The 211,162-nt window shown below is 35.4% G+C and overlaps 9 protein-coding genes and 1 pseudogene across 13 annotated transcripts; 4 read left to right on the top strand and 6 right to left on the bottom strand.

The window, feature by feature from the left end:
• Positions 1-13,743: 13,743 nt before the first annotated feature.
• On the bottom strand, positions 13,744-20,473 carry LOC126971509 (rootletin-like). The gene is made up of 4 exons (XM_050817818.1): positions 20,207-20,473; positions 19,920-20,117; positions 19,217-19,460; positions 13,744-17,012 (listed from the first exon to the last, which is right to left on the bottom strand). The coding sequence occupies exons 1-4, from the start codon at positions 20,342-20,344 to the stop codon at positions 16,828-16,830; spliced, it is 765 nt and encodes a 254-aa protein (XP_050673775.1). The 5' UTR covers positions 20,345-20,473; the 3' UTR covers positions 13,744-16,827.
• A 1,674-nt stretch (positions 20,474-22,147) lies between these two features.
• LOC126971317 (gamma-tubulin complex component 3 homolog) lies at positions 22,148-47,737 on the bottom strand. Of its 3 annotated transcripts, none has more exons than XM_050817536.1 (18): positions 47,373-47,737; positions 46,914-47,080; positions 46,715-46,828; positions 45,914-46,064; positions 43,404-43,586; positions 41,769-41,851; positions 40,139-40,256; positions 39,124-39,255; positions 36,171-36,261; positions 35,404-35,579; positions 34,267-34,468; positions 32,795-32,934; positions 30,758-30,964; positions 30,155-30,372; positions 28,196-28,337; positions 26,335-26,449; positions 23,924-24,098; positions 22,148-22,379 (listed from the first exon to the last, which is right to left on the bottom strand). In XM_050817536.1, exons 1-18 carry the CDS (start codon positions 47,440-47,442, stop codon positions 22,347-22,349), a joined length of 2,517 nt encoding a protein of 838 aa, XP_050673493.1. In that variant the 5' UTR covers positions 47,443-47,737; the 3' UTR covers positions 22,148-22,346. The 3 variants fall into 3 exon arrangements, with proteins under 3 accessions (XP_050673493.1, XP_050673494.1, XP_050673495.1); XM_050817537.1 differs by lacking the exon at positions 47,373-47,737 and adding an exon at positions 47,160-47,180; XM_050817538.1 differs by lacking the exons at positions 46,914-47,080; positions 47,373-47,737 and having other exon boundaries at positions 45,914-46,075.
• LOC126971513 (U2 spliceosomal RNA) lies at positions 29,261-29,340 on the bottom strand (annotated as a pseudogene).
• Positions 47,738-50,695: 2,958 nt separating the features above from the next.
• Positions 50,696-54,227, top strand: LOC126971290 (F-box-like/WD repeat-containing protein TBL1X). The gene is given in 8 exon segments (XM_050817514.1): positions 50,696-50,950; positions 51,023-51,172; positions 51,906-52,051; positions 53,115-53,317; positions 53,567-53,687; positions 53,780-53,932; positions 54,145-54,181; positions 54,184-54,227. Coding segments are annotated over 8 exon segments (912 nt in total). The 5' UTR covers positions 50,696-50,892.
• Positions 54,228-55,750: 1,523 nt separating this feature from the next.
• Positions 55,751-57,406, bottom strand: LOC126971315 (tRNA-uridine aminocarboxypropyltransferase 1). Its single transcript, XM_050817534.1, has 2 exons — positions 56,873-57,406; positions 55,751-56,491 (listed from the first exon to the last, which is right to left on the bottom strand). Exons 1-2 carry the CDS (start codon positions 57,065-57,067, stop codon positions 55,766-55,768), a joined length of 921 nt encoding a protein of 306 aa, XP_050673491.1. The 5' UTR covers positions 57,068-57,406; the 3' UTR covers positions 55,751-55,765.
• Positions 57,407-61,730: 4,324 nt separating this feature from the next.
• Positions 61,731-124,247, top strand: LOC126971282 (probable ubiquitin carboxyl-terminal hydrolase FAF-X). 2 transcript variants are annotated; one of them, XM_050817508.1, is made up of 50 exons: positions 61,731-61,822; positions 62,357-62,432; positions 62,511-62,640; positions 62,724-62,943; positions 63,041-63,193; positions 65,943-66,135; positions 67,075-67,233; positions 68,697-68,850; positions 70,463-70,614; positions 72,262-72,519; positions 72,594-72,692; positions 74,226-74,368; positions 75,181-75,401; positions 76,294-76,424; positions 79,622-79,818; positions 79,952-80,054; positions 80,554-80,713; positions 82,031-82,277; positions 82,517-82,670; positions 84,298-84,414; positions 85,379-85,510; positions 85,985-86,083; positions 86,728-86,876; positions 86,951-87,064; positions 87,163-87,271; positions 87,876-88,029; positions 88,909-89,039; positions 91,515-91,736; positions 93,634-93,795; positions 94,508-94,736; positions 95,821-95,988; positions 96,766-96,833; positions 96,911-97,023; positions 98,297-98,470; positions 99,474-99,615; positions 101,156-101,309; positions 101,974-102,130; positions 102,819-102,939; positions 103,342-103,478; positions 104,269-104,428; positions 105,380-105,489; positions 105,565-105,648; positions 106,323-106,423; positions 107,884-108,095; positions 109,143-109,238; positions 110,336-110,499; positions 111,661-111,892; positions 112,433-112,636; positions 114,684-114,796; positions 116,920-124,247. In XM_050817508.1, the coding sequence occupies exons 2-50, from the start codon at positions 62,391-62,393 to the stop codon at positions 117,134-117,136; spliced, it is 7,461 nt and encodes a 2,486-aa protein (XP_050673465.1). In that variant the 5' UTR covers positions 61,731-61,822; positions 62,357-62,390; the 3' UTR covers positions 117,137-124,247. The 2 variants fall into 2 exon arrangements, with proteins under 2 accessions (XP_050673465.1, XP_050673466.1); XM_050817509.1 differs by lacking the exons at positions 82,031-82,277; positions 82,517-82,670; positions 84,298-84,414; ... (28 more) ...; positions 114,684-114,796; positions 116,920-124,247 and having other exon boundaries at positions 79,622-79,820; positions 79,953-80,054; positions 80,554-80,572.
• A 4,874-nt stretch (positions 124,248-129,121) lies between these two features.
• Positions 129,122-139,158, top strand: LOC126971145 (2-Hydroxyacid oxidase 1). Its single transcript, XM_050817295.1, has 9 exons — positions 129,122-129,296; positions 130,470-130,621; positions 131,134-131,254; positions 131,546-131,680; positions 131,772-131,900; positions 132,014-132,146; positions 134,820-134,939; positions 136,362-136,473; positions 138,984-139,158. The coding sequence occupies exons 1-9, from the start codon at positions 129,163-129,165 to the stop codon at positions 139,049-139,051; spliced, it is 1,104 nt and encodes a 367-aa protein (XP_050673252.1). The 5' UTR covers positions 129,122-129,162; the 3' UTR covers positions 139,052-139,158.
• A 6,565-nt stretch (positions 139,159-145,723) lies between these two features.
• On the bottom strand, positions 145,724-155,192 carry LOC126971508 (uncharacterized). Its single transcript, XM_050817817.1, has 8 exons — positions 155,077-155,192; positions 154,298-154,537; positions 152,119-152,214; positions 150,350-150,471; positions 148,087-148,234; positions 147,769-147,811; positions 146,710-147,689; positions 145,724-145,993 (listed from the first exon to the last, which is right to left on the bottom strand). The coding sequence occupies exons 1-8, from the start codon at positions 155,173-155,175 to the stop codon at positions 145,904-145,906; spliced, it is 1,818 nt and encodes a 605-aa protein (XP_050673774.1). The 5' UTR covers positions 155,176-155,192; the 3' UTR covers positions 145,724-145,903.
• Positions 155,193-157,114: 1,922 nt separating this feature from the next.
• Positions 157,115-173,207, top strand: LOC126971510 (beta-catenin-like protein 1). Of its 2 annotated transcripts, XM_050817819.1 has the most exons (13): positions 157,116-157,289; positions 157,388-157,588; positions 158,616-158,762; positions 159,820-159,951; positions 160,888-161,047; positions 164,936-165,027; positions 165,107-165,238; positions 166,805-166,953; positions 168,024-168,199; positions 168,960-169,126; positions 170,825-170,920; positions 172,425-172,521; positions 173,093-173,207. In XM_050817819.1, exons 1-13 carry the CDS (start codon positions 157,260-157,262, stop codon positions 173,179-173,181), a joined length of 1,668 nt encoding a protein of 555 aa, XP_050673776.1. In that variant the 5' UTR covers positions 157,116-157,259; the 3' UTR covers positions 173,182-173,207. The 2 variants fall into 2 exon arrangements, with proteins under 2 accessions (XP_050673777.1, XP_050673776.1); XM_050817820.1 differs by lacking the exons at positions 170,825-170,920; positions 172,425-172,521; positions 173,093-173,207 and adding an exon at positions 169,536-169,645 and having other exon boundaries at positions 157,115-157,289; positions 168,960-169,139.
• Positions 173,208-181,304: 8,097 nt separating this feature from the next.
• On the bottom strand, positions 181,305-205,162 carry LOC126971313 (glutamate--cysteine ligase catalytic subunit). Its single transcript, XM_050817533.1, has 11 exons — positions 204,878-205,162; positions 204,631-204,742; positions 200,031-200,214; positions 196,375-196,547; positions 195,329-195,528; positions 193,993-194,189; positions 192,975-193,146; positions 191,382-191,579; positions 189,131-189,265; positions 187,533-187,714; positions 181,305-184,901 (listed from the first exon to the last, which is right to left on the bottom strand). Exons 1-11 carry the CDS (start codon positions 205,127-205,129, stop codon positions 184,730-184,732), a joined length of 1,977 nt encoding a protein of 658 aa, XP_050673490.1. The 5' UTR covers positions 205,130-205,162; the 3' UTR covers positions 181,305-184,729.
• Between the last annotated feature and the right edge of the window lie 6,000 nt (positions 205,163-211,162).

Here is a 211,162-nt window from a genome sequence, read left to right as displayed (position 1 = left end):
AAGAAAATCATTTATGTTATAATAACCTTTTCTTAACCACACTTAACGTTTTTTAACAATTCTTTTAAATTTCCCAACACATTGGTTTTGTAAAAAATCTGGGATCAAGTTTTAAAAGTATATACATCGCCCAATAAAAGACTTACTAACTCGACTTAACCGAGTAGTAGGCATAACAAGTTTATGTTTGTTCCTCGTCATAACATTATGACTGTCGCAGTTTCAAGCAAATTCATTATCAAATATCAAGAATATATTAAGACGCAACAGTCAAAATGTTTATTTGTTAAAAAAAATCTCTTATTGATCCTTTAGGACCTAGGTTATAAATTACGCGAATAGCTCTTCTCTAGCACAAACATATTAATGAATGATAAAACAAAATAAAACAAGATTAATAGCGGCTGCACTGCCCCATAACAAAATACCATACCATAATACTATGAAAATAGCTAAAGTAAAAAAAAGTCGCACCGTATCTGTCAGTTACCTGTCAATTTTTTTTTATCATAGGTATGCTCCAGAACTAAGCCTATTCGTCTATCCGCCAATATGGAGGGGGGGGGGGGCATTGTAATTTGGAATAAAGATTCAAGAGTACTGCTAAGTTAAAAGGCATAAAAGGCATTTATTTTCTCAAAATTGATTCCTTTAGAATTATTTTTGATGTCATTTCTTATACTACTAGATACTACTACCGCTTCGGAAACAAATGGCGCTCTGAGAGAGAAGAAGCGGCGCAAGAAACTCTCCCAGCATTCTTTTTTTTGCGCTCTTTTCAATAAAAATATACAATATTGTACAGTTGCTATAAAATAATCACAATCTAGTCCCAGGCTGTCCGATCATTTAGATATTCAGCAGTGGAGTAATAGGATTTACGACAGAGGTATTTTTTTATAAAACATTTAAATTTATTTATAGATAATGCCTGAACAGTGGCTGGGACTTTATTGTAGAAGTGTATACATTTACCCTTAAAGCTATTATGTATCTTATGAAGCCTACTAGAATTAGTTACAAGCAATCCCTTATTTCTAGTGTTATAATAATGAAAATCACTATTAAGAGCAAAAAGGTGGCGATTTTTGTGAACATATATTAAATTTTCATAAATGTACTGACAATAAACAGTCATAATATTTATTTCTTTAAATTTTTCTTTGAGAGACTGTCTATAACCAAGCTGATATATAGCACGAACAGCTCTCTTTTGCAGAGCAAACACTATATCAATGTCAGCAGCATGACCCCATAGTAATATACCGTACGTCATGATGCTGTGAAAATAACTAAAGTACACTAATCTAGCGGTCGCAACATTCGTGTACTCTCTAATATTTCTAACTGCATATGCCGCAGAGCTGAGTCTATCTGCTAGATGGGTAATATGTGGACCCCACTGAAGCTTTTCATCTAACGTGATACCCAGGAAGACCGTAGTGTCCACAAGTTCCAATCTCTGGTCATTTATAAGTACGTTGGTTTGTACCTCCGCTGTGTTTGGTGTAATGAACCGTAAACACTTTGTTTTTTTACTGTTTAAGTGCAGATTATTCGTCTCAAACCAACGCACTATCTTTGAGAGTGCATTGCTTACCTCGTCATCAATATCCGCACGTCGCTTCACTTTAAAAATAAGTGAAGTATCATCAGCAAACAATACAATCTCATGGCTATCATCTACCACAAACGGTAGATCGTTAATATATATAAGAAACAAGAAAGGACCGAGAATAGAACCCTGTGGAACACCTATTCGCACAGGTTTACCCGAAGACCGTTTGCCATTTACATCGACTATCTGAACTCTTTCGCTTAAATATGATTTTAACAGATTTAGGGCTCTATTTTTCACTCCATAATGCTTTAGTTTTAGGAGTAAAGTTTCATGGTGGACGCAGTCAAATGCTTTTGACAAATTACAAAAAATGCCCAATGCATCCTGTGACTCTTCCCAGGCGTCAAAGATGTGCTCAATGAGTCTAGTACCCGCATTAATTGTTGATAAACCCCTAGTGAAACCAAACTGATTTTTGTTCATTAATTTACAAAAATGCATTTGTAGCTGTTGAAGCAAAAGTTTTTCAAAAATTTTACTAAAAACAGGCAGCACTGAAATAGGTCTGAAATTAGCAGGGTCAAAAGAACTGCCCGATTTAAACAAAGGTATAACTTTGCTGTATTTCATGAGGTCAGGGAACACACCCTCATCTATGCATTCATTAAATATTATTGCTAATTCAGGTGCTATAATGTCAAGTATGTATTTAACAATATTAGTCGAATGGCCCCATAGGTCTTTTGTATTTTTTAGGTTAATTAATTTGAAGATTTTTATTATATCGCTACCTGTAACATACTTAAATTTCAAGTCAGTAGAAGATACTGGTACGTGTAATTTAAGCATATCATATGCTGCTTTTGGCGAAGAGTTAAGGTCGTGACAATCGGGATTTCGGAGAAGTATTTATCAAATTCATTTGCAATTTCTATTTCCGAATTTATAACGCGATTATTAATATTTAAACAGATAGAGGTGTTACGGCAATTCGATCTACCAGTTTCATTGTTAATTACACTCCAAGTCGCTTTTACTTTATTATTACTGTTTTTAATTTTATCTGCAATGAAACGTGTTTTCGCTTCATGACAAACTATTTTAAAGAGCTTGGAGTATTTTTACATATATTTTAAATTCTTCACTATTATTGTAATGTTTCTCATAATAAAGGTCATATAAGCGTTTACGACTTTTGTGGATACCCATTGTTGCCCAATCATTAAAACTATGTTTGTTGTTTACTGTCACCGTTACTGGAGTAAAAATCCTGTCAAATTCCTCACAGAAGGAATTGAAGACTAAGTTATAGTGAAAATTAGCAGTTTCACCACAGTGTAAAAATGGTATCGTATTTACCAAATTATTTCTAAACCTCTCAAGACGGCTACCCGTAACTGGTATAATCGTCACCTTTTTTGGTCTGACATTGTCCAATCTTGTATTTACTTTTATAAGTTGCCCACTATGGTCGGACTGAAGATTATTAATTATGAGTTTACTAGTAATAGTAACATCTGTAAAAATATTATCTAAACAGGTTGCTGTTGTAGAAGTGATTCTAGTAGGTTCCCAAAATACATTGAACAAATTAAAACTTTGAAATAAATTTTTAAGGCTAGTACAATTGGCCGAAGGTTCAAGCAAGTTTATATTAAAATCTCCACACACTATAATTGACTTGCTAGTTCTGCTAAATTTTGATAGTACCTCCTCCATTCTATTTTGGAATTGTTCATATGATGCAGTGGGGGGGCGGTATACACTTACAATAATAAATTGCTCTAGTTCTATACAAGCTATCTCAATTAGTTGTTCTATAGAGAGATTAACAATATCTCTTCTATTTTTACATTTTAATCTATTATTAATAATAATTAGGGAACCTCCATGTATTGCCCTACTTCTACAAAACGAACTGACTACTTTATGTTCTCTAAAACTAAACTGGAGCTGATGACTCTTACGCCAATGTTCTGTAATACATAATATATCTATATTACAGCAGCTCAAAAACAGTTCAATTTCTAATTCCGTACTTGAGATACCTTGTATATTCTGGTGAACAATATTTATGAGCTTTATATTATGATTATCTATAGCAGTAACATTTATATTTGGTGAATGTTGCCTATTTTGTATGATATTGCAAGAGTTGTCCTCCCTTGTCAAATAACTTAATTTAAATTAATTGAAGAAAAATCTTCATTGTTATATTTTTGTACATTAGTACTAATACATTCCCCAATAGGGGCTTGTATGTCGATTATTTTACAATTTTGCCCAATAGAGGCATGTTTATTAAATAATACTACAGAGGAAGTAGTTTGTTGACTAAATATATATACAAGTTATACAGCAGATTCCATCGGTTTTAACGGTTTCTTTTTCTGCAAGGTTTTACACCTACACCTTGAGATTATCTGGAAGAAACCGCTTGCTCACTGAATGGCATTGCTTGCGGCGGCGTCGTGTGCCGGGTCCTTCCCTCAAATATTTGCGAGGGGAACGATGGCTGGTCCATGCATCAACTCGTGAACGGGTGTTGCTTGTGGTGCCAGGTCGACCTGTTATAGATAATAAATCATAGTATTTGTTGGATGCAATTACTAATTGTGACAGTAAGCCCGACCATCATGTTCACGAAGCATCCTTACACAATGAGTTCAAGCTCTAAAGGTTGATGCATCCAATATACGACACTTTAAATTTATACAGGTAATTCTTTATTACTTTTTATAAAATAGTTAACAATTAATAATTAATTAATTAATATTTAAACAGGACTAACGAAATGGCACCAATAATCGACACTTTTAGAAGTTCATGCTTTTCTTTCTAAAATTAAAAATATTTTTATCATGTTCTTAAACAAAACTGATATTGAATACGGTAAAATATGTCCTTGAGATATAAATCGACTATATTATAATTTTTAAATATTATGTAGACGAGAAATAAATAAAAAAAATATATGTATTATTAATATCTCCAATTTTCGACACTAGCACTCCAATAGTCAACACCCAGCTACCGACAATTACCAGTTATCGTCACCCAGTTTTCGACTATATTACCTGCAAATGAGTCTGCCAAGTTTGGTAGACTGAAGGTATGTTTTAAGTATAATATCTCCAAAAAAAAATTGTAGTTAATAAGTATTGTTGCGTAGCAACGCTGCAACGTAAATGACGAGAGTGTCAAACTTCAAGACATTGTTAATTTCAACAGCTCCGTCAGCAATACTCGTAGCTCAGCGGAAAAGTGTTTACTTTAGACGCTGTAGACCTGGGTTCTCGATACCCTACCAGTGTATGGAATTTTTTGGGTTTTGTTAAGTTAGTGGAAATTTCTAGTAAGTTCAGGATCAAATCGAACAGAAAAAAAGGGATATAAAATGTGTAAGCAGGATAAAAATATTAAAAGAATTTTCTAGTACAATTTAAATTTAAAGATGGAATGGGGGAATCATTTTGAAAATGGAACAGATCCGGGGGTATATAAGCCGTACTAAGCGTGGCCTACGGCAGTTCTAGGGAAGTGTTCCATGAAGAAGAAGATAGAAGAGACTTAGTGTTCGGTGCAGTGTGACGCGTTGAAGGTACTGCCGTCCACAAGAGGAACAGCGGCAGACCGGCAAGTGTTAGTTTAGAAAAAGTGAACGCAAATAAAGACTCGTTCCTATAAGCGGAGTATCATTTCCAATCCCTGACCCACTCCCGTGTCAGTATATTGGATGCAGCACCTTACAAACTAATTTGTTGTATATTAGACATTGTAAAATATTCTATTTGATTGAAAAGAGTGGCCGTTGAGTTTCTTATATGTTCTTCTCACGGGCCCAACTAAAGAGTTCGTAAATACGAACATATGGTAAATTCACTAATTTCAAAGTAATATTTGTAGACAAGGATTCAAAAGCGCTTAGTTTAAGCCTAGTCTGAACCAAAGGACTTAAAAGAATAGAATTTGATTGGCTTCAATAAGCTGGCGTTTTGATAAATGAATAAAAAAAAACAACAATTTTCTAATCCAAGCGGACAGATTGTAAAAAAAAAAAACAAATTGAAATTCTGTCTATTGAACCACCCTTATTGATTCTACCCAGCGGCGAAGAATTAGCCTCTATTTCCAGAAACGAACGCATACTAAAACAAAGTGACTGACGTATCACGAGTGTAAAACGTAGCTGTAATGCACACTAAAGTAATAAACTTGGTGTGTTGTCTAACAGCAAGATGCTCTGTCTATACTGTATAAATTATCTAAAGAATAAAAAAAAACAATTAAGCTCTATTTTTTACATATTCTACGGGTAGAAAGTAATTTTTTTTTCATAATTTGTAATTATGTCATTGTTTTTAAATTACGTAAGTATAATAATGAGTTATGAAGTAGGTACCTGCATGTCTTACTTCTAATGACACTATTAGCTCTGGTTAATGCAAGGGATTAAATTTCACGACAGACCACAATCCCAGGACTTCTAGGAAATAACACACATTTTATTCAATCATTTTAATTGCTGAAACTTGAACTTTTGAAATTAAAACTTAACGTTTTTATGTGAGGATTAAACATGTGTTCGTGTTTTACAATCATTAATTACATCACCAAAATTCAAACATAACATCGAAAAGTACTCAATTTTAAAACAATTTCGCAAACATTGCATCAAATACCGTGTTTAAATTAGAGATATTCTAATTGGTCAACTGCTAAATCACCCTTTTATTATATACTAGCTGACCCGGCAAACGTTGTTTTGCCATATAAAGTATAATTCACGCGATAGTTTTATAAGTAATAATAAGTAAGTAATTATAGCCTGTACATCATTTTGTTCTGTTGTCAATAGTTTTTTCAGCGCACGCAAAAATAGGTTTTCGATTTTACACCTTGTGTTACAAAATAGCAATTTTATTACGGATCCCTAATTTTGAAAAAAAAAAACATAGCCTATAGCCTTCCTCGATAAATGGACTACTTGGACTTGATACTATTTCGGTCATAATATGATATTCGGACGCCATTTTTATATCCAAAAATATCCTCTGATTGGTCAATTTAATTCCCTCCACAAATTACATGTTAGTCTCTCCGAATGCAATCTCGCACCGATAAAACAATTTTTTTCAAGATTTTTATTATACTGTTTTCTTATCTTATTTCTTGTGAATAATTCCAAGAATTAATTTCACACTACCGGCATTTTTCAATCATCTTTGCTACCAACTAAACAGACTGTTAAAAGTGAATTACAGTCTACATATTGAACTGTCTGAACATGTTCATTTGAATTCAATCAACAAGTCAACTAAAATCGCTCCGTGTTATTTAAGCTCGTAAAAACAAACACAATGTGTCAACTCTTTTTATTAAAGCTATGGTGTACTGCTTATAATTCTTAAAATGATGTAACACTATATCCGTTGTAATATTATTGAAAAATATATTTATTGACAAAATGGATGCATAAAAATACAAAATAAGCAGCGCTGTCCGCACTAGGCATGCCTGTATCGCGGAAAACAAGTGAACATTCAAATACAATTAAGTAACAAAACAGGTTCATGAGTGTGCTTAAAATTAAAGTTTTAATGAGTTCTTAAAATATTTGATAGAAGTACTCCTTTCTTAAATTAATATATTAATATCCGGACGACTAATAATCTACCACCGAGCCTTGCTCGGATTTTTAAGAATGTACAAAACTTGAACAAAAAAAAAAACTAATAGTCTTGTATATAGTGGCGAAATTTACCTTTGTATTCTAATGCTATTGTAGCTGTTTCTCATTCAAACATGGATAAAACCATTTTTTTTAAATTGAAACCTAGCTAGATCGATTTATCACCCCCGAAATCCCCTGCATACTTAATTTTATGAAAATCGTTGGAGCCGTTTCCGAGATTCAGATATTATATATATATATACAAGAATTGCTCGTTTAAAGATATAAGATACATATGATTTAAGTTTTCTTTGGTGTTAATTCCGCCAATATTTGATTTTAAAACAATTCGACACGTGTTTCGCCTCTACACGAGGCATCCTCAGGACGTATTGTCTCGCCAAAATCTGGATTATTGCCATATTAGTGCCAAATATTGGCGGAATTAACGCTAAACAAAACTTAAATCATTTGTATAATTATGGACTTCCGCAAAGTAACGCCTAATTCATTTTTTTTTTTTAATTAATATATTATAAGTAACCATTATCTATGTGTTTAAGCGCGAACATATTTATTTATGATTTTAGCAGTATGTGTGAGTGTGCGTATGTCATGTGTTTGTGTGTGTGTGTTTTGAAATAACCTAATGGGTTATATTAAGCAAGGCTTTGGTAATCATAGTCTTCTTTTAAATTCATATTTTGACAAATTAATAATATTTCGATGCTTATTTACTTAATTAAATAAATAGGGAAATGCAAATGCAGGAAAACGTTGAGCAAAACTGGTTTTTACGAGGTAGTGAAGGATTTCAATTCGTCTAGTATTATTAAGGGATCAAAAATTAGTTTGAAAATGTTTTATGGTAGGAAGTTATGGCTATTTGAAATATAATTGCCTGAACTTTAGCCTCTTTGTATAGCGAATAAGTAGGGAAACGGAAGCGTATACGAAATTACCAAAAATTTATAACAGATATTTGTGTCCGCTCTGATTTAAATTAAAGTCGTTTTAGTAGCATTACCCCAAGTAGCCCAGTCATATTAGGTAAAAAAAGGGGTCAACCTCGGAATGAAAGATAATAAGCTGCAAATTGGTATGAACCTTTGTTTTGTCATTCTAAATGTTGTCTCAAAAGTCACAATCGTTATCGTGTCCGCGTCTCAAGATATTCAAGGTCAAAGGTCACAAAAATCGGTTTTTCGCGAATATCTGGCTTCCTATCGGTTAAATGAGATTTGCATTTATTATAAAAGTTGTAGGCTATAAAATTCCCTACAACTTTTGTTTAAACTTTTTTTTCATACGACCAACCGTTTTGAAGGTAGAGCGCAAAGTGCACATCGTACAGTCATATACGGCCTAATGCAAGGTCAAGCGTGAGTTATGGTTATCAGTACGTTATAAAGTCAATTATTTACTTGGAAATTATAATTATTAAACAATGCCTATTATTTATGTACTAACTATTAATTATTTATATTTAATTAAAGTAAGTAACTTGATTATTTATATATAATTATTCATATTTAACTATTTAAGTATAAAATATTATTAATTCTGGATTATATATTTTAGTTTTATTTTAAGTTAACACTACATTATATATCTTTTCTTTAAAACGCGTAAATTTCTCAATACTTATATACCTGGAAATACTTGTCCCTACCCTATGCCCTTTTCTATTCATTGCCGGGACAGATGTTCTATAGTATTCAAGGCCACTCTCTCCACTTTGTATGAGTCAAGATTATTCGTTAGTTTGAAATTGTACCGTTGCAACTACGGACGTACGGTTTTAAGAGCTATGGCTGATTTGTGTTTTATATGTGATAAGAAACTTTCAGAAGGTGTTTCTGTGAATGTCGTACGTGGTTTACAAACTTTAAAAACTGCAAGTATTGAAAGAAATGATGGACATATAGACTATTTAAATACTTTAAGTTCTGTAAATGTGCATTCCGAGTGTCGAAAAGTGTACACGAGTAAAAATGTTATTATTGCATCAAAACGACGCACAGATGAGAGTGAACCTTCAACGTCAAGTGCACCTCGTAAAAAACGAAATGAAGTCTTTGATTTTGGAAAGTTATGCTTATTTTGTGGCCAAGAAGCTGATGAAATAGCAGAAAAGAAAAAAAAATTAAAGTATAGACGGACAATAAGTAATGTAAGTACTCTTGCATTCAAAGACAACGTAATTAAGAGAGCAGAAGAACGAAACGATTCCTTAGGAGAATTAGTAAAGGAACGTATATATTACGAGTATGATTTGATCGCTGCTGAAGCAAAGTATCATACTATTTGCTATACCAACTTTTTAACCCGAGTACCATCTGCAGATAAAAAGCCTCGCCAAGATGATCAAGTCACTCAAGCAATGAAGGAGATTTTTTATTATATAGAAAATAATGAAGATTCTCAATTTACTTTGAAAGAACTTAAAGATGCCCCTACGGAATACATACCTGACGATAAGACAATTATTACAAAATTACAACAAAAGTATTTAACTGATATAATAATCACAAAAAAAATTGGATCATTTACAATTATATCTTTCCGTGATACACAGCTTAACGTATTATCAAAAGCTTGGTACGAAAATAAAAAAAGTACTCCTGTAGAAGAACGTCTACGGATTGTAGAAGCTGCTGCGGCTATTATTAGGGAAGACATCAGATCATCTGTAGTTGAAACAAAAACGTATCCACCTCCGAATAAAATGCTAGATTGTATTAATGAAGAAATACCAAAAACATTATCACATTTTTTGGAAGAAATGATATTAAAAAATAGAAAAGGACAAGTAGATCATTTAAAAACGAAATGCACATCTATTAGCCACGCAATAATGGCTTCGATACGAGAACGTTCATTTTCATCACAGCTACTGTTGGGCCTTTCCGTATTTCTTCACAGAAGATATGGGTCTAAAAAATTGTTGGATGTTTTATCATCTTTAGGATTTGCTGCATCATATAGTAATACCATACAGTATGAAGTTTCATCAGTTTACCATCCACAACCTCGTATTTTACCATCAGAGTCTGGTGCGTTGGTACAATATGTTGGAGACAATGCAGATATTAATGTCAGTACTCTTGACGGTAATAATACTCTTCACGTTATGGGAATGATAAAAATAATTACTCCGAAAGATGCTGTAATTTATGATGATCGCATAAAAAAATGTACAACTAAACCGAGTGCAAAAGAGTTAGCAGCAATATCACATGTATCTCTTTTAGCATATGAAAAGCCAGTTGTACCTGGGTACAGCAAGATTCAAGTCCAAAATCTACATGATGATCAAGTACTGATTGAAAAAAAATTTAATGCAGTTGATTTGTTGTGGTTATACGGAAAATGGAAGAATCTTTCACCGTTGCGAGGGTGGAATGGCTATCTTCAACAACTTACGAAAAATAATCAAAAATTTTCAACTTCTCAGGTTATATTTCTACCTTTCATTGATCATCCTGCCAGTAATTTAGACACAATTTATACAACTTTACATAGTGCTATAAATATTGCCAAGTCACATCAACAAAAAACGTGCATAATTACATTTGATCAGCCCCTGTACTCAAAAGCACGTGAAATGGTTGCTGCGTCAGATGCAAACTCAGACTTGTCTAAAACAGTTGTCAAACTTGGAGGATTTCATATGCTCATGTCTTTTCTTGGATGCATAGGACATGTAATGGACGGTAGTGGTCTCAAGGAAGCTTTAAGTAAAATATATGCTACAAATTCGGTCGACAAAATGTTGAATGGTCACGCTTATGCAAAAAGTATCAGAGGCCATATATTATTACGACTTGCATTATCAATAAAGATTTTTGAAGAGATGAAAATTGTGTGTTAGATGAGTTAATTGAACAGATAACTAGTCGCGATGTTTCCTACGAAGATGTTGAAGGATGTACGAGCAGCTCCAACTCGTTAGTTGATCAATTTCAGGATAAACTAAAAGAATTAAAAGCTCGAGGTCCCACGGCACAGTTATGGGTGCAATATTTTGAAATGGTATCAATAGCCCTAGATTTCATTCGCGCTGAAAGGCTGGGACTTTTTCAAGAACATTTGGATGCAGTGCGAAAAATGCTGCCCTATTTTCATGCTGGTGGTCATTTCCTATATGCGAAATCAGCTCATTTGTATCTTCAAGATATGTTAAAACTTGAGGAGACAATGGATCAACAGGCTTTTGAGAACTTTAAAAACGGATTCTTTACTGTAAAACGAACAGAAAAATTCAATTCTGGTACATGGACAGACATGGTAATCGAGCAAAGTCTGATGAAATCTATGAAGACAGAAGGAGGAGTATCTCGAGGCCGAAGTACACAAGAAAGTGTTCTATGTAAGTGGGTATATGCTATGTATGCCACGAATACAATTTGTGAAGAAATTGAACGGTTTTGTAACATTTCTTTAGATTCTGTGGACCAACATGTTGATGCTAGAGATTCACGAATAAAAAGGGATGATACTGATGTAAATGAACTGGTTGGTTGGTTTACGCTTCTAATCCCTTTCCAAATACGAATCAGTTGGTATCCTTAGCTTCAGGAATCGTTGGAAATGACCAAATTAATTGTCACCGAGCCCATGAAATCGGATTGCAATCTATGGTAAAGATAACTGGTTTGAACTTCAACGAAATAAAGTTAAAACGCGTCGATAAGGTTTTACCGCTTTCAGCCATTAACAAATCTGTCAAAATTAATGATTGTAAAGTTTCTATAGATCCAATGTTACTTTTCCAGAGAATAACTGTAAGCAAAAAATTTGAAAGTAATTTACAAGAATATCTTCAGTATGAACTAAGCCCGTATCCGACATCTTTATTTGATAGTAATGCCATGAGAAAAACCACGAAAGCAACATTATATGACAATATGATGCCTGTCGTTATCGATCTTGATGAAAATAATGTAACATACATCATCGATGGTGGAATTCTTCTGCATCGCGTCGTATGGAGCAAAGACGATACTTTCTCTATTATTTTAAATAAGTACATTAAATATTTACAAACACATTATGGCTCAGCAATTGTTGTTGTATTTGACGGATATTCGGACTATAGTAAAAATATTAAAGCACTGGAACAACGAAGAAGAACTGCTGCACTTTCAAAATCATATGAAGTTTGTTTTGACGAAACAATGGTTGTGCCAATCAGTCAAGAAAAATTTTTATCAAATCGGTCTAATAAAAAAAAAATTATCGACATGCTTGTTGAAAAATTTAAAACTGTTAATATCACAACAAAACAAGCCAGAGATGATGCTGATGTTCTCATCATTGACACAGCTATTGCCTTATCAGAACATCAAAAGACTGCTGTCATCATAGGAGAAGATATCGATTTGCTCGTTATTTTAATTGGACGTACTCAGTCACATCATCAGGAAATTTTTTTGAAAAAAGTTGGCAAAGGCAATGTCAAAACACAAATATATTCTACTAAAAGTTTTGACCAATATCCTCGTACTAAAAAGCACATTTTATTTTTACACGCATTCAGTGGCTGTGACACGACTTCTGCGCTATTTAAAAAAGGAAAAAAAACTGTTACTAGAGCATTGGAAAAAATTCCTGATTTAGATAAACTGGTGGAAGTATTTCAACAAGAAAACTGCCCAAAACAAACATTATTAGAAAATGGAGTGCGCATCTTGTTGGCATTATATAATGCTCCAAAATCTGAGGACAACATTGATCATTTCCGCTACACGCAATTCATCAAATTTACAAAACTAAATAAACCTGTACAACTGTCAACACTTCCACCAACAAGTGTAGCAGCTCATCAACACATAAAACGTGTCTACTACCAGATTCAAACGTGGTTAGGGAAGGACTTAGAACCTCAAGAATGGGGCTGGATGCTTGAAAATGAAATCCTGGAGCCCATACGAACGTTATTACCTCCAGCACCAGCCGAACTACTAAACGTAATATTTTGCAATTGCAAAAATGGTTGTGGTTCCCGCTGTGGATGCAGAAAATCAGGGCTACAATGTTCTTTAGCTTGCGGCCAGTGCAACGGACAAGCTTGCCTCAACGCTTCACTGTATCCAAGTAATCCCGATGAAGAAAATACATATGATCCCGATATTCTGGAAGGTTTGGAGATGAACATGACAGATAATGAGGATGATGACAATGAATCGAACATTTTTGAGCGACAAGAAGAAGACGAAGAAGAAGAAGATAATTAGCTTCCATTTCCAATTTCATTACAATTAAAATCAACAAAGATACTTTTGATATTTGAACTCACATTTTGATAAATGTATATTATGCCGTATTTAATAATAAATAAAAATATGTGTAAACTATACTCTTACTATCATTTTAACTTAAAATAAAACTAAAATATATAATCCAGAATTAATAATATTTTATACTTAAATAGTTAAATATGAATAATTATATATAAATAATCAAGTTACTTACTTCAATTAAATATAAATAATTAATAGTTAGTACATAAATAATAGGCATTGTTTAATAATTATAATTTCCAAGTAAATAATTGACTTTATAACGTACTGATAACCATAACTCACGCTTGACCTTGCATTAGGCCGTATATGACTGTACGATGTGCACTTCGCGCTCTACCTTCAAAACGGTTGGTCGTATGAAAAAAAAGTTTAAACAAAAGTTGTAGGGAATTTTATAGCCTACAACTTTTATAATAAATGCAAATCTCATTTAACCGATAGGAAGCCAGATATTCGCGAAAAACCGATTTTTGTGACTTTTGAGACAACATTTAGAATGACAAAACAAAGGTTCATACCAATTTGCAGCTTATTATCTTTCATTCCGAGGTGAAAGCCCTAATATGACTGGGCTAAAGAGTCAATGCAATAGAGGAGTAGAGATTGGAAAAGTGCGGTGTAAACTAGAAGTAAAGTTTCTTTATTAGAATAATTCCGTAGAAATGTCATAAAATTAATTGTTTTACGAAGTCTTGACGAAACAGATTGTATGTGTTATTACCTATGTATACCTAATATATAAAATTGTGTGTCATGGTGTTAAACATTGAACTCCTCCGAAACGGTTTGACCGATTCTCATTAAATTTTGAGTGCATATTTAGTAGGTCTGAGAATCGGACTTTTTTTTTTCATCCCCCTAAATGTTAAGGGTGGTCCACACGATTTTTTTTACATTTTTTTTAATTTGTTTGATTATGAGTCAACATTAAAAAATACACACAACTTCAAATTTTCACCTATCTACAATCAACAGTTTTTTTTGTATCGCGATTTTAATATCGGCAATACAACGTTTGCTGGGACAGCTAGTATTGTTGTAAAATTGTTAGCATAAAATTATCATCTTATACAACATATTTTATTATACATTTATATAACAGCAGTCAGCAGGTACATAATAATATAAAAACTTATTTACTTACAATTAATTACAAACATAAATGTTAAAAGTAAGTACGTATCTATTTTGATGTCCGTTGATTTATTTGTGCTTATAATATTACTTATATATGTCTTTGGATGAATCTTGTCGAAGTTCAAACACTTAAAACCTACTTATTTTAAAAGAAAAACCACATCAAACACAGCTGTTTCAAATCACATACAATGTGCGTTCAGGTTTTCACTTAAACTAAAATAATACTGATTAATTAGCAGTCAACAAATACATATAAAACCTTATAGTATAGAAATTTTAAAGCTGTTAAGTTAATGGTAACTTTAGTCACTAATATATAAATTCTTACACTCATTATAAGATCCAATCTCTATGTAAAAAAATAAGAACCTTCTATGTAGGTATTTATAGGTAGTTTTTAATTTAATAAAAGTCTTGGGGAATCCAAACCTTTTATAACTAATATCAGGCATATTAAACATAACAATTACAATACTAAGATGAAATGTTATTTTAGAAAACTTCCATAATCACTTACACTTACTGCACAGTAGAAAAGAGGGTGGTAATGTGGGCCCCTGCAGTTATTTCGACTTTCGGCCGCTTTTATATTTCTTTATTGACACAGCGCCATCTAGTAGAAAGTAACTGACTGGTAGAAGTAATTCATACACAGAAACACCTCTGGAGGCCTTTTATGTATTCTTTTGTAATCGAAACAGGTTGTAACGAATACCGCTAAATAAATTTTATTTGTTTGTTTTCCTTCCATAATTGTGGTATGACCATAGGTTCTCAACGTGGGCGATAGCGCCCCCTTGTGGGCGTTTGTGACTTTTGGGGGCGCAGTAGAAGACCCAGAGAAAATTAGGGGGCATTGAGATGGCGCAGATGGGGTGTGGGTAGATTAAAAAATATAGTCTAAAAAGGCAAAAAATACACGAAAATACTCTAGAAAAAAACATATTCTCAAAAGGAGGCGGTGAGCAAAATAAGGTTTAGAAACTATGGCTGTTATCAATTTATAATATATTTATTTGAAAATTAATAATGTAAGTTTTATATGACTCCTAATATTGTATGTACTATAACCGGAACCACACTATTGAATCTAGATGCCATAAAAGACCAACATGAATAAACCTAAAATTGCAAATTTTATTTTATTTTATTTTAATAAATTTTTATATTTATGCCACACTCTTACTGTGAAGGAAAACATGGTGATGAAACTTAAACACACACACATGTGAAATTATAATGTTCTGTTATAATGTTATAATCGAAATTATTGTGTGTGTGGAATTGAACATATTTGCTTTGGACTTAATGCCTGAACCCATAGCAATTTCGTATGTAGAGTTTTATAAAATAGCCCATGAATACTTAATATAACTTGTAGATCAAATATTTAAAATTTTTGAGGTAAAAATAAAAAGCCAAGCCACTATACAACCTTCAGCTCTTGGCATTGTCAAATTATAATAATTGTCATGAGAAATCTTTTGTGCAATTTCACTTTTTACACACTTCACTCATATCCAATACAAGGAAACATACATTAGTCCACCGTTGTTCTCTTGTAATACCGGACTTATAACTGGCAAAGAGCCAGGATGAATACTTTCAAACTGAGCTGGATTATATTATGACTTTTGAATATGTTTGTTGCATCACTTTACATATTATATTGTAATTGAAATGATTTGTAAAACAATGAAAATGTAAATCTTGATGTAAAAGAGTAGCAATGAGTTTCTTGCTTCGTCTTCTCATTAGCTCAACCCTTTACGAAGTAGCGGTAGATACAATAATTTTTTGACATTCATAAGTGTAATTTCCTTGACCTACAGGTACCCGGTATACCTATAGGTATAAAGTGATTTGTTGTGATTGATTTGATTTCATATACTTCGTCACCAATCACAATACTATAATTACTACTATTTCAAACTTATTTCAAATCACTGTGTCTCATACTAAACTAAATTTCAATTTTCACCTAGGCAGTCCTGCCCCTCATTACATAGTATTTACATTCTCTCAAACACAATGCAAAATATACAATCTTAGACAAAAGAAGTTTCTGAGATAAAATATCTATCCTTCAAGTCAACAAGATCAAAATCATGCCATATTAAAGGCATAATAAGAAAATATAAAAATTAATCCTTCAAATGTACATCACTAAGGCCAGCCAATAGCACTTCTTCTTTTATAGCAAGTACCTCTCTGATAAGCTCTTGATTGCTTGACTGGAGTTGACTTATCACTTGTCTTTGTTTTCTCTCTCGCTCCTTCAATTGTACAATTGTTGAGTCACATATTTCTGCACATGGGGTGTATCCACCTGTTAATTTAAACATTTAATTATTTATCATTCTACTGATAAGTGTCCAAGATTTATCCAAATCAGCAATAACAAATGCGGCTGTGGGCATCAAATTTATTATACGGACTCAATCAACATTTATTGTTTCCTATCTACTTTTTTCAGTTGCCCACTGACATCCAGTGAATTATAAAAGTTGAGTAATAGGGCTAGATCAAATCACCTACCCTTTGGTGGGGTTTTGGTAAGTTATAGCACTCAGTGGCCTCAAAGCAACAAACATTCTATGAGAGAATCTAAAATTTTAAAGGTTAGAAGGAAATGAAAACTGTGATGGAACTTTGACAGTACAATACTATATATTTTATTACAAAGAGCACAAAAAAAGAATGCTGGCAGTTTCTTTTGCCGCTTCTTCTCTCTCAGAGCGCGATTTGTTACCAAAGTGGTAGTAGTATAAGAAATTACATCAAAAAGAAATTTTAAGGAAATCAATTTTGAGAAAATGCATATTCAAAGATATGATGACCTTCAATAGTTATTTTTTTATGGAATAGGAGGACAAACGAGCGAACGGGTCACCTGGTGTTAAGTGATCACCGCCCTCAGTCTCTTGCAACAGCAAAGGAATCACAAGAGCGTTGCCGGCCTTTAAGGAAGGTGTACGTGCTTTTTTTGATGGCACCCATGTCGTATCGTCCCGGAAACACCGCACAAGGAAGCTTATTCCACTCAAGCTCCTTGAAAACCGCTCTGTGGAGGACCGCCACACATCCAGATGGTGGGAATAATATCCTAACTTGAGGAATTCGGCGGCAGGAATCAGGTTAAACAGCTCTTCAGAACACTCCCCGTGATAAATGCGGTAGAAGACACACAATGAAACGACGTCTCTACGCAACGCCAAGTGATCCAGCCGTTCACAGAGCACTGGGTCCCCGACAATTCGAGCTGCTCTGCGTTGCACGTTGTCAAATGGATCGAGCTGATAATGGGGTGCGCTAGACCAGAGATGACAGCAATACTCCATGTGTGGCCGGACCTGCGCTTTGTAGAGCGCTAGAATGTGGGCCGGCTTGTAGTATTTCCGTGCTCTATTAATGACGCCCAGCTTATTCGAAGCCAATTTGGCTTTGCCCTCCAGATGGCCACGGAATTGGCAATCGCTCGAGATTTCGAAACCCAGTATTCCGATACTAGGCGAGGCTTTAAGGGAAGTGTTGTCGAAGAGCGGTGATACGACAAATGGGTTTTTTAGTGGTAAATGCGCAAACTTGAGTCTTTTGGGGGTTAAATTGGACAACATTGAAGCTGGTTTACCAAGAGCAGCTTTCGACAACGACCAGAACTTGCGTGTTCCGGTCGGGTAACTGGAAAGCTGCGATTTTGACGATGTGCTTCGAATTCGCACGGGCGATTTGCCGCTTAAAAAATCTGGAGGCACGGTTATGTTTCCTCTTTAGAACTTGGCAGTTCATATCTTTTGAGCTCAGCGCCGCAACCCAAGTTCGATACGCCTGTTTTTTGCAGTCAGATGCTTCAACCGACGCATCGAACCAGGGCTGTGATCTGCCCTAGGTAATGCAGAAACCTAATGTTTAAATAAAACAAGATTAGGAACAATCAATACAATGATATATTAAATTAATTTTTATTTTTATAGAAGAGTAGGACAAAGGAGCTGCCACCCCAACCAAAGTCATCCCAAGTCGTACTGTGCTAGAAATATTGTGTGCAAGGAAGCTCTGTTGCAGTTTGGTTCAAGCAAGGGCTTCTGAAGGGATGCTAAAAAGATATATACAGCATGACAATAAAATGGCGACATTAAAAGAACACACAGCTATAGCTATCTAACCTTAATCATGAAAGAAATATTCTTAGGTTTAAAGTAAATAATTGAAATTTTCAAAACAAATTATATATCTAGGAAACAAAATTTTAATCACCGCAGCATCACAGTATGCATCTCATTTTTATAACACCATATCAGTGGCTACAATAGCGCAGGGCTACTACATATCTTACAGGTTGTTCCAAAATGATATTACGGAAAATTTATTTATTTCAGTGAATTATCTATTTTATTTATGAATATTTTTTTATGATTATGGTTACATAGTTCTACCCGCGTGTTATTTTAATGACACCATTTTAGCGCCACACTGTATACTTTTTTAAAAACAGTTTAATATATATTTGTAATAAATTAATTCTATACATACTAGATTTATTTCGTAGCCTGTCTGTTAGTTTTTCATTTTCTAGTTTCAATTTAGTGATTTTGTACTGCAACACCTTTTCATTTGTTTCCTTCTGCTTTAATACTTGATTTAGCTTGTTGCGTGTCTCCGATAACTTCTGATATACCTCATTTGATTGATCAGACACTCTTTGTGCAGAAGCAACACATGCTCTTGATTCATTTTTCTCATTGTTTAACTTATCCTTAAATTTTTGTAATGCACCCTGCATGACCATAACAAGCGAATTGAATTAAGCTTTAGTAAATATTGTTTTTTATTATAACATATAAACCAATCCACTGAATAATAATTAATTGAATATTTTATAAAATTTTAAATTTAATAAGAATTGGATGTAACCCCAGAAAAGTGTTTCAAACCAAACTCGAAATTGAGTTAAGAACAGACTGGTCGCCTGATCACTGTCACTCTTTAAATGACATCATGACTTAGTAGCCCAAAGTAGTATGGAATACACTAATATTTATTAACCTTTAAACACAAATTTCTTAAAATGTGATGTTTGGGGCTTGGACGTTTTTCAGGAACTACGTTCAATTATGTTTGTATGAATGTATTCACAGTTGCTTCATTCTGATACTTAAATTTAACTGATTAAAGGTTAAGGCATTAGTTACAGTTAAGTTATTTCTAAAGAAATATAATATAGGAAGGTACTTACATTAATTTGTTTGTTGTTTTGTTCAAGCGTATGGTTTCTCTCTTTGAGGCTATCTGCCTTTTGAATTACATTTTTGTGGTGATGTAGCAATGCCCATGCAGCATTTACAAGATTTATCAGAGCATCTGGATAAATTGTATTCTCTATTACATCAACATGAGGATTGAATATATAACTAATGTTGAAAAGACTCAATTCCTGAAATAAATAATTAATGAACCCATTTATCTTACAATGGAATTATTAAAATAGGTGGTACAGTTATTATTAGTAGTAGTAGTACTAACCTCAGAAAGACCTACTAAACATTCTTTAAAATTTTTGGTTGTACAAGGCTCATAGACTGTAGCTTTCCTATGTTTGTAATTTTCTAATAGTTCTTTAACTTCTTCATCAAGATCTTCAAAACTGTTATATGCTGCCATTTAAATTATTTTAAGGATACTAATTACTATAGAAAATATAGAGATTTAAGTTGATCGCAGGTTAAAGGGTTGTATTTGTACTTTCAAATACAAAATGTATTAGTAGGTATGATTTATCATAAATGTAGTCCTATGTGTACATAATTTAAAAAAGGGCAGTTGTGCTTTCAGCTGTAATGAATATAAAAATTTGACATTTGATAGGTATTTGCAATTTGACAATAGCTGTCATTGAAAGCGTTCTTTCTTAAATTTACTGATGGCTCAGTATGGGAACAGGACAGCCATCAACTGGCTACTAGTAGCCAGCTGCCAGATACCGAAGCTTTCGTCAAGCAGAAGACAACCATATTCGTGTTATGTAGAATGATAAGAATAGGTTAAATTGGTTAGTGACTGTCAAAATATTTAAGGTAATAATAGTTATTAATTCAAATAATATAATAATACAAAAATATTTTGTATATCATAAAAATTTACGAAGTACTACGTATACAGAAAAGGTATAAAGTATTAACTGAATTATAGTGTTTTATTATTTTTCTCTCCGTCTCTCTCTTTTACTTGTATAATTCTGTGTAGTATGTTTTTGTTATTAAATAAAGTTTTCATTCATTCATTCGTTAGTACTGATGCGTACTGCACGATATAAAACTGGTGGAGTATCGTATTCCACAAAGCCTGAGGTGGTTTCATAATGCGTTACAACTCAGATGATACTATTATAATGTGACGCCAACCTCCGATTAGTCAACTGCTCGTTGCGTAACTTGTTCTTTGAAAAAATTTAAACAACTATTTTCCGCGATGTGATCCCTAAATCTTGGGGCACTACTAACACTACTCACTCCCTAACACTACTCTTTAGGCATCCTATTATAAATTTGCTGTTCCAATTATATTGCTCTGATTGTACTGCGAACAATAGCTTTTGATATCTGAATTGACTCTTCCTTTTAGTTTGTCTTTTCCTGCTAGTACTCACCCATTCCTTTACAAAGGTGAAGGTTTACTTTCGAAGCTACCGGCTTCTTTATAGACAGTCGGATACTTATCGGAATTAGCACTCCATAAAAAAGGCGACGCCAAGGCCAGGAATCAGATAACAACAGGCCTTTCACTTTCTTGTTCTGTTATAAGGCAAGGCATTGTGAATGGCCAGTTTTTGGTATTCCTAGAGTATCACCAATTAACAATCGGCAGGCGATCTTCTTGTATACCTATATAGACGATGGTCATCGAAAGCTTGGTGTCTGGCTACTGCGAAAGCCTTTTTATGTAGTATAGAGCAAAGCACTTCTTTTTTTAGTAATTGCTGGTTTTAAATTTTTTGCAAGTGAATCATCAGCAATTTAGTACCCCAGTAAGGAATACTGCTCGTGCAGGTCGTTGTATACGGTTGATGGCCCAAGCCCGTGAATGCTGTTCGACGTAATGTCTACCGCCGAAATCCAGCAATGCTAGAAATTTATATAGAATACTTACATACCATGTGGCTTTGTGTTTGCAGTTTCATCCAGTGCAGTTGCCAGGGAACTTTCTTCCGCATGATACCAAAATGTGCAATAAATTATATTTAGCGTGGTATTTCAAAGTTGATATATGACGTACCTTGTAAAAAGTGCGTACACTTTTCTAAAAGGCTGGCAATTGCTCAGTGATACCTCTAGAGTCCAAGAGATCATGGCAGACTGTCATCTTTCACGCTTGTTTGTCAACCTAATCATTGTTATTAGCAGTGGGAAGTAACGAGATTAACCGAAGTGGTCTCATCTTAAACTAAGTAAATAAATAAAATTTGAGTTTCACGTTAATTATTTTATTAAAAAAATATATTCCTCCGAATCCGAAGTATATGGTGACATGCATTAAAAATAAAATGTTATTCGTGTAATTGTGAAGTCATAACTGGATGGTGCAAAATATTTTTCAGTGGAGACATGCATCCAAATCCAATCCACTCTGAGCAGAAAATCCCAGCAGTTGATTGATACAAGTCTTGTCATTTTTTCTTACTGTGAGTTACAAGTTTACTCTGAAACAATAGAGAATTTCAACATTACAGCAAAATAGTAAAAAAAAGGTTTATTATTAAAACTGGAAAACAGCATTTATTATAATATTATACACTGTGTCGAAAAATTCCTGTGCTATAACAGACATCGATATGCAGTAAAAACGGAAACACTACTAAAATAAAATGAAAAAGAAATACCCACTAAATATATATTCTACAAGTAAACTTAGGTCGTCACCGGGTCCAAAAGCGGATAGCTGCCATCTGCGGGTCAACCGAAATGGGTGGGGCGCGTTAAAAAATACCGACAATCGCGGAAATTAGAATTACTGCTTTAAATTCACTAAGTGACCGGTCAAGTCAATTTCGGATCAGATAAAATTTTGCACTCGCGTCAATTTTATGATTTTCGGTGTATGTGTGATTGATAGTTCTATTGCGTCAAGCAATCGAACGAAGAGTATTTCACATGGACATGCGCCTCGGGCGCGTTCATGCGCCTTCGGGAATACGAAGAACGTTTTAAACTTCCACTCGGTCAGGAGTTGTCATCGTGCAATGTTTTCCAGCGCGCTGATACAGTACTTGGAGTAGGGTGTACTGGAATTGTTCGCCGATGACACGATGAACATGCAGAATTATTTACGATTTCTGCGCGAGGAGCTGACCAAGCTGAGGAGGAGATGAGTCTAGGTTTTTTAGGCAAATGTGGTTCCAACATGTCGAGGCTGCGTTACATTTTCGCGCGCTGTTCTAGAATATCGTATGTTTGTTGTCAAAGAGTACGGCACTCGTCAGATCGGGCGAGGTATTGAGTTCTTTACCATTCGAGACATACAAAAATTGCGACACTGAGGAGGAAATTAGAACCCGGGTCGTTACAGTTTTCGATACCATATTTAAGTCTTACACGGCGGTACTACAGCAACGGTTCCGTGCTTCTTGTCAAACGAGTCGTCAGAATATAGCGGGTCGATGGTTGAGAGACACTCAGCAAGTGGATATAATTATGATTTTTTTTTTAGTACAAAAGTTTCGTTGTTTTAACAAATATCAAACAAAAGATAAAAAACTATGCGCGTTCGCCGCCCACCCGCAGCCCAAGTGCCTTTCGCAGATAAAATGAATGAAGAGGTGTCCAAACGAATATATTTGGGTAGGGTCATTTTTTTTACATTTTTTAATGTGATTATTCCTAAAATAAATTTATATATGTTCTCATTACTTGATACTAATATACGCGTAAGGATATAGTACGGGATATTTTTAACACCTGTATAATATGTATTATCTCGGTTGAGCTATATAGATACTGTTATTGTACATCTTGCTCAGTATTGTACAGTACAGAAGGCATATTAGCTAAACCTTAATCAATAAACGCGAAGTAAAGTTATTCCAAATTTAAAACTCGTTGTCTTTACCTACCGTTGTCACTACAGAATTACATGACATGAAGAAGTAATTTTAAACTTACACCGCGTTTATTAATCTCACTCAGTATTGTACAGTACAGAAGGCACTTTAATCAGTAAACATGATGCGTAAATATTATGATATACCTTGGCTAAGCTCAGCCCAATTTCGCTGAGTCGCTTGTGTTGATAGGTGAGTGGTTCGTGAAGCTTCGCGTCGCCGCGCTTGTAAAAGTCACTGTAGTCGAGACGGAATGCTAAAGTTTGCAACGATACTTCCTGATGCAGGGCTAGCTTTAATATAAGAGTTGTCACATGGCCTCTGAAAATAAAGTTTTATTTATACAAATGATTTAAGTTTTCTTTAGTGTTAATTCCGCCAATATTTCTCGCGACTCAGTCTCGTGCCAGATTTTGGCGAGACAACACTTCCTGAGGATGCCTCGTGTAGAGGAAAAACACGTGTCGAATTGTTTTAAAAACAAATATTGGCGGAATTAACACTAAAGCAAACTTAAATCATTTGTATAATTATAGATTTCCGCAAAGTAACGCCTAATTCAATAAATTTTCTTTAAGTTTTATTTGTCTTAGTACACTCATTAAATAGATTTATAAAGTCAAAATTCATATTATATGTAGAAGGGGTTGGTAATTTAAACGCACATAATAAAACTGTATAGTAAAGTTTTAATACACAATAAGTAATGTATACTAGAACTTAGCGCTCTGGCTTTATGTAGGGCACGACCGTCTACCTTAATGATGATACCAACTGTTAGTTGGCACTACTGTAGTGCCAACTAACTTACATGAATCAAGTTAACTAAAGATCTGAATATTATATGCTATTAGTTATTTCTAATCAGTGATAATTATATAAAATAACATTACTAACACAGTAATGACTTAGTTAAATAAATGAAATTATTAATTGGGATATCTTATGGCAGTTCATGACGTTGGTAGCGCTTGTTAACACGTAAAGCTGACATATATTGTTTTTTTCAAAATAGGTTTCTATATTATCACTTACGGCCGTTCCTACTACTATCTACAGATAGAGATAAATTACTCCCTTCTACTGTCAGTAATTAGCTGTTAATAATCTGAAGCTGTCCCAATATACCCGATAAGTCATTCTTATCGCCTTATATTGGGACGCGTGAATTGCAATTTCCATACAAACTTCTATCGCTGGCAATACGTCGTCCCATAATAGACAGCGTGTACGGATAAGGTGAATTACCGTCGATAAGTTTATTGGGACGGAAAAGTCAACGATAGTTACGATTTTTATCTCAAGTAAGAGATAGACTGAATATTGGGAACGGCCGTTAGTAAACGTCAAAATCTATCTATCTAAAAAACCTGAAAGCGGTCGCTCCATTCTTAAGATGAGATATCATTAAGAAAGTCATTTATGTCATTGTAACTTTAACATAAACGTTTTTTAACAAGTCGTTTGGATTTCGGAACACAATTGCTATGAATTATATTAAAATTACAATTTGTAAAATTGTGGTATTTTTCTTTTAATTTTTAACCTGCTGGCCCGACGGCTTAAAGAAACTGTATCGGCCCAAATAGTTCTCATGTGAAAATACTAAAAAGTTAAGGTAGCTGATTCATGTAACAACTAAATCAAAACGATTTTATTAAAATTAAAGCGCACGGAAAACGGAGATCCGATTGCTTGGCCATAAGAAATTAACAGTAGGACATTGTACTAACTGCCCATGATTGTGCTGTATACTATCTTATATCTCTAAACGTGCAATTCTTGTCTTAATATATATATTTCTTGTGTGCGTGTGTATGTCACTGAACTCCTCCTAGACGGCTGGACCGATTTTGATGAAACTTTCTGTGTGTCTACAGGTGGATTCAAGGATGGTTTACATTCACAATTGAACTACCTCCTAAGCGGCTGGACCGATTTTGATGATATTTTTGTGTGTTCCAGTGAATTTGAGATTGGTGTGTGTCTTCAGGTGGATTCGAGAATGGTTTAGATTCACAATTAAACTACATCCTAGACGGCTGGACCAAATTTGATAATTTTTTTGTGTGTTCCAGTGAGTTTGAGATTAGTTTAGATTCTCAATTCCGTCGATATAATATAATTCTCTCATGTGTATGTTAGTGAACTCCTCCTAACGGCTGGATCGATTTTTCAAATTAAAGACGTGTATACAGGACAACGTCTGTTGGGTCCACTAGTATATATATATATATATATATATATAACGGCTCCAACGAAATTTTGCATACAGGTAGTTTCGGGGGCGAGAAATGGATTTCAATTTTAAAAAATGTAGTTTTGTCCGTGTTTTAATGAGAAACTATAATGGCTCAGATGGGACATTGGGTGATCCGGAAAGTAGATGACCCCGGTTCGAATCCAGATGTCCTATTAGTTTTTTTTGTTCAAGTTCTGTACCTTCTTAAAAATCCGAGCAAGGCTCGGTGGTCCAGGTACTATTAGATTAAATAAAAAAATACAAATAAGAAACACAGAATCTTAAAATTATAATATTTCCATATTGTAAACATACCTGTAGGTCCGCGCCCATACATTCAAATCAGCTTTGCGACTCGCTAAGAACTGAAGGAATATTCTTTTCTTTTCTTTGTCCAAAGTTTCATCAGCTGAAGTTATTGTATATTCACCTAAAGTTGTAAAATACACATTTGAAATAAACATAAACTAATAAATCACATAATTTATCACTGTCGGTAACACAGAAAAATTATAATTAGAAATACTTAGATTATTTATAAGCTGTTATTTTAATTTACATGACTGTGACAGCTGTGAAAACGTCGAAAAAAAATTAAGTTGGTAGTTAACTACACACATAAAATTTTAAAGCAAAATATATGAACGATACGGGATCCGGGCGAACCCGCGACCTCTCGCGTACTATCCTGTAGAAGGTAGATGAAGCCACAACCTGAGAGTTGAACAAGACATACAAGATTTATCAACGATACGTCACTCGAACGGTGGGATCAGTGGAAAGAGGGCTCGCACGGAACGCGATAGGTCACGGGTTTGAGTCCCGCATTGTTCATAAATTTTATTTTTAAATTTAATTTGTGTAATAATAACTCTCACAAGTGAGTATTATCATTTTAAAAATATAACAAATTGTTTACAGTTACCTCTATTTTGAGCAATGCACGCACACTAACACAAAGTGACATACAAACCGCGAGTGTAAGGTGTAGCTTGTCACGGACACTAAAGTAATAAACCTGGCCTGTTTTCATCGGTTGTCAAGCAGCAAAAGGCTACAACCGGACGTATAAATTATCTAAGACGAAATATTTTTTTGTGTGTTAGCGTTTTAGGGACGAAATATACCTACAGGCTCCTCAAGGTATGTAGCCGGATGTCAATAGCTTATTACAGGCACAGATACATATTTTTCTTTCTTTGCTAATTTTTTTTATGGAAAAGGAGGACACTTATTTAGTACGGCTGCTGGTGTTAAGTGATCACCGCCGCCCACATTCTCTTGCAACACTATAAGAATACCGGTACTTAGGGAAGGTTTGCGCGCTTTATTTGAAGGTATACCCACAGCTTGGTCGTACGTGGAAGAAAGAAAAAATCCATTAAAACCGCACTGTGGACGAATACATCCATGGGACAATATCCTAATTTATGGCGTGTCGTGCGAAGGTGGAATTCGGCGGCAGGAATCAAGTGATACAGCTCTTCGGAACTCTCCCCGTAATAAATGCGATAAAAGACAAACAATGAAGCGACGTCTCTACGCAACGCCAGGTGATCGAGCCGTTCACAGAGCACTGGATCCTCGACATTTCGAGCAGCTCTGCATGCGATGAAAAGTTTGATTGATAATAATAGTAGTTTAATAATTAATCGAAGTCATAGTCTTTCAAACAAAGACCAGCATAAAAAACTTTTAGTTAAACAAAACAAACGTACAAATAACAGCTAGTTTTTTTTTTATGAAAATAAGGGACGAGACGAGCAGGACGTTCAGCTGATGGTAATTGATACGCCCTGCCCATTACAATGCAGTGACGCTCCTTTGCACAGGATGCCAGCTAGATTATGGGTACCACAACGGCGCCTATTTCTACCTTGAAGCAGTAATGTGTAAACATTACTGTGTTTCGGTCTGAAGGGCGCCGTAGCTAGTGAAATTACTGGGCAAATGAGACTAAACATCTTATGTGTCAAGGTGGCGAGCGCAGTTGGAGTACCGCTCGTTATTGGGTTTTTCAAGAATCCTGCGGGGCACTGCAGTGTAATGGGCAGGGTGTATCAATTACCATCAGTTGAACGTCCTGCTCATCTCGTCCCGTATTGGCATAAAAAATGTAAGTAAAGCAGTTTAAGACAAATAAAATTTACAATACGTATAAATAATATAAACATACCTTTAGCCGCTCTTTCCGCCTTCAATGTCTCGTACATCTCCCTCCGCTCGAGTTCCGCGTCGATGCCTGCGTGGAGGGTCGTCTCAAAGCTTCGCAACGCGAGCGTTTCATTTAGCACGTTACCCAAGTAGGACTGCAATTCCTAGTAAAAATATCGTAAATGTTTTACATTACAAGATAAGTGCCATTTTGGATTACAATTACTATTGATTTTAAGCCTGATGACTCATAACGAGGATGTGTTTTAGTTCATTTTGTGTTTTGAAAATACAAAAGCATTGTTGTGAATGATTGCGGATTCTGGTTTACATTCATCCGAAGCAAGCGGTGGATTAGCTATTATTTCCCTTACACCCAATAATACAACAACTGATTGGTTGCTTAAGCGATTGTTTCGTTTATTTGATATTAAGTGATCACCGCCACCCTCATCGCTTTCAGTACCAAAGGATTCATAGGAGTATTGCTGAACTTATAGGAAGATGTGCGCGTTTTTTTTAAATGCCTTGGAAATATCGCGCAAGAAAGCTATTTCTATAGTTTGGTTGTAACTCAGTGGCAACGAACAAATTAAATTCACTACGAATAAAAGTGGATGAGGATATAATTTAGTTTTTATTAAAGTACACCAATTTTTTTATAGGACGTCATTTAATTTAATAAAACAATATGTCCGAAACGACAGTTATTATTACAGTAGCAGTAGCCATTGATTGATATTTTGATTTTTTTAAAGATCTTAGTGTGAATGAATTATGTGCAAACCTTGAAAAACTTAATATTATCTGTGTTATGTCGCTGTTAAGTGTCAAAAGTTAAAACATAGTTTACACAAAAAGGACTATGCCAGACTCTGTCCCACCAATTAACATCATTTATACAAAGTGAACATATTCAAAAATTATGTAATGAATATAATATGACCATTTAAAATAGAATTAATATTACAAAAATTGCGAATAAAAAAAAAAGGAAAAAACAGTAACTCAACCCTTCTCGTCGACTTCCTATTTCTCAAGCGGCCATTTGCATTACTTTCTACGCATAAACGATCAATAAAACGATTTAAATTACTTGGTAGTCCAAAAAATCCTTTTGAATATATACACTACACTTTGATCTTAGCCAAAAGGCCGAGAAGCGATTGTTGAAACCTGTTGAATATGTAATTAATGTTTAAATATTTGACATATGTTTATTTATTCAATATACACCAAAAGACTCAAGAAATGGACTTCACAATCAAAATAAAAGTGCAACTACAACTTGAAACGATAGTAGCAACGACAGCCTAGGTGTCGTTGAGATTATCGTAAAAGTGACGTTTGATTATTGGTCAAATTCGAATATTCGTCTCTGACATTTTCAACTAAGAGTAGGGCTAGGACCGATAATATCGAATAATGTTGTTTTCGTTCAACCATCGTTTCGACATTGAATACGATGTAACTAAGAGTAGGATTCGACACGACGACTGCCACGATATATCGAATATCGATTTTTGGAGTAGGGCCACAGGCTTGTGGCAGATGGTTGCAGGCCCCAGATAAAGCAGACGGAGACACGCATCGGCCTTGCAGTCGTGTAGGTGCCGGTTGCAGGTACAACCACGGAGACTCCATACAGGAAGAGAGACAGGCCTGCTATAGATGCAGCAAGGACAGGTTGTGGGTGCAATTTCGGACCCCATTGTGGGTTTATTTAAACCCACACGGGGTTGCACTTGTATAGCGAGCGGCGAAACAGTTGTGTTTAGTCGCGGGCGTTGAGTTGATGTCTCCTGTGCCTCGAACGACGATGCTTTAGTCTCTCCTCGGACCGCAAGCGTCGGTCTTCAATCGAAAAAGCCCCGCGGGGAACCAATTCCGCGAGGTGATCAGTTCGGCAGGCTAACTCCGCGAGACAATATTATTAAAACATGTAAAGTTATATCGTAACAAGTAATAGAGTCCTGTGTACCTGCGTGGTGTGGTGTATCATGGCGTGTATGGAGTGCCGGTCCAGCGCGTGGTGGTGCAGCGCCAGCAGCCGGTCCAGGTGCTGCCTCCTGGCCGCCGCGTCCAGCAGCTCGCGCCACGCCCCCTCGGCGCCCACGCAGCTGGCCTCCTGCAGCGCGCCGCACAGGCGCAGCGCCTCCGCGCGCAGGCACGACACGCGCCGCATCACGCCCCACACCTCTGGAACAGTATGTTGTGATACAAGTGACCTAAGTTGCTCAATACATATCAAGAGGCGGCAGGTTGCCGTAAATCAGCCGAGTGTCTAGTAAGCAAGTAGCTCGCGAGTTTCATACGCACTGTTTCAACACAACAACTTGCGAGGAAAAAGCAATCATGTAGTACCTATTGCAGACATTTTTAAATTATCGTAAGCAAATAAGTACTTTTCTCTAGATTTTGCAGATATTATTAGGCTTTCGTTAGAGTTTTGTGATGCACATGTATATGTGTCATTTCCGTGACCTACATGAATAAAGTGATTTAGATTTGATTTGAACCTACCGTGTACCTGCAACAGCGTACATCACTAGATCAACAATGGGTTGCGTGAGGGGTCACTCACCGGGCATGCGCTTGAGTCGCTTGTGCAAGATGGCGTGGTGGCGCCACGCGTCGTGTAGCGCGTACTCGATGCGCTTGACCCGCCACAGCTGCGTGAAGAGCGCCCGGTAGCGCGCGGCGCACGTGGCCGGAAACAGCGTGCCAAGAGGTCCATCCACGCGGTACTGTAGCGCGAACACGTCCCACCCGTTGTCATCGCGTCCGTCGCCTGCCGGACAATCATTAACATTCATTGATACTACTGTGTTCTTTGATTGAATGGATTCGAGCGCGTGAGAAATGCGTCACCGGCGAAGACGGTAGGAGGCTGCTTTGGACATGATGCCTTTTTTTTTTTAATGAAAATAAGGGACAAAACGTGCTGGATGTTCAACTGATGGTAATTGATACGCTCTGTCAATTACAATGCAGTGTCGCTCAGGATTCTTGAAAATCCCAAAAATTCTGAGCGGCACTTCAATTGCGCTCATCACCTTGAGACATAAGATTTTAAGTCTCATTTACCCAGTTATTTGACTAGCTACGCCCTTCAGACCGGAACACGATAATGTTTACACATTACTTCTTCACGGTAGAAATAGGCACCGTTGTGGTACCCATAATCTAGCCGGCAACCTGTACAAAAGAGCCTCCCACTGGTCACTTTATGTTTAATACTAAACTAAATTAGTATTTACATCCTCTTTGTTCACTACTATAGTAAGACTGCATTTCTTCCCACGTCAATGGAAAGTTGCAAAAATCATAATGATCCTGGAACCGGACAAACCACCGAAAGAAACGAAGTCCTACAGACCAATAAGTCTCCTGCCGATACCTTCAAAAATTTTTGAATCTCTGCTCCTACAACATATACATCCTATTATAAAGGATAAGAAACTTATCCCAGACCACCAATTTGGGATCAATAACATCAAACATGTCACAGACGACCAAGTTCACAGGTTAACTGAAAAAATATGAAATATCTTGAAGACAAAACATACAAACTTTCCTTGACATATCTCAAGCCATCGACCGAGTATGGCACGTCCTCGGGTCTCCTCTACAAAATTGAAACTTCCTTTCCTGATTCCATCTATAAAGTTCTCCAGTAATTCATTGAAGACAGACATTTTTTCGTACAAAGTGGCGAAGCTTTATCAAACTTACATAGCATCAAAGCCGGTGTCCCACAGGGAAGTATGCTCGGGCATACACCTTACTTGCTCTATACTTCAGATTTACCTACTCCTGAATATGTAACAACTGGCACTTTCGCCGATGATACCGCCATTATGGGTTCACACAATGTTCCAACGGTTGCATCCTACTATCTGCAAAGTGGTCTGAATGAGATATCATCCTAGCTCAGAAATTGGAGAATCAAGGCTAACGATTCGAAATCAGTGAATGTGATTTTTACCCTTAAAAGAGCTATATGTCCTGCCGTTAAATTAAATAATGTAACAGTCCCTCAAGCGGAGCATGTGCGTTATCTTGGCCTACAACCTAGACAAACGTCCCAAATGGAAAAAACACATCTTCACTAAAAGGAAACAATTACGCATCAAACTAAGCAAACTGCATTGGCTTATTAAGTCACAGCTTTCACTTGAAAACAAGGTACTGCTTTACAAGGCAATTCTTAAACCCATCTGGGTATAGAGCTATGGGGTGCCGCATCACACTCAAATATTGAAATAATTCAACGATTTCAGAATAAAACATTACGCTTACTTAATAGCCAATGCTCCATGATTTGTAGCAAATTAACTATTACACCATGACCTCGGAATACCAACAGTCAAGGATGAGATAACGAAATTGTGTGCCTTAACACAAAACTAGAACAGACAATCACCCTAAAATACTAGCAAAAGCCCTAATGAACAAAAGAACGAAAGTATTCTCCAAGCAAGCCAAAATATATACCAGCAGGATACACATATTGTTGGATATCCCAGCGAAGGAGACAGGTTATTTGAAGACTTCGTAGATAGTTAGTGTGATTATTGAAGAGGAAGAAGAAACAGATTACTCTGTGAAGCAAACTTACAATTTGGATACAGATTGACGTGTAGGCGTGCTAGCACATGCGGCGGTTCGAACTGCGCGTTGGTTGCCCGCACCGCCGCTTCTAACGTACACGTCAGATTGTGTACGTACAGTGACGTCGCTGGCTTACTTAATTCATCCCTGCAATCAAATAGTAAGCTCATTTCTCATAAAATTATATTAAATATTATCAACAAAACACTATTAATAATGTAATTAAAGTTAATTATTTCATAGTTTCTTTAATGAAAATTTCTGTAAGCTGTCGCAAGCGGGCATTGTGACTGGTCTAGCTCTTAAACGACTTCTAGGCCCATTATGAATCCTAACACGGATTATCTGTGCACTAATACCTATTCCGAGACAAGAAAATAGAAACGGTCATACTTTGAAAAAAATCAAGTTTGAAAAATAAAATAAATTTTTATACAAAAATAAGTTTTAAGTTAAGTTTTGAAATAACTTTTAGGAACCTTGTTATAAGTATAAATTCCACTATTTTATTTTATTGTATCTTATAACACTTGGTACTAGGGTTTGAAGAAGCGCATAACATTTTACATGTTCCCAAACCTAATACAAATTATGCCCAAAATTCCATAATTCCGCGTCTGTCACGAATTTATAATAAACAGTACGCTGAGTTTGACGTATTTCACATATTAAAAATTAAGTTAAAAACAGAAATAATAAAACATCATCGTAAAAAATAATAATAATAGGTAACGCAACACACACAAACACACACGCACACACACACACCACACACGCATACACACACCACACACGCACACACACACCACACACACACCACACACGCACACAGACACGCGCGCGCTATTGTAATCTTTTATTTGTTAGTATATACAGTACATTTTTAAGTCTATTCTGTTAATATATGATTTCTTTTTATAATTTAAAATTTATGTAATCCTTAGTGGCTTTATGTAAAACCTAGGTTAATTTTGTAAAAATAATTGTTGTGTACGTTGTTGATTACTTTAATAAATAAATAAGTTAGTCAACAGTATCCGTTAAGTCGCTAACTACGTATAGCACCGCAAACATATTGTGCATCTAGGTCGGGGACATAATTGTTATATGTATAACATAATCGAATCGAAAAATCGGATCGCTTCATATGGAAAGCCCCAATAGACAAATTTTTGCATATTATTTTAGTTAATAGAACATTTTGTATTAATGGGATATTTATCTGTAAATTACTGTCTTTCGGCGGCGGAAGCTGTGTTGGTAGGTAATGTGGATCGATAATACTAAACGAAAGTAAGGCTAAAAGTTCATATGTGTCCCTATTTGTCTTGACGTTTATAAAGCATTTACCGTTAGTCTGGGGTAGTAGAGAGAACAAGTCCCAAATTAAAGAATTATTGTAGTGTGGCAATTATTTTTAGTTCTTCTTTTTACTAAGTTTTTCCCCTATTGGGTTGTAAATAATATGAATTAACTCACTGTAATAAAGTCATCAGGTGATGTACGAAATCTCCTTGTGCAAGAAGCAAGTATCTCTTGTGTGCTACCAGGTGGTCGAGCAGGTGATGGGTTGTGGTGAGGGCTGCCAGTAGACGCTGCGAGGCGGCCGCGTGGGCAAGCTCCAGACCCTCGCGAAGACCGCTGGCTTCCCACCACGCTTGGGACTCATCATCATCAACACCTAGTAAACAATTGAAATTGAGAGAAAAAAAAAATGTGGAGTAAGAGTAGAAGAAAGATATCGGAAAACAACGTTATTGACATTTTAAGATATTTGCTATCAGCTCTAAAACTTTGGTTACAATCATGTAGCGTCCCAATGGTTTATTTTTCTATAAGTAAACAAGTGAAATTAAATGAAAATTGTATTTTTTTCTAATCTATACATTTCACGATTCTCTTTGGACACCATATGTTAAATTCCACGCAGACAATATCGTGAGAAAAAGCTTTAACAAAAAAATTAAGTCAAAAGATAAAAGTACAATAAGTTAACTTGAAAACCCCTCGAGGCTATAAAAAACTAAAGTCGCATTGTGATGGAAACAGATGATACCAATGTGTTTAATATAAGGGTGTGTACGGAAACATTAATAGAAGTTACATAGAAGTTCATAATGGCCCTATAGGCATGATAACAGATTTTGGATTTATTAGTTTCGATAAACTTTTATTTGCAAAAATAATGAAAACTGAGAATTTTTTAGAATGTTTCCATTAAATTTATTTTCTTAAGATCATAATATATATATTCTTTGACTGTATAATACTGTCATGGAGCCCATTCTAAACATCGAACGGTTATACAGTCCACAGGTAAAAATAAAAATATATTGTAAGCATTATATATTTTTTGTTTTATTATTATTCAAATTTTAAGTTCGGAAGCACTTTTCCGTTCATTTGGAGTTAACTGATTCCCAAAAGTTTTAAGTTCCAGTACCCTATCCAAACACCACATTTCCCAAATAGAATGCAAGTGTAAAGAATATATTGAATATTCTGCATTTTTAATTATCCCTTACAACAAATCTATTGAATCAAATTTTAGTGTCTCTGGCACCAGGTACTATTTTGAATTTTCTAATTTTGCATAATATTCGTGAGCGGTGGTACCATTTCGATCGTGCGCAGTCAGTAGGCAGGTCAAGTGGTGGGCGTGGTCTGGCGTGCCGTCCGCAGAATGTTCTGGAAGGTCGGCGCACGCCTCCCGCATGAACACCACGCTCTTGCCCGTCGCCAGGATCTGCACGGCTTGCTCGCGGCACATGAATGATGGCACCATCCAATCCCTTCAATACAATAAACCAAATTTAAAAAGAAAAAAAAAACTAATCATTTATACTATTAAATGAGCGATATTTGAAATTACACTTATATAAGTAATAATTTACCATCCTTTCGAAAAATATGACATAAGCCTGAAAAGCAACCTTGTTTTAAGATAAAATACTTATTACATAAAATATTTACTTCATAAAAAAACCTGTTGGCTAAAACCCTATTTCCAGGAGTATCATTAGAGTAATTTATGTTAATAGTACTTTTAATTATGGTTACCGTACCTTTACCACACAACTTTTATTTTATATAAATTAATAACATTAAGATGTAAAAAAAAATTGTTTAGAGTCAATATTTTTCGAACTTTTGCAAATCATACTGAAATAAACAGTATGAAAATAGGTATTATTTAACATCATTAAGCTTAATTTTATCCACATAAAGTTAAATTTAGATTTAATTCATGGGGAAATTTTAATAATAGTAATTAGAAAATCATCCAATGATAAATTGACTTATTTCGTAGAACTACAAAAATAATGGTTTTATTATAACATACAAGTTTATAAAATATAATAAATTATAAAATGGATTCTCACCTTACTCTATATTTATCATGCCACATTCTATCTATGGGAACTCCACTTCTACTTTCAATGAAAAACTCATTAAATGGGTCGTCTATTTCACCTGCAAAATATTAACTGATTTATTTATTTCCAACTTTACCTTTAAAATAATAAGATCAATCCAGAAGAAATACATAATTAAAGATTTATATAAATTTGAAACAAATTAAATACTATAAAAAAATTAACTATGGTCATAATGGTGCAACAGTATAATTAATATATATATATAGAATAGAATAAAAATTTATTGATAACAAAAACCACCACCACACAATTATTAAAATGATACAAACCAAAATAAGTAATAATTTCTTAGAACTAACAAATAAAACAAATTAAATAATTAAATAATACAATTTAAAGCTTAAAACGAAAAAGGTACTGTGCGGCAGTGAATGTCACCAAATGGAGCTAACTCAGTAAAAAGCTGCAATGGCGTGGGGCCAATGTAGCACTGGTTTTCAGTAGCCCTAACATTATTGAGTCTGGGAGTAGCAGCGACTAGTAATTTACAAATTATAATTATGAATATAAGTCTATGAATATAAATAAATAAAGGCAGTATAGATAAAATTTTTGTATTTAACTCTTAAAAAAAAATATAAATAAAAAAAAATAAAAAAATTGAACGTTAAAAGATCTTTACGACGGAAAAATCATAAAATATGAGGTTATTAATAATAAATAAGTGTTAATATATATTATGGTTACTATAAATGTTAATATTATAATATAAAATTTAAAAGTGGAACAAGCAGTTAAACAGTTTTATAAATATCATTAAGTAGTATATATATATAATCACAGATCATACGTCTAGATGGATTGCGACACTTGTAAAGACGTCAAAATAAATTGAGTTTTACAGTTGACCTCTATTTAAAGCAATGCACACACATCATTATCAAAAAGGGCCTCCCCAAAGATTTCCATGACGATCGGTCCTGTGCTGCTCTCATCCAACGTATTCCAGCGATCTTGACCAGATGAGTACTACCAACAATGAGTCTTTTGGTACGTGGTCGCACACCAACAACCGTCCCTGCCGCCGTTGCACATGAGGAATGACACCCTGGCCCATACGGAAAAAGAGAAAGCCGATCTACTGTGCGCTCTTTTCGCCTCCAACTCGACTCTTGACGACAACGGAAAAACCGCCGACCATCCCGCGGTGTCAGAGCTCTATGCCTGAAGTACAGTTCAGACTGAAAACTGTTCGGCGAGCTCTATTTTCGTTGGACGTCACGAAGTCGAGCGGGCCGGATGGCATTTCTCCAATCGTGCTTAGAACGTGTGCCCCTGAGCTGAAGCCGGTGCTAACGCGTTTATTCCGGCACTCGTATTCAAAAGGAGTAGATCTAAAAAAGGAGACAGTTCAGATCCGGCAAACTACAGGCCTTTGCTATTACCTCCCTGCTCTCCAAAATCATGGAGAGCATATCTAACTGCCAGCTCTTGCTATACCTAGAGGGTCACCAGTTGATCAGCGACAGGCGGTACGGCTTTCGCCATGGTCGGTCGGCAAGCGACCTTCTGGTATACCTAACACATAGATGGGCTGCGGCTATTGAAAGAAAGGGGGAAGGCCTGGCAGTTAGCCTGGATATAGCGAACGCCTTTGAGCGTGTATGGCACAAGACCCTCCTCTCAAAACTTCAATCATTTGGGCTTCCCGAGAGCTTATGCAAGTGCACTTCCAGCTGCCTCACTGGGCGCAGCATACAGGTCGTTGTCGACGGTTATTGATCGAACCCAAAGCCCGTGAACGCTTTGAATGCCCCAAGGCTGTGTGCTATCTCCCACGCTGATACTTCTGCATATCAATGATATGTTGAACACCTCCAACATACATTGCTATGCAGACGACAGCACTGGTGATGCCGTATACACGGGCCATGCAGGTCTCTCTCGGGAAATCGTCGACCAGTGCCGGGAGAAACTTGTGTCTTCTATCGAGTCCTCTCTTGAGAAGGTCGCGTGATGGGGTAAATTGAACCTTGTCAAATTTAACCCCCAGAAGACTCAAGTTTGCGAGTATACCACAAAAACAAACCATTTGACGTATACCGCTCTTGGACAACTTAAAGCCTCGCCTAGCATCGAAATACTGGGTCTCGAAATTTTGATCGATTGCCAATTCCATGGCCATCTGGAGGGCAAAGCCAAATTGGCTTCAAAGAAGCTGGTCGTCATTAATAGAGCACGGCAATACTTCAAGCCGGCCCACATTCTAGCGCTCTACAAAGCGCAGGTCCGGCCACACATGGAGTATTGCTGTCATCTCTGGTCTGGCGCACCCCAGTATCATATCGATCCATTTAACCGCGTGCAATGCAGAGCAGCTCGAATTGTCAGGGACCCAGAGCTCTGTGAACGGCTAGATCACTTGGCGTTGCGTAGAGATGTCGCTTCATTGTTTGTCTCGCATTTATCACGGGGAGTGTTCCGTTAACCTCATTCCTGCCGCCAAATTCAACCTTCGCTCGACACGCCACAAGTGAGGATATCATACCCACCATCTGGATGTGTGGCTGTCCTCCACAGTGCGGTTTTCAAGGAGCTTTCTTCCACGTACTACATAGCTGTGGAAGGAGTTTCCTTGTGCGGTGTTTCCGGATGTTACGATATGGGTACCTTTAAAAAAAGCGCGCACACCTTTCTTAAAGGCCGGCAACGCTCCTGTGATTCCTCTGATATTGCAAGATAATGTGGGCGGCGGTGATTACTTAACACCAGGTGACCCGTTCGCTCGTTTGTCCTCCTATGTCATAAAAAAAACATACAAATCGCCATTGTAAGACGTAGCTTATCACGCACACTTAAGTAATAAACCTGGCCTGTTTTCATCGGTCGTCTAGCAGCAAGAGACGTATAAACTATCTAAGTTAGATATAAAGCACATTTAAAGAGTATACTATACCGTGCAGAAGCCATCTAGTTAGCATGAGTAGCAGCGGATACAATAGCGAAGTCAGCAAACGTCTGGCAAGTGCTGACACTCGTTCGTCGCCGTGATGAACAAATCGGTGCACACATGAGGCTAGTTCACCACCTTGAACATATTTATTTATATAAGAGGGCGGCAAACAGGCAACAGGCCCACGGACATCGGCAACAACTGGTGTTAAGAGATGCTATATGCGTTGCCGGCCTTTAAGGTATCCAAGTTTCTTGAAGATCCCGAAGTCGCATCGGTTCGGGAAAAATTTCACGGCAACTGCTGCTATTGGTTTAAATTTTTTCCGATTATACTGGCTTGTTTGAGTTTGTCAAAATTATAGAATGGAATTTCGGGTGCCAAAAAAACTGTACAAAAAATAAAAAGGAACTAAAATTCTATAAATACGGGAATTATCAATTGAACCGATGCCGTGAAGTGAGTAATGAATGTTATTTTGACGCTGCAATATGAATTGTTTGATAATGTGGAAAAAAACTAATGTGAGATGTCTGAGTTGAGCTGCCACCGCCGAGGTGTTGCTATCCATTTTAGAATATTTCGGATGTGATCTGAGAGTCTAGTCTTTATATAGCGTCCCGTTTCGCTAATGTAGAACTCATTCACTCCGATGAAGGACCTCCGAATGGTCAGAAACTAGTCGGTGCCAACTCCGACAAACCGCGAGGAACCGCGAAAATTTATTGTTTTTTACACGCTTTATATTAGCTTCACTTGTATGTTTGTAACCGACTTCTTTGGGCGCGATTTTGACTCACTTTAAACGGCTAGATTTCGTTCAAACTTTGTAGATTTATCGACATATATGACGAATATAATATAAGGGTTCCGTTTTTTGCCATTTGACTACGGAACCCTACAAATCGACGCTGCCGTTGGATATCTTGTGCAACACGTCACGTGTTAAATTTCGCACAGTTATCGTCTCGCAAGCTTGCTTTGCCGACGATACGGCGATTAGAAAACAAAGTTTTACCTTTCTTATGCTGCGCAGCGTGTGCTATGTTGGCAAGCCAGGTCAGCCTATGCAGCGGTTCCTGTGCCCACACAGAAACACGTCGGAGAGTTCCACCACCGCCATCGCTTTCACAGACCTACAACCATGCATTATTAGCTATAATTAAAAAATCACATTCATACTTTCGATGGTATACAAATAAATAAATAAAATAAACGTTTATTTTCGGACAACTTTGATTTACTGTTAGTAAACTAATAATCTAATTGTGTTAGAAAAAAATTGTATATTTAATACATAGTAAATCCAAATATCACATAAAATTAACAAACAGATTAGATTTTAGTTTGTGTTCTATACAATGTAGTCCTATTGAATTCAGCGGCATTTATCAGATCAATCTAATTTTTTCATAAATTTTTCATTATTATTTGTTATAAATGAATAAATATACATGAATCAGCTCTTTGGAACGTTAATAAGGTACTGTGTCCACCATTCTAGCTATTTAAAACGCTTTTTAAACTCATAATATGTTGGAAGCAGCACCTTATAAACTAATCTTTTATGTCAGCATAATACAGATATTGTAAAATACTCATTGGTTTAAGTAGAGGCGGTTTTATATGGAACACGACAAACAAGAGTACCTGATGTTTAAGATCACCGCCGCCCACATTCTCTTGCAACACCAGAGGAATTACAGGAGCGTTGTCAGCCTTTTAGAAAGGTATATTTTGAATGTCACAGTCCAGGTCCAGTTTTTCCGAACATATCGTAGATTCAGTTATTTAAATTAAATAGTTATAATGACGATTCAAAAGCAATTAGTTTAAGCCTATTTGAATATGTCTTTGACTGAGACTGGGATGCACCCGACAGTTTTGACATCAATACTCGCGGCCGAATATATGCTTTATAGAGCGTTTTGTTGATAATGACTTAAGTCTACGCTGTGCTTTATCATCTTCAACTTTCATCTTCGTCTTTCTATTCAACTTTCGTTTGACGCTTTCAATACTTGAATGTGTTAACGACCGCAACGCCAATATTGTCATTTAGTTCAGTCGTTGTTGCTTTAAACGTTTGAAGATATTTGCGTCGTTCCGGTATACTTTATATGTGTAAAGGTTATCATTTAGATATTCCAAACTTTTGTAACGTTTCTATATCTTCAATAAACTGCAATGCTATAACTTTTCTTTGTCCGCTATCTCGTTGTTGAATACTTTGTGGCACGGAAATCCACCCGACGCGAAAACATCTATCACAGCGCGTGCTTCCCTTTCTAACGCACGCGTTAAGGGCACGTACAAAAAAAGGCACATTCGAAATTGCCCGAACATGATTTTTTTTAACGATGAAACGCACACGCGTACGGTCGGCATAGGTAGCTCGGTCTGCGTCGCACTGAATGCACTAATTTATCGCTATACCGCGTCAAAGTACACCGGACCGACGAGGTCGACCGAAGATTCTCGTCAGCGCGACGTAGCTGTCTTTAAGTGATGCGCGCAAATGCGATGCCACTCAGAATTTTTGGTTCAATCTGGAATCCTGAGCGACACCGCATCGTAATGCGTTGAACTTACCATCAAGTGTGTCCTGCTCGTCACTTTTCACATATAAATACATAATGATCACAAACCTGTGATTGTAATAATGCAACACTCCTGTAGTATTCTGTAAGTTCATCTCTGACAGCAGCTACGAGTCCTTCACCCATCAGACCTAAACATATAAAGATGAAACGAATTTAGACCAATCTATGCTTAAATTTTCAATCACCAGTGCCCCCTAGTGGTAGATAAGTACTTAATTGTATACAAATCCATATATGTACAATCAATCCTGGAGAAATAGGCAGAGAAAGTGAACCTCCGGAAATCAAATCGCAAGTTAGTTGGTTACCAAGTCGTATCCCCCGTGATACGACGGAGTCGATAGCTAAGGCCCGTGACGCGCACCAGAAATGCGGAGAAAGTTCCTACCAATCGAACAATACGTCTGATCGGCGACTTGGTCACTCAGTATAACATTGATTTATTTGAATTATTTTTTTTATGGAAAAGGAGGAAAACGAGCATACGGGTTACTTGGTGTTAAGTGATCACCGCTATCCACATTCTTGTCACAACACGAGAGAAATCACAAGAGACACACACAGCACACACATCGTATCGTCCCGGAATCACCGCACAATGAAGCTCATTCCACAGCCTTGTAGTACGTGAAAGAAAGCTCCTTGAAAACCGCACTGTGGAGGAATTCCACACGTCCATATGATGGGGATGATATCCTAGTTTGTGGCGTGTCGTGCGGAGGAAGAAAGAGTGCGGTGAAAGAGATTGTTAATGACATGCGTATCAAGTTAGATGGTAATTAAATTCAAATTCAAATATTTTTATTCAAAATAGGATGTGACATCACTTATTGAAAGTCAAAAACTACCCATTCCAAAAAGAATGCCTCAGACCTGACAAGAATGGGCGCATCAAACTTATTTGGCACATCTCACAGAACATCTCCAACGGAGATACAGCAAGATAGAAAAGGAAAGTGAATCTATATATATATCGGTTACAGTAACGTAACCGATTTTAATTGACAAGTCTTAAACAGTCAACCACGCTTGGAATTACTTCCTTAGTATTTTTAATATTAACCTAGCACACATTGACCAATCAAAATTTGTAACGCATGGTCAGGCTGTCAAGTCGTATACGCTAGTAAATTTTAAGTATAGGACTTTAGAGACGCCATCGTTTCTGTCATTTTTCAATATTCCGTTTTGATTGATACCATATAGTAACTACTACTACTCAGTAGCCTTCGGTGGTTAGCTGGAAGGCCAGTTACTTCAAAAATTACTTTGTTGCTGTGTATGTCTTTTATGAAAATAAGGTTCGAGACGAGCAGGCCGTTCGGCTGAAGGTAATTGATACGCCCTGCCCATTACAATGCAGTCCTGTTCAGGATTCTTGAAAACCCCAAAAATTCTGAGTGGCACTCCAATTGCGCTCGTCACCTTAAGACATAAAATGTTAAGTCTCATTTGCCCAGTAATTTCACTAGCTACGGTGCCCTTCACACCGAAACACAATAATACTTACACATTAGTGCTTCACGGCAGAAAAAGGTACCCATAATCTAGCCAGCCTCCAGTGCAAAGGAGCCTTCCACTGGTATAAAACGTTATCTATGGGACCACATTCATTTTGAAATAATCCGTGTCAGTGTAAAGTATTGCTGATAAAATCATTAATAAATATTAATTACTCACCTTGCGGCATCACACCTGATGAGGGATCAATAAACTCTTTCAGTTTATCGTGAAGGGGCCCAAGATGTGAGATACGAGAGTACAGTATTCGAACGGATCTAGGCCAAGAGGAAGATGTGCGAGTTTTAACACCTGTTGCAGCCAGAACTGCATCCCTCACACATGTGCGTTCACTTGCTCGATCTGTAACATTGATTTTAAGTGGTCTTCGCTCTTCACTTTCACTTCTGGTAATAACATTTTCACACAAAAATTATCAATGTTCGACAACGGTGCGTTCGCTGGTAAACTAGTCCATTTGTATCATACTTCCGTTACCAAGCCTATCTAGTAACTCATATGTCTACTGAACTACAACCGATGGATGAAAATTAAATAAATTTCAATATATAATTTCAAATTTAAAAAAAAAACTCTCCAATTGTATAAAAACAATTTAATGATATTAAATTGCACGTTATTTAAATCTGATGTGGTACGAGTACAATAATGTTTTCATTGGTTGAATTTAATACCTTCCTTATTACAAGCTTTTTCTACGAACGTAAAATAGCACGAGGGAGATATTTGTGTTAGACATAAGAAGAAGTGCGTAAGAAGTTATTCTTCTTTGGCTTAAGCCAACGCGTACATATTGGACGAGGGATTCGAACAGGCGCAGTAAATGGCGGTTGTTCTTAGTACCGCTACGTTAATAGTTCTATGGACCCATACACGGCACTGGAGCCAGAGTCTTCTCGTACGACCTAAATAAGTAGAATGTATTGAAATCACTAGAGCAGCTGAGACGGTAGCAGCCAGAGAAATCAGAGACCTCAACATAAAGATAATCTCAGACAGTGCATCTGTACTTCAGGCGCTACAGAACAACACCATAACATCTGTCCTTATACATCGCAAACCAGAACAGAGTCACTCCGCAATGGATCAAAGGACACAGAAACTCACTAGGCAATGACAACGCAGATGAATTAGCCAAAAGGGGATCCTAAGCTGTAGCATATGTACCGGAGCCACTGCTACCCATACCCCAGGCCCAAATTAAAAAATGGCTGTGAGAAAAAACGCAACAATCCCACCTAACAGAAAGGAAAAACAGCAAAGGTTGCAGGCAAACAAAGAGTGCGGTTCCGGTGCCCCCAAAGAGGTTCGCCCGCAACCTGATGAGACTACACAGGGACAATATACGTACAACACCTGTCACTGTCCCTTGACTTGTCAAGCATCTGTCTATCATAGGTGTAACAGACAGTCCCTTGTGCAGAGGATGCATGGAGACAGAGTAAACGCCAGAACACGTGCTTATGGAGTGCAGCAGTGTGGCCAAACAACGGGCACAAATACTCCAATCACCAACAAACAGCCCAGCTAAACTAACTAACTTAAGTTCTATGACATAGCGTTCCTACATATTGGCGTGGTAGCTGTATGTAGGTAGGATAAAATTACAAATATTTTTTTTTTTAATTCAAAAATCTACTAAGCACATAAGCCCTTTCACCCAAATATAAGATAAAAAAGATAGCAAGTACGCAAAATCAGCAGAAATCTACAAAATATCATATTATTAATTTTCTTCAGTTATCAGTACTTTAAGTAAGTATAAATTATACGGCATAGGAATACTTATCTTTAGTTTTATATAAGCACAGGAACACCTCATGTAATATGTGTATATAATTATGCTCAATTTGAAGATATATCACCTACATGAAGATCTTTCAAGACAGTTTTGACTAAGATAACAACAAACAGACAAAAAATTAAAATAGAAGAATTAGCATCAGCAGGTCATAAAAAAATACATTTAATAAATAATTTAACATAACTTATTGCAATATAACTATTACAAACATACTAAACAGTCCAAAACAATAAAAAAGACAACATTCCCTAGATTCTAGAAGCTTGTAACATAGCTGTACAATCGTAATCAAGCTAAAGGCACCTTTTAAATATGTGATTTAACAGTTACTAAAAAATAGTTTAAAAATTCAGTCATAATTTAAAACATTCGTCTACTTAGAATACTTTATTAAAGAATCAATGTATGTCTTTATCATAATAATACTTTGTAGAGATGTAGGTTCTCCGTGCATATTGGTGTGCTCATAGGAGCTGTTCGGGTTGATTCCAGCAGTCAACGTACAAAATACCATCCGCATCATGTTGACGTCTGGTATTCCAAAACTGCAAGTTTTGCAAAAAATTTCTTGGCTCACACAGCTAAATTGTGGGATTAATCACCGGCTGCTGTTTTCCCACCTATACAACTTAAGAACCTTCAAGAAAAGAGCATACTCCTAGGCCTTGAAAGCCTGCAACACTTCTTTTGACATGTGTTGTTGTGAATGTCCATGGGTGGATGCCTCACCACTCCCCATCCTATGAGGCTCTTGCCCATTTGCCAATGTTATGTAAAAAAAAAATACTAAATTTAAGTTTGTTCATTGATGACACCTATTCATTTAATATCATATAGAAGTTAAAATATGGTTGAAACAACTTACCGCCTGATTGCAGAGCTAATGCCATGTTACTATTGCTGTTGGTTGGCAGACTTTGGTTTGATCCCTGTTGTTTTGATGAACTAGTGCCCCAACTAGATCCTATTGTACTTTTGCTTGAGGTTGTGGCTCCAGATAAAGCAATGGCTGAATTCTGTACAGAAACTTAATGAAATATAATATTTTAATTAATATTTAATACTTATTAAAACTGATTTACTATCATTGTTATTACAATAAAAAGGAGCAAGTGTATTATCATTGTGTGCATCTAGTTACTTGAAAGTATCCAAATTGGGAGGCATTTTGACAGTAACTAAAGTTTTAAAATAATTCTAAGCCATCAGATATTTTAGAAGTGTTACAAAGGCATTATAAAATATGGCAAACTTTAATGTCAAATGTCAAGAACATTATACATAGGACCCACCATATAATGTTTTAGCTTCTAGTGTGTTGTCTACTATATTAAGTAGATTACACACTAGAAGCGTTAGACTTATTATTATATTTCAATAAATCAATTTTATTTTTGTAGTATGTAAGTGATAGTTGTAATTAACAAGTTTTAGACTATAAAACCAATTCCACCATAAGAATAGATAAGTTCATTACAGTATTTTTAAGTTATTTATAAGTCTCAACTAGATAATATGTAACTAATCCATACAAACTTATTTTGAGTTTTAATCCCAAAATTTTGTTTTTGACTCAAACACATCTGTCTTGTCAGTTAGTAAACAATAAAGTAAAGAAATATATTTTATTTTGTATTATTTAACAAGATTGCTTTATTTAACTTACAGCAACATTAAGATTTGGTATTGGAAACAGCTGTTGAGTAGACTCTGTCTGGTTAGTAGATTCTGACAATGCCAATAAAAGAGACAAAACCGCAACTCTCTGTTTAATCACAAACTGTAAATGAAAAATTTATATGATATATTCAAAAACTTAAAATAAATCCATCTAATATCCCTTAATTAATATGCTTAACACTTACAGAATTTTTTAGTTTAGCATAGGACTCATTAAACTTGTCAGCATCTCTAGCACTTACACTTGCTAAGCGAGTATGAATCTTTTGACAAAGTAATCTCTCATCTTGAAAATTTGTATTCTTTTCACAATATGATGATATTGATGACAATGCCAATTCAAAAGCCTCATCTGAAAAGAGATACAATTAAAAAAAAACATTAATTAACAACATAAAAGTATACAAAAAATAATAAAGTGGAAACTAAACCTATTCTAAAATTCGATAAAATATCTTTGAAATAACTTTGTATATTAAACATTGATAAGAAATACAATAACTTTATTATAGTTTATTTGAATAATATATAACGCATATTCTTCTTATAAACAATCAGCCCTAGCAAAAAAATTATGCTTAGACATCCGTTATTGTTAAGATCAAAAGAATGTCGAAATATTTTTGAAAAAAGAAATAACAAACCTGGGCTTGATGACAAAATTATACATAATTTGTGTAAAAGTGTAGCAACGCTGCTATGAGGGCCATCCATTGCGTACAAATTTCAACAAAATATTTGTTTGGTAGGTATTATATACGTAACTGATAATTAAAGTCATATAAACATGATATTACTTTCAAACAGATTTAGAGAACGGAAGAGATGATCCAATACAACGTTAAAAATTAAGAAGCTACATTTAATACCACTAAAATGTATTTAACTCTATAATGAAACACTGTTTGCCAAGAATATTTAATACCATTATTTTTAATGTCGAAGTTTTGAGTAATTAAAATTTAAAATCGACGTAGCGTACGTAGTATATTTTCAAATTAAACAAGCTGCAACAACCAGGCAAAATGAAATTTCAAAATAATGTCCAAACTCAAAAGAATATATTTCCGGTAAACCTGCCAAAGATAATTTAAACACTCCTCTTTTTGTCTTTCAATTGACATTTGACAATTCTACATATAATTTATTGAATTTATAAAGAGCATTGGCAACAAAGCCGTCAGCTTTCACAATTCAAAATTTATGATAATACAAGTAGTTAATCAATAACGTTAATCTTCTATTTGCACACTATGTCAAGACAGCTTCGTCATGCAAATAAAACTATAAATTTATAGGTTAATATAATTATGGATACGTCAATAGAGTTGGGAATAACTTCTAAACATACACAATACATATAATATTGACCATATATATTATGAAGACTAGGATTTGTTTTCTTACTTACTATTGAAGGATTAAGAGGAGTAAAATTAATCTTTACAAATAAGTATTACATTATTAACATGTAGGATTTTTGCATTGTTATAACGTTGCATGATGTGGAAGAAAACAAGCAATACCAAAATATAAACTTCACGGTGTTGAAAAAATGGGTCGTTCTAAATAATATAGACTATCAAACCAAGCCCTAATAACAAGATGTCATAATAAGGTTAGCATAATTGCTTAAGGTGTGGTACTAAATCATAATATATATATATAATATGTTTCTTTTTAAGAGGTTCCAATACTATTAAAGTGTTGTCTTACTTACGTCTGTGGTCTTACTGCATTATTTACAAGTGTAAATGATACATACCTAAAGATTCCGATAATACAGAGATGGATTCACATGTATATTTCAAAAGTTTCCTTATACTCTTAAAATAATCATTAAATACACAACTTGTCCTTCTAAATCAAGGGTTTTTTTGGAAGAGAACGCCAAACGAGGGCGCGGGTTAAGCCTGATTTTAAGTGATCACCGCTCACATTCCGACATTCTCTTGCAACACTTGCAGAGTAATTAAAGGAGCGTTGCTGGCCATTTTGAAAAGGTATACGCGCTTTTTTAAAGGTAACCATTTTGTATCGTCCTAGAAACACCGCACAAGGAAGCTTATTCCTCAGCTTGGTTGTACGTGAAAGAAAGTTCCTTAAAAACCTCACTATAGAAGAACGCCACACATCCAGATGGTGGGAATGATATCCTAATCTGTGGCGTGTCGTGCGAGGGTGGATTTGGATCGCTAGAATAAGGTCAAACAGAACACTCCCCGAGAGAAATGCCGTAGAAGACACGATGAAGCAACGTCCCTACGCAACACCAAGAGTCGTTCACAGAGTAGTCCCCGACAATTCCAGCAGCTCTGGGCGAGGCTTTAAGGGAGGTGGTGTCGAAGGGCAGTGATATGACAAATGGGGTTTTTTTTAAGTAGTAAACGCAAACTTGAGGATTCTGAGGCTTAAATTGGACAAGATTCAATTGTCCGCCGCCTTTACAAGAGAGGACTCGATAGAAGACACAAGTTTCTCCTGGCACTGGTTGAAGATTTCCTGAGAGAGACCTGTATGGCCCGTATACGGCATCACCAGTGATGTCGTCTGCATGGCAATGTATGTAGGAGTTGTTCAACATATCATATGCAGAAGAAATAGTGTAGGAGATAGCACACAGCCTTGGGGCACTCCAGCGATCACGGGCTTGGGGTTTGAGCAATAATCGTCGACGACCTGTATGTGACGCCCAGTGAGGAAGGTGTCTGGAAATTGGCGACCCCGAGAAAATAATAAATATTACTAAATCCCTATACAAGAACTATGCTTGTAAAGTGACTCATAATAAGTTCGTTTCGGATATTCGGACAAGGGTGCCTTATTTCACATCTTCTTTTTCTTGTCGCTCTCGCATTAACGCCGCCTAGTAAAATAACGCAAAACAAGTACCGCGGTATAGAATTGGGCATAACAAATACTCTACGAGGATTTGGATTATGCCGATTATATATGCCTCTTAAGTCACACACGCGTAGATATGCAGTTGAAATTCGGCGCAACGCAACGAGCTCAGCCCCTTTGCTCATGCTCTGCGTGTCAGAGACTGGATAGACTGAAGATGGTATCACTTCACGGTTCGCCAAAGCACGAGCAAGCTTTGCACAGCTTCGATCCGTATGGCAATCGCGGAAACTGAAAAATAGAGTTAAGCTCAAGATATTCCAGTCCTTCGTGAAGGCCACATTACTGTATTATGGGTGTCAGACGTGGCAGTTCAACAAGTCCATCTTTCATCAACTTCAGGCTTACGTTAATAATATCGTCGGTATTCACTGGCCCGATAAAATTTCCATCGATCATCTTTGGCAACGTTGTCGTGAAATCCCAATAGAACAACAGATAAAACGCCGCAAATGGAGTTGGATAGGCCACACATTCCACAGGGATTCCAATTATATATTGAGGCAAGTCCTAGACTGGAACCCTCAAGCAAACCCGGCGGTGGATTGTCAGTGACGAAGCGAAAGACATCGGAATGACATGGAGTGAAATCAAGTGCTGGACTGATCGTGATGGATATGCACTATCATTACTCCAGCTAGGGGATATAGGAAGTTAGTAGTAGTCTACTTAATCTAATAACTATTACTACGACGAAGTTTTTCCACATAAGCGAGATTTGTTTCGCTAACAACAAACATAAGGCTGTTACAGGCCGATAGCATGTACGGAAATGGTCTCATTTGTTTATCTCACACTAACACACTCTTATACTATATGGTGAGTCTGTCGCATTGCCAATCTTTTATTTCAATTTAATACATGTATGATCTCTTTATAAGAGTTTTCATTCTTCTTGTGAACCTTTGTTGTACCCATAGTGCTTTTTAATGTGTGCCAAAGAATATAACATAGACCAATCTCTTGAAGACCAAAGCCGTTAATAAATTATAAAAAAAACACAATTTCATAAACTTCTTTCTGTCTCGGAGGTTAACTCTTGTTTATCGTTTTGGCTATGGTTTCAGCTACGCTAGTACCTACCTAATTAAACTTCAAAGAAAATTTTTACTCTAACAAGATACGAATTCAGATTTTTGATGGATTACATTTCCAATGTAAAAAAAAATAATAAATTAAAAACTACACTACTTCGTTGATTCTGATCATAATTCATAGTTTTATTTGGGACGTCTAATTTGAGACAATTATTAATGTACAATGAGTTTTTCAATAGATGAAGTCAACTTCTTAGTATATCGATACTTACAAGAATCAGGTTCATAGTTAAATAACAATTAGATATCCCGTAAAATCTGAATACATTGTGTCTTATTATTTTCTCTTTCAGGTTTTCATCATTCAGCGTACACGTTTGGTATTGAGTCTCACATATCACAGAGCAATATAAACGGTGCTCTTGTACCGCCGGCTGCACTTCTCAACATACTTCAAAAAGGCTTGCAGTACACCGAAGCCGAAATAACTATAGGAGAAGATGGTATCTACTTCAATATTCATAGATTATTTATATATGTTTCTCATTGTAGAGTAAATAGGTACTTCTATTTATTATTACAGTAAATGGTAATAATGAAAGTAGAATAAATACCATAGTGCAATAGCTTAGAGACAACTATACAATGTGAAGCACACTTATTGAAGATATAGCGAGAATTAAATGAGTAGTAACTGTTTCCTGATTTGATTATATTGAGAGAACATATGAAATTTGGTTTAAAAGATTTCATGGAATAATAAGTTACCAGGATAGTATGACAGGACTGTAAATAGAGGTCTGTAATATCTGCCTAGCTGTTTGAGGGACAGGAGTGTTTAACCTTCCCAAATCATCAAACTGGGGTACTCCCCAGGGCACTAGATTTTATAGATATACTAAAACCGAGGGTGCTATACCTCACAATATTTCCTCAGCGGGTTCTGTCTGAACTTTATTTTATTTATGATTTATTTTACATGGTCTTATAGCTTGTTTCAATACATTCACTCAAATCATGCTAATTATAAGTGCTCTACTGGATAGAATACTGTGGGAGTGCAAAAATCATGCCGATCCAAGGCCTCAGAGTTGCCCGGAACGGAAAGGTTAAATAGTATTCAGCATTTAAAGAACAACTCCTTAACTCCTTCTATTATTATTGATAGACTTAAGTAATTATGTAACAGTACATAATATTATATCAGTTTAAAAATACAGTAAATATTTTGAACAGGAACAGAGACAAGACTTACAGAAAGTTTAAGCCTAATTGATGCTGTAACACCTGATATTGTAGCAGCTAGACAAAATGCTCATAATGCACAAAAGCAAGCTAATAAAGAGACTACTGGATCGGGGAGTGAACAAAATGGTGTTGAGGTATGTACTAAGGTATATTACAAAAAAACACAATTAAAAATATAGTAATAATAAAATGAGAATTAATAGTTATTTACGCAACTGTTGTGTAATAAGGGGTATTAAAACACAAATGTGGATTTATCTCACGAGGCGAAGCCGAGTGTGATAATAGTATCACATGAGTGTTTTAATACCTAATTATCAACAGTTGCGTACAAGACTTTATTTATCTACCCAGAATATGAATCCTCTAAAAGATTCTGGAAAAGTTAGCTTACTGCTAACTTTTCAACACCAGTCCTAGTAGTAACCTAATATCATTCGTTACTGATAATATACAAATAAAATAAGTATTAAGAAACAATTATTTATTTTAGTAGTAATTTACTTTTGTATAGTGCAATAAATAAAATTCACTCGAATATAATGTTCTTTTGCGGCGTTTAAAATGAATCGCTCATTTTTTGTAAACAAAACATTAAAAATATTGAAGAAAAATGGCGGGGATTCGAATAACCTACTTTTTTTACGGCACGCGACGTTCTGGGAGTGTGGAGCTCGCGTAAACGAAAATGTTCTTATTTTGAAATTCATACAGATACCACACATCAAGCAATAAGAATGTGGCTGTATGTTGAAACTCTTTGCGCATGAAGGGATAAAAAAAAACATAGGAGTGTTGTTATGAAATTCAGTACAACATTACAACACTCTTTTGGGTGATGTAATGGTTATTAGAACATTGGGTGTTTTAATGTTGGCAATAAGCTAACTGTTTCAGAATCTTTAATAGAGGATTTAAAGCATGGGTGTAGATAAATATATATAAATAATTATTGAGAGTTCATAAATTAATGTTATGAATTAACTACTACTATAATAATAATATATAACTTATAGATATTTTATAATAATATTAATATATCACTATATTACTATGGGTTTAGTACAATGTAAACATCTGTTAAAAGTTTGTCATACATTATATTTGATATTTTTGTGATGAACTTAATAAAAACTCCATAGTAAGTGATGCTAACTCAAGATGGTCTTTAGTTTTATTTCTATGTGGCTTTTGTAGCAGACCACCACATGCAGTGCACCATCAACAACAGGTGGTGCTGCAACACCAAATGCTCCTGAACCATTGGAAGTAGATCAATCCATTGAGATACCACCTACCAAGGCAACAGTTCTTAGAGGGCATGAATCTGAAGTTTTTATTTGTGCATGGAATCCCAGCACAGATTTATTAGCTAGCGGCTCCGGTGATAGTACTGCAAGGTAAGTAAAAATACTTTACAATTTATACATACATGCTAATGTTAAACATAGCATACTAGGATAACAATGCTTCTCAAACTTTTATCATTTTAATTTAGTGCTTGTTTGGATATAACTGGCCAAAGTTGTATTAAATCAAGGAATGGATACCATGTTTTGAGGTTCCTATTACAAGTTCAGTAACCACACCATCAATATAGATCTAGTCTGCTGCTTTATATGGTTCTGTTATATATTATTATTTTACAGAATATGGGATATGTCTGATAATCCAACAACAGCACCCACTCAATTAGTGTTGAGACACTGCATTCAAAGAGGAGGAGCGGAGGTCCCTAGTAATAAGGATGTTACATCGCTTGACTGGAATGTAAGTATTTTGTCATATTTTTATGTTATTATACTGACGATGATAATATATTATATTGATATGGAATAATATTATCCACTTGTTGTTTTTAGTGTGATGGAAATCTCTTAGCAACTGGGTCATATGATGGCTATGCTCGTATTTGGACTACAGATGGCAAACTTGCCTCTACATTAGGGCAACATAAAGGACCAATCTTTGCACTAAAGTGGAATAAGCGAGGAAATTACATACTAAGTGCTGGGGTTAGTACTATTGAATTTTCTCTTAAAATTGCTACAACTAGTCCTGATCATTTCTGTGGTGGAATATTACAGCATAATTATGTTTACATTTATATTCACCTCTATATAATGTACATAATATGAGAGGGGTGCTTAATGTTCACCAATTCATAATTGTTACATGTTGTTTTTAATAACAAACATATTCATATGTCAATCTTTATTCATTTTAGGTTGATAAGACAACTATTATTTGGGATGCTGCATCAGGACAATGCACACAACAATTTTCATTCCACAACGCCCCAGCACTTGATGTTGATTGGCAAACAAATACATCTTTTGCATCATGTTCCACTGATCAAAGTATTCAAGTGTGCAAACTACATGTGGATAAACCAATAAAAAGCTTTTTGGGACACACGGTAAAATATATATTTATATAATATAAAAAATATGTACTCCTTTTGTGGTTAATTAAATTAAATAACATTGTTTTATTTTTAGAATGAAGTAAATGCAATTAAATGGGACCCACAAGGTCAACTGCTTGCATCATGTTCTGATGACATGACTTTAAAGATTTGGTCAATGAAACAGGACACTTGTGTTCATGATTTGCAAGCCCACTCAAAAGAAATTTATACTATTAAATGGTCGCCAACAGGGCCCGGCACACAAAATCCAAATATGAATTTGATTTTAGCAAGTGCATCATTTGACTCCACAGTACGTTTATGGGATGTTGAGAAAGGTGCATGTGTTCACACTCTCACAAAACACACAGAGCCAGTGTACAGTGTTGCATTTTCACCCGATGGAAAGTTCTTAGCTAGTGGTTCTTTTGACAAATGCGTACACATTTGGTCAACTCAAACAGGATCACTTGTCCACTCATATAAAGGCACTGGTGGCATATTTGAAGTATGTTGGAATTCACGCGGATCAAAAGTCGGGGCTAGCGCTAGTGATGGAAGTGTGTTTGTTTTAGATTTACGCAAGTTATAGCAAATGCTTTAAGTTTTTGTTTCACATTTTAATGAAAAAACAATTTCATGGCCTTTTACACTTTTGGTATTAGGCCATTGTTTTATACCTAGAAATAATACAGGCTTCCTTGTGAATTATTTTTAAAATAATTACTGTCATTGTTATAATCAATTTCATCATGCTTGCTGATAGGTGACCTTTTTTTATTAGATAAGTAGAGAAGTTAATAAGCACTGCTTCATTTTTGACATATAAATGGTATGTCATTGAGTTAGCAATGGTTTATTCATAAGAACAATTATTATTAATTAAGGTATTTAAATTGATAGTGATTTCTACGTGCTTGTGTAATATGAATAATAATAATACTGGTAAATATTAGAACCTAAAAAAGTTATACATTAACAAAAAAATTTGAAATAATATCAAGATAATAATATTATTACGTCAATACTTTCTTGTTTACTCCACTTATAAATATGATTAGATTAAATGATAGATAATTAATTTTCAAATCCAAACACTAAAATAAACTGTTAGTATTATAATACAGATAGCTTGATAGTTGCATATTGTGATAAATAAGGTATTCAGGCCCTCGGAATAAAATAGTAATAATAAATTAATTTACACAATTACTAACTAAAATTATAAGATAGGTATATCTATTATTTGTAAATAGAGTTTAATAAATATTATTCTGCTGATTTTTATTTCATAGATTGTTTAAAAATTTACTGTGTGCTGTACTTTTATCAAATACCCATTTCTAATAATAGTTTTGTACATATTATGTACCTAGTCATGTAAATACAGGATACATAATATGGATTTCAATAAAACATCACATTAAATAAAAGTTCATTATAATTGCATTGGCCTCTTATATGCCAACAAATTTTCATGTCTATAAAGAGCATGCAATTTTTCATACATGAATTTAAAAAAGAACAATAAGTTATCATATTGTCCATTGTAGGGTTTACACTGTGGATGGTTTTCTTTATCATGAACTGGAAAGTTTGTAGTGATCTTAGTGATATATGTTTCATCAAGACCCCATGCACAAATATGCAGTTCCAACAAGAATTCATGCAATGCCTCGATGGTAGAAAGGTACCACCTTGGACTTCCCTTTTGATGTCTCCAAAATTCAGATATCCTTTTTTTCACAACTACTTTGGGAATACATCTTATTCTGTTATCTGCAAAGATACCACGACTTTGATTCCATGTACTATCAATCAACACTAATCTGTCTACTGGCAAATCACAAATGTGATAGATCTCATTACTTTCATCATTATCATATACTTTTGTCATAAGTGTTCCCACATTATATCCTTGCGGCAGTTCTGAAATGAGATAATCAGAGTATTTTTTACTGCTCCTGCCGGTGAACAGCTCCCTGACAGAACAAGCATCTGTCCCTGGATACAGTAGGACAACTCTCTCTTCTTCACTATATTGAGGAATTTCAGGATATGTGTATACTCTCACATCATATGGACATAAAACAGCAGCATGTGCTGCTGTACTTTTACCATCTATTTCACGTCTATGTTTGATAATGTCAACTTTGAGTGGTAACTAAAAATAAAATTGAGATTAAAGTATGTTGAATGTGGCATTCATTCATAAAGTGTAACATTTTTGTATTAGAACTGCAAATTTTGGTTTCATTAGATTTGAAACATAATTTAAATTCAAATGGATCACTCATAAATTGTACTCTCGACAAAATTGACCTACTTTGCTGATAATTCTTATAAAAATAGGTTTATATTTGCAAAAAAAAGATTAGCCATTGGTAGATAGAGTCTAAGCAAATTTAGATTCAATTTTGTCGACAGTACCTGTATAGTTTTCTAATGAAATCAAATTAACGCAATTAAGGTTAATAATAATTTGAGAATAAAAGTAAATCGATATGTCTTTTAAGCTGTATATAGATTGAAAATAAAATTGCACCTTGCAAATTGGTAGTTTACCCTCCAACTGAGTCACTGGTACAAAACAAGTATAACAAAAATACATTCGTGATTTGTGACACATAGGGCATGGGCTACGTGTAGATATAGAATGTAGAACTTCTGAATTTGCTATCTTTAATCCTTCAAATGGTTTCTCATTCTTATTTCTGGCTTCGGAGCTTTTAGGATTCATAACTTTAAAGCTTTATTAAAGATAGATAATTGTGGATTGCGATTCGATTTACTTAATATATTTCTATTAAAATTCTACTATAACTTTGAAGAATATATATATTTATCTATGAAAAATTGACAAAGTTATATCACACTTATTTTTACCCGGTCTGAGCCTCTGAGGTCTCGAACCGAACGGGACGGATATCGGATCAGAATCGAACTTCAAAGTAAAACTTTCTAAGTTTCTGATTTCTGTGTTTACTGTTTAGAATTGGTTTTATTTAGACGTTAGAATCACGTTATGATGTTAGATCTCATAACACTTGTCATTTCTCAATTATTCTCATCAATCAATCTCAAAAGATCTTTGACACATTGAAGTAACAAAGAGAATTAAATAATTTATGCTAGCTGAAATCCTTGTAGCATAGACGGGACATTTTTATCAAGCTCGGAGCATATAACAAGCCAGAGACTACAATAAGTTTGTGCTGTAAATCGCTGCAAACACGAAACGCAATGCGCTGAAAAGAATGACATATTTCACCCTGTTGACATGCGAAAAAAAATACCTTGTCACCATTCTCGGAGAAATAATATAGTGTGGAGAGCGCGCAATTAATTTAACACTTTCTAAGTAGTTGCATTCTTTCATCAAATACACCTAGGACTTAGGAGTGCGATAGAAAGTAAGTAGTGCTTGCCACTATAATATCCATAAATAATGTTAAACGCAACACTCAAACTAATATTTAGCATATTTTTATGAAAAATGGCTTTAATATGAGTTTGTTTATTTAAATACTGCAACCATAAACATAAATGGTTGACTAAGTAAATTCAAAATCCAATATTCTATAACAAATAAATAAAAAATAGCTCAAAACACTATAATCTGTTAAATGACAAATTTCCGTCTTACAGTTGTAAGCAACACTTCTTCTTCTTCGGCGTTACACTCTTGTCAGAGTGATCGTGGTCGTCACGTCGAGGTTAGTGGTCTGTTTCACAATGCGACGCCACTCGTCGCGAACTGCCACTCTTCTCGTTCATGCAGAGTACCGTCGACAGCTTGGCGACACTTGGTCCGTCCACCTCCTCGGGCCTGCCTCGTGGTCTAGAGCCCTCGACTTTACCCTGCACTATTAAGCGTTCTATGGAGTCGCTTCCACGTCGCGATACATGCCCGAAGAAAGTGCAACAATGCGAGCTTGTACGGTAGCAGAAAGCCTCTGTTTGATGCCGAGCTCCTGAAGAATGGACTCATTGGTTCGGAATTCTCCAGCACCACATCTCAAGAGCGTTGACCTTTTTCTTCTCAATTTCTCGTAGGGTCCATGTCTCAGCAGCATAGAGGAATATGGGGAATATGAGTCCTTACAAGTCATATTTTGGTGGTTTTGGTGATATTGCGATCCTTCCATATTTTCCTCAATTTATCCATAGCCGATCTGGAGATTGCCATGCGTCGTTTGATTTCGTCTATGCATCCGAAAAGAGCGGGAAAAAAGAATACTGGGAGAGTTTCTTGCACCGCTTCTTCTCTCTCAGAGGGCCATTTGTTTCCGAAGCGGTAGTAGTATCTAGTATATTAGAAATGACATCAAAAAGAATTCTAAAGGAATCAATTTTGAGAAAGTAAATGCCTTTTATGCCTCCAGGTATAAAGTAAGTTGGGACTGCCTCGCTTTTTCTATTTTCTGAACCTCTGGCAAATTGTTCTTAGCACGACAATCATCACTTTGGTCTTGCTGCGATTTATTCTGAGGCCAAAATCAAGACTAACGTTTTCCATCCCCGTAGCGTAAGTTCGATATTTTTTGTCCTCCAATAGTGATACCTTCTGTCCAACCTTCCAAAGCAATTCTCATAATCAGCTCTGTGTAGATGTTAAACAGTAACGGAGAAATAATACATCCTTGTCAGACTCCTGCACTGGGGTGGAAACTGTTGGATAGAACCTCATCTGTTCTTACTGTGGCCGTACCATCTTCGTAAAGGTGCCTAAGAAGTGATACCAGATGTTTTGTGGTACCCATTTCTAGGAGAGTATTCTAGAGCTTCAGCCACTTGACTAAGTCGAACGCCTTGGACAAATCAACAAAACAGATATATGTAGGTTTATTGAATTCTCGGGATTTTTCGATTATCTGGCGTACGGACAGTATCTGCTCCCGTGTACCCTTTCCTTTTACGAACCTAGCCTATAGTAAAAAATTATGTTGTGTCGTGGGACACTAGGTAGGAACGAAGTTCCTTCGGCTAATGTAGAATCGACACAAATTGCAAAAAAAATCGTGCTCAATTAGGTATTATACACTACTCGCTTGTGTATGCGACTGTCGCGCCTGCGCACGTCTCATTTAATGGTTTTATTCCACGCACTTTTTTCTTACGGTTTTACTATCACATTTTTTTCAGTTCGGCCGCGCAGCAAAATCCCTATCCCCTCCAAGCCTGCCGTAAGGAACTTCGTTCCAGTAAAACCGTTCTAATATTGCTATAATCGTTATCATATATTAATATGATAATATATACACTACTCGCTTGTGTATGCGACTGTCGCGCCTGCGCACGTCTCATTTAACGGTTTTATTCCACGGATTTTTGGAACGAAGTTCCTTACGGCAGGCTTGGAGGGGATAGGGATTTTGCTGCGCGACCGAACTGAAAAAATGTGATAGTAAAACGGTAAGAAAAAGTGCGTGGAATAAAACCGTTAAATGAGACGTGCGCAGGCGCGACAGTCGCATACACAAGCGAGTAGTGTATATATTATTATATTAATATATGATAACGATTATAGCAATATTCGAACGTTTTTTTTTGCAATTTGTGTCGATTCTACATTAGCCGAAGGAACTTCGTTCCTACCTGGTGTCCCACGACACAACATTTGTCTTTTTCTTACGGTTTTACTATCACATTTTTTTCAGTTCGGTCGCGCAGCAAAATCCCTATACCCTCCAAGCCTGCCGTAAGGAACTTCGTTCCTGTTGGAACTTCGTTTGTGTTGTTACACAAGCTATGTAAATTTTGATTAAGGGCGTTTTGGAAGCGAACGATTTTTCGCCTTAAAAGAGTACTAAATATAAATCACACACGCAATGGTCACCAAAGGTGATCAATATGCATTGCGTTTTGCATAGCTTCAAAAAGTCAAGCCAGTGTAGCCTGTACAGCTCAACTTATTGTTACTTTTCTAGACTTGATAATTGCTGCGAGAATCGAAGGTAAATATAAATATTATGTATATTTACTTAAAAATTATAATATGACAAGCTAACCCGACAGACGTTGTTCTGTAAATAATAAATAAAATAGGTAATGTTTTTTTATGAAATTGTCAATAATATATCATACCATCAAGCACCATAAAAAATGCATCCTGTTGTAATGAAGTTGTTTCGCAGGTGCTGAGAAAGTTATAAAAATATAGAAAGATATAAAAATTCTGATTAGTTATTCATCACTATTCTTTCAATTTGATTTCTGTACGACGGTGGATAAATCTAAGGAAAAACAAAATTGTTGTTGGTTATTCCGAGCATTTTCATATTTATTCACCTTTTAAACCTTCTCTGGACTTTCACAAATAATTCAATACCAAAATTAGCCAAATCGGTCCAGCCGTTCTCGAATTTTAGCGAGACTAACGAACAGCAATTCATTTTTATACATATATAGATTTAATATTTATTATAACTATTGGAACGAAGTTCCTTACGGCAGGCTTGGAGAGGATAGGGATTTTGCTGCGCGACCGAACTGAAAAAAATGTGATAGTAAAACCGTAAGAAAAAGTGCGTGGAATAAAACCGTTCAATGAGACGTGCGCAGGCGCGACAGTCGCATACACAAGCGAGTAGTGTATAATACCTAATTGAGCACGATTTTTTTTGCAATTTGTGTCGATTCTACATTAGCCGAAGGAACTTCGTTCCTACCTGATGTCCCACGACACCACATCATTCTTATATTTTATAACTGTATAAATTTACAACATGTTCATGAAAAAAAAATTACAATGGGAAAACTACAACAGCTGTTTAGGTACTCCAAATGTCACGAGGGCCTGCTGAAAACAAGTCTTCTGCGGTGACCAACAATATACTGAGTCAGCTCCTTTTAGCAGGGAATCATGCAACGCACAGTTATTGAATATTGTTTTTGTTAATATTTTAATAATTTTTGTTACATTTATGTTAATTGGAACGAAGTTCCTTAGTAGTGTATAATACCTAATTGAGCACGATTTTTTTGCAATTTGTGTCGATTCTACACTAGCCGAAGGAACTTCGTTCTTACCTGGTGTCCCACGACAACACATCATTTTTTTGGTAGTAATACACGTTTGAGACTAAAATACTTTTTATTGAAATGTTTTAACTCTAAGATTCAGTCCAACCTACTTAACATAGCATTGTTTTTAGTTTTTAAACATATTTTTAATCAGTTTCATACTTTTATTCTTACTCAATTTTTTAAACCAGGTGAAGTGGGCTGCGGTGTAGTAGTTAATATACTAAGCTTATGGTTACAATTGTGCTAATCTAATATAAATTTATATTGACTTGATCAACTATAACTCGGCATTTGGCAAATTGCTGAAGTTACACAGAGTATTTTTAGATTAAGATTAACTTCAATAAGTATCAATAATTATTATCCTGTGGTCTGTGGTTATTACGTCAAAAAATCCATAACAACATTGCGATATTGAGTGATTTTATAATTTTAAGAAATTTGTGTACATAAAAGATAATTAAGGGTGAGCTGGCCGTATTTTATATTATTTCACGTATTTCTAGTTTATAGCAACTGTAGTTTATTCAATTTTATCTATTTTAAATAAAGAAGTGATGAGAGATGACGCCATTTTGTCTCGCCGGCTGATTGTAACATAATCATTTTATACTTTTCTATTTCTTGAATTAGGCGTATTTATATGTCAAATTCAAACGCATTAAAATTAGGTTTACCTAGACTTAAAGGATGATCTATCTCTTAAAATCAACCTCTGGCTACTCTGTAATTATTGATTTATAAACCTAGAATAATCTGTCGCAAACGTATAATTTCCTTACCATCCAGGAACAAATGTAAGAAATTACTCTTAGTGATGTTAATGTAATCTAACTAAGTATGCTGTAATTGTGTTTGTGATATAAAATTTATTATAATATGAAACTATTAGCAGAGTTCAAATAACAAGTAGAATGTTACAACATTTTAATGTAAACTTTGCCTAATAATAGAATTAAGAGTTTATAATGTATTCTCTTAAAATATGTGTTATTTGCAGTGCAAGATATGTTTAGAGATAATATGTTACAATAATGACTATAACCATGAAGGAGCAGGAAAGTGTGCCTGGGGAGGTAATTGTAGAGAGTCATTGCTTGTTCATAGTCTTCCTTAGTTGAGCATATAATATAATTAATAACCATTTTTTTAAGATTATCTTCCCTGAGGCAAAGCTGAGAGCATTAGAAGAAAAAATTACAAATCCACGTTGGGTGGTTCCAGTACTTCCTGAACAGGAATTGGAAGCATTATTAAATGCTGCCACTGAATTAGCAATTAAAGGTTTAATATAAATAATACACAGTTGTGAGTTCATATAAAGTATATAGGATTTAATTTTAATCTTTTAAATCTGTCATCCTTAGGTGAAGATGTGAACAATCCACTGTGTCAGTGTTTTTACAATGATGCCCTTATTTTATCATTCACCAAAATATTAACTGATGACGCAGTTTCATCATGGAAACACAATATTCAACAATGTGTGAGGTCAAACTGTGAGAAGCTTGTCAGGTTATGTGCTATCAAACTAGATGATCCTCGATTCCTAAACCTTCTGTCGATGGTGTTAAATCCAAATAACAAGTGAGTATTTATTCTATAAATCATAATAATATAGCCTACACTTTCAAAATTAATTAATTCAATTTAATACAATGTTTTATTTCTGGCTTATCACCAGGTTTCACACATTCAATGCATCAAGAACTTCCGAGGGCCTAGTTCTTAACTCAGTGCCATCATCTGGACAAGGATCCACTCAAGATCAAGAAGTGTTTGCTCGTTCCCAAGATCATAGAACTCCTAGGGGGTGGCTGGTCCATCTGATTAACATGTAAGTGATACAGTGTTAACTTTATTAAATGTGAATTAATTTAACAAAAAATATCTAACAATTGATTGAATTGAATTTTCTTGACTTGACTCTGTGTAGCATCACACCATTGACCTAAAAACCCAGTAGGCTCCTAATACCTACACATTTTGTATGCAAACAATTCAGTTAACCAAAATGAGGTGAGTATGAGTCGGGTCACTGTACACTAGTTTAAAATATCTTTGTGTATCTTTTAATAGTGAGGTTATTACCGACCACCACTACAACTGCTTTTGGAACAAGACATTGATCAAAGTTTGACAGTGCTAATACCACATAGATTGAAATCTAGCTTTATATCATAGTTTCTCAACCTTATTTTGCTCACCACCCACTGTGATAATATGTGACGGGTAATAACACTTCAAAAAAGGATTCCTTTTGTTTAAGTTTACTTTATACAAAAGTTTAGGTCTTTTATTTATCAATTGAGGCAGTACGAAGTCTGCCGGGTCTGCTAGTTAATTATAATTATATACATTGTTTCTTCATGCCTAATATAATTTAACATCTCATTCTCATAAGCAAAAACAAAGAGGCACCTTTAATGTATTAAATTTTTTTTTTTTTTTATGGAATAGGTGGACAAACGAGCGTACGGGTCACCGTTCCTGTTGTTAAGTGATCACTGCCGCCCATACTCTCTTGCAACACCAGAGGAATCACAGGAGCGTTGCCGGCCTTTAAGGAAGGTGTACGCGCTTTTTTTTGAAAGTACCCATGTCGTATCGTCCCGGAAACACCGCACAAGGAAGTTCATTCCACAGCTTTGTAGTACATGGAAGAAAGCTCCTTGTAAACCGCACTGTGGAGGACCATCAGATGGATTAAATTAAATTCCTCTGGATGGCTCACTAAGAAACCCTATGCTGAGCTAATCAGTGATTACCATCTGCTATGTAATTTAATTTAATGTTAGCAATGAATGAAATAAAACTAAAACTAACAATATTTATCTGACTTTAACATATCTTATAATAAGCAACTTTATAAATTAAATGAGTAAAAGATAAAGCAAATAGTTATAAATATACATAATTATATAAAATATTAAGTTATTTTTATTTTGAATTTATAATTTTCTTGGTTTCATCATAGCTTAATTGTAAAAAGCCACTCTCATACTGTAGATCTTATTTTGTTAGATGACAGGTCTGCAATTTTTATTTTATTACTATCTGACCCGACAGACGTTGTTCTGTATATAATAAATAAAATAATGTTTTTATATGAATTTGTCAATAATATATCATATCATCAAAAATTACATCGTAAAATATGCACCCTGCTGTCGTAATGAAATTGTTTCACAGCAGAACTGTCAAACCGTGCGTCAATAAATTCTCTCATAGAAATTATGTATGGACACATCAAAGGAAAAACAAATTTGTTGTTTTTATTTAATTTATCAGCATTCTCCTATATTCACACCTATATTATTCACCTTTTAAACCTTCTCTGGACTTCCACAAATAATTCAAGACCTAAATTTGCCAAATTGGTCCAGCCGTTCTCTAGTTTTAGCGAGACTAACCAACAGCAATTCATTTTTATATATATAGATTTACTTGTTATAACATATTTAATACAATATACTTACTTAAACATACATATATCTTATCTATTTAGATTTTTTATATAATTACCACTATTGTATCAGTTGTCACTATTCCTTGATACTTGGATCTTACCACTTCAGCCAGGGTTATATTTCTGTAGTCTGCTATTTATAAGAGGGTACTACAATTGGGTGGTTGTATATTTTTTTTATTAATTTATTATAAACTTAGGTAAAAATATAAAAATCATATAATAATGATGTACACAGAAAATAAAATTAAAAATCAAAAAAAAATTAAAGTTACAGTCATTTAAAATTTTCAATGTGGTAGGTAAGGATCTTGTGTCCCTATCTTGCAATACAAAAATTTGTATAGACCAGCTATGGGGGAACTAAGGTGTGACATCATATTATATTATGACTATCACTGTGTAATAAATTCTTATACCTCTCTTGTTATTTATTATTTTGATATATTTAATGTTTCATTATTTAATTTGTTACTAGCTAACCTAGCAAACATTGTTTTGCCATATAAATTATATATGTAAACCTTCCTTGAGCTTCAATGAATCTATTACAAAAGATTTCATTGAGATTGGTCAAATAGTTTAGGAGTTATTAGGGAACATACAAACATATAGATTTTATCTAGTTCATTAGTCCAGAAATTTTACTAGCTTTGTTACCTATCAAACCTAAACACAGTGGTGCTGTCTATTTAGCCAGAAATCTGCCAAAAAGCCTCTCTGGTAGACTGATAATGGACTATACAAAGATTAGTAATTCCAGTTTCTACTTAAAGTTCAGCAACTGCTGTAAAACCTGCTGGTATTGCAGTAGAGAAAGAGAGAGAGATGATGAGAACTTATTATCACATTCCGTAAAAAGAAAAGCATGTCAAATCAGTCTTTTGGATGATAGATTTCAATAATTTCATTAGATATGTCCAATTATCATATCTCTATTAATTATTAAACCATCTAAGACTCGTTGGTTGAATGGTGATTTATTTTATTATGTTTACTTTACTGTTTTACATACATATCTTCTCGCACTAAAATATATACATGTTTGGTGATGATATCATCAAATTGTGTTATTTCGATTTTATTTAAAATTAATGATATATTTTGTCTATTGTAGTTTTGGCCAATCTGGAGGTTTCATAAAACTAAGAGAAAGATTTGAAGCTATAATGGGATTTAAAAAATCAGAACTTACTGCATCACTCAGCAGTGAAGAAAAAGTATCAAATGAAATAATAGAAAAAGAAACTGAAGAACAAAATAATATAGCGGACCACTCCGATATGACAAGCAGTACAGAGAACATGGAGGTAAGTGTTGTGTGTTCCTGAAATTATAACTTTTGTAAATAATTATTATTATATGCCATCTAATTAGTTTTTCTTTGCAAAAAAGTTTGTTTGAAGTTTGGACATCTAGTAAAAAAAATCATCAAGTGTATTATTTTGCTTTATTCTTTAATTAAAAGTAAAATAACAATTATTTAATAGGGTAATTTATAAAATATTGTATCAAAAATTGTTTTGTGTGTTACTCAGTTTAAATGTCCTGTCTACATTAATTAGATTTTTTTATATATAAGGGCAAATGGGTAAGAGGCTCATGGAAAGTGGTGAGGCGGTTGCCTACGGACATCTAAAAAGCCATGGGTTGAGAGATGTGTTGCTGGGCTGTAATTTGGGAGTGTGAATTAAGCATGAAAATCCCTAAATTGTTTTGGTTCGGTAAAACTGCAGCCGGTAATTGAATCCACAAAGTGGCTGTGTGAGGCAAGAAGTTTCTCACAACTGCTTGTAAACGGTTGTAGACTGCCAGATGTCAACATCACGATACTTTAATGGACCTGCTTAGGTGTTTATTGGAACGAAGTTCCTTACGGTAGGCTTGGAGGGGATAGGGATTTTGCTGCGCGACCAAACTGAAAAAAATCTGATAGTAAAACCGTAAGAAAAAATCCGTGGAAAAAAGTGCGTGGAAAAGTGCGTGGAATAAAACCGTTAAATGAGACGTGCGCAGGCTCGACAGTCGGATACACAAGCGAGTAGTGTATATATTATCAATATATACACTACTTACATTACATTACATTAATATATGATAACGATTATAGCAATATTAGAACGTTTTTTTTTGCAATTTGTGTCGATTCTACATTAGCCGAAGGAACTTCGTTCCTACCTGGTGTCCCACGACACCACATAATTTTTTTTTATTGATTTATTTAACATTTTACTTTATATCTATTGCAGGGCTCTATAACTTCACGCTCAGATCAACCTTCATCTTTGGAGATTTCAACAAGCGGTGAGTCCCGTGTTGCCGCTGTATGGCAATTGTTACGGCCGTTGGGATTGTGCCATGATTTACTCACACCTCACACAGTTACAGTGTATCTACTACCTATTTTGGTAAGTACGAATGTATACTGGGTGGCCGAGAAGTTGACGTCCATAGCTAAAATTTGAGTTTGGCTCATTTTATTGGCCAATGTTGTGGGAAGTTTTTAAAAATAGTTAGAAGCCATAGGCTCCCCATATTTTTTTTGATACTTGGAACATTTTCATGAATTTGGCTGGAGTAGTTATCTTGAACTTACGACTCAATACTAAACTAGTTCCACATAATCTAAACTATTCATAATTTTTTATGTGGTTATTGCAACTGTAGTTAATAATTATCAACAATAAAATTAACTAAAAGTGTTCAAAAAAATTAGAAAAAGTCCTAACCCACAATTAGGTGAAAAAAGCGGATAAAAGGGGAAAAAAATATTATCTCCTAAACTACGCAAAATCGTAGAACACACATAGGGGTGATTCGGATACTCATCACCATGAGGCTTTCAAATTTTAGCTTTGGACGTCAACTTCTCGGCCATCTGTATAATTAATTATGGCTTATGTTTAAATAATCCCCAAACCATTGAAATTTAAAAAAGGAGTTCTAATTATTGGTAATTGTTATGAATTTCATTTATATTAATGCTATTTATTATTATATTTATAATTTTATTTTATATATATATATATATATAAGAATTTGTAAAACAAAACCAATGCACATGTGAAAAGTTTTTGAAAAAAGAACGTAGAAAACCTTGTTTTCTTAACCTACCAGTTTGTTTCCTGCATTGGCTTCGGTTCACATTAAACCAAGAGCATTTGCAAGATATTCAAAGTTTAAATTTAGTTCGAATACGAATTTCCGCTTGTTTCATGTGATAATTTCATTTTTCAGTTTCTTTGAAATAGCTTCCTAGTTATGCATTGATGTCTAACTCGGAAAATGGTTATGATTTTAAAATAATCTGAAAGCCAAGTTTCCTAACGATTTCAACTAAAAAAAAAAATAAGTCAAGAGAATTTTTTTTCTCGTATTTTTAAATTTGGACTGTTAATTGTTGGTTTTAATATTGACAAATAACCAGCGTTTAATCGTTATTAATAATCAGAACAAAAATTAGATTGAAACTATTTTTAAAATTAATTTTTGATGTGGTAATTTTGAGCTATTTTGAAATAAAATGATAACTCACTAAAGTTCAGTTTTGCATAATGCGGGGTTTAAAATTATCGCAAATAGTCACTCCTATCACCTCCTAATGGGAATACATCGAATTAGCCACAGTCATTAATACAGGGCTATTGTAATATATAATTTAAAATAAAAATGAAAATATGAAAACAAGGTTTCTAAGCCACATGTGTAAATTAAGTATTTTCCTTTTATATTGAGCAAGCAGAATGAATAAATCAATGTTCTGCGATTTGGCCAGTGAGTTATATGACCTACAGAGCCTAGAAATAGTTGCGTTTCGACCCAGATTAGTCCTACACCTATAAGAATTTGACTTACAAGTATTCTCTTTCAGGAATGCATACCAACTTTATTAGAAAGCCTAACCGACGATGAATTAAAACGTGAAGCCCGTGGAAGTGAAAACAAAACAGATACAGTTTCTTGTTTAATACGAGCTTGCAAATGTGTGTCAATCAAAACACCACAGTATCACACCTTATTGAAATGTAAGTGAGTTTATTATTATTATAGTTCATTGATAATTGATAATTCTATGTTACTTAAGAACTATTATTAACGAATGTTTTACTTTATTTTTTATGTTTTTGTAACATTTTATTGATCAAGTTATTGTCGACTTTCTTCTTTTATATAATATATTTTATGTCTGTCTTATTGTAACATATATGATACATATTGTTGTGATTAAAATATACAAAGCAGCTGTTAATTTTGTTTTAACCATAGTGAATTGAGCAACAAAAATATAAGTATAGTCAAACACTAAATATCTATTCATTTATAAAAACCATCAACTATTTTTATTCTGTAATAAAAATAATTGCCTCAGATTCTGCCATTGTCAAATATTATGACACACTTAAAGCAGTGTCTTACTCAGGGCTTGAAAATTATTAATTAATTATTAGACCAGATCATTGACATGCAATAAACCGCTAGACTCTGAAACGCCAATCAAAAGGTCGTTAAAAATGTTCGAGCGGCGTTTTATAAACGTATATAATTTGACTTATACAGATAACATTAAAACATTCATTCAATTTAACACCTTATTGGCGATACGGATACAAACACGAGTCAAATGAAATGTAATTATTTAGCAAAATGATTAAAAACGTTAAGTTACATAATGTTTTTAATTTAAAGGGGCACTTGCCCTACATACGTTTGGATATGCTGTTATTTAGACAGTTTTTCACTGAACACTTTGTCATTGCGTGGCGTTATATTCAAAGCGCGGTCGAAACACAAACTGTTAGTTTTGCTTCAAACACTTTTTGAGCGTGAGTCTAGTTGTTTATTGTGCGTCATTGATGCCCAGATAAACTGCACAGATATACCTGTTCTTTTGTGACTGATATTATAAATGTTAGCTGAATGATAATATCCGTAAGTAGGAGGAAGAAATGAAAAATTCAGTTCAGGTCGGTAGTCCTCCCTGTAGCTGCTTAGGGGCGCTGTTTAAGCACCGCTCCTACGCTGTTACACCGATGACTATTGTACCAAATTATGTCTACATCTGCTGCTGTGCTAACATGAAGATGAATGGTAAGTGTGTTCACTTAAGGACTTCCAAAGGTAGAGCATACTCTCGTTTCAAACACCGGCAACGCATTTCTGATACCTTAGTATAGTTTTAAACAATTTGTTATTATTAAAGCGATATCCCTCACTTCTGAGATTAATTAAATTAAATTTGAAACAATAATTTATGAACGATGCGGGACTCGAAGCCGCCACCGTCCGAGCGCTCTTCCAACTGAGCCAACCGTTCGAGTGCCTTATGGTTACTTAACTTATGGTCCGTAAAATCTTGGTATGTCTTGTTCATTAGGTTATCAACTGTAAAGTAGATCCTGTAGATGGAGCCTCAACCTGAGATTTGAACCAATGGCTGGCTCAGTTGGAAGTGCGCTCGGACGTAACCTGAGAGGTCGCGGGTTCGAGTCCCGCATACATATAGTTTTTCAAGGTTTACTGTCCCGTCTTTTGCCCTAGAATCTTTTGCGTTAAGCTATACAGTTTTAGCTTTCAATCCATTAACGAATTTAAGAAGTATCTCTACGTAAAATACAGTAAAAGCAATTTTTTTTTCAGCACTTGAAATGTTTCGTTTGAAAATGATATTGAGACTCCTTCTAATGTCATCATTCAATGGGAAAATGTCGGCGTTGAATGAAATAAATCAACTTATTAGTACTATGTCACAACAACCGAAACCGGAATGGCTGACCCCTTCTGTTATAACAGTAAGCGTTACATATATAAACCTAACTATTAACAATTGTTTTTTTTTAATATGAACATTTCGTTCGATATTTTTTTAGTATTAAAAAAATAATCAATACTACCTTAAATTGGAAGACTCGATTCCTTTTTATGCCTTGTGATTGCCTATTTTTTATTTAGATTAGGTTACAAGGCTAATAATTGTTTTTGTTATTGGTTTTTGATACGTGTGTAAATTTTTAAATAAATCGTCTTGGAGTGATGACTGATACGCCCTGCTCATTACAATGCAGTGCTCCTCAGGATTCTTGAAGAACCCAAAAACTGAGCGGCACTACAATTGCGCTCGTCACCTTGAGACAATATAAGATGTAAAGTCTCATTTGCCCAGTTATTTCACTATCTACGGCGCCCTTCAGACCGAAACACAATAATGCTTGTACATTACTGCTTCACGGCAGAAAAAGGCGCCGTTATGGTACCCATAATCTAGCCGGCATCATGTGCAAAGGAGCCTCCCATTGGTAAAATTTTGTACTTACTAAGAAATAAATATAACTCAATTAAAAGCATAGTTTGATTACTCTTTTAGGTAAATAAATAGATTCCTTTAATATAATTCAAAGCAAAGTAATAATAAAAACTAAGCTAAAATAACCTTTTGAAACAAGGAAACTAAAACCTTTCGGCTAATGTAATATTATTTTTTTATTTGGGACACAAAATTACATCCTAACGGCCTTACAAATAAAATTGGCATAAAGTAATAACTAAGCATAAACCAAGAATAAGTAAACGAGTTTACAAATTGACATTTTGCTTATGAATGGTTTGTTCGGACGTATAACGTTTCCCGCGTTTATTTGCAAGGCAGCTTGTCATTCGAAAAACTTCAGACTTATCACTGTATTGACAGTGTTGTCAACGATATTGTAAACATTTTGCATGTTCTTTGTTTATCATCAGTTATAACTTTATACCAAGTTTATTTGTAAGGCCGTAAATGATAACATTAGAAAAGAAATAACATAAGTGCATAACCTACGACATTGTCCTCGAGTTAATACACAAGTGTTAAATTACAAGAAAGAAAATAAGAGTCTAATTACTCAGCAATCGTGAGATTATTACAAACATATGTTCCTTACAATGTTATTATGAGATAAGATATATATGAGTGCCCGTTGAGAATACTTAATTGAATAACAATGAGATTATAATAATAAATTTATGGGAGTGTTTAATATCAAAAATTATAACACTTCTTGTTTGATTTTTAAAAAGTTATTGATGTCATTTTTCTGAGTAGGTAACATACTTTTGACATCCGTTTAAAGTTTTTTTGATATTTGTTATAGTTACGGAATAATCGCCTGGTCACACTTAACGTATACATCCTGTATATGTAATGGAATATTTATGAGATTTTCATCCACTTCAAGACGATTTATTTGAAAATTTGTACACGTATCAAAGAAGCTTACAAGCGAAGCTAAATATAAAAATTGTCGGTCGTAGTACTTCGAGTGTAAAACATTGTTGGGATTTTCATAAATTTCTTTCGCATTTCAGCAGAAATTTGTTGCTTTATGCAGTTTCAGTTGAATCCATTTCTACGTGCCCACTTGTTTATGCAACTTTACATTTTGGTCGTAACAATTTTACAGACTTGGATCCAGGAAAACAATGTGATTGATATTGTGCTTCGAGATTCACTCCACCAGCCGCAGTATGTGGAAAGACTGGAAAAAATGCTCAGGTTCATGTTGAAGGAGAATTCTTTGACTAGGGAAAATTTGGATGCCATCTGGAAAGCCCAGCATGGAAAACATGAGGCAATTGTGAAAAATGTGCATGACTTATTGGCTAAGCTCGCATGGGACTTTACTCCTGACCAGTTAGACCATCTCTTTGATTGTTTTAAGGTAATTTGAATATAATAAAAGTAATACACATTTAGTTAAGTATCCAAAGTATAAAAATTTTCTGTTGTTTTTAGGCAAGTTGGTCTACATCAAGTAAGAAACAAAGTGATAAACTACTGGAAGTAATAAGACGATTGGCGGAGGATGATAAAGATGGTGTAATGGCTAATAAAGTAAGGGCCTTAATTGTTTTTAGGTGTAAAACTATAATAATGAGCTAATTTGTATGTCTAGAATCTAGATATACCATGACATCTGTGAACACGTCGAGAAAATAGCGGTGAACTGTAGGTAAACCTCTATTTTCAGCAACGCACGCACACTAAAACAAAGTGAAATACGTATCGCGAGTGTAAGACGTAGATTGTCACGCACACTAAAGTAATGAACCTGGCCTGTTTTCATGCTTTGCCTAACAGCAGGAGTATCTATTAAATTATAGACGTTTAAATTATCTAAGCTATAATAATAATTATAAGCTTACATTAATGTATTTCCGATTTAATTTTTGTTTTTTATTTCATGCTTTTTTGCACAAGAGCCCAGCTAGGTGGTGGTGGTGGCCGGAGCTATTGAAATAACTAGGCTATTAAGACTAACATCTTAGTCTCCAAGTGACATGTGCCATTGCGGTGCCGCTTAGAATTTTAGGTTTTTCACGAATCGTGAGTGGCACTCCATTGTAAAGTATTATTGTAACTCAAGAATAAAAGGGATAATCTTCTATTTTAATGATGGTGATCGATTGATAAGCCTGCTTGATCATTAATTACAAGAACCATGCAGGCTATTTATAAATAATGTTATGTATTATCCACAATGTGTTAGTTATGTTAAAACTTAGTCATGAGGTTACACGTGTTTTAATCCCCTTTAAATTAAAGGGCGGGCGCTCCCCATTACAAGCATCTTCCATTTGTCCGCATACAACGAAAAGCGGCTCGAGTCATCGACGATCAAGTCATCTCCGATGGGCTTGATTCTTTGGCAATGCGTAGAGATGTGTGTTCTATCTGCATCTTGTACCACACTTATTACGATGAGTGCTCAGAGGGGCTATTTATGGTGACCTAGACATCACGTGAAAATGCTAAATACCACCCGCATCACGTTAACGTCTGGCATTCCACAACCGCCCGTTTTGCAAGTAATTGCCTCGCACAGCCACTTTGTGGAATCAAATATCGGCTGCTGTTACGAACTGATACGACTTACGGTCCTTCAAAAAAGAGCATTGACGCCTGGCTGATGTCCATGGCGGTTACCTCACCACTCCAATCACGTGGGATTGCCAGTGGGAGGCTCCTTTGCACAGGAAGCCGGCTAGATTATGGGTACCACAACGGCGCCTATTTCTGCTGTGAAGCAGTAATGTGTAAACATTACTGTTTCGGTCTGAAGGGCGCCGTAGCTAGTGAAATTACTGGGCAAATGAGACTTAACATCTTATGTCTGAAGGTGACGAGCGCAATTGTAATTTTTGGATTTTACAAGAATCCCGAGCAGCACTGCATTGTAATGGGTAGGACGTATCAATTACCATCAGCTGAACGTCCTGCTCGTCTCGTCCCTTATTTTCATAACAAAAGTGAGCCTTTTGCCCGTTTGCCACCTCTTATATAAAAAAAGTTTATTTATTTTAATATGCAGTCAATAATTGTAGAACTCACAATAATAAGCTACATTTTAAGTATTCTCTGTTTTAGGTATTAAATTTATTCTGGAACTTGGCGCACTCCGATGATGTGTGTACCGAGATAATGGATTCAACTTTGGCAAATTTTATAAAAATTTTAGACTTTAGCTGTAGCCAAGATCGTGATGCTCAAAAACCGATTTACTTGGACAAGTAAGTGTATGCCATACCATATTATGTGTCGTCCCTTTAGGTGATAGTAGATTGATAACCGAGGGTCGAAAGAATCAATTCCCGAGGTATTTAGACGCCCGAGCACAGCAAGGGCGGCTATAGTCCGAGTAGGAATTGATTCTTTTACCCGTGTTAAACACTCTATTTTTCATTTCGAATATGAGGAAAATAAAACTAGTTGTTTATCTCAACTATTTATTGATAATATATAATATTAGTAGTACCTATTTAAAATTAATTGTCAAATTAGAGCAATTTATGTCGACTTTTTAAATTTTAAATATGGAACTCACCGCTTAATTGTTGCGGCTTATTCCGCTCAAAGAAGTTTGCGCTAAGTTCACACTGGCTGTTTAGAAAGTTACATGGCCGCAGTATTTTTTTTTACATAAAACTTCACAGCTGACAGCAGTTCTCTTTTTAAAATTCATTTCAGCCCTTAGGTGGGAGAAGTAATTTGTATGAGTTTTTCCCTCTCTATGGAGGGAAGCAATATTTTTCCACCCAAAATCAGATCAAAACAACATAACTTTCCCAGTATAAGAAATAAAAAGTATATTTTTGTCTGGGCCATTGTATGGGCATTTGAATATCTGAATGGGCATATTTGAATCATGACCCCGAAAACCGTTATCATTAACTCGTTAGGTATAAAAATGTGTATTTTAAATGTTAAATATTCCTCAGTCTTATTTTCTTAAAATATCGTGGTCTGGTACTCTTCATATGCCTAATTTGGGGCTAGACGATTTGTGTAAACGTGCGTAAATATTTTTTTTTCTTATTTATAGATGTGTAGAGGAGCTTAAGAACAACGAGAAGTGGGTGGTGCCAGCGCTAAAGGTGCTGCGTGAAATTTGCTGTACGTACGAGTCTGGCAGTGACGCGGCCGTTAAACCGCAAGTCACTAGACAAGAGCTGATCGACCAACTACAGTCGCAGCATTCGCTCGTCATACTTGTAACAGATTCTCTCACGAACTATATGGATAAAGTCAGAGAGAAATTAGCGGGTATGTGAATCAATCTTTAGTTCAAAGGCTATTAATGCCATGCCATGCTACATGTAGCATATGACGACGTAAGAAAGTTAACGAACGAAAGCGAAAGGGCGAAGTGGGCGTATGTGTGTGTGCGTATGTGCGTGCGTGCGTGCGTGCGTGAGTGCGTGTGCGGTGCACTGAATACGTGCGTGAGAAGGCAGATCTGCGAAACTTAATGAGATCTAGCTGATAGATATCAACCCCCGTGATAATGACTATGGACTTTTGCAACCATAAACTAGCTGTATAATAAATACCAGTGGATACAGCGTAGTCCAGAGTTGACGTGCTCAAAAGAAATGTACCCAATTATATATTATGCTTCATTATTAATTGTATTTGTTTGTGTGGCTTCTAGTGCAAATCGTCAATATTATATTAATTGTTATATTCCAACATCATTTGATAATTTTAATAGGACAATTCCTATATATCGTCTTCGTTAAAAGAGCCGATTTTGAAATACGGGTACAAAAAAGCAAAAGCGTGCAACACTAGAAACTTCGAAGAAATTTATTACAAGGGACTCTATGGGAAAACACGTTGAACACTAAAAGCACCCCCATTTAAATTTATAATTAGCACAGTTTACATAATACAGGTTTAATATTACCTTATCGATTCTTGTTTGAAATTATTTCAAGAAAATTAAGAATTAGACTTCTGATTTCTTCGTTTTCTTTCGTGACCGTTCGCTGGCTTTCGTTCCTCGTTGTTTTTTGTATATGACCGGCCAAACATCATTATGTGCAAAAATTACGCTATTCGCTCCTTTGTCCTCCTAATTACATAAAATTTATGTTAAGAAAAGCACATAATATGATGAGTATTGTTTGAAGTTAACACTTTTATTTATTTTTAGCTGAAGGGCATATAGACTGGGAAAATTGGCTAACTGATGGACGATATCCCCACTCTGCACAAGTGAATGAGCGACTGAGCTTCCTCAGGTTTCTGTTAAAAGACGGACAGTTATGGCTATGTGCTGAACAGGTAATATTATTTAGATTTTTAGACGAGAATTAGAAGAATTTTTGAAGGGGCACAACCTAGAGTAATATAATAATTTATCCATAAAAATAACATTTTTCTCATTTTTTAACTTTACAATTACGGACCATCCATAAATTACGTCACTCGAAATTTCATGATTCATTGACTCCTCCCCCGTTCTTGTCACATTTGTGGGACCACAAACCCCCTACTTAGTGTGATGTCACATATTTCGCAATTTTATATTAAGAATTTTATGAAATTAAAACAGCAGTATTCTGAAATTATTTTAATTTCCATTTGAGTTCTTTTTTCAATAAAACAAAGGCATGAAAATTAACAAAACATAAAAAATATATTATATTTGTAAGTATAGAATATGTAAGGTTTTTTTTTTTTTTTTTTATGGAATAGTAGGACAAACGAGCGTACGGGTCACCTGGTGTTAAGTGATCACCGCCGCCCACACTCTCCTGCAACACCAGAGGAATCACAAGAGCGTTGCCGGCCTTTAAGGAAGGTGTACGCGCTTTTCTTGAAGGTACCCATGTCGTATCGTCCCGGAAACACCGCACACGGAAGCTCATTCCACAGCTTCGTGGTACGAAGAAGAAGAAAGCTCCTTGAAAACCGCACTGTGGAGGACCGCCACACATCCAGATAGTGGGGATGAAATCCTAACTTGTGGCGTGTCGTGCGAAGGTGGAATTCGGCGGCAGGAATCAGGTTGAACAGCTCTTCGGAACACTCCCCGTGATAGATGCGGTAGAAAACACACAATGAAGCGACATCTCTACGCAACGCCAAATGATCCAGCCGTTCACAGAGTACTGGGTTCCCGACAATTCGAGCTGCTCTGCGTTGCACGCGGTCAAATGGATCGAGCTGATACTGGGGTGCGCCAGACAAGAGATGACAGCAATACTCCATGTGTGGCCGGACCTGCGCTTTGTAGAGCGCTAGAATGTGGGCCGGCTTGAAGTATTGCCGTGCTCTATTTATGACGCCCAGTTTCTTTGAAGCAAGTTTGGCTTTGCCCTCCAGATGGCCACGGAATTGGCAATTGCTCGAGATTTCGAGACCCAGTATTCCGATACTAGGCGAGGCTTTAAGGGAAGTGTTCTCGAAGAGCGGTGATACGGCAAATGGGGTTTTTTTAGTTAAATTTAGTGTACAACACTACTTAGATACTAAATATTATATTTTGAAAAAATCTGACGGCAGAAAATTTAGGACCCCCCCAGCCCTCGTCATACAATGACTTGGTCGGCCAAATTCCGCGCCGCCAGGGCGTCCTTTACTTTAATAATAATAATAAAGCTTTTATTACAGTTAACAAAACATAATATTTACTTACTAACATAATATAAAGTATTAATTTAGTATAAAGTATTAAGTAGTAATTAGTAGTGTAATACACATAATATAAAGTATTTTAATTAATTAACTTACATAACTATATTATTAACTTAATTATTTCCAGTAACTTTTGAACAGTCTGTGTCCTCTTTCTGTTAACTGTTTGTCCTTCGACAAAGGCCTCCTCCAAGGTCTTCCATTCTTTCCGGCTCCTTGTTATCTAGTCCATAGTGGTCCTCCTATCTGTTTCAGTTCATTCTCCAGTCGTGAACTGTCTTCCTCTATTCCTCTTATCCCCTCTGGGTTGCATCTCCATTTCAATGTCCTTCACGTTATCACCTTATTTTGCATATCAGTCTAAATTCTGAAGAGATCAAAAATTCTATATATATTTTTAAATACGAGGAAGCCGCTCGCGCGCATTTTAAATGCGGAGATGTCGACTCTCCACGGCGCCTTCGCGAATGACATCGCGATCAAGTTAGCCCTTTCAATATACGCAATGAAGCTAATTGGCTAAATAAATATATAACATATAAATATCTTTACAAGCCGAATTTTAATATCCAATTGCACGTCAATGATATTTAAAAGTATAGATAGGTTACATAGACAACATGCGGTGTTTGAAAATGATACACTAACACTCACATGAATAATTTAATATTGCAATAGCACACTACATTACGATTACACGTCAAAGAATGATTGTAAATGCAATTATCGCAAGCGAAAAAGAGATAAATCTAATTTGCTAATTGCTTCATATTTGTTTACAAAAAATACAGTTAATTTATCAGATATGATTTTTTACCGTACACCGTGATTTATGCCTAAATTACGAGTCATTCATGAGTTCATGTAGTAAAAGCTGTAAAGTAGTAAAACTGCATTGAAATTAGGTAGATAATGTGTCATTGATTTTATAAAAAAAATAATTTAATATTGATTATAATATATAGCCACATTGATGATATCAATTATTTATACATAAAATAATAAAAAACATACAGACACCAAAACAAAACCGAAAGGTATATACAGTAAGGGTCCTATTTTTACAATTTTTTTAACGTCGGCTCCCAAGAAGTTTTAAGATTACATTTTTTTTTGTTGTATCTTATATTATTTATGTATGTCTTTTTGGTGAGGGTTTATTACAATAAGGTAATGGAAGAAGAAGAAAATGATCCATTGATTCTTCTGCAGTTAGCAAGGGATATACTGAAAGGGACAGTGTTACGGAAAAACTCCTACGTAAACAAATAGCACTCACTGTCTACATCCGCTACCTACCCTAAAACTTGTTTGAGTAGGTTGATAATTCAGCTACCTATATACGCACTTGTTTATTGAAAATTATTACATTTCGTATTACATTCACTGCAACAACGACTTTTTTACATCATTTCCTAAAATATTCTACCTCGATCATCCCGCAACAGACAGCATCAATATTTTGTCATTTCTGTACGTTAATCTATGATCGGCTTGGGGGCGATCGTCGTTGTCATGGCGACATATTTATTTTGTTACATAAAATATAATGAAATCAAATAAAATGTTATAATTCATGATTTCTTAACTGTGGTATGTATTCTACGATTTTTTTTACTTTCGTAAGTAGTGCATCTTCCCATAACACAAGACGGCATTTTAATATTGTACCTATATCAAATTGTAAGCAATTCTGTCAACAACAAACGCGTGTGTACCGTTTTCGTATCGAGAGAGCGACTACGACCAAAGGAACCAATTGACTCCATATCTGCCTATTTTAAAACTATAATATCATTGTTGCACGTATGATTTTATAGTTCGTGTTCATTTGATTGCAGGCTAAACAGATTTGGATGTGTCTTGCGGAAAAGCCGGCGCACATCGGCGACCGTGAAGCATGTTTTCGTTGGTTCAGCAAGCTGATGGGAGAAGAACCTGATTTGGATCCGAATATAAATTTGCATTTTTTTCGACGTAACATTATGACTCTCCCGCCCCATCTTTTAACACATTCGGGGATCAAATGTTTCGAAAGGTAATCTTAAGTACCAAATTTTATGTTAAAATATTAATAATTAGATAATAAAGATATATAATGTAATTTCAATATTTATTTGTTTGGAATACTAATAGATTGATAGATCTCATTTCTTTTTTCACTTCCACAGGTTTTTTAAGGCAGTTAATTGCAAAGAAGGAAAGTTAAAAGTAAAACGACACGGATTTCTTCTTGTTGATCCTGATCTCATAGGCTTAGATTATTTGTGGCGGGTAAGTAAAGCCTTTATCACAAGTATATTATTAAAACAAGAAACTATATAATATAAATAATAATATACATAATTTGGCGCACGATTCATTATTATCATGCTTAGGTAAACTAATTTTACCTTGGCACGGGATGCCGGCTAGATTATGTGTACAACAAAGGCGCTATTTTCTGCCGTGAAGCAGTAATGTGTTAGCACTGTTGTGTTTCGGTCTGAAGGGCGCCGTAGCTACTGGGCAAATGAGACTGAATATCTTGTGTCTCAAGGTGAAGAGCGCAATTGTAGTGACGCTCAGAATTTTTGGTTTTTCAAAAATCCTGAGCGGCAGCGTATGACCAACGTCCCTTATTGTTATATAAAAAAACCGCTGTCTATGAACAGTGACAAATTAACTCTTACAAAACATAAAGATACGACCCCGAATACGTGGCAAATTTGCGACCTAAATATGAATGCCTAATGTGTCTTTGATTATAAATATTGAATGTTGACACGTTCAGGTCATAACGGAATGTGACGACGACATATCAGCGCGCGGTATCGAGTTGCTGCGAGAGACGTGTACATGCGTCGGTACGGCCCTGCATCAACACGAGTCCTTCCTGAAGCAATGCTGCGCGCGCACGCAGGGCTTGCACGCAGACATGGACTCGCTAGACGGTCTGTCTGAAGCTCTAATATATATTTTGCCTAATAATAATAATATAATAGAATAGAATGAGGATAGTTACTGGTTGAACAGTAAAATGACGTCAATTTAAATAATTACAAGAAAAACCTCAAAAAACTCTTGATGTAGATTAGGCCTCCATTTTTAATGACATTAGAAGATTTAGAATCAACTTGATTTGCCATGCGAGCACATCCGGCAAGGACAAACAAGTGTGATAACTGTCAAAATATTATGTTTGAGTAGTATACTAATTATAGTGATACTAAGAAACATTTTTACATATTATTTCAAATGTAGTAGAATTCTTTATTACCTACTAGCTGACCAGACAGACGTTGTTCTGTATATAATAGATAAAATAATGTTTTTATATGAAGTTGTCAATAATATATCATAACATCAGAAAACTTCGTAAAATATGCACCCTGCTGTCTTAATGAATTTGTTTCACAGCAGAACTGTCAAACCGTGCGTCAATAAATTCTCTCATAGAAATTATGTATGGACACATCAAAGGACAAACAAATTTGTTGTTTTTATTTAATTTAGCAGCATTTTCCTATTTATTCACCTTTAAAACTTTCTCTGGACTTCCACAAATAATTCAAGACCTGAATTAGCCAAATCGGTCCAGCCGTTCTCGAGTTTTAGCGAGACTAACGAACAGCAATTCATTTTTATATATATAGATTAATAAAGTAATGTTCTTATTATATCAATCTAGAAAGCAGGAAAAAATTTGCTAAAAGTCGTACGTATGTATGAAAGGTTGTATACTGATTAGCCCTAACAAAAGTCGCACACTTTTGCAGTTAAATAAATAATATGTTTCATTTCACTATGTTTCTTAAGATACTAGATTGTAATCAAGAAAAATTGCATGATCAACTTTGAACATTGAATTAGGCGTTACTTTGCGGAAATCCATAATTATACAAATGATTTAAGTTTTCTTTAGTGTTAATTCTGTCTCGTGCCAGATTTTGGCGAGACAACACGTCCTGAGGATGCCTCGTGTAGAGGCGAAACATGTGTCGAATTGTTTTAAAGACAAATATTGGCGGAATTAACACTAAAGGAAACTCAAATCATTTGTATACTTTTTATTCCTATTCAATTTTCTATGTTGTGAACTTATTCATACACGAAATTTTTATTCGCTTGCCACATCCAGGTATATACTTCATCCTTTGCGATGTATCGGTTATTCAATGATATATATATTATGCAGTCTTCACCTATTTAAAGACCCTAAAGACACGAAATATGTGAATTTTTATATTTGAAAGTTTTTTATTTTGCAGATGCCACTGAATGTTGTACAAAAATGTGTAGAGTAATACGTGCCATACAAGAATATATAAATGAATGTGATAGAAAATTCTCTGTGGATCGTCAGATTTTGCCTATCTATAGAGCGGGGAGAGGACGACAGTGTACAATTGTTGTAAGATTTAATTTTCAAACAGGCCAAAGACAAATAGATGATATTGAAATATTATCACATTATAATGAAACACTTCATTCTTTACGCACATCTATTCAAAGAAGGTAAATTATTATGTTAAGTTCATTAATTACTTGAGATATCTTTATACTAATTCTTAACAATCCAGGTTCCCATAATATCCTGGTTATATCAAATCTTTTTGAAAACTGCAGGAACTAGTGTTAAGTGTAGAAGTAGTAGTCGATCTTTTAAAATACTTTTATGGACTTCATCTTTCGAATTGTTTTGCTTTTGAAATGTTTTAATGTGTATCTTGTAGAAAATTATTTATAATTTGCAGGATAAAATGTGCATCTGATAACAGTATCAAATTAGAAATGTATATAAATAAGTTAGAACTTTATATTAATGGAGGTGATATCTTGGACTCGAGTTTGGATAGAAAAATACTTTCACAAATACCACTTAGAGACAAGACTGTGCTAATCGCAAAGGTAAGCTGCAGTTGTTATTGTAATGGTGATTCTGGGCCATTAAACCTTACAGATACACTACTTGGATGCAAAATAATTATCAATTTTTGCAAAAAAGTATTTATTACAACTTACTTTAACAGTGGGAGGCGTTATTACACGCGATGCCGGCTAGAAGGTCACAGATACTTCAAGCCATCTTGGCGTGCGGCGCTAGGTGTCTTTATAAATATGCAGCTTAAATCTGTGTGACAGAAACGCGGCAGTCGTCGTGCGAGCAATTGTCGTGCGTTTCTGTACGACATCTGCGATACTAGTAGTATAAACTACTAAACTAGTGAAATTACTGGGCAAATGAGAATTAACATCTTATGTCTCAAGGTGACGAGCGCAATAATTGTGGTGCCGTTCAGAATTTTTGGGTTTTTCAAGAAACATTGCATTGTTATGGGCAGGGCGTATCAATTATCATCAGCTGAACTCGTCTCGTCCCTTATTATCATAAAAATACTACTAGTCTAATGTATCAAAGCGGCACATTTTAACACCTAGCAAAATTAACCTCAGTGAATCCAGTTTATGCAGATTCTGCCAAGAGTCCTACGAAGATTTTTAACATATGCCATAACTCGTGCCAATAAATAATTTAATATAAAATGGCGGCAAAACAATTCGAACTGACAGCGTAACATGGATATCAGATAGATGATAATTCATGTGCGAGTGAGAGAGAACCATTAGTGGTCGTATATCGTAGTATTATAGATTCGATTCTTTATTGACACGAGTTATATCAGAGTGTAAGTCCATTGCCGCAGTCAAAGCCTTTATACTCAGGCAGTAGACCTACCCCACTTGAGCCCTCTGAGAATTCTTAAAAGTACAATAAAGAAGAAAAAAAGTTCTCTAAACATTTTCCCGCTTCTCCTCATCAAAACGAGCATGGTTGGTCTTTAGGGCGTGCGTCCATTAACGTGTAAGGGGCACAATAGATCTAGATATAATAATAATAAGTGCTATTTTCCCCGATACTCATAAAGTGACGAGCACAATTATTGCGATACCGCTAAAAATTATGGGTTGAAAAATCCTGTGCGGCACTGCGTTGTAATGGGCAGTGTCTATCACTTACCCCCAAGTATTGCTTACAAAAAAACATACAAATTTTACAACAATAACAAAAGATTTATGGGTAACCAAACTCTTTTAAATAATTAAGTGTTCCTTCATCGTCCATAACTTTAAAGCAGTAATCAGGGGTAATTCTTAAAAAAATAGTCATCATCATCAGCCGAAAGACGTTCACTGCTGGACATAGGCCACTCCCAAAGATTTCCACGACCATCGGTCTTGCGCTGCTCTCATCCAACGTACTCCGGTGCTCTTGACCAGATCGTCGGTCCATCTTGTGGGGGTGTTCTTACCAACACTGCGTCTTCCGGTACGTGGTCGCCATTCGAGGACTGCCCCAACGGCCATCTGTCCGGTGAACTATGTGCCCTGCCCACTTCAGTTTCGCAATCATTTGGACAAAAAAATAGTATTGAAGAATAAATTAATATAATGTTTAAAAATTTAAGCTTTCTTGAAAAGAAATTCAGTTTTTGTTGTTTCAACTCATATACGTTTTGTACGGGAATATTGACAGGTGTATGATGGTCAAGTGTGCGGTAGCGGGGGCTGCGGTTCGTCCAACGAGTCGAGCAGCGAGTCCAGCGCGACCTCGCCTGTGTCCTCGCCCGCCGAACACGCGCTTCCGGGCGTGGTAAGAATTACTTGCTAATTTTATATCCACTAGACTTACGGCCGTTCCCAATATGCTATCCACAGATAGAGATAAATTACTACCTTCTATCAGTAATTATCTGCCAATAATCTGAAGCTGTCCCAATATACCCGATAAGTAATTCTTATCGCCTTTATATTGAGACGCGTCCATTGCAATTTCCATACAAACTTCTATCACTGGTAAGCTATACGTCGTCCTATTGACAGACAGCGTGTACGGATAAGGTGAGTTACCGTCGATAAGTTTATTGGGACAGGTAAGTCAACGATAGTTATGATTTTTTTATCTCAAGTAGGCCACAATCGGAGACAGACTGAATATTGGTAACGGCCGTTAAGCATACAAATATACCAGAGAAGTTCGAGGTTGTTTATTAACAATTTGTCATGTTTTTAAAGTGACAACCCTAACTTCTGGGATTAATTACACAAATAAAACTGAAAACAAACCTCTCTCGTACCTCTCGTTCATTCCAACTGAACCAAACCTTCGGGTGACGTATCGTCATAAAATCTTGTATAATTTGTTTAACTCTTGTTTATCCATCCGGGAAAAGTGGCGTAGACTTCAAAATTAGTGCTTACGTAACGTATTGTAATAACCGCCCATTGCGTTCGGTCAGGAATGTTTGTTCAACTTTAAGCTAGAGTGACCTTAATCATATCTATATTTTTTTTCTTCTGTTCCTCACATTATCATCCATTGTCAAGCTGTCGTATTAATAGGATGTTTTGGGCTTACAATCAGTGCATGCATTTACCCCCTTATTCATATTGGTCCGCTAACTTAAAACAGCCGCTAAGGATTGTTTTTTCTCATTCTGACTTAGGTCAATAGAATAAGACAGAGTGAGAATTAGCAATGCTTTAAGTTAGCAGACTATTATGAATGAGAGGGTTAAAGTTTTATATCAATCTCGTATTTTGTTTGTACTTCACAGATCTTCGCACAAGGGTCGTGGTATTTGCCCTTTATATTAGAATTAGAGCACATTGGTATTACAAAGGGCCATGTACCATTGACTGAGGCTGCACATTTACTGTCACAAATTTGCCCCGCGCACAAGCTAACTGTGAGTATGCCATTAAAATAGAAATTATTGGTTTTATTTCAAACCCTTTTTAAGTATGTATTCATATTATATTGAGTACATAATATTTTTTTTTAATTCAACAAATACATTGCACTTGAGTAGTACTCTAAACTAAATTACTGTTCGCATCATATTCTCTGTGATCATACTTTCCTTATCCTCTCAGCTTCACCACTAAATATGGATACCAGACATCAATGAACCTACTTCCATGCACCAGCAAATTTTTGAATGAACTTCTTTCTTTATGGGCATTTTCTGGGTGGTCCCTTTAAAAGGTGTTAGTACGAAACCTTTTTAGAGGATCCTTTTAAAGATTTGCCATAAAAGAAGCAAAGGGGTTGGATCTGAATTTGTGTAAATATTTTGTAATAAATACGCTTAAAAAGTGAACTTTTTATGTTTTTTTAAATAGGTTATGATTATGAATTGAAAAAAATATTTCAATTTTAGGTAGAGAAATTAACTGAGGCACTGTTGTGTCGAGATGAATCCAAGTTAAAAGACATGCTGTATGGGCCAGCACCACCTACTGTTGCTTATAATATGGAGGTATGCAAACTGTTTGCTTAATTAAAATAATATTGTGTACTGTTTTTTCTCCTCTTTTGTGTGTATATCTAACAGTATAAATCTAATTTGTATATATATATACATATACTAGCCGACCCGCCCGCTTCGCTGGGCGAGTTTTAAAAGGAAAGAACGTTGGATTTCGCAAAATAAGTAGCTATAAACCATCTAAGCTAAATTTCGCTTCGAATGGTGGTAGTTTCATTTCGATACGATAAATGGTTTAGGCGTGATTCAGCCTCAAACAAAGACCATTTTTATTTTATATATATATATATATATATATATATATATATATATATATATATATATAAGTATGTGTATATATATCCTATTGTATGTTGCCTCATATCAACTTATAAATACAATCTACTACACCTTTAGGTTACCTGGGAGAGATTGCTGAATAACGATTAGTTCGACTAATTGTTCCACCATAACTTTTATGTATAAAATATATAATTTTGTGTTAAGTGTTTTCGTTCATTCATTCATTTATTAATTGTGGAAAATCAATGGGGTTCCTTTTATGATGTCTTTCATTCACAAAATATGAAAGATGCTCCATCGGAATTTATATTTTAAGCAGTGTCACATTCTCATTTATTTATTTATATTTACAGGTCTTATACAGCATGATTATGCCATCATCAGACACGAAGCTTGACAGAAATCGTAGTTTTCAACTGGCTTGCGTGAAAAAGGCGCCATTACTGGTTCAGTGTTTGTCGGATAGCGAATTCCTAAAAGGTGCTGCACCACACACCAGAAGGTAATTCACCACTCGAAACCCATATCAGTAACATAATAATAGTTTCATTCAATAATATTTTGCCTTTATTTCAGAGTTGGATACTTAGCATTAGTGAGATTAGCGAAGGTTGTCTTGTACACAGTGGGACATCTTTTAGAAATAATTTCTCCAGAGGGTTCAGAAAATTTATTCGATAAGGAATTTAGGTAATATTGAATTGTTAAATCTATAATAATACCTTACTATGAATAAGTTGTGATGTAATTTTCATTTTGTATAAATTCAAATTAAATTATTTTTACAGAATGGATATAACAATTTTACGTGAAGCCTTACAAACAGTCACCAACCATAGTGGAGAAATTGTCATTAAAGCTGTTTCTGAAAAATTAGCCGCTGCTCTTGCAGAACAGGTAATTTTTAATACGATTTTTAATTCGAATAAATTTGTTACTTTTTGGTTTCATATTTTGTTACCAGTGGAAGGCTCTTTTGCACAAGATGCCGGCTAGATTATGGATACCACACCGGCACCTTTTGCTACCGTGAAGCAGTAATGTGTAAGCATTATTGTTTCGGTCTGAAGGGCGCCTTAGCTATTGATATTACTGGACCAATGAGACTTAACATCTTAAGTCTGAAGGTGATGAGCGCAATTGTAATGCCGCTCAGAATTTTTGGGTTTTTCAAGAATCTTGAGAGGCACTGCGTTGTAATGGACAGGGCGTATCGATTTCCATCATCTGAACGTCCTGCTCGTCTCGTCCCTTATTGTCATAAAAAAACAAAGCAAAAGAATTTATACTTTAGCGTTTTGCTAATATTAACGGAGCGAAAACAGTCAATAGACCAAAGCATAAAATTTTCCAAACGACGTTGTATTTATATTTAAAAAAAAACATTAATTACTAAATATACTTTGCCTTACATGGTTTAATTTATGTAATTAAAGTAATAATAATTTGTGTTAAAACTGCGCACGCAACTTTTTAATTATGAATAATGTTAATTTTATAGATGGTAACAAGTGGCGAGGAACGCAAGTCAGTGTCGTCGCTGGTGTGGTGGCACGTGCCCACTAACGCCACCGTGCGGGCTTTGTACTCACTTTCATATTCTGTGTCGCAGCCGCTAGAGATGACCGGCTTAGTGCACTGCGATGATGTCATTTGTAAGTCACCGCGCAACTAACAATACTTTTTATATATTAACGGACTAGCACGAGGCTCACTTAATGGTATGTGATCACTTCAGCCAAGACTACCCGGTCACTTTATCTACGTACCTGACGCCGATGACGTAACATCGCTGCAGTGTTGCGGTGTGCAAAACTAACATTAATAAATAAAGAACGATTTATTTTGTCTGTATTATAGATATGTAAAGTTGTTGCGTTGTGATGCTTATAATCACTGAAAAAATGTGGGTTAAGTAAAAGAAGTATTTATTTTTCTGGCAGTATTATTATAGCGACATGGAACAACAGAAACTACAAAACTATTAAGTTTAAGCGTAACGATTGTTACGTTTTAACTTTGGTGGAAACTTAACTTCAAAAACATAGCAGTGATAGCACGAAAATATCACGACTTAGGAACGGAAGGGGGCTTTATGTTACCACGGGCATATCCCTGGACCTCGTCCAGAGATAATTGGCCGTGTAGGGCACACAACAACATGCACCAAAATTTAGTCCCATGTATGAGTTTATGTTCTCAGGTATGAAGGTTGACTTGGCTAACCCTGGTGAACATTGATTTGTTACTATATGAAATTAAGTGAGGGCATACAAATTTTGCACAATTCAGATTTTTTAATTTCTCGATATTTCAACGTGTATTAAACTGTCGACATTAGCGAGATGAATATTTGGCAGATAAATCCATTTACCCTCATTGGCTTACCCATTGATATCTGACATAAAAATTGCATGAATAAATATGTCTGTATTGTGATTATATTTAATGTTATGGAAAGGGGGATTATGGTACTGGCATAGTAACAATAAATGAATACCTGTATAATAATTAATGTCTATTTGATTTATCAGTGGTCCGGGAATGCATGGAGGTGGTCACTATCTGCATGGGCTTAGGCGGCGGCAACCTTGAGGATCTTCTACACGAGTCTTGGTGGCAGGATACTATGCTGTACTTGATGATCGACTGTCCTAGTGCTCAGGTAAATATCGCTAGATGTTTTTCGGGTTCCGTACCTCAAAAGGAATAAACTTTTTTCTCTGCAATTCGTAGAGTTATCCAGTTGAACGAGAGAAATCTTCATATATTTTATAAGCACTCTTTAGTTATATTAAAATACGCATCTTTGAAGGCGGTACCTATTTTTGGAGTGAAAACTTCTTTAGCTGCGTTGGACACTTTTTGGTTGGGGAAAATCTTGTGTGTTCGCGTCACCGATAAATAATTAAAGAAATAAATATAGTTACGACATTTTTTGGATGGGTGAAATTTCGTGAGTTCGCGTCACCAAAATACTTATAGCGGTATATCTGTGGCCATACAACTGACGTATTGTGCAACATTGGTGCTGTGTATATCATGTAAGTGAAATATAATAGATGTAGTGAAAAGTTCAACGTATATACTGTGTATTGTTCAAATAGTGTTTTTAGTATTTAATCATTTCTTATCTTTACTTTAATTTCAAGATGTTATGTTAATGTAAAACTGACTTAATACTAAACACATACAGTGACCCCAAAATTGTGGCCGAGGGAACGGCTCAAGGATCAGTCCTGGGTCCCTTACATTTTTTATCTTATGTGAACAATTTGGGAAACTGCCTAAAATACAGCACGTGTTACCAATTTGTAGATGACATTTGCCTTATTGTGTCAAGTTAAGATATCAATTGTGAAGATCTTCAGTCTGACTTGGACACGCTAACTAAATGGTGTCATGATGCGGGTTTAGTACTAAGCATTAGTAAAACTAAGATCATGATTATCAAATCGTCCTATATCAAGCACTCTACACCAAAGTCTATAATTTTACACAATCATAATTGTCTGTATGGGCTAGGAACCTGTAGGTGTCCTGTGATTAATATAGTGGATACACATAAATACCTTGGCCTAATAATTGATTTAAAATACAACTGGAGCTACCACATTGAACACATTAGCAATAAGTTACGCCAGTTAATATAAAAATATAAAAAATAGAATTCCCTTTAAAGTAAAAATTATGCTTTATAATTCATTAGAGGAATCCTATATTCAATATGGCCTAAAAAGGTATGGCCGTACATATTCCTCATATCTGAAGTATATATAAAATCTTTAATTAATATTTTAAAAAATACATTATCTGCAAATATGTTTCGAAAATTGGAACAAAACGAAAATGAAATATTTAAACATTGCAATATCTTGCCAATTTATGATAAAGTTAAGCAAATGCTATTGAGTCAATACTTTTTTAATGAAGAAATAAGATTGCATAAGATAGAACATCCTATACAAACAAGAGCTATAACTCAGAACCGGTTGTCGATTCTCCGGGCCTGCAACGTGTACGGCGAACGAACTGCCGATTACCTAATATCTCGCAAAATTTAAATACTAAAAATATTAATTACAGACTAAAAGATTATCTATTAAAAAAACTATAGCAGACAAGACCTGCTAAATTATATTTATAAGTTATATTTATTCGTTTTGATGTCTTTAAAAATATTTTCACTATTGTTAAATTCAATTTATAGTTTAAGTGCGTCCCGCATTATTAAGTGTTATTAGCATTAGTTGTTAACCTTTGTGGTTTTTTTAGATGCTAAGATGACCTATTTTTTATATCAAAATATGTAGTATGATAAATAAATAAAAAAAACACTTATGATAAGTGGTCACGAGCCTTTTGCATTTTGCGGACAACATTGCGAAAGCAGAACGCTTACACGCAACTCGGGACGGGTAATGTTATCACGGTCCGGACGTAATTCGCCACAGTTTTAACGAACTTGAAATTCAAATATTTTTATTCAAAGTAGGATTTAAAATTACTTATTGAACGTCAAAAACTACCACCCATTCAAAAGAGACTGCCTCAGACCTGAGAAGATTGCGCGCAAGAAATTCAGCGGGCTTTTTTTTAAATATAAAATATGGGTTATAATGTGATATCGTACAATAAACATTTATAATTAAACTAGCTGACCCAGCAAACGTTGTATTGCCGATATTACAATCGCGATACAAAAGTAATTGTTGATCGTAGATGGGTGAAAATTTGAAGTTGTATGTATTTTTTAATGCTGACTCATAATCAAACAAATTTAAAAAAAAAAATGTCAAAAGAATTAAAAAAATAATCGTGTGGACCACCCTTAACATTTAGGGGGATGAAAAATAGATGTCGGCCGAATCTCAGACCTACTCAATATGCTCACAAAATTTCATGCCGTTTCGGAGGAGTACGGGAACGAACATTGTGACCCGAGAATTTTATATATAAGATAGCCTGAGGGTGTTCGCTTGACTCCCAGTCCGTGGCGTCATTAAGAAAATAGTTTATGTTATAATAACCTTTCCCACACAAACGTTTTTAAACAATTCTTTTAAATTTCGTAACACATTTGTCAAAATATTATAATTCCGTTTTCCCAACTTGTTGATGGTTGTGTGCGTGTGTGTAGGTGCGAGTGGCGTGCGCCGAGCAGCTGCTGTCGATGTGTGCGTGGGGCGGCGGCGGCGGAGCGCGCGAAGCGCTCGCGGCGCTGGGCGGGGCGGGGCGCGCGGGGGGCGGGGCCCGCGTGCGGCGCCACGCGCACCACGCGCACCAGTTCCTGCAGCTGCTGTGCCGGCTGCTGGCGCTGGCGGGGCCCGCCGCCACCACGCTGGAGGATCTACACACGGAGGTGAACTAGGCTTTGTTTATGGAATAGGAGGACCGACGAGCGTACGGGTCACCTGGTGATACGTGATCACCGCCGCCCACACTCTCTCGCAACACCAGAGGAATCACAAGAGTGTTGCCGGCCTTTAAGGAAGGTGTACCCGCTTTTTTTTGAAGATACCCATGTCGTATCGTCCCGGAAACACAAAGAAGCTCGTTCCACAGCTTCGTAGTACGAGTAAGAAAGCTCCATGAAAACCGCCACACATCCAGATGGTGGGGATGATATCCTAACTTGTGGCGTGTCGTGCGGAGGTGGAATTCAGCGGCAATCAGGTTAAACAGCTCTTCGGAACACTCCCTGTGATAAATGCCTTCTTGTGGAGCCTCTTTTTTTTATGGAATAGGAGGACAAACGTCCGAAAACATTATGCACCAGTGGGAGACTCCTTAGTACATTATGCCAGCTAGATCACAACAATAGGCACCTGTTTCTGCCGTAATAGCAATAATGTGTAAATATTACGATATTGACAAATATTTTTTCACGTTATTTAGATAATTAATATGAAAAAATTCGGTTAGTAATTAATTTTCAAAAATTAGTAAAAATCAACAAATCTTATGCTTGCTACACCTATTATGCTACCACTCATAAACATAACTGTAAGGAAAAAGTTGGACGCCTAATCAAAAGGAAAACTCACGAAAAATCAGCTTGTTAGTAATAAATGATGAAAAGTGTACCAGGGCTCCTGCACTAAAAGGGCACCGCAGCTAGTGGAATTACTAGACAAATGAGACTTAACATATTTATATTTCACCTTGAGAAATAATAATGTCTCAAGGTGAAGAGCGCAAATGTACTGCCGCTTAGAATTTTTGGGCTTTTCTAGAATCCTGAACGGGCACTGCATTGTAATTAGCAAGGCATATCAATTACCATCAGCTGAACGTCCTGCTCATCTCAAAAAAAATATTTTTTTATTTATTGTGGTTCGCTGACAGGTATATACAGATATATAAACTGAAGTTAATTACATCTTTTAGATATACACACCCAATAAAACACAAACACAGCGTACAATTTAAGTTATGAACACAGAATAAAACATATAACATAAGTATACTAACTACACTAAAAAAACACTAAAGTAAAAAAAAAGGTTACAATTTAAATTTTAATAGTATATTTCTAAATGTACGTAAGGTACAGTTATACAAATCAACATGTTTGGAAAAAAAATGTAGACAATATTCGTCCTAGAGAATTCAACTGAAAACGGCAAAATTAATGTAATTTTTTTCTCTTTTATCACAATTTAATAGCTGTCTACAAGACCTGTTACTATCTTGTAAAGGAACTATAATCGTTTTTCCACCGCCTATCTTCCAACGGAATCATTTTAAATTGATCTAATCTTTTATTATAAGTAGTTATTACCTTATTAGGACTACAATTTCTTGGGATTCAATACTTGGATTGTCAACTTTTTGTTTGTTAAAATAACTTGATTTCCCCTTTAAATAAAAAAATATATAAGTTGAATCTCGAAAGTAGCGATGCATTCAAAGTAAAGTGAGAGGGATACTGAGATTGATTGAGTTTTGATAGCGAATGAAATAACTATAATATAACATTGACACACACAAACTATCTAGCCTCAAACTAGGCATAGGCCTGTACTATGGGCAAGACAATGATTTATTTAATACAGTATACTTAAACATACATAAATACTTATAAACATCCTTGCCTCGGAAACTAACATCCATATTCATCATATAAATGTTTGCACCTACCGGGATTCGAAGCCGGGAACTCTAGCTCAGTAGACAGCGTCACTAACTAGGTTAGGTTAATAGCCCTACTATTGGGGTCGTCTATAATCTATAATTGTTAATATATTGTATAACAGGTGTCATGGCTTCGCGCTGCCCTGGCCCATCCTGACTCCGTAGACGACACATTACTTGAAGGACATTTGAACCTGACGAAAGAACTATTTACACATGTTCCTGCTCAAATCAAGTTTCAGTATGGCGCTCATCCGGACCATAAAGACTCCGGTTTAATTAAGGTTTGTTACTTAGAATAAGTTATACGTTGTAAAGTAGCAATTAGTTGTAACAGTAAAGTTTGCATTCATTTGAATGATTCAGTTTCATTCGAAACTAAATTATTTTTATGATAAAGATTTAGATGACATAGAAGACTCGACTGATACTACATGCGCTCCATGGCTTTCCATCAAAGTGGCATTGAATATTTTACGGATTTTAATTGAGCAAACCAGCTACTCTGAAGAACAAATAATAAACTTATAAAATGATAGAGAACAACCGAATTATCTAAAGAAAAAAAATTAAGGATGTTTTGAAATAATGATGATTTATACTAAATAAAAAAAAATGGAAGAAAGAAAAGGAGTAATCCATATTTTTATATAAAAGAAAAACCCACTTGGTTTCCTGCGGCTTTTTCGAACGGGTTTCAGTTTTTGACGTTTTAATTTTAAATGTTTTTAATTCAAATCCCTCATTTGTCTAAAACGACTTAACTCACGGTATGACGCAGTTGGTACGAACTAGTTTCGGACCATTCTCGGAGGTCCTTCATCAGGGCGAATGCAGTGACTTCGCGGTGATTGATCGCCCATTTCAAACTCGATTTTGACATGCATATAAAGTTTATAATATCTCTCGAAAGATGTAATGATCCTAAATAAAACTATTTGAATTTGAATCACGATATATCTCGCGTTGCTTATATGATATGTATATAACTTATAGGAAGTGACGACGGAATTTCTATGGCCATATTCCTGGGCTTGGTGGCGAATGATGTCAGAAGGAGATGGAGACAATGAGAGTTCCAAAAGTGCGTGTGAGACGAAAACGCCGCTGTGCCGCACGGCGGGAGCTGCGGCCGCCGCCACCGACTTGTTGCTTGCACTGGTGCAGGGGTGTGTCCTCAACATGGCGGCCCTTGCTAACCTTCTGCTACTCATGTTCTATAGTGGTAAGCTATTGTCGCCATTAGTATTTACTTAAAAGCTATTCATTGCTGTGCTGCTTCAAAGCTATGCAATTAACTATTATCCTCCATAGTGCGGTTTTCAAGGAGCTTTCTTCCACGTACTACGAAGCTGTGGAATGAGTTTCCTTGTGCGGTGTACCTTCAAAAAAAGCGCCTACACCTTCCTTAAAGGTCGGCAACGCTCTTGTGATTCCTCTGGTGTTGCAAGAGAATGTGGGCGGTGGTGATCACTTAACACCAGGTGATCCGTACGTTCGTTTGTCCTCCTATTCAATAAAAAATATATATATCCAAAATATTCTACAGGGATATAACCACATCAATGTCGATATGGCGTTCAGGTAGATGCTCTTGTCCTGCTATTTCATAAAAAGAAAATTAACTATTAGGAATCTTTTTACATAATTTACAGCATAAAGTATCATATTATAGGCAAGAGCGTATCTAGGATTTTATTAAGGTGTAGGGGGGCGCGCTGCCCACTCTACAAATGCCACCAATCCGTAGCTTGCCCGTACCACGTTACGCCCTCGCATTATTTTTTATTTATCCTAATATATTATGGATCTTTTTTGTGACCGTTAGAAAATACTTTTACATCCGATCACAAGACTTAATTATTTATTAAAAACTTGCAAGCTATGCCTAATTTTAGTTCTGCAAATAATGTGCAGACGAACACAAGTTTAATTAACTGTAGAAGTTTATTAAAACTGAAAATCGGCCCGTTATCGACAGACTTGTTGGGTAAAAAATAACTTCGATTTCATAAGCTCCTCCTTTTTTTAAAGTCGTTAGTATAATAATTATATTTGAATGTTTAGCCATTGTTTTGTATAATGATTTGAAGTTGGTATTTTTTTTAATTATCAATGGAAGTTGCATGTTCAAGTATCCTATGAAACATTACTGTGTTTCGGTCTGAAGGGCGCCGTAGCTAGTGTAACGAATCCTGAGTGACACTGCATTGTACTCAGTGGGGCGTTTCAATCACCATCAGCTGAGCGTACTGCTCGTCTCGTCTCTTATTTTCATAAAAAAATAAGACCTTGCTTAACTGTTTCAGAAAAAAGTATGGGAGTATCGGATTGGGAGTACATACCGTGCGTGGGCCCGCGTCCGCCGGCGGGGCTGGTGGGGCTGAAGAACGCGGGCGCCACGTGCTACATGAACTCGGTGCTGCAGCAGCTGTACTGCGTGCGAGCCGTGCGGGACGCGCTGCTCACGGTGCAAGGTGCGTCTGGCTACCGTCCTACAAAATATATAACTCTACGCACTTCAAGGCAGTCTATTCGCGGCCATATTGGTTTTATTTCATATTTTACCAAAAAGTAATATATAATTATATTATATAGGCGACCTGTATAGCCGAGTGTTAGCGATCCTACCTACTAAGCTAGAGGTCCCGGGTTCGAATCCCGGTAGGTGCAAGCATTTATATGATGAATATGGATGTTTGTTTCCCAATCATGGATGTTTATATGTTTTTATGTATGTTTGAGTAAGTATATTGTAAACACTATGTTTTGTTTTTAAGGTCGTGGGTTCGAATCCCGCATCGTTCATAAAATTTTGTTTTTCAAATTTTATTTGTGTATTAATCCTAGAAGTGAGGGTTATCAATTTAAAAACAAAACTATTGTTTAGATTTACAAGAGCGACATCTCGAGTCAATTTCCTTGTATGCAAATATTGGGGTTGAGCAGGTTATCAACTGTAAAGTAGATGAAGCCACAACCTGAGAGTTGAACAAAGCAAACAGAATTTTATAACTAGGCGGTACTTGAACGGTTAGCTCAGTTGATTAGAGCACCGGCACGGAACGCCGGAGGTCGTGGGTTCGAATCCCACATCGTTCATAAAATTTTGTTTTTATAATTTTATTTGTGTAAGCATATTGTATTAAATATATCGTCTTGCGACCCACACAACACACAGACTATATATGCTTAATTTGGGGCAAGATAATTTGTATAAAAGTGTGTCAATATTATTATTATATCTCTTTTAGGAGCCGCAACTGATCCCAATGAGGACTTTTCAGGAGAGTTACATAATATGATGGAAAATAATGGCGAGGTAACAACTTGTTATACATTAATATATTACCTGCGTTGTATAATTCATATAACAATGTTAGTGTTACTTTTCACCAGAATAGCGGCGACTACAATATCACTATACTGAAACAAGTGCAAGCGATATTCGCACATTTATGCTACAGCAAACTCCAATACTATGTTCCAAGAGGATTATGGGCGCATTTTAGGTACTTACATTTCTTTAATACTCTACAATAATAATTTTAGAAAACAAGTGGACTTGTAGAAGAAGTAGTGAGTGACATTTATTTAGTAGAAAACGATGAAGTGTTTTTGTAGAGATGTTGGATGAAAGTGGATGGATTCAAAATTTATAGAGAAGCCTAGGTTAAGAGTACGATATAGGATTCTTAGCGTTTTGTAGAGATGTGAGGACATTCTCACCGCATCTTCTTCCGAATATATCAAGAGAAATGCTCATAGGAGTTCTTCAGTTTAACACCGAATTAATTCAATTAAATAAGCAGACGAACTTCACCTCCAGACATCACGGCGAAATGCAAAATGTCGTATGATGTTGATGTCCACATACATTAAATTTTTATGAAGTAAACCGAAAATGGTTTAGCTTTTGCTCGACACTTTCTCGACGTTTATTGTTTTGATGTCGCGAAAAAGTAGCGTAATTACCATGTGAGTTATTTTATTGAATTAAATTATCATTTTCATAGACATATTTTTTGCTACAAAATTGTTTTTCGTATTTGAACTTTTGGCGTTTATATCTTTGAGCGACCGCTGTGGCTATAGAAAACTAGCAGGCACTTTGTGAAGTACATAGCCGGCTGCAGCATAACTGAACCGATACGACTTAGGCTCAATTTCAGAGAATACTCCCATGTCAATGGCTGGCAACACATCTCCTCGCCTCTGGTATTCCAGTTGCCCATGTGTGGTTGATTTTTTTTTACCATCCGTCAGCTAGGCACTTGACAGTTTGTCCCTCTTTTACCAGTGGGATGCTGCTTTGCACAGGAATCCGGCTAGATTATGGGTACCACAACGGCGCTCATTTCTGCCGTGAAGCAGTAATGTGTAAACATTACTGTGTGTCGGTCTGAATGGCGCCATAGCTAGTGAAATTACTGGGCAAATGAGACTTAACATCTTATGTCTCAATGTGACGAGCGCAATTGTGGTGCTGCTGGGTTTTTCAAGAATCCTGAGCGGCACTGCATTGTAATGGGTAGGGCGTATCAATTACCATCAGCTGAACGTCCTGCTCGTCTCGTCCCTTTTTCATAAAACAATAAAAGCAAGAATAAAGGAGCTTGTATGATATGGTTGACATTGTGAAGGAAGCCAGACATGTATGTCAGGATCGTGGCAAATGGCATAGTTTCTTGAACTCAAAGGCGTGATTGTATTTGATGATGTTTAGTCGTGTGTTAATTAAATTATTTTTTGAGAACTTGTTTTAATTTTTTGATCACTCATCAGGCTTCAAGGTGAACCGGTTAATTTACGTGAGCAACAAGACGCTGTTGAGTTTTTTATGTCATTAGTTGAGACCCTGGATGAAGCACTCAAATCGTTGGGCCAAGAACAATTGATGGCCAAAACCATGGGAGGGACGTTTTCCGATCAAAAAATATGTAAGGGCTGTCCACACAGGTATAAACAAAATTTGAATATTAAAATTTATAACTATGTTAGTGGTCATAGACCATATTTGATGTACAAAAATAAATAATTATGTAGTCACTGAATTGGCATGAGAAAAGCATGAGTCATGGCCACTAACATTTCAGAGATAATAAATTACCTACAGGCAAGTACCTGCGTACCTTGACATATTTTATTAAGAGAGAATCTACCGTTCCCCTGGAAGATAAGTATTTTTACTGCCAAATAGTATTATAATAATTAAGTTTTCCTGGCCATGAATAATTTTCAATAAAGTGACAGACATTTGAGTAAAGTACTTTTTATGGAAAAGGAGGTAAAACGCGGCATATAATTTTTATTGCAACACGATCACTATTGACGGCCGAAATCAATATCGCTATTTACTATTTTAAATATCGCTTGTGTTATTTTCCAATATAATGTAATTTATACAAATTAATTTTGTAACCAAAATTTATGACCGCGACCTCTCGGCTTCCGCTGACCGCTTAGTAATTGTTTATATTTGAAAGAGCGACATTCAAGCCATTTCCTAATATGTAATTATTGGGGTTGAGCAGGTTATCAACTGTAGAGTAGATCTTGTAGATGGAGCCACAACATGAGAGTTAAACAAGTACAATTTACTAAGTAAGTGCGCTCGGACGGAACCCGAGAGGTCACGGATTCGATTCCCGTTTTACTTACAAATTTAATTTGTATAATTAATCTTAGAAGTGAGGATTATCACATTAAAAATAACAAATTGTTTTATTTTATTTTATTTATTTAGATTCACCAGTGGTAATTACAATAATACATTTATAATTATTATTATTATGCTAATTTACAAGGGTCTTATTACTAAATGCATTACCTTTTAAGGTGAATACCGTTTATAATGAAATTTATCAAAATCTTCATTTATGTCAGTTTATCAGCAAATATTTAAAATAAATTTGCATTGTAAGTCCCCGTTATGGTAATCCCATCGTTTTGCTACTTCCAGGTATTGTAAAGAGGAACCATTCAGTGTAGTATCATTAGACATAAGGAACATGTCCCGCTTACAAGAATCTTTAGAAGCGTATGTGAGGGGCGAGTTATTGGAGGGAGCGGATGCCTACTACTGTGATAAATGTAGTAAAAAAGTATGTACATAAACTTTTTATTTATTTTTTAATTTCTCATACTTAGTTAAAAATAACCATATCAAGATCTTTCTATATAAGGTGTCGCAAACTAACATTTGGTTACGTTAGTAGAAAATCACTCATTGGCAGTAAAGTATAGTACAGTACTATACATTGCCTAGATGCCTACTACTTTTACTATTATTTCGAAATAAAATTTTATCGATAGAATATAAAATACAAAGTAGATATTTAGACAACGTAATATTTGATGTTAATATTTTTAGTTGGTGGACTTGCATCTGGAATGATTTATATTACAACAAATTGCACATAATTATGGCGCCTAAGTTTATTTTTGCTCAGTTGCTCTTTTACCAGATCCTGTGGTAAAGGGTTACAAATTTGTTAAGCCACACTAGTCTATTTTGAATGCCAGTAACTCCATTTTCTAAACTGCGATCAATCCACACTTAATGAGTGTTGTAGACTTCGATAGATTGTGATGCAAAAATGTACATATTACTCTGAATTGTTAATATTTGTAGGCAGTGAACGCATATAAAACATTTAAGCAGTCTTGTCATACTATCTACCGTTGATTATTAGCGCTGAATAAAAGATGAGTGGTATTGGTGTTGAACTAGTTCGACATTAGTATGTGCTTTGTTGTCATGCGCTCAACGTGACTGACGTCCTTGGTTCTCGGCATGACCAATGATATTATAGTATTACAAGAGGTAGACATGTCACTAGCGCGCCGAAAATCAATCCCCCTAAATTGAGTCAATTGGTTCCTTTGGTCGTGGTCACTCTCTCGATACGAAAACGGTACACACGCGTTTTTGTTGACAGAATTGCTCACAATTTTATATTTGGGAGCTTTTGGGAGCAGTTGTTAGTAAAATTGTAAAAATGGACCCTTACTGTAGATACATTTCGGTTTTGTTTTGGTGTCTATGTTTTTTTATTATTTTATATTTAAATAATTAATATCATCAATGTGGGTATATATTATAATCAATATTAAATTATTTTTTATAAAATCAATGACACATTATCCACCTAATTTCAATGCAGTTTAACTACTTTATAGCTTTTACTAAAAGAACTCATGAATGTATCGTAATTTAGGCATAAATCACGCTGTACGGTAAAAAATCATATCTGTTGAATTATCTGTATTTTCTCTATACAAATACAAAGAAATTAGCAAATTAGAGTATCTCTTTTTCACTTGCGATAATTGCATTTACTATCCTTCTTTGACGTGTAATTGTAATGTAGTGTGCTATTGCAATGTTAAATTATTCATGTGTGCGTTAGTGTATCATTTTCAAACACCGAATGTTGTCTACGTAACCTATCCATACTTTTAAATATCATTGGGCATGACATGATTGCGTTAACTGGTTCGCGCTCTTGACATATTGTGAATGTTTGTCAGAAACGTAGATGATGTATGCGTTATGTATGAGGGTTTCACTTTATAGTATGACAAGACATTCATACCAACCCCTGTATGTTTAATATAACGTATCCCTGTTTTTTGTTGTAGGTAGTAACAGTGAAAAGGCTATGCCTAAATAAGTTGCCACCAGTTCTAGTCATACAATTAAAGCGGTTTGAATATGATTTTGAAAAAGTATGCGCAATCAAGTTTAACGATTACTTCGAGTTTCCACGCGAATTGGATGTCGAACCATATACAGGTACGCACGTTTACTACACGTAACATTTAGCCCCTTACTATTATCTATACTAAAGTTAAACATAGGTAAGATTTGTATTTTTGTATGCATGTACTTTTGTCAGTAATTACTTAAGTTCAACAGTAGAATTGTATTTTATATACCGACAACATGGGCTCAAATTTATTTTTAAAAATAGATCACTGCGTAAAGCTCTATAATATTATCTTAAAAACTGGTAACTTCGTATCTATCAACATGTTATTCAATTAGATTTTTGTTGATCTTCAAAACATCCCTTTTTTAATCAATTCGGATATTCTGGATTCTTCTGTATATTTTGTTTTTAAATTTTAACATTGAAAATGGTTTTTAAATTAGTATTTCTTAAAGGGGTAAGTAACCCCAGAACAATATATTTTTTTATAGGTCTTTTTCACTTGGTTAGCAAGGCGGATCTGGAAATCATCAGCAGATACATGAGTATCGTATTAGCTAACAGCTTAGTTTAATTTTGCAGCACTTCCAGATCTACACACCATACATCTATATGGTCCTTCGAACCGTATGCCCTTTGTCGACACGGCGCATTGAATATCTTATGTGCTATTTTGTTAGTTGGTAATTTACCAAACCAACTAGCTATTGAATTGTGTACTAGTTTGAAATCTCTTGTCTATTACAGCGTGGGGTCTAGCACGGGCAGAAGGTGAATCAACATTATGGGAAGGCAGTGAGATATGTGAGAAGGATCCTCGCTACACTCAGTACGAGCTGAGCGGTATTGTGGTCCACTCGGGGCAGGCTTCTGGTGGACACTATTACTCTTATGTACTGTTACGGTAGGTTAAAATACTACAGAATAGGGTAGTCACTTACCAAAATCTGTTTAACTTGCCATTGTAAATTTATTTATTTATTAAATTCCGCTAACAAGGTATACACTAATATAAACACAGTATAATACAAAAACAATAACATTCACATGGTAAGTGATGTCTCAATTATAGGCGAAAATGACATGCTATTATTCAATTAAATTCTGCCACAAAATAAAATAAGAACTATAATATATTATATATCTACGAATACAATCTTAATATAAATTTACACAAAATACTATCGAAAAATAACGATTGAGGTCATCCCTCCCTTGAAAGAACCGTTTCAATATATTTTTTAAGTTTATGTAAGTTATGATCAAATATGTCGACTTCATCGTGATGACTATTATATTCCCTGGTAATTCTATTCAAGGGAGAGAAATAGCCTAAATTAGATCCTGCATAGTTACAGAAAAATGGATTATATTTCTTACACGCTCTCGGTTGAGTTTTTGGAACAGCCAGTTTTAGTTTCGATATAAGATGAGGAGAATCAATAATATTATGAATAAATGAATTATTTCTTAACAATGAATTAAGTATGGAGAATCAATGTTACCGTTAAACATATTGTGTAATAATAAAAGATCACCATCGTCAGTAATGTGATGTCATGTCCCTACATATTTATATTTTATTTAAACAGAGATACCGGCGGATCTCAAGGGAGGTGGGTGAAATTGGACGACGGTGACGTGTCCGAGTGCGCGATGCACGACGACGAGGAGATGAAGTCGCAGTGCTTCGGCGGCGAGTACGCGGGAGATGTATGTATGAGTATGGAATATACTATGTTGTACCTGTGGAGACTCCCTTGGATGCCACAATTGGAGGCTAGATAATGGGTGCCACAACGGCGCCTATTTCTTCTGTGAAGCAGTAATGTGTAAGCATTATTGTGTTTCGGTCTGAAGGCCGCCGTAGCCAGTAATATTACTGGGAAAATGAGACTTAACATCTTATATCTCAAGGTGACGAGCGCAATTGTAGTGCCGCTCAGAATATTTGGTTTTTTCAAGAATCCTGAGCGGCACTGCATTGTAATGGGCAGGGCGTATTAATTACCATCAGCTGAACGTCCTGCTCGTCTCGTTCTTTAGTGTCATAAAAAATATGAACGTAGTATATATAGGATGTAATATTTCTTATTAATGTTATGGCACCCACAGGTTTTTGATCCTACTATAAAGAGGATATCATACAAACGACAGAAGAGATGGTGGAACGCTTATATGCTGTTTTATACGAGGAAAGACACCATAGACAATACATCAATTGAACAGGCAATGAAGAACGTAACACTGAAGTAAGTTGTATTAGTTAACTGTAATAATAACAACGATGTTCGTTTCAGCTGTCTTTTTTTTTTGGCAATAAGGGATGAGACGAGCAGGATGTTCAGTTGATGGTAATTGATACGTCCTGCCCATTACAATGCAGAACTGTTGTGGTCCTGTTACTAATTTGTCAATTATTGTCTGTTATCCTGAGCTGTTATCGTCTAATCAATGCGTTAGAAGGTTGCCACCTCAATTCTGAGGTGTGGCAACTACTAATATTATATTATTGCCGCCCTTGATTCAAGTCTATTTTTTCACGGTTTAAAACCCGCGAATGTGTGTGAGTGTTATATTAACGATAGAATATTATACAAAATTGTTGTACCGTTGTTTTATTTTGTGTTGTTTTAATAAAACTTACATTATGTTTCTTGATCTAATATAATGGTAGCACTATTGCAAAGGCAGAAACATACACATATTTGCGTAAAACCACCTCCACCACGGCCGATTAATGTCCGATTAAGCACGTTAGAGCCTGGATCCTTCGAGGGAGCTATACGATTTGACGATGATGTCAAAAAAAAACTATAAGTAAACTAAAACAATACTTTGCTTCATTCTTACATTATCATTTTTCTTGATTTTCTAGTCTCTCGTTGCGTTTTGTAACAGCTATTGATGTTGTTCGTGAAGAAGTGAAACTGATTTACGGTGTTTAAATAACCAAATTAACTTTTAAATTTTCGATATTATTATAATACATAAATATTTGTCGTATATTTTGTAATTAACAAGTCATTACAAATGTTTCAGAGAAAGCTCAATACCAAAACCAATTTGGAACTCGATTCGTCGCAGCAACATCGCCTTCTGTCACAACCAAGACCAGTTCAGTCTGGAACATTTTAATTTTATGAAGAAGTTGTGCTGCATGCGGTTGCAAGTGCCCTCCAGTAATCCTAGCGCAGTTTGGGTAATGGACTTAACATACATATATAACATCAACTTTATAACCCACAAATCACACTAGGAAAATGGATCTAATGTAGAACTACAGTAGCCCGTAACGATTGTTTACGATATGTTGAAATCATACAAATTAAAATTGTAACCAAAATTTATAAACTATGCGAGACTCATTCCCGCGACCTCTCGCTTCCCGTCCGAGCGGTCGTTCCAACTGAGCCAACTGTTCGAGTATGCATTGGCAGTAAATTTTGGTATAATATTGTTCAATTCTCAGGTTGTGGCTCCATTTACAGGGTCTACAGTTGATAACCTGATCAAACCTAATAATTGTATATAGTAAATTGTCTTGAGATTCAGTTATTTCAAATGTAACCAAGAAAGAGCGCTCGGACGCAACCCTAGAGGCCGCGGGTTCGAGTTCCGCATCTTTCATAAATTTTGGTTACAAATTAAATTTGTATAATTAACCACAGAAGTGAGGGATATCACTTTAAATATAACAAATTGTTTTTGTTAAAATCATTACCTGACCAATAGGCATTCAAGTAAGTATCCTATGCCCGCTTACCGCAGTGTGTTTGAGTGAATTGTTTGCATTGCGAATATGTAGGTGTTAGGAGTCAACTGTGTACGTAAGATTGATGATTTATATAATGTTAACGAACGATGGCCATCCATTTGGCTTACTTCATGATATGTAAAAATCTAACCCTTTAATGCAGTTATCGGTACTAAGCGACCATTTCGAAGTCTAAACGTATTGGATATCGCACCATAAGGCTTTCAAAAATTCTTTGAATTACAAAATCATTCAAATTTATTTAAAAAATTGATTACTTGTCTTTTTTATTTTGTACACGAAAATGTTGAAATTACAACAGTAACACATTCATGCCACTCCCAGCATTATTGATATTTAAAAAATTTAACCAATAATCATTTGTGTATATTTCAGAGCCAAGAGCACGAGGAAATGTCGATGATAGCTATACAAATCGCCACCAAATTTTTGTTTCAAGTTGGTTTTCATACCAAAAAATCTTTACGGGGTCCAGCAACAGATTGGTACTTTTTTTTTCAATTAAAAATACTTAGTTACAAAACAAAACAATATAAATTTATATTAACGCTTTATTTCAGGTATGATATACTATGTCAACATATGAGGTGTTCCCAAGCAGTAAGAGCGTGGTTTGCCTCGGAACTTTTCAAGCATCCACACAGGTTGGTTTCGCTTAAAACAAAATATAGGTTTTTTTGATGGAGTGCCTATTAAACGCGCACATACCGAGGTTTAGAGATCTGTAAAACAATATTGTTTTAAGTGCAATTACAGTATGGTCAAACAAAGCTAACGAAACCCACACCACACGCGCAACCCTAGTATCAGCGCAGAGCTGGTCAAATACCGAATAGTCGTGGGCCCAGTGCTCTGTGAACGGCTCGATCACCTGGCGTTACGTAGAGACGTCGCTTCATTGTGTGTCTTCTATCGCATTTATCACGGGGAGTGTTCCGAAGAGCTGTTTTACCTGATTTCTGCCGCCGAATTCCACGCACGACACGCCACAAATTAGGATATTATCCCAAACATCTGGATCAAGGAACTTTCTTCAATGTACCACAAAGCTGTGCAATGAATTTCCTTATGCGCTGTTTCCGGGACAAAGTGTGTACACCTTCCTTAAAGGCTGACGATGCTCCTGTGATTCCTCTGATATTCCAATAACTTAACACCAGGTGCCTAGTACGCTCGTTTGTCCTCCTATTCCATATAAAACCGAAACATAAACGTAAAACTTGCTAAACATCACTCATTTTTATCAAGTGCTCATGCACATCATGTTAGTCAACATGTGTGTTTGATCATTTATGTGAAATAATATTTTGTTTTTCAGGCTTTGTGATTATTTGCTCTCGTGTCCATCAGCAGATGTCCGATTAGTATTCATGAAAGTAATCGTGTTTCTTGCCCATTATTCAACACAAGATCCTCCAGGTATTTATATATTCATTACGATTTTTTTTAAAGAAGTTGACTATCTGTATAGCCGAGTGGTTAGCGATCCTACCTACTAAGCTAGAGGTCCGGGGTTCGAATCCCGGTAGGTGCAAGCATTTATATGATGAATATGGATGTTTGTTTACGAGTCATGGATGTTTAAATGTATTTATGTATGTTTAAGTAAATATATTGTATTAAATATATCGTTGTCTTGTAACCCATAACACAGGCTATATATGCTTAACTTGGGGCAAGATAATTTGTGTAAAAAGTGTGCCACTATTATTATTATTATCTATTGGCACCATAAAATCATTTTTCTTATTGCTTTCTAATTAGTCTGGGCGTCATCAAATGTGTGACTACAATGAATAGGATGTATGCATATGATTTGAATAAGACTCGAGTATATTTTTTACACACTTTATTACTTAAGAATTATGCCTACATTAATAATAATTTTGATAGTGATTTTATTAACTTTTTAACGCGCAAAACAAGTTTAGGCATTTAATATTTAAATAGTGACGCTATTGGTAGTAAACGAGACGATGAAATACGATAACATATATTTATATATCATAGTATAAATAAATATGTACCCAAATGCCATACTTTGTAGTGAACGCGTTGGTTGGTAATTATTAGCAAATATTTTAAATTCCTTCTTTTCACGTTGAATATTTTTTTCCTTCTTATTATATGGCAATGTATTGTATCCAAATAAAACTTTTTAAAAGGACCCTGAATACTTGATATGGAAAGGTCTCGAAACATCTTAATTAAAATAATAAGAAAATTAAACCTATGCAAAATCACACGCGTTTTAATGCTTTTAAAAGTGTTTTATTTAAATTGTAACACTCGTGTTAATCAAAGAAAATACAATACTCTACTATATACCACTGGACTGGCGACTGTCAGTGCTTTTCTGCCTGTTTGATAGTCTGTGGTACTTAAACTAGTGATGACACAAAACTATTTACAACAAAAATATGTACTTTATAACGTTGATTCCTGAAGTATAAATAACACGGAAAACGACCAAAATTAATTCAAAAATACTTCAGAGTATTTCACGTGTCTCTCGCAGCCATTTGTATTATACGTCAAAATTAGTTCTCTGGACACTCGCGAGTGGCGCTTTAAATAGGCACAAAAAATTTGCTGTAACGTAACATCAAGAATTATTTCGTAGCATATGCTCCTTGTTGTTATAATGAAATTGTTTCACAGTAGAACTGTCAAAGCGTGCGTCAATAAATTCTCTCATAGAAAACATGTCCATACAAAACAAATATTGGAAATAAAAACTATCCTATCTCTCAAGTTGGACTAAACTGCACTCCATTAAGTAATTCCCATTAAAATCCATTCATTAGTTTAGGAGTCCATCGCGGACAAACAACGTGTCACGTAATTTATATATATTAAGATGATACCATCCTGTGTAGTGAACAACGGCTACGGTTCGTGCACCCGCGAGGAGGCCACGTGTTTGTCGGACCAGCTGCTGTGCAGCGTGCGAGCTCTGGCGGTGTCGCACCACGACTCGCACTCGCACTCTCACTCGCACTCTCACTCGCACCGCCACCTGCCGCTCTTGTTCAACCTGTTCCACGCGTACGCGTTGCTCGGCAAGCACGAGAAGTACCAACTTATCGAGGTGACTTCCGTTTTATTTATTTATCTACACCCATGCTTTAAATCCTATATTAGATTCTGAAACAATTAGCTTATTGCTAACATTAAAACACCGAATGTCCTAATAACCATTACATCATCCGTTTGTATATTGTATTAAATTTATAAATAACACTCCTTTTTTTTCGCTCCCTTCATGCGCAAAGAGTTTCAACAGACAGCCACATTCTTATTACTCGATGTGTGGCATCTATATGAATTTAAAAAAAAGAGCGTTTTCGTTTACACGCGTTCCACACTACCAGAACCTCGCGCGCCGTAAAAAAAAGTAGGTCATTCGAATCCCCGCCATTTTTCTTCGATATTTTTATTGTTTTGTTTTCAAAAAATGGGCGATTCAAGTTTTGACAGCACACCGCCAGATGTTAGGTTACAGTAAGCTGTTACAGAATCTTTTATAGAGGATTCATATTATGGGTGTAGATAAAGTCCTGTATGCAACTGTTGATAATTAGGTATTAAAATACTCATGTGATACTATTAACCCACATTCGTGTTTTAATGCCCCTTATTACACAACAGTTGCATATATAACTATTACACATTTGGGCTGTTAGAAAATCAAACGGCTCCAATTTAACATTTCAAATAAACTTTAAAACGACTGCTGCTTGAAGAAGTTTTAAAGACAATTTAATTGAGTGTACCTTAGATAATTTATACGTCTAGATAGTCTCTTGATGTTAGAGCACCGATAAAAACAGCCCAGGTTTAATACTTTAGTGTGCATACATTGCTCAAAAAAGGGGGTTAACTCTAACTAAATTTTTTTCGACGTTTTCACAGCTGTCACAGTGTATATACTGTGACTATGATTTATATATTATGGCTGTCACAGTATATATACTGTGACAGCCATAATATATAAATGATCTAAGGTTCATACTGTATTTTACTTTAACTTGTGTGATGAGTCATATATATGAATTATAACTGCAAAGTATTATATTATTCACCTAATTATTATCTGTACTGTTTATAATAAAATAGGTCATAATTTTTATTACAGCTCAAAATTCTGGACGTTGTTCTATCAGTTTGTATGGATGATTCATATTCATCAGTTGGAAAATATCAATACCCAGAGTCAGCGAAAATACACCAGGTATTTAATAATTTATTGCAATTATTATTATTATAAATTTATATTTTTTCGAAGTCAAATATACTTTATTCAATTAGGCTTAAAATCATTTTAATAACGCCTTTGAATCGTCGCTATAAATACTTCTTTTAAATTACTAAATCTACTGTAATAATATGTTGGGAAAAAGTAGAGCTCTTTAGAAGAAATAGAGTATTTTACAGTGGCTGTAATATACATAACAAAGTAGTTTGTAAGGTGCTGCATCCAATATATGAAACGTGTTATGAAATGAAAGTTAAAAGTGTATTTATTATGTTACACCAATGCATTATTTTTATAGCTAGACTGTTATTCATTGCAATATTACTTTATTTTTCTAAAATAAACGTAGCCTTGGTTATTAGATCAGCTATCTGCCAATAAAAGTTACGTCAAAATTGGTTCAGCCATTCCAGAGATTAGCCGGAACAAACAGACAAATTGTAAAAAAAATTATTTTGGTGTATGTACCGTATATATACACACATACACCGTACACATACAAGTAGTAAAAAATGGTTATTTCAATATTACATACAGACTCTCCAATTTCATTTATATACGAGTGAATCCGACAGAATATGTCCTGTACACATTTAACGTACGTCTTAAATTTGAAAAATCGATCCACCCGTTAGAAGGATTTCACTAACATACACATGAGCAGGAGAATTATATTATGTGGACGGAATTGAGAATCTAAACCAATCTCAAATCCACTGGAACACACAAAAAAAATCATCAAAATAGGTCCAGCCGTTTAGGAGGTAGTTCAATAAACCATTCTCGAATCCAACTGAAGACACACACCAATCTCAAATTCACTGGAACATACAAAAAAAATCATCAATATCGCTCCAGCCGTTTAGGAGGTAGTTCAATTACGAATCTACCTGAAGACACACAGAAAGTTCCATTAAAATCGTTCAAGTCGTTTAGGAGGAGTTCAATTACAACAGACAAAAGAAACATGTATATTACGATATTGATAGCAATAATGAGAAAATACGCGTTCTGTTTGACAGTATTTTTGACAGATGCAGAGTGCGGTGTAAGAATGTCGTGTTTGTTGTCAGGTGATATCCGCGCTGGTGCGGTGCTGCGACGTGAGCGCGCGGTGCCAGTCCGCGGTCTTGGACGCGGCCGTGATGCCCAACCCGTACGCCGAGCAGCCTCCCGCGCACCAGCCGCGGCCCGCGCTCTCGACCACCGCAGCCGACCTGCTCTACAATAGGGCGAGGTGCGTTGCTCGGGTTACATTACATCGCATGTTTAAAATTATTATTATCAGTTGCACGCTTTTATCGAACTTCCCAGATCATTTCAGAAATTTTTACAATTTCTTAGACTGTTTCGCAACGATTTCATTGATTGCATACATTTTGGAACTTTCTAGATCATTCCAGAAAGCCTTAGGACTTTCTAGATCATTCCAGAAAGCCTTAGGACTTTCTAGATCATTCCAGAAAGCCTTAGGACTTTCTAGATCATTCCAGAAAGCCTTAGAACTTTCTAGATTGATTACATCAGTCGCACACATTCTGGAACTTTCTAGATCATTCCCGAGATCTTCAAAATTCTACAGAAGTTTACATTAGTTAGAGAAGGAGAGAATCTGATGAGACATCTGATGTCTATAATTTCACATTTTTGCCACCCACAACCACCGACTTCCAAACTCCCTTATGACCGAGGGGTATTTGCCATCCCAACGGGAATTGGATGGAATTTGCGGATGATATAGAAAACCGTCGACATACGTACGAACATTAGCATTTATATAATATATTAAGATTATAAAGAGATAAAATTAGTGAGATTGTAGGGGGTAATCTCTGAATTTATTGAACCGATTTCGAAAATTCTATTACCAATTAATTGAAAGCAATATTATTTGTGCGTGTCATAAAATTACGTTCTATACACATATTCAATGGACTTATCATTGACACGGCAAGAGTGTGCTTAAAGACAATTTAAGCAAATTTTTCTCCTTAATTGAGTGTCAACTGTCACTGTCCGAATCAAATCTAAACTGATATAAATATTACAATTTATGATAATTTTGTTTTACATTGTTGCTTATGGACCAAGAATATTTTAAACAACTGGAGTAAATGTGGCAATGTATATAATACTCCAATAACCCACATAAAAGAAAGGTTGTGATTCGATTAATTTTACGGGATGAGTGTTATATTTGCTTGGTTTACCGATTCGATGATTCCAGGTCTCCTTAAATTAGTTACACCGCGCGTCTCTGTTTTGTGCAATACAATAATGTGTGATACCAGTCGTCGGCTACTTGGATATCTGTGTCTTGTAGTAGGTCGGAGACAACAGAATACTATAGATTATAACACATAAACACGTTGTATATCTCGTATTATTTTTGTTTCAGTACTTACATGAAAAAGTTAACGGAGGAGTGCTGCGGATGCGACGAGGGTGTTCGCCTGCTGCAGTTCTTGTGCTGGGAGCACGCCGGCTGGTCGAGGGTTGCGCTCGCTGAGCTGCTGTGGCAGATGGCGTCCGCGTACTGCCACGAGCTGCGGAGACACTGCGACGCGCTCTCTGGCCTGCTGCTCATGGAGGACTCGTGGCAGCACCGCCGCGTGCACAATGCAATTAAGGTACAAGCTTGCTGGATCCTCCATCTAACTAGTATCTCTTTTGCAAACTGTGGAAATCTCTAAGCGGGTCTACAATTTAGCAATAATATGTACCACATTTTGTTTAGTTTAATCCTTAAACGAGTAAGAGTAACCTGTTGAGTGTCCTTAAAAAGGTCTCCCTTAAGCTAAGTTTTACGTAAGTAAAGGCTGAGCAAAATTCTAAGTACACTCTATAGATCTCAGCCTCAGAGAGCTTGGTTCAAAGACGGTGCATTTTCAGGAAAACTTCTAATCTTTTTAATTTAATTCTTTAGTGGTTCATTTTCTTACAACATGTAGCACGTTTCTCTTTAACATTAACAAAAAAGCAAAATTTATACTCACAGAAGTTTAATTTCAATATTGAGGGATTATAGATAAACTTCATCCCCTTCATCAGTCAGAACTTGTCAGTTGTATCCGCTGCTCCCGTGGGCATTCTTAAAATAGTTTTAAATAATTAATAACTATTCATTGCATAAAGGCTGAGGTCTATAGTCTATCTTATGTTATTTGTAGGGCGTGTCCGAGGAGCGCGTCGGTCTGCTGGAGACCGCGCTGCGTGCCCGCGGCCACTACCAGAAGCGCACGTACGCCTGCGTGAAGCTGCTGGTGGGCGTGATGTGCCGCTCGGGAGTGGCTGCACGCGCCCTGCACACGCAGCTCGACGTGCGGCGCCGCTGGAGGCAGCTGCTGGCGTGGTTGCAGGACGAGCTAGATCGGGTAACTTATTGAAGTGATCACTTCTTTAGCATCGTTGTGATTTGGAAGTCGTTGAAACGAAAAATAGAAACACATAAATTTATACGATTTAACGTTGGAATAAATGAGAAAGGAAGCATTATACAGTGCTTTGGTACCAGGCGATCATAGTTGAAGAAGAGATTTTCTAATGTATGACGCGAGTTAACTTGAATAATTGTGACGTCATGCGCGCGACCTATTACTACACAAACACCATGAGAATATAAATATGATAGCGGTGATAGTAATGTCTTTCATAGCGGTTGAAATCATGTGTCATCCTAGCAACATGTACCAGGACTTCATATGCCGTTTAGAGGTTCATGCAGCTGACTATACTTTGTACGCACGCAATTTGTGTAACAGTGACAGTAAGTGACGAGACAGATTATACGGACAGTCCTAGGTGCAGGGGCTGTCTAACCGAGGATGAAATGGTCTCTCATGTAATCCTGGAATGTGCTGCGGTGGCCAACCAACGGGGAAAATCCTTAGTAAATACAAGGTCGCTCCAGGAAGTCTATGAACACCCCAGGAGTGTTCTGAACTTCTGGAAGGAGCTGGGCTGGTTCGAATGACTGGCCAACACTGCACGCAAAATGGACCCTATTAAGAGGTCTAATTGGGGAAACAGAAGCCCTTTTCCAGTACCAAATACCATAAAGTGACGAGACGAGCAGGAGATTCAGGTGATAGTTATTGATACACCGTGCCTTTTACAATGTAGTGACGCTCAGGATTCTTGAAAAACCCCATAACTCTGAGCGGCACTACAACTGCGCTGGTCACCTTGAGACATAAGATGTCAAGTCTCGTATGCACAGTAATTTCACTAGCTACGGCGCCCTTCAGACCAAAACGCAATAATGCTTACACATTACTGCTTCACGGCAGAATCTTATTATCTTAATCTTTTACAAATATTCCTTTCAATTAATTAATAGGAGTTTTAGTATGAATTTGCCGTTTCATTATAATAGGTACTTCGAATTGACTTAGAACATACATGGGTTGTGGTTGATATTTGAGTGAAACTCTTTTCACATGGATGGTACCTATATAGTTCTTCTTTTAAGAAAGTGCAACAAAGTGAGATTTTTGAATACGTGTTCAGACGCGGAACTAACGCAGCAGAAACAGCTCGCAATATCGATCCCCCCTCCCGTTTGGAGGGGAGACTGCTAATGAATGCACCGTGCGATTTTGGTTTAAACGCTTTCGTGATGGAAACCCTGATTTAAAAACGACCCATGGGGATTAAATCCCACACAGGTGAATAACAATGAATTGAACGAGATGGTGGAAGCCGATCCGAACCAAACTACCCAGGAATTAGCGGGACGGTTTAACGTTACCTTACCAAAAACAATATTGACAGAAAGAAATGCGTGTTGAAACTTGTGTTGTCTTGTTGAATCGGTACATAAATGAAGGAGTATTGGATCGAATCGTGACATGCGATGAATAGTGGCTTCTTTACGATAACAGTAACCGAAAATGCAATTGCTGACGCCAGGTCAAACGGCGCAACAGTGTCCTTAAGCAATGCTTATCAATAAAAATGCAACGGTAACTGTTGGTGGTTTCAGTATTGTGTTATTCACTATAGCTTTCTCTTAGCCGAGGTTCGATACTCATGTGTTTTCAGTTTTCAAATTCATACCATCTACCTTCGACAAAATTAAATCGTGGCCCATCTTAAGGTAATTTTCCTACAGTTATAATAAAGAAGTAGGTAGAAATAAGCTTGAATATACATTTCTTGAGTAACTATTAGCATTTTATTAGACACTGACAGTCCGCCAATTGTCATACAATCTTTTTCGTGCAAATTAACTGTTTTTATGATTATGTGTGATAAAATTGGTTGGGTAATTTGAGAACTTTATAGCATGAAAACGCCGGAACTTATACTAAATAATAATACCGGCATTCAATTCAATTAAACTTTAATTCATTTTTTCTTCTTTTGCTACAATCACAACATATATATATATATATATATATAAAATAACTATTGTTTCAGTACGGTCCTGGTTATGGCTCGTATGGAACGTGGTCACCACCTGGCACCTCCAACGAAACGTCTAGCGGCTATTTCCTGGAACGCAGCAACTCCGCGAGAAAAACATTAGAGAAGTAAGATTTACGTTTAGTTTTTTATAAACAGTTATTTGTAGCCTTTCGATTTATTCATTTAGAGAATAGTATACAGTCACCTGATGCTAAGTGATCACTGCTGCCACTATTTAACTATGAAATATTAACTTTATTTTCTTAAAAACTTGTAGTTGGTCCGTTAGCTGTGGTACCTTGGTGTCGGCAAAAGTGGTACTGTATTTTTTTTACCGAATTTCACGCTTTTTGTAGGATGGTATTCTGCCGTGTTTTTAGTAATTTTCTCTTTTTTTTTACTTTTCAACTCTTCTCCTATATAAAAATTATACGAACTAGGGCCTTTCTCATTTCACATTATTTTTAATTTAGATTCTCACTAGACCGAAATCGCAATTTTTTTTAGATTTAAGCTGTTCAAGATCAAATGAGATTGAATGTATATTTTAGGGTAACGAAAGCGGGCTTTTAAGTCATTGTCAAGTATTTGTACCAATTTTTATGCAAATTGATTGTTCAATGTTAGAAGAAAACTTTTTAATAATAAATTTAAAACAGTTATAGACCACACTGTGTAAACGCGCACTGTGGGTCTAAGCCGGTTGCGTGTGCCTCATGCATCCAACGCGTTCGGTGAAAGAACGCTTAGGAGCTTACATAGGTCCTAGACTAGACTGATTCATAAAAACAAAATTAAAAAAAAATACTTTCTGAGACATGACTGATCATCGACCCACGTAATATGGTTATTTTTATTAGCTAATGTTTAACAGTTAACTGCAATAATAACTTTAATTTTTATTTGAAATATTTTTATGTGCTATAGAAGTGTTTATTCTTTTGTTGTTGTGACTCTGTAGACTAATTTAGCAATAGTACAAACCTATGTGGTTTTATTGCTATGAAACGATATTGTAAAATTTGTATTTTATTAAAAAATAAATAAATTAAAAAGAGTTTGTATAAACTCGTATGCATTACATTGCAAGAAGAGACTCCTTGCTCCACTCATCGTACGATTTTTCGCGGAACATAAATTAAATGCTTGTAATAAAGTGCGTCATATAAATATTTCAAACATAAAGTTATTTTTAGTGCTGTAACAATGAGGTTTTCTACATTTTCTTTTTAACAATATCGATTAATTTGTTTTAGTTTTGTGCTCTTTATTTTTGTGATTTTTAATAAATATTCTGGTGAAAATTAATTAATTATATTAAATTAAAAATATCATAAAAATTATCTAGAACTATAGTCAACTTTTTTTCGTGTTTTATTAAAAATATTGAATCGAACTTTTTCTTGATACACGTTATAATAAACATTTATTACAATTTTTGACGGAGATTCATTAACTGTCATGTTATCATATTATTGTCAACACCTGCAATAAAATTTGTTTGAAAAAATATTTCCATGCAGTACAATAGTGTAAAGTCACAAAATCATTAAATGATACGCTACGTACATAATATATTGATATACTTACTAAAACATTATAACATTTTAATGCATGAAACACTCGAATCTCATACTTTCAAATATATATAATATTCTAAAATGATTTCGAAATACACTAATCTAGCCAATATTTATAGTGTAAAAATTGTAAAAATACAACTTTTTTTTACTATGACTGGTCCGCTCACACCTGACGCATACATCGTTCACGTATCTGACAAAAATTGGCAAAAAGACACGCGCGCGTACCATTAACCGTAATCTGTCATGGCGAGAACCAATCACGTAAATCACGTTGGGCAAAAGCGTATGACTGGACGCTGATCGAATCGCTGAGCTTTTGACGACTTATTTAGAAATCCGCAAAACAAGAAAATCCTAATATCGACCTTGACTTCAATACCAATTACACTCTTTTCAGCTCATTTCAGTCACAGGACTGCTTAGGTACACGTTTTATATGCGTTCACTGGTCCAGTTACATCCGTATACGAAACCGTTTGTCTGCAATATATTTAGCGTTTACGTAGTACTGACTAACGGAACTTTACAAGACTTTTGAACTGAATAATTTTGAATCACAGTCATAATCAGCCTTTTACACTTCTGTGAGTATTCCGTCTTTGTGTTCATATAGGAAATTTTTATCCATTCGCCGCAAACATTTATATTATTATGGTTCGTAGAGCTTATCAACTATGTCCCGAAGAGGAAGACGAGGACGAAGAGACGCGCGAAATGGGTGACGGATCCGGGTCAGGCGAGGGCGGGGAGGAGAGCGGCGACGACGGCGAGGGAGCGGTGGAGGAGGAGGAGGAGGAGCCCCGACGGCTGCAGCTGGCGCCGCCCGCTCCCCCCGCGCCCCCTGCGCCCCCTGCGCCTCCCCCGCACGCCTCGCCGTGAGCACCCGCCTGCGTGTGCGGCGACGACCACGTACCCACACTCCATCTGTGCTAGCAACGGCTTAGGTTTGGTCTGGACGAGAGAGACAGTACTTATGGACGATATCGATATGACTATCTTAAAGATTTTTTAAATGTTTTAATTAATACAAACACACGAACAGCGCATTGTATATACATATAAGGTATCCTTGTCTGAGCCAGGTAAAAGAGAACGTTTTATCATGATTGTGGGGCGTGGTCGGCGCATGCTTGTGGATCGACGTCAGATAGCGACACTACTCTAGTCCGCCTCTCGATTATTTATTTCGCGTTTCCCGCTTAGCAGTATTTTTGTGTAGCGATGCGCGATCGCCTCTTGGTTCCACCTGCTTTAAGTTATATATGAGCTACAAATTTCCAAGCTCATATGGCCTGTCATCCTCTTTGACGAATAAATGATGGTCATATGGGCGATGAGAGTACATTTTTAGTTTTATGTATCAAATTGACTACTAAGTTGTGAACTATATTGCGACTGGGTTTTATGGCCTAATTTAAGTTATGGTGTTGTATGGCCAGCGCGCATCGCTAGTTATGTTCTGTGATGTTAACGATACGTGTAAAGGTCATCTTCGAGGGCATTTATTTGTTAAGTATTAATTAAGCCGTGCACAGCGCCCACTCACTGTATCATAGCTTCCTCTATTATAATCATAATATTTATTTATGTAATCAAGTCACTCATCGCTTGTGCATCCCCTTTAGGATTTCTATATTTGCATAGTTTATTTAGTTACATCGCTGTAAGTATATTAAATGTTAGCGTTATGTGTCGACGCGACAAAATATGTGATGTTTTTTCGTTACGTTATCGTTTTTATGCAAAAACGAGACATGTTATGAAACTGGGACAAAGTGGGAGTATTCGTTGACGTCATTGTATAAATTTGAGCCGATATATTAGCGTAAGTAAAAGAGTGTCTATGCAAATATATTATAAGTGACAGTGACACACCTCCCCGGACACACACAATGTTGAATTGTATGAAAATTATATTTTACTGAAATATTAAACATTATTCATAAATTTTATTGGTTGTTTTATCGATTACTTTAGTCTATCGACACCATTCAACACTTTTCATGTTTAATTGGACTATGTTCATATAGATAGTCTCCATGGTCTAGGATAGCATTTGTGTTATATTAAATAATAAATAATCATTTTCTAGTCTTTATACGACTTATCATAGAAAAACATGTTAAGCGGGATAATTACGTAGCAGAGAGGGATTGTCATCATACTATAACTATAGTGATTAGTTTCCAACAAAGTTGTAATATAAATACTAATCACATTAAGGCTTAAATGTATCTTTGGGTGGGATCGATGTACAAGATTGATTTTTTCAAGTATTTGATGTCAATATCAATTTGATAGTCCAATGTGGTATTTTTTTCTATTTAAGAGACTGAAGCTTATCGAGGAGTGAAGACCCTGAAGAACAAAAGTCTATTTTATATAAATAATAAGTGTGCCTCGCGGTTGCAGTCGCTTATAATGTTTTATTTCATAATACACATATTGTGGCTTATGTATAGAAATAGTCCCTTTTGCGCCGGATTTTTTGTATGTACTGAAGGTCAACAATATCTTTGTGGTACATTTTACAAACGGACGCGCGGAAATTGCATGGTTTATATATAAAGAGCGTTATTCTTTCGATATCTGAAAGTTGTAGACTAATACTTTCCTTATTCTGTAGTCTTTTGTCTATAACTTAAGCAAGCACCTCATCGGCAACTTTTACCCATCTCATGCTTTTTTAGTATAGGTAGGCTATATTCTATGCATCCTCATGAATCTAGCAATCAAATACAAAGTAATTATTTAAATCCAACTGGTAGATGGACAAACAAACAAAAAAACTAATCATATTTATTATATTAGTATAGAGTAGTGGGCGATCTTTATTTCATAGCACTAACTATAGTCTCTTACGCTTCTCACGAATCAGGACCCAATATGAATTGGAAGATTGATGCGAAATGCGTTATTTCTGTTCTTGTTCTATATCACCGATCACTGGACGAGTGTGGGGTTCATTTGATTTTAGTCCATCACCTCCGCCCAATACATAAATAATTTTCGTCCGCACAAAAAACATTTATGGACTTCGAATTGTGAATTTTAAACGCGTGATCCCATTAATGATTCTTTCAATCCAGGAAATACTCAAAACATTTAAATTACAAATTTCTTGGGGACCCTTAAGATGGAGCATACTCCAATCTGAAAGGACGACAACGCATCTCTCGACCTGTGGTATTGTTGATGTCCATGGGCCGCTGGTCTTCCTTTTTCCATCAGGTAAGCCAATTGCCTGTATGCCTGTTCATTATTACAAAAAAAATCCGACGTATTTCTCGAGTTTTAGCGCTCTGTGTGTCGAGCCACAATAGTATATGGATTGACAACTTTACCACTTCTTTAAATATAAATTATTTTGGTTATAGTAACTGGATACTAAATAAATAATGTTGCATTAATGCACAACATTATCTGACTTATTAGTAATCGCAGTGTAAATACTCGCAAGTCTAAAACTTTTTGTCTTTACCTTACCTTTCTGAATATAGAATTACATGACAGGGAGAAGTAATTTTAAGCTTGGAGTTACTTAACACTGCATTTATTAAAAAGACTATTACAATAATTAATTGTGTATTTTTTATTTGCCACAAATTTTTATAAAATTATAATATTACCGATTATGAATACATTATTTACTTATAGGGTTCACGTCATGTGTGTAGATAAAAAATTGTGTGCAGCTGACATGATTATAACACGCGATCGATAGATACTAGTATGGAACTCTTCTATGAACTCACACTTGTGTTTGATAAACCTCATTGTAAGAAAATATTCAAATTTTAAAATAGAGTTTAAAATCACTTATTGGACGTCAAAACTACCACCCATTGGAAATCGTATGCCTCAAGACCCGAAAAGAACGGGCGCAAGAAACTCAGCGGGCTTTTATATAAATAACTCTTAGATCAGTTATACGTCTAGATAGATTGTGACAGCTGTGAAAACGTCGAAAAAAATTGACTTCAGAGCTAACTTCTATTTTGAGCAATTCACTCACCCTAACACAAAGTGTCATACAAATCGCGAGTGTAAGACGTAGCTTGTCACGCACACTAAACTAATATTTCCGGCCTGTTTTTATCGGATGTCTAACAGCAAGATACTCTATCTAGACGTATAAATTATGTAAGAAATTACTAATACACTAATAATTTTAATATTATATAAATAACAAAAGCACCTAATATAATTATTTAGGTATAAGAAATAACAATATGGTTTGCCGGACTTGTGATAAATGTATTAAAATCAATATCCTTATAGAAAATTAGTATTTTTGTTACGTTCATAAATCAACCGCCATTAAAAATTTATTATGACTTAATTAATGACTTAACAATGATTTTAAAATAGTTGTAAATGTTACTAGATCGGGTGATTTAAGTAACCTGTCGATTTCACAAGGTATTTAATGTTTATATTTCACCGGTTATTGGGCTAGACTACATAGTAATATAAATGACATAGCTCCGGTCTTTTTTTGTACAAGTGCCAACCCTAAACTATATTAGGCTGTCTCCATACGCTTGAATGAAAATTAATTGGAGCTATACGAGCTAAGTAGAACTAACATAGTTAAGGATTTTAAGCTTTTTCGACAATGAGCTTAATCGTTCATATAAAAATGTATTTTTATTTATTTAAAATAACACTCTTTTCTCGTTACAGTACAAATAATAGCTGTTAAGGCTTAGTTTAAATTTTGTAATTGTTTAGCATGGCTTAGTGACGCAACGCCGCGCCAATTCGTGGGTGCTAACAGAGAATAATTGTTGTGATTATTGTAATATTGTTACAATCATTTGTTTTACATGACCACCGACATAAACATACATACATACATACACATATTAATTATAATAATATGATGACTGCAATTAATCTTAGATCACTTATACCTTTAGATAGACTATGACAGCTGTGAAAACGTTGAAAATAAATGGAATTTAGAGTCAACCTCTATTTTGAGCAATGCACGCACACTAACACAAAGTGCCATACAAATTGCTTGCCACGCACACTAAAATATTAAACCTGACCTGTTCACATCGGTTGATTAGCAGCAAGAGACTCTATCTAGAAGTATAAATTATCTAAGTCTTGTACAATCCTTTGTTGGCTTCGTCAGATAGGTAATAATTTGGACGTCTACACTTTGCAAATAGTAAATATTCAGAAGTATTGTTTTGCCATATTACGACACAAGATTTTTAAGTCATATTTGAATATAATTATTGCGTAGTGTTAGGGAAAATTTCACAACTCTTCAAGGTGTATGCTTCTTTTCAGTGCATTGATGCATTTTGAATTTTATTCCGGGCTACTGTCGTAGTGAAGTTCCATTTTTAATTGTTTTTAAATCTGTTTGTTATAAGAAACCATAGTAACAATTTGCTGAGGATGTTCATCACTCTTAAAGCTTGTTTGTAAATATAAAAGATGCATCGAATAGCTTCGCCCAGACTTTAGGGCTGAGATCTATAGATCTATAGAGCGCACTTATACTTTGCTCAGACTTTACTTACGTAAAACTTAGCTAAGTGTAAGCTTAGCATAATCTTTAGTTTCGTTTTTATAGTCATTTGACAGCAGAAATTATACTGAGCTTAAGCTAAGACAGACCAATGCAAAAGTCAAGTTAGCGTTTTTTCAGCAAAGATTAACGTAAGTAAAGACTGAGCAAACCCTAAGTACGCTCTATAGATAGCCTTAGACCACGTTTATAAGATCAAATAGAACTTGTTGCCAACGGCACGATTAGTGGCCTGAGGCCTTAACAAACTTTCCGTTCCAATTTAGTTTTTTCTTATGAATTTCCTACATAGTGTATTTTGTCATTTTCGTTGGTGTAGATATTATTTTATAAACTAGTCTGAGGGGAGGAAAATATCTGTAATGTAATTCTTCTTACAATAGGTCTTCGTAAAATAATAATGTTCAATTAAGAAACACCCTAACATTAATTAGATTCGTATTATGCTATCTTATTTCAATAGGCTGTTTTAATATTTATTAATTACAGACAATTAGATCGCAGTTGCTTATTATTCTATTTTTTTAATTATAATATACTGGGACTCGTTTATTGCACAGATATTTTGGAATATGCAGACCAAAGATATTTCCTAGTTATAGTTAATAATAAATATAGATATAGTTATAATAAGTATAATTTTATTTCTTAGTTTTTTTTAGTAATTCTCTTATACTTTCTTACAGTTATATCAATCTTAACACAGCGAAAATTATCTCCGTCTTGGTATTGATTCGAAAAAACTAAGTTAATATTCGTGCATTGTATTGTATTGATAGCCCCGGACACGATACATTGCTAGTTTTCCAATTACAGCACCAAAGTGCATTAGGTTTGCGGCACTATGCTCAATGTTGAATGTTCTAACTATAGCAACGCTTCACACAATTGAGTACTCTCAAAAGTACTGCCTCCGCGTGATGCGTACATTCGATACCAACTCAGTGGCAGAAAATTAGCAAGTGTTTTTTCTTTGTTCTAGTATTGGTCGAAATTATCGTTAGTAATATTGTTTATTGTTAAAAAAAATTGTGAACCTTTAGTTTCGTTGTAGTTTTTTGAAAATAATAAAAGTTAATTCACACTGTGTTAAGAAATAAATATAAGTATCGATGAAGGACAAACATTACATTTTACATTTTTTTTTTTCAATATTGAACTTAGCGCACTCTTTTGGTGCATTTGAAAACTAATTGATGTTAAAATTAAGCATCAGCACAATTCGGCATTGTGCGGCACACTGAGTCGTATTATTCTCTGTAATTGGAAAACTTTAACCACTTTAATCACGGCTATTGACACATCTTTATGTTATTTGAAGCGACACGCGTTTTAAAAGGACCTCTTTAGTCTGCTTATTCTTGTATATCTGTGGTTGTAATTATTTTTTATAATGTATTTAATATTTGTTTAAGTACTGAAAATGTTGATATTAAACGGACATAATACACGTTCGTTTCCATAACTTCATCTGGTGGTGAGAAACATGATATAAATACAACAAAAATGATTGAAACGAATCGTATCTGTACGAGGCTTACGTGACCATTGTCGTGTTGGCTGATAGCCTTTGTGCCTTATTAATATTTCATTTAAAAAAAAATATGTACTTCAGTGCTGTAGACTTGTATCAAGTAGTGCCGCGAGCTTTACTCAATATCACCTATTGTAGACGACACGGGCTGTAATAACATATCTAGTTACACAATCGAACCAGTATTTACTGGTATTGCCATGTGCATGCTTTTATTTGGTAAATAATATTCTTGCGGTCATTTTGTAACCAAAGATCGAATTAAATGTTCAAACGATGAATGACCGCGCGTTTTTAATAACTCATTATATTATAAATATTTCGTAGATTTTTTTTATTCATGTAACACATAGCGGTGTGTAAATAAAATATAATTCAATTGGAATTTGTAATAGCGACGAAACAAACTATTGACACTGCCGAATAAAATTATGTTTTCCTAATTATTGTTATAGAATGTATGTACTCTTTGTAAATACTAAAGATAATACCACCCGCAGCATCAGATTTGATCACTCGTCTTCATGTTGCTTTGTATGTATGAAAATTTAAAAGCATTCAACTTGTGCATATTTTATAGTATCGAAATGTTATTTTTCGGAGATACATTGAGATTGATGAAGGTAATTTGTAACAATCTATTATGTCCGATGTTATTATGTACATTTATGGTCTATTATTGATTATTATGGACACAGAGTAATAATACTCAACAGAGATAACACCACGTACGATGTCGGATCCAATTCGGTATGTGAATTGTTTCCTCATATTCGTCTGGGATTGTTACGAATCACCTTTAACATGTATGTTAACGGATGCGAAGCGAATGAGAAGGCGGCGAACATTAATATGCAGTAAAACAAAATATGTAATTAAATCGGAAAATAAAATTTTTAAAATTATATTTAGGTATGCGTTTTAATTTGTTGTGTTATCAACAATTTGTTATTTTTAAAGTATGGGATTAATTACACAAATTAGATTTGTAAAGAAAATTTATGAACGATGCGTGACTCGAACACTGAGCCAACTGTTCGAGTGACGTATCGTTCATAAAACCTTAGTGTGTCTTGTTAGGTACATTTTTTTTTTATGGAATAGGAGGACAAACGAGCGTACGGGTCACCTGTTGTTAAGTGATTACCGCCGCCCACAATCTCTTGCAACACCAGAGGAATCGCAAGAGCGTTGCCGGCCTTTAAGGAAGGTGTACGCGCTTTTTTTTTGAAGGTACCCATGTCGTATCGTCCCTGAAACACCGCACAAGGAAGCTCATTCCACAGCTTTGTAGTACGTGGAAGAAAGCTCCTTGAAAACCGCACTGTGGAGGACCGCCACACATCCAGATGGTGAGGATGATATCCTAACTTGTGGTGTGTCGTGCGAAGGTAGAATTCGGCGGCAGGAATCAGGTTAAACAGCTCTTCGGAACACTCCCCGTGATAAATGCGGTAGAAGACACACAATGAAGCGACGTCTCTACCCAACGCCAAGTGATCCAGCCGTTCACAGAGCACTGGGTCCCCGACAATTCGAGCTGCTCTGCGTTGCACGCGGTCAAATGGATCGAGCTGATACTGGGGTGCGCCAGACCAGAGATGACAGCAATACTCCATGTGTGGCCGGACCTGCGCTTTGTAGAGCGCTAGTATGTGGGCCGGCTTGAAGTATTGCCGTGCTCTATTAATGACGCCCAGTTTCTTTGAAGCCAATTTGGCTTTGCCATCACATCTACAGGATCTACTTAACAGTCGATAACCTGCTCAACCCCAATATTTGCACATTAGGAAATTGACTTGAGATGTCGTTCTTTAAAATCTAAACAATTTGTTGTGTTATATAATGAGTGAAGACCGCATGTAAATATTATTTTGTTATCGTTATCGCTAATGTCTCGGTGCCGAAGTTCAGGGTGATCAATAATATCGAAGAGAATTTAACGTTAAAGAGACGCCAAGCGTGTAGTAAACCGTATAAGAAAGTCCGACAGTGGAGTACTAGTCGTGCTCATAAGTTCCACTTAGTATGTTTATTCATGTTGATCTACTTTTTGTGGGTATATGTATAAATAAGGGATAAATCACTTAAGACAAGATCTAGAACTGCTTACGAGACGTTAATGCAAACGTTAAACGTTGTTATGATTTTGAAACAACCTACACACCTGTGTATCACATGATGTTTTTCAAAACAGTTGTGGGAATAGTAACAACAATTAATCAAATAATTAAATATGTTTATTTCAACAAACTTTCAGAAAATGGCACGATTTTGTAACTGTACCTTTTTAACGTATCGTACGCGAATACAGCCTATTGGATTTTTGACAAAAGTTGATATGAAAATAATTAAAACTGGTTATTAAAAGTAATAAACAACCATTTAAAATATTTTTTTGAGAAGTCAATGCGAAGACGTATGGACTCATAAATTTTTCCTCGTATAAAATCTATCCCATTTTATTTTATGTATGAAAACTCCTTTCTACAAAACTTTTTAATTAATTTGTAAATTTTAATCTTAACTGTAGAAGTAACGATCGAGCTTTAAAAAAAAGTTACGACAGCGGAAAAAAATTATGCCCATGCGAAAAATTTAATTTTATATTCATAATCGTACTAAGCCTATGAAAGAACTCTATGTAAGGTGTGAACTGTATTCAAAAATACTTTTTCCCATAACTATTATTAGTATTAGGAGTGTTGCTTATAGTTTAATAATATTTAACCTAATATCTTTACCTAAGTACCTACATAAAATATTTAGAAACATGTAAAAAAAGGAGGATGGGATATTTCAGGACGTATACAGTTGTATAAAAAAGAATATATTCAAGGACAATTAAAATTTTCTGTCACACAGTTCACAGTCACAGAGCTCTTTAAGTTAAGCCAAAATACTGGAGTGCTAGCTATAGCTATAGTTAAGTCGCAAACAGCAAATAGCTTTTTTTTAGTACAATAAGGGACGAAACGAGCAGGACGTTCAGCTGATGGTAATCGCCTTGCTCATTACAATGCCGGTTACGATTCTTGAAAAACCCAAAAATTCTGAGCGGCACTACAATTGCGCTCGTCACCTTGAGACATAAGATGTTAGTCTCGTTTGCCCAGTAATTTCACAAGCTACGGCGCCCTTCAGACCGAAACATAATAATGGTTTACACATTACTTCTTCACTTCAGAAATTGGCGCCGTTTTAGTACCCATAATCTAGCAGGCATCCTGTGTAATGTTGAGATTACTGATTTATTGGTAGGCTTGAATTGCGAGAATGGTTCTCGCAATTCAAGCCTGTTTTTGGGGAAATCAGACTTAGGAGGAAGGTAAAATAATTGAGACGAACCTCTCCACAATCATGGTTCATATTAAACGGGATAGCTTCAGTTTGATACTCGGCTTGTTGAGTTTAACCCTGAGTAGATATTACAGTGAATATGCGCCTTCTAAATAAAACTTCCAACATGAGATCTTTTTGTGGACTGCAATTTTTATGCCAGTTTTAATTTTTAAACAGTGAGTCTGTCCTAGTACCTACATTATTAAAATTTGTCCTTATTGTGTTACTTGATACCGCCATCTATACGTATTACGTAGTACTTTCTCTTTTTTTTATGGAATAGGAGGACAAACGAGCGTACGGGTCACCTGTTGTTAAGTGATCACCGCCGCCCACATTCTCTTGCAACACCAGAGGAATCACAGGAGGGTTGCCGGGCTTTAAGGTAGGTGTACGCGCTTTTTTGAAGGTACCCATGTCGTATCGTCCCGGAAACACCGCACAAGGAAGTTCATTCCACAGCTTTGTAGTACGTGGAAGAAAGCTCCTTGAAAACCACACTGTGGAGGACCGCCACACATCCAGATGGTAGGGATGATATCCTAACTTGTGGCGTGTCGTGCGAAGGTGGATTTCGAAGAATCAATGAAGCGACGTCTCTACGCAACGCCAAGTGATCCAGTCTCTTGTGGTAACTTCGAATTTCAAAAGTTCTGTTTATTGTGGTAAAACAGAACTTATATAATTTTTTTAACAATGTAATACTAATAATTATTATACTTTCATTTGTTGAATATTTACTGGTTTAAGCAAATGCTTAAACAGTGATTCTAACCTTGTAACCTACATTATTAAAATTTGTCCTTATTATAACCCGAATTTCAAAAGTTCTGCTTATTGTGGTAAAACAGAACTTACATAATTATTTTAACTATTATATAAGTATTACATCATTTTCTGGAGAACATTCGTAATATTGTATTTTTTATCATGCCATATTTAGTTCCTGTCATAATCTGTACTTTTGTGCCTATTACTTGTACAAAATAATTTCGATGTTTCTTCTGTAATGCATGAATGCGTCTGTACTTGTACACTGTACATATTCTGCCAGGCGTCCTGTGACGCATCACAATTTTTTTAAATCTGTTTCCATTGAAGAGGAAATTTATGTGAGACAGAAAATTTACTAATATTGCTTTTTCCTTTTAGAAAATAAATTTGTAGCCTTGGCAGCAGTTTTTCTATAAGTAGTAAAGTTTTCTATTGTTCCTTTTTCCAACAAATTCTCTTCTTGGTTGCTTCAATCCATTCAGAATTCCATCGTGGTGTTGGTCATAGTGTTGAGAAGTTTTTACTATAGAAAAATTAGTATCTGCGCAGGATATAGAATTGTGTAATTATTTACAACAATTATTTGATTAGATATAGAAGGGAATCTCATTTTCTGGTCAAGGGTAAACTCTCAATGGGAAGTCAGTATATGGTATATAGTATATGGTCAGCTATTCCATATATGAACAATAGAATTCAGAAGGTTGACGTGAATGGCAGGAGATCTCTTGGAATACCTCTCAGTATCGGGGTACCACAAGGTTTTATTCTTGGACCGTTTCACTTCCTTATCTGTAGAAATATTCTTTATAACCTTATAGAAAGAAAACATAAGGTAGTGTAAGACACTTCACTGATATTCAAAGTAAAAAGAAACCAAGTTTTGTATGACGACGTAAACGATATTATTCTATCTGACATCTTCTAATAACCTAATGTGAACGAAAACGAAATATATAAAATTTACCGTACCAAACGTCAAAAATTTAGACGCAAGGGTTTTTGTTAAATGGAGAGGTCATAAAACCGGTGGAATATGTTATATTTCTTGGCATTATTCTGGATACCATATTACAATGGAGCCCGATATTGAAGGATTGGCTTATAGACTTAGTTCTGCAGCATACGCGGCTAAAAATGTTAGATTAACTGACGTAGATACGGCGCGACTTACGACTTACTTTAGTTATTTTCATAAAATTATGTCCAATACTATAATGCTATGGGGCAACTCTGCACAATCTTTGTGCTACAGAAGAGGGCTATTCGCGCTTTTTATAACCTAGGTCCTAAAGAATCACTGATAGAAAATATAAAGAAAATAAACTTCTTAACTGTTGCTTCTCAATATATTTTTGATTGTGTGACGTGACATAGGCACATAAGGGAATTCGCTAGAAACTGTGCTATCTAATATATGTCTGTATTTTATTCAAAACAGGATATTTGATATCATATCCTATTTCGAATACAAATATTTGAATTTGATGAAAATACCGTCCCATATTAGTGCGATACTCTAAGGATCGAAAACTAAAACACGGGTGATTTTTTTTCTGCAAATTTAATCACCTCGACCCTCGACCTTATGATGCTTCAACAGTATGATAACTCATTAAGTGTCGTCTTATCAACAATAATAATTGTACCAGTATATCGTATCACTGGCTCCAAGAGAACACTTGTTCATGAACATTTAGTGTTATGGAGAAATTCATAAGTATAAAGGATTTGGAAGATGCAGCAACAGCACTGCTGCCGAAAGCTACACGAGACTATTACATGAGTGGAGCGACTGATGAATTGACATTAGCCGAAAATAAAAAAGCCTTCCAAAGGTATGTTATTTGTGCTTCATACGATCTTCAGAGAGTATTTAAAAAAACAGTGCAATGAGAAAACTTAGTAAGTTCATTTGAGCATATTAAGTAAATGGCGCCAGAAGTCTACTATCCACAGATGGTAATAAGTTGTATAAAATTTAGCATTCAATAACTAAATTATTTAGTTGATGTGTCCTATTAATTGAGTGAGTTTCTAGTTAGTTAAAATTAAAAAAAACATAGTAACAGTGAAGGTGTTAAAATGTTAACCTCCTCAATATTAATTCAAACTTAACACCAGTCGCAAAATAATAGCCCCCTTATTAATAATGGTCCGCTAACTTAAAACAGCCGCTAAGGAGTGTTTTTTCTCATTCTGACTTAGGTCAATAGAAGAAGACAGAGTGAGAATTAACATTTAATGATTTAAAACAATTTGGCAGTCGGGTGACCAGAGGCCAGCACGTCCGATACTTTCGAATGCCCTAACAAGAAGTGCCCAGTAGCCGAGAGCAATTCGTAACAGTTACCCTACTACCAACCTTAATAATACGAAACTACCAACATCATAATAAAGTGACATCACTAAGATTTTGCATGTGATTATTTATTATTACAATTACTAAAAATATACTAAATATAATTACTAAAACAATATAATATGTATTAACAGGTTACAAATGATTCTATTAATACTATCATAACTGAATGTTGGTACTAATTGTAACGTCGAATAACCATTACAATATAAATGGCGCCAAAATTATATGAATGAATGACCTGCAACCACAGAGTCACGGTGTTCTCTATTTTAATTTGAATGAAAAATACATTCAGCGTGAGTATAATGTGACCAGCCAGTAGGTAAAAGTATTAATAGATTCAGATCGAATGTATCTTATAGCATTTATTCTAGTGTATCAACGAATCAGCATGGAAAAGGTTGTAATACCATGAGAAATTCAAATAACTACGTGCAATTATTGTTATGCAACCTTTTTAGTTTGAAAAAATCTTCCTTTTAAATAAGCATTCTTGATTATAATAAAACCAACACTGTATTTTAGTGTGAATATGAATCGGGTAAAGTACTAGTAGCAAGCTAATATCGGAAAGCTTTAGCAGAATATCTCTTTAACATAACTATTGTTTTGATTATTTTTGTATTTATAAATCTGTTTCTTTTAGGCTCCGAATACGACCGAAATGTCTGGTTGGAATTACAAATTTCGATCTCCAAACTACGATATTAGGTGAAAGAGTATCAATGCCTATAGGAATATCACCAACCGCTATGCAGAGAATGGCCCATCCTGAAGGAGAAACTGCTAATGCCAAAGGTACAAAATTTTACCTTTAGCAAATTTGCATTTCAAATTAATACATTTTTAAGAGTGGCAATGGAGGGGTGCGTATCATTTGGTACCTACACAATAAAGCTAACATGTCAATAATATTATGAGGTTGTAATTATAATTCTAAGTAATATTTTTCAATTATCTACATTGAAAAGAATTATATTTTACGTTAATCGGTATTAAAATGATCAGAAAATTAGAAATAGGTGTCACAATGTTTCCCTCTCGCTTGGGTTTTGGACTACGATACCACCGAGTATCCCGCATATACATCTATAGGTAGTTTTAGACTATTCTTTCGGAAAAAAAGGGTACGATACGACAAGGCGCCTCAAATTACACGTATTAATCACACCACAGAGTAAGAAAGAAAAACAATAAACTTCGACTTTGAGTATTACCCTCGACTTACTACAAAAAAAAATATGCTCAACGTAAGAACTCTTAATGACTAAATACTAAACAACTACAAAACTTTAATCTTTTTCAAAAAGCTGCGCAGTCTGAAGGCGTTATTTACACACTAAGCACAATTTCAACGAGCTCTATTGAAGAAGTGGCGGAGGCAGCTCCAAATGCAGTCAAGTGGTTTCAACTTTATATTTATAACGACAGGTAATTTTCCTTGAGAGTATATTTGTAATAACTATAAACAAATGTTGTCTATGGCTAAGGAAAAAAGTAATAGATAAAAGATCCCTTAAGATTTTTTTAAATTATGTTTACTTCATATTCTACCTAATAAACTACAATTACATGCTTAGTTTTGATAAAACACAGCAAGAGCGTAAAGTTATACGTACGTTTTTTAAATTGTAAACGCAAAATTTTAGACAATGTGTAATAAATACGTTACAGTCGTCTTATAAATGAATAGATATTGATTCGTTACTTATAATTTTTCAGAGAAATCACAAAGAAACTCGTTTTAAGAGCTGAAAAAGCGGGATTTAAGGCAATAGCTTTAACTGTCGATACGCCCATTTTCGGACTTCGGAGAGCAGATGTGCGCAACAAATTCACGCTACCTCGTCACTTGAAGTAAGAATTACTAACGATCAAGTTTACCAGACCTTTTAAAGTGTACTTTTATTTTTCAATCGTTTTTATACAAAATTGTTCCACTTTACAGATTAGCTAACTTTGATGGAAATTTGTCCACAAAAATCCACAGTTCTGGAGAGGGCAGCGGATTAAATAACTATGTGAATAATTTATTTGATAAAACCTTAACGTGGAAGGAAGTTGAATGGCTGAAAAGGTAGGTAATGAATAAAAGATAAATGAAACAATATTTTTTAATATTTAAAAAAAAATGAAGATCCATAGTATATTAATCTATAATTATTAATAATATATTATGTGTGCTTACAGTATAACCAAGTTACCTATTGTAGCTAAAGGAATATTGCGTGGAGACGATGCTGTAAAGGCTGTGCAAGCGGGCTGTTCTGGGATATTGGTTTCAAACCACGGAGCGAGACAACTTGATGGGGTTCCATCTACGGTAATCCTTATTTTTCTTATACTTCTCTTTGAAAACTTCGGATTACTCTTATCTTTCATACTTGACACTTTCTCTTTGAATTTAATCCTGTGACTTTAGTCCTATATCGTTTATAGCTGTTGTCTATTAGGACATCATAATATCCAAGATATATGTATAGGAAATAAGTAGGTTAGAGCAGGTAGGATTCGTACACTTTTTACTCTAAGGCTTGTAAAATGTTGCATTACAGCTATTTGAAAATATATTTAATAGTCCTATATCACTAGCATATCTGGCTATAATAATACAAAGTTGTATGTTGATATGCAGTATTATAACCTACTTGTGGTGCTTTTTCCAAAAAATGGCAATTGTACGAATGCAACCCCTACGTGTGGTACCTTCGTACACGCTGTGGGGCATAGTGGTGAGACTGCATACAACGTGATTAAAATGGCATTTATACTCAACATATTTATTGAGATCAAAACTAATAAAGATGAATCAATTGAACACTTGTCGTTAAATCAATATAATAAAACGTTTTCTTATTTCCTAATGAATTAATCAATAATATTTATATACTCACTGGTATTTATTATACAAAACTACGAATTGGCACACAAATAATAGGTACTTTGCTTTTATCTCAGTACTTAAACTTGGTATCCAGTGGGGCGAAATTATCTTACCACCTGTCCAATATAATGTAGAACAGTTTTTTTCTTTTCGAATTTGACTAACAGAAATCATTCTTTTAAGTTTTCCGTCGTAACAGGATTTTCATTGTAAATATTAAGCTTTTCAGACATTTATTTTAAGTAAGAACAAGAATTTTCTCTTTAACTTATATGAGTCTCGTTCTCACTATCAGTATCTACAGTTTTCTTTTGTCTCATTGGTTTAGTTTAGATATTTGTCTCTGCTAGCAAGTGTAAAGCGCGTTTCATCTCCCTGGTTCTTTGTTTTCTCTCATGCACGTCTTCTTCAAGTCTTTTGATTTTTCTGTTCTAATCTGTTCTTTTCAGGAGTACGAGGGCGGCACTGAAAATTTCGGGAATCAAGGAAGTGACACATTACTATTTAAAAATGTATTTATTGCTTTTCGAAGTATTCTCCGCGAAATTTGGCACATTTTTCCATACGATGGAACCAATCATTGAAGCACCCATTCCATTCAGAAGTGGGGGTCTCCAAAATGGCCGTTTTGTAGGCGTCCACAGCTTCTTCAGGTGATGAAAATCTCTGACCCCGAAATTTATTCTTTAGCTTAGGGAAAGTATAGAAATCATTAGGGCTTAGGTTGGGGCTGTACAGCGGATGGTCTAATAATTCTATGTCTTCTTGCTCTAAAAACTCTTTTGTTCTGTGCGCGGTGTGAGAACTCGCATTGTCGTGATGGAGGATGATGCGGCGGTTGCAGTTCTCTTTACGGAGTTCAGAAACGAACTTTGGCAAACTAATGCTAGCATACCATTCTGCATTAACCGTTCTTTGTCCCTCAAGAGGAATAGTCGTAACATGACCGGTTTTGGAGACAAACATGGCCACCATTTTTTTTGCAACACACCGTGAACGAACAATTTTTGTTGGCTTTAACTCATTTTCGAACACCCAAACTCATGACTGGTTTTTTCTTTCGGGTTCGTACGCGTATATCCAGGATTTGTCACCTGATACGATGTTGTATACAGCATTTGAGGATCCTGCGTGGACTCTAGAATTTTCTCGAGTCAATTCCATTTTCTCGACGACTAAACAAGTTTGACAAGACCTTGTGACAAGACCGAGATTCTTTTTTTTAAATAAATAAATGGTATTCGATTTTTAAAACCAAGGAGTTTTCAATTGAAAAGATTTAAATATGACAGGAACAGTGGAAATATTCCATTCCCGATACTTTTAGTGCAGCCTATGTATCAGTAAATATATTCTTGAACTTCAAATTAACTGGCAATATACGATTCTTCGATGTTTTGCATGCATTTCTGTCTAATTTAAGGTCACATAATTTCTGGCTCTGTCTCACATAATTAATTAAGACAGTAAAGAGGGTGATACAGCTGCTGTGTTGATTAGGTGTGAGATCCATTTCTTCAGGTAGGGCTTGTTGTTGTTGTACATATACATCTGATCCTCGTCTTCAACTACCTCTCCCGTTAGTAGGGGACTCGCCCCGTGACATATATTCGCGGTATGATTCTATAATAAAATAACGTCTAAGTAATCACATTATCTGACCTCAAGGGGGAGCATTCGTACAGTATGAATCCACCCCATTCATAACTGTACGAAGGTGCCCCAACCTAAATATTTGACAAAACAATTTAATATAAAAATAACCGTTAAACTTAGCTCAAAAGGAACACTGACATTATAAACTACGGCATCAATTCATGAGCCATAAGAAATTACAACACAATTTGATCAAATAAAATTGGTAATAAATACGTTCAAAGGTACATTGAAAAATTACTTACGCAGGGTGAAAACACGTTACGCCTCGATTCAACGAACCTCGTAGTCGTACTGCCACGCCGCTTCCGCGGTTATACTATACCCATAAACGCGGGAGTCACACATATAAATACAAACGCATCAGAGTGTTGGATACTAATAATATGACCACTGTATGAATCCTACCTGCTCTCCCCTACTCTGGATAGTGTAGACCTTACGTTTATTTTGCAGATTGAAGCTCTCCCTGAAGTGATTGAAGCCGTCAGAAACTATAATGTAGAAGTGTACCTGGACGGCGGCGTATCAAGCGGGACGGATGTTTACAAGGCTTTAGCCCTAGGTGCTAAAATGGCAAGTCAATTATGGCATTAAATATAAAATATAGTTATTACAAAGGGAAAAAAGATGTACAGGTAGGCAGCACAAACGGTGGAATTACGAACTCAAATAGTTGGTTCAAACTGAAAAACCATGGACAGGGTTGAATGTAAATTATGAAACGAGGCCTTCGCCAAGAATCACGCTGTAATAAGAGATCCTCCTTAGGATAAAGAGCCACTTTCGGGTTTTTAAAAATTTATACCACAAAATAAGTGACCCATGTCAAAGTTTCCTGTGACAAGGGGCGTGAACTACAGCAAGTGTATTTCCCTTCTGCCAAGTGGAATTTTTTACTAAATAATCAAAAGGTAGGTAGTTTGTATTAGCTAGGACTTAATAGCCCGAAAAACACTGTATTTCGGATCGCAAAAGTTAAATCTTCCGCCAACCTCGAAATGTTGGCCCAAAGTCAATCCAAAGACCCGATAGCTGAGCTTGAAAACACTTGGGTAAAGAAACATCATGTTCACTCCACAAGCCATCTTGGATCAAAAGCTGTCAACTGTGTAACGATTTGCCCAGCCAGAAGTGATAAAGCAGCGCAGAGATGAGCGTATTTCTTTTTATTTTGCCGACGGTAGAAGTTACTGACATGACATGACTATAATTGACTTTCCACACGCTCTATATAAACAGGTTCTTATCAATTTTGTTCAATCCGCTAAGTATCAGTTAAGTAATTTGCTGCTGTCGAGTAACAGTTGCAAATCCAGATGAAACCATTGCAGAAAATCCCAATTTTAACACAGACATTATCACAGATCACTTATTAAAAGTCAAAAACTACCACCCATTCCAAAAAGAATACCTCAGACCTGAGAAGAATGGGCGCAACAAACTCAGCGGGCTTTTTTTTCATCAGAAAATATGTTAACAAAGTATTTTTTTCTATAAGATTAGGAAGATCATTTATATAGATAAGGAAGAGGAACGGTCGAAGAAAAGACCCTTGTGGTACCCCCACCCCCTTGTGAGACCTCCTCCCATTCACGTCGACCTTCTGAATTCTATTGTTTAGATATGAAATCAGAATATCGATTCCTTTTTCGATTCGATGCCATAGTGACATAGCTTCCTGACCAGCGTTGAATAAAAAGAAGCTCGTGACGATATGTGATGATCTATGATATTTAAATCCATATTTGAAGGTAATTATTAAAATGTCTTAAAAATAGCGACGGTGTAAGGGAGACGCAAACTTAGCCCCGTAATCGCATCGAACTAAATACCTCTTCTGAGGAATACCTATTCAATTATTGTGCGCATAATGTTATAAGGATTTTAATTGCAAAACTACTTATATTCACCCGAATATATTTAAGTAGGTTCCTATCTATCTCCCAATCAATAAGTAACTATAATAAAATCAATACAAAGTATATTCTTTTACAGGTTTTTGTCGGACGACCCGCTTTGTGGGGGTTGACAGTGGGCGGTACTGAAGGGGTCCAACGAATGCTCAGAATTTTCCGAAATGAACTGGAATATACGCTACAAATAGCAGGTAAATAATTATGCTTGCTACCAACGCTTCTGGAACACGCAAGTGAGCGCATCATATTGAAAATACCAACCCCTTGTTCCCTTTTGCTAACGGGCTAATTTTAATAAGCTACATTTATTTATTTTTTCGATATTTTAATTTACTTTCTATTTTTTCGTTATTTTGCCCGTTAGAACACTAAATTGTTGTAGTGCTTACAAAAGATATTATATACTAAGGAAATACATAATTTATATCTGCTGATGTGAATTATTTAGTTTATTTTTAAGAACATGCGCGCATGAATCAATAGTCCAGAAAGCTTAAACGAATAACATAATACTTATAAGTATAATGGTAGATATATTAGATAAATGGCAAGTGACAAAATTCAGTAGTTACTTTACTAAACGATTAAAGAGAAGACTAACAAATATCTCTTTTATCTTATCTTAATATATATAAATTACGTGACACGTTGTTTGTCCGCGATGAATTCCTAAACTAATGATCGGATTTTAATGGGGATTACTCCATGGAGTGTAATTTGGTCCAACTTGAGAGATAGGATAGTTTTTATTTCGATTTGGGACCCATAATTATTTTTATTTTCAATATTTGTTTTGTATGGACATATTTTCTATGAGAATATTTTAGTGACGCACGGTTTGACAGTTCTACTGTGAAACAATAATTTCATTATAGTTAACAACAGAGAGCAATGACTTTCTATACATAATATAGAACGTCATTGACAGGGAGCATATTCTACAAAATAATTCTTGGAGTTATGAAATATTATTGACAAATTCATAAAAAAACGGTATTTTATTCATTATGCACAGAACAACGTCCGTCGCGTCAGCTAGTAATATATAAGTATTATATCTTATTATAAAACATATTCTTCGAATCTTTGTCGAATTGCCCCTATACGATCTGTACTACAGTAAAAGCTCTTTATTCGCGGGGTATATGTTCCGTAAATATGCCGCGAATACAGAAATCGTGAATACGGAATGGTAATTTATATGGGTTTATACGTGCCTAAATGACAAAATACAAAACAATTTAATTGAAGTTTTTGACCATACTTATTAATTATTATCTTTAGGCTTAGGCAACGGTTTAGAGAATTTTGTATTTTTTTCTTGTTTGGCAGTTTTTAAAAGATCCTTTAGTTCAATCTGATATTCAGCAGTGGCATTAGCAATTTGCCTCTTAAAAATAAAACTTCGTTCCATAGACGGATCAATTTTCATAAAGAAATCACAAAGCTTATTTGCCATTCTTAAACCTTCACTAAGATTTTTCGGATTAAATGCGTCATCACGCGGTGCGCTCCGCCCGCGCGCAACGTCTTGAATCGCGAGTAGAGGTGTTCGTTATATTAGATAGCTGATAAAATAACGTATTATATATTTATAAACATATAATCTATTATTTATTAAAACTGGCAAGCGTTATTTAATATTTATTCAATACGCGATTTTTGCCGCCTGCAAAATTATTCTCTAAGAGGACGGCATAAGAACTAAATTCAAATGAAAGTCATTTAATATTTATTTGAAACGTGCTATTTGTTACATGCCAAATTCTGCTCTAAACTGACTGCATACGAACTAAATTCAAATGAAAGTCCAGTTTTAATAGGCAATCGAATATATTTTGTTCCGCTATGCAACGCGTTAAATTATTTTTGTTCGAATATATCAGTGCGTTTATAACCAAAGAATATATTTATATTTGGTTGCCGCTAAGGGCTCGCTTAACTTCGTATGAGGTATTTTGATTATTGATTATTATTAGTACTATTAGTAGTATTTGGTATATTATCGTGCGTTTATGAGTGATTTTGAATTGGTAATTGATTTTTTGTACTTAAATAAAAGTTATTTTTATAATAGTTTAGTGAAATGAATTTAAGTTTAAAAAAAGGTCATAAACTGGATTTTGGATTTGGAATTTATCAATTATATTACATAAATAAAATATATACTTATTAAGAGAAATAATAATTACGTGTAAAATGTAGGTATTAAAGTTAAATTTTTCTAACTGAGTAATTATAATTACGATTACAAAGTAATAATGTGTAGAATAATATTTATTTTAACAGCGCACGACACAACTTCCTTTTGCAACGATAATCAAAACGCGTCGTTCTACGAAGCAAACTAATATATTATAGCGTAAAAAATAATAGGCGTTTTAAAACGCGAAAATAACACGATTTTAATATATAGCCGTTGCGAACACCTCTAATCGCGAGTCACCCTCGTGAGTTGGGACGACCGCGACGTGCCCATAGATTCAGTAATGTTGATGACGGACTGCCGCGAGTTTAAAGGCTATTATGTGAATGCTCCAATCGCGAGGCTCCGCGCGGTCATATTATGAACATAGCCCAACAAGTCATGTACCTACAGGCGGCATTGTGCTATACTTTCTATTATTAAATCAAACTGGATATTTGGATTACCAACAATATAATGTGAAAGATAAATTATTAAGTGGTAAAAATGTTACAGGAACACCGACCATAAGCGACATCTCCAAAGATATGGTGCGCCACGAGTCATTCTACAGTCGGCTCTAATGAAAACTTCAGGGAAACACGCCCACACAACTCAAACTATACCTATCGAAGATTATTTGTTTTTTACAAATTTCTCATATTAAATATATTTATTATTAAACAAGGTATATTTATGATTGATTTGTTCCACACAATTCTTGAAACTTTTGTTAAATTAATTACCTAGGAAATTTTATATTTTTCAGGATTGGTATTGAGTTTGGCATTTGTATCAAACATAAACTGCGTGTCTCCTATTTAGTTTTTTTTTGTTATTGTTGCTTTTCTGACCTAAATCACTAATAACTCTGATACCGTGTACAACATATAGGCAGTGCATATATCATGTATACGTCTAGATAAAGTGTGACCGCTGTGAAAACATCAGAAAAATTGAGGTTGACAGTTAACCTCTATTTTGAGCAATACACGTACACTGACACAAAGTGTCATACAAATGATCTTCTTTTTTATATATTTCATTATATTTTAATAATCAATACATGTATATAATTTAAAGTTGGAATTAATTTGTAAAATAGAAATGCTGTAAGGTTTGCATAAATAAATAAACTCGCCGTTCCCGCCCGCTTCGCTGGGGATATTTTGAAAAGGAAATAAATTAATGAAGGAACGTTGGAATTAGAAAAATAAGTAGACATAAACCATCTAGGATAAATTTCGCGTCGAATGGTGGTAGTTTCATGTTGATAAGATCAGTGGTTTAGGCGTGAAAGAGCCTCAAACAAAGAATATTTTCATTATATTATATTTATAGGAGAAGAAGATAAATTGCAAGTGTAAGACGTAGCTTGTCACGCACACTACAGTAATAAACCTGCCCTGTTTTCATCGCTTGTCTAGCAGCAACAAGCTCTATCTAGACGTATAAATTATCAAAGAGGCAATGTATAGAATGACTTGTTTGGGGCGTCGATTGTGCGCGTGCGTTATACATCGTAGTTCCTACGTACAACAATTTCATTATAGTTAACAACAAGACTGAAAGAATTTCAAATATAAAGAATGCTCCCTGCATTCTTGATGTTTGAAAATATTATTGATCAATTCCTATAAAACAGTATGTTTTTTATTGTCTACAGAACAACGTCTGTCGGTTCAGCTAGTATATTATATAAATAGGATTGATTTTGTGCCATTAGACCATTAACAAAAAAAATATTGCACAAGTACTGCTTGATGACAGAAGAAGGCGCTGATGGGTTCCCATCTAATAAATATAGGTGTTAATTTCAATGAAGCTCATTAAAATATCTTACAGTAATTGTTGTCTACATAATTTAACACAACAATTGTAAGATATTTTAATGAGCTTCATTGAAATTAACACCTATATTTATTAGATGGGAACCCATCAGCGCCTTCTTCTGTCATCAAGCAGTACTTGTGCAATATTTTTTTTTGTTAATGGTCTAATGGCACAAAATGAATCCTATTTATATATATATATATGAATCCTATTTTTATATATAGCTGAACCGACAGACGTTGTTCTGTAGATAATAAAAAAAAACTGTTTTATAGGAATTTTTCAATAATATTTTCAAACATCAAGAATACAGGGAGCATTCTTGATGTTTGAAATTCTTTCATTCTTGTTGTTAACTATAATGAAATTGTTTCACAGCAGCACTGTCAAACCGTGCGTCACTATATTCTCTCATAGAAAATAAGTCCATACAATACAAATATTGAAAATAAAAATAATTATGGGTCCCAAATCGAAATAAAAACTATCCTATCTCTCAAGTTGGACCAAACTGCACTCCATGAAGTAAACCCCATTTAAATCCGTTCAGTACTTTAGGAGCCCTTCACGGACAAACAACGTGTCACGTAATTTATATATATTAAGATTTATTATTATTATTTTCTTATTATTTTTTGGTTATTAATGTGTCAGTTAGGTCAGAAAAGTGAGGCCGCCGCAAGCTTCCTTATGTTTTTTTTTAAAACAACCCAAAATTCCTCCACTAGATCAATGATCAATGCGAGCTATTAATGATCCCTTTTTTACTTTGACCACGATTTCAAGTCAAGTTGACAACACTTCTGACATATTCATTGTACACAACAGTCACAGTGACTTATATAGACCAGTCAAAGAAAATGCTGATGAGATAGCAGTCACCACTGCTCAGAAAGAGCCTACAGGAGATACAAAAGAGTTAGAAGAAAAAGCGACTACAAAGGTCTTTGACAGGTATTACGAAGAAGATTGGCTCACTGATAGAAAAGCAGAAATATTTAAAGAAGAACATAATATATTACCTATAACAACGGAGGGGCTTGACGAAGTGGTCTTTATACCTAATGATAAAGAAGACGCTAAAGGTGAAACAAACCTACGAAATATAATGAAAGGTGATGACAGCATTGTAGGCTTGATGAACAAAGTTGAAGTTAAAACTGGTAAGGTTATTAAATACTAACCGCTAGTTGCAGAAGTTGCATCACAATATGCTATCTTTGACTGTCAAAGATCTTTGACTAACTCTGTTAGGTATATGTATACTTCTGTTGCCCGCTAAGTTGTCTGTGTGGATGCCATGGTGGTTGTGTAAGCAGCACTAATACCTAGTGTTAACGCCGCTATCTATCTGTCCTTTTTTATGTTATAGGAGGACAAACGTTAAGTGATCACCGCCGACACAATCTCTTGCAACACCAGAGGAATCACAGGAGCGTTGTCCCTTTCCTATTACGCTCTCTCTCTCCTCCCCGAATCAAACATATTTTTTACGAACTATTAATTTTTTTTTTTTGGCGCCTCTTTCTGCCGTGAAGCATTCATTATGTGTAAGCATTACTGTTTTTCGGTCTGAAGGGCGCCGTAGCTAGTGAAATGACTGAGCAAATGAGACTCGACAACTTATACCTCAAGGTGACGAGCGTGTAGTGCCGCTCAGAAGTTTTTTTGTTTTTCAAGAACTCTGAGCGGTACTACATTGTAATGGGCAGGGCGTATCAATAAGCATCAGCTGAACGTGCTGCTCGTCTCGCCCCTTATTAAAATATTCTATTATATATATAAAATTATAATACATTATAAGTATATACACTATTATATAAATAAAATACGTCATATTTAACGTACCCCGGGTACAAAATTGAGCATAATTTTTTCGGATCAGAAACGGATCACGTCATGGGCTGCGTTCAAGCGGCATTTGATGACGTGCTTGCACAGATCCCCTCCGCTGAAATCGTAGTCTTGGGTGATTTCAACGGGCACAATGCCGAATGGCTTGGATCACGTACCACAGACTACGCAGGGCGATCTGTGCATAATTTTGCATTGGCGTATGGTCTGTCCCAATTGGTTGAGTCGCCAACGCGGCTCCCGTATGTGGATAGCCAAATGCCGTCCTTATTAGATCTTCTGCTGACTACACATCCGGATAGTTACCAGGTCACCGTCGACGCCCCTCTCGGAACGTCCGACCATTGCCTGGTCAGGAGTGTAGTGCCTATCCGACGCCGACACTACAAGTCAGCAGATTGGGATAGGATGCGTTCCTTTTTTGCATCCTACCCTTGGGGCAAGGTTTGTTTCCCTTCGGATGATCCTAGTGCCTGCGACGTTGCAGTAGCCGATGTGATACTGCAGGGCATGGATATTTTTATACCAAGCTCTGTAGTTCCGATCGACTGCAAAAAACAGGCGTATCGAACTTGGGTTGCGGCGCTGGGCTCAAAGGATCCGAACTGCAAAGTTCTGAAGAGGAAATATAACCGTGCCTCCAGATTTTTTAAGCGGCAAATCGCCCGTGTGAAATCGAAGCACGTCGCCAAAATTGGCGAGCAGCTTTCCAGTTACCCGACCGGAACACGCAAGTTCTGGTCGTTGTCGAAAGCTGCTCTTGGTAACTTACACCAGCCGTCCATGCCTCCGTTGCACATGAGGAATGACACCCTGGCCCATACGGTAAAAGAGAAAACCGATCTCCTCTGCACTCTTTTTGCCTCCAATTCGACTCTTGACGACAACGGAAAAATACCGCCGACCATCCCGCGGCGTCAGCGCTCCATGCCTGAAGTACAGTTCAGACAAAAACTGTTCGGCGAGCTCTGTTTTCGTTGGACGTCAGGAAGTCGAGCAGGCCGGATGGCATTTCTCCAATCGTGCTTAGAACGTCTGCCCCTGAGTTGACGCTGGTGCTAACGCATTTATTCGGCACTCTTATTCAAAAGGCGTAGTCCCTGACTCATGGAAGTCAGCCCTTGTCCATCCGATCCAAAAAAAAAGAGACAGTTCGGATCTGGCAAACTACAGGCCTATAGCGATTACCTCCCTGCTTTCCAAAATCATGGAGAGCATAATTAACCGCCAGCTCTCGGTATACCTTGAGGGTCACCAGTTGATCAACGACCGGCAGTACGGCTTTCGCCATGGTCGGTCGACTGGCGATCTTCTGGTATACCTAGCACATAGATGGGCGGCGGCTATTGAAAGCAAGGGGGAAGGCTTGGCAGTAAGCCTGGATATAGCGAAGGCCTTTGATCGTATATGGCACAAGGCGCTCCTCTCAAAACTTCCATCATTTGGGCTTCCCGAGAGCTTATGCAAGTGGACCTCCAGCTTCCTCACAGGGCGCAGCATACAGGTCGTTGTCGACGGTTATTGCTCGATACCAAAGCCCGTGAACGCTGGAGTACCCCAAGGCTGTGTGCTATCTCCCACGCTGTTTCTTCTGCATATCAATGATATGTTGGACACCTCAAACATTCGTTGCTATGCAGACGACAGCACTGGTGATGCCGTATACACGGGCCATGCAGGTCTCTCTCGGGAAATCGTCGACCAGTGCCGGGAGAAACTTGTGTCTTCTATCGAGTCCTCTCTCGAGAAGGTCGCGGAATGGGGTAAATTTAACCTTGTCCAATTTAACCCCCAGAAGACTCAAGTTTGCGCGTTTACCACAAAAAAACCCCATTTGTCGTATCACCGCTCTTCGACAACACTTCCCTTAAAGCCTCGCCTAGTATCGGAATACTGGGTCTCGAAATCTCGAGCGATTGCCAATTCCGTGGCCATCTGGAGGGCAAAGCCAAATTTGCTTCGAAGAACCTGGGGGTATATTGAAGTATTCTTCAAGCTGGCCCACATTCTAGCACTCTACAAAGCGCAGGTCCGGCCACACATGGAGTATTGTTGTCATCTCTGGTCTGGCGCACCCCAGTATCTGCTCGATCCATTTGACCGCGAGCAACGCAGAGCAGCTCGAATTGTCGGGGACCCAGTGCTCTGTGAACGCCTGGATCACTTGGCGTTGCGTAGAGACGTCGCTTCATTGTGTGTCTTCTACCGCATTTATCACGGGGAGTGTTCCGAAGAGCTGTTTAACCTGATTCGACCTTCGCACAGTGCGGTTTTCAAGGAGCTTTCTTCCACGTACTACTAAGCTGTGGAATGAGCTTCCTTGTGCGGTGTTTCCGGGACGATGCGACATGGGTGCCTTCAAAAAAAGCGCGTACATCTTCCTTAAAGGCCGGCAACGCTGCAAGAGAATGTGGGCGGCGGTGATCACTTAACACCAGGTGACCCGTACGCTCGTTTGTCCTCCTATTCCATAAAAAAAATTCCTTACACAAATATCTACATGCCTACTCAAATTCGTTTTCAATATAGTTGTTAAACAGAAAGAGGATGTACTTACTACGTAGGTAATAAGAGGTGGGACTGCCTAAGAAAAATTGAAATTTAATTTAGTATGAAACGTGCAGTGAGATTTGACAAAAGTTTGAAATAGTAATTACAATATGGCGATGAAGTATAATCCACCTAAGTTTGAAAACGAATAGTTGCTTAAAGCGTAGTGGATTTCGACTATCTGCATTTTTTTACAATTTTATAGTTATTTACGTCATCTGTCAATCTATCAATCACTGCTTGTTTCATACCATCGATTGAATCACTTTTTTCTTAGAGTTTCGCTAGCCTGGTTACACATATTTTCAGAGATTTTAGCTAACTATTATTCGAAAATGAAAACTTTCGCATGCAGTTAGTTTACATTTACAAGCCAATTTACAAAGTATTATTAGCAAAGAGTTTCCATACATAAAATAAAATCGGATAGATTTTATACGAAGAAAATTAAATGAGTCCGTACGTCTGAAGCATTTAATCCTCAAAATTTTATACATAACCAATTTTCATTTAATTATTTTCACTTCAACATTTGTCTAAAACAGAATAGGCTGTTTACGATTCCGTCGCCTAGTTTTCTTGTAAAAAAAGTCCAGTTACAAAAACGCGCCATTTTCCCACAACTGTATGACAGCTCGTTTGCAATAATCTACTTTCAGCACTTGTAACACACAATTTACTGTTTCCGTCTTTTAAGCATCTACCCGTTGCTTATTCGGTATTATAGTGTTTACCTAGCAAAGTACCTTTTCCATTATTAATATTTCATAGGTCTATCTTCATACAATTCCTAGGTACTGCTGGGTATAGTATAGATTTCCGGATTATACACATTATATAATAGAATAGAATAAATTTCCATTTTCAGTTTGACATAATATGTTTTACAAAGTGAAACCAAATGAAAAAAATATTATAAAACCTGAAGAAGGGTTCCTCCACAGCTTATACATATTACAGCGTTGGTTTCCTGGAGTACTCCATAATACTATATCTAATGTATTTTGTAGCTTATTTAAACAATTTACTAAATACAAGGCAATAAAAAATATTGTTCACTGCAAGAAAAATGAGTTATGATTCAATATTGATAAGATAATACTCTCCAGGCGCTCCAGGCACCAAGTATTGCAAAAACACTATAATTGTAATACCTGGCTATTGGTGTATGTAAAGAAATCATACCATTAATAATATATTTATTTTTTTAATATTACTTTTCGGTATAAGTTATAAAGAGATCTGGGTGTAACGTATTTTTCATTCGGCCAATATGTCTTGGCAATTCGCTGAAAGAAAGAATTTCATAATTAAAAAAAATATCAAGCACAGGGTTGCCAATTATAACTGGAAGAGGCTCTAGGTCTAGCATTGATTTCAGTGGGCGCAATTAATAAAAAGGGTACATAATAATTTAATTTTTTAAGAATGAACAACTTGTCACGTTGCCATTATACTCGTAGGTGCCTGATTGTGGCTGCGTTACAAACACCGAGTTTGTGAATTTGGGTCCCACAAAGTAAATTTCACAAAATTATTAATAAAAGTCATTTTGTGTAATGAACATGTCTGGCAAGTGCCCGTTTGTCTGTTTATGTAAAAAGTTTTTAGCGCACCCTATGGCTGATATATATATAGATTGTAAATTATATTATACAGAGTATAATACTCTACTTTAGAGTACGCTTGCCAACCCTAGTCATGTAGTAGGTTTGATCAATAAGTGAAAGCTACCACACAGTGAAGCCTATATCAGCTACCATCAAGTGAAACGTATATCAGCTACCATCAAGTAAAGCCATAACAGTTTCCATCATTAAACCTATGCTTGTGTATTCATCTTTTTTATTGGATGCTATATTTCTTTGAGCGATAAAGCTACTGAGACCAGGAAGATCGTTAAGAATGACTGAAAATCACTCCACGTCAGTAATAATCTTGGTCCGCCGATCTGAGACTCTTAAAATCTGAGTACCTCCTCGGTATATAAAAAAAATATTCGAACCTTAAAATCACACCCGTAGATCATCATGCCTAACTTCAACTTCTTTATAGTTATCCTGAGTGATGGATCTGATTTAGATTTCCGTCTTAATTCAGCACTGCTGTTACATGTACTACATTCTGATGCACTTCTGTGACTGAACCGAGAGAAATTATTGTCACCATCACTGTCAGAAAGAACATTATCCCTTATGTTCATATAGTTTGTAAAGCTATAATTATTTTTTTTGCTTCTTATATCCATCTTCTCGCGTGTATCATTTATAGTTTTTCGTTTAAACATATTTTGTAAACCCTGGACAATCGTTGTGCAAGAACTGTTCAATGCATTTAAAATCTTCGAACTAAGCGATCGATTACTCAGACTATTTTTGACGTTTAGGGTATCACGAGCGTTATTCTTATTGGAAATAGGAATTCTGTATTGTCGACGATCTCTGTGAGGAATTTTACCAAATCTGTTGCTGTTAGTTTTTTTCCGAAAACTGTCGGAAACTTTTGGTGTCGATGCATATAGAGGTGTAAAACTGAAAGAATCCCTTACGCATTTTTTGTGATTTCCTTCATATTTCTTATTAATTATTATTTTGGACTCTTCATTATTATTATTTGTGCATGGTATTCTACTATTGATGTCATGATTTTCGATATATGGATGACAATGTGGTAGTTTTAAAAAAGAAAAAGACAAATCTCGATCGCTTCGACGTAAAATTGCTTGTTGACTCTGCTCACCAATATTTGGAACTTCAACTAAATACTGATTTAGAATGTTACTATGGTGGTTACTATGGTATTGCCTATCAATAGCTTTGTGTGTTTCCACCTCTTGTAATATGTTATTAAATAATGTAGTTGTATTGTCATCCTTTTTAAAACTATTCTTTGGTAAGCTGCATTCTTCTTTTGCTAAGGCGTTGTTTTCTGTATCGTCATAATGAATAATATTTTGAGACTCTTTAATATTGTACTTGCCAAAAACTAAAAAAGACAATATTTCTACTATAAATAATACAATCAGTGCATATTTATAAAATTAAGAACTTTGAAAATCTCATACCTTTTTCGCGTGAGTATAAAATGACTGATTTCCATTTGGCTACCTAAAACAAAAATAAGTATACATAATTCCGACCGACATGTGAAAAACACCTAATTGTGGATATGAAGATTTTATTGGCTGACGTTTGCTGAGAACGTTTACTAAGAAGTAGGAGAATTAGTAATTTCTAGTTCCATTAATTTCCTCATTATCACTTCGGTAAAAAAGGACGTAAAAGTAGCTTATGTAATTATTCTTCTGTTCTTGAAATGGTTTGTGAAGTTGGATAGAAAGTGGGCTAGAGAAATAATTAGAAAAATAAATTGATGAAAATACCTGCGAGGAAGGACCGTGCATGTGAGCTATCATGTGCAAATCGTGGAAAACTTTCCTTGCTTCTAAAATCGCACCAATATAAGCAAATGGTACGTTTTCAATTGCAGCATTCAACAGGTGTAGACATGGCAGATTTTGGAGAGCCTCTCTGTTAATAAAGTATGGTCACTTAATTTGTTATAACAAATCAGATTCGCTTTAAGAGATTAAAACAACAATGTTAGCCTCTTAACAATATCGTTTTTATTATTTTTGATTATTACCTTTCGATTGATGATGATATTTTGAGGACAGATGTAATAATAATAAACAGAAGATCAGTTCTCATTTTTATTTTAATTACGAATGTGAATTCTATTCCATAATTATTTTCGATTGTGTATTATTAAATTTTATTTGAAACATCATTTTGTATAATAATTTTGAAAATTTATTGACTTAAAATTCAGATCTTAAAACTATAGTGTTACACTACTTAAACTCCTAAAAGATCTATAATCGTACACCTCCTTGCGACTTATTATTTCCGATGTAATACCTACAAAAATTATCTGTAAGCTACAGAATTTGCGAAACATTAAAATTATTACAAATATATTACATTGAAACAACTCTAGATAGACTACTTATGAATATAATTAAAGTACAAAAAGGCATATACGGTGTACTGTATTCTATTTTTTCCGGGTAACCGTAGTGGTCCAGTGCAGTGGCGTTGGTGTATGGCAATGTCACAGATGAAAAAGGACACGAAGAATAAAGGGTGCGCGAGGGGGAGTGATTTTGTAGGGCAATATTAAAGCGGCTTTCTTACAGATCAAAAACACGTTAACGTTAGCACTAGGTACAAGTTAACGTTAACACTCGACGAGAACCAGAACAAACTTGTGTCTGTAATCGAGACTATGCTTTGCGAAGTCTCGGAATGGGGCCGACAAAATTTAGTCCAAGTCAACCCCAAGATGACACAAGTTTGTGCGTTAAGCGCTTAAAAGTCTTCCTTTGTTGTATCCCCTCGATTCGTTGATCCCCTAATTTCCACAGCCTGTATCGGCATACTTGGTCCTGTCCTTGGTACATCGATATATCGAGTGACTTTTAGTTTCGTGGTCACTTGGAAGAGGCCAAAGTGGCCCTTAAAAGCTTGCTGTACTCAGTAAGGCGAGACAGTTCTTCTATACTATTCACTGTAAGCCACCGCCTCCAACTACACAAGGCGCAAATTCGGCCTCACATGGAGTACTGTTCTCACCTCAGGGCGGGCGCTCCCCAGTACCAGCTTCTTCCATTTGACCGCATACAACGAAGAGCGGCTCGAATCATCGAGCTCAATGGAGCTGTTCGGGTTGATTCCAGTGGCTGAATTGCACAACCGGACTTTATGTCACAATGCAAAATGCCACCCGCATCATATTGACGTCTGGTATTCAACAAATACGCGTTTTTCAAGAAATTTCTTGCCACGCACAGCCATTTTGTGGAATCAATTACCGGCTGCTGTTTTCCCGAACAGATACGACTTAGGAACCTTCAAGAAAAGAGCATACCACCTTAAAGGCCGGTAACGCATCTCTTGACACCTTTGTTGCGGATGTCCATGGGCGGATGTCTCATCACTCCCATCCCGTGAGCCTCTTGCCCGTTTGCCTTCTCATATATAAAAAAAGTATTTAATAAGGTAAATCTTGCGAAATAATAAGTAAGATTGAGTCTCGGACTGCAAGGACCTATTCGTCCTTGATATGGCCGTTTACCAACAGGTTGGTACACCGAAATAGGAAAAACCTCTCTGCAGCATGGATTGACTATAAAAAGGTCTATAACACGTATATAATGGACTTAGCTCTGTTCTCCTTATCTATTGCTATCGAGCAGTCGAAAACTGATGGTACTGGGTACTCTGGCGGATTACTTGGCCGGTTTCATCGGACTTTTATGAAGTTGTCAAGACGAACTTCCGGTTCCGGTATGAGAATACATACAAACAAAGGATAGCACGATACACTTAATAATAATAATGAAAGTTCAATCTGTGAATTAATTATCTAAATGCTATCCAAATTTTGTGATTTTTCTTGAGTTTTAATTCCGCTTATATTAATTGTCTTTAATCAATTCGACACGTGTTTTGCCTCTACACGAGGTATCCTCAGGAGGTATTGACTCGCCAAATATTAGCGGAATAAACAATCAAGAAAAATCTCTTTCGACCATTGGGTGAATCCTAGCTTATCACTATTTAATCATATTAAATAAGTCTTACCTTTTAAATATCGCCATTCCATTGTTAGCGAAAAATAAATTGGCATTACGATCATGTTTATTTATTAAGCTCTCCAATAACACGATAACGTCCAAGTTCCCCCGTTGGCAGTGTTGTATACACTGTAACAATAATTTTTTTATTTTACCTAACATGTCTCACAGACATCCTGCTTCATCAAGTCTTTTTTTTGTTTGGTTGTTGGTCCCATAAAAGTTTTACATAGTTTAGCCCAATAGTTTACATATATATGAACATTTATATAAAAAAGTCCTATAAATATAGCCCGCACGAGCGTCACTGCAGTCAGTCGTGCTCGGGCTGTCGTACGGTACGGACTTCTCTGGGACGTCGTAACGCTGCCCGAAACGAAAGTAATAAAATACCTACTCGTTTTCTTTAGAAGAACCAATGAGTGATCTTCAACAAGATAGCAATTGTGATGTCAATAGTAATGACGTCACACCTTTTAAAAACAATACAGAGGTTCATTCCTCGTCATATATTATTATTAACTAATAAATTAAAAAAATAAACTATTATGTTTAAAAAACCGACTTCAAAAACTGAAAAGTATCAAATAACTAAAAATTTAATTTAATACACCTCTTATGGAAACCTTTAATATTAATAAAATACTATTTTAAAGGTAGTTTATTTTTTACGTTTTAGTGTCAGTTAATAATAATATATAATCAACTTGAATGAAAACTCTAAAAAAAAGCCGTACACAGAAAACAATTATGTCATCCAGGTAGACGAAATTTTTCATATAAATGTTCATAAAATGAAAACTATTGGGCCAAACTATGTAAATTTTTATGGGACCAAATGACATCTACTTCGCATCAAACAAAAGAAGAATTACGTAAATCGGTTCATAAATCTCAGAGTAATCGGTGTACATACATAAAAAAAATACCGATCAAATCGATAACCTCCTCCTTTTGGAAGTCGGTTAAAAATGTTGATTTAAAAGAGTAACAATGAGTCTCTTGCCACTTCTTCTCATTAAAGCCAACCTTTTCCACAGTGGTGGTAAATGTTAAAAAGTAGCTATAATTTTTGACATTCATAAGTGTCATCGCTTGAACTAAATACATAAAGTGATTTTGGTTGTGCGAAAAATGAACTTATCTTTTCACAGAGAACCGGATTCGATGATAGATGAGATAGACTGAATATTGGGAACGGCCGTTAATGTTGTGAAATAATAGGGATGTATACATAAGTATAAAGAAAATTAATTTAAATTGAGATACGTCGTAGGTAATGCATAGTTGAGAGGTGGAGTAGACGGATGGGGGAGTGATATACACTTACTACACACACACACACATAAACCTACTATGCACTTTCAACGCCCAAAGCGGGGAAAGGAGTATTTTATTTTTGTTTCACTTTTTTTTAATTTGAGTTTATGTTCGGTTACTATTTAAAAGGGTGGGGAGCCCATCCGTCCAGCCTCAGCCACTCCGGCTCGCCCAGCTGCCTAGTTACAGAGGGTAGGGGCTGCCCACTCTCCGTGCCTCCGGCTTTTATATAACTTCAAACGAAAATTAAAAAAGAAAAAACGAATCTCCTTGGGGGTGACAATTGAACCTCCATAAAATAAAATCCATACAAACACCAAATTCGGGATGCCAATTTCTAATGCCAACCCAAGTAAGGTATTGATACCTACTGTAATAAAATACAAAAAAGTACCTGTATCTAGTTGATATCATACTAAATAAATAAATTCATGCAACATAATTAATGAAACTCACCAAGGGAACGAGATGAGAGCATATGCTTTGGTTTAAAGTGCTGCCTCTGCAAGCCTCCGCGAGACAACAGCATAGAACCCTCCAGGTGTCTTGGTGCTAGGGACACAAAGTATGTAAGTAGAGAGTAGTTTTACCATTTTTGAAATCAAGAAAATGTAAAGTTCATCATCAACTTAGCCTCAGGCTCATTAAGCCTTCTACCGCTCAGGCTGATACCGGCTGGCATATTTCACTTGGTGTTTCCAAACCAATACGACGCAAGTAAGAATAGCTTGTTGAGGCTAACCCGTCATTTTTTTATTAATACGCTTGAAGTGACTATGACGTATAATCGCATCTTTCTAAAAAATATTTTTACTGAAGCAGAAAATAAAAGTTTTAAGAAACAAATTCAGTATAACCTACAATATCTGCAATTTTGTACAAATTTTATCTGAACTTTGGTAGATCATAATGTACTCATAAATTGTAAGAAAACATTGCGATAGAAACCTTGCGTAGGTATGTAATGGAGATGTATTTATTTCATAAATTTGTAAGAGTTTCTCAAAAACACGTATTTCCTGTAAGAAGTTTTGTGAAATTTATTTTTTTTATTTATTTGCACCTTATTTTTCGTTCAATGCTATCCTTTTCTCCTGCTCGTCGTCAACAGGTGGTATGCGTCAATATATCATTATATATATATATAATGCGTATAAATCAACTTGCTTTTCGAACTTGTTCTCATTAACGATCGACGAACCGGGAAGTGCCCTCGGCAACGTATCTCTAAAGGTGCGTACACATTGCGGCTGCCGCGCGCAGCCGCGCGAGCCCATGTTCGACCCGAGTTGACCTCCATTTGCCGCGCGTGCCAATATTTTGTTGATATAAATTTAGTACAAAGCTATTGCCGCGGCAGCTGATGTTCAAGCTGAACAGCCCACGGCAACTAAATTTGTCTAGTCTGGTTTGCCAATTCATTCTTGTAAACCAAATTAGCAATAACTTTAAAATTTCTGGTAACTGGAGGCTCCTATACTAGCCTGCACCTTTTTCGAGTATCAAAACAGTTATTTTCATTGTCAATTGTCCATTTTTAAGTATTCGTCGCGCAAACCTAAACTACAACCGTCCCAACTGCGCACGAGCGAGCGAACGACAGAAGCTCCAAAACCGACAGCGAGCGGATGCACGTTGGACCCTGAGGCACGTACGAGGATTTGCCGCGCGTATATTATACGTCATTTTCCTACATCAGGTGGGCTTCCTGCTTAAGGCGACACTAAATGCTAGCGACCTTGAGCGATATGAGTTCACGGCTGCCGGCCCGCCATCTATGTAACAAAGCCAATATTTTTAAAATACTTGCGTGGAAAACAGTTTATATGCTTACAATCCTCGTTATTCACTACTAACATGAACCTACACAAAAAAGTACAAGGTATAAGAATAACTTTTCTGAGAAAAGTACCAAAAAAATGCGTCACGCCATGCCAAAAAACTTGTTTAACTTAAAAGAAAAGTGGTGATTCCAAAAGGCTCGGCAGTGTTAACTATAACCAACAGCAAGCATTTAAGCAACCTACAAATGAGACTTAAGGATATGTGTAACAGGATTGTAGTAGTGTTCATAGCTCGAAATGCTATACTTTCACCGCAAAATTTGTCTAAAAACACCATGTTTGCGTGTTTTCTGCTTACTCTTCGCCTTAAATTATAAAATTAGCTGTTGGACGGGACGTGGCCCGCCCGGACGCTATTTAGCCGCAAAAATACTTCATGCACTCATTTATGTTATTATGTTGTTATCTACATACAGAATTTTAATTTGATCTACTTATTCAGAAGTTCTTGCGTTGGATATACAACGAATAAAAACTCTATAAACTCCTTTTTTAGCTTCCGTGTTGTTTTAATGAACACACAACAAGTAATCATTTCAAAAATATTACTTATTCAATATTTTTACTTTATTACGATAATGAGATACCTACATTAAAACATTAACATAGATATTTTATCTGTACGTCTAGGAATTTCATTTCCATGATCACTTCGTACTTCATGAATGTTTAGATAGCATTAACGATTTACTGATACCTTAAATAACTAGGTATAACACAGTCTGCACGTTTTGGCTTCAGTTTCTGAATCTCCCAATCGACTGAAGAGAAAATAACTTGAAATTACCTACCATCATATTGGTAAATATATCGCACATAGTTATTAGACACCCGCTAAGTTTTAGCATATTTTGCGCATGAATGTGAAGGGTTCTTCGATTCGACGAGGGCTCCTCAGTTGTCTCAACACTCAACATTGCAAACACTAAATTTAATGCAACAGCTACAAATGGGTGCCGACCGCTTCGGAGACATTGCTGTATTTTTTCGTATAATGCGTTGTATTTAATTATGATATCCGCGTTGTTACTCTGAAACAATTCACATAAAACTATGTCATCAACAGAAATAGAAATACATTTAATGACCAAAGGGACTGACAATAACATACTATAGTGCAACAACACTTGGTAAACGTCATGAAGGTACTTCAGTTCGTAAAGTTGTTCTGACATGGCAAAAAGAACTGATAAGGAACTCCCAGCCCATCTTTTTAATCATATAACAACTTAGCCTGCTTAATACTCCATTAAAAATAATTAAATTATACAATTTTAGGTGACCGACGCAGAACCAGATGTAGGCGCTATTCTGACATGTTATCTTCTTCTTATAATGAAAGCTATAGCGATTACTAATATAAATATTGAAAATTACGCTAGATGCATATTTATTTAAATTATATTGATATATAACTAATATTTTTTTTATGTAAGAGGAGGACAAACGCTCATAATGACACCTTATGGTAAATGTTCACCGTAGGTCATTGTATGTGACCTGTATATATATATTAGTTATATCTAATTTAATTGTTAGTATTCAATTCGGTATTAACATTGAAACTCACATTTGATATCAAATTTGCTCCTAAAGAAGAAAAATATTTAAGTTGTAGATTATCATTAGAACTGTAGGCTAAAAGATTTAATATTTTTTTCACATCCATTTGAATGCCTTATTTCAAGAACTTTATAAGATAAACCAACACTGAACACACGTTAAAAATTGTTGTATGTGAATAATTTATGTATCCCGCCAAAAAACCCATTTCCTGCGCATTTTTTAAATCCGTCAATCACTAAAGTTTGCTAGGTAAGCAGACATTTTTTTTATTTCTTCCTGTTATTGGGCAAGGCAAAGGCAGAGGCATGCAGCCATCATCAAAGGTAAAAGGCATTCACATTTTTTTTCTTAGAATTTTCATCTTTCAAGACGTAAAGACAAGGACGCCATACAGCCTGGTCATGGAGTACGTGGCCCCAGTACGTATAACATGTTCCCTACTAGCGTAATATACAGAGGAGGTTTGGTTTTTAGGATCAACTTCGCATCTACAAACAGCTTTACTAACATCAAAGAATGTGGCCAATTTCTCAAATCAATACAATCAAATTCTCTTCAATACCAAGATATTTGGGTTTTTATATTCGTGAATATTTACTCTTTAAATAGCTATAAATAATTTGTTATGTTTTTAAATTGATAACTCTCACTCTTCTGGGTTTTATTTGTGTAGCTATAAATAAAAAACTGAAAGAACTATGTAATTCCGTTTGTGAGTATAATTGCGCAATAAACACAAAATAAAACTAAACAGTAAAAAGGATTGTGTGGTTTTATGAAACCACGGTAAAAGTGAAACTTCTTTTCACATTATATTTTTGGAATAATATTCCAATAAGGGTATAAAAATCGCTTTATCAATCTTAATTTTATGCTTGGACTATTACTCATTCCAAATGAGTAATAGTCTATACACTACATGGTCAGCTGCTGCAAACTATCGGCGCCGCCCGACCGTCACGCGACATACGCACACACGAAAAAGTTAGAGACGATGTAATAAAAGTTTCACTTTAAAAATAATAAATTGTGTATAAACGTCGGCGTAGTTGCCCTAACTCACTAGTATTGCGAGTGTATGGTGACAGTCCCTCAACTCGGTTGTCATGGTGGATATCTCCCCAATTATGTATTATATATATTTTTGATTATTCCTTTAAAAATATATTCACTCAAAATTCAGGTCTTAAAAATATAGTCTTACACTACTTAAAGTCCTACAAAAGATCTAATGTATTCCTCCTTGTGACTAATTATTTCCGATGCAATATTTACAAAAATTATGCAAGCTACAGAATTTGTGTAACATTTGATTGAAACAACTCTAGATAGACTACTTATAAATATAATTAAAGTACAAAAAGTCATATACGGTGTACCTTATTTAATTATTCTCCTAATATAAAATATATATTATGTCAAGTCCATTACCCAAGCTGCGCTAGGATTACTGGATTCTTATATGCGAAAACTGTAAATGGTAATAATATAGATTTATACTTTTTTTAACCTATTTATGTCATGTAATACTGTTTGTTTTCCTAATAAAATAAAAAACTTGCAACCGCATGTAGCACAACTTTTTCATAAAATTAAAATGTTCTATTGTGGTTCCATGTTAAAATGACTGAAGGTCTTGGTTGTGCCAGGACGCGATGATGCTGCGACGAAATTGGTTTTGGTATTGCACTTTCTCTGAAACATTTAGTATATGTCTAGTTAATATCTAGTCAAAGTATACGACAAATATTTATGTATTATAAATATGGTATGTAAAATGGAGGTCTAGCCTACAACAAGAATACTTTTTGCCCATAAATCTTACGGGGGTTTTTCTTGTAATCGTGAAAAAATATTTTATTGTATTTTGGTTTGAGGTGATGGTGTTATTACCAATGATCTAAAGTCTAAATAAATAAAACTAAGTTACTAATTATTTACTGGCTACTTTATTGCTTACCTACACTGGAACACATTTTTTCTGCCATAGAAAAAAGTAATATTGTTTACATGACAATTGTCAATGTCAATAAAATGTCATACATAACCTTAAAAAATGTTGATATGTTTTTATACTGTTTAAATTTTCATTAAGAGATGAGATACTAATTTAATAGATAAGTTTAAAATTAGTGACAGATAATATTATAATCACTTTACCTGTGTTTTGGTGATTCATATGGTATAATGGATGTCGTCGAATTACTCTCGTTTAAGGTTGGGTTTTCCATCAAATATTTGTTGTGATTTTTTTTGATATTTACTAATATTGGGATTAAGATATAAATAACTGTTTTTGTGAAACATGTTTTTAGCCTACACCTACCCCTAAGCGACCCAATGAAGATGATCTGGAAGATTCAGATGACGAAAGTATTAAGTCAAGTAAAATTCGTCGCACTATAAAGACTGATAAATCTAAAACAAATCAAAATAAGACATTTCCAAAAGAACCGGCTCTATCTGACAAGGAAAAAGAGGATATCTTGAAATTTGTTGAAAACGAAATAACAGAGGTGTGTCAAATTATAATACATTAAGAAGTATTATTTGAAGATTTTTTAAATATTTAGTAGTTATATGTTATTATACCTACAGGTATAATATTAATTTTTCCTCAATTAGAGATATATCTTTCATACCCTGAATTTCTTGGGTCTTGCATACAATGTTGCAAACAAATTTGTTAACTGCATTGAATTCTGCACAATTTTAGTCAGTTTGTACCAAAATCTCAGTCAAGAAATAATATATGTAAATGCACAATATAAGTTTTTCACCTTGTATTAAGGTGAAAAAGATGTATCATAGGATATCACCAATACTGAAAGTTGGAAAAATTATTACTATTATTTTCAGCATTATTCATACAATTTATTTGACGACCTGTATAGCTGAGTGGTTAGTGATCCTACCTACTAAGCTAGAGGTCCCAGGTTCGAATCCCGGTAGGTGCAAGCATTTATATGATGAATATGGATGTTTGTTTCCGAGTCATGGATTTTTAAATGTATTTATGTATATTTATATGAATTTATGTATGTTTCATCGTTATATATCGTTGTCTTGTAACCCATAACACAGGCTATATATGCTTAACTTGCAAGATAATTTGTGTAAAAAGTGTGTCAATATCATAAAAAAATATATATAGACCTTTATCTGCTTTTTGTATGTGAAACATGAATACATTGTATTTAATTATAGTATTTTATTTCATTTTAATAACAATGAATTATTTAAACACAGTATATACATATCTCTAAACCCATCTAGATGCCATGTTACCGTAATTATATATTGGGAGGCTCTGTCTATACATCATTTTTTTTTAAATTGAGCATTCTTGTTGAAAATTTATGGGTGTTAGAAATATGTCTGCTTAAATTACAGGTATATTATGGTATTGGTACACCTTCTGCTCATCATAAGAAGTCATAAATTATTTAAGTTAGAAATGACACTTATGAATGTCAAAGATAATGTTAAATTCTAAAATAATTACTCAATAACATCTATAACATTTGGGTTTTTATATTTCAGGGTGAAGTACTAGATGATACTGCAGTTAAAAAGTTGGTTCTCAATTTTGAAAAAAAAGTTTTGAAGAATAGAGAAATGAGAATAAAATTTCCAGATCAGCCTGAAAAGTTTTTGGATAGTGAAGTTGATCTTTATGAGGCTCTGCAGGTTTGTTATCTTTTTGTATTAGTATGTATGTATTGTAGATAATAAGATCGAAAGGGTTTTTTTTTTCACTAAACGATTGAAGCTGAAGTGTCGTCAATGTGATGGAGACAACACCTTTTATGGTGGCTGTTCACTCACTCAGGGATTATGGGGTATGACAAATGCGAGAGTGTACATATATCACTTGCGTCGTCTTGTATACTCTCTGCTTGCTAACCCTTGTGAGTTGATGTGAGTGTACTTCTGTACTTTCTCAATGTATATGAGATATATAATATTGAGTTAAGGTCAAATTATACTGAGCTTAAGCTTAACCCTCCATGTACAAGTTGTGTACGGTTGATAATTTCAAATATTTATTTTAACAAAAAAGACTATCGAATTCGTTTTCTCAATAACTGCAAATGCGATGTTGCCCCTCCGATTTGTGCGAAGTATTTAGTCGGGCGTCTTCGAAGCGCGTAACACAAAGCGTAAAGTGTGCTTGGGAATCGCACACTCCAGCTTGTATTGCGCGTGGCTCAAAAGGAATGTGTAACTACTTTTGTTTTTTATTTATTCATGTGTTATTTTATGATGTTCAATGTGAAAAAATATTGTTAGCCGGTAATAATATTAATAAAAAATGTGTCATCTATCGGAAGACGAAATATTACGAGTATTGACCGAAGAAAACGTTGATTTTGACTTGGAATATATGAATGAAGAAGAAAAGTCCGATGATGATGCAGATGATAATTAGGTTAGAAGTTAATTAGGTTATTACGTTTTATTTCTGGCGTATAACAAACCCCACCTAGTATGGCATGTGAGTTCTAGTCACCTTGTATGTGGAGGGTTAAACAGCCCAATGCAAAAGTCAAGTTCGCATTTACCATACTCAGCTAAGTTTTAGGTAAGGAAAGTCTTAAGAACACTTAATAGACTTTGCTTTGATAAAATTTTGCTGAGTGTAATAAAACGCGAACTTGACTTTAGGATTGCTAGATTCGATTAGTCAGTTAACTTTGTCTAATATGGTCTCTTTGTTGCTCTTAAAAAAAGATTTTATGTTTAGGACTTGAGTGCAGTTGCAACAGTACCAGATCAGTACCCCATATTAGTGGAGCTTAAATGCATCAGTTCTGTACTGGAGTTGCTGTCCCATGACAACACAGATATATCTACAAAAGTTGTACATTTGTTGCAAGTAAGTTTATTTTTAAAGTATTCATATTAAATATTAGAGCGGGCATTCGATTTTTAGTGCAGATGCAATGGCCCTGAAAATGAGATCTGGAAAGGTATTGAAACATTGGTTTAACTAAAATAATAATAAGAATGTAAAAATAATAAAGAATGTAAATGTAATTTTACACAAAATCTAATGTAAAAACGCCGCATGGCTATTTTTTGTGGGGATATGTGAAGTCTCTAGTCTAGTCTAGTTGGTCGATAACATTCGTTGTGTTATTGCCGATATATGGTTGCAAATATGTTGGAAAAGTCACAGTATTAGACTAACTCCGATCCAGCCGTAGAGATCATATGCCAGAAGTCTTAATTAAATTATAATTTCAGAGGCTAAAGTAAATGCCATGTCATTTTAAAAAAAAAATATTTGTTTTATTCCATTTCAAAACTGGTGAGTTGAGCAAAGTTACTAAGATATGTGATCCATGTACTCATTGGATTATTAGCTCTAGTAAAGATTGGTACAATTTTAACTTGTATGATAAATTGAAGTAAAAGTTACAGACTGTTTGGAGTTACATTCATTCACATGCTGACTTAAAAAATATCTATTTGATATTTTATTTTGTTTTATATCTTAGTCTTGCTAAAAAGAATCAGTAAAGTTATATAAAATTATTCTTTTTTGATATGTGTATGTTAACTTGTAAGGAAAAATTTAGTTTATATTATTGATATTAGTTATTTAAAAAATTCAATTCATTTAGTATAATTATTATTACATAGTGTTTTGGCAACATTATGTACACCAATGTACACCTGATATGTAATCAGACACTATATATACCCTTTAATATATAATACTAGTTTGTATGGTTAATATATGTAATGTGATTGTACTTATTATGTAAAGAAATAACCAAATGCAAAAATAATTTCAAATTGATCACAGGAGTTAACAGATGTTGATATTCTTCATGAAAGTGAGGAGGGCGCTGAAGAGTTGATCAGCGCACTGGCCGAAGCGGAGTGTGCAGCCCTCTTGTTGCACAACCTAGCCCGTCTGGATGAACAAGTACCTGATGAGAGAGATGCTGTTCACAATACATTAGGTAAATTTATATTTACTATATGGTGACACCATCTCTTTGTTTTAGTATAATTTAATAATTAATATAATTTAATAATAATTAATATCCCGACGACCGAGCATTGCTCGGATTTTTAAGAATGTACAAGACTTGACAAAAAAAACTAATAGGACATATGGATTCGAACCGGGGTCTTCTGCTTTCCGGATCACCCAATGTCCCATCTCCGCTATTACAGACTTGTGTATAGTGGCGTAATTTAAATTTTTATTCTCATGTTATTGTAGCTGTTGCTCATTATAACACGGATAAAACTACATTTTTTAAAATTGAAACCTATAGATCGATCTATGATTCTATTCTATTCTGTTCTTCCTGCTATGGCTCCTGTGGAAGGTATACCACAAGTTTGCCAATGTCACGTTAATGTAGGCCACCAAGCTTAGAGTATTTTTTTACTAATTTTAATGGTAGTGATCGGTGCTTAAGGACGCGTTTACGAATCCGACAAAAATAAGATATTTTTCGGTAGAGTTTGTGATGAAATGAAACTAAATCTAACAAAACTAAAAATTGTCACAAATAGATTACTTCTTTATCTCCAATTAGCGGGAAATTTAGGCTTTGAAATTTTGATATTTTATGTCGTAAAAACGATAATCCGTTACCTCTTCACACAAAATTGACGAAATGGGGCTTCATTCAGGATCAGTTTTCTGCTACTACTTATACATTTTTGTCTCTTAAAAATTACGTAAGGAATGCAGATATAATATTTTCAAAAACACGGGAAATAAATTAATGAATATGTTATAAATAATCTCAGAAAAAAATATAAATGAATCGTCTAAAATTCATATATTTTTCTGATAAGCATGAGCTTTAAAGTGTGGTATTAAGGGTTATTTTATTTTGTATTGCACAGAAAGATCTATCGAAACAACGTCAGTCCGCGCTCGGCCGCCGTCGTGGGTAGACACTGTGTCGGTTGTAAGCAGCAGCTCGTACTCGGAAAGATCGCTGTACGAACATGAATATTCTTTATAAGCTCTACAATACTGTTTTTGATACTTTACATATTTTGTTAGCAGTCAGATTTTCAAAAAATTATGTTTCTGTATTTTTTTGAAGAATTAGTGATTTTTAAGTTCATCTCTAAATATAAGGTCTATATTAAATCGGCATCGGGTCAAAATCGAAATCCAAGATGGTGCCTATGAATTTCACCAACTTCTCTTCATGGGTGTCAGTTTCATGGTTTTCGGGGTCAACAATAACGAATATCGGGTCAAAATCGAAATCCAAGATGGCGCCTCTGAAAATTACCAACTTCTCTTCATGGGTGTCATTTTCATGGTTTTCGGGGTCAACAATAACGAAGATCGAGTCAAAATCGAAATCCAAGATGGCGCATATGAATTAACCAACTTAGCTTCATGGGTGTCATTTTCATGGTTTTCGGGGTCAACAATAACGAATATCGGGTCAAAATCGAAATCCAAGATGGCGCCTATGAAATTTACCAACTTCTCTTCATGGGTGTCATTTTCGTGGTTTTCGGGGTCAACCATAACGAATATCGGCTCAAAATCCAAATCCAAGATGGTGCCTATGAAATTTACAAACCTCTCTTCATGGGTGTCGTTTTCATGGTTTTCGGGCTTAACAATAACGAATTTCGGGTCAAAATCCAATTTCAAGATGGCGACTATGAAATTTACCAACTTCTTATAATGGGTGTCATTTTCATGGTTTTCGGGGTCAACACTAAAGAATATTGGGTCAAAATCGAAATCCACGATGGCGCCTATGAAATCTACAAAATTTTCTTCATGGGTGTCATTTACATCGTCAAATTTAGAATTCATTCATAAACTTAAATTATATTATAAAAGGCCTGTCTTATCATATCCAACATGCTAAATTAATTCTTCATTCCCTAAATATATAAATATTTACGTTTCGACTTTTCACCCACAATATTTACAAAATTCATTCCGTTACCAATCTAATAAAAAAATCTCAAAATTTGATTTTGAAAGACCTACCTAATGATACCCTACATGCAAAAAAAAATTTTCATCCTTTTATTAACCACAAGAAGCTCTACCCTTCTTATTAATAATTACCACCATATTATGCCAAGAAGAGTTATTTCAATGGATATTGTAATCATAAGGTATAAGCTATTAGATAAATGTAACGTATATCTTCCTTAATCCCGCATTATTTTCAAAACACCAAAGAAAATGTCATGTATCAAACCTGAATCTAACATTCAAAGACCTATGCAACGATACCCCACAAGGTAAGTCTCCAGTATTTTTTTCAACTCCACTTGTAGGGGAGGTGTCCTTTGGGGGAAAGCTAAGTCCAAAGCACCAGACAACACAAAAAATGGCATGCGTACAAAGTACAGATGTCAGAAGTGAAACTTATATGTGAAAACCAATTTTTAAATCTCGTTTATATTAATAATTATCTTAATCTGTTGTCTAAACCAATTGATTTTTGTTAGTATTAGAAATTATTAGATGTTTTACTAATTATTGTTAATCATTAAACCTGCATAATACAAAGCTAGTAGGGAAGATGTTCTACTTACTCGTGGCCGGGCGCTATACCTGCATGATACAACGCTAGTAGTGAAGTTGTTTTACTTCATAGCGGTACCGTCTGCTACTGCTGCGAATGTCTCTCAATCTCAATCAAACTCAATCTGCCTCCCCTCTTCTTGGGTAAAAACGTCCTTCATTTTCATGACACTTTATTCCGTTTCATCCGTAAAAATTTTACCCTCATGCGGGCAAAGAAGTTTCACTTCAAAAATGATACCAAATTCGTTCTCTGCACCCTCGAGAACCTCGGATACGATATCCATAATGTTGAAATCATAATTTTGCGCGGCGGCCATCTTGGATTTAAAAAAAACTGCGTTTACTGCACACGACGTTATGCGACAGAATTGCCATCTATAGTTCTAATATTTAACTACTAAACGGTCTAACTAATACATCAACCAATTATCAAAAATACATAGGTATTAAAAAAAATAAAATTCAAACTTGCTAAAGTATCAAATTCTTTTGATTCCCGCTACTAACTTTAAGTACGTGTATGTGTTTGAGCGGTGTCAATGTAGTGGTGTGATTCGATACCTCTCTGTTTTGAGAATGCGTCCTTAATATTGAAACAAGTTTTATTTTCTTATACCTGAAACAAATATACATGCTGTTAGGACTATAAGGGACATCACAAATATAATTACTTAAATTATTTGATATAAGTACTAAGTGCTATTTACCACTTAATCTTATTTATTTTAATATATTTACACAAAATATATACAAAAGGAGTGAAAACTAGGGAGAGGAGACATTTAAAGGAAGTTGGGCGGGGAATTTCAGGAGGTATAAAATTGTATAAAGAAGGTTGCGTCAAAGGGCAATTGACGAATAAATGATCCACGTTTCCCTCATCTAGACCACATTCACACAAGGAATTGTCCCTAATTCTTATTTTAGCCAAAAATACTGGGGTAACTAATTTGAAATGATATAATAAAACCAATATCTTGGTAGTATAATCAGTTTTCTTAGAAGTTTCAGTCTGATCCTCGTATGATTCATGATCAAAAGTTTTATCAGATTTTTTGAGTTTTCAAAGCATTATAAAATTTTCTATTTCTTCTTCACTTGGGTTTTCCGTGGAAGCATAAACTTGAATTACAGACAGCAGTGTATTTTCAAAATTCAATTTTAGCAGAGCTACTCTTTCTGATACACAAAGGTGTTTATATTATTCTTATATATTTTGTTGCAAGGATCCGACTCCGTGAAGACAAACCGTATGACCTATATAGCACGAGATAGAGTCACTGTGTTTCTCTTATGTATAATTTTTTTTTAGGTATCATAGAAAATATAACAGAGTTTAAACCAGAATTGTGTGTGGATGTTGCAAAACAAGGTTTCCTTCAATGGATATTAAAACGTTTGAAGGTAATTCATTATAAAATCTTAAAATTGTGGTTGAGACATTTTTAATGGCCTCCTTACTGATTTAAATTCATGTTTTCAGATGAAATTGCCGTTTGATGCTAATAAATTGTATGCAACAGAAATATTATCAATACTTCTGCAAAATAATCCTGAAAATAGAAAGCTACTTGGAGAAATTGATGGAATAGATGTATTGTTGCAACAATTGGCGGTAAATATTCTTTTTTTTAATTATATATTAATGGCCGTATATTCAAAATAATGGTAATCCCTTTAACCCTAATGCTAGCTTAATAGGGATATGCTAGGGTAATAGGGATAGCAAGTGCGCAAAAACATTAAAAATGTTTTGGTACTTTATACGCATTTTATGACATGGACTAACTGTCCATTTTAAAATAATTTTGTTACTTTTATGCTCACTTAGAATATTTTATGACTGGGACGAACTGTCCTTCTTAAAAATGTTTTGTTACTTTATAGGCTCACTAGGAATAAAGTGACTGGGACGGACCATCCTTTTCAAAAATGTTTTTTTACTTAAGGCGCTATAGTCCTAAAAAGTAACATTTTTGAAAATCTACTTAAAATACTTCTACAAATACTACGGTTCCAATTTTTTGACCAGTTTATCTTCATTTCTTTATCTAAATTATTACAGCTTCGAAAACACGATTATGAAAAAAAATCTCGATAGATTTATTTTTTGAAAAATAGGCTTTTTTATATGAATTGTTTTATATTATCATAAAACTATGATGGGTATAAACACTCATGCCAGCAGTACGCCCGTGACCACTGTCAAGAACGGTACTGTGTTCGTTTCTCTCGGGCTCACATTACATAAGGTTTTAGCAAACAAGTACAAATCGGGAATGATAGTAAAAAAATTACGATGATGCGACAGCATATCTGTTAGAACATCTTCCCTACTATCCTTGTATCGTGGAGGTTTCTCTGCAAAAATCTCGGATACGATACCCTTATTGCTGAAATCATAATTTTGTGCGGCGGCCATCTTGGATTTCAAAAATGATCCAAAATTCGTTCTCGGCACCCTCGAGAACCTCGGATACGATACCCATATTGTTGAAATCATATTTTTGCGCAGCGGCCAACTTGGATTTCAAAAATGATCCCAAATTCATTCTCTGCACCCTCGAGAACCTCGGATACCATACCCATATTGTTGAAATCATAAGTTGACACGGCGGCCATCTTGGACTTCAAAAATGATCCCAAATTCGTTCTCTGCACCCTCGAGAACCTCGGATACGATACCCATATTGTTGAAATCATAATTTTGCGCGTAATATAAAATTTCTCTCATACGGCGATAAAAAAGATTTACTTTAAAAATGCATAAAAAATATCACAGTAATTCCGTACTCTAGCGCAACTGTAAGTTTTAAAAAATATTACGCGGTCCTTCCGGCTCGGCGGTCGTTGACCCGCATCGCTCGGTTCGTTCTCAGCCATGCCCGACGCCCGTGTCCATGCGTACCTATCGAATCTTACGTTCGAGCGATTTTTACCTAAAGTGTTGGGATAATCTCGCCTTAATAAGAACGCTCACTAGGAATTATTTATAACTGGGTCCAACTCTCCTTTTCAAACCAGTTTTGTTAGTATGACTGGGACGAACTATCCTTTCCATAAATGTTTTGTTCCTTTGTACGCTCACTAACAATAATTTATGACTGGACAGTCCATGTCAAAACTGTACCATTTGTTAATTTTTTTTTTACTTTTGAGCTCACTTCAAACATTTTTATAGTTCTACAAACGTCACGATCCCAGTGGACCGGAGGAGCAAGAGGCAATGGAAAATATGTTTGATTCTCTTTGTTGTGCTCTGATGGAAGCCGCTAACAGAGACCGATTCTTGAGAGGCGAAGGGCTCCAGCTCATGAATCTTATGTTGAGGTAAAATATAATATGCTGATAGTGCTGTGAAAATATTGTTTTCTTATTGCCAGTTTTCTTTTAGGTTTCTTTACTTTTTATCAACGAGTTTATCACACATTTAAAATACTGTTTTGACATAATAAACATGTGTCCAAGTGTTGTGATTTTTAGTACGAGAGTCTCGTGCCAGAGTTTGGCGAGTCAACATCTCCTGGAGATGCCTCGTGTAGAGGCGAAACACGTGTTTAATTGTTTGAAGACGAATATTGCCGGAATTAACACTTATTATGGGTTGGGTGGGAAAAATTTCGTTCGCAAGAAGTACGAAAACTCTAGTCATTTATTTTTGTTATTATTGTTGTTGTTACATCTTTATATACTTGTAAAAATAAAATTAAAATGCCTTATATTTTTTTGAAATAAAGATTTACAAAATTAATTGCTTTTGTGAAACTAAATGTTTCCCCCCCTCTGCAGGTGAAAGCCTTCTCCAAGCATTGCTAGTCTTCTCTAGTTTGTGCTAGCTGAAACCAATTACTACCCTTTCACCTGGATGATTTCGTATTCCCATCTAGGTACCCCTTGAGGTCCTTTCTCAACAGTCACCTTTTGGTCCATCTTTGGTCTTCGTCGATGACGTCACATCGTCGCTTTATTACGTTTAAAACAACAATAACTAGGGTACTATTATTAATACAACTATGATTTATTTTGTCAGTATTATAGATTGATGTAAAGCGTATTAATGTTATAATAATGAAAAATCTATGAAAGACTTTGGGTTTAGTAATAATTTTATTTATGGTAGAACTACTATAGCGACACAGAATAACAGAAACTACAAAACTATTAACAACAAAAGTCAAACGTAACAATGAAAAGTACAAAAACAATGCAGTGATAGCACGACATGTACCTAACGGTAATGAATCTACAAACCGTACCTACACAACAGGACGAGCGCGGGTGGTGAAATGGGAACGGGAGGGTCTTCGCGTTCTCTAGTCTAGAGATAATGTGGCCGTGTTCCAGATACTTTTATACCTCAATATAACATTGAAACTGTTTTGAATTATATATTTTTTCAGAGAAAAGAAAATGTCCAGAAATGGCTCCTTGAAAGTCTTAGACCATGCATTAGCCGGAGTGGATGGAAAAGATAATTGCAACAAGTTCGTTGATATATTGGGACTTCGCACCGTGTTTCCATTATTTATGAAAACGCCGAAACGGAAACGACTGTTGACAGTGGATCAACATGAAGGTACCTTGTATTACAACACTAAAGATTCTTTACCTGCGTTTAAAAAAAAATTTACGAGATTGTTAGGCGCCAAATGATTAATATTCATCTTCATTTTTTTTTCTTCTTTTCAAATTCGTATCTTGATTTTATAATTTTTGCTTTATTTTTTTTATTTTATATTATTGTTTTCTTGGTGACACGGAAGCAAAGACCGTGCATGTTGTGACACCTTAATTTGTTGTACATTCAACTCATTATTTGTTCATATTTGATATATTTTAAGCGCATTAGAATGTAACAACTACTGGTTGTCCTATAAATAAATAAATAAATAAACACATATTATTAATACTACAAGCTTAAGATATGTTTCTATATTACATTATTTACATACAGATAGCAAACACAGCTAAACTAGTATGAATTGTGTTACAGTGGTCTGTCAGTGACTTCTCTACGATACCAAACATAATTATATCGTCTAATCAAATTCTTAACATGAAATATAATAGCGATTTATGAAATATTCACACTCGCGATTTGTATGACACTTTCAGTGTGCGTGAATTGCTCAAAACAGAGCCTAACTCTATTCTCATTTTTTTCGAAGTTTTCACTTTTCTGTCAGAATCTATCTAGATATATAAATGATCTTAGTTTAATATTTAAAAAAAAAAGAAAATTTATTGAATTAGGCGTTACTTTGCGGAAATTCATAATTATACAAGTGATACAAGTTTTCTTTAGTGTTAATTCCGCCAATATATTTAATATTCAGAGCACGTCGTTTCGATCATATCGTCCATGCTACGGAACTGCCAGGGGAGCCAGCGGCAGCGGCTGCTGGCAAAGTTCACAGAGAACGATCTGGAGAAGGTGGACCGACTGTTGGAGTTGCACTTCAAGTATATGGATAAAGTGGACCGCACTGAAAAGGAAATGGAGGTACATGTAACTGGTAAACTTATGACTGATTCATAATTCCTTAGATCATATTTTATACGTCTATAACGATACGATACGATACGACTATGACAGCTGTGAAAACGTCGAAAAAAAATTATGAATGTCGAGATAAATGAGTTTAGAACTGACCTCTATTTTGAGTCATGCACGCACACTAACACAAAGTGTCATACAAATCGCGAGTGTAAGACGTAGCTAGTCACGCACACTAGACTTCTGTTCGTGGCCTGTTTTCATCTGTTGTCTAACAGCAAGAGTCTATCTAGACGTATAAGTTATCTAAGCATAATTATTCATTAAAATTATAAATATTTATTCTGTTGGATTTATATTATTTATCATTTTTTTTCTACGGAAAATGAGGATAAACGAGCGTCTCCTGTTGTAGTGATCACCGCCGCCCACATTATCTTGCAACAACCAGAGGAATCACAGGAGCGTTGCCGCCGTTTAAGCAAGGTGTACGCAGTTAGTATGTCCTAATTAATCCGGGCGGGTGGTAACCCTATCCTTAATTGACCACGGAACTGATCGTCGCTCGATATGATCACAAGTATGCCGATACAGACTGTAATAACCCAGTAAATCCAGGAGTTGCGACAAATATAGCATTTTTATCAGTGAATGCACAAACTTTTGTCTTAGGTTATTACCAAATATGATAAAAAGCATTTATTTTCTCAAAATTAATTCCTTTAGAGTTCTTTTTGATGTCACTTCTAACACTACCACTGCTTCGGAAACAAATGGCACTCTGAGAGAGAAGAAGCGGCGCAAGAAACACTCCTAGTATTCTTTTTTTTGCGCTCTTTTTAATACATTATTGTACTGTCTTTGTTTTTGCTATAAAATAATCTAAATCTAGTCCAATCAGCTGTGGAGCAGTAAGATTTACGAGCGAGCTATTTTTTAATAAAACATTTAAATTTATTTATAGATAATGCCTGAACAGTTATAAATGTGTATACATTTACCCTTAAAGCTATTATGTATATTATGAAGCCTACTAGAATTAGTTACAAGCAATCCCTTATTTCTAGTGTTAAAATAATGAAAATCGCTATTAGACAAAAAGGCGATTTTTGTGGACGTATATTAAATTTTTATAAATGTACTGACATAATTTATTTATATTTTACTGATAATATTTATTTTTTTAAATTTTTCTTTGAGTGACTGTCAATAACCAGGCTGATATATAGCACGAAAAGCTCTCTTTTGCAGAGCAAACACTATATCAATGTCAGCAGCATGACGCCACACCAAAATACCGTACGTCATGATGCTGTGAAAATCGGGAGGTTCCTTTGCACAGGATGCAGGCTAGATTATGGATCCCACAACAGCGCCTATTTCTGCCGTGAAGCATTAATCTGTAAGCATTATTGTGCGTCGGTCTGAAGGGCGCCGTAGCTAGTGAAATTACTCAGCAAATGAGACTTAACATCGTATGTCTCAAGGTGACGAGCGCAATTGTAGTGCCGCTGAGAATTTTTTGGGTTTCTCAAGAATCATGATGCATTGTCATGGGTAGGGCGTATCAATTACCATCAGCTGTACGTCCTGCTCGTCTCGTCCCTTATTGAAATAAAAATATCTGAAGTATACTAATCTAGCGGTCGCAACATTCGTCGATAAGGTCACATCCTTATTGTTATCGTAAATGTTATATTTTAGCAAGAAGCAGAACAACTTGATGACGACGAGCAGTATCTGAGGCGTTTATCCGGCGGTCTATTCACGCTACAACTCATTGATAGAATTATATTAGAGGTAATTATATGTATTATACACTGAAAATATATTACTATAAGTTTTGATTCCACTAATACTGTCTCGTTTGTGTTATTATATAACATAGCCATTGACGAACTATAAACAACTACTTACACTTCCAATCGCCTATTAAAAGGTCGTCAAAAATCGTCCGAGCGGCGTTTTAGATACGTGTACACTTACTTTACAGATAACCTTAGAAGAATCATTCAAATTAACACCTTATTTCGTTACAGTAATGTTCAAAGTATATTGTATACGCTTATAAGAAGCTCATTACGTTACATTTTGTTGGCGATATATTTTGTTTTGGCTATTGAAATGTAATTATTTAACAAAATGATCAAAACTTAGTCAAGTTAGTTACATAATTGTGTTAATTTAAAGGGCATTTACTTGAAATACGACACTCCATCTTATTTAAGTTTGGATTTGGTGTAATTTGAACAGTTTTTCACCGAAGACTTTGTTATTGCGTGGCGTTGTAATCAAAGCGCCGCGCAAACTGAATAAAAACTCTGCCTAATAGACGCGTAGGCAGAGTTTTACTCCAGAGAATATTTGAGCGTGATTGTGAGTCTAGTTGTTTATTGTGCATCAATGAACATAGCTAAGAAAAGAAAGCTAATATAACTTTAGATTTATTTAGATTTATTCTGTACACTCTCGGCTCCCTTATCGGGAGTGTATCGACCAACATTGCAATATTTATATTATTAGCCTAAGATCCCACCGCTCGATTCTACAGGTACGGGTTTTTTTTTTTGATGAAACTAATTTTAAATTAACGTTTAGGGAGTATCTATGCAATGTAATAGCGTTAGCTTGCCTATTAAAATTTGGCTGCAAGTACGTGTAATTTATTTTAGTAGAATTATTTTTCGGATGTAAATTTCATCTTTATGTTTTTTAAAGAAATTATGTCAAGAATTGAAAAAAAAAATGGCTGTCAGCTCTCAGTCAGCTGCATTATAAAACGTTGCCAGGCGTAAACAGGTACATTTTTGTTGATAATTTGTAATCGTCTGTTTTTTATAATTTTAATAAGAAATCTATCTTTACCTTTTAATCTTTCTAACCATGGTTGCCAGTTAAAAAATGCCCGAACCAAGGTGTAATTAACATCAGAATATTAATTATATTAAAATAAATTACTGGTACTTGCGGCCAATTTTTTTGTTGGCAACCTATCGCTAATACATTGCATACTCCCGAAACGATCATTTAAAATTAGTTTAAACAAAAAAACACGTACCTCTAGTATCGAGCGGTGGGATCTCATACTATATGATACTATAAATAAAAATCTATTATGCAGCCTAGATGCGTACCACGGCTGCGCCTTTTTTTCAAGAATGTGGTGGGCCAGATTTTTTCAAAAACCCTGAAAGAAACAACATTTTAGTGGGGCGGGCGTACCATCAGGTGATGGGACTTGCTCGTATCGTCACTTTTCTCAAAAATTAAGAAGAAATAATTATTGGACGTTTTTATTGTGCAGGTGTGCACGGCGGGCGCTGCGTCTATCAAACAGAGAGTGCAGCGAGTTCTGTCGCTGAGGGGTGGCTCCTTGAAAATTATACGTCACGTTATGAGAGGTAACAACTAGCTATTACCACAGTACAAGTAATAGAACAGTAGCGTAACTCAGCGGTCTCTTTCAAATTTATACCTACGTCTGGGCGGAGCGCTATGGGTTGGTACATACAAAAATATTGACAACGCGGACAGCGTGGTGCAGCTAATTTAACTCGAACAGCGACCACGGCGTGGCACTTAATAGTTTTGTCTTCCCAAGATTGCTTAGCGGTCGTGTAAATAAATGTGTGCGTGTCGGCGCTATAGTATGAAGTTAAAGTGCTGTTCTATGACTGTATTGTGCTATGACATTATGCCCGATAGAATACACAAAAGTCACGTGACATTTGTTAGTTGTGGCAAATATTTTCCATGAAGTGTAACACTTTTTCTACAAACGTTGTTGTTTTACGAAACTTCATGAGATAACTGTTGACGCTGAGGTCTGGAGGGTGTAAGATTCTGATGGTCTGGTGAATGTTCTTAAAAACAAACATAAACACAAAATATTTTTCATTTATGATATGAGTTACGACATACTATGAGGCTCACCCTGAGCAGTGATTTAATGTGATATCATATTATGTGCAGAGTACGCGGGCAACCTGGGAGACGCGGGCAGCGAGGAGTGGAGACAACAGGAGCAGCAGCACATCCTGCAGCTCGTTGACAAGTTCTGAACTCCGTAATAAATACTACAAGAGTCCATTGTACTTTTATTGGGGTTCCCAGATTAGTGTGATGTTACTAGAAATAACGAGGTTATTAAATGGGTTACAGAATTGAGTTTCTATAGCGAAGCTTACCATTACATATAATTATTTTATATACATATGTTATAATGCAAGTAAATGTTAATGATTTTCGTAAATTCGAACTTACGTAACTTTGTATAATATTAGTAGCTCTGGATTTAAAAATTTAAATTAAATTAAAGAAAAACCGACATGAATTCCACTAAATTAGTGGACTTTATGTCGGTTTTTCTTGTATATATTGGACACCGATACAGACTCCCTCAGGGGTTGGGACTCACGTCGTGTTCCGTGAAAGTCACATTTCCTTTTCCTGTTCAACAACAGGGAAATCAGAGGACTTGGCGTTAGAGACGCCCGTTTAACAAGTATCATTTAAATAGAAGAAAATGGGGGCACATTGAAAGGAGAGTTAAATTATTAGGAAAACAGTTACCTACCTCAACGTAGCTTTGGGCGCATATGCGCAGTTACAATAAAAATGGGGACTTATCAGTTCATAGAGGAGCATTGGTTTGAACTACGTTGATGGTTGAGAATGGTGTGTATTTTAGAGGCTGAAAGAAGTAGTGGCTCTTGTTTGACTCGCTCTTTTAAGGGTGATGTGGTGTAGCAGAAAAGGTAGTGAGGCTATGGATAAGAAAATATAGAAGTTTGGTCATGTTAATGACATTCTATACATTAAGTATAGGCAGATCACGTCGTGTAAAAACAAAGCCATAATGTGTAATATCCTTCAAATTACACCATAATAAGCGTCACCTGTTATATCTTTTCATTGCTGCATTTACTCCAGTTGTTTTAAACATCTTGGTCAATAAGCAGCAATGTAAGACATTTATTCAGTGCAGCGGGCCAACCATGAACTCTTATTGCGATTCAATTGACAACCTAAAATGAACTGCTTTGCTATTTCGTACCACGTCGTGATTAGAGCTATCTAATTTAGGTTGACGACAAATCAACTGATTAAATCGCAATGATGTCAAAAATGATTCAGTTGATAATCGCAAACTGATTTAGTTCGTTCATTCATTCGTACCATGAGGTGTTATTTCAACCTAAACTGGATAGCTTATTTGTCAAAGTGACCGATTCGAAAAAAGTTGCTACTTCCTTAGAGGAAACTGAATCGTGTTGTAATAACTTTTAAAAAATAGTGAAAACATAGAAAAGAAAAAAATTATTTATTAAAGATGAGATGAGAATACTTTATTGAACTTTTTTGTAAAACAAAATAATGAAAATAAATACCAAAAATGAAAATATTAAAGACGAGGCAGTAATGGCCCAGGCCTGTTCGCAAGAACGAATTGAAAAATATGTACTCTGTGGTCCTGTCAAATCAAATATCAATGGAGGTGCGTTCATAACTCGTTATTTTTATGAAAATACATAAGCCAACATTTAATTTGTAATTCAAGAACTATATTACTATTATTTAATAAGTATAAAAAAGGGCTTAATGGTTTATAATTCGACGCAATTGAGCAATTTTAAAATGCATTTTTATTATTTTCTACGCAAAAAAACCGCTAAAATCATATCATTTTAGGTTACTAACGCAATTTTATTTCGTTCATTCTTCATAAGCGAAGAAGCGAATTTGAGTGATTCAGTTTAGGTACGTAAACTCAACTGCATCGGATTCGCATCGCTTATTAAAAGTTGATGGTAGGCCCTCAGGTTTTATTCGGACAGTGACACACGACTACCGAGATAAGTATGCTTACATTGTCTTTATGCACAGTTTTGCCGTTCCGATTTTAGATTGTGGATGATAAAGTGTATCTATGTGTATTATTTTACAAAAAAAGTAAAATAATGCTTATAGTTAGGATAATATCAATGTATATGAAAGCTATCGAAACAAACTAAGACCATGCATAAATTTATTTTATTTTACACACACGACACAAAGTCGAAAAACCGTTATATTTTAGAATAAATAAGTATTTTCAATGAAAAAAATATTTTTTTTTATCAGTGTTTCTGGTTTTATAATCAATCATCTTTATATGTTCTTTCTAATACAAACTAAACTGTAAATGCTTTCATAGTAATAATTTGAGATATTCTTATCGAAAGACTTAAGAATCTCTAAAAAATATTTCACCGTATTCCAAAATAAATACATAATAAAATCAGGCAAGGAAAACAACGCTTCAAAGTCCATATTAAATTTGAATGGACGCTCTTTCAAGTTGAATTTATGCTAACAATAATAATTATTCTAATGTCTTGGAAATATAATCTAGATGTATTATAAAAGTAGCAACTTACCAAGTATTGGGTAAAACTTCGAAAAAAAAAACAAATTTCTGCGTACTTCACTACAATTCTTAACCTCTACATACCCGTGACTGTAGCTCACGCCTGGGGGTATGTATTCCTATGTAAGTATGAGTCAAATGTCAATGGATCGCTGAATCCAGAAACATTTTACAGTCCCGAATATACTTTGGACTACAAATCCAAACATCTATCTTAATTGAAATAAAAAGAAAATCTAACTGATAAGACGCTCAAATAAAAAAATCAAAGTCCTACCTTTGATGCATAAGATCTTTTGTAAGTATTTTAGTTTTTATGTACAGCTATTACTTCTTAATTGTTACGTCATATTGACTATTCTATAAAAAAGATATTGGACGAGTTTCGCTTGGGAATATTTTACGCTACATTCTCAGAACCACATTTTTATTAGATGGGGAGAAACTGCGACATTTTCAAAGTCAAATAAACTTTATTCAATCAATCTAAGTGCTTTTGAATCCTCACTATGTATACATTTCTTTTAAATTACTGAATCTAACATCGGAAAATGTAGAGCTCGTGAGAAGAACATACAAGAAAGTCAATAGCCTCTCTTTTCAATCAATAGAGTATTTTACAATGGCTTTAATATATCTACAATACAGATTAGTTTGTTAGGTGTTGCATCCAAAGTATGAATCGTGTTTAAAGCTAAAAGCGTTTTATTCGTCAAATATTTATTACTTTTGATGTGATTACTGTCATAATAATTAGTAATCGCTTCCAACAAATACAATTATTAAAAAGATACCTAAAAAAAAATAATGCGTTCGAAAAGTTGTGTTAAAATTCATTTCTGAAGTGTTCCTCATTTTAGGGCGCGGATAAGTTCTGGCGCAAACTGTCAGCATCAGGAGGTCTATGGCGGCGCTGTTTTCGTTTTATTTTGAAAATCAAACCCGCAACACGTGCTGCTCGCCAGAAGTCCATGGTGATACTGGAATAAAATTAAGCAAAACGCCAACCGCAGTGCGAGGTTGTATGCGGTTTGGCGTTTTCAGCTATTTCTAAACCGCTCGCCTTTAATCGCAGTGCGTGCTAAGTCTTAGAGAGAATGAATTATGCGAAAACCTTGAAAAACTAAATATTATCTGTGCTATGTCGCTGTTAAGTGTAAAAAGTCAAAACATAGTTCAAGCGTTAAGTACCATGCCAGACTCTGCACCACAAATTTGGTATCATTTACACAAAATGTAAATATTCAAAAATTATGTAATGAGTATAATATAACCATTTAATAAATAATACAAAACTTGCGGATAATAAAATGTAAAAAAAAGTAACTCAACGCTCTCGTCGACTTCCTATTTCTCAGGCGGCCCATTTGCAACTACTTTCTGCGCATAGACGATCAACACTTAAATTACTTGGTAGTAAAAAACTCCTGTTGAATAGTAAATCACATATAATTATTTTAATAATACTTATTAAGTATATATATAATATTATTAATAATAATAATAATAAATCATTTTATTTTCAGGCATTACCCATAGATATAAAAACAATCTTAACTTAAATTAAATTACATAATACTGTTGAGTTTAATTTGATATTAATTAAATTACAGATAAAATTACAGTTTAAAATTTAAGATATGTCATAATCACAATTAATAAGAAAATACTTAATAATATTATTAATTTAAATTCGGGGAAAAAAAATAAAACAGATATCCATAATAATTGTCAGTAAAATGTCCTAAATTATATTAGTATAATTATAACTAAACAGGCACATGAAGCCGCATAAATGCCTTTATAATTGGCGCATCATAATGACTAGCAATGGTTTGCAGAATGATGTTAGGGCTACCCCGCAACCTCCTCAGCAATGACGCGGTTCTTTTGCGTTGGATGGCATGGAAGCCGTCCACCCTCGCATCCGCGAACATTGCCGAAGCTCTGCAAAAGCGGGGCAGCCCCAACATCAACCTGAAACCATTGTTGTACTGAACGCGAAAGGCACTAAGCGTTCTTTGAGTATATCTGACCCACAGGCTGCTCGTATAGAAGGTTTGACAATATGCTTTGAAAAGCGTTATCTTTACCTCACTGCTACATCGAGCAAACCTGCGAGCCAGCATATTACTCCTCACCGCCAGTGCCCTGCGTTCCCTCTCAATATCCATTTGGTCTTCGAGGTCTTCGGTGACGTAGTGTCCAAGGTACTTAAAATGTTGAACTTTCTTAAGCTCAACACCATTCAGCTTCATTGGCGGAATATTACATATATTCTTACCAGGGACTCTAAAGACCAAATAGTTGCTTTTTTGGCAATTATATTTGAGCCCATGTTGCATCGCATACCTTTCACAGATAGCTAACAGCCTTCTTATAGAGCCTACACTTGGACCCAGCAGCACCATGTCATCCGCGTAGCTAATGTTGTTTATATAAACACCATCAACCGAGCAGCCGGCACGCTCTCTGCTGAGCCCAACTATGAGCTCGTTGACATACAGATTGAAGAGCATGGGTGAGCTCAACCCCCCCTGCCTCACCCCGCACTCCAGCCTGTATGCATCCGAGAGGCTGCCAGCCCATCTTACATTATTGGTCTGGTTAGCGTACCAGTACTGAAAGAGACGCTGCACCTGTGTATGCACGCCAGTCTTATCGAGTTTTTTCCATAAAAGATCATACGAAACAAGATCAAATGCTTTTGATAAATCAAGGAAGCAGGCATACACAGGCGTCCGCCTATCAGTATAGTATTGGACAGTGTGCTTGAGACTCAGAATGGCAGTTTCAGTAGAAAGTCCGGGTACAAAACCGAATTGCGCCGCATGAATTTGCACATGTTTTTGCAGTTCTGAGTCAAGCACACTATCCAACACCTTTGCTACAACAGTCGCCAGAGAAATGGGCCTATAGTTGCGCTTATCTGATAAGTCACCCGTTTTGTTTTTAACTATTGGTACAACAATAGTCCTCATGAGTGCAGCAGGTAGGTACGAATGATTAAGACAGAGATTAAAGAATGTGGCAAGTACATTGGGTAAATGGACTCCTGCGTTCTTCAAATGCTCTATACTGAACCCATCATGACCTGGCGATTTGCCACGTGACATTTTGGCAATTATATTAGCTATTTGTTTGGCCGACACATTAAACAGGTCACCGGACATGACGGACCCAGTATTCAGCGCTTCCTTAGAAGAACCCAAGAGTGAACACACTTTAAAGTGTTCCTTAAACAAATGGGCTATATCCCTACTCTCGCATAAACCTTCCACACTTACTGGCAGGCCAGGCTTTACATTTAACTTATTAGTAGACTTCCAAAAATCACAAAAATTTTTTGCAGCTCGTTGTTCCGCAATTATATTCATTTTTATTTGTTCTTTGTTATCTTGACACCATTTCAATCTCTTTTTAAATTCTTTTCGTGTATTACACATATCATTATAAATATTTCCAGAACTTGGTTTATTGTGCCAAACCCAATTTTGAAAAGAAAGCATGGCCTGCCTGTGCGCTTCACTTACATGTTTATTCCACCCCACCACATACCGTTTTGAGTGTGACTTACATTTTTTGGAATGGTAACTATTAATAGCTGATTCTGATAATACATTTATAATACTATTATAAAATTTATCTAGTCTATCTTTATGTTCCCCTTCATTACATAAGCCAAAACTACATTTATGTAATTCTACTGGAAAATGTAGAATCTGAAATTTACTATTACATAATTCTGTATATTTATTTATCTGTTCTTTAGTTCTGTTTCCCCAATTGACTTTATTATGTATAATATCTGAATTTTTAATTCTACGTTTACTAACAATTACATTTAATTCAAACTCAATAACAAGAGGCAGGTGATCCGACCAAAACGTGTTGTATTGAATAGTTATATTACGCACCGATTGCAGCGCTGATAGACTAACAACACAGTGATCGAGCCACCTTGTACATCCGTGAGCATCACTTACAAAGGTAAGGTAGGTGTCTGAGTCAGTACCTAATCTATAAATGTCCGCACACACCCATTGTTGATCCGCGCACAAATTCTCTAATTCTTTCCCAAAGTGTTCCCCCGGGTGAGTATTAAAATCCCCCAGAACATAAATAGCTTCAACATAGCTACTTTCAACTACAGCACATATCTGGCTAAAGCACTGTGTAAACTCTGGCAAATTGTCAGTGGAGTCCGTCGGCATATATACACTAAAAAGCAAAAACTCACTATCTCGTAATAACACCTTTATCACACAGACTCGCGGATTATTACATTCAATAACGCATACATTTGTGTATTTCGTTTTACGCCACAATATAGCCACTCCGCCGTAGGGACGGCCCCTCAGCACCCCCACCGAGGTGTCCACAGCCGAAGTGCCTGTATATGCAAAATCTTTATCGATGGTACCGAGGAGTGGGAGATCCTCAGGAAGTAGGAATGTCTCTTGTAGTGCTACAATATCGGCGGTCTTACATAAGCCCCGTACACACTCAAGGGATCTTTTAACTGACTTGCACTTAAAACTAATAAAAATGGTTTTTGAATTTCGATGTAGCTGATAGTCCATTAGGTGTTTTAAGTCGAGACTCCATTCTTATTCTCATTTCTTACCCCCCTGTTTATATAAACAAACCGACGGAAGGAAACCCCTTCAGGCCATAGATTATCATCTAAAAACATACCTACATACATGTTTTGCTTAGACACAAGTACTTTAAATGCATTGTAATCCCTCTGTTTAAGAATATAATGTCATTGAGATCTCTTTGCAATTTCCCATCCTTTCGACGTACAATTTTACGTTTTGCTGACGTGATAGAGTCAAATAGTAAATTCTTCGCCGCTTCAATATCATTACCGGTGAACGCGCTGTTGCACAGCCTCACTATACTATCCTCGTCCATTACATCAATTTTATTCTGGATGAACGCTAATAATTCATAGATCACAATATTGCAGTTATTGCACTTAAGAACTTGAGAACTCGTCATTTTCGCGATCACTAATACAACCGTTCGCAGAACGCGCGCGAACGAGACTGTATGTCAAATATATCTACACAACTTGAAATGATTATAGCAACGATAGCCTAGAAGGTGTAGTTGTGATTATCGTAAAAGTGACGTTTGATTATTTGTCAAATTCGAATATTCGTCTCTGACATTTTCAACGAAGAGTAGGGCTAGGACCCAGGCTCGCCCTCTAGTATATAGTATTATCTATGGGCTCGCCCCCTCGTCACAAATGTCGAAATTCGAATGGGAGGGTGTTTTTTTGGATCCTATGTAACAGATCTCAGAACTTTGGTAGCGATATCCACAGTGTCTTTATCAATATGGTGTTTTTTCACACACACAGATATTATGTGTGCAGAGGCAAGCGTACGCATACACATGCATGAAAATTGAGCTTTCGATGTTGAAGCGATTTAGGGACGAAGCACACTCTTGACATGTTTATAATCTATGACTGGTTAGCCGTAATCTTTAAAGGCCTTCAAATAGCTCCCGGCACATTAACTCAGTTTCGCTATCCACTTTTGATCCATGCTTAACACTTTTATGTGACTATGTTGCAAGATTCATGGATAGCGGCGGTCACTCACCACAAAAGTGCCCGTAGCCAATTTCTTACATTATTAAAATTTTGGTGCTGCACACACTGAAATGTCAGTATTGGGTATTATTATCGTATTCAATAAAACGTTCTTTGTAATAATAAACATCTTTATATATAAGGAGAATAAAAAAATATACACAACCATTTAAAAATTTAATTTACATGTGACCAAATCATAGTAGTCTCAACATTACATTACTAACAATACAATTCAACTACATAATTATTTTAAGAAACGATAACATTAATATTAACACGTATTCCACAAGAAGGCACTGGTCAGAGTCTGTGGCTACTGCGTTGTTTGTCGGAGTCTTAAGGTCATACCCCATTAGAGCGTCCCCGCACCCGATTTGAACTGAATCTTTGTACGGCGTAAATTTTTCGACGGGATGACTACGGATGACAACAATAAACGGCCACTCCACTCGGGAAATTATAATTTACTAGTAGCGACTTTAAATAACACTTGTTAGCGAGAGTTTTACTCGGCCACCGCGTGTTGTTGACCTATGTTGGAGGTTGAGGAGAATCTTTTATACGTACGTTCGTACGAGGGTTAGACTTACAATCCCGCGCCCCCCACCTCAGTGGGCGTGGCCTCTATCGTTTTCACTCATGTCAGAGTACGTGACTGACATGGCTTTCTATCTCTTTCTCTACTGTTTGTATCCATGCCAGTCTCTTTTGAAACTTGAATATCCGTTGAGAACAGCTATTTCGTTTACCCTTTCTGTCGATTATTTTTAAATATACAACCTGTATGATTAAGGCTTGTATCGACTGAACTAAAGACTTGCCCAACCAATTGCATTTTGACAGTGCAATGTACGGCGAGTATCAAAAGAGCCGCTAAAAGATAAAAAATATTTGTGTTTAGCGACAGGAGTCTCTCATTTGACAGGAGACGACTCATTCGCGTTTCGGTATTTCGCATTTCTAACTACTGTTATTTATTATTCTGTGGATATATTGCATTTGCAACATTTTCCTCTGCAAATCATTTGCGGCTAGTAACTCTAATAACTACACGTAGATCACGATTCAAATAATTTTAATGTGAATTTTAAATAAAAAAAATACTAAAGTACCCACATAAAACAAAATGCTAGGCTAAGCCGTGCAACTATGGAACTAAAAGCGTGAAGTTCATACAACCCAATATAATATTTGTAAAATCAATATCTATAATTAAAAGCTATGTTAAAACGACATTGCTCAAGGTATTTAACATTTCTATACTAGTAAAAATGAGTACAAAGACCACGTTTAACAGCAAATTTTCTGCATAATACGTGTAAATGAAATAAATTCGAAAGAAAATAAGGTTTTATTGCACTAGCAAATAATACGTAAACCTGTTTCAAACATACAATTTTCTTGATAAAATTAATAATAAAATATTCTAGTGTACAGACCAACAAAGTGTGCAAGAGAGAAGAATATCTCTAAGACACAGCAAGGTAGAAAAGGAAAGCGAATCTATTGTTCCTGTTACCAATGTGGAATTAGCTCCTTAGTATATTTTATATCAAAGAAGCTAATACATAAATTGACAAGTCAAAATTGGTTACGTATTATCGGACTGTCAGATCGTCTATACGCTTAGTATGTTCTAACATTGTAATTATTATCACGTACTCACGACATATATTTTATTGATTAGATGCCGATATTTTGATCCAATTGCATGAATAAAAAAATAACGATCCTAAAAAATTTGCAACAGCCGAACACTTGTTTAAAGCCGGTATCAACCACTCGATCGAGCTGCGCAACCCACGAGTGAATTCTGCTGAACGCCAATAAATCCCACGGCTTGTTAGAGAAGCTATAGAAATTAAAAAGCATCCTAACAATTTTAATAGGGAGGATGGTTTTAGGCTAGCGCAAACATGGAATCCCGTGGTCTCTCTCTGCAGTACAAATGCAACAAAAATATCCGAAAGTATGGATGTCGTCAGTAGAGTGTGTCGAAATTAGGGAATCAAAGACCAAAATGAACTAGGCGCCATGTGGACAGATTGATGTACTATTAATGACAATGTGTCAAGTGTTTCTCACCGCCTCCGGAGTCCCGCCGTTAGAGGTGGTCGTTAAATCAATAATCTGTTTTTATTAACAGTTTTATATCCGTTAACGAATTAACTGTTATTCTTCAACGACAAAACCTGTTGAACATAATAAGCTAATAAATTCAATCAACGTCTTCGTCCGTAACTCGCAATAAATGAAGAAATTGAATGCCTCACTAAAACAGTTTAATTCAAAACAGTTGACGAATTTGCGAACTAAAACGTTGACTTGGCATTATATTGACGAAATATAAACCTAATAAAAAACCTAAATTATTTATAAATACATTAACCGGTTTTTCAAAACCCGTTGACGATTTAACAGTTTTTTCAACCTGTTGACCATTGACAAAAAACAGTTAAATTAAATTAATTTACACACACACCCTACCCGCCGTGACCACGATTCATGCAATTGGATCGAAATATCGGCATCACATCAATAGAATATATACCGTGAGTACCCGTCATAATAATTACAATGTAAAAGTTCCGCGATGATAAAAGTTTTAAAACATATAGTATGTTCTAAGTCTGTGGTTTAATACGTATTTTAAGCACACTGTGTATTTAAGTATTTAATTTGTGAATTTCGGGGGCAGTTACACTGTTCTGGTTCCTGTAAGAGCCGGACCGCATTACAGCGGCGCTGCACAGTGCGGCACAAATCTTTGAAATATTATTTCAATCATTTTGTCGCGGCTTGTCTCCGAGAGAATAATTTGACGTGCAGCGACGCCCAGTGCGACACAGGAAGCGGTGCGTCGCTTCAGTATGCGTACTGTTAATTGTTAAGTCAAAAAAAAAGAATTTTGTCTTCGACATCACAAAAAAAGTGTGAAATTGTGCCGAGTCATTTATAAGGCGAGGAAACAAAATATAGTGATATTCGCCTTCTTGATAGCGTGAGCTAGGTATCTCAGCAATCCATTTGTTTTTTTTCTCTACCATAATTCGTTCTTCTTCTGCATATAAAGAAAGAATGACCAAATAATCGTCACTAACGAACTGGTATAGAAATGACGCGAGCTGCCGCTTACTGCACTTGTAATGGGATAGGTACCGTCGAGTGACGTTTTTTGTTTTTGTTTTTTTTTTTTTAATAAGGGACGAGACGAACAGGATGTTCAACTGATGGTAATTGATACGCCCTGCCCTGCCCATCAGGATTCTTGAAAAACCCAAGATTTCTGAGCGGCATTACAATTGCGCTCGTCACCGTGATACATACGATGTTAAGTCGCATTTGCCCAGTAATTTCACTAGCTACGGCGCCCTTCAGACCGAAACGCAATAATGTTTACACATTACTGCTTCACGGCAGAAATAAGCGTCGTTGTGGTACCCATTATCTAGCCGGCATCCTGTGCAAAAAGCCTCCCACGTGAAGCGACGCACCGCGCAGCGCCGCGCAGCGCCGCTCAAATGCAGTCCGACCTTTACAGTGTAACTTCTATCTAATACGTATACTAAGTATGAGCATGCACAGGTTAGGGGCAGTCCCGATTCATCATCTTAGTAAATGCCTTTGGAATGTCTTCATTAGTTTTTGAGATGTTGCTGCTGCCGAGCAGCGTTGGTGCCGGAATGTTGCCCGTCTGGATCCCGTGGGCGGTTTTCAACAGATCGTAGTTTATTTTCTCCGTCACGACGGAATCTTTTCTGAAACATTTACAATAAGCATAAAACAATTTGAATAATTCATTATGAAAATGTATTGAATTGGGCGTTACGTTTAACGTCACGTTTCAGAATTCGGCGAGTCAAAATCACCTGAAGAGGCATGTGTCGAATTGGTGAAAGAGAAAAAAGCTTATCGGAATTCTATTCTATTCGACGACCGATATAGCCGAATGGTAAGTGACCCTGACTACTAAGCTAGAGGTCCCGGGTTCGAATCCCGGTAGGTGCAATCATTTATATGATGAATATAGATGTTTGATTCCGAGTCATGGATGTTTATATGTTTTTATGTATGTTTAAGTAATTATATAGTATTAAATATATCGTACCCATAGTACAGGCTATGCCTAGTTTAGGGCAAGATAATTTGTGTAAGAATGTGTCAATATTATTATTATTATTAATTAACATTCCATGAAAACTTCTTATATTTGGATAATTCATTATGGTTAGTAGGAACAATTAATCACTATTGACAAATATTAAGAGCGGTATTTGCACGTTTTGTTTCTGTTCAGGAAATTTACAACCGCCGATTAAATTATATATCTTATCTACTGAAACGTCCGGGCAACTAGAGCGGCTTTTTTCTTTAGACAGTCAAACGTCCAGGCAACCAGAGTGGCCCAGTCGACTTGCGTATTTAATTTGTGTTATAATCTGTAGTATGAGTGAATTAGCTTGTCAAATACGATTTTTAAGACTCTATGGTAAGTAATTGTAATAGGCTTATCTTTAAATATCAAGTATCCGAGCAAAAATTAAAAGAAATAATTAATTGAAAATCGCTTTGCGGGGGGAATTGTCATTTGTTTATTTTTGTAGTGTCAAGTGTTTTGTTGTTTTGTTTATCATGTAAGTGTAATATTTTAATTACGTATTATATTTGTTTTATATATGAAAGTAATCCTCATGATATCTAGTTTCCGATTTTATCTACAAATTACATATAAAATTCTTCTTACGACATTAAATCGACAAGTTTTAACAGTATGATCGATACTACTTTATCGATTTGGTTTAAATATCAAATTTTCATTGTTATCCAATTAATTAACAGTAAATCATTGCTTGTAATAGGGACAAAATATCATTAATATAATGTTTATAATATTCAACAATCTGGATGTATTGAGACAACCAAGTATTTCACGTTTTACTTGTGCATTCCGCAGATAAATTGTAGGTATATACTAAGAATGGGTGCTTTATTTTAGTTTAATGCAACAATCCCGTAAGTCGAAGTAATGACATATTAATATCAAAAAATAGGTAATATAGTCTATTTCAATAATAATCAAGTTTTATTAATGTGTGCGCTAATATTTTACATAAAAACTTAATATAATGAAAATGTTATCACATTTCTACCTATAATCTCGAGCTTTAACCTTTTATTTATATATAACTTGGGTTCAAAAACATAATTTATGATTTTACACGTAGATTTTCTATACTTTTAACTACGTGAATGTATTTTTTATATAGCCATAAGTGGAGTCGTTATGTAATTATATCGCTTTTAATAATGATGAATCTCGCGCTCGCCGTCAGATAATCTTAATCGCGTCATCGGACGTTTCGCTACCTGCCAGCTGTCATTAATCGGACGTTGCAATAGATAAGGCACAAAAAGCGCCGGTGGTGCAATTGATTGTACCGTCGACTCTCACCACGGAGCCTCCAGTTTGATCCTCGCCCGCCCACCATTTTCATATTTGCGGTTTTCGAATTCACATGTATGTATGTTTCTTCGACACTTTATAAGGTCGCTAACGCTCTTGTGATTCCTCTAGTGTTACAAAGAGTATGGGCGGCGGTGATCACATACCATCATTAGACCAGAACGCTCGATTTTTAATTAAATTAAAAAAAAACAAATGACGCTCGAGGAAAAAACATATCACCTACAGTGTAATTTGTGCAAAAATTTTGAATAATTAGGTCAAATAGAAAACTTTTTAAAAGAATAAAAAGAGGTATTACATTTTGCATAAGTTAGGAATTGGCATAAGTTTGAAATAGTAATTACATTAAGGCGACTAAGTATAATCCGGTTAAGTTTGAAAGCGAACAGTTGCTTAAAACGCAGTGGATTTCGGCAATCTCCGTTTTTTACAAGACTATACCCATCATCTGTTAAACTATCAATGACTGCATGTTTCATACAATCGAGTGAAACGCTTTTTTCTTAGAGAGTTTCGCTATCACCTAAGATACATTTCCCGCTGATTTAAGCGGCATCTCGAAAACTTGTGATATTTGTTTGTTTAAGTTTATTACCTCGTCATGAGAAAACTATTATACGCGACGTTGTCGAGGTCAAAACGCTCAACACTCGTGGGGTCATGAATTGCGATGAGCGCTCACGGCTGATATCGCAACCACTATCATTTTTAGACCTTTCTAGATAAAATACTAGAATAAAATGGAGAATAATAAAATTATCATATTATTGAAGTACAGTTAACCAACAGTACTTTTGCATCTTAATAAAAACAGTCAAAGTATATGTTTCTAATTTGAGCAATTGTTTGTTGTTGAATGGCTGGAACAGTCAAGATTTACAATAATTATTGGATCCGCTGCAATCAAGTAATAATGACTCACTGGTATTGCGGGTGTTTGGTGACAAAGTCCCTCATCCAGGTGGCCATGGTGGATATCTCCCCGCTGGCCCGCCGCTGGATCAGCTTCAAGTACTGCTGCACCGAGCAGTGCGTGTCAGCATCGACGTCCATACCGGACAAGTAGGTCTCGATCAGCGGAATTAGGCCCGGGAACACGCCGTCCTAAGGTCCAAAAACCAAGTATAAAATCTACATATCTAAGTGGGAATTAATCCTAGTGTTTTCTTTGGTTCAATGTTAAGGAATAAAATGCGTGTATAGAAGTTAACGTAACGTTATGCGTTACGTCGCCAGTCTATCTGGCTTCCCTTTCTCTCACGCATACGACAGCCGTAGGCAGGCTCCTGCTCTCTCACTCTAACCAATTGTTACTTTTATATGATTAAATAATGACACTAATAATTTATATACACAAAATTCAAATGTAAATATTCAAGAAATGTAACTAAGAAAAACATATATTTTATAATCATTAAAAGATTTTTTTAATAAATTACCTTTCCTTACTTTATCATATTAATATACATAAAACTTAAGTAATGACATAAGCTTTTCTCAAGCTAAACTATTTCAATATTAAATAGAAAATTTATTGAAGTAGGCGTTACTTTGCGGAAATCCATAATTATCCAAATGATTTGAGTTTTCTTTAGTGTTAATTCCGCCAATATTTGTCTTTAAACAATTCGACACGTGTTTCGCCTCTACACGAGGCATCCTCAGGACGTGTTGTCTCGCCAAAATCTGGCACGAGACAATCAAATGAGCTGGAAGCCGCTCTTTTATACCCTCGGCCCATGAAATGACGCGCTGTAATTGGTTGTGACGTATTACCCCCGGAAAAGATACGTAACAATGGTGAAGGGACAAAATTAGTTTGTTCATTCAACAATGTAACTTGTATGTTAATGTAATGTAAATAACTTTGCTAAAACAAATGTTCTTGCCTTGTGTTCACGTCTGTCTCGCGCTTGACGTAGTGTTACTACTTCTAATGAGCGTAGACACTATTGTCTATACTTTGAACATTATTGCCACGAAATAAGGTGCTAATTTGAATGAATGTTGTAATTAACATTATAGCCCCACGCTGTATATTTATATTTGTTGAACTCACGTGCGCCAGCCACGAGCATGTCGGTGACGTAAACCCATAAGATATATATATTCTATTACCAAAAAGTAAACAACGTGGCTAAAGAAGTGTTCACTTCAAAAATATACTTATCTGTTATCTGTCGCAATATAATAGTTTTTAATTTATTCTTAAAGTCGCTGGCCCCCACGATTTTTGAAATGAATGGTATATAAATACTTAGTTATGTGCCATAATCTACTTGTACTTTTAAAAGTTCCCAGAAATGCGTAAAAATCATAATTTTTACATATTAGACTCAATCTGTTATAAGTTTTTAAAAATATTAAGAATCATCCAAATTCCATCACGTGACCAACTTGCCTCTTCGAATGCAAAACATAGATGTGACAATATGAATGCTGCACAATGTCCATTGCTGCTAATAATGGAGAGCTAAAATTAATAGTAATGTTAGGGCGGTAAAGTAAAGGGCATGTTACCTTTCCGTTGACGATCTCGTCCAGCGACATCTCGGCGTAGTGATCGGCGTCGAGCGAGCGCACGTCGCGGCGCCACCAGAACCGCTCCTGCGTGCACGCACCACGCTTCTGTGCCCGCTGCATGTTCTCGTCTACCTACACGTCATGCATTAGAGTTAATATAATGATAATCTAACTCTTTAACAGTAACCAACAGAAAAGTTAAGTGGAAATGGACAGGACATAAAATCACATACACGGAAAAATACGAGTTGCACTCCGGGAGTGCCGGCAGAAGTGAAAACTTGAATATTAACGTTGTGCACTTTTGAATATTTTGGAATGTTTAGGGAATTCGCACGAAATGCTTTATTTATCAGAATAGAAGTAATAGCATTTATGGTTAAATACGATATTCATTCATTGCTTTCTCCTTCACAAAAAATTAAAATTTATCTAATATATAAAATTCTCGTGTCATGGTGTTAAACTTTGAACTCCACCGAAACGGCTTGACCGATTCTCATGAAATTTTGAGTGCATATTGGGTAGGTCTGAGAATCGGACAACATCTAATCATCATCATTTTCATCCCCCTAAATGTTATGGGTGGTCCACACGATTTTTTTTTTAATTTTTATTATTATTATTTTTTTTTAATTTGTTTGATTATGAGTCAGCATTAAATACATAAAACTTCAAATTTACACCCATCTACGATCAACAGTTACTTTTGTATCGCGATTTTAATATCGGCAATACAACGTTTGCTGGGTCAGCTAGTTAAATATAAAAATTTACGATACAGAACTATTACAATTATTTTACATTAAAAAGTTTATCCCTCAGAAAAATCAACTTTCATCCATAATTTCAGAATATCAACGAGAAAAACAACGGGTGAGCACTTGCATAATAATTTTAAGAATTGCATTGTGTATGAACCTCTAAACTGCATATGAAGTCCTGGTACATGTTGCTAGGATGACACATGATTTCAACCGCTATAAAAGACATTAACCACAAAGTAGGGAAGGTATACTCGCGTCATACATAAGACAATCTCTTCTTCAACTATGATTGCCTGGTACCAAAACACTGTAGAAAATTGTCTTACGAATTTTCGATCAGGTCACGTATCATGACGTGAGTTTAACATTTTATACCCATACCAAGAAAAGTGCTCAACGCCGCTAAATAAGTTTTCACTTCAAACATGGTTAAAATCTATAATGCCTACAAGGAGATGAGTTGACGAAATAAAGGCCACAGCACATGGTCTAGATTGGCTGGTGACAGTGGAAAATGGACAGTTGGAGGAGGCCTTGGTGTAAAGACGCACACATATCGAGGCAGAAGACTAGTTTAAAGTTAAGTTTATATTTTATTGTTTTGTCTTTATACAAGGATTTATTATAATTTAACTGTAAACGTGAATGCACTGGTGTATACCTAATTAAACCTTCTAGATATACCTATTTTACAATTGCTGACCCGGCAAACGTTGTTTTGCCATTTAGATTAAGTTCCTCGCGCACCCGCTCATTGTATGAATAGTCATATGTACTGAAATGTCATTGACTGAATTATTTGTTTTAATATTATATAATTTTTTCTATAATATATAGGTATTTCTCCTTATATTATATATTTTCTACTTATATGGTTTATTTATTAATTTAAATTTGTGACCACAATTTATGACCGATGCAATCGAACCCGCAACCTCTCGGGTTCCATCCGAGCGGTCTTCCAATAAGCCAACCGTTCGAGTGACGTATCATACGTAAAGCTTGGTATGTCTTGTTCAACTCTCAGGTTGTGGTTCCTTTTTCACGCCACTCCACATCTTAACATTTCTAAAAAAAATTATGCCCTTCATACACAATTTTAAACATTTAAAAATTGTTTTGTTAAAAAGAAATATAAATGATAAGTTTTAGGAAGATATCACTACAACATCGTTGCAAAATTTCAAAACATAAAATGAAAAACTGAATTTCAAAATATCCATGCGTTTGATGCTTGCTGCACAGAGATTTTATATTAGGTTCCAATTTACTAAGCTTAAATCTCAAGTCTCCACGTTGTGTTATATCAAGTCGATTTATTTTTTTATCAGTAAATCATTTACAGCACTAATCCGAATGTGTCTTTATTGTTCAATTTGGTACCGATATCTAGCATTGCATTGAAACCCAAAGCGAAAGGGTTAAAGTACTAGCAATTTGCCCACCTGTGGGGCGTCTACAGGATCTATAAATTTGCCAACCTTGCTGATGGGCATCACGAAGGTGAGCCGGTAGGAGAGTATGACCCTGGTGAGGAGCACCACGAAGCAGACGTAGGCCGCGTTCTCGAAGTCCGTGAGCTGAGCCTCGCACGGCCGGAACTCCACCCGCCACCCGATCGGCGAGTTGGGGGGAGGCGGCTTAAAGCGCATCGTCTGCCAGTTAGTTGACTGTATGTTCTGAAATTATTACATTGACTTACAATAAACAACTAGACTCACGATCGCCTATTAAAAGGTCTTCAAAAAATGTCCGTGCGGCGTTGCATATACGTGGTCATAAACTTATATATAGATAACATCGTGGCAGGAATGTTCAAAGTCTATTGTATACCCTCATTCAATAGACGCGAACACGAGGCATGAACATTTTGTTTTTAACCGACTTCAAAAAGGAGGAGGTTCTCAATTCGATCGGAATTTTTTTATGTATGTACACCGATAACGCTGAGATTTATGATTCCATTTACACGATAGTTTGATGTGGAATATTTGCCATTTTGTCCCATAAAAATTTGACATAGTACTTTAAATTTCATGAATATTTTTGTTTATGTGCATGATATAGTTATAGTTTGTGTGCGACCTTTTTTTAGGAATTTTCGTGTAGGTTGATTATATATTTTTATTAAGTATTAACCCGTGTCCCGATAAGTGGGTCGTAGGTTAGCTGTCAATCAAAGCTAACAAACGTTCGTCACGATATTTCAGTGTCTCACAAGACGTGAAATATAGTTTCGAACAGCATTTTTTGGAGTCGATTCCTTTTTTCCCTTCCCGTTTCTTCGGATCTATATTGTTTTAGGAACCTTTCCTAGGCCTACCCATACTTTAAAAAAACTATTGACTGTGACAATAAAAACCAACCAAATCTATAGTTTACCTGATATAATCTAGAAAAATCTGTCTACTGTTTTGATAGGTTTGAAGTCGGTGCCAATCCAAATGTAAATACAGGTAAGTACCTAAACTACGTACGTGTGACTTTGAGCGGGACAGCTTCGTCTAGAACATAGTTTCTCAACCTATTTTTGCTCACCGCCCACTTTGAGAATGTTTTTTTCTAGAGTATTTTCGTGTATTTTTTTGCCTTTTTGGACTATATTTTTTAATCTACCCACGTCTCATCTGCGTCATCTCAATGCCCCCTAATTTTCTCTGGGTCTTCTACTCGAAATTCTCAAACGCCCACAAGGGGGCGTTATCGCCCACGTTGAGAACCTAGGGTCTAGAACAAAACAATCCAAACGGGCAGGCACCAACTTGAATCCCATGAATAGGTAGTATTTTATTAATATTAAAAATATAAGGTTTGCACAAGAGGTGTATTTAATAAAATCTTTATTTAGTTATTTTTTACTTTTCAGTTTGAAGTCGTTTTTTTCGAAACTTAGTTTATTTTTATAGCACTAGAAATTTGATATTGTTTAAACTATTACGCCACCAACAATTTTTCCTGTTTACGACAATGGGCTTACCCTTATTATGAAATCTGGGTGTATAACTACTGTATAATCAACGCGGGGTCCAAGGTGTGAGTCTATTAAAAAAATACCTAGTAGCGTCTATGCCAACCTCAAAGTGATCAGTGTCGTTGCTGTCGTCCTGGTTGACCTTCTCTGAGAACAGCGAGACGGAGTCCCTGATGAAGAGGTGGGCCACGTGCAGCGCCAGCGGGTGGTCGATGCCGCCCTCCCGCAGCCGCCGATAGATGGCGGGGTCGTGCACTATCGGGATGTCGTTATACCTGCCACAACACAATATTGGAAAAATTACTAAAGAATTTAATACATAAGGTACGTCAGTATCGTTGACTTTAATTGATATTTTTTTTTATAACAAGAAGGGATGAGAAGAGCAGAACGTTCAGTTGATGGTAATTTATACGCCCTGTCCCATTACATTGTAGTACCGCTCAGAAATCTTGAAAATCCTAAAAATTCTGATCGGCACCACAATTGCCCTCGTCTCCTTGAGACATAAGATGTTAAGTCTCGTTTGCCCAGTAATTTTACCAGCTACAGCGCCCTTAAGACCGAAACACAGTAATGCTTATACACATTACTGCTTCACGACAGAAAAAGGTGCCGTTGAGGTACCTATCTATAATCTAGCCGGCATCCTGTGCAAAGGGCTCCTTTGGTATAGGGGAGGCTTATGGCCGAGAGTCACTTGAAGTTAAGTGATCACCGCCGCCCACGCTCTTGCAATTCCAGAGAAATCACAGAAGCGTTACCGGCCCCATCATAGTCACAGTCATATCTCCCTGAAAACATCACATAAAAAAGGTAGTAAAATAATGATTGCCTAAGAGAGATTTCTTATGAAACTGACATAAAAAATCATTTTGAAATCCGACTCTACCAGTCGGAAGAAGATTCACGAGTTTCAACAAAAACCTCTCCAGTTTTATATATTGATTTTTAATGGATTTTTCGTATTTTAAAATGAGGCCAGTTTTCTTAGGTCCAAATTTCTCATGTCATAAATTCAAACGGTCGACGCCGTATGTAAAACGCGATTTGCCTGCGACAGAAACATAACCGATCGACCAACAGGCTCATCAAAACATACACAAATATAAATCACTCACTTCTCATGTTCCGGCGACAAGTACGAATCAATGGAGTCGTATCTCGACTTCTGAATGCGAAACTTGTCATGTGTGAGCGGCTCCACGCCCCGCTCTTGCCTTGTGCGGTCGTCGACGGATGCGGATATTACGTTCCACCGGCAGTCCACGTCGGTCAGGTACCCGCGGTAGATCGGCGATGCGGCTGACAGCGCCAGCTGGATATACGAAACTTGATTATAATTCACACTTATTTCTGCCACAATTTATCCGTATTCTAAGTTAAATATTTTTATTCAAAATACGATTCAAAATTACTTATTGAACGTTAAAAACTACCACCCATTAAAAATAGACTGCCTCAGACCCGAGAAGAACGGGCGCAAGAAAATCAGCGGGCTTTTTTTTATAAAAATATGGTTTAGATGTAATATCGTACAATAATTAAAGAGACTGAGGGTGCTCGCTTCATTCCCAGTCTGTGGTATCATTAAGAAAATCGTTTTGCTATAATAACCTATCCCACACATTTGTTATGTACATTTTCTGTAATCGTAGTGTAGAAGCATATACATCGCCCAATAAAAGACTTTCTAACTCGACTTAACCGAGTAGAAGGCATAACAAGTTTATGTTTGTTCTTTAATATAATATAGTTTATTTTTATTTGCAGATACCAAAATTAATGGACGATGCGTATCCGCGCCATGGAGACACGTTCTCCATCGCTCTTAACAAAGCCAACCACCCGGTATTAGACAGTTCATTTTGGTATGATTGTTCTAAATCGCGCATCGTATGGTAATGTTGGTACAAATAAAAAATTGTATTTATAATCGCACTAGTGAAAAAACACATATAAAATCTTGTATTTATAATCAGGAGGAGAAAGTAAGCAAATAAAAATGTGTGTTTATAATCCCACTAGTGAAATAAGACAAATAAAAATGCGTATTTATAATTCCACTAGTGAAAGAGGACAAATAAAAATGCGTATTTATAATCCCACTAGTGAAATAAGACAAATAAAAATGCGTATTTATAATCCCAATAGTGAAAAGACACAAATAAAAATGCGTATTTATAATCCAAATAGTGAATAAAGGCAAAATAGTTCGAAATAGGCGAACTATATCGTCTCGCGAAGAACAAAATGTTCAATTTACAAAGCTGGCTGCCAACCTTGGCTAGTCGAAGAGGCACGCGAAGTAGAAGTGGATTAAGACAAATGAAAAGTTGTATTTATAATCCGAGTAGTGTACGAAGACTCAAAGTATAGGTGTTGGTGTGACACCAAACAAAGGATGATATTCCTCCTATCCTGTCTCTTTTAACCATCATTAAATATCAAACTCACCATTATAGGACACAGTGGCGCCAACTGGTCGTACAGTGTGCGAGCTTCAATGATGCAGCACGCTTGGAACGTGAGTTGAAGACAACAACAGCCCATCCCGAAGCCCATGGCATCCATGTACACGCAGTCGGGACGGGCCACGCCTTTCTCCAACTCATGGTAATTGTCTACCGGTATCTTTGTATTCGTATCTCGATATACTAAAACAGAATACACATATATCCCATATTGTAAATATATTATGGAGTCAGACAAAATTTTTTGGAACTGGCCACTTGTAAGTAATATAATAAAATTAGTTACAATTCTTTAATATTTACATTAGAATGTACATTATTAAAATCATCATTTAATCCTATAAAGGTAACAATTGGTTAGAGTGAGAAGGGAGGAGCCTGCCTACCGCTGCCATATACGTGAGAGAAAGGGAAGCGAGACAGATTGGCACCGCAACGCGTTACGTTACGAAGCGGATTACCCTCCCATAAGAAGAAATCGTTTCAAAAATATTTGAAAAATTCGAAAATGCATTTGTTTTTCAAAAAATCTCTAACTTTCTCCACAACACCTGATTCACATTTCTTAATACTGTCTTTGGCAGGCAGGCATTTATTTTCTCAAAATTGATTCCGTTAGAATTCTTTTTGATGTCATTTCTAATAACTACTATATACTACTACCGCTTCGGAAACAAATGGCGCTCTGAGAGAGAAGAAGCGGCGCAAGAAACTCTCCCAGCATTCTTTTTTTTGCGCTCTTTTCAATAAAAATATACAATATTGTACAGTCATCTCTATCGCTATAAAGAAATTATAATCTAGTCCCAGGCTGTCCGATCATTTCGATATTCAGCAGTGGAGTAATAGGATTTACGGCAGAGCAATTTTTTTTTAAAACATTTAAATTTATTTATAGATAATGCCTGAACAGTGGCTGGGACTTTATTATAGAAGTGTATACATTTACCCTTAAAGCTATTATGTATCTTATGAAGCTTACTAGAATTAGAATTGTTAAAAAACGTCGAGATATTAGACTATATTTACTTGGTAAATTAATTGCAACTTTCTCTCCTCTTCTGTTCCTTATGTTAGATGTGAGTGTTTTAAATCTAGGATGTCCAGGGTAGATGCCGTCATCCGGAAAGAAGTGTGACATTGTGACGCCCTTCCCGGGCGTTGCTACGTAGGGCGGAGTTGTAAAGCCTGGACAACCTAACCTGAAAATATGACATTTGTGAAAAAATACATATAAATATCTTAATACTAGCTGACCCGACAGACGTTGTTCTGTAGACAATAAAAAATACTGTTTTATATACTGAATTCGCCACTAATATTTCAAAACATCAAGAATTATTTCGTAAAAAATGCTCCCTGTTGTTATAATGAAATCGTTTCACAGAGGAACTGTCGAACCGTGCGTATATTCTCTCATAGAAAATATGTCCATACAAAACAGATATTGGAAATAAAGATAATTATGGATCCCAAATCGAAATAAAAAGTATCCTATCTCTCAAGTTGGACCAAACTGCACTCCATGAAGTAATCCCCATTAAAATCCGTTCATTAGTTTAGGAGTCCATCGCGGACAAACAACGTGTCACGTAATTTATATATATTAAGATATATAAATTTAGTGTCCTGATGTTTACCTGATGCATTGTTTCCTCAAAACAAAATAATATATAATGTGACGTCAGTGGTGTGACGTCACACCCAGGAGCGTGCATTGGTTTTCTAGGAAGGTAGGCACTGTGGATCTAACTAGTCGTAGTTGAGCTTTAGACTATCCAAAGATTGTTTATCGTAGGTATTTAGTATCTAGTGTAAGGAAAAATTTTATGAGTGGGTGTTAAATAGAAGTTTGGTTTTAAAACGGAACCAAATTAAATTAACTTTATCTACACCCATGCTTTAAATCCTTTATTAAAGATTCTGATACAGTTAGCTTATTGCCAACATTAAAACACCCAATGTTCTAATAACCATTACATCATCCAAACGAGTGTTGTAATGTTGTACTGAATTTCATAACACTCCTATGTTTTTTTTCGATCCCCTCATGCGCAAAGAATTTCAACAGACAGCCACATTCTTATTGCTCGATGCGTGGTATCTGTATGAATTTCAAAAACGAACATTTTCGTTTGCGCGCGTTCCACACAACCAGAAGTCGCGCGCCGTAAAAAAAAAGTAGGTTTTTCGAATCCGCGCTTTTTTTATTGTTTTGTTTACAAAAAATGAGCGATTCATTTTAAACTCTGCAAAAGAACATTATATTCGAGTGAATTTTAATTATTGCACCATTCAAAATGTAAATTACCATTAAAATAAATAATTATTTCATTAATACTTAGTTTATTTGTATGTAAGTAATGAATGATATTAGTTTACTACTAGGACTGGTGTTTCAATGTTAGCAGTAAGCTAACTGTTTCAGAATCTTTTAGAGGATTCATATTTTGGGTGTAGATAAAGTCTTGTATGCAACTGTTGATAATTAGGTATTAAAACACTCATGTGATACTATTATCACACGAGGCGAAGCCGAGTCCACATTCGTGTTATAATACCCCTTATTACACAACAGTTGCATAAATAACTATTAACACTAGTACTATATTTATTAAGGTTCATAACGAGGTATGCACTGCCTAATTGCCTATATGATATGCACTTGCCTGGTCACACCATAGTTATTAATTTATTTATTTATTGCTCCAATAGGGTGAACACCAATACAATTATGCCATAATAGCTCTATACAAATTCTTGTTTTCCGAGATAGCGAAAGGCCCTTTGATCCAAAGTTTAAGTGCCTGTAACTTTGTACTTCTATGCTGATTTTAATTTTATTTTCGAAGTACCTACATCATTATCTCCAATCTTAGTGTATAGTAAAATAATAAAAAAATGTTTAAAAATCAATTCTTCAAAATACAATTTATACACATTTTACTCTTATAACGAATTCAGTGAAAAAACCTATGGAGCGAAAGAGACAGTGTAAAGAGAGTATTTCTGTGGCGTCGCGTGTGAAAGAAAGACATTTCGATTGTATATTTTTTTATTTGTCTGTATGTTTGTGTTTAAATTTGCAGACCGTCCGTATTGCATAATATTATTATTAGTTTATAATGAAATATAATATAACAATTGATTAGTTATTATATAAAACGAAAACTACAGCCGAATACCAAGGAGGTTGATTTTACAACCCTATTCTTTTTTTAATTGTAAGTTAAAAAATAACGAATACGTCTCTTATACGCTGCAAGTCCTAAGTCATCTTTTAAAATACGCGGCATAGTTCTAGGTACTATCTTCATCTCCCGAGATAAAATCTTTTATTTCGGACAGGATTTCTTCGAATTCTTACCCTTACTGCTTTGACCACCATTTTCGTACGAACACTACATGGACGGCCAGATCTTTCTGTCACAAACAGAGGTCTCATTGTACCTATTAATAGCCCGGTACACAAACATTTTACTAATACCAAGCGTATGGAGAGTTTCAAAATTGCATTTGGCTCCATACTTACTTTGTGTAATGCAATCACAGCGATGCGGTTCTGTTTATCACACCACTCCATTTTAATATCGGATAATATTGTACAATGTATTGGCGCCAAATTGAGAAAACTCAATGAACAATCATATAAAATGACAGATTCCAAATTTAAATGTAATGTTTTGTTTCTTTTTTATTTTAACAGTATTTATAGCGAGACAACAAACATTTAAAATTAATAAATTCGTCTTTGTACCAATTATCTTTACAAAGGAACCTTGAACTTTTAAAACTAATCAGCTGTGTACATGAACTAGTAATTATATAGCTTAGTTAATTACTTGTTACTAACTCTTATACGCGTTACTAATTCAATTCATTTCTATTAGAAATATTTGTATTAAAAATAAACTGGACATGCCATTTAATTAGTTAGTTAGACTTACTTACAATTTTACAATAAAATAACAGAAAGTATACTAGGTATTTGGAGGATAATGATGCATGGTTATTGTCTGGTTCTGGCGCAGGCCATTTAAATTGTATAATATTATATTTAATAGGCTAAGTTGTGATATGATTTAAAACAGGGGTTCAGGGGGGATTTCAAGAAAAAAATCCGGTATAATAAACTAAAATCGGTAATTACGTACCATCTTATGAAAAGTATGCTCAGGACATGCAGTGTCACGCTTCAACATTCAAAGTCACTCTTTAGATAAGCTTAGAACTTTAGAACGCGTATGTTGTGTATTTGGAGTTTTTCAAGAATTCTGAGCGGCACTGCATTGTAATAGGCAGGGCGTATCAATTACCATCAGCTGAACGTTCTGTTCGTCTTGTCCCTTATTTTCATTAAAAAAAAAGTGGAAGAAAGTTCCTTGAAAAAAGACATCGAGATGGCAGGGGTGATAACTCAAATTATTGAGACGTGAAGTGTGAAGGTGGAATTCGGCTGCAGAAATTAGGTCAAACAGGACTTCGGAACACTCCCCGTGGTAGTAGGTAGTAGTAGACATACATATACACACAGAACAATTATCTATAGCAGACTTTATACAATATTGAACAATGGATCATTTCTTCTCGCTCAGGTAAGTTTATTACGCCATAAAGTGTTCATAAAGAAAAATAAATGATGCGTAAATAGCGCCGTGTAAATAGAACATTGTCTTAATAAATACCTTGGAAAATTAGTAATGCTCATAATAACTTCTCCGTCTTTCAACAAAGTACTTGCTTCAGCTCTCCGAAATTTCATATTTGCCTCAACTATATTAAAATGAGCCAATAAACCTCCATACGGTTTCCCGGGTGTGCCTTCTATCATGTAAGCTCCATATTCTGGTCTCCAAAGAGATTTCACATCTAAAAGAAACAAATAATTTCATTATTTTTCAAAGTAGATACGATTTGTAAACTGCGTTAAGTAACCCATTTTATAATTAATGTTTGTTGAATGCAAAATTGTAATTCACCTCAGCATACCGCTGATCGTGAGATGATCTGTGAAAAATATACAATCAAGGGATTGCCATACCAAAAAAAACCAGTACGCCTAATAAACATATTTTATAAATTTATTTATATTTTAGATAATTTAGAATAGTCTAGAATAGTAGTCTAGAATCTAGATCCTCTTGCTGACACACCATGGAAATAGGCCAGGTTTATCACTTTAGTTGGCATGACAAGCTACGTCACTCGCGCTTTATATGTCACTCGTGTTAATGGTGTGTGATTTGCTCAAAATAGAGGTAAACTGTCAACCTCATTTTTTTCGACGTTTTCACAGCTGTAACAGTCTGTTATATTAACTTATGGAAACAAGACGTCTTCCTAAGGCCCGGTATTGAGCCCAACTAGTGAGATCTCTAGTGTTTCCTATACTACAATATGGTGCCGAAACAAGGACGGTCAAAGAACGATAGAGACAAAGGATTGACGCACTAGAAATGCGGTGTTGGAGACGAATGCTACGAGTATCTTGGACAAAACGCCGCACAAAAGTCTCGATACTTGAAGTGAAAGAAACGCTTTCATCTATAGTCAGAGCGTGTATACTCAGATACTTCGGACATGTCACGCGACGTGGAGTAAGTTGTTCAGGTAAGGGTCAACATTTGTCTATAGAATTTTGTGCCGGGTCGAGCGATCAAGCAGTGCGGCGGAGCGGAAATGCGTGAAAGGCGAGTGGCCGGGTGGCCCGCACTCGCGCATTGATCCGAGAACGTTGTTATAAGCACTGCTCACATCTTCTCTCCGCTTTACTGGAAATAACCTGACAGCTTCGCGGCTTATCTCCTCTTCTCTTCGTCTTCGCTTTGGTGGATACCAGGCCTATGGGATAAAACTCACGAGACGAGCAAAACGTTCAACCGTATGTAACGCCAATTGGTAATGGCAGTTGTAATGACAATGCACTGCCGAACAGGATTTAAAAAACCCAAATAAGCATACCACTGCTGGCACAAAACCGACACGGGCGCCACTGTGGATAGCCTGGATCATGTGCAAAGAAGCCAATGGCAAAAACTTTCATAAGAAAACTAGGTCTTGTATTTCAATCAATTTACTATCGAAAATATTCTATTAGTTCTCATTTATTTCAGGGATAAACCTTTTTAACACAATAAGAATGCTAGTTCGAAAGATTATATGTAAATTCTGACTTCTTATAAACCAAAATGAGGGAAAAAACTAAATTATTTATTTAGGTAATTATCTTGAGATCATTTAGGAAACATCCTGCCCAGGTTATTAACACTCATGAGACAGAAGGCACAAGAATAATGACAAAGAAGGACAAACGAACGTACGCGTCACCTGGTGTTAAGTGGTCACCGCCGCCCACATTCTCTTGCAACAACAGAGGAATCACATCGCGGTCAAATGGATTGAGCTGATACTGGGGTGCATCAGACCAGAGGTGACAGCAATACTCCATATGTGGCCGGACCTGCGCTTTGTAGAGCCCTAGAATGTGGACGGCTTGAAGTATTGCCGTGCTCTAGATTTATGACGCCCCGCTTCGTCGAAGCCAATTTGGCTTTTCCCTCCAGATGACTACGGAAGAGGCAAACGCTGGAGATTTCGAGACCCAGTATTCCTATACTAGGCGAGGCTATATGAGAAGTGTTCTCGAGGAGCGGCGATACGACAAATGGGTTTTTTTTTTGTTGTAAACGCGCAAACTTTAATCTGGGGATTACATTGGACGAGACTCAATTTACCCTATTCCGCGACCTTCTCAAGAGAGGACTCGATAGAAGACACAAGTTTCTCCTGGCCGGTGTATACGGCATCACCAGTACTGTCGTCTACATAGCAATGTATGTTGGAGGTGTCCAACATATCATTGATATGCAGAAGAAACAGTGTGGGAGATAGCACACAGCATTGAGCACACCAGCGTTCACGGGCTTCGGATTCGGGCAATAACCGTCGACAACGATCTGTATACTGCGACGAGTGAGCAAGCTGGAGGTTCACTTGCATAATCTCTCGGGAAGCCCAAATGATGGAAGTTTTGAGAGGAGCGCCTTGTGCCATACACGATCAAGTAGACAGATATTAGTAACCTAACAAAAGATGGTTCTTTTTTCCCATTGATTGAAATTACATTTGTTTAATAAATATTATTTCTATTAAATATTGTGCAAACCCGATGGTTATTTCATCTCATGAGACGGATCCCAAGCAAAATTTAATGGTGACCTGCCTTATGGTGTCAAATCCCACTGAAACATGGATGTGTGTTAATAAGTATCTAAATGACACACTATAGCACTCATTATCCATCAACCTTAATTAATTATATGAAGCTTCATGAGCATAATTAATTGTCAGAACGGACAATAAAGTACCACTACAATAAGGTTAAGAAAACTTTAGTGATGTTTGTTATTCAACATGCAATCTGAGATTTCCTTGATGATTTCTATATAGTGGTTATGTTTTGGATATTTTGTATCAACATTTATTCTGAGCACTTCAAGTTGAGATATTTTATATAACTATTTCACACATATTTTAGCATGTGGTATATTCACCTTAAAAGGTAAAGCATTTAGTAAGACCTTTGTAACTTAGTGTAATGGTAAATGTAATATTGTTATTACCACTGGTGAATCTAAATAAAAAAATCTCTACAATAAATTGTTAGGTGAACTTGAGATCTAAGGTTCAACTTCAAATTCAACTGGAGTGAGGAAAGTAATAGGTCCTTGTTGTTGTGAATAAATATTAAGTTACTGTAGCTTACATTGTGTTGTTTGAGGTGATTCTCAGATAAAAATTTATAGTTTAGAACTATATGATATATCAAGTTAACCTTTCCATTCCACGAAATTCTGATCGCGCGGTATGCCTCAGATCGGCGCGATTTGGCGCACGCGCAGCGTTCTGTCAATGCGTATTATTTTATGTGTAGCAATTAATTACTTATAATTACGATGATTGAGTGAATGTATGCGAAAGCTATTGAAACATGCTATATGACCATGCAAAATAAACCATCTTATAGAAAAAATAAGGGTCAGAACTTAGTGAGGGAGTTGTGTCCCATATAGCACACTCGGTTTTGGTGTATCTGTATCTAGTGCCCTGCCAATTTGGGAAGGTAAATGATATGAATATAGGGTTATTTAGTATTCAAAATTAAATATTATTAATTAAAATAATATTAATTTTTTCAAGAAGCTCTTTACATATTTACAATATTAGTATAAAAGCAGAGACTAAAATCACAGATTCACCATGATCATTATATATATCTATAAGTGATTCATGTTATGACTCATATATCCTATGTATTTGCTAATGTAATGACTGTGCATATATTATATGACATAACAAGTCATTTAACAGTTTTTGTGAATTTTATATAATATTAAATTCTTAAAATTATTGGGCAAGAGTTATTTTCTTCTCCTAATAATTACAATACACTTACTTATCAATGATTTGAATATAGGGTTATTTAGTATTCAAAATTAAATATTATTAATTTTTTCAAGAAGCTCTTTACATATTTACAATATTAGTATAAAAGCAGAGACTAAAATCACAGATTCACCATGATCATTATATATATCTATAAGTGATTCATGTTATGACTCATATATCCTATGTATTTGCTAATGTAATGACTGTGCATATATTATATGACATAACAAGTCATTTAACAGTTTTTGTGAATTTTATATAATATTAAATTCTTAAAATTATTGGGCAAGAGTTATTTTCTTCTCCTAATAATTACAATACACTTACTTATCAATGATTTGTGATATGTAAGCTTTTATATTTTAACATGACATGATATTATTATAACCAATTATAGAAAGAAGATGGGATATAATTTCTTAATGTTGTGCAATTATATTTACTGGTAACAACCCAGTTATTTTGGCAAGAATGAAGGTCAAATATAGGGAAACCAACAACATAAATTTAAACTATTTTAAGATTTCCTTATTAGATGAAAAGAAATCACATTTAGATTTACACTCTAGATAAAGCATAGTTAATGTTAGTAAATAAATAAAAGACAAAATGAAGAATTAAACTATATGAACTTGTTATAAGATTTGGATAATGTGTATCATCTATTTAGATGAAGTACTTTTTAAAGTATTAAAACAAATAAATGATCAATGTAATAATTTACATATTTAATTACAAAAGATATTTTAATTATTTAAAAAGCATTTCATAAAAACATATTGATATAATGAAAAGTGATGTTTAATATAAAAAGGGAATAATGGAAATAGTATTTACTTTCAGGGTCTTCCACTTCCTTTTTCTGTAATTCTGGTAAAATTTCATCAGCCCTTAAACTTACAGTTGCACGTTGATTGTCATCATCAAATTTAACAATAATATATTCTACCTAAAATGATTTAGACATGAAAACCATAAATATCATAATTCAATTTGAAAAATATATATTTTGGACTTTTTTACTAATTATATTCTTTATTTAATTTGAGTACAATAAAATAAAAAAGGTAAATACAATACTAACTTCATCTCCCCATTTGAGAACATCCCCGGTGCGATCCCGCAGCTTTCGATAAAGATTAATAAATTGTTCAACACCGTGTTGTCTAACATGTTCTGCTAGAGCTTTAGTTTCTTCCCAAGATAGTGGACTTCCTTCTGTTAGCAAACCCATTTTAGCAAATTGATGTTTGAAAAAAACTTCCCGGAACTTATAGAAACCTTCAAACAAATTACACTTCAAATGTAATTTCTTCAAGGCGAAGGCAATGTTCATGTACTGTGAATGAAGTAGTTGAAGTTGAACTGCAATTTATAGATAGGATAGTTTTATGATTTATTAAATATTGTGTATTATTCAAGATTGTAGTTATCGATAGGCAAACACAACAATCCAGTGTCAGACGTCAGCTGTCAACATGTCAGAATAAATCAATATGACAGGTAGCACATAGATTTTGAATTGAATTTGTCAATTCAATTAGCCAAGGTCGAGATTGTGTGTAGTCCAAAGACTTGCAATATACTAGCATATAGACAAAAAATTCAAGAAAGAAGTACCAAAATATCTAAAAAACGAAGATACAGAAAGATGGAAAAGGAAAGCAAATCTATTGCAACTGTAACCGATTTTGTTTGAGAAATCCTAAGATGTGAGCCACGCTTGGAGTTAGTCTCTGTAGTCAAAGTCTAATAAATTTTATTTAAATTAGTCTTAAATAAAGCGCTTTTGAATCGTCACTATAAATATAAATAACTGAATCTACCATATGTTCGGAAAAAGTAGAGCTCGTGAGAAGAACATACAAGAGACTCAGTCACTACTATTTTGATAATTAAACTAACTAGCTGTCACATAAATTAATAAGAAATCAAAATTGGTCACGTATTATCAGGCTGTCAGGTCGTCTATGTGTCAGCCAGTTTCTACTATTACATTATTTCGGCAGGTGCCAATGAGTCACCCCTTCTCTTATTCCTAATGAAGTTAAATAATTATTTAGGATTCTTTGCAATGCTAGATCTACGGTTTTTTTTTTAAATTTATCATTTGATGTGAGCATGATTTCCGAGGGCATTGGACTTAAACTCTTCGCGGGGATTACCATATTCATTCATATGCGATAGTGCAATCTTTATCCTTTCCATTGTTCTTACGTTGTCTATCAAAATCGAATACAGAAACAATACATTTGCTTTCCTTTTCCATCTCGCTGTATCTTTAAAAGAGATTTTCATCTCTCTCGCACGCTCTGTTTGTGCAGAATAGCGCTAACTTCTTCGTTAAACAGTTTTACTCTGGTTACTTATGGGAATCATTATTGGACATAAAACAAATGCTAAGGAGGGGTGGATGGCACAAAGAACTTGGGACCTCATTTCATGAAGAAGAGGGCTTCATCTGCAACTCACACACCAGGATAGAAGGGTGTGGGCCGAATATTGCTTATGGTGCTCAAAGAGCAGCGGACGCCGGAAATCTGAAGGAGATGCACAAAGCCACACGGACACTGACGATTAAACAAAGTTCAAGGAGAAAACCTTGAAAGAGCAAAGACTGCCTACTTAAGTTGACTTCGGAACAATAATAGAAGAGCTAAAACCATTAATCATAAGTGTGCAGGATGATAGTTCCAGTAGCAGTTCAAATTAATTTATGGAAATGAAAATTTAGATTTTAATGAATCAAGTCTGTTATACCTATTTGTGACTTTGTCGATTTTGTTTGAAAATCATTTATGATTTTAGACAAAAATATTTTAAAAATATCTTGACTTATATTCAAAGCTTATTTTTTTCGTGTTTTATTCAGCAGCTGTCCTTTACCATTAAAAATTATTTTTCTAACACATTATAATAAACAAAAGTATAACAAATAACTCAAGATAATTTTTCACGTAGATTTGTTGCTGTACCTACAACCAATAACATCAATTAATACAAATGTCTAATATCTAACTTGTAACGTAATACCTTCGTAGCATTATAGATCGTAGACATATAAATCGTGCATATTAACTGTAATAAGCGTATGCCGAAAGATTCGTTCTTAAAAGAACATATTATTTTATACACCGTAATATTAGCTAATATAAGAACTATTTCATAATGCTGTACATCAAGTCAAAGAATCATGCAGATCACCAGTAGTCAGCTCATCGAAGTACAAGCATCTTCGCGTTCTTTCGAAGACCGCAGATGTATTCACGTGACCAGTCATATGCTCCGCGTTACACAACCTCACAGCAAGGTCGAGCGTACTCTACTAAAGCGTGTCGATCACTATTCATTCAATTTTAATCAATGAGCAACAGGAGTGGGTGCTCATTGACATCCGACGATCGAGCATCGACGCGAGTTAACACAAGCGCTCGCTGGCCGACTTACTGCGATAACATTCGTTTTAGAGCGAGATAGAACACATAATATTATTCTCAATTCTTATTGAATTAAACGTTTAACTATTGGCCATAATATAAACTTTAGTATTGGTGTGTAATTTCTGAACTTGTAAATATTTTTTAAGTAACAATAATTGAAATTGGTTTTAAGGACTAACTAGTTTTAAGGATTTTGTATACAGTATGGTCTGCATAGCTATGAAATAAATAAAAATATAAGTAATACTAGTCCACAGAACTATCGCAAAATTAATTATTTGGTTAAAAAGTTTAAGTTGAAAAAGTGAAATTTTCAAACAAAATAAATATTTAAATAAATGTAGTAAAATTTAACAGTCTATAAAGACAACTTACCTTGACCCCGGAACGATGTGCGAAGGTGGCAAGTTGTCGGCTTTACCTTTGATTCGTTTGATAATTTACGACGTAATTTAAATTCACTATTTTCATTTATGCGAACACTTTTTTATTTCGGGATATCTGAATTGAAATTTAAATTAAATATTGCGCATTCCAATAATAATGGAAACCTAAATTTTCAAATTTTCAAAATGTCCACCACATTCTTGAACACACAAGTTACATCGCCGTACAATGTTGTCCCGTACCCTGCTGAGCAAATTTCGTTCGGAATCAAGAGCCATGGCTTTTAATTTTTCAAAGGCGGCAACGATACGATTGCACAGTTCAGCTTCAGTTTCAGGGATTCGTGAGTAAACTTCATTTTTAATAAATCCCCATAAAAAGAAGTCGAGAGGAGTGAGGTCGGGTAACCGAGCGCGCCATCTGCGGGGGCCATAGCGCCCAACCCATTGTTCGCCGAAAATCGTGTTTAGCCGGTGAACAACAATACCATATCGGTGTACTTTGCAGCGCTATAAAAATGCTGTTCTCTTGGCATTTTATTTTCAAAAAACTCACCCGTAAAAATACGCAAACGTAAAAGAAAAATAAATGTCAAATTCACCGTAAAATAATAATAACAACTAACTTAAAATCACAATTTACACATACACAAAGTCAAGTACCTAGTTAATAAGTGTCTATTTCACCTTGAAAAAACTAATTGCATTAATTAATTTTACTAGCTAAAAGTTAAATTATCAAATGCAATTACTTTTAACTTAGTTAAGCTAAGGCTAGTTAGCTGAAGTATATGTATTTTACTAAAGGCTATTGCTGTTTCTATCTCTTGTATTACATTATAGATAGTTCGAAAGTTATTTAAGATTTGATAAAGAGTATTCATTTGACTAACTATATTATGTATTGTTGACTGATTATACTGCAATGTTCGTAGCTGCGAAGTTTTAATATTTAGTCGAAGTAAGTTATGATTAAAATCATCTGATACATTAACAAGCTTATCAAAAGCCTTTTGCATAAGTGACAGTTTTCTTTCTACCGAATGTTCTGTGTCCTTGAGATGAGTAATCTCGGAATTATATCTAATAGCATCATCATTGTCTAAATTGCCTGAAATTAATTTAAAAATAGAACCTAACGGGTTTATTAAGCCTCTTTTTAGCCTTTTACTGGGCATAATTTGTTTAAATCTATCTTTTGTAAGTTGCATAAAAGATTCAATCTGTGAAGCTAATCCTACAAGTTCATTATGATACTCATTTTGCGAGTAAATCATATCTTTTAATCTAAAATACTGGTTTATGTTAGTTTCTAAGTATTTAGCTAAAGTTTCTAAATCTAACGTCTTAAAAATAGTCCACTGGCTATTCTGAATCACTGCTGTACTTATCCGTAATGGCGCTATTCCCGGATTCTGATTCATATCGTGCAGGTTTACGCTGCTTGCTGATTCCACTAGCACCAGGAGCGTCAAGACTGCTGCAAAAGGTGTTAAATTCGTTACGCTATGAATAGTGTTGTTATATGCCATAATAGCATATGTCTTACTGATGCTGCATCTTGGTCGCTTTTTTCATATTTTGCTAACCTATAAATTTCAAGAACTGTCGAATGAAAACGTTCAACAATACCCATTGAATTGGGGTTTTTTGGTGTCCCTACATGCATTTCAATTTTGTACAAGTTCAGTAATTCTTTAATTAGATTATTATTGAATTCAGTGCCGGGGTCGCTATTTATCTTTTTTGGGACTTATTTATCGTCAGTAGCTAGAACTTCAATTAATAAGTACAATTAATTTTTCATGGTCAATCGTTTGAGGCAATCGCGCAAAAAGTATGAAATCACTGCGAAATGCAAATTAGCCGATTTGCCCAGAAGACTCGCGATAAACTAAAGTGGTCCTCACTTAAAATAACGAAAAAATATTTCCTCACAATTATAGTTTATCGACACTTTTTTATACTTATTTAGCAAAAATACCTAAACATGGCTACTATTTTTGTGCCTTTCGAATATCTTAATAATTTTAACAAATTATTTATTAGATAAACTTTTAAAAATATTTTTGTACGATCAAACAAGACCTTTTCGATGTGGGCGAGTGAGAGAGTTGAAACGCCGCTAAATTCTGTCTTCTACCGCATTTATCAAGGGCAGTTTTCGGAAGAAGCCGCTGGTTTCCACCATCGCACGACACGCCACAAATTAGGATGTCATCCCCACCATCGGGGTGTCTGGCATTACTTTACAGTACGGTTTTCAATGAACTTCCTTCCACGTACAACCAAGCAGGCTGTGGAATGAATGTCCTTGTGCGGTGTATCGTGGACAAATGTCAAAAAAAGTACGTACACATTTCTAAAGGTCTAGCAAAGCTCATTTCTCCATAAAAAAACCTGAGTATCAAACGGGCAAGTTGGTATGATTTTTAACGATTAGATTGCTTTGTATTACGTAAGATGTAAGGCATACCTACCCCACAATTCTATTTTATCGATACTTTACTACACATACACCAACAAGATAAACGAAGCCTACAAACTATAACAAATATTAATACATTAATGAATGGGTAAATTTTGTAAAAAAGAAGTTATTTTCGTAAGTTCAACTTACAAAACTGCTGTTTTCTGGGTGATTTTTTGAGCAGCAAATAGGTAAGTTGGTACAATTTTTGTTTAGGTTGCTTTCAAATTACGTAACATGTGAAACAAGTAATAAATCGTTATTGTTAAGTTCTTCCTTATTCACAATAGTTATCTCTCAACTCCTTTATAATTTATAAAAACAAAATCACGAAGCTGTTTAGTTTTAAATACCTAGGGTGTAGTGTATTTTTACAACAATAATTACAGAACAATTTTAAAATAAACTTATTGTTTATCGATTACAACTCCCTTTAAAGAAAGCTAATTATATACCCCGCCCGTACGAATTTCGAGCTTGCTTTGAATCGCGCCGCCCGCGACCGTCAATGAGATCGTACCGCCGGCACGTGTACGATGTCAAAGAAAACCGTCAGTGGCGGCAAGGCCGTCTTATGACATTATTGAGATATTCAAGTTCATTGAACCATTGCCCCAGATAACTAATACTACGCAGTACGTATAAATTTGCGCAAAATGAAAAGTCTACATTTTGACAAAACCAATGCACGGATTTCGTTAATTTTTGGTATATCGTCAGCAAATATGCTAACAAGCATGTACCTACATTTATTTCATAGAAGTTAGTTCCATACTGTATATATCGTGTAACTGAAATAAAATATATATTCCACACATTCTTCATACTACTCAAGCAGTTGTTTTTTTGCAGTCAGATGCTGCTTTGAATGACGCATCGAACCAGCCCTGTGATCTGCCACCGATCGGTACTACAGAGCTTGGTATAAAAATATCCATGCCCTGTAGTACCACATAGGCTACTGCAACGGTGCAGGCCCTGGGATCATCCGAAGGGAAACTAGGATGCAAAAAAGGAACGCATCCTATTCCTATCTGCTGACTTGCCAAAGGGGGGTTGTCGCTGATGGCCTT

Source organism: Leptidea sinapis, chromosome 23 (genome assembly GCF_905404315.1).
Source record: "Leptidea sinapis chromosome 23, ilLepSina1.1, whole genome shotgun sequence".
In the NCBI taxonomy this organism is placed as follows: Eukaryota; Metazoa; Arthropoda; class Insecta; order Lepidoptera; family Pieridae; genus Leptidea; species Leptidea sinapis.
The sequence above is the reverse complement of the archived record's forward strand: the minus strand, read 5'-3'. Positions and strand labels throughout refer to the sequence as shown.

Bases quoted from the DNA above. Each gene is read 5' to 3' on its own strand.
- LOC126971509 (XM_050817818.1), bottom strand. From the start codon at position 20,344: ATGGCAGCATATAACAGTTTTGAAGATCTTGATGAAGAAGTTAAAGAA. The intron at 19,461-19,919 runs GTAAGTACCTTC...ATGGTCATGCAG, and splicing joins AAAACAACAAACAAATTAAT to GGTGCATTACAAAAATTTAA. The intron at 17,013-19,216 runs GTATGTATAGAA...TTAAATTAACAG, and splicing joins CAGGCTACGAAATAAATCTA to GTGGATACACCCCATGTGCA.
- LOC126971317 (XM_050817536.1), bottom strand. From the start codon at position 47,442: ATGGATGGCCCTCATAGCAGCGTTGCTACACTTTTACACAAATTATGT. The intron at 28,338-30,154 runs GTACACAGGACT...TATTTTTACTAG, and splicing joins TGATACACCACACCACGCAG to GAATTGCAGTCCTACTTGGG. The intron at 26,450-28,195 runs GTATGTTTATAT...TTACAACTTTAG, and splicing joins GGCGGAAAGAGCGGCTAAAG to GTGAATATACAATAACTTCA.
- LOC126971315 (XM_050817534.1), bottom strand. From the start codon at position 57,067: ATGAATCCTAAAAGCTCCGAAGCCAGAAATAAGAATGAGAAACCATTT. The intron at 56,492-56,872 runs GTGCAATTTTAT...TTTTATTTTTAG, and splicing joins GTAAACTACCAATTTGCAAG to TTACCACTCAAAGTTGACAT.
- LOC126971282 (XM_050817508.1), top strand. From the start codon at position 62,391: ATGACTATAACCATGAAGGAGCAGGAAAGTGTGCCTGGGGAG. The intron at 67,234-68,696 runs GTAAGTACGAAT...ATTCTCTTTCAG, and splicing joins TGTATCTACTACCTATTTTG to GAATGCATACCAACTTTATT. The intron at 86,084-86,727 runs GTATGCAAACTG...TTATATTTACAG, and splicing joins CTGTTGCTTATAATATGGAG to GTCTTATACAGCATGATTAT.
- LOC126971145 (XM_050817295.1), top strand. From the start codon at position 129,163: ATGGAGAAATTCATAAGTATAAAGGATTTGGAAGATGCAGCAACAGCA. The intron at 131,255-131,545 runs GTAATTTTCCTT...ATAATTTTTCAG, and splicing joins CTTTATATTTATAACGACAG to AGAAATCACAAAGAAACTCG. The intron at 136,474-138,983 runs GTAAATAATTAT...AAAATGTTACAG, and splicing joins ATATACGCTACAAATAGCAG to GAACACCGACCATAAGCGAC.
- LOC126971508 (XM_050817817.1), bottom strand. From the start codon at position 155,175: ATGGATGTGAAAAAAATATTAAATCTTTTAGCCTACAGTTCTAATGAT. The intron at 148,235-150,349 runs GTAAGACTTATT...CTTTATTAACAG, and splicing joins GGAATGGCGATATTTAAAAG to AGAGGCTCTCCAAAATCTGC. The intron at 147,690-147,768 runs GTATGAGATTTT...TGTCTTTTTTAG, and splicing joins TTTATACTCACGCGAAAAAG to TTTTTGGCAAGTACAATATT.
- LOC126971510 (XM_050817819.1), top strand. From the start codon at position 157,260: ATGGATGTCGTCGAATTACTCTCGTTTAAG. The intron at 157,589-158,615 runs GTGTGTCAAATT...TTTATATTTCAG, and splicing joins TTGAAAACGAAATAACAGAG to GGTGAAGTACTAGATGATAC. The intron at 166,954-168,023 runs GTAAAATATAAT...ATATTTTTTCAG, and splicing joins CTCATGAATCTTATGTTGAG to AGAAAAGAAAATGTCCAGAA.
- LOC126971313 (XM_050817533.1), bottom strand. From the start codon at position 205,129: ATGAACATTGCCTTCGCCTTGAAGAAATTACATTTGAAGTGTAATTTG. The intron at 195,529-196,374 runs GTAAATATAGTC...ATTCTGTTTTAG, and splicing joins AGTTGCAATTAATTTACCAA to TATATCGAGATACGAATACA. The intron at 193,147-193,992 runs GTGAGTGATTTA...GTGTTGTGGCAG, and splicing joins TTGTCGCCGGAACATGAGAA to GTATAACGACATCCCGATAG.